The sequence below is a fragment of the Macrosteles quadrilineatus genome, unplaced genomic scaffold (genome assembly GCF_028750875.1).
Source record: "Macrosteles quadrilineatus isolate MER2022 unplaced genomic scaffold, UCM_ALF_1.0 Scaffold_8__2_contigs__length_117827958, whole genome shotgun sequence".
Lineage (NCBI taxonomy): Eukaryota > Metazoa > Arthropoda > Insecta > Hemiptera > Cicadellidae > Macrosteles > Macrosteles quadrilineatus.
In genome coordinates this window covers 91,660,793-91,903,405 of record NW_026542601.1, presented here as the reverse complement: position 1 = coordinate 91,903,405, position 242,613 = coordinate 91,660,793, and the positions used below count along the sequence as shown (strand labels likewise).

General features: G+C 35.2%; 7 protein-coding genes and 1 long non-coding RNA gene across 11 annotated transcripts; 1 reads left to right on the top strand and 7 right to left on the bottom strand.

The window, feature by feature from the left end:
- Positions 1-8,858: 8,858 nt before the first annotated feature.
- On the bottom strand, positions 8,859-27,171 carry LOC129001689 (conserved oligomeric Golgi complex subunit 4-like). Its single transcript, XM_054429083.1, has 14 exons — positions 26,709-27,171; positions 25,664-25,861; positions 24,889-25,066; positions 22,037-22,233; positions 19,323-19,479; positions 18,370-18,629; positions 17,779-17,912; positions 17,278-17,391; positions 15,992-16,202; positions 15,360-15,486; positions 14,874-15,001; positions 14,072-14,257; positions 12,859-13,079; positions 8,859-8,936 (listed from the first exon to the last, which is right to left on the bottom strand). The coding sequence occupies exons 1-14, from the start codon at positions 26,781-26,783 to the stop codon at positions 8,894-8,896; spliced, it is 2,229 nt and encodes a 742-aa protein (XP_054285058.1). The 5' UTR covers positions 26,784-27,171; the 3' UTR covers positions 8,859-8,893.
- A 2,911-nt stretch (positions 27,172-30,082) lies between these two features.
- LOC128999303 (actin-related protein 2-B) lies at positions 30,083-47,133 on the bottom strand. Its single transcript, XM_054425726.1, has 9 exons — positions 46,825-47,133; positions 45,120-45,230; positions 39,225-39,304; positions 38,748-38,883; positions 37,882-38,091; positions 36,193-36,342; positions 33,281-33,374; positions 32,770-32,954; positions 30,083-31,623 (listed from the first exon to the last, which is right to left on the bottom strand). Exons 1-9 carry the CDS (start codon positions 46,870-46,872, stop codon positions 31,453-31,455), a joined length of 1,185 nt encoding a protein of 394 aa, XP_054281701.1. The 5' UTR covers positions 46,873-47,133; the 3' UTR covers positions 30,083-31,452.
- Positions 47,134-50,294: 3,161 nt separating this feature from the next.
- LOC129000812 (carboxypeptidase Q-like) lies at positions 50,295-93,158 on the bottom strand. Of its 2 annotated transcripts, none has more exons than XM_054427833.1 (8): positions 92,633-93,158; positions 60,873-61,023; positions 58,301-58,387; positions 57,194-57,359; positions 55,790-55,939; positions 53,476-53,566; positions 51,755-51,937; positions 50,295-50,757 (listed from the first exon to the last, which is right to left on the bottom strand). In XM_054427833.1, the coding sequence occupies exons 1-8, from the start codon at positions 93,028-93,030 to the stop codon at positions 50,472-50,474; spliced, it is 1,512 nt and encodes a 503-aa protein (XP_054283808.1). In that variant the 5' UTR covers positions 93,031-93,158; the 3' UTR covers positions 50,295-50,471. The 2 variants fall into 2 exon arrangements, with proteins under 2 accessions (XP_054283808.1, XP_054283809.1); XM_054427834.1 differs by lacking the exon at positions 92,633-93,158 and adding an exon at positions 85,124-85,491.
- A 1,459-nt stretch (positions 93,159-94,617) lies between these two features.
- On the bottom strand, positions 94,618-98,359 carry LOC129001115 (uncharacterized). Its single transcript, XR_008491388.1, has 3 exons — positions 96,794-98,359; positions 95,983-96,236; positions 94,618-94,807 (listed from the first exon to the last, which is right to left on the bottom strand). It is a non-coding gene; the product is annotated as an uncharacterized LOC129001115 (long non-coding RNA).
- Positions 98,360-100,690: 2,331 nt separating this feature from the next.
- Positions 100,691-144,719, bottom strand: LOC129001666 (ubiquitin-conjugating enzyme E2Q-like protein 1). Of its 2 annotated transcripts, XM_054429042.1 has the most exons (7): positions 144,665-144,719; positions 127,184-127,220; positions 111,237-111,407; positions 108,082-108,314; positions 106,045-106,246; positions 103,439-103,542; positions 100,691-102,605 (listed from the first exon to the last, which is right to left on the bottom strand). In XM_054429042.1, the coding sequence occupies exons 3-7, from the start codon at positions 111,349-111,351 to the stop codon at positions 102,474-102,476; spliced, it is 786 nt and encodes a 261-aa protein (XP_054285017.1). In that variant the 5' UTR covers positions 111,352-111,407; positions 127,184-127,220; positions 144,665-144,719; the 3' UTR covers positions 100,691-102,473. The 2 variants fall into 2 exon arrangements, with proteins under 2 accessions (XP_054285017.1, XP_054285018.1); XM_054429043.1 differs by lacking the exon at positions 127,184-127,220 and having other exon boundaries at positions 144,665-144,713.
- Positions 144,720-148,846: 4,127 nt separating this feature from the next.
- Positions 148,847-158,978, bottom strand: LOC129000153 (glucose dehydrogenase [FAD, quinone]-like). The gene is made up of 3 exons (XM_054427087.1): positions 158,925-158,978; positions 156,112-156,334; positions 148,847-152,960 (listed from the first exon to the last, which is right to left on the bottom strand). The coding sequence occupies exons 1-3, from the start codon at positions 158,957-158,959 to the stop codon at positions 151,311-151,313; spliced, it is 1,908 nt and encodes a 635-aa protein (XP_054283062.1). The 5' UTR covers positions 158,960-158,978; the 3' UTR covers positions 148,847-151,310.
- A 4,047-nt stretch (positions 158,979-163,025) lies between these two features.
- Positions 163,026-186,863, top strand: LOC128999734 (pre-mRNA-splicing factor syf1 homolog). Its single transcript, XM_054426386.1, has 18 exons — positions 163,026-163,169; positions 171,665-171,813; positions 173,368-173,491; positions 173,764-173,961; positions 174,450-174,634; positions 175,000-175,114; positions 175,918-176,065; positions 176,377-176,528; positions 176,893-177,113; positions 177,908-178,070; positions 178,879-178,992; positions 179,760-179,922; positions 180,726-180,835; positions 181,884-182,087; positions 182,916-183,032; positions 184,188-184,326; positions 185,346-185,495; positions 186,736-186,863. Exons 1-18 carry the CDS (start codon positions 163,131-163,133, stop codon positions 186,813-186,815), a joined length of 2,571 nt encoding a protein of 856 aa, XP_054282361.1. The 5' UTR covers positions 163,026-163,130; the 3' UTR covers positions 186,816-186,863.
- Positions 186,864-187,480: 617 nt separating this feature from the next.
- On the bottom strand, positions 187,481-196,113 carry LOC129001085 (alpha-aspartyl dipeptidase-like). 2 transcript variants are annotated; one of them, XM_054428255.1, is made up of 7 exons: positions 196,068-196,113; positions 194,826-194,948; positions 193,012-193,103; positions 191,858-192,012; positions 190,049-190,222; positions 188,895-189,040; positions 187,481-187,755 (listed from the first exon to the last, which is right to left on the bottom strand). In XM_054428255.1, the coding sequence occupies exons 2-7, from the start codon at positions 194,921-194,923 to the stop codon at positions 187,686-187,688; spliced, it is 735 nt and encodes a 244-aa protein (XP_054284230.1). In that variant the 5' UTR covers positions 194,924-194,948; positions 196,068-196,113; the 3' UTR covers positions 187,481-187,685. The 2 variants fall into 2 exon arrangements, with proteins under 2 accessions (XP_054284230.1, XP_054284231.1); XM_054428256.1 differs by lacking the exon at positions 196,068-196,113 and adding an exon at positions 195,719-195,757.
- Between the last annotated feature and the right edge of the window lie 46,500 nt (positions 196,114-242,613).

The following is a 242,613-nucleotide window of genomic DNA, read 5'->3' as shown; positions in this document are numbered from 1 at the left end:
CAGTCAATGAATGCAATAAAACAGCCTTTTTCGCAACTAAATGGTGGAAAGCTGGATTTTTTATATGTGATAGAACCACATGAGAGGTGTATTTTCCCAAAAGTCCCCACTTCTACCCCTTGAGCTTTCCCCCCCCACCACACAGAGATATAACATTTAAACTTTTTTTACAATGTTTATGTTTAAGAGTACACAATTTTGTTTTACCCTCTATATATTTTTTCCCAAATAAAATACGCAAAATGTTTCAAACAAAAACTTTAGTATGTTTCTTAAGGTTAATAAATATATATTTGATTAGTCATCTGAAAAAAACTGATGTAGTGTGGGGCGTCGGCATTGTCGGCAAAGACACCGGGTGCAGGCTTCCGCGCAGCGCAGCACCGCCCGTCGATGCGTCGCGTCATAGGCACCGACATCGCTAAGTTCTCAAAGGTTTTATACAAATGCTATGGCCTTGTACTTTTTAGTTTACTACCAAAACAATCTGTATCCAAGCTTAACCGTTAACAGTAAAAACAATTATTATTTAGATGGAACCCAATAATATTTGTATAACCAATTTTGGTTCAGGTAAATTAATCTCTACCTACTTACTTGTTATACTTGCAATACTTTTAATACTTGATTTCTTCATATTTGACCAACGGAAGTTTGATAGATTGAGGTATAGAACACTAGGCCTAATAAACACTTTATAAAAATCACTATAAACATACTCTTTGCTCTTCCTTACGTTACAATGTGCTTTCCATTATCTACCACCAATGGGACTCGCTTTGTTCCCCGCTAGATTTATACTAACTGCGCCTCGCGGTCAGTAAAGATCTAAATAGTAAACTGAAAAAAATACTAATTAGATGAAACCTAATCATTTGTACATTTCTTAAATTTATTGTTGGTTTTAACTCGCTTATCATTTAAAATAATAATTTATTTAATTATTTCTGTCAATGGCTAAACCTATTGACAATAATATACATGGATACAATATTACATTACATAAAGCTGGGTAAGAAACATACTGAACCCAATGATGAGATGATCCAATTCGCCTAAGGGTCTGAGGATGATTGGAGTGTCGAATCGAAATCGACGACTACTTACCATCTTTTATGTATATTTACAGTATTGTCAGTAACATTATAAGTGTAAATTTATGTTTTAAGTGTTAGACTATTAGACGTATTTTCTTTTACTGTATTTACTTTCCAATTAATTAATGTAATAAGGCATATATCCAAAATGTATAAATAAGTAAGTAAAAAACTATTTGTGTCCCCATACATGCAGGCAAGACTATTTACGGGATACATACAGGCAGATTATTCAAATTTCTTAACATGTTGTGTAGATGTGTCAATCAAATTGAGGTTTTTTCGTAAAAATTGGCAGCAATGTATTACGAATCTGCTTTACGGCACTAATACGTGGTCCAGATCAATCATTTTTAGAGACTCTATACTGTGACTCTTGGTGAGGTTCTGTTCTCTAATATTTTATTGTTTTCATGTTATCTAAAAGATTAGTCAGCATAATAGTTCTTTATTGGTTTTTGGTAGACATTATGCAAACGTTTAACATCGCTAATAAAGATGGAGGCGCTTATTAAGTGTTTTAAAATCTCCTCTATATAGACTTAATAAAAAAGTTAATTTTAACATTGACTGGTTTTAATTTGTGTTCCTTACCATGGTTAAAATGGCTTATAAATACTACCGACAGTTTTCTACGTTGTTCGTGATATTATTTTAACACAGGCTTACAACTCATGGCAGAGCAGCCATATTTTATTTGCTAGCGGGAAGCGTGGAGAGAGGGACATATCAACGATAGGACGCAGTTTGTATAAAGGATTAGTGAGTCGACGAAAAATTTTTACTGACCGTGAGGTGATTCATTTAGTCACGGTTTAGCTTGGAAACAGATTGTTTTGGTAGTAATGTAGGCTACAAATGAGGAAGTCTTAGGATTTATATAAAACAGTTGAGAACTTAGCGGTGCCGGTCCTTATTAGGCTATGTATCGACGGGCGGGGCTGCGCGGATGCTGATGACTAATCAAATATATATTTATAAACCTTAAGAAACATACTAAAATTTTTGTTTGTAACATTTTGCGTATTTTATTTGAAAAACAATATATAGAGGGTAAAACAAAATTGTGTACTCATAAACATAAACATAAAAAAAAAGTTAAACGTTATTTCTCTTTGGCTATAGTTTTATAAGAAATCTTTAGTACAACAGTTGTAGATAAACTAATTATAAATAATACTAAACCAAATTTCACTACGATGGCATGCGTAGAATTTGAATTATATCGAGTAAAGTTAACAACTGAGATTTCCAGGTTTGGAGGGGGTGGGGGGGGGGGAGATTCAGGAACTTTTTGCAAAATACACGTCTTAAGTGGTTCTATCACATATAACAAACTCAGCTTTCCACTATTTAACGACGAAAAAGGCAGTTGGTGCGTTTATTGGCTGGGCTAGATGCGATGACGCAGCGCAGAGGTGTTCAACTAGCACGCACGCGCTCACTTTGCCGACGCTCAGCTCTTCACCCGGTCACCTAGATGACTAACCAATAATATATTTGTAAACCTTGAAAAACGTACTAAAACTTTTGTTCGAACCATATTTGCGTATTATTTATATTTAAAAGTATACATAGAGAAAAACAAGATTTTGCACTCTGAAACAAAGCTTTTAACGAAGTTTAAATTTTATATCTCCCTAAGTATTGGTTTTAGAAAAATATTATAAATACAAAAGTTGTAGGAAAACTAATCAGAAATAAAATAAAACAAATTGCAGCTCGATAGCTTACATAACATTCGAATTATGATCAATTAAGTAAATCACTGCAATTTCTATGTTTGGAGGGGGGTGGGGGGGAAAGCTCAAGGGGTAGAAGTGGGGACTTTTGGGAAAATACACCTCTCATGTGGTTCTATCACATATAAAAAATCCAGCTTTCCACCATTTAGTTGCGATAAAAAACATTTATTGACTGGGCTATAACGGGCGAACGGCCATGCTGCAGGATCACGTCACGTCACACTAGTGGAAGTGGATAGATTTCATTGATAAATTTACTGCCATCGCTATTCCCATATGTTTTAGGTAAATAGACAAGCTGGCTGTTTGTAAGATTTTAATGGTAAGAGTTTAGTACAACCTCGTACAACACTATCCACCACTGTGGCGTAGTGTTGCGCTGCCCATGCTCTGCAGCACGGGCAGCACAACACTACGCCACAGTGGTGGATAGTTGTACGAGGTTGTACCTATGGTTGTACTAAACTCTTACCATTAAAATCTTACAAACAGCCAGCTTGTCTATTTACCTAAAACATATGGGAATGGCGATGGCAGTGAATTTATCAATGAAATCTATCCACTAGTGTGACGTCATGGATCCTGCAGCATGGCCTGTTTTTTTCTAGTGGGGCCTTGCCTGGTTGCACCCAAAAAATATAGTCAATGGTATTATCCATTGACTATAGAACGGGTGACGTGTTCCGCAATAATATTATGAACTGTGTAGAGTTTCGGCTGTTTGTGATTTTTTATATACAATCGTTGATAAAACTGTTGTTGTATTTTAACATTCGGGTTATGGTAAGGTAAAAGGTGTTTTTTGACCATACGTCAATAGTATAGGATTAAATAAATAAATTTGCCAAATTTTATCAATATACATCCATAAACAAGTAAACTACAACAGTTTTAATTTTCTCCATAAGAATATAAATATATATATATATATAAATATAAATGTATATATATAAATATATATATATATATATATATATATATGAATTTACACGGATGGTGTTTTTGGCCTCTAGGGACCTCAAAACGAAAAAGTAAATCGGTCCCGGGTCCAGGTCTTACCATGAGTACTACGGTAATTGGTAATAGCTTATTCCCTTATGGGAAATTCGCTAAAACCATATTAGTATTAGCGAATTTCCCTATAGGGAAGTAGCTATTACCGTAGGTCTCATGGTAAGACCTAAGCCCGGGACCGATTTACTTTTTCATTTTGATGTCCCCAGAGACCAAAAACACCATTCGTTCAAATTTTTATATATCTATATATAGAGATATATGTGTATACAGGGTGGCTGGTCATCAGTGTTACAAAATTTTTTTGGCGTAAGTACAAAGTAAATGCAGTGTAATGATGCATATAAAAGGTTCCAGGTCCAAAAATTAGCTTCCCAAAGAATTATTTTATGTTTTTCAAAAATAACTATGTTTTCAAACTTAATACAGCTATTTCGCAATTACCTGTAAATGGATTTGAGAAAACAATGCCATTTTCGTGTTCTACATTGAATTTTGAATAAGAATAATAGAAAATGACGGAGGATCAGCTGCAAAAACTCCATTGTAAATAGATTCAAATATAAAAATTAAGATGTTTGATAAAAGTTTAAAAAACATTGGTCTGTTGTATTTGTTCACATCCTGTATACAAGAAAGTGTCCGAATATGTTAAAAACTGCGCCATTTTATAAGCTTTCTAACCATATGCTATACTATTGAGGTTTAGATATTCTGTTGTTTGTTTGAGTGGTTTGAATACCAGAAAACAGGGTGCCTTTAACATTTAAAACATAGAAAGCCGGTATGTATTAAGCAAAAGTTGTATTTTTGTTTCAGCTTGAACAGTAAAAACATTAAAAAAGTTCCCTGTTTTCTGGTATTCAAACCACTAAAACAAACAACAGAATATATTACCCTCAATAGTGTAGCATATGGTTAGAAAGCTTATAAAATCGCGCAGTTTTTAACATAATCGGCCACTTTCTTGTATACAGGGTGTGAACAAATACAATAGACTAATGTTTTTTTAAATTTGTATCAAACATCTTAATTTTTATCTTTGAATCTATTTACAATGGGGTTTTTACAACTGATCCTCCGTCATTTTCTATTATTCTTATTCAAAATTTAATGTAGAACACGAAAATGACATTGTCTACTCAAATCCATTTACCGGTAATTGAGAAATAGCTGCATTAAGTTTGAAAACATAGTTATTTTTGAAAAACATAAAATAATTCTTTGGGAAGCTAATTTTTGGACTTGGAACCTTTTATATGCATCATAACACTGCATTTACTTTGTACTTACGCCAAAAAAAATTTGTAACACTGATGACCAGCCACCCTGTATATATATGTGTGTGTCCATCCGCACGATAACTTGAGTAATTTTTGTCCGATTTTGATAAAATTTGGTTTGAAGGTGTAAGGGGCGATAAACTTGAATGAGTTCGCGAACCAGCATGATCGGACTATGGGAACGGGGGTTTATGGGGGGTGTTATGGGGTAAAAATATGTTTTTCCCATTTTTGACCCTAAAAACACAAAATTTCACAATTTCTTCTTAAACCATTTTGTAGAGCTTAAAAAAACAAAAAATTCAGTATATTGAAGCGTTATTATGCACCTAATTGTTACGGAGAAAATTCAAAAAAATTGTAATTTTAAAATTCCCATGTTATTCTTATGGAGAATAAGTCAACTGTTGTAGTTTGCTTGTTTATGAACATATTTTGGTCGATTTTGGAAAATACTTTTATTTCTTACTAAACTATTATAATTAAAAAAAAAATCTTTTTTAGCCTCCCTGTTGCAGCAAACCTAAGTACTCGTTAAACTAATTCTATTTAAATAGGAAATAAATGTGCTATTTTTATGGAGGCATTTTAGTGTAAATCCAATCAGCTTAATGGAAATTCGCTTAGTCTGCAGGTTTGCTGCGGCGGGGGTATCATTTTGTTTACTAGTTTAACTGTAATTATTTCCATATAGTATCCATATTATTAATATTTCTTTACACTGTACTTACTATTGTGTTAGTTCCATTTTTTTTTACTGTAAATAAAATGCTCGAATTTATACTTGATATAATAAGATTCCTCATTGTATTGTTTGTACAATATATTTTATTCACCCCATACGTAGAACACACACAGCTAGTAACTAATAAAATATATTTTTCTTACAGTTTTATTGCTATTACAATTTTTTACTCATCTTTGTATAGTTTTTGTACTCTCGCAGGTAACTTCCGTGAGCGCCCTTTGGTGTTTGAAAATCAATGCGCCATAGTTTTAACATGAGCTAATTGCTGACCAAATAGTCAAACTTCAATAGGTTATTCTATTTTTTTAAAAATATGTAATACAATGAGATTAAGTTATCAAAGTTACTTTAACATGAGGCAATTGATAAATAAATAAATACGTCTAGGCTGAAGTATTATACAATTAAATACTCATCTTATTTTAAAGAGTGGAGTTCCCTCCACCACTCTGTAGTCGGGAGATGAGTGCTGATAGGTAGGAAGTGAGAGGCCGAACACCTCCCGTTCACTGCAAGCCTGTCTTCTGGACACTGACCGGGATAAGATGGATGATATACTGTATGTATATAGGCTACTTTTAATGTTGCTCGTCTCGACAATAGTATAGATTAAAGGAATGGGACTTGGACAGGACTATCCCCATCTTCAAGAAGGGTGACTCCTCAATCCCAGCAAATTATAGACCAATCTCTATCTTGCCTGTCTTCTACAAGGTGCTGGAGACCATAATGAAGAGACAACTCTCGGCATATTTAAAAAACAACCATCATTCTCAAATGCTCAGCATGGCTTTAGGAGTGGCCGCTCAACATCCTCTGCTCTCTTGAATCTTGTCAGTGCTATTATTACAGATGCTTAGCGAGTCGGTATTTTTGAGACTCTGTAACCTGAGCAAGGCCTTCGATGTGGTTTCACACGACATCCTGTTGGCAAAGCTTGAAAAGTACGCTATTGGATTCGAAGGCACAGTGTTGAGCACCTTGAGTAGCTACTAGGCAGACATTGAACTGAACCTCTTCAAGAGTGCAGATTATCCCCCAATAGGTTCCCCAAGCTTTTATTATAAAATTTAACTAGTTTTAAATTTAAAAATTTTACTAGTTATACATTTTGGGAGGTTGTTAATACAGTTTAAAAATAACAGAGGATCTAGAACAGATCCCTGAGGCACGCCATATTTTATTTTTAATTCCTGGAACCATTCTTCATCAATACAGACTTTTAGTGTTCTATTGTTTAGGTATCAATTGAAAAACAAGAGTGGAGTTCTGTTGATACCATAAAAATTTAATTTCATTGTAAGGTCATAGACTAACCAACACAAGTAGACTTCTCATCCCATTGTACATTTTGAAGCACGTTTTTCGTGTCTAGTTCATGTACGTGACACATGGGCGCTAGTGTCGACGAAACTTTATTTCTATTATTTTATGGTTAATTTCTTGATTTGTGCTTTACTGTTTGGTTATATAACTAGGGGACAAGTTATTTGGTTAAACGAGGTTTTAAATGGCTGTAATAACGGGAAACAAATTGTAAACAAAACACGACCTCTACATAAACCGTACAGAACTAACAATAAAATTGTCTTCAGCTGTTCCATAAGGATGAGAAATCTACTAAGGGAGTATGTTTTATCTATGGTAAGGTCATCATAGTTGTTATAATTTCTAATAGACTGCATTTTAATTACCAGCTGATCATATGATCTTTATTCTTTGAATTGTTATTGTTTTTGTTAGTTTTATTTTTTTTTTTTGTTAATGAAATAATACACTTTTCTTTCTTTTAGTTTTTATTATTTATAAAGAGTTACAACAATAGTCCACACAATCACGTTACTCAGGTCGCAGAAAGTGGCAGGCCACTTGACAAGTAACCCTCAGGATAAAAATGCTCAGGAGCAAGAGGCTTGCTTGCAAAGACCATTAGAACCTCATTTATCAATTTGTCTATTATGTCAGATGTACACTTGCCCTTTCTATTATACAGGGTTAGTAAAAAGTGTGGAGACCCCCTGTTATTTTTTTAACGGCCCATACTAGAAAAACTAAACTCGGTACACCTTTATGGCATGTTATGAAGTACTTTTTGGGCATGACCGCCACTTGGTGTACATCCCCAAAATGAGGGATTTTGGGGGAAACTAAAAAATTTCAAACAAAAGACCCATCGATTGACCCCTCATTTTGAAGGTCCTGGTAAAAGAAAACCAACAACGCAAAAATTTACTAACCCTGTATAAGCTATTACATACCTCATGGTAAGGACTGGACCTAGGACTGAATTACTTTTTCGTTTTGAGGTCTCCAGAGGCCAAAACACCATCCGTTCAAATTCATATCTATATGAATTTATATATGAATTAACAATAAACTCGGCTATTCAACTCAAATTACACTAGCAGAGTATCCGTCCTTTGTACGGGTTCATGTCCAAGTTCGTACAATGTAATGTTGGGGTGTTCAAGTTCGTAGGGAATGTCATTCGCCTATTGGGTCTGATGATGATTGGAGTGTCCAATCAAAATCGATCACCACTTACCACCTTTTTTGTATATTCACCGTCTTGTGAGTAACAGTATAAGCGTAAATATATGTTTTAAGTGTTATAAGACGTTTCTTTATTTACTTTTCATATAAATAGGGGAAAAATGTGACTTTTTAAAGAGACATTATAGTGAAAATCCAATCAGGCAAATGGAAATTTGCTTAGTCTGCAAAGTTTGCTGCGGCGAGGGTATTTACAAATGAGACAGACTCTATTCATCTGGAAAGATACCTTCAAGGAGACAGAGATTAAGGCTCATTTTAGGCTTAGCAAAACTTCAGAGTGAACTCTTTAAAATTACACCAAAAATACAGTACGGTACTTCAAAATAGATTAAAAAGTCTAGGAGTTCTGTTTACAAAATAACCCCTACCAAATTAATACCATATAGATTGAAATAGGAATACAAAGAATCAATAGATTTATTGCAGTATATTTAATTACTTACACATTATTTACAATTTCAATCTTCTTATATCTTCACTGCGGAAATCAGTCCTAGAATAATAAGACACTATCTTAGTAGAACTTGGATTGTTTTTAATGATCAGAAAAGTATAGTTGAGGTCCCCAAAGGCCAAAACATCATCTGTTCAAATTCATATATATTTAGACATATGAATTTATATTCTGGTAGAACTTCAAACCCAGTGATATATAATATTATTGTTGTAACGATAAACAATCTAAAGATAAGTACATGTAATGGTGACCCTTTGAACTCCATAGATTATATTTTAATGATTCAGTTATTCATATTTTTATCATGTTTCCCGGTTTCCTCCTTATGCACCCAAAAATGTAAATTACTTTGAAACATGATTTTGGTGACACACACTATAAGAGTATGCTAAAAGTAACAAAATGTCTGATTTGAGGTGCAACTCAACAAGAACTTCTACTTCCACTTGAGCCTAACTGTCTGCTGCACTATAGTTCGGTCACAATATTTAGACGGTTTTAGGGGAAGAAATCTTTCCCCTCCACTTGAATAAATAATCCACCTTTAAAATAATACGAGGCATGTTTTTTAAGTAAGTACCGTTTTTAAATTTCTCCGTTCCAGACTTGTTATTATTTCACTAGTTAGTATTTACTAATATCATTGTAATTGAATTTCTTTTTATTGACGCTGTTCATTGTACCACCTTTGTACAAAAATTACGAATAAAGAATATGAATATGAATATATGAATATAGAACTTAAATGGCTTTCACACCTTTAGCACTTAAAAATCTAATTACAGCGTGTACTTCACAGTCGGCAGCAGTCTCAATTGGCGGAACTATTTCGAATGCTCGAAACCGGATGTAAACACGGCCGATTGTTGCCAAATTTCCGGCGCAGGATTGCCAATAGATGCACATACACACATAGTTGGGAAAGTTAGTCAAAATTTCTAACTAGTTAGAAGATAGAAGTTAGTCCCATAAAAAGTAACTGATAGAAGTTACTAGTTAGTTGGTTTAAAAAGTAACTGATAGAAGTTATTAGTTAGTTTAAAAACTAACTGATAGAAAATAAAGTTAGTTTTCGACATTCGTAGAAGATAGCTGTTTGTTGGACAGGACAGTTGTTTTAAAGGATTTAATATGTAATGAAATAATGACACATCTTTGGTTACTAATTGTGTTTTAATTAAATACTAGAATGATTTTAGCACAGGCTCGGTAATATCAGTACAGTCATTTTTTCGTTTGCGACCCTTTTTTTCAATTTTTTCATTGAAATCCAAAATCTTAGAAGGATGTGTGGCCTAAAAAACAATTTGAATAGTTAACACTAAGTAATAGTACAGTACACTATGTTTTCATAGCAATGATAATTATACCCTAAAATGGAAGCCAAATATTGTTAATCGCAGCATAAAATAATTGATGAAATCTGACTTGTTAGTCAATTGAAACAAATCTTGAAAAATCCCACAATTGCAAGTTATTGCAACATGTTATTAATAAATACTTTTGCTACAAAAATTACTATCGGGGAAATAAATATGTGTACTCGAGTTTGAGCCAAAATATCTCTGAGATGAATTACCCGATTTTGTTGAAACAAAATTAAATATAAGGTTCATTAATAACATATATGTGCATTTACAAAATTGTATTCGCAGTAGTTTTTATGTTGCCGTTAATTTTTAAAACGTATGCTTACATCGTTAATAAGACACACAAATTTCTCCCGTGGCTGGCAGCGGGCCGGGCCGCCTGATGTTTGTACCATAATTCCCAGCCGGGCGGGAGCGCGTGCGCCACTGCGACGTTGCCGATGTGCGTGTATATTTATAGTTAACTTACTGTTTTATGATGTAACATAAATTTACTAACAAAATATTCACTAGAACCATGAAACAAATACGTCACAATAAGTTAACTTCAAATATACACGATGATATTTTGAACGTAATTTTCAGTGCCTTATTAACGATGTTAGCATACGTTTTAAAAATTAACAGTAGCATAAAAACTACTGTGAATAAATTTTTTTTAATGCATGGAAATGTTAACAATGAACCTACCAATAACCCATAAAAATTTCAGAAAGATTGGCTCAGTGGTTTGTTTAAAAATACATTTTTAACTTCAGTGTTAGTGCAAAGTTACTTAAAACCCGGTACTTTTTAGGATCTTTCAACTAACTATATACATTTTTCTGGTGAACGGAAATTTTTTAATTGACACCACGTAAAATTTATTTAAACCAGCTTATACTTAACTTTTGTTTCAACAAAATCGGATAAATAATCTCTGAGAGATTTAGGCTCAAACTCGAGGGCACATATTTATTTCCCCGACAAAGGTGATACAAATCTTGTCATGACTCTGTATTCAATAGTTCAAAAACAAATAGTGATCATCTCACCTTTCCTGACATAAACATTACTTTCGATACACAAACATAAGTTACAGCTGAAGTTCCCGGTTAGGTTAAACTCAAAACACAGTTTGTTGACGTTCAATTAGTTGAATGTTACTGTAAAATTAATTGTACAGCCGTATTGTGTTTAACTTAGAAACAATTAATGTATTACGAAATATCAGATACTTTTTAAAGGCTGATGAAGTAGTTTTCCCAGTGTGATAAAAGTATAGTTAACTCCTAGTTTTGAAAGTGACCTATTTGTGGCGAGATAGTATTTATAAGAGCATGGGAAAAGCATTGAGAAAAACACTATAACTGTACTTAAAAATATAAATTATATTCATTAAAAAAATGTATAATCCCTTAAAGTTAACAACGAGACCATCATACTTTTTCTCCACTTACCTACCTTAATATGCGCTCTCAAATTCGAAGCACTTGTGACTGATGCTTTAATTATTTTTGTTTTGGGTTAACACAATAAACATTTCAACGCTAGTCGAACGTTTTCATTTTTTTCAACTTGTTGGAATATTGTTCAAAAAAAAAAAAAAACAACAGAAACAAAGAATTGTTGGAATATGTCACTTAAGTTTGGCCACTTAATATCACACTCGCCCGCCATTGGAAACCAATATTATTAATCTACTGTACTTAATCAACACTGTTCACCTTAATAACTATTGTATAACAAATTTTTAACTATCACTAAAATATGTATACCGACAAGACAACCAAAAACACTTGGGCGAAAACAAATGAACTAACACCTGTCACGGTCAACGGTCAGATAAGATAATGAACTTCGACTGAAGTGAAGACATTGTTTTGACACTTGAGATTACATATCAATCGCCAAACAAACACCCCCTTCCCACCCTTCGGTGCTTGGGGTGTTGTTATTGGCTGCCATTGTCCCGCCCCCTGGGTCCGCTGCATACCAAAGCGACTGGACTTTGACTTTCTCTTTCCCCACCCCCCACGTTGTTTGTCACAAGGGCGCTGACCTCTCACGTACGCTCGCAACCCTCACTGAACACGTCAAATAAATAACCCGTAGGCTATTGGAAACACTTTCGCCTGACCAAAAACTTAACGATTTAAAACCAGCGAATATATTATCTATTCGCTGGCTATAAAACTAACTGAGTAGAAGTTATTTCGAGCTCTTTTTAAAAAGTATCGACTAAAATAGAAGTTAGCCGAAAAAACGAACGAATAGTGTTATTCGTTAATATTTCTATTCGTTTTCCCAAGTATGCATACACAGCACAAATGTCAAAAATGCCAATCGCAGCGCTGGAACGGAGAAATTTAAAAACGGTACTTACTTAAAAACATGCCTCGTAGCTCAATAGCTGATTAAGGAACATACATTAAATACAAAAAAGTGATGGGGGAACTTCCCCTCAAACTGCCTAAATATTGTTAACGAAGTAGAACAACACTAGTGAATGAAACACCCAGCCTGGTGGATACAGCTTGTTTTTCCACAACACAGTGTGCTTTCTAGGGGAGTATTATTATGCTTACTATAAGTAATGTGTAACTGACCTCAAAGCCATGAACTGTCGAACCTCATTGGCGGTGAGACGCCATGGGAGTGAGCCGGCCTCGGAGCCCCAGTAATCTGTGATCTCCGACGCCTTCTCAAGATTGAGTACCGTCGCAATCTGCGTCAGTCGTGCAAACTTGTCACGCACCGACCAAGACGTCGCACTGTTCAAGTAACTCACCAGCGATCGTACTTCCTTGTCCAGTGCTAGACCTCCCAGCTGTTGACATAATTTTAAATATCAAGTTATGACACATAACGGAAACAACATTGCTATTGCAGTAAATAGTTCAATGTTTCCTCTGATCAAGATTACTTTTACTAAAAGTGGGTTCGACCTAGGACCACACTTAAGTTCTTCATTGTGAAGGAAACTTTATTTCCAAGAAATATATTGGATCAGGTGTTTTATCCAATCATAAATTAGTATTTATTTAAATCCTTTTATAGAAATAACTGTTTGTGGTAAACATTTTTTAGTCTTACAAATTTATAATACACAAATAATACTTTTTATGTATGCTTAGTTTATGCGGCATAACAATTTGACTAAATTATTTGTATCCATTTGACTAATAGTTTCAAAAATAAAGATTTTTTTCTTAGTTAATTTTTTTAATGGGGCGGCTGCAGGGGTATCGCATGAAAGAAATATTGAAGGGGAGATGCTTTGGATTTCCCAATAATTAATATTTATTTTTTAAGAGTAGGAATATTTTATGTTTGAAGCCTTTTTATAGCTGGCAAACACAAACTAACAAGAAATGAATGTTTCTCACACATTATTCAGTTGACTTTCACTACACTGTACTGATCAATAAATATTAGATTTGCAGCCTCTTTTATTGATTTTTAACACTACTCACAACCAAGGAAGAAATTTAAGCCTTGAATTACTGTGTACTAGAGATACATTACGTTCAATCTTCCCAAAACCACAACTCATAGATTCCCAAAATCCTTAAAAATTCCCTAATTTTACAATTTTAAAAGATCATTGGGGGGGGGGGGGGGGGCACATCCTTTCCCTCCTTGGGCGACGCCCCTGGGCGGCTGCATCAGTGATTGATCATCCACAAAGGTTATTTAAAGTGTCTTCTCTAAAAAAGGCAACAACAGGAAATCCTTCTTGGTATACTAAACAATATTATTCCGTGGGCCTGGTCTACAAATTAAAACAGAATAAATCAGAAAACAATAAACAAAGCTTACCCGATTAAACTCTGACTTTGAAACCACTTTTTCCATCTGGCCTGTAACTTCAGTGACTAGTATTCCCACCAAAGCGTCAAAATTTGTAGGAGTCAGTTTGTTTTTGAACTCTGACAGTAAACCATCAAGATTGGCTATGAGACTTCTAACAAATGGTTCATTCGCTTCGTAGCTAGAGAACTCTTCCTGGAAAAGCAAAAAAAGTATATAAAATATCCCATCGCAGCAAATCTGCAGAAAAAAGCAAATTTAACTTTGTCTGATTGGACTTTCACTAAAATATTTCCATAAACAAGTCATGTTTCTTCCACATTCAAATAACATTAGATTTAACAAGTATTTACCCTAATGTATTACCTAATGTACGGCTAATGTAAACCTAAGAGACACATGTACAGCCAAGTTGTACAGTAAAAATTTTTATTTATTTTTGGTGTCTAGGGTTTAGTTTAACAAGGTCCTTAACTTAATAAATTAGTTGAAGTAAGAATAATTATGTAAATGTTCCTTATAATTACAAAATTTCAAGATTAAATCTCTTTAGTGCTCACAGTTAACCAAAGTCTGTTCATGCTTGTTTGTGAACTTGTTTAAATAAACATAGGATTACATATTTGTGTGAAATTTTATCAAAATTTGATGAAATATTTTAGTTATCAAACTAACAGAAAACACGTCTACATACAAACACATGGTAAACAGATGGTGTTTTTGGCATTTGAGGACATCAAAAGAAACAAAAAACTGTCCCGGGGCTAGGTCTTACAATGAGACCTACGGTAATAGAAATCTCATGGTTTACCTCGGTAAGGTGATGACTAAGAGTGAGGAATGTATCCACCCAAGGCGCAATTCGAGGTTTGATTGCCGACACCCTCAGTTGCTGCAGGCCAAGGTCCACTATGGCACCCATAGATGCTGTCACAGTTCCTAATCAACCAAAACTGTTACTATATAAAAGCATAGATAAAACATACTACCTTAGTAGATTTGTCATCCTTATGGAACAGCTGAAGCCAATTTTATTGTTAGTTCTGTACGTCCAACTGTAGAGGTTAAGTCATCAATTTGAAAAAGATTCTGTCTTATATACTATTGATAGGATTGAAATTATATTTTAATCATAGATTCTTTACTATAAGAAGTGTAGGCACTAAGAAATATTGTTAGTTATGACCGGGATAAGCCCAGGAGTTGCAATATTCTGTGCTATCCTTAGACACAACATTTTTTTATCATTAGATGATAATAAACATATTGTAGAATAGGTGGTGAAAATCGTACTCACCAAGCCCTGCAAGACAGCTGTCTAGTTTAGCTCTCTCTTGATCTGAAGCCACTGGGATCTCTTGACACAAGCCTTTGCACAATGTAGTGACATATTCACAACTGACATCAGCATTGTTCAGGTACACCTAGACACAACACACTCTGTAAGATGTAAGATAAGAGAAGCTTTTCTTTCTCAATTCCAAGATGTGTCCTATACTGGATAACACCTTTCCCAACAGAAAACGTCTTGCAAAGATAGTCGGGCTCATGGAGTGTCAATATCCTTCGAGTCATGCAGCACATAAATACACACACACTTCTTCCATGGCAACAGACCAGCTGCTTCACAGTAAAGGGGACTTGAAGATATGAACAAATTTATTTGAGGCATAATGCAAATTGGAATGCTAAGTTTTGAATCCGCTGCATCTGGCCAAAATGTGACTTAATCTGTAGCCTGTTTAGACCAGTTGTTGCTAGTTTTTTTTACACATTTTGCTTTCAGATTGGCTTGCTAAAATGATGTTGTGTCCTGGAGCTATCAGTTTACAGTAGAGCATTATCTTGCTCACTGAATTTAACAATGTACATTTTTTAACTGGCTACAAATTTGACAGGGGAATGGGATGTCACCCTACTAAGATGTACCAGAAACGTGTTCCTAGCGTGTTCTGAGTCGGAGGGCTGCAGTCGGCCCTGCATGACCACGTTGTAAGCCTGTGTCAGGTCCAGGTAGCCACTGGGGTAGCCTAGCCTGAGTTGCTGCTTGAGCGCAGGACACACTTCAGTTTCAAGCGCAGCACAGGCGTTGTTGATCACTGCGCACACTCCGTCCAGGTTCCCTGTGGAGGCTGCCCGCCTGCCAGACCAAAATCAGTCTTGTAAATGATTAAGTGTGAAAACATAATGCTAAGTTTTTAAGGTTAGTTTTTTTTGCTTGAGTTCATTATACACCGGATTGGTAGGTTCTCCTGGTGTGTAGGACTTTACTTTAATCTTCTATAAACCTATTGGTACAAGCATTCAATTCCCTCTACGAAACACATCTTAGCAGTACTATAGACTAACCAACACAAGTAGACTTCCTGTCCAATTGTAAATTTTGAAGCTCGTTTTTCGTGTCTAGTTCATGTCCGGAGACTCTGTAGCTAGGATTGACGAAATTTTGTTTCTATTATTTTAGAATTAATTTCATGATTTGTGCTTTACTGTTTGGTTATATAACTAGAGGCTGAGTTATTGTTTATGATTATATCGTTTTATTTGGTTAAACGGGGGTTTAAATGGCTGAAATAACAAGAAACAAATTGTAAACAAAACACAACCTCTTTAGTGCACCAGACAGAACTAACAATACAATTGGCTTCAGCCGTTCCATAAGGATAGGAAATCTACTAAGGGAGTATGTTTTATGTATGGCAGTACTTAAAGAAGTTGCCTACTTTGCCTAGTGATTATTACTATTACACAGGTCCTTCTAGCTTAGCTGGGTATGTTTTGAGGGTTCGTTTCTCTAACAACATCAAGCAGTATGGATTTCATTTTAAAGTAGGTATTTCTAGTAAAGCTAGTCCACCAAAATGTTATTATCTAACGGCTGGTATTTATTGTTAGGTTAGAGCTGGCTTATTAGTAGAGAGGCTAACAAACAAACGAAGAGAAGATTCTTTGCCTTTTCCCTCTGGCAAAAAAGGTTCCAATTATATAGCCTAACAAGGCTACATAATTTTATTTTGTGCAAAATACTATCACACCATTGGAAACCTTGACTCTACTACATTTCTCTAATAAATTGTAAATAAAGAATGTTTGTCTTGTCTTGTCTTGTCAAGTGAACATGTTATAAATTATGAAGTACATACCTATTAGGTCGGAAGCAGTGTTTGTTTACCTTAACAAATTATACAGTCTGGCTATGCAAAATCAAAACTGACCTGATACATTTCCTTACAATGAAGAATACATCATCAACCATACTGGACATGGTGGATCCAGCCTCAACAGTGTCCATAGCAACTGCTTTGTCAACACTCTGCAGCATGTAAAACCTGAAACATGGGAAAAGTTGAGTATCTGTCTGGTGTTGTGTGCATGGAACTCATCTAGCAAAGCATGGGGTGGGTTGGTAGCAAGCTGTGTTTAAAACATGTGGAACTAAACCCACAGCATTGCTGCTGTGAATGTGAAATTCTTGGTTCTAACCCTGAGATAGTGACTCGACACTTAGTTGTGCATATGATATTGATCAAGTTATAGAAGAACTTGTTGGTAAAACATGCCTCATTCTCATTCCTATAACTTTTGTAGGCTGCACGGCATGATTCCTTGAAAACTTGTAACAGGTAGAATTTGTACAGGGGTAAATTCAGACCGTAGACTCCCAGTAACTCCTGCATGCGACAGCACAGCTCATTGTTGTGATACACAATGCTTACCTCTCTAGCTGTAGGTAGACTCCCAGTAGCTCCTGCATGCGACGGCACAGCTCACTGTTGTGAATCATCTTGTCTAACTTTTCTTGCTTGTCGGATCTCTCCGACACATCAGGAACACCAACCTCCAGGTCATTCTGTCACATCAAAGTTAATACTTTAAATGGTAGTACTTGAGTCTATTCATTTGAATATTTCATAAATAAAAAATTTAAAACAAACCCTCTAGCAAAACATAGCTAAGTACTTAGTTTTATAATTATACTTTTTGTATTTTAAAACCCTGGAGTCTGTCTAGATACTGGAGTCTGATCAAAACCTTAGTCAAAAGATATGCTAAAAATGTGTGTTGGTCTATTAAGTATTTGATAAAACAACAGTCCAGCTTAAAAGTTATAAAGATAAGCAAAAACAATACAAATTCTAAGTCATTATCTTATATAACAAACCTTTTCTATGAAGCTAGCAGCTAACCTTTTATTTACAAATAAAAATCCCAGGGTATCAAACATTTAGTTGAACAACAAGTTCTCTTGTTATTTAGGAACTTTCACTGATAAGTAAAGTAGGATACACCAAACCCAAACCACTTACAGTAACTCTCCTCCTAACAAAACGTAGATACAGATGATATCTGGAGTGCATAATGGTGATTTCTCCGAGCAGCAAATCAATCTCCTTCGGATCGACGACTCCAGAAGCATTCATCTGACTTGTGCTGCGCTCTATCTCATTGATCATTGACACTCGACGCTCAAGAAGTCTTTGCTTGGAAAACTCCATGATGATAAGTTTACTTTGCTTGTCACATTCTTGTTGTAGAGCGGACACTACTTTGAACAACTTCCCGAAACCTGCAAAATTGTTCAGTTGGAACATTGGAAACACACAAATTGTGTCACTGGAAAAATAAGAGTGTGATAACATTTGTAAAAGTAATTATTTGCAGTGGTTTAGGATAAGCAATCATATTGTTGTTCATGTAGAGTAAATTAAGAGTTTTGCAGGGACTTTCTAAAATTCAAAATAAACAAATTTTTATTACACATTGCCAATACATGTTCTAATGGGGATTAATTTTTTCAAGGTTTTTTTTCACAGTCAGAAACATTTGTTAGAGGAGAGAGTATTCCCTGTTAAGTTAAAGCAATCAAAACCCCAGATAAACGTTTTTGTATCGGTATTTATCTGTATTTTACATATTATTTTTAAATAAATGTTTTTGGAATGTCAGCGATTGAACCCGTCTCATTAAAGTTTGATACACTAACTATTAAGCTAGCAAAACATAAAATGAGTGGGTTTAGTTTTTTATAACAGTTAGTTTTTTTTTTTTACTACATAAATTTGTTGTTACCAAAAATTAACTTCCAATAAAATACAAGGAAATAAATTCATGCTCGCAAATGGAAATGATACCCTTATTTACAGCTAAGTGGCTTAAAACAGTACTTTAACAGTTTCCTACAGAGAAAAATTAAAAAATAAATAAATGTAAAATATATAAATATAAAAGAAAAAAAAATATAACTAAAACTGAGACTCGCCATAGTACGTTTCCACAAGTGGTTGATGTATCTCCACAACTCGAGCAATTTCTTCAAACAGCAACATTAGAGTGTCTGCGTAGATCACATTAGCCCTCTTATCTGACGAACTAGTCTTCTGCGCACTTCTTAGGTTTTTAAGTGATGTTGCTTCCAGCTGCAATCAAATGTCTAATGTCAAATGTGTCCTTTACACAATCTCTTAACCAGGCTGGAAATTCTGAAGCCTACTCTCTCCATGCAATGGAGTTAAAATTCTTGTGTTAAGGTACAAACACAAGTAGTGACTTATGATGTACTGTATTTTGCCTACCCATTGGACATGCAAATCTTGGATGAAGTTAAAATAATTTCACTACTGATCAAAAGCTTATTCTATTTAAATAATGTAAATAGGTGTTATATCTTTTGGAAATTTAATAAGCTTATCCAATTATCCAGAAATATGGTACAAAATAATAAAAAGTCATACCATGGGAAAAACTATATATATAGGCTACATAATGTACTTTTCGCCACACTACATAGTAAAAAAACTCCTTTCTGTACTCTTTTCAGACCAGAGATACTGTTGTTTAGAAAAAGAAAGGAGCCGGTTAAGTTAGCTGGAGTATGGTAAACACAGCTGGAGTACGCAACAGAATACAACAATGCTATGCTGTCAACAAAGCTTCCTTCCTCCTCAGGATGTAAAAAAACGTCCACCGCAACAATGCAAATACCTACTGTGTTAACCCTCCTAGTGTTAAGTGACCCAATAGCAATGCATAACACACCCGCTGCGTTGTTATGTGTCGACACGTCGACTCACAAACATAGTTTACTGCAAAGGCTCTGGGACTGACTGAATTGGATTGTACTGAATAGAGATTGGTATCATTGTTTTCGGCTGATTCTAAGCTTTCTTCCGATGTCTGTTTCTAGACGCTGATTATTTCCGTGCCAATCATATTATAGCAGACAGATGACTTTCATATTGTAAACAATTTGGTTAACCTCAGATCTGCGACTTATGTGATTTATTGTTGTTTTATGAATGAAATGAAATGAAATGAAATGAAATGAAATGAAAATCGTCTTTATTCTTGAGCGTTTTTCATATTACAACATATGTTTTTCAAAACAACTCACGTCAACATAAATAAATAATATAAAACAAAAGCAACTCTCAAATCTTAAGTTAGGCTAATTAAAAATTAAAATATGTTCTCTATTCCTAATTATTTTACCATTCTTCAAACCATTTGTTATATATTTTTTAAATGACTTTTCACTGTCCAACACCCCTGGCTCAGTCCTGGATGACAATTTATTCCAGATTTTAGGGGCAAAATAAGAAAACCCACAACGGTCGGACTCACAGCGCACACGGGGCATCTCCAGCATGTCATCCTGCCGTGTGCATCGGGATCGCATCTCAGAGCGAGCTCTCAGTCTTACCTTCAGGTACTGAGGTCTCTCCTCTGACAGTACCCTCCGGATGATGCAGGAAGTGCGTAAAAGGCACAGGTCAGCCATAGGCAATAAGCCAAGAGATGTGAGGTCTGATGAAATTCGATCAAATTTTCGCAGATCGCAGACGTACCTGACGCAAATGTTTTGCACCCTCTGCATCCGACTCATGTCTCCCAGTGATATAACATTACCATACACCGGAAGACAGTAATCAAACACAGACAGTACAAGTGCCTGCACAAGCCGAAATTTGGTGGGTTTGGGGAACAAGTCACGATGCCTGTACAGCATTCTCAGACGACCTATTGCTCTCTGGCATGCGTAACTCACATGATCAGAAAAGGAGAGCTCAGGATCGAAATGAAGCCCAAGAAGCTTGGGAGCTTTAAACTCTTTCAGCGGAATTCCGCCAAGGCATACTCCAGACAGGGGCTCGGACCGCCCCTGTTCTGGTAAGTTTTAGTGGTAAAAATGAACAGTAGTGATATACCTAATGCATTAGAAGAAGGTTAAGTGATGTTGAAGGGCTGGTTGATGATTCTGGAGAAGTAGGAAGTGACATTGACTGATGCTAATTATCCTTCAGATTCAGAGCTATCGTGTTATTCGACTTTTTTGTCAGGGAGTGGAGAGGAGTATGTAACAGATTTTAATGATTTAGAGACAACAGGTGTAGTCGATAATCTTGATAGTGAACAAGACCCTGGCCAATAGAGCAAAACATAGAACCTTGGATAGGGTACAAATTACATAATTCAGTACGGTACTTAGTGTACAGTTTACATAAAACCAACTTATTCAAATAAACTTTAAGAAGCATAAGCTGTCATTAACAAAATCGGTCCACTAGAAGTATACATTGAGGTGTTCACAGTTTAACAAAAATATCTCTAATTCAGTATTTTCTAACAACTATAAATTTGGAAGTTGCTTAGCTTATTTACAAATAAGCTTTAAAATGGTGAGGAAATCGACCAAAGTGGATGTAATATTCTGAAAGGGAATAAAATTTACAACAAATTACTACCATGAATTTCTTCAAAATACTCAATAAAACAGCCAGAAATAATTAATGGAAAAAAACAAAGGAAAGGCAGTATTTCTTCCATGAATAAAAGTAATAACAATTAATAAGAATATGACCTTTTCCTTTGCCAGAACTAAATTTCCAGGTAGTATTGACAAAGTCACTAGCTACTGCTGTAAGCAATAAATGATTTGATTTGCGTAAAAGAGATAGGCTAATTGAGTAATCGTACCTTTGAGCATAAAAAGGCAGAGAACCTCTCCAAACCGTAGTCATGCATGTTCAACAGCGGAAACAGTTTGAAGAACCGTTCAACCGAAGCCAGATCATCTGCGGCTACAGCTTCATTGAACCGCAGAGTGATGATATTCTGCAGCTGACCTGCAGCATTGCGCAGCAGAGACAAGGAGTTGCTGACAGTTGCACAATCTAGATAAACATAATTTAATGAATGATATTGTAATCTCCAGGAAATCCATTTCCAAAGGTAACCTTATCCATTTTGCATCATATAAGGAAAGCTTAATACGTTCATTACCGATCGTCACATATGAGCACCTGCGGGCATTTCCACAGACCGAGGTATACATTTTAATATTACAAATAGACCGGGTGTCACTTGGCTAACAGTACACACAGACAACAGGCCAGTGATGCAGCAAAGTAAAAAACAGTTTAGTCTGCTATCATATGACGTCACTAATCATCATATCCACAGACCAAGTGACGCATAAGTGCGACAAATATCCCTGTAGACCACTGAAGAGAATTCACGGCCTTCAAATAGACCGTTTCGAAGATATAAGCTTTTTAATAACATTGGAACACGGGCACAAATATGCGTTGTCAGTCTATTTTAATGTGACCAGACGACGCATATATGGGACAGCAGTCTATGGGTGGAAACCGGCTATAGCATATATGCGTCGCTGGTCGATATGAAAGAAAATTTGTGTACTATTGCAGTAGCGAACGTGTTAAAAAGGCATATGTAGCATTGGTAAAATAGTTGGCGTTTGGTGTTTAGACAGGGTACATGTATGAGAGTATTCCAATATGGTTTTGGATGTCTTTTCTCTCGGATGATCCAAATTTAGTAAGATACTGCTACAGTTTCGGACATCAAAGGAATGTTTCATCTAGCCGATGTAGATGGAATCAATTAAAATATACACATCGGCTTGATGACAACCCTCAGCTATATGCTCTTAAATGATTCTAATTCATTACCATTATAAACTTGCAAATGACAAAAATCAAAAAAGCTTCTTCCTACTTTATACTCAAATAAAACAGCACCACAGTTCTGAAATTATAAATGCAAAAGAAGGCACACAATGTTTAAATTATCTTGGAATCTTCAAATGCCTGTAAAGCCTTGTGGGGGATTTTTAATGAACACCGCAAGCAAAATCCTGACCCCATTGCTGTGGCGTCACCTGATGACTTAAATGATTTTTTTTGTTAAAGTAGCGGACAACATAATCTCTAATTTGCCTTTGTTACAGCATCAAGACCCCATTGACAACTTGACGATTTTTCGTCGAACCATTCACTAACCCATTGGAAAAAGGTGAGTGAAAAACTACCTACTAGCATAGTCAAAGGCTTTAAAGACTCAACTTGCCAAGATATTAATGAACAACAAGCTCCATACTTAAGTGTCCTATAGATGAAATAGTATAACCACTAAATTTCCTGATAAACATATAATTTATGTCCAAGCAATAGTATTTTTCCGGACTGCCTTAAAATAGCAAGAACCATCCCAATTTTCAAAAACGGCGACCCATCTGTGCTGTCCAATTGCTGGAACTGGCCAAAGACTGGTTCAATTTGAACCGATCCAAGACAAATGAGAACAAAACCCAGCCAGTGCTGTGCACCCTTAAGCTTGACGTACCAAAAGGCGAAGCTGTGAAACGTTTTAGCTGGACCCCAAGCTAAGTTAGAATAAACATATAGAAGGTATATGTACTAAACTATATCAAGTACTCTGTATTTTAAGAAAGCTTTGATACGTCATCACGAGGCCCTATCTATTAAATGTGTATCACGCTCTATTCCATGGCCATGTCACCTATGGCATAGCAATGTGGGGACACACACCTCTAACTCAGGACATACTCCTCATACAGAAGAAGGCTGTAAGAGTTATAACATCCTCAGACAACAATGGACACTGCAGGCCTCTCTTTATGGGGTTAGGAATAATAACAGTGAACAGCCAATATGTCCTAAGCACTCTGTTACTCCTTGAAGACAACCTCCACCGTTTTGAAAAGAGGGAAAGCCAACATAGCTATAGAACTCGCAAGGACCAAAAACTAGATCTGCCATGGCTAAGCCACTCTCTTAAAAGCTACCCTTCCTCAACAATCAAAATCTTTAATATGCTGCCAAAAAGAGTGAGAGATTTGGACAGTGCAATGTTCAGGGCAGTACTGCACGGTCATGTGGTTGCTAGACCCCTCTACCCATTAGAGGAATTAAAGGAAGTGCCACTGAAGGTCAGTTGAAAACAGCAGCAATAGGTTAGGATATAAAAAATCTCCACAGCCCAATTAATAGGGCTTATGTGTTTATTTTGCAAGAAGTATGTAAATATTAGTTTTTTGTTTTAAACATGTATATAGTATGCTAGTTTGTGCCTTTGACGCAATCTATCCAACATTGTCAGTCAAGGATTAAGGACACAAGTATCAAGTACATAACATTTGTTTAATGTGACTGAAATACCTAATAATGGACTCTTAGAGACTGAACCATTAGTAGTCTTCCTACTAAAAACATTAAAGCGTTTACAATAAATCTATAATCCAGAAGCTAAGTCAACATTAAATAATATGTTTTCCATTTTCCCCTTGAAAGATATTCTAACCTTTTCTCACAATGCAGCTAAAATGGTATTCTATGAACGCACTGTTTAGAATACAATTTGATCCAAAACTTTACCAAGCAAAAGGTAAATTTTTAATAAACAATTTTGAAGTAGTCTAGAAGACTCAATTATTTTATGTTTTGTATAGTTTAAAATATAACTAGCATTGGTTAAAACCAAACTTGTAGAACACAGTGACAAACCTTGCTGCATGTCGTCTGCCGTCTGTTCTAACAAGCTCTGGTCCATGGTGAGGAAACGATGGACATGAGCTGATGCCTTCTCATAGTCGTCACCAGACAGAGCTGCAGTAACTCCGTCCGAACACAGCTGAAGGTCTAACAAGTCATGCACTCTCTGTTGACACTCGGAAACTCGGCTCTGAGTAAAAAAAATGTTGTGATATATCTTGTTATACGTTTTACCTAATCTAAACCTATAATGATATGATTTTAGATCAACAATAAACTCCAAAATAAATTTCCAATGTTGACTATTTAATTAGTTGTTCTCCAATTAATTTTAAAATCCATAAAGTTTTTAACAAACAATATAAAACTTTATACAGAGTAGATTAAGGCCAACTATCATTGACTAAAATAGCCTACTAGATAGGCCTGGACATACAGGAAGATTCATGAACAAAGAATGTAGCCTACGGATTAGCAATGAAGACTTTGAGTTGGCACACGCTTTTTATAGTAGGCTGAGGAGTAAAAATATTATAAATTTGAATAATCCATATACGTACAAATTAAACACATTAAACACAGACGAATAAAACGTTAAAATTGGCTCAATATAACAAAAGATAAAGTATTTGCGCAATGAATTAGGTATAGAGGATCAACTGAAGCACCTGCTGGTACACGAGGCTTGAATGGCCACTTAACTTGTTCACTAGAAACTCAAACATAAATAGCTTAAATAAAAATACTTCTACCTACAAATTATGACTTGCTCATGAAATTTACTCACCCGTGCATTGTCCAACTGTCGAACTTTGGCACTGACGTTCTCTGCTAAAGTAGAAATGAAAGTTATCATTTCAGAGAGCTGTAATGCATCTGAATGTATTACCTGAAGATTAGGCAAGACTTTAGTGATTCCTCTTACTTTGGCATCCAACTGACAATGACGAGATAAAAGCATGTCCAACTCTTTCTTAACTTCTTCCTGAAAAACAATTTACTTAAATATATATATATATTTATCCAGCAACAGCATAAGGACATCATTTTAAATTATTATAGACAAGAGCATGGAGATAAAAGGAAAATTCAAAATTATGGTTAGGCCTACTAAAAAACACCTAAAAAGCCAGGTGAACAGATATTATGTGGCAACTCTGCCGAAATTACCTTGATAACAAAATTATTTTCCCAATCCCCTTGAGACTTTTTTATTGAGGTTCTACTGTACGTTATTGGTATAATTTAGGTCCACCTGGAGCCTATTACTGTAGATTAGACCTTGATGACATGCATGAAAAAGTGAATATGCCTAGGCCTTATATTTAAGATTAAGATAAGTTAAGATATATATTGTGATTGATGATAAATGGTAACTTGGAGTGCACATTACCTCGGTAGTCACCCGCCAAGTTTTATTTTGAAATATTAGGGGTAGACTTTCGTATCTGTTGTAAAAAACAACCGAATAAAAATAGCGATAGATATATCGATTATTTTATTTGATATATCGTGTTTGGTTAGTTAAAGACCTAACTAACCAAACTATAAGTTATATCAAATGAAATAAATGAATATATCAAATAATTGCATTCAGTTGTTTTTGACAACTCAGATACGGAAGCGTCTTACTTGTTGTGATGATACACAAGTCTTACTTGTTTGTTGTAAATATAATTTTCTATTCAAAAGTTGACACAGTTTATCCAGCTATGCTGGTCAACAATGCAGCCTTGGTAGTAAGGTAATTAGTTTGTCACTAGCTGTACTAATCGGCTACTTTTAAGTAATGAAACTTAACTATGATCCAGCACAGATAATTAATGACTTACTTCTTCTTTGGTTAAAGAATCATAAGCTTCTCTAATTTTATCGGGGGTTGAAAGATCTTCATGTTGTGACTCCATTGCTTCAGATATCTATATTATTAATGCGTTTTATTTATAACATGAAAAACTGGCAATCGTAACAAAACTCACAGCATTAGTACAAAATGAATGGGTACAAAATTTCAGTTTGGAGTGAGATGTTTGAACTTGAACTCATGTTCCCCAACCATAGGCTATATTAAGCTAGGCTTAGGTTTTCACATTATACCAATAAACAATTAACAACCTAAAGACTTATAAGCCTAGTTACAAAATTGTAATAAATTCCTTGCAATGTCACAACAACAAATTAAAGAACACTGTTCAGATGGATCAGTTTATTATGTGTCACTTTTAACCTTCCTTACTAGTGTGTTATGTTTGTGTTTACTGTTTGTTTGTTTGGTAAAAAGGTACGTTATGTTTGTTTATGGTTAATTGAGCAGAATAAAGTTGACATGACAACGAGAACGACGAGACGACAGACGACAACTTGACAGTTGACAACTCGAATGCTTCTTCTTCTTCTTTTCTAATTTGCTTAAAATAAGTTGGCTTAGGTGAACTACCATGTAGCCATACTATTTCACCTTAAAACACGAATGATCTATACATTTTTCCCGGGCTTTTTCGAAATTATGCTAGTTAGTTAGGAAATAGTTATTTGTGTAACAGGTGAGTGTGGAAAGTTTCTCGAGTGCAGCAAATGCAGTTTGCATTCGTGTTACACATTATATTTTTCCTTCGGTTACTATAAATCAGTCATTCAAAAACTGCACAACACGTTTTTAGGTTAGGTTAAATCAAAACAATGAACGAAATGGGAACGGCGCACCAGCTGATCGTAGTCGTAATACCTTGAAGTGTTGCCAACTTATTTTCAAGCGTACATGGATTACGTGCATAATAAAAGCAAGGTGTTTTTTGTCGTTTGGTTGGAATACTGGTGTGCAACAATGTTAAAACTGTGCACCGAAGTGGCTTTCTGTACTATAATCTGTGCAAGAAGCCTACTTTCCTACAGTCACCCGACAAAGTTGGCTTCCTTATACTGTTTATAGTACAGAAAGCTGCTAATTGCTGCATATTTATACTTTGGTGCACATCAGGATTCCAACGAAACAACACAAAACAGCGTGGTTCTATTATGCACGTAAATCGTGTACGCTTGGAAATAGGTTGGCAACACTTGAAGATAATAATACTATGAGCAGCTGATTGACTATTATAACTACGATTTAACACGTTCACTGCTAAAGGAAATTATAAAATCGAATCGTATTGCTAAAAAACTTTATTGTTGTATAACATTCCTTTTTGTGTCCTTATTGAAATACAATATTATATAATACGATCGGAAGTGAATATGACGTCAAAAAGTGACGTCATAATAATGGGTCAGTACTGACCCATCAGGAGCCAGAGTCAGAAAAAAATGGAAATGCCACTGAATACATTATATATGTCACTAAAAATATATGTTCTAAAGATATATGTAGTCATTAGGATGAAATAACCAACATAAAATAGTATATCAATTGATTATGACTTCATAATGTGACGTCATATACATGGGTCAGTGCTGACCCATCAAGAACCGGAGTATACAAAATTTAAATATTAAACAAAAATGAGAGATATAAAAGATTTAAAATGTTAATATTATTGAAATAAAATAATTAAAAAATTAATTGAAATTGAATATGACGTCATAAAGCACAAAAAAGTAGCAAAGCGAGGGGCGTTCACAGTAATGTGGGTCAGTACCGACCCACCCGCCACGGCGGGAGCGAGACGCGGGAACCAACTCAACGGTGAACAAAGCAAGTCACACTACACGCTAACGTGGTGTAGGTCCACCTTTGACTGACGCTAGGCTAGCACTGAGCAACATATTGATTCACTGTAGTGTGGGTCAGTACTGACCCACCCGCAGCGAACGTGTCATTTCGTGTTTATAGTTTATGTTCTCTTTTCGGTATTTCTGAACTTTCTAGACTTTTCTTTTAAACATTAATAAACAAGAAAATACCTTTTCCTACAGTAATTACCTAACAATGTAGATGTTCTCTCACTGATTTGAGAAAGCAAAGTGGCCAATTTGCTCATCAGTGAGACAATGTTTTTAGATTTGCAACATGAAGGCACGAAATAGTGAGCGCAACATGCAGACAAGGTCGTATGCTCGCGAAATGTTGGCAGCACTGGCTTTAAATCAGCTGGTCAGATTTGTTTTTAAGAAAACAATTCCCACTGTATCTCCTTTCACTTAGGTTTACATGATTAACCCTTCCCCGGGCGTAATTGTGACATAAAACGGGGAAAAATTATAGGAAAAAATAAATATTAATTTTCCTTATTTGTGTTTTGCTATACAAGTATAAATAAAATAAACACAATGGACCACTTCACACTGTCAAATGACTTTACTCGGCTTTCCAGTAAAAGGATCAACACTGATATCATGCATAAAATTTCTCTACGAAAAAACATAAAAATCTAATCCTTTTAACAATTTCACCAAATACGTGAACTGGGATTGTAAAGCAATATTCTCATCTGAAATTGCATGATTGATATTTTTATTAGCCTAGTGATGGAAATGATTGAAATTATCAAGCACTTCTCTTCTCTCTTGAGCACCCATTATAAATATTATAAGTATAGTGATAGAAGAAGACATGATGCCATCGCCTAAAATATTGGATGAAACTCGATTACAAATGATGTTGAACACATCAAATAATATACTGTTCTTTAGTTTCTGATAAACAAATCTTAAAAACTTCAACAAAATAGTTAAAGTCTCTAGCTCATCGGGAAGTTAGTTTAAAATCGATATCAAAATTTGTACCGGACAAGAAAGCGAGCTAATAAAAAAGCCCATGGGGCGTAGCCCAAGGGAAATATGAAAATGAAATGATATAATATTGCATTTTCATCCATTTGTGAGTTATGTTTCAAGTTTCAAGTCTCTAGCTCATCGGGAGGTAAGTAAAATTTATTGCAAAATTTGTACCGGACAAGAAAGCGAGCTAGTAAAACCTTAAAAATATCCATCTGTTTAAATGTAAGCAAATCTTTTCTCCCTAAAGATATATGGAGACTTTAGAGGCCACTGGGGCAGAGCCCTGAAGGAATTTCTTGAAAACGCTTCTAGAACAGCACACCTAAGTTCATTTCTTTTTATCAAAAAAGTTAAGTACTATACCAATCCTCCTGCTATAAAAACATGTGGACATTGTGGACTGATCATTTACAAAGAATTCTAATGGCATAAAGCAACTAACAGCAAAAGTTTTCTTTTAAATAATGTAAGGCGGAAAAATTCTCATTAGTATGCACACAAATAAAACAATAAATCTTTATTTCTTATTATTATAATTATACAAAATCATCTTAAATGAATATAAATGATAAAACTGAATGAATAACATAATAATAAATATACATCTAGTCTCTTTATGGAATACTTTTTACATGACATCACAATTTACAATGTTTATTTTATTCAATCTACCCAAACTGCTCAACTTTTAAATGCAATTGAAATTATGAATACCACTGAAATATATGGCAACAAGCTGTATTTTATTAGAACACAAAACAGAAGTCTGGGAAGACCTTTAGTCTTGTAAATTGTGAGGAGAGATTAAAAAATTTAATTTTTTTAAATCTCGGGGATGTTAAATATAAGATACATTATTAGCAGTGGAGTACCATGTAGTAACAGTACAGGTAAAATACTGAAACAACGAAGCTTTGATGAAAACATTAGCAGAATCACCTAAAATCCTTTGGAAGGATTGACATGCATAGAATAGAATAAATAAATGTAATATATAAAATAATTGATGTAAAAACAGTAAATCCATTTGAATTTACATCCATTTGGTTTTAATTTACTACTTTCTTTATAGCCTATTCAAAATAAAATGGAAAAATAAAATGTTAATTTAACTTGATTGTGCAAATCCAATTTCAGTTCAACACAATCCCAATTATTGCTGTACAATAGACAATGTTTAAATAAATGCAATTATCTTTATCTTATCTTATCTTACTAATATTATAAATTTGAAAGTTTGTGAGTTTGTGTGTATGTTTGTGTGTGTGTTTGTGTGTGTGTTTGTGTGTGTGTTGCTCAATCACGCATAAACTACTGGACGGATTGGGCTGAAATTTGGCATGATCATAGCTCACATTCCCGATTAACATTAAAGCATATTCTTATCTCAAAAACCCTTTCGGGCTCCGCCCCAGTGGCTCTGTAGTTCCCCATGTTAATCTTATGATTTTTCATATTTAAAAGGAATTAATGAATCTTAACAGCTGTTTCAATTAAACAAGTTGGTTCTGTTCTATGATGTTCAATAGCATAAAAGCTACAAGGATTACCAACAGGGTGCAGCACTATTATTTCTTTTACATTTATGACAACAGCTAATTTCCAACCAAAAGGTGAGTGAGCGTAGCGAACAAACTTCAACCTGGAGGCGAGTTAGCGTAGCGAACGAGCTAACCTGAAGGCAAGTGAGCGCAGCGAACGAGCTCCAACCTAAAGGTGAGTGAGCGTAGCGAACGAACTTCAACCAGGACGTGAATGAGCCATGCGAATACTTATGAAGTTAAACGGGGCGAAGCCCGCGGGTACAGCTAGTATGATTATCAAGGTAAAATAGATTAGGGGTTAAATAGATCAGACGAGTTAGCTTGATCTTGGCCCTAACTTGTTGAGCACATTTTTCCCCATCTCCTGATAGTCCTGACTGGTGATCCAGAAGTTTGGTTTATCTTTCATCACTTCGGCAAGCACCGCACCTCCGATGAACACCATGTCTTTCCGTCTTGGTGGATCTTCTATCTTGATTTTCAGTTTCTATTGTCAACCACAAACACATACAATTAATTACAATTTGAATTTACCAATAAGGTCTTTTTGGTAGGTGAAACAGGAATTGTCACTTCAGAAGTATACCTTTAAGTACTATACTTTAGTAAGAAAACCTAAGAAAAAAATTAATTGTAGGAAATGTTAGCGAGTTTTTGTTGGGATAGCATGTTTACACTGAATGAGGAAGTGTCCTTCTCGGCACAAAAAAATAATTTTCCTGAGAGAATTGGTTTCCACAAGCTAAGATATAAGATATATTTAAATGAGTCATATAACATAGGAGGGCAGTATTTTAAGTAAGGACCGTTTTTGTGTATAGCTCCGTAGTTAGCATACCTAGGATGGTTTTCGCACAGCACTCAATCGCTAGGACCTCCGATTGAAAAACTGTCACTATGCTTCCCAGGGCTAGCGAGGTGTTGGTTTTGTTACCATACACCCCTAACCTCTCATCCTTCCGACTTCCAGCTGAGTAAAATACCAGGCATGCTCTGCCCATCATGAGATTGCCCTGTTCCCAGTCATTCCTTCCTCCTATAGCTACTTGGTAAGGCTCGTAGGAGGTAAGAATCTTATCTCACACCTGACAGGAGATTTGTGAGTAGTTCTCTAGTGTTCTTTTAGCAAGAGAGTTCTCGATTTAATGTACACTTAGATTTGGTGTTAAAAGGAAGTTGATAAAGTATGAAAAATCCCCCGAATTTTAATTCGGTCCCATCCCGTCCTGAACTAAAAATTCAATCCCGTCCATCCCTAATTCAAACAAGTAAGTATAATATAACTCCACATCAATTGGACCTCATCTAGATAGTTGATACAAGACAGTGGCAGATGACTCATCGCACCACTTAATACAACACTGCAATAGATTCGCTGCATAGACACATTTGGGATACATTAAAATATGTAGGCTAATGGATTACCGGTACTGCAAAAGAGCAATAAACTTAATTTTTTGGCTACATTTATTTGTTTTTCTTGTAGCTGATCCAAATAATTGAGGAACCGGATGATTGGATTTCTACTGAACTTTAGTTTGTCCTGGGATAATATTGAGCTGGCCACGGCTGTCCTCTATGACTGCCACATAGATTTGATCACACCTGCTTAATTTTAGAATTGATAACTTACGTTGAGTTTTGAGATGTCATTTTTCAACACTCGCTCCAAATACAGTTGTTTGATCTCCCGCTCTAGCCTGCTTGGCAGTCCAGGATACATGGTGGAGCCCCCAGACAGTACAATGTGTTTGTACAGCTCTGCTCTAATGTCTATGTCTGCTGCCTGGATAGTGTTAAAAACTAACTCTGCGATACCTGACCACATCACAATAACAGGGTTAGATGTTTTATACCCAACAAGTTTCTTCTATTTATTTTGCAAAGTATCAACTTTAGAAAACAAATAGTTCAGCACTACCTGTTTCAAGCAAGTGTTTAAATAGCTACTAATCTAAACATGTATAGTTCTTAAATAAATTACATCACTGTCTGTAACTAGCATTTTAGGCCTAAATGCTTGAAAACTAACTCTTTAAGGTGGCTAATGAATAAAACATGTTACGTCAAGACAACAATATTAAATCATAATTAACAAATGATAAATTTACTAAAGTGAATCCCAAAAGTTTGCTATTACCTACCTTGACCTTCAACATCAATGAGATGTGGCTGGAACAGAGCTTCCGGAGCCTCAAACCTCTCACCTCCCAACTTGATAACTCGGCCGTCTGGCAACTGTAACAGAATAGACAAATCACCTGGTGCAACAACATCAATGAGATGTGGCTAGAACAGAACTTCCAGAGCCTCAAACCTCTCACCTCCCAACTTGATAACTCGGCCGTCTGGCAGCTGTAACAGAATAGACAAATCACCTGGTGCAACAACATCAATGAGATGTAGCTAGAACAGAACTTCCGGAGCCTCAAACCTCTCACCTCCCAACTTGATAACTCGGCCGTCTGGCAACTGTAACAGAATAGACAAATCACCTGGTGCAACAACATCAATGAGATGTGGCTAGAACAGAGCTTCCAGGGCCTCAAACCTCTCACCTCCCAACTTGATAACTCGTCCGTCTGGCAACTGTAACAGAATAGACAAATCACCTGGTGCAACAACATCAATGAGATGTAGCTAGAACAGAACTTCCGGAGCCTCAAACCTCTCACCTCCCAACTTGATAACTCGGCCGTCTGGCAACTGTAACAGAATAGACAAATCACCTGGTGCAACAACATCAATGAGATGTAGCTAGAACAAAGCTTCCGGAGCCTCAAACCTCTCACCTCCCAATTTGATAACTCGGCCGTCTGGCAACTGTAACAGAATAGACAAATCACCTGGTGCAACAACATCAATGAGATGTGGCTAGAACAGAGCTTCCGGAGCCTCAAACCTCTCACCTCCCAACTTGATAACTCGGCCGTCTGGCAACTGTAACAGAATAGACAAATCACCTGGTGCAACAACATCAATGAGATGTAGCGAGAAAAGAACTTCCGGAGCCTCAAACCTCTCACCTCCCAACTTGATAACTCGTCCGTCTGGCAACTGTAACAGAATAGACAAATCACCTGGTGCAACAACATCAATGAGATGTAGCTAGAACAGAACTTCCGGAGCCTCAAACCTCTCACCTCCCAACTTGATAACTCGGCCGTCTGGCAACTGTAACAGAATAGACAAATCACCTGGTGCAACAACATCAATGAGATGTGGCTAGAACAGAGCTTCCGGAGCCTCAAACCTCTCACCTCCCAACTTGATAACTCGGCCGTCTGGCAACTGTAACAGAATAGACAAATCACCTGGTGTAACAACATCAATGAGATGTGGCTGGAACAGAGCTTCCGGAGTCTCAAACCTCTCACCTCCCAACTTGATAACTCGGCCGTCTGGCAACTGTAACAGAATAGACAAATCACCTGGTGTAACAACATCAATGAGATGTGGCTAGAACAGAACTTCCGGAGCCTTAAACCTCTCACCTCCCAACTTGATAACTAGGTTGTTTGGTAACTGTAACAGAGCAGACAAATCACCTGGTGTAACAACATCAATAAGATGTGGCTAGAACAGAGCTTCAAGAGCCTCAAACCTCTCACCTCCCAACTTGATAACTCGGCCGTCTGGCAACTGTAACAGAATAGACAAATCACCTGGTGTAACAACATCAATGAGATGTGGCTAGAACAGAGCTTCCAGAGCCTCAAACCTCTCACCTCCCAACTTGATAACTCGGCCGTCTGGCAACTGTAACAGAATAGACAAATCACCTGGTGTAACAACATCAATGAGATGTGGCTAGAACAGAACTTCCGGAGCCTCAAACCTCTCACCTCCCAACTTGATAACTCGGCCGTCTGGCAACTGTAACAGAATAGACAAATCACCTGGTGTAACATCAATGAGATGTGGCTAGAACAGAGCTTCCAGAGCCTCAAACCTCTCACCTCCCAACTTGATAACTCGGCCGTCTGGCAATTGTAACAGAACAGACAAATCACCTGGTGTAACAACATCAATGAGATGTGGCTAGAACAGAACTTCCGGAGCCTCAAACCTCTCACCTCCCAACTTGATAACTAGGTTGTTTGGTAACTGTAACAGAGCAGACAAATCCCATGGTGTAAAAACATCAAAAACATTATAACAAAAACGGTATGGGTCATAAACATAAACAAAATGATGTCACTGTCTCAAAAGTAAACACGTTTTTATTCATATTTAAATAGAACTGTCAAAAAACATCCAAACCAGTTGTTACAGCTATTAGACATTGGGCCAGTGGCGTAATCTGTTTATGTTTACTAACCTTTTCTGTTCAATAGTTGTGTGCTGCATTGTCAATATTAAAATATGGTACGCAAAAGCATAACATGTTGCATCTTGCTGGTCACATATCAGTAAAAATAATGAATAACCAAATAACGTAAACAAAACGCTCCCTGTCTGCTAGGCGTAGGTAGTAAACTTGGATATCTTTGGACTGGCCGGCAGACGCAAATTGAAGGACTGGGTTTTTTTCTTTCATTTTACTCTAAATTCGACAAAGATTCTGATTCTGAAAATGACGTCCTTTTTCCGCAAAAAACGACCAGAAACCGGAAATTTGCCAAAAAATGTTTTTTTACCCAAACACGTCATGTGGTACTCAAATTAGCCGCAATATCAAGCCGATCACGAATATGCAAGAATTTCTTGGATCCATCAAATAAGCGAGAATTTAACGAAAATGTGATACTACCAGCAATAACCCCAACTCAGGAGACAGGTAGGAATTTGGGGTTTTGGTTGGGGGAGACGTCTAACGTGATGACAATTAGTCGGGAGGATAGGAACTTATGGCAAATTTGCTTGGAATTAGGAAATTTTTTAGTACCAACCTATTCATTGGTTGTTGTAGCACTGCCGTGTTGCTTGTTAGGTTTGAATTAAGGTCCAGAATCAATGACACTCTGGATTGAAACAACAACCATCAGTTGAGCAAATATAGTGATAAATACTGCAGCAGGAACTGGTCAATGATCTATTGATATTCTACACTTACCGTGTAAGGTTCCACCAACACTGTTGTTTCCAATGCCAATTTCTGTTCAGTTTCTATGTTGTATCCGACATAACACAGCTTCTCCTTCATAATTCGCACAGTTTCAAAGTCAGCCGTGTGGTTGAACGCATATCCTCGCAGTAGCAAAAGCTGAAAATAAAATTGTATTTCAGGTTGATTGATAAAATAATTCTTATGGCTGGTTTAAAGATGTTAGTTCACTTTCAAATTTTGCTTCAGGTTTGAGACATATGAATCCATTATCAACACAGAATTTTACTAAGTATCTGATGAATGATGCTAGCATACCCTAGATTACATACACACCCTAAAAGATATCTTACCTCTAAAACCCAGCTGCACTTATAAGTGGCAAAGAGTACTGATGGGAAATATATGATTCATTCCATTTACAGAGTCAAGTATCTTAACCAGAAAGAGCAATGCACTGTCAATTACATGTCAAATTCCATTTTAATTTATAACATTTCAAAAATGGTCGCGGAAAATCTTGTACAACTTCTGAGGACTTTAAGACATCGTCTTTGTCTCCTGCAGTCACGGAAACAACATAATCTTTTTCCGCGACTGTGCTAAAATCTTAAATACAGTATCTTCTTTGGTCTTGTACTCTTGTAGCTCATCATTTTCATCTCCCGTGGACACGGAAACAGGTTTATCTTTTTCTACGATTGGAGCAAAATCTTTTATATCTTCTTTGGTCTTGTATATAACATTATCATCTCCCCTGGTCACGGTAACAATGTCATAAAATCTTGAATATCTTTTTCAGTCTTAAGGACATTATCATCGTCTCCCGCAGTCACCGAAACAACATCTCCTTTTTCCCCAATTGTGGTGAGCGTTAACAGTCAGACTTCGGCACCCCCTAAGACCCCAGTGCCCTCCTCACAGCGGAGGCTGTAGGGGTGTTATTTACGCCAATGCCTTACAGTACAATCACCTGATAAATACCTGTAGTCTACCAATAAGTTCCTCCTCATAAAGGTGAACCTGTTCCATGCATATGCTATCTAAACCGCCCGTCTCTGGTAATATTGGTTGTCTTATTCTTCAGCTATCAAACCTCGGAGTGTCAACGGCAACCAATTTTAAAGTTGTAAGAAGAGTGAGCTTACTTTACTCTTAAAAAGGGGAGCTTCAGCCTATCTCCTACTTCATATTACAATGGCAATGTTTCCCTACTTAAATGAGATGTCACAGAAGGGTTTACCCTTGAGCGGGCGCTTATGTTATAAAACGCGAGAGTCCGCATAACATAACCATACAAATTTATTCAATCGAATTTGATTTCACGTCATTTTTGCAGTTAAATTCCAACCAAAGTGATAAGAAACCAAAGCAATTATATGTTAATAGAAAATAACCATTACTTGAAAATAAAACCACACTCACTAACTCCCATCTCAGATTGAATCTAGGGGAAGCATGGGTATAAACATTGTTTTGGGGAAATCAAGGAATATGGAGTGTCAGGTAGGGAGCCGGAAACGACCAGGTGAAAACATTTCTAGTTTTATGGACAAAATCTTAACGTAAGGAGCTAAACTCCACAAGCGCCACCTTGGGGGTTAAGTGCTGATACTAACTCTAGGTCACTTTACGACTGTAGAAGCCTGTCCATGTGGTGTCACCAGAGTCTACTACCACTACAATCGGGTTACTCACCTTGATAAGATACTTGGTGATGTCTCTGCCAGCAATGTCAAGTCTCCTGGTGAGGTGAGGCAGAGCGTATTCCTCATACACAGGACAGATATGAGTCACACCATCCCCAGAGTCTATCACTACTCCGCTCAACAGACCCTGCGCGTACAACGTCAGCACAGCTTGTATGGCGATGTAAGCTCCGTGGAACTGGTACTGCTCGAACATCACCTGAAAATATCACATTCTTTTGCAATAACAATTTTCACTACATTGATATTAACTTGTGCATAGTTCTGTGTTTTTAAATCTAGAAATATGCTATCAAACTAATTGTTTCATGTAACTATTTTATTCTTTTTTTGGTAAAGGGTCCTAGCCAGAAGCAGATAGACTTGCACACAAGATCTACTCTTTTTAATCGTTGCATAGTTGAAAGAATATTGAATTTGGTTCTTGTGTTAGTTAAGCAGTAAAAACCCCTTTTGACTGCACCAGGCAGTTTAAAAGAAACCCAGGTTAAATCCACGATCAAAAATTCAAAACGACTGGAAAATTAGCTGGCAACAGGAATTGTCTGCCGTGGTGCTAGTAGTTGATTCGGCTTAGCCAATGGAATATAATGGAGCAGATGACGACATGGCCCTCATACCGTGATATGGGCCTAGATAAAGTCCAGAAAAAGTCCACCTGCCTTTGCTCTTCCTATTTAAAAATTTACATGTATAATAGTACTTTAAGCTCTTTTATTAAAATATTTTCAAGTCATCAATTTTGTAGTTTGAGATTACTGTACATCCAAATTTTTAGAGACTATTCTCAACCAAGAATACATGGTAAATTTAGTGGAATCTTGCTGTAAAAGATGAATACCATAGAAAGCTTACCTCTATCATTTTCTCCCTGTTCTTTATAGGATTCATGGGAGGTTCCGTTAACAAAACCTTGCATTCTTTTGGATCGATGTTCATTTTTTCAGGTCCAAAAGTGTAGTCCCAAACGTGGCACATGTCTTTCCAATTACTGAAATAGATCAACACAAACCTGCTTATTTAAAATAATCATTTATCCAAAGGCAATAAAAAAAAAAAAAAACTGTTCTAACAAATGCTTTATTTAAATTACACCACAACAGCAACCTGCAAACTAAGCAAAATCTTTAATGTAATCTCTAAGCCCAGTAGAGCTCGTAAAGGTTAAAAGGATTATTTTATTGTAAAAAAATGAATATACAAGCTAAGTTTTTATTTTTGTCACTAAAAGTTATAATTAACAGAATTTCATGCTCAAACAAACAGAAAACTGTACCCAAATGATTAAGCTGAAACCATGAGAATGATGTAAGCTAAGGCAAAGTTACAAACCGAACAATTCCGTTCTCCATGGGGTAACTGAGTTCCAACATCGAGCGTAACTTACTGGCCTCATCACCGACCATCAAGTCCTAAAAACATTACAGCAGTATTACAGTATTAATCTTGAAACGCTTAATTGATTAAAAACTTGATATCAAAACTTTTAGGATTAGTAATAAATGAAAAATAATCTTAAACATAAACTGTAAAACGAGTAATGCTACAAAATGAGCCGAGTTATCTGTGCGTAAAAAATATGCCAGGCAGTTCATAGCAATGATCAAATAGCATTCAAGAAACACTGAATGAACTCCACAAGTATAAGAATGATTCAACTCCTCCAAAGGCCTTTTACCTATAAAAACAATATGTTAACAGAATTTTAAACAAGGTAAATTTTTGTATATTAAAGAGGAGATTTAATAATGTAAACCTTAACACTTTATTTGACCAATAAAATAAGAAAAACAGCACAATTGCCTCTTAATAACACTGCACTTATGGGACCTGGAAGGTGTCAGACTACCAAATACCTCAGTTTGATGAAAATAACACCAAATTTAACCAATAAGCTAAGAAGGGTAAACTTATAAAGCCTTATTGTAGGCCTACTCCTTGACTCCTAGGCATTACAGTTAATCAGTGTAAGTATAATTAAAAAAAAGCAATGCTTACTGAATAAAAAACTATTTTATTTTGCTTACAGACTCTGGTTTACAGCAGGCTGTCTCGTGAGGCCTGGATTTATTCAAGTACAACCAACATTCTAAATTCAATTAGACCTACCTTAATTGCATAAATTGTAACGGAAAAAAGTCAAATAGGCTACTTAGGTTAAATTAGCTAGTTATCAAACGATAATCGATACTATTTACTGTACTGTACTATCAACACCGCGGAATTGTACCAGACACGATTCTAGTGAGAACACCTAGATTAAATCCAGTTATGTAAAGATTCTATCAAAACAGGGTCTGATTATCGAGAATTTTGGACTATGAAGGAGTCGGATTATCGACTATATCAAACATTAGGTTAGAATGTTAATTCAAAAATTGTACATCTATTAAATGTAATCCTATTTAAGTATACCCACTAAAATTATTTTTAACATTTTGTATATTAAATTCCTTATAATTATCGCTTTTAAGTAATAATTATTTAAACATGATCCTTCTACAATATTCAGAAAACTGTGAATTGTTAAAGTTGTGAAAAATTAATTGTGTATTTTGATAGTTTTGTGATAAAAGAAATAAATAGTAGTTTATTTTCAATATTAGTACAAAATTGGAATATATTTCAATATTAGTACAGAATTTGCCTCTCTTCGTTTTACTGAAACAATATAGTACAACAACAAGTAGTAACAAACATTTCTTTGAAGAAAAAAATAGAATCTTGAAGATTACTACAAAATTTAAAATGCCAGCTAAGTAAAAAAAATTACATTTTTATGAAAATAAAATAGGCTAATATGAAAGAATAACTGTGCTGGATTAACTATTTTTAACTATTGAAATTGCAAGGAATGGTTGCATTAATATGAAAACCAGGCTATTTGAATGCAGATTACAATAATTAAGAGGTAAATAACTGAAGTTTACGTTAATTATTAGAATTGATGCCAAAGGACTACAGTGTTGCCTTTAAGCCTTTTGATGCTAGATTTTTTTTGTAACTACCCAAAAAATGCTATAGTTTATTAATTATTTCATCCGAAAAGTGCTAGACTTGTCACACGGGGAAAAGGGGCACAATGATATATCGTTGCATAGCACTGAAAGAAAAATTAATGTTGTGAATGTTTAAGTCTGTTAAAATGTTAACACATTTTTGGGATTATCATTGTGTTTAACTTTTTACAATTTTTCTTTAAAATGCTTTTAATATACAGAAAATTACAAGAAAAATAAATCTAAATTTACAGATAGTACTAAAATTTTGATTCTTTTAATAAATATATTGAATGCCTGCTCCATCTTAAAAAAAAAAATTACTTAAAATAAATTTGAATCTGAAAGGGTTAGTAGCGTTTTAGAGAAATATCAAAGTGTTTTAATTTTAATGAGTTGTAAATTTAATTACAATTTTCCATGTATTGAAAATATATTGTATTGGTTGTAAAGGTGTGTTTATTTTTTATAGTACATTTTTTATTAGTTAGAACTTGATTCCTCAAGTGGAACTTCATGTTTAAAGATTATAAAATTATGAAGCCAAGCGCCACAGCTATCAGATGAACAGATAGGTCTACTAAAACACCAAAATGATGTTCATTTCAACGCACTGTCTTTGTTTAAGACTGACTAAGATAAGGAGGTTATTAACGAGAATGGCTGGTTATTACAGCATTTTAAAAGTCTAAAAATCTGTTAATATTTTGAGTTTACAAAATAATGTAATACCTATAACCGTTCGCATTTGGGATGTGTGAGATTTAGAAACAAAAGATTAATTTAAATAACTAACAACTGAATGTTATGTTCCTCATCTCTCTCTAAAAAAAAATTAAAGTTCCTAGATAACGAAACTGAAAATTAATTACTAACTGAGGGCCTTTAGGCATACAGTTTTTTTTTTCAAATTTAGACCCAACTAGAAAGCTTAGCCAAACAAAAAGTCTAACCAAAGTATCACAATCATAACGCTTCTAAACAGGAACATTCTTTAACTAGAAATAGAATTGAAAACAAATTTGCAGGCGAAACTCAAACTGATATTGAATTGACTTACTGGAAGCTCCTTAGAGGCAGCACAACACAAAACCTTTTGATTTTCTTTTTACAAGATAAAAAAGCAATTGGCAACATGATTGAACATTGATAATTACCTTAAAAGTTGAATATAAACTTAAAATAATATATCCCCACACAAAGACCTGCATAGTAATTTTGAGGGTGGTAAATTTGGGGGATGTAAAGATAAAATAAAATACCCTGCCGCAGCAAACCTGCACACTAAGTGAATTTCCATTTAAATTAGGGCTTGCTAATAAAATATTCCTTTAAATTTGTCACATTTATTTTCTATTTCAATTACGGTATAATTATTAGGAGTACTTTTCACCATAAAAAAACATGGGGATTTTAAATTTACAGTTTTTTTAATTATATCCGTTCCGTAACCACTAGGCAAATAATCACACTTCAATACATAAATTATTTATTTTTTGAGTTCTGCAAATTGGGATTTGGTAAGAAATTGTGAAATATCATGTTTTTAGGGTAAACAATGGGGAACCCCAAATTTGACACCTTCAACCCCTCATGAACCAAACAAAACATTAGTGTGGTGGAAAAATGCAATTGCTGGCCAAAGGCTAGATTATTATTCTAGTATTTTCTATAATGTGTTTCATATAAATAATTATAAGATATATACTTTATTGAAAGCTTTCAACTGAGCTTAGATATTCAGAAATCATGCATGTAAGTAAAAAAAAGATAATAATCAAGATTGACTACGATAAGAAGGCAGATGTGCATTAAGATTAGTTTGTTACAAAAAGATTCTTTCACAATCAATGTGATATGATATAAATTGTATATTCACACTATAGCACAAAAAAATATGGCGAAACCTTGATTACAGCAAACACAAACAATTTATTAATATCTAAATATTATTATTTCCAAAGGTTTGAATAAAAATTATCAAAATCCAAACTGTTATTTTGTTAGAATGAAAGTCGATGTTGCAGCAAACCTACAGAGTAAGCACATTTCTTGTTTCTTTGTTAAATATTCATTCAAATACACAAAAATGATCGTAGTAAAAAGAAATTTACCATTCATGAAGATTGTAGTGGTGTAGCTTAGCTACTAATTAAATAATATTTTATAAACATTACTAGCAGTTACCCGGTGCTCGTTGCTCCACTAACAACTATTATTTTAAACGGTAATTTGTTCATTACGATAAATAATAAAAATGTATACCAAAAACAAAAATAGTGTATTTAATTTACTTGCCAGTGGATAAACAATGTTTTTTGTTTTTTCATTAGGTGTATAAATATAAGTTTTTAGGCGTACCTACCACCACAAGAGCACGCAACATACAGCTGTCAGTGTGAAAAGCATGCAATTCTAAATTTAAACCGGTGATAGTCAGGGACTGCCCTTGTGCCTTAAAATGGTGATTGCGAAAGAAAGCAAGACGCAAAGGAAATTGTAGTCGCTTGAATTCAAAGGGTAATTCGGATTAAATCATTGATATTCTTGAGATTAAGACCATTATCTCCTTTAAACTGATGATTGTTGCTTCGATCAAGTTTGCTGTCATTTTTGGTAATCTTCAGTCTGGTTCCGTTGCACAGATTGGGTGGATTTAAGTTTCGCATTAGTATTATTTGAGTTCCTTCTTTTAATGACAGTAATGTGGTTGGTTAATGACAAATTGGGAGGCATTTGAATTCCTGAGATAGTACGCACAATTATTATTCACTTATTAATTTATGTTAGATTGTATGGGTATAGATATAAATTATTACTTCAAAGATTAACTTTAAAAAATCCTGCAACTTCCTGTAAACATGTAAAAACGTAAATAACTTATCATTGTATTTTGAAAAAGTCAATTAGGTGTCTAAAATGTAAAATTAAATCTATTCCTTAAGTAGACCCTTACTTAAATCAACGATGCACTTACAACGCAGTATAAACTATATGTTGTGTAAGTGGGATTTCAGAAGGATTCAGAGTGAATGTTTCGCACCGGTCGGCTAGTTAACTGTAAAAGGCTATTGAGCAACGTACTTAAATAGAGTAAACTAACACTTGCATGTACAGGCCCACACAAACGCTATTTTTTGTTATCTAAATTGAGTTAGCCACTGAAAAAATGTAAGCATACCTGTTTCTTGAAGACCTATTCTAACTCATAGTTTAACTTGTCGCACACATTTTTATTTTAAGCTGAGTAAATTGTAAAAATTTACCAAACTGATCACATCCTATTAAAATTGGTTAGGCCTATTACAAAAAATGTATATGCTAATTTATATTATTACCAAGCATATAAAAAAATATTGATTAAAAACTAATGGTGTTAGTAAAAGAAGGCTCCATGAAAAACATTACACATGCATTTGTTCTTACACATTAAGTTCCTTACTCTCACACAATATCCCTGTAAATAAAATAAAATTAAAAATTGTATCAAAGTAATAGTAAACAAACTAAATTTTTAGTGGCTTTGCTGGGTTAAACGCAACCTGATAAAAAATCAATACACAAAACTTAGTTCATATTTTATAAAACAAAGAAATTCAACTTTTTGATGAAAAACGCCACTACAAACTATAGATTTAGACCACTTTCCCAAACGCGTTTGAATAACACACACTCTCTCTCTCTTCTCCTCTGAAAAAATTCCAATGGCGTGGACAAAAAAAGAAACAGCCCATTCTTTGGGTGAGTGAGACCCAAATGTTTCAATGTAGGTCCGTTAGTAAATTTATAAGGTTCCCTTCAATTTAAATATCCTCACTTATGGTTTTGACTGGCCTGTCGAATTAAACTAGCTTAAGTTAAGCACTTCAATTAAAACGATCAACTGATAAATGTGTAAAACAGAGGTATGTTTACCGACCGACACACCTGTTGGATTAAATCCCATTGAGTCTTTAAGGTGAAACTTTCAACTAACGTCACATAGGTAAGCCGATTGCTTAGCCTTCCAATATTAATAATGTGAGTATAATCAAATAGCCTACCTATTTGGAAAATTTCCAGGAATGAAGCTAATAACACTAAAAGTTATTACAAGTTTATGAAAATCACAAGGAAGAACTGGATGTAATAATTAATTAATAGTAGGGCCTATACCTATGGGAGAAAATAGAACAACTCTGTTTAGAATTTTTAAAAAATCCACAGAATTAATTAAGTTTCAAGTTACCTTAACTTCAATGTCTCCAATCTTGTTTACTGCTTTTATAATTGGTCTACCAACCACTGAAGGGAAAATATGTTCAGGGAAGTTCGATCCAGCATATCCGCATTTCACAAACTGTAACACATTTAACAATGTTAAAAAGATGTGTTGGATGTTAGTTAGGCCTGCTGATACAATTTGGCAAATATTTTATTTAACACATTCAATACCAGGTGACACAAGACCATTAACAAAAGATACCGGTAGTATTTCTGTATTAAATTGGTACAACATTTGTTGATTTTTTTGGTGTTTTTTATTATCAGGGTAATGTTGGTAGATAATATTGATTTATTTCATACCTGTAAGCGCCAATTTCTACAAGTTTTATTTGTGAACAACACAAGTGGGGAACCAAGGTTAAAAAATAACCCCATTGAAGGAGGAAGGTCTACTGAAATCTGACAATGACAACAATCTTGCGGAGACCGGAAAGAAACGAAAAAAATGACTTTCCAGGGGCGAGTTGCAACATACAGCTGTCAGTGTGAAAAGCATGCAATTCTAAATTTAAACCGGTGATAGTCAGGGACGGAGGATAGCGGATGCTTTAGCCAAAGGCGAAAAGATGCTATCCAGAAGTGAGAGGAGGTTGGCGTAGGCTGCCAAGCACCTGAACCCTGCTCCTTGCGAGGCCAGATCCTCCGGAAACCAGGATGCTGGGAAAAAGCAGGGCGAGAGCGGCACCCCCAAAGCCGACTCTAAAAGCCTCCAGGGCGGCAGGTGGAAAGAGGGGGTAAGAGCACCTGACACCTGAGCAGGCCGAGAAAAGAAGACGAGGAAGAAAGAGGGAGATGGGTCGGGTGTTTGACAGAGAGCACCGGCACTTACCTATTTGGAGACACTGTCAGTGGAGAAGATGGCCATCGCCAGATATGAACACCCGGACAGGAATCTGACAGAGGTTGCGCAGCCAACAAAATCAAGGGTCACCTGTAGAGGCGGGTCATTTGTGGCAAAGACGTCAGGATAAGCAATTGCCATTTTGAAGGCGGAGGAAAATCGCTGTGCAGTTTTCGGGAATTTCAAAGACTGAATTTCGGACACAAGTAACTTCATTTTATGTTTGTTTGAGACGTGTGGGTATTAACTTAAGGCTGCGGTAGCCTAACTTATATAGGCCTAGTTTTACAATGGACAGAGTAGGTAGTGTCTTTGTTAAATTGTATAATTCTCTTTGTTAGGCCTACTGCCTGAAGAAGAATGTTCTTCAGGACATTTTAAGCCTAAACAAATGTTTTAAGGCTTTAATATTTTACAAGGCCTACTTCCAGACCCCCCGGGTCTAAGTTTAGACCACCACCATAGGTTTCTGTCCTCTAACAAAAATCTTTCCGCCGCCCCTGCGTTGAGTAAATTAAAAGTAACTTAGGGTTGGCTTATGTTAAATTTTAATTAACGAAACTTGGAATAGATAAACTTACGTAAGTTTAGGTCTAATGCCTAAAAACGACTTAAGCAGAAATTATTAGGTACACATTCAATGGAAATTATAATTACACAAGGGCACACTGTGTTGGCAGTTTATTCTAGCCTAGGCCTAGTAACTTAGGATTTCTCAGTAAAATTGCAGCTAGGGCTAGGCCTACTAATGATAAATGGAAAGATATATAAGGCCTAACCTCCCTAAGCCTAGAATATAATATGTTAAAATCTTTTAGATACTCACGCCAGTGCCATTATCGCATACGATTACTTTTCTTCCTTTGCTATCCATTTTCTAACAATCGTGAGCCTAATCGGCTCCTAACTCTCTAAACAGCTAGCTTTCTTGACGTCGGCATACAAATTATGACACACTTCACTCCACTTCCTTTATTCGAAATAACTTGTGACAACTCTTAAATCCACAAATTTTTAAGTAATGCTTAAATTTAAGTTAAAACACCACAATAAGTTACAGTGGATTCGTTGAAGCTGACGAGTTTTGTTTTAACATTTAAGGGTTTATCGGTTTTTGGGTTTGGTTCGGCTTCTGGCTTGGTTTGGTTTTTGGTTGCTCTCGCTCTGGCTGACAGCTGTGACAGCATGGGTCTCTTTTTGTGACTCATCAGATTTAGTACAGACTACAGACGAGCAGAGATTGGATATAACGAGTTATAGAACCATAGAATAAATGATTTATTCTTTGAAAGAAGTTCAAAATATATATTTATGGCAGTAGAAGACACGATTAAATTTGTTATTATATATACTTTAATTTATAACTATGCATTATTACCAATATTAGACTAAACCAATCCATAATTATTAAGTATATATATATACTTATATACCGTGGTCCTTATGATGAACTTGCATGGTGGCTTTATTAAACATAGACAAAATGATGAAAGTGCACCTTACCATGTATTGCGACAAGAGGTAAAGTCTCAGCGAGGAATAATGTCATCAGGAAGCTCACCAGCAGATGCTGGGGTGCTAACGCTAATGTCCTCAAACCCTCAGCTTTAGCGCTCAGTGTGTCGGCTGCGGAGTACGCTGAACCAGTATGGAATGCATCGTCACATGCAAAAAAGGTTGACATTGCAGTCGGACTGTGGGAATTGTTTGCGACATGGCTCGGATTGTAACTGGGTGTTTGAAACCAACCCCAGCACACAAACTCTATCCTATCATAGGGATCGCCTCTCCATCAATCCGACGTGATGTCGCTGCCGACGCAGAAAGGACTAAGCAAGAGACAGACCCTCGTCACTCATTACACGGCCACCAACCTGCAGAGCGACGGCTTCGGTGCAGAAAGAGCTTTTTATCACGGACACGAGTCCTGGATGGATCACTCTCAAGCAATCGGGTAGCAAGGTGGGAGGCCACGTTGACTAACCCTCCCATACCAGCCATGGAGGAACTGGCTCCTGGTGGAGGCCTTCATTATACGGTGTGGAAGACCCTAAATCGAATTAGGGTCGAGGTACCAAAATGCAAGACAAACGTGCAGAAATGGGGTCTCTTACCAAACGAAGAAAACATCTTGTGCGCGTGTGGTGCTGTTAGAATCCTGGCCATCTTCTGATCTGCCCACGCCTAGACCAGTCTTGCACATTATAGATGATCTTTTACATGCGATTTTGGAAAAGCGAAGTCTGATTTCCGGACACGGAAAGTAAGTACCTTACCATGGCTGCGGTTGGTGGATTAAATTTTTAAATAGAAAATTATATTTACAACAAACAAAGTGAGACTTGTATATTTCAAGGAATCAAATTTAAAATATAAAAAAAAAATAAAGATTGGCCGGTGATCACGGAAGTGATGTGCTTTTCTTTCATATGCTCTGCTGATTTGGGGTACTGCTGCTGAAAATCAAAGAACACTTTTCTTGTTTAGGCTTCAGAAGAACACAGTAAGAACCATTTTCTCTCTCCCTCGTCGCCATTCTTGCAAGGAGGTTTTTAGCTAATCTGGAATTTTAACCTTTCCTTCCATCTACATCCTTGAGATGCTGACATTTGTCAGGCAAAACCTTTCCAAGTTTCATGCCGACTCTCATTCCTGCATTTATCCCTTGCGCTCCGCGATCAATTGTAAAATTCCCAAACACTCCACGACCTTTTTTAAACATCACCTCTTGTACAACGGAATTAAACTGTTCAATAGTCTACCCATTGATCTTAAGTTAAGTTAGACAAAGACCAGCTTAGATTCAAGAGAACCCTAAGTCCATGTTGCTTTCGAGATGTTGCTACAGGGTCCGTAGATTTCTGGCTGGCGGTTAAATATTTTTTCCTTTTAACATTATTTATTGTATAAGGTTGGTTTATTGTATACATTAAGTTGCTGAGTTGTATTCAGTAACGACATTTTTAAGGACAATGATGGTAAAAAAATGTGTATCCAATTCAAATCCTTCTTGTTAAAACTCAATAGGAAGAATTCCCCAGGTATTATAATGACAATAGTATTAATAGTACAGCTTTCGGCGTACCCTAAGAGCACAATTCACACATTCAAAAGTGCAACAGATTAAGAAATTTAACATGTTTTTAAGCACATCTAAATATATATAAGGCAAAGTCCTCACTCATCACTAATTCTCCCACTTCCCATTTACCTAGGACGCTGAAATTCGGTACACCGATTCATTGGGCATTAAATAGGAAAACTAAGTAGTTTTTATTCTGATCGGGCTTTCGGGCTCCGCACCAGTGGCTCTGGAGTTTCCCATGTTAACCTTATGATTTTTCATGTTTAAAAGGAATTAATGAATCTTAACAGCTGTTTCAATTAAACAAGTTGGTTCTGTTCTATGATGTTCAATAGCATTAAAGTTACAAGGATTACCAACAGGGTGCAGCACTATTATTTATTTAAATTTATGACAACAGCTAATTTGCAACCAAAAGGTGAGTGAGCGTAGCGAACAAACTTCAACCTGGAGGCTAGTTAACGTAGCGAACAATATTCAACCAGGACGTGATTGAGCCATGCGAATACTTATGAAGTTAAACGGGGCAAAGCCCGCGGGTACAGCTAGTTGAATAATAAAAGTACTAGGATTTTTTCAATACAAAATATGTTACACATCGAACAAGACTTTCATAATTTTTATAAACACAATGGTTGACAACATTCATTTAAATGATAGAGGAAACCAAAAGTCAGTGTTCAATTTAGTCAAATAGCCTAAAATGAGTAGGAAAAATTTATCCAATGATTGTTTATTAATTGTGGTAATTAATTTATATTTGTGAATTTAATTGTTATTTATTTATGTAAGTTATTAGGAAAAAGTAAATTATAAGCTAAGAGAGTGGTAGATATCGAACCCCCAATGCCCCCTAACAGTATCATTTTGTGAATAAATTTATAAGTTGCAAAAAGAAAATATGTATGAACCGTCTAAGGTACCACATTAGTGGGACAGCCATCCATCACCAGGCGTATCTTGGATCAGTAAATTAAATGTGCAGCAAGCGATAAGCCAATGTAGGGAATAGGGCCTTGCGCCAGCTGACACATTTGAATTAAATAGAGGGATTTTGAAAAGTCATATTAAAGTCACTCACTCACTTGACATAAATGAGTCAAATTCAGACTCAACTTCCACTACAGACAAAGAAACATCAGTGGATCATATCGGCGCTGTCGCTGACGTTATCAAGGTAAAGACCCTTCAAAGAAAAAAATCAACAAGAATAAAATGTTTTAAAAATTTATACAAGAATCAGATTACACTGTACACTTGATCTTACAAGCTAATAAGGCACTTACAATAACTAAATTTTACAGGTAAAAAATATCAATCAGTATAACCTCTAACAATGTATCCATCATATTGGTCTAAAAATTAAAAGACATATCCATTTTAACATTTCATGCTATAGGAGCGGTCACGTTTTGCTGTGGAAAACCCACTCCAGGCAAATCCACACTCATATCAGCAATGACGAAGGCTGTGGCAGCCCACAAAGCAACATTCAAGTCTAAATCATCCGAGTTCATCACTGACATGGTGTCTGCGTCTGTGTGGTGGAACCAGAAATATTTCCCGTTGTCATTCAAGTTGCTCAGCAGCGGCACCTGGTTTGCCCACACAGTTATGTCAGATCCAACGTCTGAACTGTTTTTGAACTCTGTTGCCTTGATAGGGCTCATCAATCTGAAAAAAAGAAAATCTTTAGATAATTTTATGATAAGACAAAGGACTGATTTACATTGTGTTTTGATATTGTTAGATATTCTTCAATATCATTATTAGTTATACTAGGTGTAACCTGTCGAAATCGACAGTTGCTTTAAAGGCTTACGACAATTCTTCTAACTGTGACAAAAAGAGTGAAATTATAAAAAAATGTGAGCATTTAGCATTGTTTAATTAATGAGTAATAAATAGGTGAAGAAAAATTAATGACTATCGCGTTGGTTACAAAATATGGTTGGAATTACTCTTTGTGAAATTTGCTTTACAGTCGAAGTGTAGTGTTATTTTCACAAATGTCACTTTAAGGCCAACCAAGTGGGTCAAGGTCCGTAATAGGCCACTGCCTATATCTGTCAAGATATAGGTACTATTTTAGGCAAGGTTTCCGTGTTTGGATGTTATTAGACACAATGAGCACAATGAACTTCTTATGCAGATGAATAATCCATTGGTTAAGAGAAATATAAGCCGAATTAATAAATGTCACAATCCAAGCGCATTAAAATGGCTCTGGCCTGAACTTTTGTAGTATCGAGTTTGGACATTTTGTTTATGCACTTTGAGAAACTTCTTTTAGAGATAAATTAAATGGTTTTTGTTGCTGAGTAGCGCTAGTAAACATGTTCAACCCTTTTTGTTAGTTTAATAACATTCAAAATTGCCGTACTATATGAGTCTGAGGCTTTACAACGGTCTACCTGCTCATTTAAAAAATATCAATAACATATCAAGCAAAATAGGCCTTAAGCTATCAACATTTTAATAAAAAACACACCTCAATACATTCCCTGTAGCAGCAAACCTAAGTACTCATTAAAATTAATTTTATTTAATTAGGAAATAGTTCTGACGATTTTAAGGGAATATTTTAGTAGAAATCATGCCAGGTAATTGGAATTTTGCTTGGTCTGCGGGTTTTCTGCAGTGGGTTATTTTTCTTGAACGTATGACTTACTTGAGTATTTCCTTGATGATGCAACCACCTTGGTCCGAGCCTGAGTATTCCAGTCCTCTTGGGGTGAAAGTTCCTTCATCGGACTCCATCATCACCATGAAGTTGTGAGTCTCGTTCTGGTGGGCCTTGGCGTACGCCTGAGCACCAATTAGCCCCACCTCTTCAGCTGTCCACAATACTGCTCTGGAATATCAACAATAAAAATTCATCAAAGCCTAATAAACCTATGGGCCTCTCTCATTACACGACTAACACTATGTTTTTTGGTTGAAATGTTATGTACAAATCCTGTTCACAGTTAGGTTAGGTTAGGGACATTAAACAAGTTCAATGCGGTTGCGAGAACAGTTAATGCACTGCGTGGATGAGTTCGTGAACACGTTTAAATCTAGTTTCATCCAAATGTGAGGCATGCACTGCGTCCAAGTCGTTGTGGGCATAGTTTTACAAGAACCCAACAGATAGCAGCACTAAACAATACTGCTAGCCCTCAGAATTGTTAAATGGAGGGAAAGAGCAGGGGTGAAGTACCAGGATACACCATAAAAAATACAAAAAAAACGGTCAAGCACAATTTTGAGGTTAGGTTTCTTCCACAATGTTACAGTACATTCATTATTGTTATTCTATTGCATTTTTATTAGATCGAAGCCTAAACCCCAACTACAACCAATTTTTAACAGTCCCTACCTTGACTATGAAATTATTCACTTTCAATCAATATATTACAAGAGCAAATTTGAATGGACACAAGATAAAGCATTAATTTAAAATGAAATGAAATTAAAATCGTTTATTTTTTCAGCCAAAGTTAGGGCTATATGGCTCTTTCTTAGTCATAACCTGACATTCAAAAATATAACATAAATAATGTTACATTGGGATAACTTAATCTAATTAAACATAAAAATATTTAAAAATTCAAGTACCTACATTTCTCAGAAAGAAGAAGAAACAGACAAATTTAACAAATAAAAAACACATTTACACACTCTCACATAGATGCATCAGCAAACGCGCAAAGAAACAGTACCTAGCCCTAGGACACGCCAGCCGAGACAATCTTCTCAAAGTAGAGCTTTTTCAGTGCCGCCACAAACTGGGAACGTTTTTCAAGTGTCTTAATTTAGTAATTTTCAAGTGTCGTAATTTAGGTAATATAGATATCGAAACACTGACACTGAAGTTAATTTGGACATTATAAATTATTGAACCTGAAATGAATATAATGAGAAATTTACCTTAACTTATGTTTTGAACACCATACCTCACTAGGGCCCTACCCCATGTCCCGCACCTGTTACTCAGCCATGTTTCCTGTTGCGTTGCACCCACCACACCAACTCCGAGTCAGTTGCTTTCCTCACGTGATCAATCATCAATTACCTCACGTGCCGCGCATGCGTGACAGCCACGTCTTGGGTTGGTGCATGGCTTGACTTATGAACTATTCTTACCTTAATGGTGGGATATTCAAGTGGCTGTGGAGGTTGGGCTCCACAAGTGCATAAACCACAAAATTTGTTAGAGACAAACCATATTTTATATGGTTTGTCTACACTAAAAATATGTTTACTTAAATTATTAATTTTGAAGATTTGAACCAGTAGCATGCAGTTTTGTTCCTCACAGTCTCATGAGCAATTAATAACAATCCTAAACTTACAATGCAAACTAAATTGTTCCTTCCAAGACAATTTCCTAAGATAGTAAGTTATTACCTAATAGTGCGTTTTGGCCTGAGTCCTAGGCTTTTGAGCAAGGCCAGAGCACCCCATGAAATGAAAGCACCACCTCCATCGTCCATAGCTCCTAAAACAACAAAAATATTAACAAACCTTGCTTTGCATTCAATTTTTAATAGGTTTTGTGAGATTTATTTTTATTAGCTATTTAATTATTTCTATAAGAAATTGTAGTTTTAAGACAAGTAGCATAGTTTTTTTATTTTTTTTTATTTTTTTATTTTTTATTTAATCTAGTAAAATTATGATTTGACCTGGGCAAAATGGCTTCATAAGCGATTGAAGTGTATTCAACTCAACAAATGTTGTTTTTTTTTAGAACATATCCAAAATTGGACAAAATCTAACCTAGGAAAAGTAGTTAAAATTAAGATTTTAAATCCAGGCTATTTTGCTTAATTTGAGAGCCATTTATTTTAAAACATCGTCAACCTTAGTACTGGAATGCATCACAAATGAGTAGCCTACAAAAAACTCAAGAACACAGTATTAACACTTGGGTCTTTCTATACTCTCATAAATCTTTTGGGCTCAATTGGGACAATAATGAATGGTTCAGGACCAAAGGAAGTGTTGATACAGATAAACGGTTCCAATGCTGTACTTCATAAAAATGATGACTGGCAAAGCCATCTCCAGGGCTATCCCTGGTCATATGGTTGTCTTTTTAGGCTTACCTCAGTCAGTAGTCCAAAACTGTGCCTAGCTTCAATTATTTTAAGCTGACAGTTTCATTGCAATGCAACATCGTCGGAGCTTCACATCAAAAACATCAAAATTTACACATAATACAGTATATACCTTTACTATATTACATGTAAATTTAAATGTTTTTGATGTGAGCATCGAGGATGTTGCATTCCAATGAAACATGTCAGCCTTGAATAATTTAAGTTAGGTACAGTTTTGGTATTGACGGTGGTAAGCCTAAAAAGTCATATATACGTAGTCCAGGGGCTATCAGAGAATGAATGCTATATGCTTGACGACATGTCTACTTTATTACCAGCAGAGGTTTTTACTCTGCAATGAAGACGGAAAATGTCCCAAAGTATCAAGTCTGATAATGAATTCTCTGTAAAAGTGGGGACTTGGGCTATAACAGATGCGATTGCTAATGCTTTTAAGGATGAGAAATTGCAGTTACAATCATTGGAGACTAGTAAGCTGTGGTTGGCGTCTCAGAAATGGCTTAACATTAGTAAATAGGAGGAGGACGCAGATTTTTCTTTTTTACCCTTTTATTTTAGATAAATATAGACGCATCGTGTTACAATAAACTCATTATAAAAGACATAAAAGGACATAATAATATCATAAAAATATTCACAGAAAAATATGAAAAATAGGCTTAGGGCTTAAGTTAACCAAGTACAATCCAAACTAATTGGGTGGAGCGAGCGAAGCTCTTTGAGACCGGACCTTATGCAAGCTATATAATCAATTAACTCATTAACAGCTGAACATAATCCAAACTTTCCAGGGTTATTTTGAGAAACAGTGTCCATGTTATTAAACAAACTAATATCAATTAGATAATGTCTGTACAATTTGAAACCAAAGTAATGTTTTTAGCATTAGCCTTATGAGTTGCCATGATGGTTACGAGATAACAACATACATGTAAACAAAGAATCTTAGCATATGCTTGTTAGCAATCTAATAGACGATCTAAATACAGCACAAAGGAAAAACCACTCAGGCAACCTTTGATCAAAGAATACAGAGAAAGTATTACAGGGCAGTCTGGGAGCACGGTTCCGTCTCTACTAGCTGTCCTGTGTACATTCCACCCACCCCTTCCAACCCAGATGTTATTGGAAATTAGCAATAAACACACCCCCTTACACCCCAGGCCCTAGCGCGGCCGCGCGCCTGGACTAATTGCGACTACTGTATTTAAGAGGTACCATACACTATCTTACTGATTTTATCTGCTGCAATATTAAAATGCTATGAGAAGCGAGGAAAACAGGTCCATGGCGTAGGAAGTGATGGAGGAAGTAGTAAAGAATGGCAGTGCGGAGTGTGGGATATTTTAAGGATATTTAGTTTGCATAAATGTATAATCCTATACATTTACGTTAACGTTTATACATTACATTAACGTTTTTATATTAGTATATTTTTAAATTCAAATTTTATTAAAAAAAAAAAGATTTTTTCTAACTTCTTTGTTTACTCCACTCAATTGGCAGACCTGAAACTATATATTAGAAAACTACTGAGCTCATGGCCCGAGTTTCCTTGTGCCCAAAGAGGCTTATTGGAATGACAAAACCAGTTTTACCTTGTCCGACGTCCCAACTGTCCAGATGTCCAGAGACTAGAACCACCTTTTCAGGATACTGAGTACCTTGTAGTTCAACAACTGTGTTGCGAGACACTACGTCTTCCAACGTCTTCGCCTCCATCTTGAGCTGGATCTTGAGAGGAGTGCCTGCACAAAGTTTAGGGGACAATCAGTAATTAAATTATCCTTCAGGTTTTTAACCCTCCGAGTGTCCCTTGTTTTGGCCTTAATGTCTGCCTATTTTTTGCTCATTTGCAAGGTTTTATTAAAACGGATCTGAGAAGCTTGAAAACAATGTTAATTATACTGTTCTATATACCATTTTGTTTGGAAAATCATGGGCTTCAATATTATACATAAAACATAAAAAACATTTGTTTCAAAAAAAATTTTTAGGTAAAAAAAAATATTTTGGAAAATGTTCAAAAAAAAAATAAGTTTGCGCTCAATAAATTGTATAAATTATAGGCCTATAAATATTTGAAAATAGCCACTTTGTTCTAAATTTTATGAGGATTACAAATATATAATAATATAAGGAAGTAGATTTGCAAATAAATAAGTTATGGGCAAAAAACAGATTTCAGTACGTAGCGTTTAGCTAAGAATGCATAGCCTAACCATAGCTAGGAATCTGGCTGATAATTTACATCAATATCACTATCTACTTCTTCAGGATCATCAACCAGCCCTTCAAAATCACTTAAATCTTCTTATAATGCACCACGTATATCACTACTTTTGATTTTTAACACTAAAACAATGATAAACGTAATAAAACACATCAGTCATCGGTGCGAGGTTAACCAAGCTGTTTACAAATACGCACGTCAGCTGTCTGCTACAATATTTTCGGAACTAAAATGAAAAGCACTTAGAGACAGACCTCCGGAGAAAGCTCTGAATCTGGCAAATAAAACGATACCTATTCGATCCAGTTCAATCCGATTTTGTCAGTCATAGAGCCTTCGCCGTAAACAGTGTTTGTGAGTCGATGCATCGACACAAAACACTACACAAAGTGTGTTATGTGTCGAAACATCGACAAATAACACTCGGAGGGTTAAGCATCAGTGGGACATCACCTGTAAACTTACTAATACAGGAAGTATGCATTTTCAACTGCACCATGTAACACTAAAATTTGAGTTAACCAAAAACATTTAAAAAATTTTAATTGGTTTATGTCAAACTGAATTGAAAATTGAAATTGACTTGAGTTATTAATTGACTAAAAGCTTTAAAAGACTACAGAAAGCTTCTTTCCAAATCAATCCTATCTTTAGATCGACAAATTTTAATCCTAAATAAACTTTCTACAATGGAGCTGGCTCGCCTGTATTCAAATTCTACTATGTGACACTTTGAGTAAAACAGGTTAGAGTAATCACAATAACCTACCTCTCTGACTCATCCTCAGCAACATCTGGGTGTCTTCCACAGTGAGTGCTGCCGCAGGTATCTTGGTGACGCCATCCTGATAATGCATCATGCCTGTGTGGGGAGTGTTGATGGAGAACGGAGTGATGGACCTGATCAGAGCTGCCACGCCCCCTACTTTGGCTACCTGCAAGTATGGTTTATGTGTTACAACTAGATTGTATGCAAATGTGAATAGAAAAAACAGTATTTTTAAAATAATAAGTTCACAGCTGAACCAAAGTACCGATTAGGAGTGATATAAATTAATACAGTCATTCTTTATTGTTATTTGATCAAGACTGTACTTATATAGTACCAGTATGTTTATCCACATAAGTAAGGTTTTATCTTAGGTACAGAAATTTACAAAAAAAGTATGGAACCTTGCGGAACACCTAACGCTGGCCAAGTTAGAATAATATTTTATTGATTTGTTTTATCTTATAATACTGTATTTGACTTTGTCTATTGCCATGTGCTTAACGACAATAAAATTCTTGATTCTTGATGGCGGCAAGCAACTTACAAATCAAAACAGAATCCACTTCACGAAGGCACAAGACTGCGCTGATAAAATGACGCGACTACCAACTCACCACTCACCACAACAAAGATATGAGTAATGAAGTTTACAGATAGATACATATGCAGAGGTGAGGTGCCCTCATGCCTAGTACCTGCAAATAGTGTGCAATAGCCGATAACCTCCAAAGACTACTGCATGGAGCACTGGCTCAAGGGACTTCTTAACTCTTGTTGTAAAGGAGTGTCATCAGTTGTTAATAGCTTTGGTTTCTTAACGAATTCAGATTTTCAGTCCTAAATTTTGTTTGGTTTATTAATTGTGACACTGGAAACAGACAGTAAAATCCTGATGTGTTAACAAGGAGATTAATTCCTAACCTCTTAAGGATGGAAGGAAGGATGGACCTGAGCCTTTGTTACCTTTAGTGGACTTGTAAATTTATAAGTTGCCATGATAACGTAGACTACAAAACTTAATTTAAAAAATAAATCTTTCTGGTTGTAAAATAAAATTGTAAAAATAGGTAATATACAAAGTATTTAAAATAATTTATATCTTACCTCTATCGCTGCTAAACTTCGATATTTGACGGTTGCTCCATAGCTACCGAGCCAGTCCTCTGCGATCACTACAATCTTGCCTTGAGCCTGAAAGATAATGAATATTATAGCTTTACATTATAATAGAGTAAAATTTGTTATATTCACTAACATTCATTCATTAAGTAGGGCACACATTGTATACATCGAATCTCGAATGGCGTAATTACTTAAATTAAAATTAAAATAGTACATATTAAAATAATCTATATATTATATTATAGTGTTGTTTTTTTTCGGTAGACCATAATTTCCTTAATTCTTCACCAATTTTCATATTTCAAAGCTTTTTTTACCCACTACGCTAGGAAAGTACACAAAACACTTATTTTTCAATAGTTTTTTTTTTTTTTAAACTATCTATTATATCATTCTGCAAGTAATTTAAACTTGAAATATTTATTTACGTTATTCAATCAGCTGAAACATGTGAATTAAATTAATCGAAACAAACAAATATTTATTTCTCAAATCCAAGTGTTTTGTTTTTAAAACGTTTTTATTAGCTCGCTTTCTTGTCCGGTACAAATTTTGAAATCAATTTCATACTAACTTCCCGACGAGCTAGAGACTTGAAACATAGCTCATAAATGGATGACAATTCAATATTATATCATTTAATTTCCATATTTCCCTTGGGCTACGCCCCATGGGCTTGTTTTTATTAAATCGCTTTCTTGCAAATTTTGATACTTCCCGATGAGCTAGAGACTTGAAATTTGAAACATAGCTCATAAATGGATGACAATTCAATATTATATCATTTAATTTTCATATTTCCCTTGGACTACGCCCCATGGGATTGTTTTTATTAGCTCGCTTTCCTACAAATTTTGATATCAATTTTAAACGAAGTTCCCGATGAGCTAGAGACTTGAAACATAGCTCACAAATGGATGACAATGCAATATTATATCATTTAATTAATTTTCATATTTCCCTTGGGCTACGCCCCTTTGGCTTCCAAATTTTCTATGTTTACATTTTAAAAGAATGTAAACATATAAATTAATGTAAGTCAGCTGTAAATACTTAAATTTGACAGTTAGAAGAGCAGATGTTAAGAGGTACAGGTTCTGCTCCTGAGATATTCTAAAAATATAAAACAATCATTTCAAAGTAAAGATAAATTATGTGATTACAGATAATAAGGTTTTGGGTTTTGGTTGTATTAAGAGGCTATATAAAATAGATTTAACATATTTACACATTATAGACTAAAAACTAGATAATAATTTATAAATAAAAATACTTTTTATAAATGCCACGTTTTTAAACGCACTAAAAAGTATAAAATAATTTATAAAATGTTGAGAGAATAAATACTTGTAAGATTTAAAACGAAAAACGTGGGGCGCATGCAATAGATCATAATAGTTCAATAGGTGAAGTTAATTATTGTAAATCAGCATGCGCCCCACGTTTTTCGTTTTAAATCTTACAAGTATTTATTCTCTCAACATTTTATAAATTATTTTATACTTTTTAGTGCGTTTAAAAACGTGGCATTTTCAAAAAGTATTTTTATTTATAAATTATTACTACTTCATCCATGACGACCAACATACTTAGTCTGTGCTCTCTACAATAAATGGTTAACCCTGGAAATTAAATCAGATTATTCACTTTAAAGAAGTCAAAACAAGAACAACTCAAATGTAATTACCGAATGGATTCTTTAGCTTTTATATTTTTTTTTTCAATAGTCTTCATTTTGATATACCTACCAACCACTCTATGTATGTTTAAGAATTCCATCTTCAAACATCACCTCTTATCTCTTATGTTTTCTTTACTTCAGATGTCAATGAATAGTTATTTTGTGTCGAATTTCTTACTGACAGGAAAGAAATTCGACTTAATAAATGATTTTCAAAACTGTTTTTTTTTTAATATAAACAGTCTACAATAACAGTCTATAAATGAATAATAACAGTCTACAATGGCATTCAACTATTCAATGCACTGCCCACTTCCCTGAAGATGGAAAATAGTGTGGACAAATTTGGCAAAAGGATTAAGAGGCTTCTTTTGTCACGTTGTTGTTATAGTGTTGGAGACTTTTTAGTTTTTAAGAAAACAATGATCTTTAGTTTTTAGATTTTATCCATAAGAAAATTTTGTTTTGATTTGTTTAAGAGAAATTTTGTTGATGCTATTATGCAGTTTGTAACGTCTGTCAAAAATAAAGATATTTTAGTTTGAGTTTGGAATCAATTAGTAGCTGTATTGATGGTTGACTAGGAAATTCTTACACATGGATTGTCATGTTTGTTGTGTTGTACTCAGTGGTGTTATACCTCGGGATCATGAGCCTCAAACTTTGTGTATGTTTCTCAAACTAAATGGAGCGTGAGTGTAGAAGGAAATGAAGTGATATGTGTTGTTACTGAGATCAGCTGGTTCTTTATTTAAGAGTTTTCATGTAAAGCTCAATGATCAAGAAGTGCTGGGTCCAGTTTTGAAGCATCAAAAAGTACTGACTTTCCTCAGGATCGACCTGTGATCTAATGATTGGTTGTTGAACACCTACCTCAGGGCCTCGTTCGTGCAGTTCATCAAATGACTTGACAACTAAAACATCAGCAGTGATGCCTTCTTCGGGAGTTCCCACGCTGTAGCCGAGACCTAACATGTTGAGCTTTTGGTATCTCGGAGATATCAGGAATGCTGACTCGTTACCTCTGAAACAACACATACAAATACAACAACACGCATCTTGCAGTTATCCTGGTGTAGATAGTTTTCTATTCAAGTAGGCTATATTTATTTAAAGCCTACATTTGCATGTACAATTTATGAAAAAAAAAACAGTGTATATTAAAGAATGTATAAAATACTAGGCAACCCGTGCAAAGCATTCGCACTGAATCCTTTTCAAAAGTACACAACATACAGTTAATACCCCCGCCGCAGCAAACCTGCAGACTAAGCGAATTTCCATCTGCCTGATTGGTTTTTACTTAAACATGCTTTCTTCTACGTGTCCAGTTTATCCCTATTTATATAAAATTATATTGAATTTTCTAGTACAGGGTGGTCAATTATTTTTTTTTAGTTTCTCTTTTAGGAAAATGTTAATAGCTTAGTATAAAATAAATAAATTTGCAATGTTTGATCAACTAAAACCAAGTTACAACAGATTACTTATTCTGTGATTTTGAAATTTACAATTATAAAATTTTCTTTGTAACCAATTACCGCAGAAAAACACTTCATATATATACACTAGACTATTTGTTTTTTAAGCTCTAAAAAATGCTTTGGGTAGAGATTGATAAGTAGTAAAGATTGACTGGGACGGTGGCGTCGTCCTGAAATCCAGCTACTAGGAGGTCACAAATTGTGGATATAGGTATGCACTGTAGATGCGATGCTCCCTGGTGTGGATTAACGTCCGCACTAGTGAGTACTACGACTACCCGCAGTACTATCTTGATAAATAGACCAATTGTTAATTACAAGGAAAATGTGGTTCGGATTCCACTATAAACTGTAGGTCACTTAGTTGCCATTAGCTGGCTATTAATTAACAGCTGTGTCTAAGGAATGTCGGCCTTAGTCACTAACAAGACTACAAGATCGCGCCACTCATCCTACACTAATCTCCATTCATATTTGTCTTAAAATACCTACTTTGTATGGTCGCCATTTCATCAAAAAGTATTAAAGTATTAAGTATTAGTAAATTCTAAGTTTTGAAGGTGAAAAAACCCCACTCGTACTCCATAAAACCTTGTTGTGAGGTAAATTTTAAGGGATTGCCAGAAATGTGTGTAGTGTAAACTCTAAAAGGGAGATTAAACTTGTATTCATTGTAGCCTACAGGTAAGACCTAACCCTAAAACCAGCCATGCTCTAATTTCATTCCCGGAGTGCTCAGAAGGAGATGATAAAATCAAGGGGTCGATGGGTAGCTTTATCATGGTGTTAACTGATTAATTTTTCAAATTTAATTAAAATTACGACTATTTTAAATCAAAATTGATAACTATTAAATTTGAGTTTAAATTTGTTGTTTGATTTTGTTGAGAGAAATAATTTTGCATATCTTTCAACATGTATATAACTTAGATTAATATGTCACTAGTGGATGTTAGTAAAAAAGCCTCCAAAGAAACGTCAACCTCTCCACCACCTTGGAGGTCACTCTTTTTTTAATACAGTGGTTCCCAATAAATTTTTAACCCAGAGAATATATTTTCAATTGACAAAATAATTAATTAATACCCAAAATAATAAATTCCATAATATTACATTAGATTTGTATTTAGTGATTTGAATTAGTTGTGATATTTGTTAGTTATGATATTTATTACATTCATGACCCTTTCCCTAGCCAATACTCTTATATTTTAGCAATACCTAAACATTTTTTTTGAGTCAACTTGTTATTTTGTTATTTAAAACTGTTAAGTTAATGTGTTATCTTTTAAAAGTAAAATAAAATTGTATGTTGTAAAAATCAAAGTTTATAAAAAAGAATAAAGTTACTTTAGTGGATAAGGTAGGTTTTTATGTTTTAGAGATTTGTGCATTTTTTAAATTTGTATATACTGTACTACAAATTATTCTTAAGTGTAACGTTGAGAACCACTGTAGGGTAAGAGGTTCCCACAGCCTTGGTGACACAAGCAAGGACTGTGGTATGGAGAAACCCTTCTGCAGAACTGTCTTAAAAAAGACAGTTCACGTAACTGCCTTTCGTAAAGAACAGTGTTGGGCACGTAGCCTTTGGTCACCTCCACCTTGTGAGATGACATTGCCGTAGCATCTTAACTGTCTTTCGTAAAGAACAGTCGGGCACGTAGCCTTTAATCACCTCCACCTTGTGAGATGACATTGCCGTAGCATATTTTTTAACCTGAGAAAACAAACAAATTATACGTCTAATAACACTATTAATAATATATTTACACTTATACTGTTGAATCAAAATCACAATCTTTTTTTATTAACTGTCTTTCGTAAAGAACAGTTGGGCACGTAGCCTTTAGTCACCTCCACCTTGTGAGATGACATTGCCGTAGCATCTTAACTGTCTTTCTTAAAGAACAGTTGGGCACGTAGCCTTTAAGGGGAGACTAAACCTTTTATGTCTTAAAAAATTTAATTTTTGTTTTTCGTCTAAAATTAATCTCCGTTTCTTCCTGATTAAGAAAATATATAATACTTAGAATATTAGAAAGCTTCTTATGATAACAATAAATAAACAAAGCTGACTCTACGGAGGTTTCGGCCCCACTATTCTTATGGCTTTGAGTGTGTGCTGCAAAGCTTTAAGTGTGTTTTTCCGAAAGTTTGTTTTTTTATCTTTAGGTACATATATTTCAAAATCTGTAATACATAGAGACTTAAAAATTTGCATGCATTAGTCTGGGTACTTGGTGAGTACATTAAACCAATCATATATTGATTAGTTATAAATTTTCATTTTAAAAATAATTATTTTTATTTTTAGAATGTCTCATAAAAATTTGTATTTTTTAAATTATTGAAAATAATTTTTATATTGATATATATATATATTTTTTTTAAGTGGTTTAACATAATGATATGAATGTGATAATTAAGTGTTCAAAAAATCAGTATGATAGGTTTAGTAGTTTTTGTGCTATATGTAGGTACTTGAACTTGTAGAGAATATCCATTTAAAAAGCATTGGACCAGAAAAGGTACAGTCTCCCCTTAATCACCTCCACCTTGTGAGATGACATTGCCTTAGCATATTTTTTTATTAACTGTCTTTCGTAAAGAACAGTTGGGCACCGTAGCCTTTAATCACCTCCACCTTGTGAGATGACATTGCCGTAGCACATTTTTTATGAACTGTCTTTCGTAAAGAACAGTTGGGCACCGTAGCCTTTAATCACCTCCACCTTGTGAGATGACATTGCCGTAGCATCTTTTTTTATCTGAAAAAACAAACAAATTATATGTCTAATAATACTAGTAATAATATATTTACACTTATACTGTTGAATCACAATCATAATTTTTTTTTGTTTTTTCATTAACTGTCTTTCGTAAAGAACAGTTGGGCACGTAGCCTTTAATCACCTCCACCTTGTGAGATGACATTGCCGTAGCATATTTTTTTTGTTAACTGTCTTTCGTAAAGAACAGTTGGGCACGTAGCCTTTAATCACCTCCACCTTGTGAGATGACATTGCCTTAGCATATTTTTTTATGAACTGTCTTTCGTAAAGAACAGTTGGGCACGTAGCCTTTAATCACCTCCACCTTGTGAGATGACATTGCTATAGCATCTTTTTTATGAACTGTCTTTCGTAAAGAACAGTTGGGCACGTAGCCTTTGTCACCTCTACCTTGTGAGATGACATTGCCGTACATTTTTTTATAATGAACAGTCTTTCGTGAAGAACAGTCGGAACAATTGATTCACCTACCCAATCTATGGTAAGGCATCTATGTTATCTATGCTGTAAATTGTTTTTCCTACCCTAAAGTATTGCACAAGGTGTATTACATTTTCAATTAAATTAGTGTTAAATTTCGTTATGGTAGTAGAGCGCCCAAGCACCTCATCTCTGAGACGAGCAGTAGTGTTTTTTACCGTCTACATTTTTGATACGCATTTACTTAATTTGTAGAAAGTGAAATTTTTATGTTTATTTTTGTGTCTGATATATGAGTATATTTGTTAAAATTGTGTATGATTTCCTAAATTATTTTTAAGTTTTGTACATAGTAGAAAATTAAAGAAATCATAGCAAAATGTGTATTGTTATTTAATTTAGAATATGTGGGTAATCTTGACCTCTGCACTATTATTTAAAGGTTCAATTAACTGTATTTTGTGAAGAACAGTTGAGAGGACATTGCCTTTATCAGGTCAAACTTGTGAGGTGACACTGTCTAGAAATATTTTCTTGTTTTTTCTTTAACATTTTTCCAGTACTATTACATATGTGTTAGTTTCAACTTCAGGTTTGTTACATTTTGTGACTTTGTTATCATCAGCTTGATACCATGTATTACCACACCTAAGCTTACATGTGTAGTGGCCACTAGTAATATTTGTTCCATGGTGATCTATTATACCAGATATTTTAAAATTAGCATCATCTATTTTAACAATTTCACTGTGTAGATTGGTAAGGGTTTTAAGATTTTTGACCCAATTACCTCCATTAACTTCAAAAATCATTAGTTGTACAAAAATAACAGAGCATTGCTCAGTTAGAGAAACGGTACTTTTTGTCATTGAGTTGTTGGAACCACACATACCACATGTTTTAGTAATGTTTTCCCAGTTTCCATAAGATTTTTTAAATAATTTATTTAAAGAATTCGTATTGTGTGATGTATAAATTGGCAAAATCAAGTTTTTATTAACATTGTCATCTTTGTAATTATGTGAGCAATTTAAACATTTGTATTCTATTGTCAATTCATGTTTAACTATTTTTTCAAGTTCTGGGAGACAGTTCATTAGGTAAGCAATAAATTCAGGAACATCTTGTTGTTCAGGTAAGGTAAAATGTTCAATATCATTGATCGTATCTACTAATTGTCTTACCATCAAAGAACTTAGGAGGTTTCCAGTGGGATTTAAATATGATTCACATAATTCCATCATTACATCATTTTGTTGAGCTACCACTGCTTCTCGCAGTACTGGGATAAAAAGAATACATTGACACACAGTATTTGCATAGCATGATACACCATCAACATTCTTAAAACCAACAACATTAACAGTTTCTTTATTTGTTTTGTCGACTGGTTCAATCATAGCATTTTCAGTTTCATTAATTTCTGTTCCAATATCTTCAGAACTGCAAGTATTTAAACCACCGATAACAACATCACTTTCTGTTGGATTGGTATCTTTTTCCTTACTGATGAAACCAATTATTGGTTTATGGTAGCTAAAGTATGACTCAAAATATGATGCGGAAAGAGACTCTATGTTAGAATAGCAAATGTCTATTTGAGTCATTCCATTTGTAGATGGCTGCTTATTAATTTTATTATGAAGACATTTTGAATTTAGGTATCTATCCAAGTGCATTCCATTTTTATCCATTAAATTTATGTTAAAATCTCCCAGTACTATTGTTTTGTCACTGTTTTCAAGGGCAGAATCAATCATTGCTTCAACTTTTGATTTTATTGTCTTAAAAGTAGTTGAAGGTGGTTTGTAGGTAATGCAAATACTATATGCTCCAATTCCTAGTGTTACCATGTTGCAAGCTTTTCCTTTTTCTTCACAATTATGTTCAAATAGTACATCTGCATGATTCTCAAGTTCAGTTTTACAATATACTGCTAAACCATAAGCATGACGAACAGATTTGTTTACATCTACTCGGTAAACTTCTTTGTAGCCATTGATATCAATGCAATCACTTGGCAATGTCCAGGTTTCAACCAGTGCTATTACACTTGCGCAAGTTAAGAAGTGATCAGTTATTAAATCTTTGTGGTGCTTTCTTAATGATTGGATATTATGAAAGACAACAGAAAAATCAGATGAGATTGTATCCAAAAACACCAATTCCATTTTAACTGGTTTCTCTTTAAGAGCATTTTTGATTACTCTGCTTACTTCATCATTACTTTTTTGAGGCTTCACAAAATTTCCTCGAATAAAGAGGCCATTTAATGAAGTTACTCTACTGAAGGCTACATATATTTCATTTCGTTTCATACCAGGCTTTAAATTTACTACAGCAGATTCGTATGTTCCACCTTGACTTTTGTATATAGTTATGGCTTCTGCTGGTACCATAGGAAACTGTCTCCTCGTTACCAATGCTAATGTATTTTGTCTTGGTTTAATATTTTTTGATACCATTCCAATCGGTGTCAAAGTCGAATCAATATTCTTAGCGATTGAAACATGCTTGAGTTCAGTTCGAGTTTTCTTACCAACAATTGGGTCGCTGAAATATAACCACAGTCTTTTCACATTTCCTGCTTCATTGGTTTCAATATACTTCAATACCCCAACAGCTCCATTTACTAATCCATCATCAGTTTTTATATTATTAGTCAGCATATAATGTATCCCAATGCTGATCTTGAGATATTTTGGCAAACCATACGTAGCAGACACTTTAAATTCTTTAATTGCTTTAAGAAGGCCTTTTTTCACATTTTCATGAACCTTCCCAATAACTTTGTCACTTGCATTAACAGTCACAACTTCAGTTTGCTTCTGAAATGCAGACTCATTGAATCTATCTACTTCAGCATTACTTCTGTAGAGTCTTATCACATCAGAAGGTTCTGCGACATTAACTCTAGAATTAAACATAGCAACTTCTTCATCTGTTAATGTGCCTTCTGCCAAGTTGTTGAGTGCTATTGCAAATTTTGCATCTTCCTTTTGTCTCATTATTTCTGTTAGTTGGAAGAAGGAAAATTTATCCCAAAGTGGATTTCCAACAAGTTCACTGTATGCATTGCTTGAGTCTGGTTTGAAAATATATTTATCACCAACTGGTGCTAGTTGATTAAAATCTCCAAACATTATAATTGATTTGCCAGCAAAAGGTTCACTTGATCTATAAATTTGTTGGAGTCTGGTGTTTATTTGGCCAAGAACTTTACTACCAACCATACTGATTTCGTCAATGATGATGAGTTTTAAATCATGTAGTTTAGACAGTATAGAATTACTAACACTACTACTTAGGGGAGGCATTTCTGATCCAAATTGATTCAAAGGTAGAACAAATGCAGAGTGTAATGTTACACCTTTGATATTAAAAGCTGCTTTACCAGTAGGAGCACATATAAGAATTTTTAATGATTCTAGATCGGTCCCCTCCTTACTATTGTAATGTCTTAAAAGTGTTTGATGAATTGATTCTATCAGTCTTGACTTTCCAACTCCTGCCCCTCCTAGTACGCATTCATATACAGGGCCTTTTTGCAGTTTATTAGAATTCAAAATGTGTAACATATATTTCTTTTGCTCTTTATTCAATGATTGGACCATTTGTTCATAATCCTCATCATTAACTAAATGTGGAACTGGAAAAGAAATTTCATCTGCAGTTTTCTTTTTATTTGCATCAATACCTGTATCAAAGAAGATGTCACCTTCATTATTTCCACCATCTAAAACTGCAAATTCATTGTCACCATTGGCATTCATATCATTTTCATCTTCACTACTTTCATTACCAGCACCATGGTCAATTACTGCTGTGTCAATAGGATCATTTGGGACATCATCTCCAGAGTCTTCATAAATAAATTTAGATCTATTGTTTAAAATAGTGTCCTTGAAACTAGAAAATTTGTTTTTGTGGTTTACATTAATAAGTTCTTCATCTTCATTTCTCCATGGTAGAAATAGCATTAACTGCTCTCGATAATAGTTACACTCATCATTTTCAACATTGTATCTTACATATCTTAAGATTTTTGGTTTTTTTCGTCTACTGAAAGATTTTGTTTCAGATGTTGGCTCATTCTCCACTGATTCTGTTTCACTAAGAACATTGTTGTCTGATTCATTGTCCTCTGAAATGTCTATGGTTTTTTTGCAAGTTGACATAGTGTAGAAAGCTGCAAATTCAGCAAGGCATACGCCATTAAGTTCCTCTGGTCTCTGGGCATAGTGATCTATGACACTTTTTTTGAATACATCAGTTGAGTTACTTGGTAGTTTAATTAGCTCTTTTTTGGACTTAAGAAGGGAAACTCGCTTTTCAGGTGGGGAAGTATTTACAAATATTGTTCCACGTGAACATACTGACAAAGGTAAGCTAAGTAGGTAGTACACTGCTTCTTGTGCAGAAAACTCACTTGCATTTAGGAATTTATTTGCAAGGAACTTAAGTTTCTCTCTTAATGTGAAATCTCCCTTTTTTACTTCTTTTACTGCATCACGAATGATTTTTGACATGCCACTAGTACTCTTGTTTATGTAATTTAAGATGTACATGGCGCAAGAGTACACATCGGTAATGAATTGAATGTCCATGTTTGATCTATGCAAGGATAGTATCTCTGGGTTAAATGCATGCATAGGTCTTTTCAATGAACTCCTCAAAGACATTATGTAATCATTTTCTGATAAATTTAACTTTAAAAGAAACTCGTCAAATGTTCCATCTTGTTCCTTTTGATACATTTCATCCAGTAATGCTCGAATCTTCTTAAAGTTTGACTTGTGCTTATTTTGTTCATTTTCTGGTACAAATTCATCTAAAGGCTCCAGTATTTTGGTTTCTTTCATTGGAAAGGATGGAATGCCGAATCGACATTTCTTTTCATTCTTTTTCTTCTTCCAACATGTGAAAGTATGTTTATGGACTTGGAACTTGATCAGTTCACTTGAAAGTCCTGAGCAGTTGCTACTACATGACACAAAACGGTCAATGAAATCTTCACATTCTTTGTAGCTTTCAGAACAGTCAGGATTGAACTTTGGAGCGTCTTTCAACCAAATTAAACAATGAGCATGAGGTGATCCCCTTTGTTGAAATTCTATCCTAATGTAACTATCAACAAGTATGTATTCTCGAAAAACACTATCTTTGGTTCTCAAAACATTGAACAATTTTCGAATACGATAATCAAAGTAGAGACTACATGTGACAGGATCATGTTTTATTAATCTGACTTTTTCTTCATATGTCATGTTCAAAGCCTCATCTTCTGATACTTCAACATCATCAACAACCTTACTTAATATTACTAGAAGCTCTGCCCACTTTGTTTCAGCAGGTGAGAGAGTTATAAAGAAAGTTGGTGGTCCGAGTTGCCTTATCATAGCAAAAAGTTCTTTCTTTTTTTGTTCCCAGTATGCAGGTGAGTTTCTATCAGGGGCAAATATTTTATATCCACTATCATGTATTGTAATAGTTTTGATGAAATCATCTGCCAATACTGATCCCACTGTTGCATTATGTCTGCCACTACTTTTTCTCAGGCAAATTGAAATACTGTTGGATACTTTTTGAGCCCGCAAATAAGTGCAAGAAAAAAATAGTTTATCAATAGAGGATGCTACTCTTTTATCAGATCTCATAACTTCAGACTTTGTTATTTCTTGGTAACTCATATGCTTTGGGTATTGTTTGATTTCACCACCATATATTTTGACAAAGCTCATTGATTCAGCATCAGTGTCTAAAAATAATGGAATAGGTTGGAAATTCTCTCCAGGTGTAAATACAATAGCTTCTGAACTTATCACAGTTTCATCCGCAGGGACATTGATTGGTTCTATTTCTTCGTCAGAGTCAGAATCACTAACATCTGATATACTTCCATCATTTTCATTTTGCTGTTGTAATTCTATAAGGTCATTGATTTTATTATAATCTATTGTCACATTGGCTTTTTCAAAAACTGGACAGTTCTCTAATGATTTGAGAGCTTGGAAAATTACATTGGGTCGTACAGTTTGAAACAACACATTGCTCTTGTATGTTTTTTTCTTTTTAAATACAACAGGTATGACATCGGTTTGGTGTGGTAATCGGGGCAAAACATCTATATTTTCTGACACATCAGTGGGGACATTCACTACTCTTCCCTTAACAGAATACTGTTGATTCCCAAAACATGTTCTTATTTGCATAAAAGGTATTCTAGGGCAAAGAAATCTTTCTTCAAGAGTAGACAGCTTTTTCACTTCTTCTGACACGGTCGGAAATACCAAACCCTTGTGGCACAAGGAAAACCGTGGTTTCTCCTTCTTCAATAAGCTTCTTTTACAAGCTGAGCACAAATATCCAACAACAGAGTTTGAAATCATTTTCAAACAACAGGTCTCTAAATGTGTTGAAGGTACATTACCTAACATGTCACTTGTGCAAAACGTAACTGAAGATTTAAAGAACAAACGACAGCATGATACACATTCCCAATAAGGTCCATCTTTTATTTCAGTATTATATTTTTCAAACAGCTTCTTTCGTGATTCCATTTTATTAAGTGTAACTCTTTTATTGTAAGATTGTTTGCATTTCTGTTTGTGCTGATTGAGATAAGCTGGAACCTGCAAACGTTTGTTTTGGGATGTCAACAATCTTTTCCTGTGTAGCTCATGCATTAGTTCATTACTTAAACGTTTCTTTTGACAGTTGCTCAGTCTCATCAAGTGCTCATCTCGGCGTTGTTTGAGCATGAGCCGACTCATTTGACACTTAATTAGCCTTTGCTTATGTTTTTCTCTGCTTTCTTTGTTTTTTAGACGATTTGCTTGACATTTTATCAATCTTTGTCGATGTATCTTTCTATTACCAACATTACTCAGTCGATTTTGTTGACACGTTATCAGTCTTGCTCGATGTTTTTCTCTGTATTCTTGAATTTTCAGTCGTTTTCTTAGACAGAGCAGTGATCTTTGTTGATGTATCTTTCTATTAGCAATATTACTGAGTCGATTTTGTTGACATGCTATCAGTCTTGCCCGTTGATTTTCTCTGTTTTCCTGAATTTTTAAGCGTATTGCTTGACATTTGACCATTCTTTGTTTATGAATCTCTCGGTTCTCCTGAGTTTTTAAGCGCTTTGCCTGACATTCTATTATTCTTTGTTGATGAATCTTTTTTATTTCAGGATTTACCAAACGTTTTTTCTGACAAGCTTTTAATCTTTCTCGTTGCTTCATTACATAGTCTTCATTGTTTAATCTCTTTTTTTGACAAGCTTTGTTTATGCTATTATCATGAGCGCGAATCAAGGGATCTTGTCTTCTTCTTGCTTTAGAGTTTTTGTCTATCTCTTTTGAAATACATTTTTCTGTTTCATCAGACCTATGTTTATGCTTTAGAGACTTCATTTGTGCAAGTCTTTGATTTTTGCTTTTAATCTTAAGTCTAGGCATTTTTAGTTAAAAGGTAAAAGAATTTAAATATAAATGGAACCTATATAGGTAGCCTTTAAACTACAAAGAGTTTAGCCTATATTAAACTAATTATACTGAACTCTAAAAAATCAAATTTATTAGCCTAGTTGGAGATATTACGATCACTTCAAATAAAAACAATTAGGCTTGGTTAGGTTAAGTTTTACAAATAATCATAAAATGTGTATTTAATACTTTGAAATAAGAACAAATTAGTTCAATGGCTGAAAAAAAATAAAATAAGTTTTTAAATTATTGACAAAATGTGACTTGTATGTTTAATATTGTTTGAAAATATTTTAAAAGAAAAATTGTAGGCCTACTTCCTTAAGAATAGACTAATAAAAAGTTCTGTTTCTACACAAGTTACCAAAGAATATAAATTACTGTACTTACTAGTAGGTACTTACAGTTTGGTTCCGGTTTAACATCAACAATACATTTGAATGGGTTCATTATTGTTATTTTTACTTACTTTTACTGTTGATTAATCTTACTGTCTCTTCTTGTACTTACTGTTAGTATTATTGGTGTTGTTTTCTTCTTATAATTTAGATCAAATTTCTGTTAAGGATAATTAAAAAAATAGTTTAAATATACATAGGCCTATAGGCATTTAAAACAGACAGTTAATCATAGTATATACTGTCTTCTTTAAAATGTAATTGATAATTTGCATGCAAGTTATTTGGAAACTAGCTGGCCCGACAGATGTCGTCCTGTCCTAATGTGGTTTTATGTCAAATGCTCATTCATTTTCAAGATGAGCTTGTTCGCATGGCTCAATCACGTCCTGGTTGAAGTTTGTTAGCTAAGCTCACTCACCTTTTGGTTGCAAATTAGCTGTTGTCATAAGTAAAAAGAAAATAATAGTGCTGCACCCTATTGGTAAACATAATAACTGTTTAATGCTATTGAACATCACAGAATCAAATTGTTTAGTTGAACCAATTAAACATTCACTCATTAAGAATTGTTAAGATTCTTTAATTCAATTTAAATATCACTGACTAAATAAAACTGTTTTATTTAGTCAGTGACAGTGATAAGACACTGCTGGCCAGCCTTCACAGTTTTAACCAGTTTTATCACTTTTTATTCAATTTTAATAATTTGATCAACATGACTAGTTTTTACTATTGTGATTCTGACAGTGTTTTAAAGGATCGTTTGACATATCACAATGTATTAATACATTGATGATGTGGTTGCATACAATGACCTGACGATGTTCTAAGGAACGAAACTACTGTAGTTGTCATACTAGCAACTGTGGTTGGATAAGGTAATTCTTCCATTTTATCAAAAACTTTTTTGTGATTTCCCAAAACATTTTAGAGTAATTTACTAATTTTTTTGGAAAAGTGCTAGCCTTGTCACGGGGGCAAAGTCTACTGTGCGAAAAAATATCGCTAAAATTTAATTTTTCATCTCAAAAGTGCTAAGGAACGATATAAGTTAGGCCTACGGGCCTTAGTCATATAAGGAATCGAAAGATATATTGACGATATATCGCTGGCATGATATATGCTCACTTAGCACTATTCTGATGAAACAAGAATAACAATACATGGCAACTTGGCACTAATCTGATCAAACGTGAATAAGAATAACTTATATCATTCCATAGCATTTTTCGGGAAAAATACGCACAACGATATATCGTCACATAGCACTGAAAGGGTTTAAAGGTAAATATTGATTTCCTGTTATGATGGGTCATCTAAATGAAGAGGGCCGCCCTGCATTATTTTTGCAGTCTACTTCAGCATTTAAGCTAGGTTAGGTTAAGTTATGTAAGTTCAGTTTAGTTTAGCCCTAATGGTAGTGAAAAAAATAACACTTACAATATACCTACCTTTCTCTAACTTAAACTCATGAAAATTTGTTAAAAACAAAAATGGAGACATTTTGTAGCTTCAATTTATCTCTTAACAGACTAGGCCTACCTACGGTAGGTACATTGGTATTATCCGAAGCCACCCTTATGCTGCTGCGACTTATGTAAGAGAAAAACATCAATATTTATATTGCATGAAAACTATATGTGATAGCATAACCTACCTTTTCAAAAATATAAATAGCAAAAAAAGTAAAAAACTATTGAACTAATTTTTTATCTGATTAAGTTATATAGGCCTATCTTTTTTCTCTAGTGCCGCTTTTATATATTCATTATTCATTGGCCTTCGTCATTGACTCTGTGGTAGAGGAAGTAGTAACTAATAGGTGTCTTAAGTCTAACTTAGTTTAATTACGCCTAATAAAAAAAAAAAAAAATAGAAAAACTACATGCACACATAATTTAAAACTGTATATTTACATTAAAAAAGAGGTTAACTTAGATGGCAGTGCAAGGAAGGGAAAATCTCCCTCTGAAATTAAGCATGGGGGAGGGGCATAATTTATATCTCAGGCCCATGGCGCTTTAGGCTAGGCGCTTACGAGCGATTATTTTGAGGTGATTATTTCATTGGTCAATCTGTGCATCATGTATTAGAATGGAAGCGCGATGACAGGCGATTGAAAATTGCGCCGATTTTAAAATCTGCAAAATACTGCAGATTTGTAGGCGAGGCGATTGTCGGCCAGGAATCTGTAACCTACAGGTTACAAATGCAGGTACCTGTCTGCACACGGTCAAATAAAAAATTGGCCAGTCGTCAATATTCCATTGTATTTTGATAACTATAAAATCTTTACAACCATTAAAACATGTTTAGGTACTCAAACTTTTGTAAGTTTTATTTCCAAGATTACCACTATTCAATCAAAGTTGGATTAGGCTAGCATAACTTACATCATTAACAGGTTTTTTTAGTAAAAATACTGTCCGAAATCTTTTGTTCAACTAATAGTAACTTAACCCTCCAAGTGTCTCTAGTTTTGGTCTTAATGTTCGCCCATTTATTGCGCAATCGCAGGGTTTTATTAAAATGTATCTTAGAAACTTAAAAACAATGTAAAGTATACTGTTTTAAATATAATTTTGTTTGGTAAATTATGGGCTTCAATGTAACATATAAAACATTACAAAAAAAATGTTCAACAATTTTTGTGTGGTTAACATTTCTCAAAAACTATAAAATGAATGAAAAAAATTTATGTACTAATTTATCAAGAAATATTTTAAAATAGCCACTTTGTTCAGAATTTTATGAGGATTCCGAAAATATAATAATATAAGGAAGTAGGTTTGCAAATAAATAAGTTATGGGCAAAAACAGATTTCGGTACATAGCGTTTAGCTAAGAATGCATAGCCTAACCATAGCTAGGAATCTGGCTGATAAATTACATCAATATCACTACCTACTTTTTCAGGATCATCAACCAGCCCTTCAAAATCACTTAAATCTTCTTATAATGCACCACGTTTATCACTACTTTTGATTTTTAACACTAAAACAATGATAAACGTAATAAAAAACATCAGTCATCGGTGCGAGGTTAACCAAGCTGTTTACAAATACGCACGTCAGCTGTCTGCTACAATATTTTCGGAACTAAAATGAAAAGGGTACTTATAGAAACAGACATCAGGAGAAAGCTCTAAATCTTCTGAAAAAAACGATACCTAACTCGATCCAGTTCAATTCGATTCAGTCAGTCCCAGAGCCGTCGCCGTAAACTGTGTTTGTGAGTCGCAAAAGCGACACATAACACTACAGCGGATGTGTTATGAGTCGCTTTTACGACACATAACACTCAGAGGATTAATAGTTTATCAAAATTTTCAACAGAAATTCTATAGGCTAGTAAAAAATAACTAACTAGTAGTTAACTAGTAGTAACTAGTAGTTAAATTACTTTTTACCGTCATCACGTAAACACGTGTACAGTTTATGAAACAGTCCATTTAGAAGTCTCTGGCTTACTATCGGATGAACCCAATATTTACGTTTTCTTCTTTTTTTCTTTGATCTAATTAGAAGAGCACAAACACAGGTTAATCCAACAAAGTCCATTTTAGGATAGCTAACACACTCGAAAAAATTCATTTCTTGACGTGCGCGCCAAGACATAAATCAAGGGCAATTAATTTTTGACCGATTTTTTTATCGGCCGATCAAAAAATTTACCGTGTGCGCTTAGCCTTAATTTACACACAAACAGCTGGCTTGAGGTTCTCTGCGGAACTGTAAGTAAATACCCTGTATAATGTTCATGGAAAACCAATAGGCCTACCTATTTACATTTAAAATTTAAATTGAATGGATTAACTTATATTCAGGCAAAATTTTAATAGCCTATACAACTCCTTTGCAGTTATTGATGGTTACATACAATCGCTATAAGTACTTAAGAAGTTTGGTTTTTAAGTACCGGTAAGCTTAAGTTAAGTTAAGTTATTTAACCTTAGTTTGGTTACCCTATTGATTGAATCGATACTTACGTTTAACCCTTTGAGTGCCAACGTCCGGGGAACCGGACGTTTTTAAAACGAGCCAAAAGTGCCGACGTCCGGCCGACCGGACGTTTTTAGAACGAGCCAAAAGTGCCAACGTCCGGCTGACCGGACGTTTCGTAATGATCGAACAGTTGTCATAACAACCGAATGGATACTCGGATTCTTTTAACCCATATATTAACATTGAGTCGAAAGTTACTAGACGCGATACATCGATTTTCGTTGGTCTAGATATCGAAAATTCGATTTTTACGAAATTTTAACCTAAAAACCGCCAGATCGCGCTCGGCATTTTTAGCGCGACCTTCGGGAAAAATCATCGGCATTTTTTGAGCGTTACTTTTATTTCTCGCCTGGCACTCTAAGGGTTAAGTTAAGTTATGTTTTATAAGTATTAACTTAACTTACATTGAGTCAGATTTCAAAGCAAAGCATGATTTTAACTGTGAAAGACATTCAGTAACTCAGGCTTTAGTTAGGCCTAAGTTAATTAAGTTAGGTACATTTGATTGGGTATATGCTATTTCCCGTTAGCTTAATTATTGCCTGTTATTAACTTATTGTGCTTGTTAAGTTAGTTTGTGTTAATATATTTTTTAATTGAATGGCATGTTTAGGCCAAATTACTTTAGTCTTTAGTCAATTACCACGTTGAAGCCAATTTAAATATTATTTTATTGCATCAAGTTAATGTTATTGTATTGTAATTAGGCCATCTTGGATTGCATATCTGTAAAAATGGTGTATGCCTACACCTTATGTAATAAGTTAAATAATTATGTTAAATTAAATGTTAAGTTAGGTAAGTTAGCTAATATAGTCCATCCCGGGTTTTCAGCAGATTATACCCAAAAAAGGTCCACAAAAATATCAGGCCCTAATAAAAGGCCCTAGGCTAATATGTCTAGGCTAGATGTCTCCTTACAATTTGGTTCAATTTTCCTCCTAATGTAACAACATGAACATAGTAGACTAACAGCTGTTTGATGGCCATTACAGTTAGGCTATCTTAACTTACTTCTTAATCCAGGTTTTTGTTTTTTAAGTTGGATACTTTTCAAGTAATTTTCAAAACTACAATCTTGTACAACTTACAATATTTTTCAGCTCGAAACACTTAATACTTGATAAGCTACCAAAAATCAAAAGAAGGTTCAAGTTTCAAATAGATTAGGATTAGAAACTGAAACTAAACCAGCAGAACAGTAATTGTTGGTTGATCAGAATATGCTGGAGAAACACTGTTTCTGATTGGTTGCTACTATTCACTTTAAAAACTGAACTGATTGGTTAAACTTCTTCTTTATGGGGTAGACTTCCTTACCGTATCTGTTGTCAAAAACAACCGAACGAAATCAACAATTTCATTTTATAGCGTAACATATTTATAACATATAACACTGAAGCCTAACTGAAATAGCTTTTGTATGGAAATAATTATATTTTTGTGACGTAAATTTTGCTGAATTAATTCAATAGCATAAACATTGGTTTTATAACTGGTGATAGCTAATAACTGAACTGCCAAATTCATTGGATTACAGTTCAAGTAAATATCATAATAGATCAATTTGAACGTATGGTATTTTTGGCTTCTAGCGACAATAAATTGGTTCCAGGTCCAACTCTTACCATGAGACCTACAGATATGCAAAAATCTATTATAATCGATCTAATTGGTGGGATTGCATGGCAAAGTGGTGTCAAATACCATGCAAATACACAACTAAATTTAGACTCCTTTTAACCACGGTGGAGTCATAGATAAAAACATGCTCCTCAAGGGAGTATGTTAAATGCTAGACTGATGATAGTCATTATAGGTGTGATAATGATACTACTCCCGTGGTATGCTTATGCCACCCAGATTGCAAACGGAAAATCACCTTTCGCCATGGTTTCAAACAAATACAGACATCCTAAATTTTTGGTCGAAAAGAATATATAATAAATTGGACTATCTCATCTTTGTAAGTATAAGATGATTTAAACTTTATTATCAAATTTCTTCATAATATTGAATGTTGTAAAACGTGCAATCGTTTATACTACATAGTTTGGTTTTGATTAGGTGTAAAGCAATCAATAATTAATTTTATCCACTTTTCCTTAGTGCTCTAAACCTAAACAATATAAATTGCATATCTATTTCTGTACATTTAAAATATGAAGTAAATATTTTCATAGTCCAGAAATTAAGTTTTTCAATTCAAAATACAAAAATAATATTGTAACTTTAAACCCTAAGCCCGAATATATTGGTGGTTGGATATATTGGTGGCTTGAGCGTTCTATTACATTTCCTCTGTTCATGATGGCATATTTCGTGTTGTTTTTACACTTATGGTTTATAGTGAAATGTAAACAGTGACACACAATACCATAGATAAAAGATACTCCCCTGAACAATACGTAAGTTACTCTGTTACATATCTTCTTGTTTGCTGTGTTTTGGTTTTACTTCCAGTCCAGACTAAACAGTTGTTTTTAGCTTCTAGTCTGTCTTTAAGCTATTAAGAAATATGTTTTTTTGTGATGGCGAGTTGTTTACTAATGGTGCTGTCATTGGTCATTGTCATGTCGTCGTTTCGTTTCTGCTATTTGAAAACAAAACACTTGCTAAAGTTTACTTCTCTTATTTTCTATGAAAAGACAAATCGCATGTCAGCATTAAATAAGAATATGAAACCAACTCAGTGATGTCAAAACCCTTGTAGGTACAAATATTCTGACTGATTAAGAAAAAATGGTGTTACCGTGTATAAATAAATAAAATAAAGAGCCTTCGAAGGTTAAAGTTGTATGCTCAAGTTGCTTTTGCATTTTATATTCATGTTATTAATTACAAGAAACTCATTAGCTGTTACAGTTGTTGTTACTAAACACTTGCTGTAGGTTTATAGGCATACAGTTGCTTGAAAAAATAATATTTAATAAAAGAATATTTAATAGGATGAAACATTCTTGGAAATAAAATCTAGGATTTCTAAACAGGTGCACTCTTCTCTAGTACCATTTAGGCCTAAAGTTTATCAAGGTTAAGCTAAACTGTGTACGTTTTTTATAAAATTGACCTGTTTATGTATATAATATATCCAATCTTAGGCCTAATAATAATATATTGGTAGGATACAAATTTAACTTTTGTAATAATTAACCATACAGAGGCCTACCTTTATTACTTTCATAGCCTACTTTATTCTGAAATGGTGACCATTCGAATGTAGGTATTTTAAGCTTAAATATATATTATGATATAAGCCGTATTTTATATAATATACCAAAGTAAACCTAGGTTGTTTTTGGTACCATATAGGCAAAAAATCTCTGTTCAAAACATTTGGGTAGTTTTAGGGAAGGCAGAGGATACGTGTCCGGTAACCGGACAAGGATTAGAGGTCCGGCAGTTACTGTCATAATCTAACCTAACTAGCCAAACTTGCTGATAATGAAAAAAATCAAATTAAATTTAAATTCTGTTCATAAAGTAAAATTATAACTTAAATGCCTCAATTCTAACAGAAGATGTTCATAAGAAGAAATGGCATTCTAAGTAAAATCTTTGACAAAAAGTTGGTGATACCGAGGGAATTTGATCTATGTAGGCCTACCTCTTGAACGTCAGCCGACTCTATACACTCTATTCTATCCACTACACCACGAACACTTTAATATTTTCTTTAATACTTTCTTATGAAGTGGCGACCATACTAAGTAGGTATTTGAAACCAAGTATGAATGGAGATGAGTGGCGCGATCTTATAGTCTTGTTAGTGACTAAGGCCGACATTCCATAGACACAGCTGTAAATTAATAGGTCTTACAGCTAATGGGAGTGGGACCTACCGTACAGTTAATATTGTAATCCAAACCACATTTTTGACTTGGTGTATACGATTTGGTCGAATTATCAGGATAGTACTGCGGATAGTCGTAGTACTCACTCGTGCGGACGTTAATCCACACCAGGGAGTATCACATTCACAGTGCATGCCTATAAATATCCTCAATTCCTGATCTCCTAGTTGCTGGATTACAGGACGACGCCACCCGACAGCATTCCACCGTATCGTTGTGTTAATGGTGTTCCGAGCTCCCACAACCCGTTGACGTCACTGCCGGACGCCTAATCGACGTTTGGTTGCCGGATGCGCATCCTTTGCGTTTAAGGCAAGTGATCTTGAGTTCCCCTATTATTCACCTGATCAGCTCAGCTGTCAACTATTCTTTACAAAGTTAAGGTAATATGGTGGAGATGGAATCGCTACACCTTAAACCACCTTAATTTTGTGAACGGAGTGTAAGTTAATATTTTTTTGTTCACATATAAAAAAATAACACTTTGGCAGCTCAAAGCTGTACCTTTTGCAGGTGTGAATACAATTAATCTATATTTATTCGTCCCTTTAACTCTTAAGTATCAAGTTAATTGAAAGAAGATATTGAATGTTTATCAAGCCATTTTTCCTGGTTGTAGTATGGGCTAAGTTATTCTTACTTATCTGTCTGTGAGTCTGTTGTTGAGGTAGGCGATTGGTAGCGGCAGAGCGAGCTACACTCTATGACCCAGCTTATTCTTGTGTGCAAGAAGTGTGTGTGATTAGTGCATTGTAATCAGAACATTGGAGTTTTAGTCGTGAGTTGGGTAGAGACAGCTAGTGGTGAGTGACAAATATCTCATAATTTTGAATAAGGTATATAAGGATTAATATGAGAACAATCGTTATCCCTCAGTTATTTTAGAATAAAAATGTGACCGTACTGATATCATCATGATATAGTAGATAGATTCTGCTTCCTTCAGGAATAATATTAAAATCCTTAAATGGCTCTGAACAGATGTCGTAATGTGTATTATATATTTTTATTGACATTGATGTACTATGGATTATTTTTGCTGTATTTATGTGCTAATTAACCAATAGCTCTGAGGCAAAACAAATTTATGCTACAAGATTTAACGTGCAAAGTTGACTGCACTTGGCCAGTAGGTTAGATGATAGATATGAATAGCCTACTCAATAGAAACTGGGTTAGTCCAGGCTGATTGTGGTAGTTAGTTATAATTTTATGGTAACTCGCAGAAAAGAAAAGATACAGAGGAAACATTCAATAATACACTCAAGTCCTGTCTAGCACCAGTCGCTTGTGTCTAGTGCAAATTCTATTGGTCGTCCCCTTCCGCTCCCCAAATCTATAAATCTATTCAAATTCAAATAACATTAGGTTTAACGATTACCTAGGTTTGCTGCCTACAGGGAGGGTAATAAAGTGTGTTTTTTAGTAAAATAATAGTAGCTTAGTATAACATGAATAGATTTGCCAAATGTAATTAAAATATATCCATAAACAAGCAAACTACAACAGTTTACTTATTCTCCATAAGAATAACATGGGAATTTTAAATTTACAATTTTTTGAAATTTTCTCCGTAACCATTAGGTGCATTGTAACGCTTCAATATACTAAATTATTTGTTTTTTTAAGCTCTACAAAATTGTTTGGAAAGAAATTGCAAAATTTTATGTTTTTTGGGTCAAAAATGGGAAAAACCCATTTTTACCCCATAAAAGCCCCCATAAACCCCCGTTCCCATGGTCCGATCATGCTGGTTCGCGAACTCGTTCGAATAAACGTAGGTTTACACGTTTGTACCAAATTTCATCAAAATCGGATTATTTTTGCTCGAGTTATCGCGCTGACGGACACATATATATATATATATATAAATATATATATATATATATATATATATAAATATATATATATATATATATATATATATGAATTTGAACGGATGGTGTTTTTGGCTTCTAGGGACAACAAAATAAAAAAGTAAATTGGTCCCGGGTCCAACTCTTACCATGAGACCTACGGTAATAGCTTATTCCCTATAGGGGAAATTCGCTAAAAACAATCTAATACTGTGGGTTCCCTTAAAATTTTTGTTAAAATAAGCAACAAAATTTCATGCAAATTGGTAAAAGTTATTCTTGTTTAAATAGTTGTGAATGAAAATACAGTAATTAGTTTTTGGCCCATTTCAATGATATTCAGGGTGTCCCCAGAACTCTCTACCAATATTTTAGGGCATTGTTTCTGAGTAAAAAACTTATCTAAATATCATATTTAAATTGTCTGGAAGTCCTTAGTTACTGAGACAGCCACCATTTTGTTTATCCATTTATTAATTAAAAAAAAAAAAAAATGGTTAAAGATACAAAATTGTATCTTTGCAAAACTTTGCAAAAACATTTATGACAACTAGACAAAGCTACAACAAAATTATGGCAATTTTAAAATTAAATAAAACAAAATGGCGGCCATGGAAAATTGTGTTTCTTAAATACCGTAACTCAAAACCATTGATTTTACAAGAATAACGTTTTAAAGACAATTTAATTACAAATCGATTGACACCTTATGTTATAAGATTTGATTAATATTAACTGAGATATGGCAGCTTTAGTGATACTGTACATGACCCGCTGGAGGTTAGTAGCAGTGCATGTATCCGGTCACGTATCATTAAAGCTGCCATATCTCAGTTAATATTTGTTCGATCTTAAAAAATAGGAATTTGAAAAATTGCCATAATTTTATTCTAGCTTTGTCTAGCTATCATAAATATTTGGGCAAAGTTTTAATTTTGTATCTTTCACTTTTTTAGGAAAAAATTAATAAATGAAAAAAATGGCGGCTGTATGAGTAACTAAGGACTTCCTGAAAATATAAATATGATATTTAGATATGTTTCTTACTCAGGAACAATGCCCTAAAATATTGGTTGAGAGTTCCGGGACATCCTGTATATTATCAAATAAACAGGGGTTTTTAGGTAAACCTCAATATTGCATTGTTTAAAAAGTATTTATAATATTAAAGAAAATTACATATTATTAGGCCCCGTAGTCCCCTTTAATGCTATCTAAGTCGATCGGCAGTAATAAAGGACCACCAATCAACTCGGTAAACAATACATTGGATCCATTCCTTGGATTGCCATAGGCTGTCCATAACTATTGGACTGATATGAATGAAATGTCAAGATTCTTTACAAGCAAAATATTTACAAGAAAGACAATCAACAATTTTATTCAGTTTTTTTTTTTAGCTCCCAGACAAGACTTAAATCTTTTTTTGACCAACCAAATTGACAAACCAATTTAGGGACATAGCCTTTTTCTGACTTTTGTCAAGTACTTGCAAAGTATCAAGATGGTATGATTTTTACAATATCCTCGGGTAAATGAAAACCCAAAATCGAGTAGGTAGTACTATTCTCAGGGCCGCCCCGAGGGTAATAGACGCCCGGGGCGGGATTATATTATAATCTGTGCCCCCTCTCCTATTAAAAAGGGGATTTAGGGTTTTTTTTTTGGGGGGGGGGGTCTGATACATCGGACATATTTGGTATAAACCCTATACATACAGTAGGCCTATTTAGATGATTTAAAACCATAAGAATGGGTTCATAGATGGTTAATGTAAACAAAATCAGTAATCTTATGGCCTATTCCTATTCCATAAAGATTAATATATTCCTTAGTACACGGTTATCAGCAAGAACACCCATTTCAAGATTTTTTTATATAAAACTTCATATTTGGTAAGAGGACCCCCTTTTATATAGGCCTTTTTTGCAAAATAAACCAACTTCCGAGTTTCGACGGTAGATAATTTTTATTCATATCCAAACTATTTTTTGCCTGAAAATGAAAAAAAAAATTAAAGTACAAAATATTATTTAAGATAAAGAATATCATTTTAAAGATTGAAATTTTACTAAGATTGTTTGTTCTTGGTTCGCAGAGCACTGAACTAAGAACTTATCGTAACACACTACATTGAACTAATGATTAGGCTACTAAAAACATTACATTTAATCAAGCAAGAAGCGAGTGTGGGCGTACTGTATGTGCAGTATGCTGAGACTCGGAAAAGTTGCAATCAAGTCACATCATGTGAGATATTGTACAACAATGTTGTTGTTTGATAATAAGGTTACTGGTAATTCTTTTTACATTCCACGCCCACACACTCCCCCTGACCACAAACCACATGGCCACGGCAACCGGGGCGGATGACCTGGCCGTCCCGCCCCTAGGGCGGTCCTGAATATTCTTATAAACCATGGCAGCATTAAAAATCCCCTTATTCTTATCCAACTACGTTTTAAATAAGTTGAACAAGACAATTTTGCAAATAATAAGTTTGAGTAATACAGTTTTAACTGGAAGTATTGAATTTACCATAAGCTTATAAGGCTAAACTAACTAGTAGCCTACACGATAGATTAAGACGATTAGTAGGTACTTCACATAGAAGTGGTTTCCAAAGTGTAATTGGAAAAGTTATTAACCATCATGAATCATAAAGAGTGCTATGAAATTAGGACATTTCAAGTGTGTTTATGGGATAATTTTAATTTGTTTAATAGCTACAAAAAATGTTTAACGATATTAATTATAAAACAATAAAAGTACTTGGATTAGAAAGAAAATAAAAAAATAACTACCATAATATCTTACCTCTGCCAGACTGGTACCGTAACATTTTCTCCGTGGACATTATCAAAACCATACCTCTTAAATAACCCCATAAGATAATCTATTGCCAACTCCAAACGTTCAGTTCCAGCGAGTCTACTTCCAAATGTATCAACAAAATAAGACAGTTCATCCCAAGTTTTGTTACGAAAATTCCCTACTACTGTGTAATCTAGAATTTCCAATACAGTCGCAGCATTTTTGGAAATTTCATTCGAGATGGTTGGACTGACTAGTTTTTGGCATAAGTGGTCCACAGGGGTGTAATTTTCATTTTCATTCATTTTTACTTTATAGAACACAAAACCTGCGACACATCCGATAATAACTAGAGCTCCGACAATGATTACAAACTTAGAATAACCTGGTGAAATCATTATGTAAAACACTAATTCAAATAAACACTTAACAGCTCACAGTAACTAAAGTTAATAACAGTAATTTCACCACAAAAACTATCTGCGCATTTCTAATACAAAATTGGAGATCAGCTTGGATAATATGTCTTAGAAGAAATTAGATAATTTAGTTTGAAAATCAACCTCACAATCGATGCACACACAATTATACACACACTAACAAAATACCCAAGCGGCAGTTTTGGAAGGCACTAGGTAAAACCGACTGTAAAATCAGGATAGTTTACAAATTAGCTTTTGAGGATTAAGAGCTTAAGTTATCTTTATGAAGTAAAGAATTAACAACAATGAGATATCAGTAAAGACTTATGTAAATAGATTAGTCGTTATCAGCCAATGAGAATATAATTCTGTATAGCTATTCCAAGATAGCATAATTAACCCATTAAAAACCCTTTAAACTGCAAGCCAGGAAAAGTAAATGAAGAGAAATTGAATACGTTGGAAAAGCATTAAACAAACTATGACTATCCATGGTTGATGAGATCCACTACTTTATCAAACACATGAAAATAAAAGCAAAGAATATTCTAAAGTGAGGTAGAAGACGATTATCAAAGGATAGGCCTAGGCTATCAGCTTTTCATCAACTGAAGTTTAAACTTTTTTCTCATATCTAAACCAAGAGATAACGTTTTTTTTTTTTTTACTACCGTCAAGCGGGGTAATTCTGACCCCCCAGGGGTGACATTGACCCCGGGGTCAATTATTTTTATTATATTCTTTTTTAAATAGTAGGTTATAAATAAATTGAAAATAAAAAATATGATAAATTTCAGTAGTTTGGTAGCAATTTGAAAACAAATAATATTTAGCAGAAATTAGTTGTATAACAATACAAAAAAATTATAATACAATCACCTACAATACAGCTGTATAATTTCATAACAAGAAACTTTTTCAGCCCAGCAAAAACTGTTGGTTCTGGCACTGTCAGGATTTTATATGGTAAAATATATATGTTTTTAGGAATATTTGAGCACTTATTACAAGCAAATAAAGAAAATTTAATAAATTAATAATTATTTTTTAAGGCCTTGTAACATTGACCCCTTATTTTTTTTGCCTTCGGATAACTTTGACCCCTCGTTATAATTCCAAGTTACTAATTAGTAATTAGCCTACACATCATTTTTATTAATTCTGGTATATTTAATTTAATTGATTTATGTATATAATGTAATAGACCTACTAAAAATGTTGATTTATAATTGTTTTATTTTTATCTATGAAGTTGAGGTAAAAGCAATCCGTGGAAAGCGAGGAAAACAACACTTTAACCAGGTCTTTGCCTGTTAAGTTAAAAAAATTAACAGTTTGTTGAAGTAATGTGACTTAATTCTGTTGACACTAACTATGGGGACAAATTTACATCCAAAAGAAAATTATGTGTTTTCTATTCTGCCCCATCTGTAGATCTGATTGGTAAGTTGCCGGGAACTCTGGAATCTAATGGGCGCAAAATTTTCTATAACTTTTTTGGAAGGGTTTGAGTAAAGGAAATTTAATGATTTTAGTCACTAATAACTTGTAGTTTTGATGTTTTACCTTGGTGTTACATCCTAATCATGTGATAAAAAAATTGCTAATTTGATTTATTCCATCATTATAGCCTAGGTGAGTTCATAAAAAAATTTTTTATGTTCACTCCTTGATGTTGTTACCACTCTATTGTTCTTAAGTAACATTGACCCCTTTTACAGGGGTCAAAGTTTCATTGTACACTAGTAACATTGACCCCAGTGCTTTATTATGTATAATTTTAGTATAATAAATGTAGGGGGTCAATGTCACCCCAAGACACGGGGTAACATTGACCCCTTTTATAATTTTTTTATGACTAACATATGACAATAAAAAACAAAATAATTACTGGTAGGTATTCACACAGTACCTGTATATCATTTAAAAAATATATTGTGAATATTAATCAATATATACAAAAATTAATCAACAAAAACATCAAAAAAGGGGTCAATCTAACCCCGGTTGACGGTAAATGACCATACTTAACAATATGTGCTAGATAAAAAAAAATAGATGCCTATATTAAAAAACATTTTTTTTTCAAGTGAATCATGTGTTCAGAGAGTTATACCAAACACAATTTGTTATAATTTCCTATTTTTATAAGATTTTGCAATTTTACGTTTATTTACACTTTTTACAGATTTCCACAAAGGCCCATGGAAAAGTTTGTAACTTAAAAACGGTTAGAGATATCTATTTTTATAATTAAAAAAATCCCATAATTACAGAAAATTTCCCTATTGACCCACTTGCCCCTCATTCCTCTCAATAGTCTGAATGCAATATACAGTATTATAATTCAGATGTGGGTGGTTCCAATTGCCCCCACGGTGGGGCAACTAAAAAATATTTACTTTTATTTTTAAGTATTTTTTTTAAGTTATTGTCTTTAAAAAGCTAAATTAGTTGTAGTTATGGTGCAAACAATTTCACCATTACAAGTATTTAATATTACCTGAGCAATGTAAAGTCAAAGTTGAACTACCATATCCTAGAAATGTTCACCCTCTGTAAATTTTTTTTACGAGTATTTCAAAAACATTAATCATTAGTCATGAAGGGTAAGGAGGTTGAGACTCTGGAGGGCGAGGCAAATGAAACAAATTTCAGATCTTTCTAAATTTTTTGAAGCAAACAAACTCAGTTTAAATTCCAAAAAAAAAAAAAAAACTATTTGTGTTTTCAAACAACACAAAAGCAAAATTCCAAAAATAATAGGACTCCGAACCTATTTATAGGAGAGAATAAAATTGAACAATCAAAAACAGCTGACTTCTTAGGGGTGAGGCTGGATGATAGACTCGGATGGGGCGAGCACATTTATGGATTAGAGAGGTCGTTTGCTCGAGGACTGTTCATTCTACATAGGATGAGGTCATACGGCAGCGATACTCTGTCCAGGCTCGTCTATCAAGGACTGTTCGAGCAGTACATTTCATATTATATCATTTTGTGGGGTTTTTCCACCAAAAAGAATTTGGAAACAGTTTTTGTCTGGCAAAAAAAAACAATAAGGACCATCCTAGGCATGCCACCAGATGCCAGCTGCCGAGATGCATTCATCCAGCTTGGACTCTTGACTGTCCCTTGCATATTCATCTACGAAGCAGTAGTATACATAAAATCACAAAACATTCAACCTCATTTCATAGATCACAAATACAACACTAGAAACAAGGGAATCCATTCTCAACAACACAGACTAAAATTGTTTGAACAAAAACCTCATTATTCCGGTTTAAAAATACAAGTATTACAAGTAGGCTAAGTATTACAAGAATCATATGAAACTGTAGACCCTACCTGAGTTGTTGTTTTATAGCACCAAATTGTAAGCTGAGACAAACAACCATTACATCCAACATGATAAAAAATTTGCATATACTTACTATTACCTTATAAAAACTTGTTACAGTTTTCCTGTCAACAGAACATACAATTCCAACTTGAACACATCGGGATAGACCTCTGGTAGTAAAAGCATTAACTAATGGTACAAGTTCTCCCTTTACTTAACAGATAGTGCTAAAATGAGTATAGGTCCAAGGTACATAGGCTATAGGTTCAAAGTACATCACCACCTTCCCCAACACCATGCTATTAAAAGCGACCATTTGATGTGAAAGCGTGTTCCTACGTGTTTGATGAAGGAAAATGAACTTTTTGTTAAATTTTGAACTGGCTGCGATATAGATGCGGTTTTATGTTGCTCTGCTACCATTATTGAAGCGGGTTACTACAATATATAGTAACGGTACTGGACTCATAGGATCGTTAAGGCTCAATATAATCAATCTAGTGTTGCTAGCGACATTCTGAGTTGAATAATAATGATCTTAAATTAATTACTGAGCCAAACCTTATCCATATCACAGCCATTTTCATGATCTAATATTTCTAATGCATCTAATTAAATATAATAACCAAAAGAACAAGTAAAACTTCCACTCGTACCTTAAGGGTACGAGTGTGCTCAAAAGTTTAATTTACATAGGCCTACTAAGCTAAAATAGTTACTAGTTCCCTAAACCCCTTGATTCCCCCCTTCCTGAAAAATTTTGAACATATTTATTTAATTAACTAAACCTAAGATAACTTATCGTTCGTAGACCATGTCCGGCGTTGACCAGGTCGCCTACACACTCAAACTCCAGGAGACAACTGCCACTCTGTCTCTGCGCTTCCTAGTGAAAACTTACTATCGATAGTACTATCGATAGTATCGATAGTTTGAAAATATCGATAGTGGGTCGATAGTATTATACTATCGATGAGACTATCGATAGTTTTTTTTACGTTAAATTAAGTAAAGAAATCATTATCTGGTACTCTTACATTTCATTGTTTGTCTGTTAATGCATACCTATAGTTAATATTATAGACTATTTTTTCAATCCATTGCAGAAAAGCTTGGTAGACAAGTAGGCTACCTTCTCAAACATTTGAAAGCGGGGGCATTTGCTAATTCACTACCGGACTTATGGGTACATTTGCCTCATGGGTTTTAGCATTGACTATATAACACTACTACTTTGTACATTGACTATATACACTACTTTGTAGTGTTATATAGTCAATGGTTTTAGCATACATAGGAGACACCGGTATACGGTATTTTCCTTTGATCTATGGCTTTAGATTGTCATAATATATATATTATTTATGCAATGTGAGTAAAAAAATATTTTTGTAGTGAATAGTAAAAAGAAAATAGTAAGAGAATTTTTCTTTTTTTTATTGTTGTAACCCTTAAAAAAACTTATTGTTATTTTATACAAATGTTGTAATATTTTGGAAAAAAACATAACCAGGGCGTCACTCATAAATTAATTGTTAAAATTAATAATCTGATAAAGGGAAATCAACCACCAATGCAATGTTTACACTTATAACAAAAGTAGTACGGGCTCTTGACTCAGGAGAAAATGCTTTAGGGTTTTTCTTTGACCTGAGCAAGGCATTTGATACTGTAAATCACGATATGCTCATCAATAAACTAGAATCTATTGGTGTTAGGGGGCTGGCACAGGAGTGGTTCTCCTCATACCTTAGAAAGAGGGAGCAATTCGTTGAGGTCAGAGGTGTTGACAGTTCTGGGTGTGCTCGACCCTTTGTCTCCTCTCGGGACACCGTCACTTGTGGGGTTCCCCAGGGATCTGTCCTCGGACCTGTGCTGTTTCTGATCTATATCAATGAACTGCCTTCAAGTGTTGAGGCTGGAGAGATCTGTCTTTTTGCGGATGACACGTCTTTAGCTCTGTCTGGCTCAACTTCCGAGGAATTAGAATTAAAATCTTTTATTGAGGCAAATAACGTAAAGCAGTGGTTTGACTCCAATTTATTAAATCTCAACCCCAACAAAACTGAATTGCTCCGTTTTTCAATCCAAGGCAATCCACACACAACTATCCTTTTAGACAACGTGGAAATTGAGTCCACAGAAGGCGTCAAGTTCCTTGGTTTAATATTAGACAAACACCTTCGTTTTTATGACCATATCGACAGTGTGTGTACGAGGGTTGGTTCCGGCATCTTTCTTTTAAAACAATTGTCAATTTTTTCTGATCAGAACGTCCTTATGACCGCCTATTATGGGGTCATTTTCCCTCATTTAGTATACGCAGTGCCGGCATGGGGATATGAGAATGGAAGGACCAGATTTCTATTTCGACTTCAAAAGAGAGCAATTCGAACCATCTTTAAAATCAGCTCACGAACTTCATGCAAAGATTTTTTCCAGTCTTCAAATATTTTAACTTTTCCATGCATATACATCCTTGAAACACTCTCTTTTCTGAAAAAGAACATTTCCATTTTTTCAAGTTCCAGATCATGTCCATATTCTTTGCGAAACAGTCTTAATCTTCAGATACCAAAACATTCAACCACCTTTTTCAAAAAACATCTTTATTATAACGGCATACTGCTTTTCAATGCACTGCCAACACATCTAAAAATTGAGTCAAACCCTGTTGTTTTTAAAAAATCACTTCGAAAATTACTGGTGTCCAAGTGTTACTAGTTACTACCGTGTCCGTGATTTTATTGCTGATGGGTAGTCATGGGCATATGGTATACTTGGTTCATGAATTGATTACATGTAAATATTGTTTGTTTTAGTAGTTATTTTATAGTTTATAAGACAATTTGTATTTTTTTAAATGTATATTGACTTAGCCAATGCATTCATGTAAATCTGGCCAAATAAATGATTTATGATTTATGATTTACGATTTATGCTTTATCTTCGACTAGGTAGAAACCATTGTTTAACATGCAGGCAGGATATATACAATATTATATGTATTAAAATTCCATTTGAGTGACTATCGATAGTATCGATAGTTTTTAAAAAACTATCGAAAACTATCGATAGTGTGACTATCGATAGTAAGTTTTCACTAGCGCTTCCTACCCCCTCCCCAGTTTTCCAGTGATCAGCTGATCTTTACCATCTGATGCGTCGCCGCTGTGACGCAAGCGTCACAATGACAAAATATCAACAAAATATAAACAGAAAATCAAAACAAATGGAAGACATTCCAATCACATATGTTTTATTTACAGTGTAGGGTGAAAATAGAGAAGTTTGCACAATACATACTTTTGGTCGATTTTGCGACCACGGGGCGTGCTATCGTTAACGACTAAAATAACAATAAACTAACTTAGACCTACATTAACTACCAGCTGATTATAAAATGAAACTGTTCTAAACTAAACCTAACCTTAACTAAACTGCAGAACAGTATGTGAGTAAATGTAGCCTAGGACGTAAACTAAAGTGCAGCCAAGAATAGTAACTTACCCTGATTATTTACAAAAATAACAATAAATTTGGCCTTGGATTTTACTGTATTAACTTATAAAATTAAACTATCATAACCTAACCTAACCAACCAAACTTGCTGATGGTGAAAAAATCGCATGAAGGTTTACTAATCGAATCGATAGTTTCAATAAATATTAGCGTAGCCCAGTTAAGAAACTGTACCCTTTATTTAACTTAAAAGATACTGTACCTAGTACAAGAAATGCTTACCTCACCCAGTGTGGGGCTGACACATTTTCACCGTGTATGTTGTCCAAACCAAATGAACCAAGCAAGCTCATCATGTAATTTATTGAGTTTTCAAGATTAGCTGTACCAGTCATTCTGTTCCCAAATTTGTCAACAAAGTAGGATAGCTGTTTCCACAATTTTCCTTTGAAATTCCCTTCATTACTTGTAGCCTCCACAATTAACTCAACAACTGGCATATAACCAGCAATTTCGTCTTGCAAACTTTTATCTACATTGCATAGGTTTACAATCGGTGAAGGATTTGGTGGATTATTGTGGTAAAATAGTGTATAGTAAATCCCGCAGCCAGAAAACAACAAAATCAGACAAAACCACCAAGGAAATTTACAATACAATTTACAAAACCAATTACACATATTACCTAGGTAAGCAAAACTGAAACTTCAACAATGTATAATGGCCTAAACTCAAACTGAATAATTTATTTATCTTTGGCACAGGAAAATACGATAAGTTTATCGTTTATCTCTAACCACTAACCAGAACTCAAACAAACAACCTAACCTATTAACATTAAACTTATCCAACTAGGATAGTGCTGGGTTCACAACAGACCAACCGTATGATTCGGTTGTGTTTCGATTGTTATCAACTGAAAGTCGAAATCGTAATCGTAGAGAATCGAACCGATGTTGTTATCGTAAGTTACGTTACGAGCGAGAGTGAAGTGAAATAAATGGTTGCCTACCTTGTTTCCGTTCCACGAACCCTTGTCTCTCGTAACACCACCCACCAGCGCGCCTTCTCCCACCACCGCGTCATACGCCCGTCATGTTTGCGTGAGGCCGGAGTTGGCGCGAAATTTAACATTGCATGCTAATAAATGGGCTGATAGCGCATGTTCAACCCTCGAGTTCTTACTTGAAAAAAGTTAAATAAATGCGTTTTGTGGTGATAACATTTCTGTTAATACTAGTCTTTATTTACAATTACCTGAAATAGCCACAGTTCAGAGATACATGTAATATATCTACATGATAAATTGCATTTGAACATCTGAACTGTGAGTAGGTTTTCATTGCATATTCAGTTCTTGGGGCCCAAAATAAAATTCTAAACATATTTATAATCAAGCTTCTAGTATGGCAAGCATTCCTTTGTTTTATAACTAGAGAGTATATATCCTGGCTAAAAATCATACTTTAACGTTTCTAACTAATCATAAATGACCTGAAAGTAATAGGATATGTAGTTTTTTTTTTAAATACAGTTAAAATAATTTTGATTATAACAATCTGTTAGCACTGCAGAACTGTATGTAAAAGCAAATAAAAGTAATATATTATTTTTATTAAGGCATGACCATGAACGCCTTTTAAGGTGAACCATGAACCATGAATGCAATTTATGGCCTATTACTGTAGGCTATGATTCTGATTCACTCACTAATAGGCTACATTTATAAAATTCTTGAATTTGTTATATCATACTTTTAAAGACACAATACCAGAAATTATTCCTTACTAGATTAGAATCACCATTTTAAGGGTAATTAAATAAATTTCAAAATAGCTTATATTATATTAAGTTTAGGCTAATAACAAGACGCATGAAAACAGTAAACCTCTGAAACTTAGATTCTTTCAAGTTAGGCTATGTAAAAATCCATGTTGGAGTCCTAAAAAATGTTATTTTTTTACCACTGTTACCGTTTGACTGTCTTCGCTATAAGTTGAGATCTTCATTAGGCAATTATAATTATTGTGAAACATTGACATTGCACAATTCCAATGCTGAAGGACAGTTAAGTATTTTGAATAACTTAAAGTTCAAAATTGCAAGAATTAAAATATTAAAAAACAATGACTGTGAAATAAAACAAAATATATTTTGCAAGAGTAACTTAACTAATTTAGAAACCCCAATAGGCACAATAGAAATTTTATTGATGAGGAAGTTGAGGTTTAGTAAATAAAACAAATTAATTAGTCCAAATACAGTGTATTTAAACATTTCACAAAAACAAGGTGATTCTTTTATCCAAGTCTTAGGCCATTACATTTGGAGTTTTTTTCATTGGAGAAACTGAACTATCAATTTGAGTGTGTTTGCTGTGGTGGATTTGGCTGATTTCCGTTTGATTTTCCCTGTGCTTTGTCTTGGCGTCTTAATCTCCATGGGTTCAATTGGAGTCTGAAACAAAAAAGGCCTTAGTTTTTTTTTTTTAAAACATTACTCGATTAAAAAAGTAAGAGGTGGTCCTTACTGATTCAGATTTTTAAACAGTTTCAATCAAAAAACCAATCAAGATTAAACCAAACTAGACAAAACTGTGAGTGTGAGATAATAATTCGCTTCTACTGAAATGAGCTGTAAAAATTAAAAAATCAAGGCTACACTTGCGCTGACACCAGGTAAAAGTAGGCCTAATTAAAGTAAAAATAATAGAATACTAAATCAGGTATAGTTAGGTTTCAAAGTTCCGTTAGATAACAAAATTACTTTACACTAAATACTTCCATGTTGCTGTGCCACAGGCCTTATATGGAAGTGCAACCAAAATTAGCTAATACAATTTATTGTTTTTTTTACAGGGATTTCATTAAAATTACAGCCACTATTAACTGCCACAGTGAGAGTAATAAGTTAGTGTCACTATTACTCTCACTGTGGCAGTTAGGCCTATGTTAAGTAAGGTTGTCACCAGACTCATATGGCAGATATTGATCCAGAAGGAAAAATTTAGGATAATCTGAGGACTTTAAAACATTGCATGAATAACGATAAAGACACTTAGCACCTGAAAATGTTGACACTGTAGGCTAAATTGTATTCTTTAATAGGACAACAGCCTAATTATTTCTGAATATTATAGTAGGTAGTACAGTATTGTAGTTCTGATAGGGTTATATGTCTGCTTGAGTTTTAAGGCGAAAATATTATCATAAGTTTTAAGTTACCGTAGCTGATAAGCACCGATTTCTGTGACTGTGAAATTTTGCTATGCCAGCTTATTTTTTCCTAAAACTAAGTAGGCCTATTCCTACGATCTTATAATACATGAAAACAACCTTAACATTTTTTTAAGGCACAGAAGACTTTCATTTTAAGGTACCGGTATTTTAAAGATGGACTGCTTCTCTGGTGAAGTAATACCAGATGGGGGCACGACCACTGGCAACGATTACATTTCAAATGGTCAGTCAGTCACTGTCAAACAACCTAGGCCTTAGTTTTTCTGTAACCCCCTGAAATGTCACTGTACAGCGCTTTGCAGAGTTAGGTTAGGTATATTATGATCATTATGTTATTATGATAAAACCTTAACTTAATATATAATTAAGATGTAAAAGCATAACTTATCTTACCTCAACAATATCAGGCTATCCATAGAAAAGTTGTCCACGGCTGTGTTTTTTTTTCTGAACTGCTGTACACAATCGGTGAGTACAGCGTCATCTTTAAGGAGCTTGACAAGTACTCCAAGTCTTATCTAACTTTAACTTCATCATCAGATAAATGTCTACTGCAAAGAATCAATACTAAACAGTTTCTTTCAGATTTTTTTCTTTTGACAGCCTTTTCCCAGGATTTCAACAGCTTTGGGCGAGTTAATAGAAATCTGAAATAGTTAAAAAATAGTTAAACAATTCACAGTAACCTTTAGGCCTAGTTTCCATAAATCCACATACATTGTAGTTCAACACCTAAACCTGGAAATGTAAATAATAGCATAATAGCTATGAAGGGCCTATGATTGATAAATAGAGCTGACGCTACTACTTGTCAGTATAGGTGCGAGTATAGGCTACTGTAGTAGCATGCTAGTAGGTATGATTACCAAAATAAAAATACAAGAATTTATTTTATTCAGTTAATTAATAGTTCAAATTAAAATGCACTTCTCATTTTAAACAGTAAGAAGTTATCTGAAGCCCTAACCAGTCTAGGCATAAAGCTGGGTTTTCCTAGGCGCGGAAGCGGAGAGCGGAGAGAGGAACGCGGAAAAGAGATTAACATGGTGTTCCGCTCTGTTTCTAGGAAAACAGTAACATTAAATTACCTAAGACAAGTGGAGTCCACTCTCCGCGTTCCTCTCTCCGCTTCCGCGCCTAGGAAAACCCGGCTTAAGTTAGCGACAACATTTCTTGATACAGTAAGTAATTATTTAAAACTTACTTGTAAAAGTGGATCCCATTTCCTTTATTGTAGGCTACGTTTCTTTGCATCCAAATTCAATACAATATCTAACCAAATTTGCTTAATTGACTCACACTCACATAATTAAGATAAACATAATTACAATAAGATATCTTGTCGTTCATTAAAGGTCAATTGTTTGGAGGACCCCTATCCTAATCATCTGTCATCGGCAACGCAGTGGTAATTAAGGTAATTAAAACCTCACCCAGATAGTCTAAGTTAACCTTAATAGGTTAAGGCATCTTGGTGGGATTATAAGAATGAATGCCAACATTTCTAGTTAAAATTGTGGCTGTATTTTAGTCAATTTTAAGTTACAGTAGCCTACAATCCATAAGTAGATTAAAACAAATAAAGCTGTAACATTTGTATACAGAAAAAAATAACTAACTTAACAAGACTTATTGAAATAATTATTTCTAGTAGGTAAGTATTGAATGAATTTGATTAGTAAAGATGCATGCAAAGAGTAAATAAGTTACTGTTTTTTCACCACTCTCCAGAAGGCCTGTTAAAAAGATGTTTTCTATGAATTAATTTGAAGGTAAAATTTGTTAAATTTTAAAATTTTACCTAACCAACACACTTAAGTTTCAGGCTGAAGCAAGCTTTTATTTAGGCCTTATTTTATTTTACATTCCAACACAGGGCATATAAAATAACATGTTAAATGGGTGACACAGTGCTGAGATTTTGTCGGCCAGTGACAATGGGTGGTGCCAGCATATTTTTTTTAATAATTCACATTTGAAATGTATCCGAATTAAAAAAAATATATATATGTAAATATTTTAGAGTAGGCTATTGAGCTATGATTTTGGCCCAAGAGGTTGTGAAGGGAGCCTTGGCCTGTTATGACATTCTAGGATACCGGTACATAATTAAGTGAGATTATATGGACTATTTACAAGCGAATAAGTATAATCGAAAAATTCATTAGAAGATGCGTAGAAATATGTGTTCTTTTCACTTTAATTCAAGTTATGCAAAAATTTCCGGGGGAACCCTCCGACCCGGCCCCGGTATCACATACCGTACCACCCGGTAAGTCCGGCGCCTCTGTTGCCCAGTGGAAATCCCTTAAAATATGCTCTGTTTCCAACATACTATATGACTTGCCTATCTTAACTTATTGTGTCAGTTTCATTCTTTTATATGACCAGCATACTTTTAATTTTATTTGTATTAACTTAAATAGGCTACATCCTAATATAATTATCAATGGGGGAATTGTATGTAAATAAATCCCCCTCCTCCCCAAACAATAATTGGAACCTAGAATAATAATTCTGGAGTAATAATATTTGGTTTTTTATATTTGAACTTCAGAAACCATAAGTAAAAGGCCTAAATTGGTTTTCTAAAAGACATCATAATTTGCGCAATTGATTTGATATTTTTATTTTGCTGATTCAGTTAAGCTATTAATAGTTTGACTCTAATAGGGCAAAGCGTTTTCAAACTCACTTAATTATAAAATTGGGAATAACTAAATAAACTAAGTTTATTGAAATTCCTCAACATAGATAAAAACATAAGCTGAGTAACTTAACCTCAATCAATTATTTCACATTTGCATTTGAGCTGAGCGGCAGACGACACGACGACAGCACTCCAATCCGATCCCAATGTTAGCTTAAGCTTGTGCGAGTGCGATGCGAATGCGATGCAATGCGATTACAGATACGACTTACAACATGTTCGATATTCTTCGACACACAACCGAATCATACGGTTGGTCTGTTGTGAACCCAGCACTATCCAACAAGGAACACTATGACAAAACAAGGTCAACGGAATGGGCACACGGAAGGGACTAAGGCTAAAGGTGTAGTGACGTCATATCTCTAGTGGGTAATGTCTTCTCTTGAGGCGACACGATTACCGTTACGAAACGATGAGATTTCAGCGGCGTTCGTGGCATAGTTGGTAGTGTTTCGGATTGGTGTGCAGGAGGTCCCGGGGTCGAATCCCGCTGGGAGCACTGACTTTTTGTCAACAAATTTTTCATATCAGCAAGTTTGGTTGGTTAGGTTAGGTTATGACAGTTTAATTTTATAATACTACATTTTAAAATTAATTTTATAATTAATTAAAAATTATAAGTAATTATTAATTAGATTTTTATCTTATATAGTTTTTATATTATCAGCAAGTCTGGTTGGTTAGGTTATGTTATGACAGTTTAATTTTAAAAATTAAAAATTTATTTTATAATTTTAAAACAATATTTTATAATTAAAAAGTTGATTTTATAACTAAAAAAAAAATTTATTTAAATTATTTCAACTTAGCAGTTCTAGCGGCGAACGCTGACACTACAAGATATGTTAGCCTTAGTCCCTCCCGTGTGCCCCACCGCAAAATCAACAGTCTGCTTCTTCTTCTTTTCTAGTTTGATTTAACAAATCTGGCTTGGTTCAACTACCATGTAGCTACTCCATTTCATCAATACAATTTTCCCGGGCTTTTTTAAAAAGCTAGCATGATTGGGACATTAAAAGGGTAATATATGACTCACCAATATACAAGGGGAGGGGCCTATAAAAGACCCATAAAACGTAGAAATAACCCAAAATATGTATAATTCTGAACAATGTTCAGAAAAAACACTTATTTTATTTATATAGATTTACTGGGTTTGAATTTTCAAGATCTAAAAATAATTATAAATCTATAAATCTTCTTTTAGTTTTACATATAATGCTGGGTGGGGGAATGGGTCGCGTTCCGAATAGACTCACGGGAGCCATCCGATACGTCATGTTTTACTTAATTATAAAATTAAAATGTCATAACCTAGTTACTTACATTTGAATCCTTATGTACATTATTTATTATCTAAATGCATGTATTTTCACTAAGCCCAGAGCGAATATATGATATTATTATTATCAAATATTTTTTTCCATCTTGTTTGTTGTAAGTATGGAGTTTGTCCGTTGGTATGTTTAACCAGTTATTAGCACCGGTATGGATCATAAACAAATGACGATTTTGGCCCGAAAATAAACATTATTTAACATTGCTTAAATGGAACTGCCATAACATATGTTCAATGCTATTAGTATAGGATTGGGGCCGGCGTCATTTGTTTATGTTTATGATCCATACCTGTATTTTTCTAGTAATCGTGGTTATTAGTTGCCATTAGCTGTATGGGCTATTAATTAACAGATGTGTCTAGGGAATATGTCGGCCTTAGTCACTAACAAGACTACAAGATCGCACCACTCAACCTACACTCATCTCCATTCATATTTGGCTCGAGATCATTCCGTTCACGAGAGCAGTGTTTACGCACGAGCCGCGGGCGAGTGCGTAAACACTGCTCTCGTGTGCTGCAAAGTGCCACTTTGCTCACTAGTTACACAAATAACCATTTCATTACCTGCTTAACTAATTTATATGGCAAATTTGTTTACTCAACAACATATTTTCCATATTTTTCCTAGGTCAAGAGGAAGTTCTAACCTCTTCCCCCAAATTCGTTCCTGTATACACACTGGGGAGAATACCTACCCAGGCGTGTTCTTGATGAGAACAAGCAGTTAGTCAGTAACAAAGCTGTCAACCCATTCATTCAACCCTCGTCTTTAAATATGCACACCCTAGAGTGTATGCATTGTTTACCTCTAATCTAATTCAAAAATAATATTTCCATAAGGAACAAACCACTACGGGACTTCATGGAAGGAACTATATCATCAACTCTAAAATATGTCTGTTATTAAATATTTGTAAATGGTTCACACACTTAAAATCAGTCTGAAAATCATTCTTTAAGCATCAGTCCAAGCCATGATTTGACTTGTAAGTCAAACGGCCATACAGCCGTAACAGTTAAACCCCGGAAAATAAAAACCTACAGCATTATTACTTTTCTCTTTTTATTTGATTTTAGGTAACATTTATAAACACTTCATTATTATAAAAGAATCAGGATCCTACTCAACGATTCGAGTATACAATTATTGAAAATGAGAATAGTTGAACGTAGTACAGAAACATGTGGTATGACTGACTGCACATAAATCTATTCTATCAAGGGAAACATTTTATAAGACTAATACATATTGTCTTTTTAAATCATGTCATTTACATCTTAACACAGTAAATTGATTGATTTAAATTTATTTGTATAATTCATAAAGTATTTATGAGAACAACACAAAGTAACTCAAGAACAAAAATCTGATTACTTTTAACCGAAGAAAAATAAGTACACAAATTAATACAGGATCTAAACTAAAAACTTGAGTCTATGTATTATTATAAAATCAACTAAAAAAAATCTTCTGCATTTTCTTAAACTAAACTATTAAACAGACACAAAATGGAACAAATATTTAACACATTTATTTTATCAATGAGGTAAAACCAACAGAAAATACTTTAATCCAAATTAACGTTCTTTTTTTATTGTAAACCAAAATGAAACTGGAACAGTTTCATATTTTAAGCACATTCGGTCTAAGATGGACGTTTTTTTTCTTTTTAGATATTAAAATACAAAGACACTTACCAAACAGTAAATCTAGAGCTAAGCTAATATGCTACAGTTAACAAATATATCACACGGAATGGGAGGAATCTTTGAGCAGGGGTAGATGTCAACCCTGGACGTACTATCAAATTTATTAGATTATTTAGCAGAAAATTTAAAAATTCAACATCTAACTACAAACGGTTCAATCAATCTTATAAAACCTCAGTATATATCTAATAAACATATCCTGCAAGTTTTTGTTTTGTATTATCAATTTTAATTTGTGCAATTTCCATACCCTATATGTTATTCAACATAAATCACTAATAAATGTTTCATACCTTGTGGACCTTTAAGCTTAACACTCACACAAATTATAAAAAGAAGTTTAAACTTATGAAAATCAGTAAAAACACAAGTGAAAAATACTCAGGTTTCTCATTGTTCCTAAACTAAGAGATCAAGTTAATCTTTTTTTAGTAGATATCATAAAAAAGCTCTAAGTACGACACACATTAGAAACTATAACTGTTTTGAATTTGTTCTCAAGCAGGAGTAAATTTAAAACAAATAAAATATTGTTTAGACTTTGAGTTCACGTTTTAATAGTATCCTAACTATTCAAATTTGGTTTGAAATAATAAAAAAATAAAAAAAAACAAAGTTTATCCAATTTTAAGTGCTTAAACTTTAATAAATCGAAAATGTACATGGATACAGTTTTGTCAATACACTTTTTGGCATAGTTTAAGTCTCAGAGATGAATGCACAATAATCGACACGGTATCCTACTAAGATGAATCTGAAAGACATTACCAATTAATTTTTGGCACACAAATAGTACAGGTCGAAATATACTGGAAATACTAACTCTGAAACTCACATGCTGCATCATATTGGAATGTAGGAATCGTTTAAACTATCGAGTAAATGAGATGTGTGTGAGGAATAAGGAACAAAAATAATCAAATATTGTTAATTAATAATATCCGGGTTACTGTTACTGGGTTGTTCTTGAGTAAAATCAATTATTGACTAGAATAGCCTCTTTAAATAACCCATTTGTCTTTGATGTGGCAAGTTAAGTCAATGCTTGGTAACCGATGCGCATATGATGCAACATATAAAATGCCTTTTGAATCTTAACCCCTATGGGTTTTGATCCAATTAACCATCTGAGAGAGGTGGTGTAACCCAGCCGTATTTTTCGTGAGTTTTGACCAAACTGCGAAACGATTCCTCCGCTGAACGTCGGCTGAAGTCCTTACTACTGCTTTTTGTTTTCTTCGCTATTCTTCCCTGAAACATAATTGATACTCAGAATTCTTCAAACTTTCAAATTATGAAGCGTTTATCAGTATCTTAATCTTGGCATCTGTTCCATAAATCTCTGAACATAGTGGTTCACTAATTCATTCAACAATAAATTAACCGAACAAAATGTATAAAAATAAAAAACTAATGCTTTAAGCAAATGATCTATTTCATCATTAAAGTCAACAAAAAAAGGTGGAAGGTGAAGTTTTAATATTCAAGCTTAAATGTTCACTATGCCTAAAATGAACCTTAGTTCAATTTGGTTTTACAGTATTATAATAGCAGATGTAATCGTACAGTATGAGAGCTAGAGGTCTATATTCCATCATACAACAGGCCATTACATTCAGCATGCCATAAGGATCTTCCTGAAACTGCAGCAATGAATACTTGATCATCATACTCTACTTTGTGGCTACTGCTACTTCGTACATTGAAAATCAACTGTAAAACATTCAGTTGCATTGTGAAGTTACATTGACTTTTGGATACTGAAGTAGGCATCATTTCTATATCCAACAGCTTCAGCAATTTATTTTTTCATTCTAAAGACTGCCTAAAAGACAGCTTAAAAACTCAAAGAGTGTGGTACGCTCTTAAATTCTACTTTCTCTCTTTGTTTTTGTTACTGAAATAGTTGATATGAGCTAAAAAAAACCTGCTACAACACCTAGTTGCCTAGTAGACGTGTTGACAGAAATCTTTATTTTACACTAATATATGTTTTCATAGATTGGAAATAAAAGATTTTGGTAAAGCTCATCTAAAAGAAAATTAGCTACTCTTTTATACAGAGTTAAGAAACGAATCCTTACCTGTCCTTTGACTATACTAGCAGCAAACTGCATTATTAATGCTTCAACAGTGTAAGCACTCGCCCAACCTCGTGGAGTCAACAGCTCCATACAGATGGCACCACCTAATAAAGATATAATAGAATAAATAAAATATAAGGTAGACATAAAATATGATAATAAAATAAAGAGATTATGCTTGCATTCAGTCAGTCAAGTGTTTATTTTTTATTATTTATTATTTATCTAAATCATAGTTTTACTTTGGTTACCAGATTTTTTCTTAAATTTTAACTAGTTGTGGGCTGATCCTTGAATTGGTCGATTCCAATACCAATCCCACAACTTTAGTTTCGATTCTCGATTCCGCAATCGATACCGATACCTGTTAAAAATTCATTTAATAACTCATATAACTTATGTGTGCTTCTCGCTATCCCTATAAATAAAGGAGCATGTTATTTTTATTTAATCATTATACAATAAGATAACTGCATTGCTATTGATTAAGGTTACATAGATTTTTAGGTTAGCCTATAAAGAAAATAAGATACTTCAAGAAGGCATACATTTTAACATATTTTATTAAATTAAATTGAGACAACAATCACCGGTTTAGGTAGGCCTAAAATGTTCACTGAGTTTTTTGTTTGCATAAGAATTCATACATCTAGGCCTACAATGAATGTTCCATATTGCTAGTGTTATAGACTCAAAAGTCAATATCAAAGTCATCTTCGATATTGTCATCATCAATATCACTTAAATTACTAAAAAAATCACACAAGTCATGGAGTTTGTCGCATCACTGGAACGGAGATCATAACCCAATTTGAACAACTCCCTACGCACGCACAGCAAACAAACAACAAAATCAAAACATATGTTCAACAATTAATTTGCCATTTGCAAACTCACGACAGTGCGGTGTTGCCAAATCTAATAATACCAGCTGATTTGAAAGTATTTTGTATTCCTTTGTACAGTAGACTCTCTCTTATCCGGATACCTTTTAACCGGACATCGGATTAACCGGACTACACTCGGCGGAAATGACATCTGTTTAACCAGACAATGTTTATCAGCACATTGGTTTAACCGGACTAGATCGGCAGGAAGTGGGCAGTACTGAAACGACTGTTCTCGTGGGAAAGATTTGAGACCAGTGATCACGTGTCTAAATACAATGCTCTCCTAAATTTAAGTCGAATATCACAGTAAACAGTCCGTTTTAATGAGTTTTTGGGGACGTCGGTTTAACCGGAAAACCCGATATCCGGACTGGCCTCGGTCCCGAGGAGTCTACTGTATATTTTAATAAGTGTCGAAAAGCAGTGAATGGGTGATGTTTACGTCGCGTGAGAACAGTCTTGGTATAGGCTGCCGCCAACTGCAGACTCTCGTGGCCCCTAGTATAGTATAAGTAAGCTGGGGCATTGATCACGCATATATAAAAATAACAAACAAAACTTAGCGCCAACAAACTCGTACGCATCAGTATGATACACTATGATCAGCAAGTTATTGAGCTCTTAAGCTGCTAATGAATTGTACATAAACCCTATTACGAGTTAGAAAACACGAGTTATACCATTGACTATATACACTTTGTGTGTATTATATTTATACATTCAATGCTTGTATCATCTGTCAACATTGCCCTCAATGTGACAACATGGTGGTAAGTGTTAAGCCTCTATCATTCAACTAGAGTTAGTTCTGTTCACTATTTGTCAGTTGAACACGTCATTCTTGTAAAATGCAAAAGCGAGCTATTTTTGATTATAAAAATGATTATGAATGTGCGATAATGAACTTGGAATTATTTATATTAACTGACTTCAGAGTATTCCAAATAAACTATGATGTGCCACTCTTTACAACCTTTGACGTCAGTTAAGTTTAGCATCATAATTAACCTCCCTTTTCAGAATCGGTATCGTGTACAATGAAGCGAAGTATCGAGTATTGGCGATTCATCGATACCACTGGTATCGAAGGTATCGAGAATCAGAATCGGCCCATCTCTAATTTTAACCCTTGATTAGCCATACTGATTTTGAAATACAACATAATAATGATAAAAATACATCGCTAAACAGCTGTCTCCAATAGTCACCATGTAGCCCTGAATTAGCTGAACAGCTAACCAGCTGACATACGGAGGTTACAAACAAGTTTGGTAAAATAATTAAATCACATAAAATAAAATTGATTTAAATTAGTAAGTTGTAGCCTATAAAAAAGAAAAAATAAAACTATGGGTATGAATTGTTCGAATGTGAAAGTTTTAGAACACAATTTTGGAAATATAATAGTAAAAGATTTGAATTAGCTATGTCCTACAGAATTCGGAAAAAGAGCGAGAGCCAAAATAACACTTCTGGCCTATGTGACAAACAATATTTTTTAATGTCCTCAAATCCAGCCCACTCTCAGAAAAAAAGACGTTTAAGCTCCGTAATGCAAACATGTGTAATAAAAACAGCGGACCTTGTTGAAATATGACAATACAGCAAGTTGTATCTTTGTATGACGATAAAGACTAAATCAAACAAGCTACAAATAATGTCAAACACGATTTAAAACTATCCACAAAAATAGACAAACACAGATAATGTGACTACCTTCCATGACAAAGCCTCTCTCTATCCTGGGGGAGATGACCCTCATGAAGGGTGGCATGAAGGGGAAGTTGTCAGGGAAGGTGATGTGAAGGAGGATGTGTGAGACATTGTGTTCACGCATGTCTGCGGCCAAGTCGCTCTCCTGGTCGATACGATAGAGACGAACATGCCATTCAAACAGGTTGTCATTCACTAGGCTTACCTGCAAACAAGTTAACTTTAGCTTTGACAGAGAGTAGTAAGTAGCATTGACTATTGGATACTATACTGAAGTAGGCATCCCATCTGTATGGACCAGCTGTCACCAATTTTAGTTGGAAACTAGTTGTGTGAGCCAGTCACAGAATCCACTAGTGTCTAGAGCCAGTCACAGAATGCGCTAGTGGTCTATTTTCTACCTTACTTCGAGTTGCTGGCCAAGTTGATGGTCATAACAGTTACTATAGCTCACAACACAACAGGTCATTCCATTAGTTTGACTCGGTAAAAAATTCTTGTATTCAACAGAATTTAGTAGGCTAATTAAGATCAGCACTATTAGTTTGTGGCTCACATAAATTACAAAAATGTTTAATAAATAACCCGCTGCAGCGGACCTGCGGACTAAGCGAATTTCCATTTGCCTGGATTGATTTTCAATTAATCTATTAAATCAACATTTTATGTTTAACGAGTACCTAGGTTATCTGCTACAGGGAAACTAATAAAGTGTGTTTTTTATTGAAATATTAATAGCATGAAATAAATAAATCCGCCAAGTTTGATCAAAATATATCCATAAACAAGCCTACAACATTTTATAATATTCTCCATAAGAATAACATGGGAATTTCAAATTAACAATTTTTAAATATTCTACGTTTAACCAATCACCGCACAAAAACACATTGATACTATACTAAATTATTTGTTTTTTAAGCTCTTTAAAAAGGTCTGGAGGAAAATTGTAAAATTTTGTGTTTTAAGGGTAAGAATTAGAAAACCCAATTTAACCCCATAAACCCCCCCCCCCCCGTTAAACCCCGTTCCCATGGTCCGATCATGCTGGTTCGCGATCTCATTCAAGGTTTATCCCGCCTTAAACCTTCAAACCAAATTTTATCAAAATTGGACAAAAATTACTCAAGTTATTGTCTGGACGGACACACATGTATATATATACATATATAAAAATTTGAACGAATGGTGTTTTTGGACTCTGGGGACATCTTTAAATGTTCTTTTAAATCAAAAAAGTAAATCGGTCCTGGGCCAAGGTCTTACCATGAGACCTATGGTAATTGCTACTTCCCTATAGGGAAATTCGCTAAAACTGGTGACAACTTAAACAAAAACTTAAACATGGGTGGTAAAACTTAAACATGGGGATGGAATGTCCAGTTGTATCATTAATCTTGTAGTAGCAATCCCATTTCCATGTTGTAGTTTTATCTCTTCTCTTTCTATGTCCTACCTTCACAGCAATTTCAGGACCCCAGCATTGACTTTAGGATATTTAAGCACGGAAAGTAAATAAAAGGAACGTCTCATAACACTTAATTACCCTTATACTACACTCAAAAGACGGTAAATATACATAAAAGATGGTGAGTGGTTAACCACTAATAGGGTCACTCACAAGACAGATAACCATCTTTGATGTATATTTGCCGTCACGTGAGTAACAGTACAAGTGGTTAACCACTTACCATCTTTTATGTATATTTACCATCTTGTGAGTAACAGTAAGCGTAAATATATGTTTTAAGTGTTGTAGATGTTTCTTTTATTTACTTTCCATACATTTAATGACTCGTACAATAAACTTGAGTCTGAGATATCTGAGACTGAAACTGCTCTAATATTAAAACAACTCACTCCACCAAAATAAATGGGGGAATTTTACAAAGGAATTTAACATAGTAGAATTGAACCGTCAACAGAGTACGATTACAGTTAGGCTACATTCACAATAATGATAACAAACAGTAACAATATTACCAATGTTCCCTTGAAAAATATGAGAATGAAGTCATAGAAATATTCCAATAATCTTACTGTGAATACAGGATCATCCTTTTTCTCATTCCTCTGAATTTCCTGCAACTCCTTCATGAGCCGTCGTGTTCTGACCTTCTTCTCATGAGGGGTGGAGTCAGGTTGAGGAATTGCAGGAGATTTCTTCTTGAAGAGGCCACTCGAGGTCCTCGGACTTGGGTTGTCGAGGGGTCCAGGTTCCGCTGGCGTGACGATATCTCGATGCCTGTTGAGCAAACGTCTCGCTGGTGAGCCTAAAACACATTTAATAGAAAATTAGTAGCCTATAGTTTCTTTGTTGTTCGTAGGCTACATTGTTCTTTGTTTGAATTCGTGGTGGGCGTTAGTATAGGAAGATCTGTTTCAATATTAGAAAATAAATAAAAGGATAATAGGGAAAAATTGTTTTGGCAGATAGGATAATTAATAGGTACACTTTTTTCTAAATATGTACACACCATGTTATAACTTATAGCAAGGCACACAAGGGAAGCTCAAGCAAAAATACAAGTAGCATACGCATTACGTGAGATCTTAAAGACGCATTTACACCAAAGTTTGGAACAAAATATTTGAACTAGGTTGCTACACTTGTTTCTAATTAGTTTGTAACTAAACCTTACAACAGATGGTGCACGGCTATTCTCAGTTCCAGTTCAACCTCTAACCTACCTAAAGCCATTAAACCAGTAACATACAAACTACGAGCCCCGGCTGTCTCCTACGTGTAGGCCTACTTATACCCAAAACCTTTAGTGCCGACAGTTCTCAAAACAACGATTGTACTACTGATCCAATTCTAGTACACGACTCCTGCTCCCGATTACTTTTAATACTCTACTCCAGTTCCAGTCAATAATAATTACCCCTACTCCTATTCAACTACTCCAGTAAGCTATAAATACCTGCTCCAGCAAAATCCATAAATCCAATTACCTACATTACACTAGCGCCACCAGTTAACTATGAATAAACTTATTCCACACCAAGATTTCATCCACAAGTTGAACAAGGTTTTGTCAGCCAATAATTGTTAGATTAAATAAGTGAATTATTTGGTCTGCCTATTCTCTTTTTAGAGGGGAAGACTGTGACTGTAATACCAAATTACCGTACCTGTAAATTCAAATTCATTTGAACAATTATTATCAAAAACATGTGTTATATATTGTGTACTCTTCCACTGTTGTTATTGTAGATAGTTTAACCTCTACTATTCTGTTGTTTTAAAATTCAATTTTTGTCCTAACATAAGTTATTCACGTAATATTATTGGTTTAAAAGTGAAATATGCTTTAACTTTACTAAGGAAAGACTACATGTATGCTAAATGCATAAAAATTCACAATTTTTGGCCAGAAAAATTATGCTTTTTCCGACTCTAGAGCCGAAGAGGACTGACAAGGATTGAAGATTCACATCACATCAACCAATTTCTAGGGAGTTATCGTAGACCAAAACTTGAGTTGAAAAGATCACACCCACCATCTCAGCAAAAATTAGCTACGACTCACCAATTAGAATTAGAAGAATTAGAGCAATAACAGATGAAAATACTGCAATTCTGGCATATCACTCACTATTTTCTTATCTGCGGTATGGAATCGTTACCTGGGAATCCATACAAGCGAAGAACGTGGACCTCATCCTGGTTCGACAAAAGAAGACACTGAGAACAATACTGAGCCTACAACCCTCGGAGCACTGCAAACCTTTTTTTACCCAGCTTAAAATCTTCAGTATAATTTTACTCTCTCTAGTATCAATGAAACCATAATCCTGGCTAGACAACAAACCCCAACCCTATGACAAGAGCAACACTCTTACAACACTTGCAACAAACACAGCATTGACCTACCGCAGCATAGACTTCAAAAATTCAACAAAACCCAAACCTGTTCAGGCCTTTTTTTCAATATTTTGACTCAAGACTTAAAAATTGCAGAGAAGACGCCAGATGTAACATGTAAGATATGTAAAGCCGGGTTTACCCTATGTAGCAAAACCTGCTAAATAACTTTTATCCATGTTTTGCCTCCTGGATTGATAAAGAGTAATACAGTAATAATAATAATAGGCTAAATACCTTATTTACGTCTTCAATCCTAGTAGTCTTTTTATGATTACTATAGTTTCGGAGCTAACAGCTCCATTGTCAAATCTTCTTGTCTTGTTAAATTACTGTTGATAGCATTGGTCATTGTACATGTGAAATTCAACAATGACCAATGCTAACAACAGTAATTTAACAATACAAGAAGATTTGACAATGGAGATGTTAGCTCCGAAACTATAGTAATCATAAAAAGACTACTTGGGGATTGAAGACGTAAATAAGGTATTTAGCCTATTATTATTATTATTAGGCCTACTGCTAAATAACATTGTTATGCCCTGCTAGCCTATACTTATGGTTCTTAGCAAGTCAGAGACGGAAGCAAAGTTTTTAGGTTTGATCGTCGCTTGATTCAAGAAATAAGTACAGTGAAACAGATTTACTACGGGACCTTATTGGTGACGATACATCATCAATACGCGAAACAAGGTGCGATGGTAGCTTCAAAAACATTTTACGTGACCACAAAGTTTATAATAGCATACCGATCCCACGCACTATCGCTTTCCAGTCCTATTGTAAACAAAGATCGTCGAGCCCGAGCAAAAATGTCTGTACATAGGAGGCTACAACTGTGATATGATGACACTACATAAATGCTACAAATAAGCACAGATAGCCTACTAGAAAAAAATATATATGGGTATCATTGCTATTTAAAGCAATAAGATGTAGCACGTGTTTCTTTTGATCTTTACCGACTCCTGATGGATAGCACACTTGTTGCTAACTTAAATATCACTTCTTATTAGGATCTGCTACATATAGCAAGTTTGAAAATTTACCTTTACTCTTTCAAGCAAATGTTACATAACATTGCTAGATGTTACACAAATCTCATATTAAGTTATAACAGGTTTTGCTACATAGTGTAAACCCGCTTTAGAATACAGTAGGCCTATATTTATAGGTTAGGAAATAGGTAGGCCTACCAAATTGTGAGTCATAAGATTTTAAACAAAAAATCTTGATTCTTAAGTTTTAACTCCTTAAACTCTATAAAAACTGAACAAATTTTCCGACTGTTTTTACAAAAATAGTGAATTATCCAAAAAATTACCTCCAGTTTTGGCTTGACCACTGCTTCCACCCCCTTCGCCGTCGGCCATTTTTTCCGTTGACCGAAAAAGTTTCCGGAAGGCAGCTGCCATCTTCTCTTTGGATCGCGATGACATGCTGATGTTAACTAATCATCAACACAACCCCACCAAAGAAAAGGTCTGCTGCAGCCCTAAAAAATGCAATTTCATTTAAGTATTGATTATTTTTACTATTCTGTTAAATAAAAGATACAAAACGATTACGATACAGTATAATTAATTATGCTACCTACTGTCCTTTACTTTAATTCTTGGTAAAACGAGTAGAATTGTTTCAAGCCTCAGATTCAGATTCTTTATTCATCACAACAATACATTTTCCTCCCCAGCACAGCTGGTAAAACAGGTGATATGTCAACATCTTAAAAACTAAAAGCAAAATATATACATGATACAATTTTTCGGCAAAAACTTAATCGAATGTCTTAATTTTATATACATTAACATATTTACATAATATTACAAAGTGTCACATAAAAAATCATTTATACAATAGTATACTTTGTTTAGCAGTAGGGACTGAACTTCTTTCTTAATCTTAAGATCATTATCAATATTCTTTATCCTGTTTGGTAGCTTATAATATAATTTTTTCCCAAAATACTGAGGCAGCTTTTCAAAGGAACTTAATCTATGAATAGGAAACTGGAAATCATTTCTAATTGTGAATATGTTGATCTTCCATCAACTTATTAAAATTAGATTTGTCATAAAACAGACATTTACTAATGTAGGCCTACATAGATGGTAGTGTTAAAATTTTGAGTTCCCTAAAATTAGATTTACAGGATGTTCTAGGTTTAGAATTTGTCATGATTCTAAGATATTTTTTTTGTAATTTAAAAACAGACTCCATACCTGAACCATAGGTAGAACGTTTCAACGTCGACAACAAGACCAAGACAAGACCCTCGATAACAAGTCACCCTTGACAAAGAAAACATACTACTATTGGTTTAGTAGTATGTTTTCTGTGCCCTTGAAGGGCCATTTCAAATCCCCTTGAAATTATTTTACCCCTAATCACATGTTATTGCAAACCTCGATAAGAAGTAAACATTGATTACATGGGTAATTTTCAAGTCCCCTTGAAATTATTTTACCCCTAATCACATATATTGCAAACCTCGATAAGAAGTCAACCGTGATAACAAGTCTTATTTTATAATCCCTATGAGAGTCTTGTTTTCAAGGCTTTACTTTATTTGGTTCACATAAATGAAACGACCGCAGTATTTAAAATTAATATGGCGGATAAACCAACATTGGTTATTTATTTTGTAGTAAATTATGCTCAACACTGTATTAATCCGATTGTTTTCCCTTATGTCCTGTATTTGTAATGTGCTAGTTGCTAGTTTAGATTTGTTGATGAACTTATGTTATGACTCTTATTTTGTTTAGTTTTTCATTGTTGTACCGCAAACTGTCATGGCGACCAAAATACCCAAAGGCTCATGTTAAATTTATAAAAGCTTAAATTCACGTAAAGTCCTGTTGTCTGATTTATACCATTTCAGATTTATACCATTCCATCCCATAGTTAGTTACTATGAGTGTGCTAAATTTCGTGTGGATCGCTACAGCCGTTCAGGAGGAGTATTTGTAAAACAAAAGCAGGAGTTTAGTACAAGACCTTCGCTCGTCCCGCACATATTGGACAAGTTTGATTAAAATATATCCATAAACAGTTAGTCTATTTGTGTTTCGTAAGCTTTAAACAATGTTTGAAAAATTGGGAAATTCTACGTTTGGTGGTGAAAAATTAGAAAAAAAACTCTTCTTTATCCCACAAAACTCCGTTCCCATAGTCCTAGCATAGACTAACCAACACAAGTAGACTTCTCATCCCATTGTAAATTTTGAAGCTCGTTTTTTATGTCTAGTTCATGTACGCCACACTGGGCGCTAGTGTCAACGACATTTTGTTTCTATCATTTTAGGGTTAATTTCTTGATTTGTGCTTTACTGTTTGGTTAAACAACTAGGGGACAAGTTATTGTTAATGATTAGATCGTATTATTTGGTTAAACGAGGTTTTAAATGGCTGTAATAACGGGAAACAAATTGTAAACAAAACACGACATCTACAGAAAACCGTACAGAACTAACAATAAAACTGGCTTCAGCTGTTCCATAAGGATGGGAAATCTACTAAGGGAGTATGTTTTATCTATGGTCCTAGCATGCTGGTTCACGATCTTATTCGAATAAATGTAGGTTTAAACACGTTTGTAGCAAATTTAATCAATATCGGATGATTTTTGCTCGATTTATCGTGCTAACGGACACACACAATATATATTTGAACGGATGGTGTTTTGGTCTCTAGGGACATCAGCATATTCTCAATATGGAAATTCATTAATATCCCCTATATGGGAAATACCCTAAAACAAAAATAAAATCGGGCAACTAAAAATACAGATTTTTCACATATTCCTGATAGATATTCAGAGTAATATATCTGAAAGGGGTCAATGCGACAGGGGTTGGGAACCGTGCCAAAGGCAAAGGTCCAAAGTTTCCCTGTAGGAATTTGACACAATTTGAATCAATTAAAACTCTGCCTTATTTACACTATACAGTCCTATATCTATGTAAAATGTGTTGTCACTAAGTGTAACATATTCACATAAAATTGACAATAGTTAGTGGATTTCTACCATGCAACTAGCAACTAGCATACAACACCTATTCGCCGTTCTCGAAATGTACATAGCCCCGCACTCAGCTTCGTGTGTGGCTCACAGTCACAGAGAAAAGAATAATAATATTATTATTCTTTGCTCTGTGGTGCGGCCATCTCAAGTTCTCGAGCGGCAATGACGTTCTTTGCGCTCTTACCACACAAATAGCTGATTTCACAATTGCTATTTAGTTAAAATAGCTGATTTAAAGCGCTTGTTACAATATTCCCCATTTAGATCAATATTATTTGCTATGCTAATAAAACTTTAATTAACATAAGCGCACATTTCCAGCACGAATCATGCTTCAAATAAACCAGTAACTGTTTTCAGTCAATAGTAAAACCTCGTTCTTCTAATAGCCTATTCGTAGCTTTGGATAAACATTGGTTTGACAGTTTGCTGGCAAGTAAAAAACTGATTTAAATTATTTGTTGTAATTCCAATTTAGTTTGAATAAAGAAAATCAGTAAAATACTGTACCTCGTGGTGGAAGTTCCATCATGACTGTAGGCCTACCTATTTAATCAGTGGTAACTTATTTCCCTAATGCCCTGTAATGCTCACCGTATATTCTTTGACCAATTGTTTCCACCCAAATGTTTTTTCCTTTGTACTGTATTTAGATCGCATTTTATAACTAATAAAATTAGCATGTGTTTTGATTCTTTGTTTACATCTACGTTGTTATCTCGTTACCATCATAGCAAGCCATAAGTCTAATGTTTAACAAATTTTTGGATAGTTTTCTTTTGCATTATGAATTTGGCCAGCGTCTTATTCTGAGTGTAGGTAAATATTTGTATTTCTTATTTTATATCCATTATCATAATTTAGAATTTTAACACGTTCTTTTAATTTTTCTTTGTTATGCTAATTTTCTAAAGTATGATCCGCATACATAGAATGTTATTTGAGATGTCTGTGATTATTCGATTTTATGGCTCGGATATAAATGTTCTTTTTATCTACATGAAATTGTTCTTCCAGTCTGGTCAATGTAGAATTTGCAACAATTTAGACACTTCATTTTGGATATTCCAGATTTTTCATAGCCTAGTTGTTAATTTGATGTGGATTTTTGTTAGACAGCTTAAATAAATTGAATGTGTTGTTTCTATATATATTAGCTAATTTTGAATTTAGATGCTTGCAATTATGATTGGACTGTTTAATCTTAGGTTTCTTCCTGTCTTTGTCTGAGTTCTGGGGTATCTTAATTTTAATTGTCTTAAATAATTTAAAATTTAATTTGCTTTGTATTCATTAGGTACTTATAACTAGGTTTTTATAACGTTTCTTTTTTGTCATTTTAATTTAGAGCTAGCCGTAACATTTTATGTATCATTGAGTTGAGTTGAAGACTATTTTATATTGCTATGGTCAGCAACAGTCATTTGAGTCAGCCAGAAATGCCAGATCTGTTTGAATGGCTTTTCTGTAATTAGTAAAAGAAAGCTTTTCATTTTCTGTTCCAATTGTCAAGTCAAGGAAGCATCATCCTTTGAACTTTCATTGTGAATTTTATTCGCTTTGGCCTAGATAAGAAATATTCTTTTATAGGTAAAGTATATTGGCGACTGAAAACTGATGTGAGATTTCCTTTTGAATAGATTCATGGAAAGACCATTGAAGATGAACCAGTCCTCAAGAGAAAGAAGTCTAAGGTGATGGTGTGCAGAGCGTCAACGTCTTGGTTTCAAACCAATGACTAATTGCCTCATGTATGTAAAAATGTACATTTTCTAGAGAGATTTCCAATTTAGTTTGTAAATATAAAAGGCCCTTTGGATTGATCATTGAGACACTCAAAATGGAAAAGCTCCAATTAATATGACTTAATGAATTGTTTTTATATTGATTTTGCTTGTTTACGACTTTCCAGATAAGAGGGGAAATATTTTAAGTTAACGCTATGTTTTTAAATCAGTTATCAATTATCAATTATTTTAAGATGGGGACGCCACTATGTGCGTATTTCAACCCAAATATGAGTGAAGGATGAGTGTAGGATGAGTGGCGCGATCATGTAGTCTTGTTAGTGACTAAGGCCGACATGTTCCTTAGACACAGCTGTTAATTAATAGCCCATACAGCTAATGGCAACTAAGGGGCCTACAGTTTATAGTGGAATCCAAACCACATTTTTTCCTTGTAATCTACGAATTGGTCTAATTATCAGGATAGTACTGCGGATAGTCGTAGTACTCACTAGTGTGGACGTTAATCCACACCAGGGAGCATCGCATCCACAGTGCATCCCTATAAATATCCACAATTCGTGACCTCCTAGTAGCTGGATTACAAGACGACGCCACCCGTCCCAGTTAATTCTTAATTTAAGAATATACAAATAGCTGAACATTGATTTGTATACTTTACTTAATCATGTGAATGATGACACAGTGTAAACTCCTGATATCTATTTTTTAATAAACCAGCAAAATCATTTAGGCTAACTTATGAAATAATTGGAAAGGGTTAATTCTTGACTTTGATTTATTTTATAGTGGTTTTTAGCGTATTTCTCATATAGGGAAATTACGTTTTACCTTAGTACTCATGGAAAGACCTGGACCCAGGACCAATTTAATTTTTCGTTTTGAGGTCTTCAGAGGCCAAAAACACAACCCGTTCAAATTAATATATATATATTTATATATTATGTTTACGTTAGCACGATAACTCGAGCAAAAATGATCCGATTTTGATGAAATTTGGTTACGTTTATTCGAACGAGTTCGCAAACCAGCATGATCGTACTACGGGAACGGGTGGTTATTGGGGGTTTTATGGGGTAAAAATTGGGGGTTTTCCCATTTTGGAAAAAAATTTGCAAACTCTTTCCAAACCGTATTGTAGAGTTTAAAAATCAAATACGGTAATTAAGTATATACAAGCGTTCCTATGCGCCTAATAGTTTTAGTGAAAAATCCAAAATATTTTAAATTTAAAATTCCCACGTTATTCTTAAGGAGAATAAACAAACTGTGCTTAGTTTGTTTGTTTATGAACATATTTTGATCGAATTTGGAAAATGCATTCCTAGATTTCATACTAAACTACATACTGTTTTAACATTTTACAAAAAAAAACACTTCTTTACCCTCCCTGTTGCAGCAACATAAGTTCTCGTGCAAGTACTAATGCTATTTAAATAGGGAATAAATGTGATATTTTTAAGGGACATTTAAGGGGGTAAATCCAATCAGGCAAATGGAAATTAGCTTAGGCTGCAGGTTTGCTGCAGCGGGGTATTTATGGTTTATCGTGGGTGCCTCCTTTAGTGTGGCCTTGGTGCCTCCATACAAAACCATTGGTACTATAATATGTAGTTTCTATATGTAGGTACTATAAGTAGTTTCATTTGCTGCTTACGTAAAGAACTGTTAAAGTTAAAAGTTTACAATAAGTTATATAAGATTGCATTTATGGTTTAGTAATTATTAAAATGAATACCTCCCCCACAGCAAACCTGCCGACTGAGCAAACTTCCATTTGTCTAAATCGATTTTCAATTACATCTATTTTGATAAGATTAGGTTTAACGAGTACCGAGGTTTGCTGCTACAGGGAAACTAATAAATAGTGTTTTTGTAAAATATTAATAGTTAAGTATAAAAAAATTCCAAGTTTGATAAAAATATACCCATTAACAAGCAAACCACAACATTTTACAATATACTCCATAAGAATAACATGGGAATTTAAAGTTTACAATTTTTTGAATTTTCTCCGTTACCAATAACCGTACAAAAACACTTTGATATACTATGTCTTTTTGTTACTATTGTTATATTATTTGTTTTTTAAGCTCTTTAAAAAGGTCTAGAGAGAAATTTTGAAATTTTGTGTTTTTTCATCAATCTTATACATTTTCCCAAAATAAACAATTTAAAGAAAGAGTTTTGTGCTCTTGTTGCAGCTACTCACAAGGAAAAAACAATAAATTGATTAAAAACTCACATGTAGTCCGTATAGTCATTGAACTTTGAGTTTAACTAATACGCAAAGATTGAGCTGATTGCTAGACTAATAGATTTGACCTAGTTGATTACATTATGTGACTTTGTGGTCTGAATCAATGAGTGTCGTAACGTTATCTAGATTCCTAATTTTTTTAATTAGCAGATTATTACAAGTTTGCTTACCGGTACTGGGTACTACACGATGTATTAAAGCGTCTTTTATAACAGAAACTGTAAAAGAATGTTTCTATAGAGAAATAAAGTGTAAACATGACTTATATACCAGACTGCTTCTTCCAGCAAAACAATAAATAGTTTTGAATGTAGGCGGTGGGTTAACCTTGAGTCCAAGGATTGGCATAGTTTCCTAATCATGCACATGGTCTTGATCGAGAGAGATATGTGTTCGCTGGTCACGTAACATACCAAACCGTGAAAATACCTTCATAATTAATGTATAATCAAGATTATTATCCCCATTACTTGAGAATTATATATTTTTTGAAGTGCTAAACTTTACTGTAGTTTAAGATGTTTTAATTAAAGAAATTCATTCGACTTGTCTTATTTTTTAATGTTTTTTGTCCAATCACATGAGTTTATTCACAGTGTTTTACCTCGACTCTGCTCTATGTCGATGACTGTTTATTTAGGATGCATTGCACGACGTCCAAGTACCACGACGTCCAATAAGTTTTTTACAATTAAATAGTGCGCCGTTTCACGACGTCCAATTTCATGACATCCAAAGCTTGTAGAAAGACTACATTTTTGGCAGTTACTGTACTTTTGGACGTCGTGGCACTTGGACGTCGTGCAACAGTCTAATAATTTATATTGGACGTCGTGGCACTGAATAATATCTTCTTCTTGTTTGAAGCGTTTATCGTATCAAACAAAACTAATCGAATTATTTCTTCTTGTTGTGGTATAAAATAAGTTATTGCAAATTTATTTTAGCGGTGTGGGTGGGGAAAGAAAAGTTCTTTGGAAGACGACCTATGTGTGTGCTTAGTAAACTTTGAACATTCATTTGATACTCTATGTTTTACTCTCAACTAACTCTTTTCCCAGTAAAATGTGTTAATTATATTTAATTATTAAACTGGTAAAACATATGTGGTATATAAAAGTAAATAAAACAGTGTCTTGTACTCTTGTAATTTTAAAAGGTGTGTTTAATTTTCCCTCTCATATTCTATAAATATTTCTCATACATCAACCCCTGGTCCTTCGAAATCTTTATAATTACTCTCGATTTCATTTTTTCTCATTTCACATCAATATCAAAATAATATTTTATTAACAGACTAATATCATTCTAAAAAAACAAAAAAAAACAGTGTGTTAATTCTAATTTGTAAAAAACCAAATTATTATGATCTATTTGCAATTATGAGCAATAATGGTGGTTTATGGTTTTATTCAAATGGAGGAATTTAAAGTTAGAACAACTAACTGTAAACAGTGGTCGCAGCAATGACCCTGAATCAAGGTCGAACAACTTGTAAATGTAAATGTTGTAAACAAGCAATATAATCAGCTGATAGGCATCTCCAATCTTCGCAACCGTCAGCTGTTTCATTGTTGTGCCTTATTGTAGTGACAGTATGTTATTTGTATGACCTGTGTGCAAATTCGCACTTTGCTGCATTTTAGTGCAGAAATTATGTGTACTGTAACTAGTGAGCGAAGACTGCTTACTTACTTTGCACTCGCGTTACATATTTTTCACACAGTTACTATAAAGCATGTACGAAAATAGTCTTTCAAACACTATACAACATGTTTTTAGTTAGGATAAATGGTTAAATCCAAGCGTTGAACGAAATGGGAAACACTGCACCAGCTCGTAGTCGTAGTATCTTTAATTGTTGCCAACTTATTTTCAAAGACGTATTACGTGCCTAATGAAAGCACTTCGTTTTGTGTTGTTTGGTTGAAATACTGGAGTGCGGCTAAATATGAGTACGGCAAAAGTAAGTAAATGCAGCAATTAACTACTTTGCGTGCTATAATCAGTGCAAGGAAGCCTACTTTGTCGGGTGACTGTAGGGAAAGATAATTTACGCAAGTACTAGTACTACATATTAATACTTCCTACAGCTTTGTATAATTTTCTACTTACAATCAAGAAGAAACCGTGTACGTGCGTTGATGTTATCGTTTATGTATTTTATAATCGGTTTAGTGAATTTTAAAGCGTATAGTGTTATCGGACTCTCAGACGCAACAAGACTCTTTAAAAATGAAAATAAAGTAAATATTCATCACGTTTATATACGTCTAATAATATTTCTCTAAATAAATGTTTGTTCATCAGAGAATCTCCATAGAAACGGGTGCGATACAGTGTATAAGGCAGGGAGTGTCATAGTAGGCTTATTTGTGGCAAGTTACCTAGGTAACAGAATTAATTCTAGAGAAGCTATTTTGGAGTTTGACGTTTTACTCTTCATCAATCCATATAAAATGTTATTACAAGTGATGAGTATTTTGGTTGCGTATACTGTCCGGAACCGCCTTCACAATAGTTCAAGTATAAACGGCAATTACGTTATAACGGAATATTAAGTCTAGCAAGAGGGCTAGAGGGTAACGGGATTATCACTTCGATAAAATACATTGGCGCGATTATAGTAATTTTATTTTAGCCTTGAACCTCGAAAACCGAAGTCCTGTGGTCTAGCACTGGATCAGCTCGTTCCCTACAATCTCTTAACTTTCATGGTACAGTAAATGTTGACTTTTCACACTCTTGAAGAATTCCCCAGGCGTCACAAAAATCACACATTTTATATTCTTTCCGTAGTAAACAACTGTGACAGCAGGTTGAGTCGTGATCTACAACAGTTTGACGGCCTTTGACTTTGACTCCGGTCGTACTTGACATTTGCTGTTCCGGTTGCCCGTGAAGTTGTGTGTTGTGTGGAGACCTTCAGTCCTTTAACAGCACGATCTATTTCGTCTATTTAAGATACTGACGACGTGTTTCCTTGTTGGGTTGCGTGAAATGTTGAGCAACTGAGACAAAGAGAGGTCGACTACAAAAGCTGCTCACGCATTACACTCAACCTGCGTTCATACTGTATTCTTAGTACGTCTGCGTTGTGTTTGCTTGCAGAATTCAATCTTCATTTTGAGGTTTGAAAGTAACATAATACACGGTTTTATTGAAATTGAAAGTCTATGTAAGGAACAACACGTTAAGAAGGAAAGAGTCCCACATTTTTTAAAGATGTCGACTGATGTAACTTCTAGTGATCTAATGCGCTTTTAACATTTAATTGGTTAATCACTAAAGCGTGAGAAGTGCTAAAATTAGCTTCAGTGACATCAGAATACATATAATAACGATCAAGTCATTACTTCAATAAGGCCTGCGACCTACAAATAAATACAGGATAAAAACAATGCATTCGTGGAAAAAAGCATTAGGCTATCAAATTTTTGATTGGGAAAATCGTTTGTGAATTGTTTTCTTCCTTCACTAAATTACTGGATTTGTCAAACAGATAGCCTCCACAAGTAGTTCATCATGGATTTTTTTTCAACGAATAGATTACCTATAATAGGGTTCTTACCTGTTCAATAGTATTTTCTTTACAATTTATAGCAATTAAGAATATTATAGTTTTAACAGATAAGAAACACTGCATATTTAATTGAAATGGGGAGGAGGGTTTACCTTTGAATGATAAGTTCTGCTATTTTTCTTTGAACAAACTTCTGAGTTGTACGTTTTTGAATTATTTACATTATTGGGCTACTGCCCAAGATAAATAATTTGAGTAAACCATTTATTTATTGAGAGAGCACACAACTTTATCCTTTACTCTTATACGAGCAAAGTATGTTTGTCTGTCTGTATGTCTGTAGTATAGTATATATCAAAATCAAGCGGAAGGATGTTGACTAAATTTTGGAATTTGGGACTTATAGCTCTAGAAATCAAGAGCCACTACCTCAGAAAAATTCGTAATTTTGCTACAACTCATTCGAAAATTTAAAAATTTAACATTGGCCTTATGGGTTGGCAAGTAATTATGTTGGTTGAACAAAATAACAAGGAACAAGTAAGCAAAAGACTTGTACCGGTAACATGTGTTTATAACAAGCCATCCACAGTATACTAGCAAATTATAAATACAGTGCAAAGTGATTAACATTAGTTGTAACTATTGAGCAAATATTACACTGAAGATTACTCGATATAGGGGGAAACAGAACAAGTCAGGGTTGATGAGTGATGAGTGATGAGTGATGAGTGATGAGTGATGAGTGATGAGTGATGAGTGATGAGTGTTTCGTGTTGGTGTCGAGTGCTCTGACGCCAACTCGTTTCACTCTTATTTAAGGGTAGATTTTACAATTTTTATGCACTCTTTTTTATAGTTAACATAATTTCGACAGCTGTATTCATAATAAATTGAAATTCCACAGGAATTTAAATAATAAAAGCCAAAATTAGTTGTAAAAAAATAAGTCTAAATAAACCACAGCATATCGAACAATAGCTCGGTCCCCGGGTACTTCATTTTAACAGAACCCTAACTATAACTGAGCCAAAATTAAGCACGTTTCAAAATTTAAAAGCTGTAACATGTGTCTAAAAGACAAGCAAAAATAAATTACAAACTAAATGGGTAGAATATATTTACTAATTGATAATCCCAGGAAAAACAACATCCGGAGACAAAATCTACCTCAGAGGACACCATGGGGGATCGGAACGGGAACATCACCTTCAAATTTGAAGACACCCACATAAATCACTTACTTAAACAATTATAATTTGTTTAAAACTAACAACCTTGTTAACATAATAATTGAAGATACACAAAACGGCGTTTTTCCAAGCAACAATTAAATGAGGTGAACTCGAAAAGCTCATTAAAGCCCGACCCAATGACCCAATCCAACCTAACTCTAAACCTAAGCTTACCTTAACTGGGGTCACTAGCCCCGAAACCACCCTGCACAAAGAGTAGGTAAGCAACACTTTTAAGTTTATATGTACCCTAAGAGGAAACCTTTTAAGTTTTAATCAATTAATTTTCACTTGGATTAATCCAATTTCGTCACCATGAGACGTAAACGACAACAGTGTCCTTTCTACGGACTGACCTCCATGCCTCCGATAGTTCAAGGCTAACCAGTCTGTAGACTCACACATTGCATCCTGGAGTCAATAGTTGCATAATCCTGCAGTGTGTGACCGTTTATAGCTTCTAACGGCTTGAGACTTGCTAGGACCTGAACACTGTACACGCTATCTCCATCCTACAGCAAAGCTGACATCAAGTCTTCAAAGTACTATGGAAAATTAAATTCTCTATTCTTACGTCGATTCTGTCAGTAGGAAAATTAGGGACCATTCTCTCGGGTTAACTATAAATCCTCATAACAGAGATGTACTTTCAGGGTGTGGCCTTGACTTTATCCAATCATGTTTTCCAAGCGATTCAGTTGCATTTGCACTGGATACAGCAGGTGGAGAAACAGCAACCTTTTCATTTTCCACCTTCAAATAAACGCTGTTAGAATCATCTACAACCTCCCTTATACTTGTAAAAACTAGGGAGGTATTTTGATCAAAGCAATAACTTTGACCCAGCTGCACCACCCCTCTCAACCTACTTACCCTTGTCATTTGCAATTTGTTCTAGATTTACTCAATTCCCTAAAGTCAAAATGTTTTAATTTTCACTTAATATCCTCCCACTCCTACTTGCATCGTATTAACTCACATCTGAGTATTATCGTGGATGCTTTAATAAGGCCCTTATTCGAGTAGCTATTGTTTACCCTACAGTTTAATTTATAATCTGAGATATCATCTAGCTAGTCTAGCTCAGTATCATATCTTTAGTTTGTACCATGTAAATGTAATCTCTAGTGAAAATAATATCTTGTAATTTTTAGCCAGATTCTAGTGAATCATGACTAGTTTTGTAAATAGCGAGCAAATACAGTCTGAAGTAGTTTCTAGCTTGAAATCAAAAGCTGATGATTCGATGGTGGTGATCTTAATGAAAATACGCACAGGTTTGAACGGTAATGTAATATCAGAGAAAATTGAACCTGAATAAAAATACATTTTTATTTTTTAAATTTATTTCCATGTCTTTAGCCTAACTCTTGTTTGCAATTTACTCTGGACAGCTTACTTATCCACATAAGATTTATTCATTTATTACATTATTATATAAATATTAATTCGATTACATACTACGAACCTTCTATCTTCAATGTTTCCACAACGTCGTGTTACCATATGTCAACAAATACTAGAATCCACTTATATTTTGGTTATACAGTGTTGTAAATTTCATACATATTAACAAACTCGTTTGTATATTTTTTATACATTTGAGTTAGTATAAAACGCCGCACTGCGAGGTCTCGGTCAGTGACATGGATTACATTGATCACATTCGACAGACGACACAGGCTGCGACATACATGTTACATAACTGCACAAATATTAACTAGAGTCTTGACCTCAATATGCAAAGGGAAATAGCTCAACTAAAACCGCAACTTTATTTCTAAAAAAAAGACTTATCGTTGTTAACTTAATTTTACTATGGACGTCTGATTCAAAACCACTTTGGCGGAGCTGTGGTTTATGTGTTTTGTGAAAAAATAGGATTTACATGTTTCCATGCTTTTAGAGAAGAGTCTACTATAAACACATTTCAAAGCTAAAGTAGCTTTGATTTTCAGTTTGCTATCCTAGGCAAAAAATGGAGTCTAGTCGTGGAATAGTGAAAAAATCATAAACAATCTGGCCATACGGTTTTGAACCCTATGATGTAATAATACGAAATTGGAAGTTTACTATACGTTCAGCATTTTATCTCAATAGTTTTTATCACGTGTAAAACCTTTGTCCCGGTTCTCTATAACAAACTATTTTGTCAGTTCAAGTCAAACAACTTCAAGTAAACTGTAAAGAAACACACACACACTCATTACAGCACTTGGGACTTAGGGGCAGAAAACTTTGTTCTTAAAAACTGTCCAATAACTTAGGTGATTGAGCAAACAATTTAATATACTCCTAACAGTTTTATGTTCTCTCGGATTTAAACTGTTCAGTAATATCTTTGACCACTGACTATGCACAAAGAAGTATTGACGAAAATATTATTAGATCCCTAATGTTAACGCATTGACTGTCAATGTACAGGGTGGTAAAAAAGTCCCTGGACAGTTAAATATTTTAAAAAATAATGCAGATAGAGCTACAATACTTGGTACAAAGTTACAGGGCATAAAACTCTATTTTAACACATATTCAGTGATCCAATAACTCTTCAGGGGGACGGCCCACAAGGAGTCGGAAGAAAATCTTAAACGGAAGCATAGGTCAATATGCACATCAAGTTAAAGGTCTTTTTTAGTAGAATACAATGCCACAAACCGCACTTCAAAAGGTTGACCCTGCACAAAATGACAGTTGTTCAAAGATTCATTTAATTTACATTGCTATTATACGCTTTATCCTCAGGGTGCACAGCCCTAGGAATCGGAAGAAAATTGTTAACGTAAGCATAGGTCGATATGCACATCAAATTAAAGGTCTTCACTAGTAGATTACGATGCCGTAAATTCAAGCTCAAAAGAATGCCTGAGTAAAAAATGGCAGTCGTTCAAAGATTCAAAATGGCGGATTCAAGAAATCTTTGAACATCTGCCATTTTGCGCAGGATCAACCTTTTGAAGTGCGGTTTGCGGCATTGTATTCTACTAAAGAAGACCTTTAATTTGATGTGCATATTGACCTATGCTTCTATTTAAGATTTTCTTCCGACTCCTTGTGGGCCGTCCCCCTGAAGAGTTATTGGATCACTGAATATGTGTTAAAATATAGTTTTATGCCCTGTAACTTTGTACCAAGTATTGTAGCTCTATCTGCATTATTTCTTTTAATATTTAACTGTCCAGGGACTTTTTTACCACCCTGTATAATCTTTTAGTATGATTAAAAGGAAGCATTGTGTGTCTTTAAGAAAAATCAGTTAAGTTCTCACATTCATTTCTGTTTTCTTTCACTTTGATATTTACGCCTCATTTCAATAATTGATCGAAATATTATGATTAAACACTTTACATTTAGTTTCTAGATAAAAGGACATAAGTAGGATTTCTCAGCTTATAATGTCAGAGGCACTTGTGTCCAGAGAGAATAAATCGGCTTGAAGCTTGGGAGCAATATATATCAAAGTGTTTGTCGTAACGTTCAGAGTTCTGAGCAACTACAACACGAGTCCTGGTTTATTGAAGCTCAACTGGAGAAGTAATATTACTGACCTGCCCTGGGCTTTAGGTTAACACATCAGTTTCAATATTGCATCTGTAGTTATTGATTTTAGTGGACGATATTTTTATCTGCAAAACTGAGGCTCGAGTGGTAATCGGAAGGTTCTATTCTGAGAAAAGTCTGTGGCTTTTTATGGTTCGAAACTGGACCCAGTTGCACATGATCATTGTTATAACAGTCTTGGCTAAAAAAAACAGCTGATTTTTTAGAGTCATAATACCTCTATGTTATTAATTCTACTTCAACCTTAATTTGTTTTCACCTCATAACTCAACTCAAGTTAATAAACATAAACACTATTTTGTTTCAGACAATCTTGACAAAATTCAATTAATCGCATATGTCCCAGACAGGCAAAACTTTTTATGGCAGAACAACATTTTTCAATACAGTTAAACTTGTAAACTTATGATGGTTAAACTTCATGATTTTCCAAGCCTGGTGAGAAATTTAACCGAGTCATAAGTTGGCCTATATTGCGGTAAACATTTGGTTACTTATTTTATATTTCATGCACTTTTAATGCTTGTGTTTGATATTGTATGACCATCGTAACTTGAATCCATCGTACTGAATATGTTCGTGCTTTGCATAAAACCTAAATGTCTGACAAAATATTAGCTACATCGATTTACTATTTTGCGAGGTTAATTGTCTGCGAGACACGACATGAGTGAATTGATATTTTATGTAAAACGAAATATTAGAAAAAAACTTTCTGAAACAAAACAAAAGATGTAGATCGAAAACTGACCATATCTTGTTATTACTAGGAAATCACTAAAACCACTATACAACGATATAAGGGAAATTTAATTTTAAAAATTTGCTGCCTACTTATCAATGACTCATTAGAATACCTAATTATGAAAGTAGGGCTTATCAAACAATCCAGAAACTGTAGACAAACTTTTACTCACTAGTTCGGTGGTACGAGCCGGTCCTGCGGTACAGTCCCTGCAACAAATAGATTCATGAAGATCAGACTGTACTGCCTGGGGTGATCATTGACTTTGGATAGACCAAGTAGACTTCTCGTCCTATTATGTTATGTGTTTCCTGTATGTGACTTTTGTGTGCGTTGATGATGTCGATTGTGTTTTAATCTTCTGTTAAAATATCCGGAACAACCAAAATTTTGGAAATACAGGGTTTATAACAAACTTTTGAACTTTACCATCTTCCCATCCTCTTTCCACATAAAAGTGGTCTATAAAACACAATTTGAAAGTGTAGCTAAACAAGTTTGAATTAGTAGCAGTTTTATCAGGGAACAAATGTTAACTATTTGTTCCACACCCTGTACATTTTTAAGCTAAAAAGTACTAGCGTTGATTAATACCTTATGCTTATAGCAAGGAACAAACCCACACACCGACTTGCATATCGACTTTATATATTGTTCGATAATATGAAGTTTTAAATATTTCAAAAATCAAGATTCGGTAAACGAATTTTTCTGATTATTTTTATATAAATAGTTTGCGAAAATTCAATAAAGGTGATACAAAATATAAGACGCATTCAACATTTGAGACAACAATGGGATTTTGAAAAGTTAATCGATGTATATTGACATCAACATGATATTTAGCCATATTTGAAGTGGAAACGAAATTGGAGTACGACAAACTTGCTAAAAAAGTCTTTACAAAACTCAATGTCCATTAATTGATAGCAATGCTTTTTTTACATTCAAAACATCGCCTGGCCGCCGAGCCAATATCACAAGTCAGATCAATATCAATCACGCCATCAAAGGTCTCTAGTCAATGGTTTATTGACAATCCCCACATCAATTATTCATATTGATCGACCTACATAGTTTATTCAAGGCGCTCGTTCCTGCAGTGCCTGACCCAAAATATTTAATTGCTTGATTCTCATCTGATCACTTTGTGTTGAGTGAACAAAAATTTTCTCGGTTTACCGTGAAATTATTTTGTTCAACGGCATAGTTTTCTATCTTAATCTAGTTTGTGTCAATACAAGTTGTCATATACACTTTTCATTTAGTAGGGGGTTTAAAAGATTAAAACTCTATTATTTATGTATTGCTGCCTGATTGTTTCACACAAATTATGTAGGGATTATAGGGGGAAATTAACGGGATGGGTCCGTTTATTTAAATTATCTCTGGAATAAATATTTTTCTATCATCTATCACCCATCTGACTTAAAGAGTATGTTTTCTGTGCTTAAAGGGACAAGAGGGGTTTTTATATGCAGATACTCATTTCCAGCATGTTAACAACTTTTTTAAACTGTTCAATATTGTTTTGCTAAAATGTCACAACAAAATTGTGGTTAACATGTGGTCGTTGTTGCATTCATTAAGTGTTTCGTGGTGTAAGCTCCTTGCTATTCAACGATTAAGGATGGACATTTGTTGTTTCCATGATAATTTGGGTGTACTTCAATATTTGTATACTGGACTAATAGGCTTTCAAGGTAATTAAGAAAAAAACTGTTGGATGTTAGTTCGTAATTTTGTCAATAGCCTGTTTAATGATCGAAATTGATTATAATATCATGCACCAAATCTTTGGCTTAACATAGTTAACAATTTTGATACTTAATAAAACCAACAAAGTAAACAAACATTCTACAATTTTTTTTCCTGGGTAAAGTTTGACAATATATACTAATTTAATACGCAAGCAGGTTTTTTGGTAGCCGGTGCAAGCCAAATTCAAATCCGGTATGGTAGACGACTGAATATATGAAATTAAAAATTATTTTATAAGAATGTCGAAGTGAATTTCAGAACCTTAAGAGAAAAAATAAGTATCATCTACATAATTTCTTTGAAATAGTGCCAAATTACAAATACAAAATGTTATAACAAATTACTAATACAAAATGCTTTCGAGCGGAGCGAAGCTAAGCTCTTTGGGATGTTGACTAACGACTGTAAAATATAATAATGTGTTGTCGATTGCCAAGTTGAATTTTCCATCATAACAAATTGAAATTCCACTGGAAATTAATTAGGAAATAAGTAGGCTAAGTCCAAAATTAGTTGTGAATAAGACTTGAGTTTCTTTTATATTGCTTTTTCTTAATCGAAATCGACTGTACCGAACCATGGTTCGGTCCCCCGGTACTTGAGAATTAAAATTCAACCATAGGTAGTTATTTTTAAAATTCTACCGACGTAAGATAGATAATTCATGATTTAAATAACTATAGAATCAACCAGCGATATTTGTAACATCAATTAGAACATAAATGACAGAAATACCAAAATCCAAATCAAATTGTTACCGTTATCTGACTATTGTATGAATAACAATGCTTGAAGATACCGGTAGTCAATAATGATCTTAAATTATAAAAGTGCAACAAAACACATTCATACAACTCATATTTTATTTATTTGTTTAGAAGCGGACACTTCATTCCATTGTTCATGTATTGCGAATTTAATTGGTATTCTTTAGACAAAAAGCAAACCAGAAAGAGACAAAGGAGGCAGGTGGTTCAGAGGAAGACAGCTGATCAACAATCAACAGGTGAAACTGGGAACACCTGCCACGGAGTAATAACAATCGAGGTCAAGACGCACAGAGGAAAGAGTTAAAATTTTACGAAACCTTTGTTGAAAGAATACACACATTCACAGTACAGAAATGTCATGTACAGTATATTTTATCGTAGATAGTAAATGCTTTTGATGGAAATGCAAAGACACGATTGATTTTGATCGATTCCAGTTGGAAATGCTACAAGTAAGGGGTCACTGATGGACAATTTCTAATCTTTAGGAACGAAAACCTTTGATGTCTAGATAGTTCAATAAGATTAATAAGACGTCAACACATCAGGGTTGCGTAGTTTGTTATTTAAATATGAATTTGAACGGATGGTGTTTTTGGCCTCTCGGGACCTCAAAACAAAAAAGTAAATCGGCCCCGGGTCCAGCTCTTATTATGAGTACTACGGTAATAGCTTATTTACTATATGGGAAATTCGCTAAAAACAAATTAACATTTAATTAACAGGAAGGGAAGCGTAAAAATATTCTTAAAACATACACGAATAAAACTATATCATATTGTTGATTCCGAATACACCAAACCTATTTTCAACAGGGCAGTAAGTGAAAGAGGCCCTACTGACCGTAAACGAAATAAGTTATTACCGGTGTAGCATGATGAACAACAGAAGCCTTTTAAAAGCAATATTCTTAAAATTAGTTGCTCTTTTGTAAGGTTGATTGATACAATCTGCCTGTCGTATATTCCTATGTATTCTTCCATTGTTGAGACGGTTGACAGTTAGTTTGATAAACGACAACATTTCTCTTAGACATAGACCGCGTAAGATATGACTCTTGTTACGTTTGCAACATAATATTATATTAGAGGATTTCTTTTAAAAATTAGATTCATTTTAAGCGTATTGGTGTATGTGTAGTAATCTTACTAATATTATAAATAATGTGAAAGTTTGTTTGTTTGTTTGAAGTTCAATCACGCATAAACCACTGGACGGATTGGGCTGAAATTTGGCATGATGATAGCTTACATTCCCGATTAACATATAGGCATATTCTTATCTCAAAAAATCCTTTCGGGCTCCGCCCCAGTGGCTCTGTAATTCCCCATGTTAACCTGATGAGTATTCATATTTAAAGGGAATTAAAGAATTTAGTCAGCTGTTTCAACTAAAAAAGTTGGTTCTATGATATGGAAAAGGATTAAAAAGTTATAAGATTTACCAACAGGGTGCAGCACTATATTTTTTTGCATTTATGAAAACAGCTAATTTGAACTAAGCAGCAACAAAAAACTGTGATTCGCAATGAGAACTGTCAAAGTAGGATTGTTTACAGTTATGTTTATGTTTTTCATTTCATGAATTATTTGTGATATTTTGCGAATTGTTGATTTTTTTTTCTCTATTGTTTAGGTGAAGTGGTAGAACATTATGTCTATGGTAGATGTGTAATACTATAGAATACTGTAAATTTAAAAAAGCAAATTTTATCAAACTGTGTCCTCCCTTATTGCAAACGCAAAGCTTGAGTATAACTGCAATAAGCATTTTATACTTATATTCCAACCCCGTACGAAGGACGGGTACTCTGCTAGTATTTATATATTTTAGTAACAATTCTATAAACATACACTGATATTTTTCTCACGTCAACAGCTATAATCCAATTTAACAAGCAAATTCCTATCAACTTCATACATTTTAATCTCCACAACGAAATTTTACATAACAATGCATTTCTAACCGTGTTTCGTAACCAATTGTAACCAAATAGCCATATAATTGAACCAAGCAATTGACCAAGGTAGTTATGCGTTCTGTTGCATAACTGATAAGAATCCAGTGACCTTGAATGCAGGTAATAACTGTGGCCTTGTGTGTGGGTATGAGAATGTGTGTAGAATTGTATCTAAATTTAAACTGATTTGATTCCATGAAAAATATTATTGTTGTCGGAACGTCTATGTATAGTCAGTTTGTCCTAAATGTTAATTTAATTCGAAACTGAACGTATATTTGATATAGTAACTTCTGGGTATCGAAAGGATATGTTATTTTGGTTCCCTTGCACGAATTTATGTTCGGTACATATTAAGTCAATGTAGATTTTTGGGTACTATCATTGGTACTATTCATTCACAGAAATACGTATACAACTACTTACTATCTTTTGTATGTATTTACTGTCTTGTGAATTAATAGGACAAGTGTAAATATAGCTGAATTTATATTTAATTTCCGTCATAAAAAGAGTTCAAGGACTATGGATTTTTACGTACAGCAAAACATTATCCATTTACAAATAATAACAATATATTTAAATATGATCGGACTAAGGAACAGACTTAATACACATTTTAGATACAGTATTCAATTAGTCAATCAATCAATCAATCAATCGATCAAGTTAATTATTTACACAAAAATTTAACAATACATAGGTTACAAAAGTGCAAAAACCACAAATGGTTTGTCTGCACTAAAAATATTGTTTCTTATTTACCATAGGCCTACAGATTTCAGTTTGAATCAGTAGCATGCAGTTTTATGAGTCCTTAATTGTTTCTTGAGTGATTAATTAAAAAAAAGACAACAAAGACACAAATATCTGTAAAAATTCAACAGTAACAATAATAAATAAACTATTAGAATAAAAAAAAATATATAACTTTAACTTCAACTAAAAATATATAAAACTATGCAAAAAAATATATATATAAGTATAAAACATTATTTACATACGTTTAATATTTAATACACAAGCCCATTTAAAGTGTTATTTTTGTAACTATAAGTAAAATTGGACGATCAGCAATAACATCTTTTTTGTAAAGAAATAAAGTCAAACAGCGAATATAAAAACAGGGAGAAGAAAAACATGCAAATACTCAATGTAAATTGGATCTGGCGACAGACTAAATGGAACGGCTTTAGCATGAGGGTTAGTGGGAATAAATGAAAACTGGGGATGGCAAGGACTTTTCGCCCACCTTGTTATTCTAAACAGTACTTCACCCAGTCTGGAAATAACACGAGAAACCAAGGCTTTCAGCTTTCCTTTGTGCAAGATTTTTTCGTTTGTTCTTTTCTTAAGTGGGGTCAAAATGTTTTCAAGATATTGCTTTTCATATAGTTTTGCATTTTTGTTTGGAATTCATATTTTTGGAATTAATAAATGTGTCGTTTGTTTGAAGATATAAGTTAACAAAATTACAAGAGCAAAAATTTATTTCTTTGTCTGATCTACTGATGTAATGTTTTTCTAAGTTTGATAAATATTTATAGCCTAAATTACGTACCCTAACGTTCGTGTTTCCAGTTTAAAGTAATTATTATCAAACGTTATTCAAATTCAGAAAAGGTTACAAATACTTAAAAATAGCTCGTAAAACATTCCACTAATTTTATCCAACATTTTATGTCGTAATATTAAGTATTGAGTAAATTTTTATTTTTATTTTTCGTTCGATTAGAATATACAATAGTTACAAAGCTATATGCTAAGGTCTAAAATATCTATCATTTAGGCCCACATCTACATTAAAGCTTAGTTTTCCTCCTCGTCTAAAACTTCTAGATTTCAAAAGGGCCCCAAGCACTTGTGACAAAATCGATAGCTCATTGTCGGTACAGTCTGGTCCTTTCAGAGGTACAGTCTGGTATTTATCAGTTACTAAACTCTTTCCGAAACACTTAATTTTCTTCACAAAATATTTTATGACAAATTTCATCTTTTAGTTATATTTTACCTACTATCTGAAAATCCATTTGACAAATAAAAATGTGCGCTTCTTTAAGAAGAATTAATTGGAGATCCCTCTCCATGTAAGGATCAACGATAGGTACTTTTTGATTACCACTGTATTAATGCTATGCAAGGGATATTTATAGTTAATACAAGCTCTCATTCATATCATGTTTATCTTGTGCTTTTAAAGAGATAAACGTCAATATGTCCTATACGCATATTGAAACGCTGAAGACAAAAGACAGTGAACCATTTTAGCGAATTTCCCATATAGGGAATAAGCTATTATCGTAGTACTCATGGTAAGACCTGGACCCGGGACAGATTTTCTTTTCGTTTTGAGGTCCCTAGAGGCCAAAAACACCATCCGTTCAAATTCATATATATATATATATATATATATATATACATATATTTATATATATATGTGTCCGTTAGCACGATAACTCGAGCAAAAATGATCCGATTTTGATGAAATTTGGTACAAACGTGTAAACCTACGTTTATTCGAACGAGTTCGCGAACCAGCATGATCGGACAATGGGAACGGGGGTTTATGGGGGATTTTATGGGGTAAAAATGGGTTTTTCTCATTTTTGACCTAAAAAACATAAAATTTTGCAATTTCTTTCCAAAAAATTTTGTAGAGCTTAAAAAACAAATAATTTAGTATATTGAAGCGTTATAATGCGTCTAATGGTTACGGAGAAAATTCAAAAAAATTGTAAATTTAAAATCCTCATGTTATTCTTATGGAGAATATAAGTAAACTGTTGTAGTTTGCTTGTTTATTAACATATTTTGCCCAAATTTGGAAAATGTTTTTATTTCTTACTAACTATTAACATTTTACATAAAAAAACACCTTTACCCTCCCTGTTGCAGCAAACTTAAGTATGTGTTAAACTGATGATTCTATTTAAATAGGGAATAAATGTGATATTTTTAAGGAGACAATTTAGTGTAAATCCAATCAGGCAAATGGAAATTCGCTTAGTCTGCAGGTTTGCTTACGTTGATCTTACTTGGCGCATGCTGAAAGCGGTCACGTATCACTAAAACTACCATATCTCAGTCTAATCTTCAAAATTAAGGTGTCAATCGATTTGGAATAAAATTGCCTTAAAAAAGTTATTCTTGTAAACGTTTTGTAAAATCAACGGTTTTCGAGTTATTTAAGAAACAAAATTTAAAATGGCCGCCGTCATAATTTTTTTGTAGCTTTGTCTAGTTGTCTATAATGTTTGTGCAAAGTTTCCATTTCGTATGTTTAACCATTCTTTAGAAAAAAAATAATAACTGAAAAAAAAACAAAATGGCGGCTGTGTGAGTAACTAAGGACTTCCGGACAATTTAAATATGATATTTAGGTATGTTAACTACCCAGGAACAATGCCCTAAAATATTGGTAGAGAGTTCCGTGACACCCTGTATAGTCACAGTTCTTCCCAGTCTACACAATAATTCAAAATGCAATGTTACGAAAGACAAAACAACAAATAAATCAAGAGCACAAAAGTGTTAAAAATAAACACAAACGGAGAACGTAGCATTGTACAAATGAAGCAGTCTCACTCTCTAAGGTGTGATAATCGAATAAGGGGTAAGAATGGGAGTAATCAAGGCGCTAAACGTGATATAGGTGCAGAGGTGTGCTGCTTGTAGCGTCCCGCCCCTACCAACAGCACGCTCTCTGCTAGACTGTGGAGTGGAGGTTATTTACACAGAGTTTGTACACGGAGTTCGAAAGTTACCATTTCATAACAGTTTTTAAAAGTTGTGATTTTTGTCAGAAAAATACTTTTGGTTGTAGTTTGCAACTGACCTCTCAAGTTTTGAAAATAATTGTTGAAGATTAATTATTTAACTGTAATAGGAGTTGACAACGGATTTGGAAGTACAATGACAACGACTATTATAAAGGGAAATAATCTGATTGAAAATCAATCTGATAATATTGTTCACTGTTTAAAACTAAACATGTTAGACACTTAGGCTTAGACGCATATTAAAATAAGGAAAGCCAATATACAAATATCACTGTGTTGTACTATTGTGATTTGTAATAATATAACAACTAGAATTTGGTATAATAATATATTTTTATTAATTGAATGTGGGTATAATTAATATATTAGATATTATTTAATTAGTTTTAAATCATTACTAAAACGTGTTTAATCAAATCAGAATAATCTTACCCATATGTAGGCTACCTAATAAATGTTATTTTTATACAAAACGCCAAAGTCCACCTAGGATCGACCACAGACAATAGTCTGTGGCTCTACCCAATAGAATCATGTATGATATGGCGAGGAAAACATTACTTAATTGAATTATTATTTTTTTAATATATGATACATTTTGAACATGTACATAAATGTATAATGCTAATTTATTTTGTATTTTTGCACTTAACACATCTTAAGGTGTTTTAATGAATTCACTATTTTTGTTTACTCCCAAAAGATTTCAGTTCCTAAATCTCCCTTTATACCTTTTGAGCTTTGGAGTTTTTTTAAGAAGAGGGCCGCCACTTTTTGTGGAATTACCACAGTTTAGGTTAGGTTATTTTATAGCTTTACTCACAAGTTTTTTTATTCACTGAACAGAAATAATTACAAAAACTAACAAAAAAATCACCTTACCTGGGATTTCCACGGTTTCAACAGTGGCGGCCCTCTTCTGATAAATGCCCAAGCTTTACTTCCTACAGACTTCATTTCTTGATAAAACCATAAAACACAATTTTCATAAACGATTTAATGGAAGTGAGTATCACAAACAATGTTCGGCCATGCACAAAACAAAGTTCTATTTCTTGTCTGTATTTATTTCGTCACTAACTAGGTCTTGTGTTTGTTTACGTACGCTGTTATCAGCAATGGCCGCTACCGAGCCGTTGATTGCGTATACAAACAGTGGTCGGTTTAAATGAAGGTCGGCTCCTATCTAATCTGATGTTGACATTGCAACTAAATTGGGCTGTTAACCTTCCGTTTGAACGCTAAATTGAATGTGGTTCAGTAGCAAATATGAGTACTGTGTATAGAAAATGTTGAGACAAAGGATATACAGTTGGAAGGGGAAAAATTGTGTAGGTGTTAGTATTTAATTTATATATAACGACACTGAAGTATGTATTGTATTATAGGGACGCAATTGGGTGTATTTAACCATAATATATATGTATGAGTGTAGATGGAGAGAGATGGTTTGAGTAGGTATTTTACTGACTAGGGTTATATGTTTTCTTAATCCATGATCAATTATTAAAACCCCAATAAAAACAAGGGAGTATGTTTGATCTATTTTACTACTTTGATGGGAAGCCTACTTCTATCATTAGTCTATTTATTTAGTCTATTTCTGTCATTAGTCATTAGTGTAGCCATGATGTCCCCTCGGTCTGCAAGGTAGGCTATCGTCCCCCAAACCTAGATAGTTTGCTAGTTGGATGCCTTTCCCAGATACTTTCACTAACACTAACAAGCCTCGAAATCTACCGCTAGTCATCGGTGATGATCTGAGCCACTAATCGGACATACATTGACTAATTTCAAAATTAAAGCCAATCCTTATGTTAGGTTTACGTTTATATTCTACGACGAAATGTTTGTTTACATTTATTTTTCCATAAACTATTATATTTTAATAAAATAGAACGTAAGATAAAACTAAAAGTTAAAATTTAGGAGTTGGAGGTTACAGAATATGAAATATTGAATATGGAGAAAGTATTAGTTTTACAAATTAGTGCGAGTGTATTCAGTGCAAAATATAGTTTATCCCTGAAATGCCAGTGAATAAACAATGTTTTTGTTGTAGACCAATCTTGAGTAGTTTCATTAAATTCAAATTAAATTAAGGCATTGCCCTCCCTTTTATTGTTTATACAGCTTTGAGAAAGGTTTTCATGTTTACATATTTGACAGTAGAGCATTTAAACGTTGCTGAGTGCACAGGTGTGCTGCGATTGGGGTTTAATATATTTGGACTTGCCGTATCCAAAAGTAAAATAGTTTTCTGAACCGCATTCTGCAGTAACGCTTTGGCACTATTTCAAATCATGGCTAATACCATTGACTATTGGATACTGCCATAGATAAAACTAGTCTATGATACTGCTTATACAGAACGTCGTGATTATTCAAACCTACAAAACAGATGTTTATTTGTAAACATTTTAGTTCCAAAAGTTTGACATTGGACCTCTAAAAACCCTCTGGGGCAGAGCCCTTTAGACGGATCTGCACCAAACTTCACACAAACCATCTTAGAATAATGCTTAATAATGCCTGAAAGTTTCATTACAATCTGCCAAGCGGTTTCGGAGTCCATAGGGTACCATGTTTTTAGCCGTTTTAGAATACTTTATTGGAGGCCGAAAGCTACATATTGCTGTATATGCCAGCTGTCATGGTCATTTGGGGACCGAGCAGGTTTTTACATCCCTAAGGCCGAAAGTCAGCTGTTCGTTAACTTCCTTAACATTTTTGCATATTTAGATACATAATCAGCATTCATAGCATTGCAATATACTTGTTTTATTGTCACCGTTGCTTAGCAACTACTTATTATTATTTTTGCTTAAAGTTGTAGTCGTGTTGACTCTTTAGTGTGCAGTACCTGGGGACCGAGCTTTGCTCGGGGGAAATCATTAGTTCATCCTGAAAGCACCTTAGTATTGGAGATATATAAATCCATTCCCAAACTCTACACCGCTCGCCTTTATCACCATTTCCAACGTCATGGACCTGTTTCCCTCCATTCCCATTGCATTTAAAGATTGCAGATACCTTAATCTAATCGTCATAAACAGTTCCCACACTCCTGACCACACGCCTTGACTACTTCCTTCACCACTTCCTACGTCGCGGACCTGTTTCCCTCCCTTTCTATAGCATTTTAGGATTGCAAATACCTTAATCTAATTGTCATAAACAGTTCCCACACTCCGGACAGCTCACCTAGACTACTTCCTTCACCACTTCCTACGTCGCGGACCTGTTTTCCTCCCTTTCCATAGCATTTTAGGATTGCAAATACCTTAATCTAATCATCATAAACAGTTCCCACGCACCAGACAGCTCGCCTTGACTACTTCCTTCAACACTTCCTACGTCAAAGACCTGTTTCCCTCCCTTCCCATAGCATTTTAGGATTGCCTATACCCTTATCTAATCATCATAAACAGTTCCCACACTCCGGACAGCTCGCCTTGACTACTTCCTTCACCACTTCCTATGTCGCAGACCTGTTTTCCTTCCTTCCCATATCATTTTAAGATTGCAGATACCTTAATCTAATCGTCATAAACAGTTCCCACACTCCAGACTACTCGCCTTGACTACTTCCTTCACCACTTCCTACGTCGCGGACCTGTTTTTCTCCCTTCCCATAGCATTTTAGGATTGCAGATACCCTAATCTTATCGTCGTAAACAGTCCCCACACTCCGGACTGTTCGCCTTTACTTCTTCCTTCATCACTTCCTACGTCACGGACCTGTTTCCCTCTATTCCCATAGCATTTTATGATTGCCTTTATTACTTCCTTCACCACTTCCTATGTCGCGGACCTGTTTCCTTCCCTTCCCATAGCATTTTAGGATTGCAAATACCTTCATCTAATCACCATAAACAGTTCCCTCACTCCGGACAGCTCGCCTTGACTACTTCCTTCACCACTTCCTACGTCGCGGACCTGTTTCCCTCCCTTCCCATAGCATTTTAGGGTTGCCCATACCCTTATATAATCGTCATAAACAGTTCCCACACTCCAACAGCTCGCTTTGACTACTTCCTTCACCACTTCCTATGTCGCGGACCTGTTTTCCTTCCTTCCTATATCATTTTAAGATTGCAGTCACCTTAATCTAATCGTCATAAACAGTTCCCACACTCCAACAGCTCGCCTTGACTACTTCCTTCACCATTTCCTATGTCGCGGACCTGTTTTCCTTCCTTCCTATATCATTTTAAGATTGCAGTCACTTTAATCTAATCGTCATAAACAGTTCCCACACTCCGGACTACTCGCCTTGACTACTTCCTTCACCACTTCCTACGTCGCGGACCTTTTTTCCTTCCTTCCCATAGCATTTTAGGATTGCAGATACCCTAATCTTATCGTCGTAAACAGTCCCCACACTCCGGACTGTTCGCCTTTACTTCTTCCTTCATCACTTCCTACGTCACGGACCTGTTTCCCTCTATTCCCATAGCATTTTATGATTGCCTTTATTACTTCCTTCACCACTTCCTACGTCACGGACCTGTTTCCCTCTATTCCCATAGCATTTTATGATTGATTTATGATATGACGACATCAACAGAATTGTGGAGTGGGCAGCAAAGAACGGACTAAAACTTAACCCTGACAAAACCAAACCAATCATTATTGGCCACGCACGACAACTAAACCGACTTGACCAAAACTTTTTACCTCACATCACTGTGAATGGTACTGTATTGCCATACCAAAACAAAGTTAAAAGTCTTGGTTTGACGATACACAACACACTAGACTGGACTGACACGGTGGTTAACACTTGTAAAAGGGTGTTTGCCGCTGTCCACACACTGAAGAAGATGCAAAGACTTTTACCATTTCACATTAGACTTTTACTGATCAAGTCACTAGTGTTTCCCCACTTCAATTACTGTAATACCGTGGTTAATGATATGACCGTGGCTTTGGCAACAAAATTGCAACGAGCTCAAAATTACTGTATAAGATTTTTGTATGATCTTCGACGAGATGATCACGTCACACCGTACTATGAAAATTCTTCTCTTTTAAAACTGTCTGACGTTAGAGAAATACGCATTATTAATATAACTCATTCGGCCATCAATCTCAAAATTCCAAATTATCTCGCGATCAATTTTAGATTTTTAAATGAAAGAGGTGCAAGAAATACCCGCTCTGGCTCATCAACTCTCCAAATTCCTCACCATAAGACAACAGTTTATAATAGATCATTTACAGTAACAGCATGTCGCCTTTGGAACTCACTACCATTCACTATCAGGAGCATAGAATCCCGTTCCCAACTGACGGCGGCGCTGAAGGCGTACTACCTCGATCGGATGACCGTGGCTTGGTGGGATGGCGTGCGTTAGGCCTAGGTATGGCAAAGAGTGAATGTGTGTGTGTATGCGTATATTAGGGACAAAGATTTATAACTTTAGTTTTTACTTATTATTTTGTTTATAGTTTTAAAAGTTTTATAAAAATACATTGTTTAGTATATATTTAGTACATAAGAGGTTAACTGTAAGAAAGGACCATGTGGTCCTAATGTTCGCCTCAATAAAAAAGTATTTTCATTTCATTTCATTTCATTTCATTTCATTTCATCATTGCCTTTATTACTTCCTTCACCACTTCCTATGTCGCGGACCTGTTTCCTTCCCTTCCCATAGTATTTTAGGATTGCAGATACCTTAATCTAATCGAATCGTCATAAACAGATCCCAGACTTCGCACTGCTGCCCTTGACTACAATGTATCGAGTAATCTTCAGTATAATCTTTGTTAAATATTAACAAGTGATGTTTTTCCTTTTGTACTGTATTTGTAATTTGCTAGTATACTGTGGGTAGTTGGCTTATTATGAACACATGCTACAACTTCAAGTCTTTTGTTTACTTTTTCCTTGTTATTTAATTCATCCAATATGGTTACCTAGCAACCCATAAGACTAATGTTAAAAAAATGTGATTTTCAGTTTAATTTTTCTACGTAATTAGATTTTTGTTGGCAGTTCTAACTGCAGTAAACTCGTTTTTAGGCCAGAAATAAACTATTTACAACATTTGAAGAAAATCGTCGGAGCCGTTTTCGAGATCTTTTTTGCAAGCAAGCAAGCAAGCAAGCAAGCATACAAGCAAACTTTGCTCGTATTAGAGTATAGGATTATTATTGTGGTGAGTTGTGGTAATACTAGTAGGGTATAGTGTGGTGAAAATAGCGTACGTACCACGGACCGAAATGTTTTTCGGCCTAGGTACAAAATATACTATATCGTACTTGGTAATCATGCAGTGTTGTAAGCTCGTAGTTGTAGCTCATATTCGTCTTAAAATTTGGAAATAGAACCATGTCTTATGGTATGGAAGTTACTTATTTCCAAGGTAAATAGAGTCTTTAACGAATAAGGCACAAACACAAGACAAACCCGAGGTAAATAAGGTGCAACACCATTGTTGGAACTAACTCCCAACTGGGTAGTCTCATTTCTGGATTCGAAAAAGCTTTCAATTCAATTTAACTTGTTTGTCGATGCGATTGATAGGAATTTTCCGCCCACCCCCACACCCTACCTCCCATCGATTCTCCATTATTCCATTTCCCAATTTATTTTATCACTGTGATAGGATTTCTTAATTGAAAATATTATTTTTACATGGAGAAGTAGTTTTAAGTCGAACGTGGGTTTCATAGTTTATTGTGACATTATTTCGACGAATAGTCTATATCAAACATCGTAATTTATCTATTATATTATTAAAGTGATACAATCAAATTTTATGTAAACGGTTAAGGCAATTTACCAAATAAAAATATAGGCATATGGCATATCAAAATGAAGCTTAGAGTGTGTAGATTTGCCGAAAAGTATTGATATGGACGAACTCCCTAAGGGCTCTGTCCCACGGGCTGATTTCCAAAGGGCTACGCCTTGCATGTTTTGGAAGTTATTATTCGATGAATTTAGTGAACAACAGCTGGCCAATGCAATTGACAATATAGTTTGTTTGTTTACATTTTTGTTTACTTATTTTATTATTTACTTTTATGTTCTTAAAAGAAGTGCGGCGAATGGACAGTGAAGCTATTTCTAGCTGTTTGATACAAGTGAGTGATTAAAGGTGATCGAAACACAATAAATATGGGATTAAAACCATGTATGTTCTTCGTTCCAAGAGATTGTCACTGATCTTTAACAGGTCGCAATTTCATTGAAAAGTATTAAAGTAAAGTATTAAAGACGTCGTGAAAGAGAGCTGCGTTTACAGGTACAACATCGGCCAACCTTAGGACGTAAGGTATGAAGGTTCCACTGCTTTTAACACTCTTTCAGATGACAATTTCTCGAACTTGGGCCATTTAAATGAAATATAAAGTCAAAGTTGATTAAATTAATTTAATGGTGGCTTCTGTTCACCCGTGAATTCGCGGGTAACCTCTTGTATTTATTTCATGTAGCCATCATCTAAATATAGAATGATTTTTAAAGATTATTTAGCGTTAATGACGACGAGTTCTAAAATATTTTTCATATAACTGTCAGATATTTCTATACTTTGGATCACAAACACCTTTAATTTGTTTTGCTCACTCTTTTCTAACTCCTCAAAGCAAGAACATGGTAATGCCGGTTTTTGAGCAACATGGTAAGAAATCCTCTTTAAATTGGGCCACAGATAATGGAAAAAGCACTTATTTCTTAGCTGTGATTAAATAGAAAACGTCGAAATCTTATCAGCGGTCACTAACTGAAGTACGGTAGCCTAACTTAATGCAATAAATGAAAACAAGTCGAAATCTGTTTATTGTTAGCCTAGTAATCGTGTTGTTAGCTGTGAACTGAGAAACTGTTTTGTTATTTGCGTTTTCTGTTACGCTTGATTTAAATTACGTATCTTTTGATATTTCCTTTTACAGAGGCTGGTAATGTTTATTAACCTTGGCTCAACCAAGGTTTTGATAGGGTTGCCGTAATACCCGGTTATCCGGGATGGCGTCTTTTACAGTAAGTTCTAAAGAATTGAATCGTGTAAACAACTCATTAAAGAACCACAAATACGCAACACATTTTTTTGACAATTGATTCTTGATATCATAGAGTTCATAAACACTTTTAAAATGTTGTTGGGGGTGGATCGGGCGAAGAAATTTAGAGTTGAAAAAAATATCGGTAACAGTTGACATGTAAAATATGGTTCTTACTCGGATTTGTTGTTATTGTTCATTGGTTAATGACCCCCTTTACCATTGCTATATACTGCCTACAGAAAAACGTGTGTCTAGCTAAGTTGCGTTGTTTGTGCTGCGTCATACTTGTTAAGCAGAAAATCCATGGACTAATATGAATTTTTGTTGTTGAAATCATTTTCACGCTAACAAGGGAGATGGACCAGCCAGCCTCCAAGAGGAGCAAAAAGAAGACAAGAAGACGCCAACAAAGTTTTAAGATCCACTTTTATGATGTCATCTACCGAACTTTCGTAATCATAAAATACTAATTAATGCTTTTCACTTTACAACAGGTCTTTTAGTTTTCATTTATAAAAAGATAGTAAAAATAGAGCCCTATTTGCTCTATGAAGACTTGACGCTGAGGACCCCCTAGTAGTCGCTATAGCGATGCCAAAGGAAATAACTAAAGAACTAAGATAAACTGTGGTTGTTTCCAACTCACACATTTTTAAATAAAAAAATAACACGAAGAATACTAACATAACAATCTTTAGACTTTAGACAGTAACGAATTTCTCATACACGATATACCATTGGATAAGTAGGTTTTTAAAACTCAAAAATAAGGTAAATAGTTGAAGAAATCAGGAGAAATTTCTAGAACTACAGAGTAATTACATTTGGTATATAATCGTCACAAAAATGTGGAGAATGTACGAAAACCCCCCGAAAGAGCTACAACTCAAAATAAACAAGGGATTTGTGCACTTGTTGGAAAGTATAAATATTATTTAACAACATTAACCTACCGAAGGAATAGGCCTAGTGTAGTATTATTTTAAAAACTTCAAACCAAAAATCGATGCCCGAGTAGGGGAGGTAAACACATTATAATGCGGCTTAAATACAACACAAACAACGACACGTTTTATTAGGGTGTTAATTATGTACAATTTGATCATATTTAATCATTGATATGCTTTATGTCTTGCAGTCACCCTAGAAGTTCCTAGTTGAAATCAGTGAGGAAATAGTTTTCACTATGAAGTAATTTAGGAAGCTGCAATGTGCCTGCCCTGATTTTGAAAAAGAGGTTTAGATTCACAGTTTTGTTTTAATCGTACTTTACGCAATGTTCTATAGTTTGCAAAAGCTAATATAAAATATTTCCTTTATGAATATTAAATTCTAAACATGCGTTATGATGATGAAAAACTTACGTGGACTGCTGCACTACCCTGACCACACCTGACACTGCTGAAATACAAACTGCTGGGCTAGCAGACAGCCCGAGACAGCTGTAACTTGGCGGGAGATCCAGGCTGCCAGCCTTTCATGAGGCAACACGAAAATTCCCAAATATGTGAAATTTCCCCGTTGTGCAAAACGGCCCAAAATTGCATTTGGGTAAAATCCTTTTGACATTTTAGTACTTTAAATTTTGTTTTATGAACTAATATCGTAGTTTAACAAGGTAGATGTAAATTAATAATAATTCAGATATTTGTGATATTTTATCGATTTGTTTGGTGTGTGTGTAAGTGTGATAAGTTTTAATACGGCTTTGTAATTAATTGCACTTTACTTATATTTACTCTATTTACTTTGTATTTTGGTACGGTCACAACTAGCTATAAACATATATAATGTTTTAGTAGATATTTAAAGGAATTTAACCCACCATTTTGGTTGTTTTATGTCCAAATGGGTTTTTATTAAATAGTATTGATATTGACTAACACTATTTGAAAAATATTTACTAATAAATCATATTCTATATAGGCATAGATGCATGTAATTACAAAATTACATAATGTATGTACTAAAACCTTATAAAACTTACCTTTCATCTAAAAGTTCTTCTCGAAATGTATTTATTAGCATACTAAATTAGGCGTAGTAATTAGTTATCGGTAATTGATTAATTAATATTGATTCAGAATTGCAGCGCAAGAGCCATAGAACCTTTAAAAATAACAGTCATGTATAGCTAACATGCATAACATTAATAAAAGGTTAAAGGAATTGAAAATTAGATTTTATTTTACAAAGGCGCAAATCTAGCATCTCATACGTAAGGATTAGTTTTGTTTAGTAATCAATTCCAATGTTAAAACGTCAGGAGGAAATCAAGTAACTTTACAATATAAGTACGTTTTCCAATCCTGAAAAATGTGAGGGTTCAGAATTCAGAAATATAATTTTTACCACACTACTATGAGTTGAGGTGTTTTCGTTATGTGTTAACAACCTGCGAAACATCATATTTTCAACAGCTGTCTATTGTTTACTACCAAAAGTAACATTGTTTACAAGAGAAAATTTTCCACCGTCAACAACTTTAATATTTGTTATTGTTTTATCAAATGTAATGTTTCAATTTAACTTACCGGTAACCGTTTTAGGCTATGTTATGCCTAGGCTAGGTTAGGTTTTTTGTTAGATCAATTGTAATAAAAGTAGGCCTATCTCACATTTTTCATAGTTTAAATATTTCTTAATGTTCTTTAAACTCTTCAAGTGTCTGTAATATAGGCCTAATTATTGTTTGGTCCATGTTTGTGTGCTGTGTTCTACTGGGACTTGTTACATTACTATGATTTAGATTGTCACCAGACGCTAAATTTTGATTATCGATACTGTATAAGTCATCTCCGGGATTGTCATTATTAGGACTTAATAATTCTTCCATATTGATTTCGTCTAATTGCCGGCTCATATTTAAGTGTGCTTCTTGTGCTCTAAGTGTAGGTGTTATATATTTTCGTAAATTATATCTCTGCATTAAAATAATCTATAGCCGTGATAAAATCAAGCCACCTAGTTGGGCGCCAATTTGTAACGTCTCAATGACTTAAATCTGAATTTCATTTAATTGTATTTATTTTGTATTTTTATCAAAGTTTCTCAGGGATGGGTTCTTTGCCACGTGACTGATTTTATCCTAACTGCAGAATGTGTGAAATGTGAGATATAATGTTAAGTTATACAGAGCCACTATGTGTAAGTGTTATTTGGTCGCAGCACTCTTAAAATAAGGTGCCAGACAACTACCAAATATGCGTGCTTGTTTAGTGTTAAGCCGCAGCACCAGCGGTCAGCCGGGGCCTGACAAATGCTTTGTATGGAGTTAAATTGTTAGTGCCACTACTTGTAAGTGTTATTTCGGTCGCAGCACTCTTTAAAAAAGGTGCCAGACAACTACCGAATGTGCGTGAGTGTTGAGTGTTAAAGCCGCAGCACCAGCGGTCTGCCGGGGCCTGACAAATGCTTTGTGTGTAGGCCTATTCTAATTTCTATCCTACTTACTTGTCTAATTCAAATTACCTTATTAATATTTCAAATGAGTACACAATTGGGACTGACCTTATTCCTTGTTTTTATTTTCTTTTACAAATACAAATTTGATTACTATTAATTTTATTGTTTTATTTGCGCCTGGCAAATGGTTTACACCCGCAGCGCTGACTGTCAACTCGTGAAGTGAAGACTGGCCCGTGGACTGCTGTATTTATACCCGATTTGGTTGCTATGGAGACCATGGAATATTCTAGAACTTTAAACCCAGATGTTTCCACCAAAAGTTATCTTCCTTTTCCGGTAGCCTGACGTCATCGCTGCCCACTTGATCGTTCTTGATCCATCAGCTGCTTTCGGCTGGAGCTCGAGCTGTCAGAGAAGCTATTGTAAACTAGTAAACAAACATTGAAACAAATGTAATAAATAAATATGTTTTAATTATTTAGTTAGTTGTTAAATTTACATGTTTATCCCTTTGAGTGTGAAATAAAATAGTAATGTACATTCATAACTGTTATTGTGTTGCTGAAATATTTACAATGGATAACCTAACCTAAATACGGTAAGTGGGTAAGCTAACCTAGGTACGGTAAGTGGGTAGAAATATTCTTTATTACCACTATTTACAAAATAAACTATTAGAAACATTATTTCATTAGTAATTTAAAGAACATTAAGAAATATTTAAACTATGAAAAATGTGAGATAGGCCTACTTTTATTACAATTGATCTAACAAAAAACCTAACCTAGCCTAGGCATAACATAGCCTAAAACGGTTACCGGTAAGTTAAATTGAAACATTACACAACATTTTCAATTTTCAACAACTAAAGTCAATATTCACTTTAAATTGAAGGCATAACATACAAATTCTATGAGTTGTGTAATGAAGAAAATAATTATTCTTTGTAGTGTAGCGAAAAGTAACGTTCAAAACACGAGTGAAAGTGGGTCTATACATATTCTCGACCATTTAAAGTACTCGATAGATCTTGCACTTCAAACATGGTATCAATTATGTAATGACTCACTTTATACTCTTGTACTACTCCTATTTTCTTATCACTTGCGAAAATTCATCATTACATTGTTTACTACGGAAAGAGAATTTAAAGTTGATCAATTTTTAAGAAAATTTCCCTTGATCAGGGAAAATTCCCAGCGTACGACACAACTGCTCTGTTTGCTGGGATGCGCATGAGTCACTAAACTAAGGCAGTCCGGATCGATGTCTACGTCTGATGCTGATGAACTGATCCTGGTCTAAACGATTAAAATGTTCCATATTGTTGTCATAAACGTAATGGTAAAACAAGAGTTATTTATAAACGTGAACACATATCTAAACACTATCCTATTTTTCTGTGAAAGCGGGCAAGTATTTTGTTCAGGGAATTTGGGGGTATGAAATACTGTAGTCCTACCTCCAACAGGAAAGGGGACTCGAGAAATATGCCCTTCGTTGAACAAATATTTTTACTTAAGTTTTAGCTTCTTTTAAAACTCTTTAACACACATTTTTAGATTGTCTTAAGAGCCTAAATTCTCTCCCAAAAAAGTGTTACTGTGTACTTTGTAAGCATTTGGATTTGAAATTGTCGAATCAACATAAAAACTGCGAAAAGAGGAAAATTAAATTAGTTGTTTTAAATGCAGTAGTCCCTCAATAATCCGGCATAATCTGAGAGTCTGTAGATGGTCCGCGGTTATCATAATTTATTGTGAAGCACTATGTTCTTGAGAGGTAGTTTTGCGCCCTCCCTCTCCCTTTCATTTGAATTAAAAAAAACATTTAAGTCCGCAGCAAAACAACGAAAGGGCTTGTTTTATTGTGTTTAGTTTTGATCGTTGATAAGAGCAAAATCACTCTCACAAATAGTAAAAACGTACTCCGTTAATTAATTGAGATAAGTCCAATTTCTAAATACCACACATTTGTTTACATTCTTATTTCAAAAAATTCGAAGGGCACTATTTTAAAAGTAAAATGGATTTAATTATAAACAAGTTCTAAAATTCATTTTGTTTTATTTAAGACGTAACTACAAACATTTACAACTCTTATAAACTAATTTAATTAGTGCTAAACAAAATGTGTTTGTTGTTGTTTTTCCCTAATCAGCTCCCTCTTTCTATTATAGTAGTACGCAACGATATCGTGTAAGGATAGTCTTTACCACGAAGTTCTAGTATTCGTGGTCTCACTTAAAGACACGAGTAAAAATTGTAAGGTACAGGCCTTGGCGACTGGCGAGTGTCTTTAAAACTTCTACGGGTTTCGTAAAGGGTAATTACGTGAGTTGCGTACACTAATTTTCCCTACGGCCGTTTTTTAATTAGGTACTAAAAATTACTACTCATGACTTTCGTTAATAACTTCGCATTGCCACAGATTGTGATGTAACGACTTATCCCAAATCAATTCATTTATTGTCGTATAAAAACATACAAAACATACGTATGATTAAAGATTTTCTTACCTAATTCAAAAGTAGGTTTAATGGTAGTCTGATAATTACATTGGTGAATTCTGATAAAATGGCTCTGTCTGGTAAAATATGAATGTACTGAATTGTTAGCAGGAATATTATTAAGATTTTCTTTAATGTACAACAAAGAATCAAGTAAATATTCCAACCACTCACTCATTGTTTAATCTCAATGTTAAATTGGTCTTAACAGCTGATAACAGGGCATTCGTAGTATTACAATTTTACTTCTTTTCTCCCAATCATTGAACCTCATTGGCCCAAACTTTTACTGTTAAATAACAAAAAAATACTGTAATAGTATCAACGTTACTAGTCCTGAAAATAAGTGTTTACCGGACTAGTGTGGTCGTTCGTTTCGCACGGGATTACCATACGAGTCCGGTAAACACATTTTGGACGAGTGACGTACGATAGTTTACACCAGACAAATTAATCTGTCCTTATAATTTAAGGATACTGTATGTTGGTGGTAATTTTTCCCCAACTAAAGGACTAACAATCACTAGTCATAACAACCTCTAAGAGAGGTTATGTTTATGTTTATAACCACTCATCACCAAATACAGTATAATCAGCTGGTTGGTGTCAGGTAAAACTCATTTGAGTACATTAGTATGTAATGAAACCCCATTTGATAAACAGGCGGCAAACAGCTTAAACAAATGGGGTTTCATTGCGTACTACTCGTACTGTAATGAGTTTTACCGGACACCAATAAGCTGATTATGCTGTATTTGGGTGGCAATGAGTGGTTATATGAAAAAAAACATAACCTCTCAGAGAGGTTATGGTTATAACTAGTGATTGTTAGTCCTTTAATCAATATAAGGATTTGTAGTATGGCGTAAAATACCGTACGTCACTCGTATGGTAATTCCGTACTCAACTTCGTCTCGCACGGGAACGACCACACTCGTCCGGTAAACAAATACCCATTTTCAGGACTAGTAACTAATATACGATTACCGTGCACTTAGTCAGCTGATGAAATAAACAGCTAATTGCAACGGTCTATTTTAATTTTCTGAAATATAAAAATAAAATATTATAATTTATGTTATGTTCTAAATAAATTGTGTTATGAGAGAAAAGAATTTATTTATAAAAATAAATACGTCTGCCTTAAAAAATAAGGTTGCCAATGACACAGAAAAATAGTACACATAAAATATCGAAGGATTATACAGCTATAAGACTGATTAATTTTGATGTTTGCCATATGATTTCTCATTATGGTCATTGAACCTCTTAATGTTTCATGAATAATAATTTTCAAAAAGGATCTGTCCAAATCATATTGTTTCCAAAAGTTTCCTCTAGAACCAATAAACAATCCAATCACCTCAATTTTCAAAATTTTAAAATTTTGCTTGAAATATTCAAAGGTAGAATCATAATTTTTTTTCTTTTCTTCATTTACTTCGTTAGCTTGATTTATGTTTATTTCAAATCGAATTGTAGGATCCAGAATTATGCCTTTGTTAGTTTCTCTTTCGATCAATAAAATATCTACTCTTCTGGTGCTTCCGTTAGAAGAAAGACAGTGTACTTCTTCTTGCACTTCCCATGTATTATACCTTTTTTGGAAGGCATTTGCTATGATACTTCTTATTTTGTGGTGCCTAAAATGAAAATTAACTAAAAAATGAACTAATTTTTCTGTGTAGTATTATGTAAAGTTTCGTACGTTATTCGCTATTACTATTACAGTGTAGTACCACAGAAAGCATACTACTAGTATGTTTTCTGTGGTAGTACGAATTGAAACCCCATTTAAGCTGGCGCCGGCGGCAAACAGCTGTTTTCTGGGCTAAATCCTTGCTGGGAATTTCGTTAAATCAGTGTATTGTGAGTGTGTTGCCGTCAAGTAAATCTTTTCAAATGAAAGAATTCAATTGAAAAGGCTGGTTTAAAAAAGGTCGTAGGTGATAAGATTTTTATAATCAATGACGATAAAAATGAATTGAATCAGACCTGATGATGGAAGTTAGACTTCTGAAACTGTAGTTGGCTTGTGGTTATTTTAAATCTGAAGAAAGAGTTTGATATCCTATATGTTCGTATACAAAATTTTACAGTTCATCATCGGCCCAGTCCTGTTTGATCATGTCAGCAGCTTTCTCACCTATCATAATAGTTGGTGCATTAGTATTTCCACTGATGATCTGAGGCATGACAGAAGCGTCTACTACACGCAAACCCACCAAACCTTTGACTCTAAGCCGAGGGTCCACAATGCTGTCAGGGTCCTCAGGGGGACCCATTTTGCAGGTAGATGTCGGATGAAACGTCGTGGAGACCATATGTCTAAGAGAGCACGTCCAATACTCATCTGACGGAAACTCAAAGTCCCTACAACCTGGGATGTCTATTTTATGAAGTTTAGCATCTAAGGTTTTCATAGCCTTGGTATTAACAAGTTTTTCTACAAATCTAATGGACTCGAGATAAACTCTTATGTCATCTTCATTATTAAGGTAACCAGAAATAATTTTAGGACTTGATTTAGGATCGGTGTTTCTTAGTAAAACCTTTCCTCGGCTTTTCGGTCTTAAAAGCGTTGGCATAGCAAGTACTAAATAACGGTTTTTATTAGCGTTAATGTAAGACTTTGAGATGTCCTCTTTGATATTGTAGGTATGTTGGACAAGCCCAATAACGTCTTCCTCCATGTTTGGATCAATATCCACCATGTGAAACTGTATTTCGGGGTAGTCGTCTTGGTTGTCATCCTTTTCAACATTGATAAATATCGAAGAACTCAAAAGTCCAACATTGCTAAATTTACCGGACGACTTTGTTAGAAAATCAAACATGTGTTCCAGATGTGATTTAACTGGTTTGCTGTAATTAAACGACAGTAAAACTCCGGTCATAAGCATATGGTCTTGTAGATTTTCACCGACTTTCAAATCGCTCACAACTTTAATCCCTAATTCATCCAAGTGAAGTTTTGGTCCGATTCCAGACAGCATTAAAATCTGAGGAGTATTTATTGCTCCTGCAGATAAAATAATTTCCTTTGAAGCTTTAACTGTAACCACAGAACCTTCTTTGTTTGTAAACTCAACTGCATACACTTTATTTTTGTCTATTAAAACTTTTGAAACCAAAGAAAACTTAGATACTTTCAAATTTTTCCGATTTTTTACCGGAGTCAGAAACGCTTTTGCAGCACTGCACCGTTTTCCATCGACAATCGTACCTTGTAGAGGTACAAAACCTAGTTGAGACTTCCCGTTACAATCCGTATGAACTTTGTAGTTTAACTCTTTCACTCCGTTGGAGAAAGCGTTAATCAGTTCCTTCAGTTCTGAGTTGTTGTAAGTTGACACTGTGAGCTGGCCTGTTGTCCCGTGATAATGGTTGTAGTTCTCACTGTCCTTGACTTCTTGAGCCCGAAGTCCCTCGGATTTCTTGAAGTAAGGCAACACATCCTTGTAGCCCCAGCCATCGTTGCCAGACTCGAGCCATGCGTTGTAGTCCCGAGGATGGCCTCTGACGTACAAGTTGGCGTTTATTGTACTACTTCCACCAAGCACCTTCCCTCGAGGCCACCGGCAGCTTCCCCCCACCATCCCCAGGCAGTTGTCCTCTCCAGGGTCCGTCAGGTAGGCCCAGTCTACTGAGGACCCATGCAGGAAGTGGTGAAGTCCTGGAATCTCTGATGTCTTGGTCGGGTTTCCACCAGCCTCTATCAGCAGCACTTTCCACTTCTTCACCTGTTTTGACAAATAGTATTACACTTCACACCTGTATAATAGTTATTCAGTGTCGATGTTACCTATGGTAACCATAGGTAACAATGGTATTCACTAAGAACTGGTGAAATCAATAAAGTAAGGACAGAGTGTCCACAAAAGATTAGTACAATTTCATACCTAAGCAAGGTTCTAAATTTGAGAATAGTATCGATGTAATACCATTTGGAATTACCTTTTACTGTTCAGAAATATTTATGAAAAATTTATCATAAAATTATATTCAATTTTAACAAACTGATTTATAAATCTGTTTTGAATATATATTTCATATTTAGATACTATTTATCTACATTTATAAAAGTATGTCAAGCAAAGAAGTAATATAATAAATAACCAATATTGTTAGAGAAGTAATATTTCTCATCTTGTCTTTACATCATCACCTGATCAAATATTAATTGTCTTGTTTACCTTTTGTAGGTTATGGTTTTGTAAATCCAGAAATGTTGTGTTCTTAGAGGAAAAACCAGTTGAAGGGGGAGAAGTGAGAGATAACCAATCATACAAGATTTTAGATCTATCAAATGATGATTCAGAGAGTAGAACCATAACTGAGAATGATATTAATGATGACATAGCTGAGGATGTATCAAATCTAGAAGAGGACATGTGTATAACAGATGACACAATATCAGAACCTGACACAGAAAACAGAGAATCAAGTCTTGAAGAAGAAAAGCGAGAATCAAGTCTTGAAGAAGAGATGTACACAACAAATGATCCTGAAGCAATCCCAGAGGTGAGAAGATATCTACAAAGAACACGGAAACCAAAGGACATGGGACCATTTGAAGTATATAATGTGGTTCATGATCGTACAAAAATTCATCGTTTGGATTTGTCAACTGCTTTTTTGAACAGACAGCGGAAAGAAGCCCTACATATTCAACCGCCTGAAAACTTTGTTGTGTTAAGAAACAAGACAAAAGGTGTTCCTGGCCCAATGCACCAAGAGTCAGTACAATTAATCGGACTGGATCAAGTTGATAAACATTATGGGGTGGTGTTAGAGAAGTAATATTTCTCATCTTATCTTTACATCATCACCTGATCAATTATTAATTGTCTTGTTTACCTTTTGTATGTTATGGTTTTGTTTTTGGTGTAGTTGTTAAAAAGATGTATCAATAATTTGTTCAGTACAAAAACGTTTTCCATTATATTTCTGGGCTATTTATTACATTAACTATTAAATATAACCAATCCTGAATATCTTCCTCAGGCACAGAAACATCACCATCGTCTCGTGCGTTCACAAAAACCTTATCGAAAGTCTCCCGCTATTGTGGTAAAATCAGGAATATCTCCGGTCTCCCACGGTAATGTGGAAATTATCGTATTGGTCACTAGAAAGATATTAGTTTTACAAATAATTGTTGCTGATTTTGTTTGCCTAAATACAAAGGCTGTTCAGGAAAGAGTTTGTACCTACAAGAAAAATTGTATTACATAGGTACCTTTGAATGATCGACTAAAATACTAATTTTCCACATAGCTGCCCAACAAAATGAAGCATTTTTGTATCAAATCAATGGAGAAGCTTTGAAACTCCTATGATCTTGAGTTCCACTGTCTGCCAGCTCAGCTACCTAATGACACAAAATTGGAGGCCCTCGTCATAATCAAATCGCTATGCTGCTACCCTAGTCTTCTTTTTTGTGCTCAAAACAAGTGAAAGTCGGAGCCTGGTATGGACTCTGGGGTGGATGGTTGAGGGAAAATCTCCCATTTGAATGTTTGAAGAAGATCAAGTGTACGATTTGACGTGTTAGGTCGGGTATTGTCATGAAATAACAAAATTTTGGATATCAACTATGGTTTGGCGATTTCTAAAATGAATGCACCATTTCCGAACGTAACTTAAACTGATTACGTTGTTACTGAACACTTCACACCCTTGACGATAAATTTCTATGGGTTTTAACCCAATAAAGCTTTTAAATGTATGACCACTACCAAACCGTATTACAGAGCGCACCTCAACTGGCAGAATTTCAGTTGTAGGACACTTTTTAAACTTGAACACTGCGACAACAAGCAGCACAAACACATTTCTCCTGTAGTTGGACAGTGATTGAGTTACTGAGGTGAACGGGACCAGCACTTACCTATCAGCATCAGACGTAAACTTTCCTTACTTTCTGAACCGCATAATGTGATGTCAAGAAAATTAGGAAGTAATTATCGTGATGGCCAACCTCGCCAATTGTATCTGCTGGTCAAGAATTTTGATTTCAGGTCACAATTATTTATTTAGATAAACAAACTCGGCAACGATTACGAATGAAATTAAACTTGGGCATGAGGCCAATACCATAACCAATAACCAAGAACATCTTACATACGCTGTAAATTATTAGTATATGGCTAATGTATAAAATTGCACCACACTAATCTTATGTGGAACCCTGTACTTTGTGTTATTTTGAGCTGATTATGACAAAATAGTTAAAAGAAACCTAGTAGATGAAACTTGTGAAAATAATGCACAGCAATGCCCTCCCTCCCCACCCATTGAATTCATATTGGAGCCCCAGATTAGGTTGCACCATACTTCGGCAATTCTTGCAGGAGCAAAGCAGGGCGCGTCAAAGCTCTCCCTCCTGCTTCTTCCTAGGATATTTCGTCCTGAAAACACACAAAGAGCACTGTTGTCACCGTTTTTTTGCACCCTGTGCACACCTTGCAGACTCTTGGTGGTACTTTGCAGCAAAACAAAAACTTCGATTTGAATTTTGGCGAGTGGATTCAAGAAGACATTTACAACTGTGGTTCCATGAGAGTTGGCAGGTGTGGTTACTCCCATAAGATGCGATTATCGCATCACTTTCCCAAGAGTTTCCATATGAGTCACCATGAGTCACTGCCTTTACAAGGAAACACTTTTCTGTGCTTACATTTGCCCACTAAGCTATTTTTTAAACACATGGCAGCGATTAGATCTGCCCTCCGAAAATGAAATTTTCTCTGATCATTTTTCTATTGCCATTGAACTAGCCATTCTAAAACGAACTAAAAGTTAAATCACCCCAATTTCTCTCAAACAGTAAACTAAACAGGGAATGAATAAGGAAAGGGATTCCATAATTAATTCTTTGAAGCAGCTCACCTCCGAAAGTCTACTGGCTACGACACTACCGGCTGACCCTGCGCCCACCACGATGAAGTCAAAACTCTCTCCGTCAATCACCTGGTGGTGTTCTGGGTAGTCTGAGGGCGGAGCTAGCTGATAGTCAGCTGACTCTATAGCAGAGTAGAGCTCTTGTATCATCTCCGTCCCTGGGTCATGAGTCAGATGATGCTGTAAATGGGAATGACCCACACATAAGAAGCTGAAACACAAACAAGCAGTGAATATAAAATACATTTACCTGATTATGATCAATATAGATGGGTAGCTTGACTTCCAATCAGAAGATTGGTTCAATTCCGAGAAAAGTTAGTAAATTTTGATAATTCGAATCGGAACCAACTGTACGAACAAGCAATAGGCTTTTAAGACCAATAGCTATGAAACAGCTGGTCTTGATCAGTAACAAAGTGCCTACTCAGATCATCTCACACAATTCTACGACATTCCATCCCCATGTTAAATTTGTCGTCTAATTTTTAATAAAAATCACCATAGTTGATGTGAGCCCCCAACAGATTGCGCTCATCTAAATTACTAAATTCTGTAGAATAAACAAACTGTTTTACCGAGTCAAACTAATGAATGGAATGACTTTTGGTGACCTATAGCAACTGTTATGACCCTCCTGCTTCTAGCGAATTTCCCATATATGGAATAAGCTATTACTGTAGGTCTCATGGTAAGACATTAGACCGAGGACCGATGTACTTTTTCGTTTTGATGTCCCCAGGGGCAAAACACCCTCTGTTCAGATTCATATATGTGTCCGATAGCAAAATAACTCGAGCAAAAATTATCCGATTTCGATGAAATTTGGTACATGTTGAAGCGTTGTTTTATGCATAACGGTTACATAGATAATTAAAAAAATTTTAAATTTAAAATTCCCATGTTATTCTTATGGAAAATAAATAAACTGTTGTAGTTTGCTTGTGTATCGGATATATATTCAAATTTGGCAATTTTGTTTATTTCATACTAAGTTATCAACATTTCAATAAAAAACATACCTCAATACCTTCCCTGTAGCAGCAAACCTAAGTATTCATTAAAATTAATGTTATATAATTAGAAAATCAATTTGACAATTTTAAGGGAATATTTGAGTAGAAATCAAGCCAGGTAAATGGAAATTTGCTTAGTCGGCAGGTTTGCTGCGGCGGGGGTATTTTTACTTACTTTAAGATCGTCTAGTTCTTAGGCCATTTATTAAAAATACAACAATCATGGACAGCTGGCCAGCTGGGTACATTAAAATCAAATAGTATTTCGTACCTAGGGGCGAAAATGAGGTTTTGCCGGCTTGAGAACTCCATTTTGGTCATTGGTACGAATGCTATTTTTCACCACACTATACTCTATTACCACTGTTTACCACAATAACAATAATAATGCTCACTAATAGTAAACAGAACTACAACTTTATGGTTATGTGAAGAAATAATTTTTGAGGAATCAGTTAAATTATAATAAATAGTTGATGGGCAGCGGTGACAATAAAACAATTCTATTACAATGTGTATTTTAATATTCATTAATTAATGTTTTAAGAAAGTAAGCGGCCAGCTGATTTTCGGTCCTAGGGATGTAAAAACCTGCTCGGTCCCCAAATGACGATGACAGTCGGTATGGACAGCAATACGCGTAGCTTAAACATTGTGGTGAAAAAGATTGTATGCCCCATTAGAAACCCCACTCAACATCTAATAGACCAAATCAAGGATCTATTGAAGGAAAGTAAAACTAGAGAAATTAAAAAAGTAAATCTATTTAGAGCAAAAAAGTAGGTACTAAATTACTAAAGGTTTATATAGCCTCCCAGTAATATTAGTATGATCTCAAATATTAAAAATATTTCTCAATCCTTGTGTTCCTATTTATATAAATAAAACTAAAAAATCTAATGGAAAAATCAAAATGTAACATTCCAAAAACCGGCATGTGATATTCTACCAATTAATTATAGCCGTGAAAATAGGTGACACATTTAAAATAATAGCTTTTAGATCCACGCTCTATTCTGAGGAACAAGGATTTGAGGTTTTAAAAATAATTTATTATAACTATTTAGGTTTCAATAGTCTCTAAAGCATACAAGGTATCTCATCCTATATAAACTTATATTTCATTAATTTAAAATTGCATCCTTGTCTCAGTAACATTATTAAAATACCTTCTCCGCAGACTAATGCCGGGTTTTCCTAGACGGAGAAGAGGCGCGCGGAGGGCGGAGAGCAGAGGGCAGAAAAGCGATTAACATGGTATTCCGCTCCGCTTCTAGGAAAAGAGTAACATTTTAATGACCTAAGACAAGAGGAGTCTGCTCTCCGCGTTCCTCTCTCCGTGCTCCGCTTCCGCACCTAGGAAAACCCAACTTAAGGGAATTTCCATTTGCCTGATTGTATTTACACTAACATATCTCCTTAAAAATATTACATATTTTATTCCCTATTTCAATAGCATTAGTTTGATGGGTACTTAAACGGGTTGAGGTCTTATCATGACTCCTACTATAATAGCTTATTCTCAATATGGGACATTTATTTGCTAAAATATACTTTAAGAACATTCGACAAAATCACCAATTTAAGCAAATTAGCATGAAGCTAAGTAATAGTAAGTAATCACATGTTCATAAGTTTAATTTCACCTAACAAATCAGAGTGATTTTGGTTTGACGCATTCTGAATTAGATTTAATCATACTTTGAGAAGCATTTTGTAATACGTAACACTCTTAATGAACTTAAAATAATGCTAATTGTGATAGACTTTAATGTACAAACTTACAAGCAACACAGAACGTACAGAAAGGCAACGTCCATCCTGAAAGACTAACACCCACTGGAGTCTAGAAACTTTGGCTCTTTGACAAGAAAGACCTTGGGCAATAAACTATGTGGAACAAGAAACCATTTGAATTGGAAATGTTGTCTAACAATGATATAACACCCTTTGGAGCTTCAATACTGGTTTGTACAAAACGTTAAAAACTATTCAGACTCAGCATCAGTGGATATGATACAGCAAACAACTTGAGTACTTTCAATAGCAATTTGTTGAGCATTTCTGTAATTATTTGGATGCAAGATTGCATGTATAAATTACAGTAATTTTCTGACCTTGTAATAATCAATCATGGAACAAAGTGCATACATTGAATATCTGACTTGAGTGGATGTATTTAGTTTTTTCTTGGTTTACTGATGTTTTATAAACATAAATACTGGTACTTAACTTTCGATTTCAATTTGATTACCTGTAAATTTAAAAAAGCATAAATAAATCCATATATATATATATATATCCCAAAGTACCCATGATCTTTTAAAAACTACAAGTCACAACCCATACTTAAAATGTTCGTCATATTAATAGTTTAGTATATTCTCCATAAGAATAACAAATGAGAGTTTTAAATGAGGAGTTTTTTTAAAACTTCTCCGTAACCAATAACCATACAAAAACACTTTGATATACATCATTATTGGTTTTTTAAGCTCTTTAAAAAGGTCTAGAGAAAAATTGAAAAATTTTGTGTTTTAAGGGTAAAAAATGAGAAAACCCCATTTTTACCCCATACAACCCCCCGTTAAACCCCGTTCCCATGGTCCGATCATGCTGGTTTGCGAACTCATTCAAGTTTATGCCGTTTACACCTACAAACCAAATTTTATCAAAATCGGACAAAAAATACTCAAGTTGTTCACAGACGTATATATATACATATATAAAAAATTTGAATGAATGGTGTTTTTGGCCTCTGGGGACATCAAAATGAAAAAAGAAATCGGTCCCGGGCATAGGTCTTACCGTGTCACCTACAGTAAATATAGCTTCTTCCCTATAAGGAAATTTGCTAAGGGCCCAGGTCTTACCATGAGACTTACGGAGAATAGCTTATTACCTATATGGGAAATTCGCTAATAAACAAAATAAATATGTGAATGTAAACAATTTACAAATTATTGAATTTTGAATAAGAACAGTATGTGATTGAGAAAAAATTAAAAAAAACAGACCAAATTAATGAGAAATTTAAAATTCAGCTGAATGTGTTGAATATCACTTTTTACTATCTTAAATCATAGATAAAACATAGTCCCTTAATAGATTTTCCATCCTTATGGAACAGCTGAAGCCAATTTTATTGTTAATTCTGTCCGGTTTTCTGTAGATGTTGTGTTTTATTTACAATTTGTTTCTTTGTTATTTCAGTAATTTAAAACCTCGTTTAACCAAATAAAACTATCTAGTCATAAACAAAAACTCGTCCACTAGCTATATAACCAAACAGTGAGACACAAATAATAAGAAACTAGCCCTAAAATAATGGAAACAAAATTTAAACAAAACACGACATCTACAGAAAACCGGACAGAACTAACAATAAAATTGGCTTCAGCTGTTCCATAAGGATGGGAAATATACTAGACTATGTTTTTATCTAATGCTTAAATTTATCAGAAGGAAACTTAGTTTTTAAGTATCAACTGGTGTGCCAATTATTTAGAAAGCCCAGTCAGTTGCATTTAAGGGTTTATTTGGATCTAGATTAAAGGGTATAGTAGCCTTCAAAATTTAGTTTGCGTTACTACCTCGAAAATCTTTTTGAATGATGGAAGAAAAAGAGGCTGTAATATCCCTGTGAAAAAGTAAGTTAAAAACTGAGCTTCATAAAGGTTTTATATTGGCCAATGCTTCCAAATAAATCTTTGTGATCCAAGTAACATCATCAGTAGGGGAGGATGGGCCACAGTGGAACAACTATATTTTTTTTGTATTTGGCTAGTCTGCCAACTGCTGCACTCTGTGAGTGAACTCCAAAACTGTTTGTTCACCCTTACAAAAAATTGCTCATTCATTCATTTTGCTGCTTGTTCATTTGTGCAAATGGCTGCCTCCATGTAAGGAAGAGATATTATTCTTATTCATATTTTGTTTTTGACATCTTGAAGTAACTTGTCCAGGTTGTTTCTTCACAACGTTAACTTTTATTTGAAGTTATTAGAGATAAGTGGCACATACCAAGTATAAATAACAACTCTTTTTAAATTTTAGACTATAAACTTAGTTAGCATTTGTACAAAGTTCTGAAGTGGAATTAGGGTTAGATTTTCTTATCAAACAGACATGGGCCATTGGGCCACAATGAAACAGTTGATGCTGGGCCACAATGGAACTGTTCCAATGTGACCCAACAGCATGTGTTTCATTGTAGCAAAAAATATTATTAATTTATTAGTTTGAAACCCAACTATGGGGTTTTCCATCAAAATATCATTTTTTGGAAATTTTTCAATAGGCAAAGTCTTGAATGGCTGTTTAGAGATCAATATGTTAAGAGGAAGAAAGTGAATTTTGACTTGCACACTGTAAACTAATTACGAGTAGAAGCATTTGAGAATGTTAGTTTTTACATGTGTATTATTTGTGGTGAATAAACAACTTATTGTACTGTATTTTTGCATTTTAATTCATTTTGTTCCACTGTGGTCCACACCAACTAAGGTTTTTCTAAACAGTCCATAAAAATCAGTTTCCATTTCATCATCAATTTAAAAATATATGTAATGTGTGCAGGAAAGGTTGTTCTATAAGTGCATTTATCTTCTGGAGCTGTTAACCAAACATGTAAAAAACCAAAAATTGTTTCGTAATTTTTGTTCCATTGTGGTCCACCCCTCCCCTACACTGTGCAACAAAATACATAAACAAATTAAAAATAATTCAAATAATTCAACAGAAAGCTAAATAAGTTCTGTTATAGAGATGTCAAAAAATGTCTCCTTCTGGAAGACTGTGTCTATTGATATTATTATAAAACAATGCACAATCAAAGAGCTAAAAGAATAACTCACAAATCACATAGGCCATAGGTCTAAATGAATTTGCAATGGATATGTGACAAGCATACAGTTTCTTCTAAAAAAAATTGCTTTTAAAGGAGAACAGATATTTATACCCTAGTTTAACTCTGTATGTTCTTATCAGTTCAAAATCTTCAAGAGATTGTAGATACAAATAACTCTAATATTGGCAATGTAATTAAAAGAGTTAGAGAACAGGTTTTTTTTCACACTTTTCGACCACCAAAATATAAAATTATTTAAATTTTAGAAACCTTATCATTCATTAAGAAATCCTGTCATCTTATAGTTCTCCATCATTTATCCTCTCAGCGACAACTCCAATCCTTTATAGTACCCTAACGGCAGGACACTCAACCACTTACTTTCAGTAAAACTCACTCTTCAACGCAACACTTTTATGACTTCCCTCTCCCAGATTGAAAGCCGAACAGGGAACATGGACATCGGAAAGTTTAGAAAGTATCTAAAGTCCATCTTGATAGATAAGGTCTGCTACAGCGAGGCCCCAATAGAACAACTTATTCTAGTGTTTTCTAGGGGGGTCTTGGCTACAGCATCCGGGAATTTACTAGTAGCCTTGGTTAAACATCAAAAGGGATTGTGGGTCACAATATACAGTTAATTGTATTCCATTAATTAGTATTTTGATGCCATTTTTTTTTTAATAAATGCAAATAAGTAAGTGTCCAAGTAATGTAATTTTATTAGTCAAGACTGGGCCAATGCAAAATGTTTGTTCATCTGGCTGAATAAATTACTTTGACTTACAATTTTAAATATTAGTAGATTATTTGTATTCCATTAAGATCCATTAAGACACAAATTAAGATAAGTGATACATCTATAAAAGTTAGTATACAGGTATCTACAAAATTTATGCTAGAATCAAATACACTATACTGCTACATGGAAATAAAACAGTTGTAGCACGCTTAAGAAAAAAAAGGGAAGATTGTCTGCTTGCTTATTGTTTGTTTACCCTTCCACTCCTAACTCCCACCTCCCGAAATAGGTTATGTTCATGTTGCTGATGTGAGAAATGACGAAAGTCTTACATGTACAGTTCTACTAGTAAATAATATTATCAATTTTAAGTCTAAAAGATCTTCATTTGAGCGGAATCATGCCGGTGTACACAAAAAAAACTGTCGATCTCATATTTGTAAGTTGATTTCTAGAGAGGTGTTTATTTGGTAGATATAAAGTTTTGTTACATTTAGTTACTAGGCCTAGGCTATTGTTTGGCCAAACGTTTTCTGTCGGCTTTGGTTGTGCATTTTAAACTTACAAAGATACAAAACAAGGCATATAATATTGGTTATTATTGTATTCTCTTAATAGGCCTAGTGCGTGTTTTATTGCTTTAGCTTGCTTTCGTATGTTTTTCTGATTCCTTTACTAATTAGGTAGCCTATTTACAAGATTTATTGCATATTATATTTGATTTAATGACAACAAATCTCGACAATTTCCTGTTAAGGGGAACATTCATTATTATCGTCGATGATTTCTTTTCGATATAAGTAGCCTATTGATATTTTTGTTTTCCTTTACGATCCATATTCCATCTGTTTTAATATCTTAAAACTCATTTAAGTTACAGACAGACACTTGTGTGAACCTGGCAATAACTCCAGCCATAAGTAGTGCGCGCGCCCGAAAAATCTATTGCTGGCCGATTTGCGGCGAAATACGGCCGCGTAACATAATACCGATGATGTCACCAGATAGAGGACAATTTAACGGACACGACAGTATCAATATCATGTACCTGGCGAATAAGAAAGAGGGGGTAAAGTCAGCAATAAGTAGTGGGCTTGCCCGAAAAAATCTATTGCCGGCCGTTTTGCGGCAAAATACGACCGCGTAACATGAAACCGATAATGTCACCAGATAGAGGACACTTTAACGGACACGACAGTATCAATATCATGTACCTGGCGGATAAGAAAGAGGGGGTAAAATCAGCAATAAGTAGTGCGCGCGCCCTCAAAAATCTATTAATGACCGATTTGCGGCAAAATACGGCCGCGTAACATAATACCGATGATATCACCAGATAGAGGACACTTTGACGGACACGACAGTATCAATATCATGTACCTGGCGGATAAGAAAGAGGGGGTAAAGTCAGCAATAAGTAGAGCGCGCGCCCTCAAAAATCTATTGCTGGCCGATTTGCGGCAAAATACGGCCGCGTAACATAATACCGATGATGTCACCAGATAGAGGACACTTTAACGGACACGACAGTATCAATATCATGTACCTGGCGGATAAGGAAGGGGGGGTAAAGTCAGCAATAAGTAGAGCGTGCGCCCGAAAAATCTATTGCTGGCCGATTTGCGGCAAAATACGGCCGCGTAACATAATACCGATGATGTCACCAGATAAAGGACACTTTAACGGACACGACAGTATCAATATCATGTACCTGGCGGATAAGAAAGAGGGGGTAAAGTCAGCAATAAGTAGAGCGCGCGCCCGAAAAATCTATTGCTGGCCGATTTGCGGCAAAATACGGCCGCGTAACATAATACCGATGATGTCACCAGATAGAGGACACTTTGACGGACACGACAGTATCAATATCATGTACCTGGCGGATAAGAAAGAGGGGGTAAAGTCAGCAATAAGTAGAGCGCGCGCCCTCAAAAATCTATTGCCGGCCGTTTTGCGGCAAAATACGACCGCGTAACATGAAACCGATAATGTCACCAGATAGAGGACACTTTAACGGACACGACAGTATCAATATCATGTACCTGGCGGATAAGAAAGAGGGGGTAAAATCAGCAATAAGTAGAGCGCGCGCCCTCAAAAATCTATTAATGACCGATTTGCGGCAAAATACGGCCGCGTAACATAATACCGATGATATCACCAGATAGAGGACACTTTGACGGACACGACAGTATCAATATCATGTACCTGGCGGATAAGAAAGAGGGGGTAAAGTCAGCAATAAGTAGAGCGCGCGCCCTCAAAAATCTATTGCTGGCCGATTTGCGGCAAAATACGGCCGCGTAACATAATACCGATGATGTCACCAGATAGAGGACACATTAACGGACACGACAGTATCAATATCATGTACCTGGCGGATAAGAAAGAGGGGGTAAAGTCAGCAATAAGTAGAGCGCGCGCCCTCAAAAATCTATTGCTGGCCGATTTGCGGCAAAATACGGCCGCGTATCATAATACCGATGATGTCACCAGATAGAGGACACTTTAACGGACACGACAGTATCAATATCATGTACCTGGCGGATAAGAAAGAGGGGGTAAAATCAGCAATAAGTAGTGCGCGCGCCCTCAAAAATCTATTAAAGACCGATTTGCGGCAAAATACGGCCGCGTAACATAATACCGATGATGTCACCAGATAGAGGACACTTTAACGGACACGACAGTATCAATATCATGTACCTGGCGGATAAGAAAGAGGGGGTAAAGTCAGCAATAAGTAGAGCGCGCGCCCTCAAAAATCTATTGCTGGCCGATTTGCGGCAAAATACGGCCGCGTAACATAATACCGATGATGTCACCAGATAGAGGACACATTAACGGACACGACAGTATCAATATCATGTACCTGGCGGATAAGAAAGAGGGGGTAAAGTCAGCAATAAGTAGAGCGCGCGCCCTCAAAAATCTATTGCTGGCCGATTTGCGGCAAAATACGGCCGCGTATCATAATACCGATGATGTCACCAGATAGAGGACACTTTAACGGACACGACAGTATCAACATCATGTACCTGGCGGATAAGAAAGAGGGGGTAAAATCAGCAATAAGTAGTGCGCGCGCCCTCAAAAATCTATTAAAGACCGATTTGCGGCAAAATACGGCCGCGTAATATAATACCGATGATGTCACCAGATAGAGGACACTTTAACGGACACGACAGTATCAATATCATGTACCTGGCGGATAAGAAAGAGGGGGTAAAGTCAGCAATAAGTAGTGGGCTTGCCCGAAAAAATCTATTGCCGCCCGTTTTGCGGCAAAATACGACCGCGTAACATGAAACCGATAATGTCACCAGATAGAGGACACTTTAACGGACACGACAGTTTCAATATCATGTACCTGGCGGATAAGAAAGAGGGGGTAAAATCAGCAATAAGTAGTGCGCGCGCCCTCAAAAATCTATTAATGACCGATTTGCGGCAAAATACGGCCGCGTAACATAATACCGATGATGTCACCAGATAGAGGACACTTTAAAGGACACGACAGTATCAATATCGTGTACCTGGCGGATAAGAAAGGGGGGATAAAGTCAGCAATAAGTAGTGCGCGCGCCCGAAAAAATCTGCGCGACTTGAGTGGCTGCGCATAATAGGATTATAGGCCTAATACTTTATGGTAAAAGTTGGTGATACAAAAGGATCGTCAACCAGTCTAGTCGTAAGTTGTCAGTTGTCACGGCTTTGAATGATCAATTTATTAACATAAAAAACGAATTCTCAACTCTAGTTGACCTCTACAGCGACAGTCTAGCCTCCCTTCAACACAAAATTCTACACGATTAATTAATTCACTCCCAATTATTACACTTATACATCCAAATACAGTTTACACCTTAGACTTGAGGAACTACACTACTATCATCAGATTACAGTTAAAACTCAGACATACTACGCTAAATGGTTCAGATATACATATTATTATAATTGTGATTGTTATTAATATTCTTTATGCATTGTTATGGTTATTCATGGTCATTCTGCATTGTTATTGTTATTGTATGTCATAGTTTTATAGCTGTTATTGTTGATTGATTGTATTGATGCAATTGCTGATGAAATGTTGTTTGTTGTATAGTTTAAGTCAGTATTGGAGCTTATATAATCTTAACTGATTGTATTAGTGTAAATGGCATTACAGTAGACTCCCTCTAGTTCGGCCACCTTAGGACCGGACCACTGGCCGAACTACAAAACGGCCGGACTAACCGAATGTAGTGCATTTTACATAATCAAAATACAAATAATAGTATTGCGCATTCGTGATATGTTAAGTCAATAACCTTGGTTCAGTAATAAAAACTGTAACGTTTAAAATCACGCCTACTCAAGCAAAACAAAAATTACACAACACTGTACGTACAGCAATAAATCACGTAAAGAACAAAACAATAGAAAGTCTAGTACTGCAAGCTACTGCTACCGTAGTCAGAATAGGCTACTACTACATGTTGTTTCAGAACATAAGAATGTCGATAAAAACATTAGACAACTCATAAAACAGCATAAAATCATAGTACTTAGTCTTAAAGATAATAACGACAGTCGTAAAATAGGATAAAGATAACAAAATGGATGACGTAAAACTCCGCTTATTCTTTCTTCTTTGTTCTTCTATTCTTTCTTTGGTTTCTCTTCATCCACAAATTCAACAAGTTGCCATGGTTACTAATCACCCAATCACAAACTGTTGTGAGATAGCAAGTAAGTGCACAGCAGACATCAGTTGTGTAAAGAGCAGATGAGATGATTGTCAGTGCAAGCGGATAGCTTGACCTTGAAGCTAAGATGGCTATTTCTTTGTTTTGCTTTAATTTATTTTTGTCAAATAAACCATGGTGTTTCGAAAACAATAATGGGGGAACCGGAACATAGGTAATACTTATTGCTTACTTACTTATTACTTATTGCTGACTTTACCCCCTCTTTCTTATCCGCCAGGTACATGATATTGATACTGTCGTGTCCGTTAAAGTGTCCTCTATCTGGTGACATCATCGGTATTATGTTACGCGCCCGTATTTTGCCGCAAATCGGCCAGCAATAGATTTTTGAGGGCGCGCGCTCTACTTATTGCTGACTTTACCCCCTCTTTCTTATCCGCCAGGTACATGATATTGATACTGTCGTGTCCGTCAAAGTGTCCTCTATCTGGTGATATCATCGGTATTATGTTACGCGGCCGTATTTTGCCGCAAATCGGTCATTAATAGATTTTTGAGGGCGCGCGCACTACTTATTGCTGATTTTACCCCCTCTTTCTTATCCGCCAGGTACATGATATTGATACTGTCGTGTCCGTTAAAGTGTCCTCTATCTGGTGACATTATCGGTTTCATGTTACGCGGTCGTATTTTGCCGCAAATCGGCCAGCAATAGATTTTTCGGGCGCGCGCTCTACTTATTGCTGACTTTACCCCCCCCCCCTTCCTTATCCGCCAGGTACATGATATTGATACTGTCGTGTCCGTTAAAGTGTCCTCTATCTGGTGACATCATCGGTATTATGTTACGCGGCCGTATTTTGCCGCAAATCGGCCAGCAATAGATTTTTGAGGGCGCGCGCTCTACTTATTGCTGACTTTACCCCCTCTTTCTTATCCGCCAGGTACATGATATTGATACTGTCGTGTCCGTCAAAGTGTCCTCTATCTGGTGATATCATCGGTATTATGTTACGCGGCCGTATTTTGCCGCAAATCGGTCATTAATAGATTTTTGAGGGCGCGCGCACTACTTATTGCTGATTTTACCCCCTTTTTCTTATCCGCCAGGTACATGATATTGATACTGTCGTGTCCGTTAAAGTGTCCTCTATCTGGTGACATTATCGGTTTCATGTTACGCGGTCGTATTTTGCCGCAAAACGGCCGGCAATAGATTTTTTCGGGCAAGCCCACTACTTATTGCTGACTTTACCCCCTCTTTCTTATCCGCCAGGTACATGATATTGATACTGTCGTGTCCGTTAAATTGTCCTCTATCTGGTGACATCATCGGTATTATGTTACGCGGCCGTATTTCGCCGCAAATCGGCCAGCAATAGATTTTTCGGGCGCGCGCACTACTTATGGCTGGAGTTATTGCCAGGTTCACACCAATCAGACAGACACACATAGCGAATATGTCTAAGTTATACCTAAGGGAGTATGTTTTATCTATGGTTATACTTGGTTCAATAACCGACGAGTTATAGCTTGTATTAGAGAATAGGATTAAGAACTAGGCCTAATCTGGTTAAGGCAAAAATAATAGCCGGTACCGGTACCTATATATTGGATTAAGAAATGAAAGTATTCTAAACTAACCTAACATAACAAACCAAACTTGCTGTAGGCTAACCTAACATAACTAACCAAACCTCAAAAGGCTACCATTTCAAAATTCCGTTTCGTTTGATAGCAGAACATGTGGGGAATATCAAACGGAATTTTGAAATGTTATAGCAAGTTTGGTTGGTTAACTTAGGTTAGGTTAGTTTAGAACAGTTTTACTTATTTCAATATAATTTTTTATTGTTTGTTAATACTGCACAATATTTATTTATCGTAGTTGTCAGCTTATATGTTTCAATTCGTTAAGTAATAATATCAGATCAAAAAAATTAAATTTGATAGCTTATATATAAAAAAAATCAATGATAATAATGTCCCCCCTTAATAATAACAACAGGAAAGTACCAAGAAAATGCAATTGATATTTAATCTATAAAAACAATTTATCACGTTTGCTACTGCAATAGTACTAAATTTTTTCATTCATATGTGGCATATGTACTAGCAACACACATATGCCACGGCTGGTTTCTACCCATAGACTGCCATCACATATATGTGACAGCTTGTTACAATAAAACAGACTGACATCGTATATTTCGTCGGTGTCCGATGTTATTATAAAGCTTATATCTTTGTAACGGTCTATTTGAAGGCCCTGAATTCTCTGCAGTGGTCTACAGGGATGTCTGTTGCACATGTGCATCACTTGGTCTGTGGATATGATGATTAGTGACATCATATGTTAGTTAGCAAAACTGATTTTTACTTTGCTGCATCACTGGCCCGTGATCTGCGTGTAACCTACTATTAACCAAGTGACACCCAGTCTATGTGTAATATTAAAATGTATACCTCGGGCCGTGGCAATGACTGCACATCACAAATATGTGGTGATCGGTAGCAAACGAGATATAGGGCCTACTACCAAAAACAAATAATATTTAATGAAAAATAAAAAATAAAACTAAAACCACAAACTATTCGATATAAACAAACTAAAGCCTATGATTTTGCTTTTTTACGTGATCAAACATTGTTCTTTTCGAAAATCAACACAGTTTTCAATAGGCCTACCGTTAATATGATAACTGCAATGGAATTATAAAATTAATTGTTTCTTAAATTTTTAACTGTAACTACTTAGGAAAAAAATAATTATACACAAAATCATCTATAACTTTTTAAGCATCTTCTGTTTTTACTTTCTCCCCCTATACCATAGTATATGGAGAAAGTATTGTTTTCGTCAAAATTTTCGAGTTTGAGTTTTGAGTGGATATATTCGTTTTGGGTCCCCCTGGACCCAAAAAAGTGGTTTTCAAAGTGATGTCTGTGTGTGTGTGTGTGTGTGTGTGTGTGTGTGTGTGTGTGTGTGTGTGTGTCTGTGTGTCTGGATGTGTACAGAGCTAGGGACTACACCTGTGGTCCGATTTCGATGAAATTTGGTATGTAGGTCCTAATCCATGGTATCTCCAGGAGTTTTTTTCATTTTTTAGAAATTTTGATTTTTAATGGGGATTTTCCCATAAAAACCCATAAAAAACCGGAAAAATTGGATTTTCTCAAAAATGGCCCGAACGATTTTGATAAAAATTTAGTATGTTGTATCCCTTTAAATTTTGAATAAAATGGTACAAATCCCATTTCTGTAAAAATTACGGTTCAAAAGTTATGGTCAAATATGTTATTTTCCCATTAAAACCCCATAAAATAACAAAAAATAGGATTTTAGATAAAAAATCCTGTTTTGATTTAACATAGTAGGTTATGGTCGTTACAATTTTGATAGTTTTTTAATTTTTTAGAAATTTGTATTTTTTATGGGAATTTTTCCATAAAACCCCATAAAATAACTGAAAAATAGGATTTTCCCAGAAATGACTCGAACGATTTTGATAAAAATTTTGTATGTTATAGTCCTTTATATTCTAAACAAAATGGTACAAATCCCATTTCTGTAAAAATTACGGTTCAAAAGTTATTGTAAATTATGTCATTTTCCCATAAAACCCCCATAAAATAACAGAAAAATCGGATTTTCCCAAAAATGGCCCGAACAATTTTGATAATAATTTTGTATGTTATAGTCCTTTAAATTCTGAACAAAATTGTACAAATCCCATTTCCGTATCTTTACACCACTTACACATAATAAAGGTTGTTGGACAACTTATGGGAGAAAGTATGTGTCAGAATGCTGATACCGTTTATTATTTGATGCAAAGCTAACATGTTCAACATGTGTTGTTTTAAATTCCGATTTCTAATAAATTGCTATTTCCAGATTGATTTGAGAGTGGGAAATTAAACAACTAATAATGTTAAAAAAACTAAGTTATTAAAGTAAACAAGACGTAGACTCATTGGATAACTCTTTTAATTTTAATAACAATAAGTACTAAGCCGCGATTACTTGAGGCAAGTAGGTAAACAGGTTACCTGGCTTTGCTTAAGTGTATTTTAAGTAACCTGAGGCAGGTTTTAACCTACCTGCATCACTGGCCATGTGTAAACACGGCTTTAGGATTTCAGACTAAATTCCCTCCCAAGACAATTTATTTGGTGATACCTCCTTAGTAGTTTGTGTGTTAATTGGTCAAAGATGTTAATTTAGATGTTGTTTTAGAATGAAGAGGATTTGCCATATGAAGAAGAGATATTACGAAATCCTTTTTCAGTAAAACATTGGTTACGATACATAGAGCATAAAAAAGATGCTCCCAAAAATGCAGTTAACATTATTTACGAGAGAGCACTCAAGGAATTACCTGGCAGGTAAGGCATAGTATGTCATGTTTACAGTAGGCCTAGGTCTACCATATTTTAAAGGCATGAACTCACATGTGGCATTCGTCATACACCGAATAGCTACTTGTCCAATCATGACAAGTGTCGATCGGTGTTCGTCTACTCGTCATTTTGCGAACCTTAGTGCTCGTCATTTCCTGCGTTTTAGTTCTTTTCCACACATCATTGTAATAAATGGACTGCTCAGAAAGTGACGAATGTGTGGACACACCTTTATTAGGAAATCAGCAAATATCAAATTGAATAGAAAGTGTTTGTTACCAGTCTCTGCTAGCCCGTCAAAATGCTTACTCTCACCGTGATAGAAATAAAGTACCTACAGTCTTTAAATGATTAAATGTGTCTTTTTCAAAGTTTGTTATGTGTTTAGTTAGAAATTTTATGACGAATTATAAAAGAGTATAAAGCCGATGTGGAAGTTACCACAAAACATGTAGTTTAACATGACATAAACTAGGTGACTAAATACTTTCTATTAATGTAAATCAATATCCAGAATTAGGACGATGAATTTAAATTGGCTAAAAATAGTTTGTTATTTGCCAAAAATTCAGTGTTTGGTGAAAGCTGTGTGTGCAGACCCATTATGCTAAAAATACACCCTCCGCAGCCAATCTGCAGACAAAGCGAATTTCTATTTGTCTGATTGGATTTTCACAAAAATATTTTCTTAAGCATGACATATTTATCCCCCATTTAAATAACATTTAAGTAGATTCATCAAGTATAAGTCATTTGCTTTTCTGCTAAAGGGAGGTAAAAAGTGTTTTTGTCCAAATGTTAATAGTCTAGGATGAAATAAATAAATTTGCCTAAATAAATTGAAGTTAGCTAAAATTACCTTAGGCCTAATTATGTTTGAAATGTTTTCCCTTCCTTTAGGCCTAAGCCTTATTGATTTTTAAATTTATTGAAACATTGTATAGCATAGTATCAGTAAGTTAAAGTAATCTGAAGGATCTTTAACATTATTAAGTTGCTTGTACAACCTCTTGTGTTTTTTTTCATAATATTCAACTGATTTAATATATCCAGAACAAATCCAAGTAATGTTCATTTGGCCTGGGTACTTGAAGAGTTTTAAAATAAAAATTCCCGCAAAGTGTTTGTATTTTTCATGCTGTTAGCCTCCAGATCACAACATGTAGGTATAGTAAATACCTTTTATTGTCAAAGTGATCCCTAATAGTATATAGGCTACTGCTGTTTCATTCCCAAGAGACACTTCTTCAGGCTTTGAAATACATCAAATTTCATCAAATTAAAAAAACCGGTACTGAGTTTTTGTAATGTTTATTTGTTTTGTTTGTCTTTGTGTAAATGTAACTTTGATGGATTTAAACTTTGACAACTTCTCCTGGAACGTAATTTGATGTCCTTAAGGGCCTGAAGAAGCTCCCCTTGGTAATGAAACTGCAGTAGCCTATAGACTAGGCTTATTAGGGTTCACTTTGAAAGTATAAGTCTGTAAAACCTAAGATACTGAAGCCAAACATAACTTAACTTCATTTTTGTTTCTAGCTACAAACTTTGGTACAATTATTTGAAACTCAGAAGAAGACAAGTGAAAGGACGTTGCATTACAGACCCATCTTACGAAGATGTCAACAATGCTTTTGAAAGATCACTTGTTTTCATGCACAAGGTGAGTTGCTAACGCAAATATTTATTACAAAGACTTTATGGGAGGGATTTAACTCTACATTCAGTAAAAAAAATATTCACTAAAGGTTTAGATTGTTTGTTAGCTGTAAAAAAGAAGCACAATATAGTTTAATATTCTATTGGTTTTACCACTGAATCCTGTAGTTTTACTAGGAAACGCTAAAATAATTTGTATTTTTACATATTCAATATTACTATCACATAGAACAATAGGCCTATAAACACTATCACATATTGTTTCCGTTGGCTTAGATGCCGAGGATCTGGCTGGACTACTGTCAGTTTCTGGTGGACCAGTGTCTCATCACTCGTACGAGGCAGGTGTTTGACCGAGCGTTACGAGCGCTGCCGATCACTCAGCACCATCGTATCTGGCCGCTCTACCTTGCGTTCCTCAAGAGACACGACATTCCAGAAACTGCCGTCCGAGTCTTCCGGCGGTACCTCAAGGTGAATAGTTAGAAGCTTGACTATTGGTAGAAGTACAGTAGAATTTCAATCGTACGGATCGCCAACCATCTAGATCAGAACTAAATAAATAGTAGGCCTAAACAGTTAACCCTTTGTGTGCTTGGCCAATATTTTGTAAGGCTTTTTTGTATGCTTTTTGATGTATTATCTTTAATGTAATAGGTAGACTATCGTGTAAATATTATAGTGCTGTTTGACATAATTCTTTTTTTTTATATAGGCATACCAAAAACATGTGCAAAATGATTAGGTATCAAGAAGTCAATAAACACAGATTTTCCATCTTGTTAAATTACTGTAACTATTTGATTTGGTAAACAAATTCAGCCTAGAATTTTATGAGAGGTTTAGCAGATAGCAAAATTAAGCAATTGCAATAATGAATAAAGTAGTGCACCGAACAACACTCGTCAACTTGTTTTACATAAGTGATTTCCTTTAAAACTAAAACATTGATCACTTTCCAGCTGTGTCCAGAAGATACCGAGGATTATATAGAATATTTGACCTCTATTGAGAGGTTAGATGAAGCAGCTGTAAAACTAGCATACATCGTCAACAAGGAAGATTTTGTGTCGAAACATGGAAAATCAAACCACCAGTTGTGGAATGAGTTGTGTGAGCTGATATCCAAGAACCCTGATAAAGTGAGGTAAGTAAGAAAAATGTCAAAATAGGATTATCACCTTTTTTCTCTAGTCTGAAAAAAATCATACTAGTTAAATTACAAACACATCATTATCTTAGCTTTCAACGTTTCAACTTATTATAACATGAAAGTAAATAATTTACATTAAAACAGTATGAAACGAGATGTGACTAATGACTACAGGTGTGACTGTTACACCACAGTTCCTGGTTAAGTAGACACCTGCCAAGAAGAGGCTTAGTAGCGCCTGAACTCTTGATTTTCTTAGGTAAGCTAGCTTAATTCTTCCTTTCTTAAAAATAATTTCCAACCAGCCCCTTAGCTTTCCTTTAAAATAACCTTTTTATTTATATTATTATATATTGCAGATCACTGAACGTAGATGCTATAATCCGAGGAGGGTTAAGAAGGTACACAGACCAACTCGGCCACCTGTGGAACTCATTGGCTGACTATTATGTGAGGAGTGGACTTTTTGAGAGGGTAAGAAAAATTGTAATACACCGCCATCGGTAAATATCATAGAGTATTTATGAGGATTGTCTGTAAATTGAGGTATTCATCGAGCTCCAGTCTTGGTCATGCAAGCTAGTTTACATTTGACACTAGCACTCTGTTCTTTACTCCCATCACTACTATTCTAGCTGGTCTGCACCTCTATACTTCAGCAGCGACACTTCCGTAATATGAATTGTGTTAACTGTGATTAAGTTTCTGTGGAAAGGGGGTAATCCTCAATCAAAATCAGTTACTAGTCGAAGAATGTGTAGGATAAACTTGTTTAAATGGGAAGTGGCATAAAGTGCTTGCAGACAGGACACATTTGCGCAGCAGAGCCGACAGTGATTGTTCCATTAATTTGCATCGAGATAGCTAGTGATTCGAGTTGAGTAAGCTTTCTTATGGATTGGCATATTTAAGGCTATCAGGGCCCTTAATAATCTTAAAGATGCAATTCAAAGAGGTCTCCCATCCATTCGGCAATCTCTTTGTCGGTCACACCACGATCTATGCATTCTCTCCCTCTGGAAACTTAAACGACCACAACTGGCTCTGGTGTCAGATTTATCTAGCTCCTATGGCTCCAACAGTAGCTCATTGGAAACCCTATTTTAGACAGACTGCAACATTAATACAGATATTTTTTTCTATCTGAATATTCTTAATTGCATCCAAAATACCAATAAGTTTGAAATCTCAACACGTTAATCCTTTACAGTAAAATATACATTGTATACATTCAGTTGTATTTTACAAAATTCATTAATATAATGGTTTGTTTTCAGGCAAGAGACATCTATGAAGAAGCCATCCAGACAGTAACGACAGTGAGAGATTTCACACAAGTGTTTGATGCTTACGCTCAGTTTGAAGAGTTGAGTCTGAGTAAAGTCATGGAGGAAATGTCTTCCAAAACCAATCCAACTGAAGAAGGTGAGAACATAACTAAGAAAGTAGTTAGTGCCGCTTTACGTTGCCAGTTTAAACCTTAGAAATAAAAGCCATTTGAAGGCTGCACCCAGCTTCCTTTGATCGATGGGTCCTGGCCCTGGCTTAAGAAGTAGCTGAGCTTTCTTAGTAACAAAGCCATCGTCTTATCTATTCAATAGTCACTCTTCAACTGTCTTCACTTTAAAGCATGCTGACCTTGGTGTGTTGGCTTCCAACAATTGTCTAGTCATTACGACTACCTGGCACCTAGAGACATATACATGACTGAACTCACGTAATGGTGGAATTTACAGATGACGTGGAGGTAGAGATTCGGCTGGCAAGGTTCGAACACCTGATTGAGCGACGGCTGTTGCTGCTCAATTCTGTCCTTCTGAGACAAAATCCACACAACGTTCATGAATGGCTCAAGAGAGTCAAACTGTACGAAGGGAAGCCACATGACGTGAGTATAATCAATAAGAACAGACTTTTAATGTAAATTTCAATACTTAAATGTACATAATTGTGTAAAATAATTTTATTTTGATAATTTGTAGCCTAACAACATTTATTAAAGGTTAAAACCTATAATATACTAGTAGATCATTTATGTATTTTAAAAATTACCCTATTACAATTCTACTGTTTAGAATAAGATTCTATTGTTTTTTCCACTCACCACTTTGAAGGGCAATGGGTGGAGTTTGTTTCCATCTAGTTTCAGGCAGAATAGAAAAAGAGTAGTACCAAGGATGGAACCCTGGAGTACTCCAAGTAAATAATTATTTTGTAATAAAAAGAAGCTTAGAGTAAGAATTTGCTTCCAGATAATAAATACGTACACAGAAGCCGTACAAACTGTTGACCCCAAACTAGCCGTGGGTAAGCCGCACACTCTGTGGGTGTCATTTGCCAAGTTCTACGAGGCGGCTGGACAGATAGAAGACGCCAGGGTAGTGTTGGAGAAGGCGACGTTGGTGCCTTACGTCAAGGTAGACGACCTTGCGTCTGTGTGGTGCGAGTGGGCCGAGATGGAGATCAGACACGAGTAAGTACATGAGTAAATAATTTTCCTTAAGTTTATATCCACGTCTTTGGCATTTTCATTATTTTTTGTAAGGAAAAACCGTCCAATGAAATGAAATGAAAATGAAATGTGTTTATTGTCCTTAGAATTTTCACAAATTGGTGACAAAGTCATACAACTGCTAAGGTTTATAGCATAGTCAGTTAATAAATACAGTAAGATACAATATAGCTAACTACATAAAATGAGACATTTTAAAATACATATTTTAAATATTACAATTGAATAGGTAATCTTATTCTTAAGACAAATTCGTGGCATTGAAAATAATGGAAGTGGTTAAACCGCATAACCAACAAAGTCCAACAGTACTTTGGTCAATTCGCTAACTCTACTTAAAAATTAATACCAGACATTTCAAAAAATTCATTTACAGAATAGAATGGGTTGTTCAAAAGCCATCTGTAGAGTTTAGTTTTATAAGTATTTTCAGGATATTTTCGTATTAAATGTATTAGCTTGTTGTATATTTTTAGAAAGATTACCATATGGCTTTTAAGAGTTTTAGACAGTCTGAAAAAATCTATGGTAGCAACGCTCTTATTCCTTGTATAATGAACATAAGAAATTTGTTTGATTAAGTTGGGATTTTTTTGAACGTATGATACAGTCAAATAAATAAATGTTAATCACTGTTGGAATTTGTAGCTGAATGAACAGGGGTTTTCAGTGTTCCTGTTGGATCCTGTTACCTTGGTATTGTTACAGTAACGTGTTGGCCACGACCAAAAACTTACTGTTATGTTGTTTGTCAGGAACTATGACGGAGCACTACGTTTGATGCAGAGAGCCACAGTGATGCCAGCGCGCAAGGTGGCATATCACGACGAGACAGAAACTGTTCAGATGAGAGTGTACAAGTCACTCAAACTGTGGTCCATGTACGCCGACTTAGAGGAAAGCTTTGGCACATTCAAGGTATGCAACTGTGATAAAACCTGGATCGAGCTGTGAATTTTGCAGATAAACCATTTTAATTTAGATGCACTGATTCTGAGTCTCAACGCTTTTTATTGGATTCATTACTGATTCCAGAATCTCCTGGTATCACATCAATATGAATTTTCCATTGTTAACATTTGTTTAACCTTGCATTTACCTGTCCAGATAGGCTAGGGACCCATGTGTGTAACGTATCCACTATCCAGCAAAGCAAGGAGTAAACTCTGATAAAAAGTTGTGGTAGGTTCCAGAATCTGAAACCATGACATTGCTGTCTTCAGCCCAAAGTCTGTGGTGCTACCAACTGAGCCACTAACTCACCAATGCACCATTTGCAGACGGTGTCTGTATTTTCAAATGTATCAGTTATTTTTGTGTTATAAACTGTGCAACAATGATAGGGTAAGAAAAACTACAAGTGAAATGCCAAAAGTATAACTAGATGCAATTAGATTTTTCTACTGTTTCTGTAAGGTTATTAGATGACATTGTGCTATCAAGGTTTTTTTTATTGGTTTGTAATTTTACAAAACTCTTTTTTTCTGGGCCTACACTTAACAAAATCCCCCAGGGAACAATGTCTTCTGTGTGCTCTACGACCTACCTGTACTTCTTCTGAGTTAAGCTAGCTGCTACCCCTTTATTCTACAATCCAAAACCCTGGCCTAAATCCTTTCCTTAAAAAAAACCAACCTGTTGTTAATTTAACATGAGTTTTCTTAGAATATAGTATAGACTGGTTTGTATGTTGTTAATGATATAAATATTTGTTTTCATTTTTCAGTCCTGCAAATCCGTGTATGATAGAATCATTGACTTAAAGATTGCAACACCACAGATTATTATCAACTACGGACTCTTCCTTGAAGAACACAACTACTTTGAAGAAGCTTTTAGAGTAAGTAAGAAAGATCGGTGTGCTTGGTGGACCGTGGATCCTTTCCTTAGTCTGCTATGAGCTCATGTGATTTTACATAATCTCCATTCCACTCCCGTCTGTGGATGTTAACAGTAACTAATGGTGTTGTAATTAATTAATCCCTGGTAATATAATACCACTTAAGGATGGAGATGGAACCCAGGAGTACTCCAAGTAAATAATTATTTTTAGTTGGTTTTGCACATTTTCCAAGTTTATAATTTGTTTGACAAATCCAAAGTATAATTCTTAAATTCATGTTAAAATAAAATAATTAACTTTTGTATAACATTCTTAAGTTTTTTCCCCGATTGTAGCAAAAATATAAAAAATACTCTTCATGCACAAGCTTTCAAGCTTATGTATTGTAAGATTTTGTCACAAGAAATTATCACTACCTGTCCAGTCCAGCATTTTGACCTTGATACAGATTGTCATCTTCTGGGTGATTTGACTCCACACAGTGAAATTGTGACTGAAGAGTAAAAAAAAATGCTGATCAATAGTTTTTGCCAAAATCACATGAAGGTCTCATTGTGATGTTATGATTTTTATTTAAAAAGATTCTGTACACAAGATCTATTATTATAATTTTTAAGGCTGAAGACCTATTATTATATAAGGATATAAATACTTAAATAAATGTCTTAGTTTACAACTTTTCTTGAAGATTATTGAAAACAAATCAATGGGATACTGATACAACCAAGTCACTGAAATTTTAAATATATTTTTTTATTTCACAGGCTTATGAGAAAGGCATAGCTCTATTCAAATGGCCCAATGTGTACGACATTTGGAACACTTATCTGACAAAATTTCTCAAGAGGTACGAAGGCACGAAGCTTGAGAGGGCTCGAGATTTATTTGAGCAATGTCTAGAAAACTGTCCGGCTAAGTTTGCCAAAGGTAAGCTAGCAAAATTTAATATAAAATAGGTTTACGTACCTTACGTCGTCAATCCTAGTATAGTCTCAGGCGATTAGTTTCAGAACTGACGTTTCATTTTGAAGCCTTGTCGTCTAACACAAAATTATTTAAACATGATGTCGTCGTCAAAATACACAAATATTAAACACAAGAAACCGGCCTTCGCATATATGCATTGCTGGTCTATATGAATGAAACATTTAGTACTATTGCGGTAGTTTTTTTTCCTTGGACGCTAGGCACAGGCCTGGGATTGTTTTTCACATTACTTCAGGCTAGACCTAGAGGTTGCGGCATTATCACTTATATAAAATCCATTGGTGACTTGGCGGGGATCGACCCCGGGACCTCAGGGACTGAAGTCCCACACTCTTGCCACTACGCCAGCTCGCTCCCCAGGAAACGTGTTTAAAGAGATATTGCTTTTAATGTAAGGAAACAGAGAACCTAAAGCCTTGAATAGATTTGTCAACTTGTAAATTTTTTTAACATGGCTACAAAGGTTTTTCATTAATTTTCTGCGTTTTTGGACATTTTCCAAGCTTAGCAAGCTTGGAAAATGTCCAAAAACTACTGGTTTAGGTCAGACAATCGAGACTCGAATGTATATGTATATTAAATTATTTTATAAAGTTCTGTTTCTCACTCTTTGCCGAACACAAAGACACACCAAAGTTGCAGTGTACACAACAGACCTCTAGGAAGAAATATTTTTACTGAATACTAAAAGGCTTAGACATTATCATCTTCATTCGTCACATGAATGTGTTCTTATGTTTTAGCCCTGTACCTACTGTATGCCAAGCTGGAAGAGGACCATGGCTTGGCCCGGCATGCAATGGCAGTTTACGAGAGAGCCACTGCGGCTGTACTACCTGAAGAACAGTTTGAGGTAAAATCTCCTACAAATGTAATATTCTGCATATTTTAGCACAATTAAAATTTTGTTAAAGTTAATTTTACACAGGTGCATGTAACAAAGATAATTTAAAAACTTAGTACGATAGTACAGTTGAGTATTTTTATACACTGAATTACACACATGAAAAGGTGAATGTTTTGAGTTACCTTGCTTAGTTGAGTGACCCATTGTGGTACCCTTTGTACACTATTATAGTTTCAGACTTCTGGAGTCCATTATCAAATGTGACAAAAACACCAGGTTACCTATCGGGTTTGGTAAATATTTGTTGTTACCATTGTAGAACACGATAAACTAATATAATATTTTTTAATCAGACTTTTAACTCCTGCGTGCGTAAGTTGTAGCCATTATGTAAGTTTTTAGGTGAGTCTGTGGCTCAGTCGGTAGCGTCACATACTTCGGGCTCAAGGCAGCGATGTCGTGGGTTCGGATACTGGTCCCTGCCGCAAAAATTTCATCAGTACATTTCACTTTCGTACTGTACCGGCTCACCCCTTGTTTTGCTGGATATGTTCCACGCAAAGATCTGTAGACTATGTGGAGAGGCAAATGCAAGATATTATGCAAGACTAAGATTTTAAATTATCATTGTGTATCTAAGTGCAAGCATTTTATCATGTATATATGTATGTAATTTATCGTCCAAAGGACAGATTGTATTTTATTTAATATGTAGGCTATGGAATGGTTTACATTTCATTTAGTTTCGTAAAATATCTTTGGAAATAAAAATATTTTGACTTTGAATTTTAATACTGAAAAACTAGCCAGAGTTACCACAAGAGACATGCGTGGGGACGCCGGAAGAGTCACAAGGTAACTTAAAATAATTTAAATTCAACTTAGTGATCCAGTGGATACTACACCATGAAAATGAAAAGGGTTTGTAATTGTTTATGGCTGTTTTTATTATTAGTCAATGGCTGTTTATTTATTGTACAGTTGAATAGTCTCACTATGTGCCCTGTTGCAAAAGCAAATTACTTCTCTAGTAACTCTATCGATGTTTTAACAGCTATTCAACATCTACATCAAGAAGGCAGCGGACATCTACGGAGTGCCTAGGACGAGGCAGATCTATGAGAAGGCCATTGAGGTGCTGCAAGAAGAGAACTGCAGAGAGATGTGTCTCAGGTTTGCTGAGATGGAGACAAAGTTAGGAGAGATAGACAGAGCCAGAGCCATTTACGCACACTGCAGCCAAGTGTGTGACCCCAGGGTGAGAGAATCACTATGGACCATTCGTCTGTTTAATAGTTATCTGTGCAAATCGTGAGATAGGTGATGCTTTATCAACAAGCGAAAAATGTTTCACAAATTAAGAGATGTTATCGAATTAAAATAAATGCATTACAGCTCTTGGAATGTGACATTTTTTTGCATACTTACAACATTAAGGTTAGGATGTTTTGTGAAGCAGCATTATTGAGGCGCTAAGATAAACAACTTTAAATTTGTTAATCAAAAGTACTCTTCATTTACATACTGTTAATCATAGTTATTAATTTATAAATTATTATAATTAATTTGTTGCTAAACTGGAACATGATTTATTATGTTTGTTTTTAACATTTTTACATGTACAAATTTATTTAGGTATTTCATACGCTAAAACAAACTGAGCCTAATTTTTTTGGTTCAGTTGTCTGGAGTGAGGAGAGTAGAGTAGCGAGTAATAAATAGTAAAAATAGTGTGCAAAGGAAAACATTGAGGAATCAACTGTCTTCCAAACTAATTTCTGTGAACAAAATACCACACTGTAGACAAAGTTCATTTTTTGTGATGGTGAATATTGTTATTTTGAGTTTATTTGGAATATTTTCCATCACAATCCGTAAAAAAACAGATATTAACAAACAACGTTTTGGGATCTGGTATCTGATCTTAACAACAGGTATACACAAACCCACCCAAAGTCCAAAATATTGAAAACACAAATATGCTCTACAGAAGATTTCTACAACCCGATTGATAATAATTTAATGCTGAGATGGCTGCTGAGGACAGTTAATTCACACACTATCTACTCATACTTTGTCACTACAGGTGACAGCTGATTTCTGGCAGACGTGGAAAGAGTTTGAGGTTCGTCACGGGAATGAAGACACGATGAGAGAGATGCTCAGGATAAAACGCAGTGTACAGGCTACATACAATACTCAGGTAAGTTTATCATGCTAGTAATGGGATGGCTAAATATACTAAACATAATATACTAGCATAGTTGTGCATAGGTCATTGGATTTGTCACGTTGAAATGAGTAAATAGTTATTTGTGCAACTAGTGAGAAAAGTGAGCAATTGACTCACTCGAGAGAAATTCAGGCGAGTGAGGAATGGTTTCTCGAGTGAGGCAATTGTACTTTGAACTCGAGTTGCACATTATACTTTTCTTACAGTTACCATAAAACAATAGTTATTTGTGCAACTAGTGAGAAAAGTGAGCAATTGACTCACTCGAGAGAAATCCTTACTCACGAGCCGCAGGCGAGTGACGAATGGTTTCTCGAGTTAGGCAATTGTACTTTGAACTCGAGTTGCACATTATACTTTTCCTACAGTTATCATAAAACAAATAAATTTGTGAAGAAACATAACCTAGTTTTACACTGAAGTGAACTTTTAACATAACATTTAATGTGAAGTGACAAATACAACAGTACAACAGCTGACCAGCTGATTTACAGCCAGTGCTGCCAACGTATTTCGCGCGCATACGACGTTGCCTGCATGTTACGCGCTCACTATTTCGTGCCTTCACGTTGCAAATCTGGAGTGAGACAAAGTAATTAGAGTGAGACAATGTTAACATTGTCTCACTGATGAGCGAATTGGCCACTTTGCTTTCTCAAATCAGTGAGAGAACATGTACATTGTTAGGTAACTGTAGGAAAAAATTATAGTCCTTTGTTAGATCTTTGTGATGGTACTTTTTTGTATAGGGCTAATTTGAATAGTGGCAGCCCTCCTCTTGAAAAGATCCACTTTAATCGCACTGGTGACCTTATTAAAAGACAGGCATTATGTGCAGTCAGAAAATCTAAATTACTTTTAAATAATCTTTTTGCAGGTGAACATGATGTCCCTGTAGATAATGTCGGCTGCCAGCAATGTTTTTGGCATAGTGGCAGACCATCCCCGTGGCGTCAAGACTATTCATTAGGCTACATGTCTAATAAATTATCTGTTTGCAGGTGAACATGATGTCAGCACAAATGTTGTCGGCTGCCAGCAATGTGTCTGGCACAGTGGCAGACCTGGCCCCTTTCACCAAGACTATTTAATAAGCTACATTACTAATGAATGATCTGTTTGCAGGTGAACATGATGTCAGCACAAATGTTGTCGGCTGCCAGCAATGTATCTGGCACAGTGGCAGACCTGGCCCCTGGTGCCAAAGATGGAATGCGTATGCTGGAGGCTAAGGCTGCTGAGATGGCCGCTGAGGACAGGACAGGTAAATGTACTCGCAGTCAGTTTATTCTCACACAAGTCAGATAAAAACTACGTAATATGATATAAATATTTTAACAGCAGAATTTCGATCTTCCAAAACAATTGGTACCGTATCCCATTGGGTTGATATAGATGATTTTTACAGAACATAAAGACTATAAATTGCATTTTAGAAATTTTTGTGCCTAGCCTAGCCTAAAAGCTTTAACACGTTGGGTGCTGATGACAGGAATTCCCGCCATTGCTTAACATTGAAATAAATGCAATTTTCATGTTCAAACATGTCAACGGCACTTTAAGTGTTAATGTTTGATCACCAAGTAAAAAATCAAAGCTTTTACTATCCCAATAGCAGAGCGAATCTGCATAGATTTCACAATCAAGAAATTCACACTTTTGCTGGAGGAGGAGGATGATCACATTTTCTTGGATGTAGGAGACAATGATGATGTCTACAGGAACAGGACCGAGGAGATGTTCAGGATTTTGTGGTGATCACAGAAGACGAAGACGATTTTATATTTTTTGCATCTTATTTCAGTGAAATTGAGTTTTTAAATTTTGTTCTGTAAACGATTCAAACAATCATCTATTCAGATAGTTGGAGCTCGGAATTTAGAGTTCTACTGTGTTGTGTTTTTTTTTTCAATAGTAGTCATGACATGTTTCTTAGCTAGTGGATTTTGTTCGCGTGTGTGATTTGGTTTGCGATGAATCACTAAGAAAGATAATAATTAATTTGATAGACATTATTTACTACATAATAAATTTCTGTAAAAACTCAGGTTTAGTTTAAACTTATTTGCAATGACTCGTTATAATTCTTATTGATTACAATACAAAACTGTAAAAGCATAAGGCATAACTTTCTTAATAAAGAATATTTGATTGATTGAAGGAATAACATTATCAAAACATCTTTGAGGATCTTACTGTTATCCTTTTAAGGATTTACAGCATATTTTAGTATTTTAAGCGATATACATGATATTTTACACGTGTTATTATCGTGTGTTACAGCACAAGTGAAGGGTGGGAACATTCTCTTTGTACGGGGAGAGACGCAGGGCCAGGATCGTGATGGGACGGACACCACTAGAGTCCTCAACCCTGACGAGATCAACATTGATGAGGATGACCACGACGTCAACGATTCGTCTGAGGAAGAAGGTAACTCTGGTTCAATTGATCATAGTAGATAGTAGAACCCTTCATATCCGACCACAACAGGACCGGGCCAAGGTTGGAACCTCAAAAGTTTCGGATATCAGGAGGAGCATAGCCTGCAGTCTCCACGACTTCGGTTATCGTCTCCCACGACCACGGCAACACCTGTGAGCACATCTTATAGTCTCAGCGACATCGGTATAATCGTCTATTACGACCGCGGCAACAACCATCAACGGAACATGTCTTGCAGTCTCAGCGAAACCGGCCGTAATTGTCTACCGAGACCGCGGCAACATCCCCATTGGCCTTTCGGGTATCCGAACGTGCTCAGCGTTATCACCTTAGACAGGACACAACTAGACGGTCCGACACTAGGTTGGATATCCTGAGGCGTCGGATATGAGGTGTGCTACTGTACAAAGAATGTGTATTCGTATTGACTTGTAGATATCCCACATATCTGGACTAGTTGTAGCCAATTATTTGAAAACTGAATGTGCCACTCAGAGAGTGCTACACTATAATATTCTACTTTTTTCTAATTTTGGTTGCTTCGATAGTGACATATAAGTTTCTGTAGTTTACAATATGAGTTCCTATTCTGTTTGGCAGAAATCAGTTATTTAGATAAGCACACTATCTATGGCTCAATTCTACTATGTTAGTTTTTATTATAAAACTGGCAACAACTCTTCATAGGTATGTAATACAGAGTTCTATCCCTAGTCAAAGATAATACATTTTTTTTAAGACACAATCAAAATAACAATTGATAAAATAAAATGATTAGCCTACCTTATCTAACCACAGATGTTGGTATAACAACTAATTTTGTTCCTCAGAACCTCATCAGGTCATTTTGTGTGCAGCCACATCATCAATGTATGTAATGATAAATTGTGGTACGTCGATATAGATTAGAGACTGTCACATTCACAATAATTAAAACTAGTCATGTTGATAAAATAATAAAAATGGAATAAAAATTGATAAAACTGATTAAAACTGTACAGACTGGCCAGCACTGCCTTATCACTGTCAATGGCTAAATAAAACTGAATCATAATGTTTCTTCTTCTCTCCAGTGCCACCTGTATTTGAGTCAACTATTATATTTAATACATTTACTGACAAGTAAAAAATCAAAGAAGTATAAGAACAAAACAAACTGATATAAAATGATAAGTTTTTAAATTGTTTGGAAAAAATATTGACAACCCTTTTGACATTCATTTTTCAGATGATGTCCCTGTGGAAAAACAAACTATTCCTTCTGAGGTGTTTGGCAGTTTGAAGAAAGATGATGAAGATTCAAGTTAATAATATTGTCAACTTCCTTGTCAACTAATATAACATTTAATATGTCAATGTTTGTCTTGATTACTCCTTCATCTTGCAACTAAATGTCTACTCGCATCGCTCTCTTCTCGTCTCTATTAACATGAGAAAAGGGGCTACTCTGGTTCTTAGAGGTTGACTATTTTTCTCTTCTCAGTCTCCTGTCGACAGCTGGATTTCACAAGGTAAACCAATCTCCGTATGTTTGCCCAAAACTCTTACATATTTTAACAAAATATTTTGGAAAGTCATACACAGTTTGAGAAAGTAAGTTACCGTGCGTGTGTTTAACTGCCATTGTAATGTGAGAAAATGTTGACTTAGCAAGAACATTATTTGCATTACATTTAAAAAGACACTCATGAAGATCACACCGATTGTGTCAACAAATGATTTGTGCCAAACAAATTCTAATTGAAAAATGTGTACATGGTTCGCCTTCATAAATTAGCTCCTGTGTTTCCATCTACTTTGGCTACTGCATTACATTTTAAAGTTTCAGCACTTTGGTTGTATAGCTTTCTTCAGTTTAATGTCAGTTATGTAGGCTTACTCAGGCAGATACTTTAGAGAAACTATGATTATGATACTCCTTATAACATAACAAATATATCAGCTACCTTTTGGGTTCAAAAGGTTAAAGGAAATCTTCATCAAATGTATATTCAAACATTTTATTTATAACTACATTTCTATATGCTTACTTATAAGTTTATTATAAATACACTTTTGGTATGTGTTTATTAAAAGTGCACCATGAAAACAGTATCTCAATTTAAACTTACCTTATAAACAACCCATAAATATTAAAGTTTGAGTCCCGATACATTTGATTTTATATTTTTCACAAAATTAGTGTTTCACACCTTTTAACAGGAAGCTGACATCTGCTCCAACAGGGTATTCTTGAGGTTTGTTATCCCTTGAAAATAATAACACAGAAATATAAATAAATCAATCAACAGATCAATAGTTCTTTTAACAGCTAGTTAGCAAAGTAGTGCTGATTTATACGAGTGTCAAGTAAGTATTGAGTTTAAAAAAAGACACTTTACACATACAAATTGGGTATTATATTTTGTCTACATTTGTCATTTTGTGACGACTAAAATATTTTGGATGCGACTCCCACTGTAATAACACATAAACTTAATTATTGTAAGATATAGTATACTAGCAGAGTACCCGTCCTTCGTACGGGATTGGCATATAAGTATAAAATGCTTAGTACAGTGTATTTGCGTTTGCAATGAGGGAGGACAAAGTATGATAAAATTTGCTTCTTTAAATTTACGGTATACTATAGTAATACGCATCTACCATAGCTATAATGTTCTACCACTTCACCCAAACAGAAAATAAATTATTAAAGATTCACAAAATATCACAAATTATTCGTGAAGTTAAAAACATAAACATAACTGTAAACAGACAGTTTTTTGTTGCTGCTGAGTTCAAATTAGCTGTTTGAAAAAAATAATAGTGCTGCATCCTATTATTTTTATCATAGAACCATTTCATATCATAGAACCAACCTTTTTAATTGAAACAGCGGACTAAATTATTTAATTCCATTCTATGAGTACTCATAAGGTTAACATGGGAAACTCTAGAGCCACTGGGGCGGAGCTCGAAAGGATTTTTGAGGTAAAAATATGCCTATATGTTAATCGGGAATGTGAGCTATCATCATGCCAAATTTCATCCCAATCCGTCCAGTAATTAATGCGTGATTGAACTTCAAACAAACAAACAAACAAACAAACACACAAACTTTCACATTTATAATATCAGTAAGATAAGATTTTAAGTGACGTTAACTACCTCAGTAACAAAAAATAAGGTGGAAAATAGAATTTTACACATTGACACACACTGGGACAATCTAATTCAACTATATTCTTTTTTGATAAAAAAAATTGGTGACATGAGCTAGTCCATAATGTAGAAGGGATGTCTAATTCATTATCCAATAGCTATTTTTTTCAAATTTTTAAATATTACATTTTTAATAAGTAAGTCATTGTATTGTTTAGTGTTGCAATATATAATATAACATACTTGGTGAACAACTTGGCTGGCTGAGACAGTCCTCTGATGAAGGCTTTGTCTCCGTCCACTTCCAAGATGGAACCTTCCTTCAGGCCCAAGACTGGATAATGTTCTTCTTCTTCAAAATACTGCTTTATTCTCTCCTCTCTCGTTTCCTGTGTGCAAAAATCTCTTGATTTTATTATTTTTGAAGAGACGCGTGTGCAACTTTCATATTTTTCAACTCAAATTTGCCCATATTGACAAAAGAAATACTTTCTAAAATATGAATAGGAGCTAAGTAAAAATATATTATATAATATATTAAACAAATACAAGAAATGTTTAATTAAATTCCTAAGAACATCAAGAACCCTTAGGCCTGGACGTACAACAATTTGGCCACGAAAACCGATGGTCATGTAATTCTATTTACCCGGAAAAAAGCAACTACTTATCTAGGCCTATAGGAAATAGTACAAGAAAGTCATAGTGTTCAGTTTGAATCAACATTTTGTTCATTTCTGTCTGATCACAAAGGGTTAAACAATTTTCAAAAGAGGCTAGTTAGGGAAGTATTTTTTTATATCAACAACCGGCACAGATAAGTAAGATACAGATGACACATTGAATGGTACACTAAAGTCGTGTCTAGCACCACGTGCTGATGCTGTAGGATGAGCCTGTGCGGTACAACTGCTGTTGTAAACAATAGTTGTTCAGGCTCTTCCTGGCTTGGTACTAGGATATTTCCGCCCCACCATTCCCGAGCTAAAAGCGCACGGTTGTTCCATAAGCATGTTTCCTCTGTATCTTACTTCTCTGTGCAACCGGTTAGAGCATTTTCTGGTTGAAAGATAGCTGGATAGGAGGGAATCTTATGGACTGAAAACAAAATGACACAGGACCACAAATATACTTGACGAAATTGACGATTTTCTTATCCTATACTCTTAAAGGCATTTAATAACGAATCTTATTTGATAACCTCTATAAGAGATCTGGTATTAAAGTTTTATTGGATCTTTATTATTAACAAACGTTTAACTTATCTTTTGAAACCACTTATTTCAAGATATTTTTCCAACTGTAAAGCACAAATTGCATTTGAGCACACTGTGCGATAGGCTTTTTGTTTAGGACTCTAATTAGATAAATTATTGAAATACAATATTTGTACTTACCCCCATATGTGTGGAATTGGCTTCAGGCTCAATGTAGTGAGGGTTGATGTTAAACGGGACCAGGTTGAGTGCGTTGAAAGACTGAGGATAGACAATAGGCATGTCATTGGTCGTACAGATATTGACTGTTGCCACATTGGTCCCTGCGCTCGCCCCCATATAGGGAGTTCCTTGCTGTAAACAGGGAGTATTTGATTTGTGTTTTTAAAGTTCAACATATATTTTTCTAGGTCCTAGCCTCGAACTCTTTTCCACATTACTTCATAGATGGGGTTAACAACATTATAGTTGAGATCAAATCTATTGGTGAATGGCGGGATTTGAATCCGGGATTTCGGGGACCGTAGTCCTGTGTTCTACTACAAGACCAGTTTGTTAACCCTCCGAGTGTCCCTAGTTTTGGCCTTAATGTTTGCCTATTTTTTGCGCATTTGCAAGGTTTTATTAAAACGGATCTGAGAAGCTTAAAAACAATGTTTATTATACTGTTCTATATACCATTTTGTTTGGAAAATCACGGGCTTCAATATTATACATAAAACATAAGGAACATTTGTTTCAAAAAAAAATTTTAGGTAAAAAAAATTTTTGGAAAATTTTCAAAAAAAATAAGTTTGCGCTCAATGAAATTGTATAAATTATAGGCCTATAAATATTTGAAAATAGCCACTTTGTTCTAAATTTTATGAGGATTACAAATATATAATAATATAAGGAAGTAGATTTGCAAATAAATAAGTTATGGGCAAAAAACAGATTTCAGTACATAGCGTTTAGCTAAGAATGCATAGCCTAACCATATCTAGGAATCTGGATAATTTACATCAGAATCACTACCTACTTCTTCAGGATCATCAACCAGCCCTTCAAAATCACTTAAATCTTCTTATAATGCACCACGTGTATCACTTCTTTTGATTTTTAACACTAAAACAATGATAAACGTAATAAAACACATCAGTAATCGGTGCGAGGTTAACCAAGCTGTTTACAAATACGCACGTCAGCTGTCTGCTACAATTATGATCGGCTCGAGAAAAAAAAGCGCTTAGAGACAGACCTCGGGAGAAAGCTTAGAATCTGCCAAATAAAACGATACCTAACTCAATCCAGTTCAATCCGATTTTGTCAGTCATAGAGCCTTCGCCGTAAACAGTGTTTGTGAGTCGAAAAATCGACACAAAACACTACACAAAGTGTGTCGATTTTTCGACACATAACACTCGGAGGGTTAACCAAATTGAACAATAACATACAAGTTGTCTACAGGATTCTCCAAAGCTCAGTCAGGACTAGTTTTTATCCATGTTAGACAAAACATAAATGCTGTAAAATTATAGAACAGTGCATTTGTTTTGAATTAATTTTTATTAATAAAATTAATATTAATAAATTGATACATAAATAATGATTTAGAATTTAGATATTGTTGATAAAGGAAGTCAAATGTAGGCACAAGTTATTGCCCATCGCAACTTATAGGCCTATCTTTTGTACACATACCATTGATAATTGTCTCGGTGCATTGTGTTAAAACATATGGTAAGCAAAGAAACTTTCATTTTTGTATTCCTTTTGCAGATTCTAGTTATCTTTTTAACACAAATTAGGTTTTACTGAAATAGGTTTAAATTGTGGGATGGAATATGAGAGTAGTTAAGACCTGACAACAGATTAACTCAGGAGTATAAACTAGTTCTGAAGATAACCAGGGTGCATTATTAATGCTATAAATCTTTTAAACCAAGGTAGAACCTTTGACTATTTGGTAGAACCAAAACTAAATTTGATGTCACAACACTGACTTACCTGTAATACTACATTTCTTATTGAATCAATGAGTTTGTTGTCATATAAAGCTCTGAGAAGTCTGAAAGTATTTCCTCCGCCAACAAATATTGCCTCTGCCTGACTAACAGCCTCTACAGGATCATTGGACCTGTGAATACTCTCTAGGGCAAAACCTGCAACAAACAACATAATAAACATTATAAGCAAACTGATACATGTTTTTCCACTACTTTGACCATTACAATTTTGGCCACTGATCCCTTAAAAATGAAAAAAATGTTTATTGCATGTATAAAATTAGAAAAAAAGAGTGTGGAGATCATACCTTGGATTAGTACTGACAGACATGTCATGGAAATCATATCACATGTGTAGTCTGAACAGTACATTTAACAACTAGAGTACTCGCCAACTACTGTAATGGACAACTTAGTTAGTGGACTGCCCAACTAGGGTGCTCGACAGCTAGGGTACCCTACTACCCTACTAGCGTACTCAATAACTAGTGTACTCGCCAACTAGGGTACTCGCCAACTAGGGTACTCGCCATGGTGGAAGGAAAAAACATAGGTGTGATACTCTCATATAGGCTGATGTCAAACAGATTGCAAACAGAAAATCACCTGATTGTAACTGTCACATAAGTATATATTTTTTTTAATTGATTGTTATTGTTTTTATATTTTTTTCTAAATAGTTAAATGGCGTTTGCAATCTGGATGACGTCAGCATATGACGGGAATAACACACCTATGTTTTATCCTTCGCCAACTAGTATACTTCCCAACTAGAGTGCTCGACAACTATGGTAGGCATACTTGACAACTAAAGGGTACCTACTCGCCAACTGTACTGGACAACTAGTGTACCCCCCAACTAGGGCACTCGCCAAGTAGGGTAGTCGCCAACTAGTGTACTCGATAATTAGTTTACTCCGCAAATAAGCTTCTCAACAACTAATGTAGGCCTACTCGATAATTGGTGTACTCGTCGACTCACCTGCAAGTAGATTGTAAACTTGTCCTGTGTAATTGAGCCTTTAATCGGAAAGGTGAAGGTGACTTGACATTCTAGTATAAAACTTAAGTCTAACAAAAATTATTAAGGCAATTTATACATTAACCAATATTCTGATTCACAAAAAAAGCTGCTAAATAAAAACATATACATACCCAATTTCGCAAAAGCTTTCCTTGCTTTGTGTTCATAAGAGTCTTTGTCATGGAGTGCGTAGGGTATAAATAATACTTTACTAACATTATTTCTGTAAAGAAATAAATTTCAATTAATGTACGCCTACAATCATAACAACGTGTTCTTCCATGAGATTTAGTTGTTTTGACAGGATTAGGCTATATAGGAGACTAAAGGATCGTGCAAACCGAAGCGTGACATCGCCGGGAGCGGGTAAGGGCGGCGGCAGCGGTACAAGGCGGGAATGGGGTAGACCACACCATAGCGGCAGCTAGCGAAATGCGGGACTTCTTCTCAGATCATTTACAGCTAATAAATGTTTGTGTTTAGTGAATGTTTATATTATTGTGTTTTATGAGTTCAAGTTATGAATCTGAGGCCACAAGAAAAAGAACTTTTACGAAAATGGTTCTTCTAGCAACAGCTGAGGATGAAGATGAAGTTGCAAGAGAACAGTCAGTTTGAGTTCATGAAATTTATCAAACTAGAAACTTATTTGGCAAGGAGTAGTTATTGACAGTTACAGAGGTCATACTAAACGGCATTTGAGCCATGTGGTCCCGCAGCGGAGCAAGCGGAAAAATCCAACATGTTCAAACCAGCGGAAATCGAACAACGCAGCAGGACGACGGCAGCAGTACCGCTCTTGTGTGGGTGCTTACATTTATCACCATGCGCTTTAAAATCCCGCGTGGGAATTTGTCTCGCTACCTTCCCACTCCCGCCCCTGTCCCGCTCCGGTTTGGACGAGCCTTAACTGGATGAGCTCAGGCGATTGATTACAGACTGGAGACAGGAAGCCTACAACTATTAACTGTTTTAGTACCGTTATAATCTATAAAAAAGCAAACTACAACAGTTTTTATTCTCCATTTAAGAATAAGACTGGAATTTGTGTAGGCCTATTACTTTTTAAATGTTCTCTTTAACTATTACAACACAACAAATCTTACAACAAAGCTTTAGGTTTAAATTAGTTGTTTAAGTTCTACAAAATGGGTTAGAATGAAAATTATGGTTTATTATTCAAAATTACTAGTTTAATGATACAAATTACAATTTTGCCGCTAAAAATGTAAGAAAATAAAACCAATGATATTGATTACATCAATCATCGTCAAGATCCAAGTCATCATCGATACTGTCTCCGATGGGAGGTCCTTTCGAACATGTAGGCCGCTGGGAATTTTTTTTTGCAACAAAGCGCCCCAAAACTATTCAAAGCCACAACACATAAAAGAAAAAAAACTACGATTTCCCAAACATTTGGTATATGAAATATATAGGCCTAGTTTAAAGCTTAAACTACGTGTGTCACGCTTACCGTATTAAATTGTGATTATACTGTACTACTGAAAATATGTGAATGTACTGTATAATATAATCACAGTACAATGTATAATGTCCTGATCTTTGTTACCCGTTCGGTACCATTCTTTCTGGTGCTCTCTCAGCTGTTCAAGCTGTAAATATTACGAGTTTGGATTCAAAAATATTTGAAATGTTTGATCTCTTCCTGCGACCCTCTAAAATTGATCCCACCGGTGGGTCATGATTCATACATTAGAACCGTTGGGCTAAAGAAACAACTTATGCAACTCGGAAACAAAGATCAGATTATTTATGGACAGGCAGATTAGGCATATTTAATTCCATTCTACATTTAATCTTGCATATAAAATAATTAGGCCTATTCATCTTGATGGGCAAATAAACACCTAGATGATGTTGCTGTTTCAAAACGCAAAGATATTACTGATTAATTGCCTTCAAAACTAACATACAGACTCACCTGGACATCAAAGATTTGATTTCATCTGAAGCATACTCTAAGTATCCAGACCCATGCATTGTACTATTGGAAAGCAACAGCAACTGTCTTTTACTCATTATTGGATTCAATTAATCGAACCACCTGTAACAGATGAATATATAATTTATTTTATTTATACATGGGTCCTGCCAACGGCTTAGCCAATACATAAATTAATAAATTAACTTATCTATATAATAAGTAAACAATAACTTACTTATTCACCTGCATTTTTACATTACAAGCCTAAGTTAATTATTTGTCCTGGCCTATGTAAACAATCATATTCATGCTTACTGTTTATTTTGTGGACATTATACTCCGCGCCAAAGCTGGTGGCGGCTGAGGGATTAGGACGGCCAGGTCGGTGAGCAGGTCCGACCTATGTAGTCCTACCTGGCGGTCCTAATCCCTCAGCCGCCACCAGGTTTGACGCGGAGTATAGCTATTTTAAAATCATAAGATTGAGGCAAACTTCAATATCCGACTCTATTGTATTATCAAACATAAATGTTTGTGTTTAGTGAATGTTTGTATTATTGTGTTTAGTTAGGTTGTGTGGTTAGTTAGGTTAGGTTAACCTTACCTAACTAACCAAACGATGTATCGAATGGAACAATCAATTAATCGATATATCTATCGATATTTTCATTCGAATGAGTGTAGGGGACCTAAAAAGTGCAGCCTGTTTCTTTACCTGTATTAGAAAAGACCTTACTGAAGCTGAAGAGACGCGGCATTTTCGGTTTCAAGATTTTATGTTGCATGATTTTTTGGTCGGAGATTGAACAAATCGTAACATGATTTTTTACTGTGTGTGACGCAATAAATAATAATGACTTATTGTTGTAACAGATAATTATTGTACCTACCTAATGATTGTACAGACAAGGCCCTACTCTGTTTATTTCTTATGCTGTATGATTATATTTATGGTTATAGGTTATACCATTGCAGGCGAAGCCACGGGTACAAGCTAGTATCAAATAAATACAGTACTTACAATTACAAACAGATTAAACTAGAATAAGCTACGGCCTGGTTAGAAAAATATACCGGTATATATATATTTAATTTGATTAGAAAATATATGACTGCCTTTTTCTAAACAAAATGTTAACCAGATAAAACTTCAGTTAATGTATGTACTTGGTAACAAAATAATCTAATAATATCATCTAATATTATGACAAAATAATAAAACCATAATCTAAATCCAACCTATTAGGCCTTCCTTTGATAACAGTTTGACAACAACAAAAACACGAACACAACTAACAAAACAAAAAAAAACATGAATAACCAGTAACCAACATGAAGGCTAGGTACGGTTTGGCTGCCCAGGCAGCTTCATTGCTTCCAGATCAGCCTGAATATTATTCCACGGCTATCTTTGAAGGTAGCCGTAATATTTCCCCAAGATGTTCTTGGGTGGCTTATAATCAATGATTCAATTAAGTTATTTCATTGACACAACCATGGATAAAACATGGAGTATGTTTTATTTATGACACAACCAACAGTTTCCGCATTAAATTTCACAATAGGAAATTTACTTGCACTGTTTAAAGTAAATAATAACTCAGCATCTTCTAAATATCATTTTTAGATAAAAATATTGATCTGACATTTATTTAAAATGGCCGATTCGTGTAGTTTTTTTTAATTCTCAATCACATAAGATAAAATTTAAACGCATTGAGTTACTTTTATAGGCATTATAAAAAATTTAAATTGTTTAGTCCTTCCAACTATGTTTGTCAAAACAACCTTGGTAAGTTTGACTAAAATATATTCGGCCGTTATTGAGTCATATTGTTAGAAAGTTTGCATTGAAGCATTTTTTAAACATTTTCTAATCGGTTGAAAACAGCTGTATATAAAATATGATGTATATTAAAATAGATGGATATCTTAACTTATTCCCACCTGGGGCCCATTTCATAATAAACTACAAGTTACAACTTGTAACTTGTAATTTCCATTAGATTTGCATTGGGCGATCAGCTGATTTACTAATAATATTAGTTTGTACTTTATTATGAAATGGGCCCCTGCCTGTCAAAGCTCCTACCTATCCAAGGCCGAAGGGAGTCCTAGAACGGCCCCCAGAGGACTCTTTACCATAAACACAAAAAAAGAAGAAGACAAAGACAAATAAATCTTGTAAATTTCTACTTCAGGATGTCCCATCTGCTTGAATTTACAAAAAGTAAGTTAAATGAGGGCTGCACTTTACTTTAGGTCCTACACTCATTCGAATGAAAATATCGATCGATATATCGGTTATTCAATATATCGTTTGGTTAGTTAGGTAAGGTTAACCTAACCTAACTAACTAAACGATATATCGAATGAAACAATCGAATAGTAGATATTTTCATTCGGTTGTTTATGTAGGACCTAAAGTAAAGTGCAGCCTCTATCCTATATACTAAAAAACTTTTGCAAAACTTATGACAGCTAGCCTGGCCATACTACTGGGCCGAATTACACGTGGTTGGTACTAATAGAAAGATATTTTCCTGTAGATGTGCAGAATCCTTTTATAAATTAAAATAGGCTCAATAGCACAGAAAATGAACTTTAAATCTTAAAAAATTAACATGGGCCTTATGGGTTGCTATGTTGGTGACGAAATAACAACAAAATATAAACAGAAAATCAAAACAAATGTAAGAAATTCCAATCACATGTTTTATTTAGAGCGTGGGGTGAAAATAGAGAAGTTTGTAAAATACATACTTTTGGTCGAGTTTTCGACCACGGGGCGAGCTCTCGTTCCATAGCTAAATAACATTGGGGTTTACGTGTATAAAGTATAAAAATTCGAACGCATAATTTTTCTGCCCACTGGACATTTAATTGTAAAAGTACAGTAAATCCGTCAATGGTCTGGTCTAGTCTTACTACGACACCTACGGTAATAAGTAGGTGTCCTGTTTCCTTCTCCATAGACGAATTTCGCAAAAATGTAATAAAATACGATGCATCTATACGTAAGCCGATTCTTTGCGTCAAAATTGTGGGCGACTGGGAAGTCGTAAAATGTCGGGAGAGGGCTCAAAAAGGTCTCAATCCCGTGACGGTGGGAAAAATAGTGAAATTCCCAAAAATTGTAACACAAAACTAGATATAAACGTAAAATGTTCTCCATGATAATAGCATTAGAAGCCATTTACTGCAGATTTTTGTTTACATCAATACAGCTGATCGTGATTTATCATTAAGCCAGTACATTTGGATTAATCAATTCTGCAATGTACTGTATACTATATAAAACCAGGGATAACGTTGCCTATAATAAGTATTTATTCACAAACAATTTTATGTTTGCTGCATATTTAGCTGAGTTAAACCTCTGGAGTGATTCAAATTATTTATTGACAATAACGTCAACAAAAGCAAACAAAGACAAACAAAAATTTGTTTGCACAAAAGAGATGGTGTACAGGGATAGCTATTCTGACACATAGATAATATAATTCTTACAATAATTTGTTTTACATTTGAGCGCTTTAGAGACTTATGTCCCTACAAGCCACTAGTTATTTTTTAAAATAGTTAGTCAAGACTTTTCATGATATGAGAATTTTTTAAATTAATATTTTCACCTTATTTAAGCAGTAAATAATTAGGAATTATACTACATAAATTAATAAAATTCCATACGTATTCTAATCCGAATGGAAATAGCTTTATACAGTACATATTACATATCATATGCTTTAAATAAAGTTAAACCACATGTTTTAAAGTAAACAAAGCAGACATGACCTAGATTCCCATGTTATTTAAATGTGAAGTACCTGGGGACCGAGCTTTGCTCGGGGAAAATCATTAGTTTACTCTGAAAGCAGTCTTAGTACTGTATTGGAGACACATAGATCCATTCCCAAACTCCACACGGCTCGCCTTTACTACGTCCTACACCATTTCCTACGTCATGGACCTGTTTCCCTCCATTTCCATAGCACTTTAGGATTGTAGATACCTTAATCTAATCGTTATTAACAGTTCCCACACTCCGGACAGCTCGTCTTTACTACGTCCTACACCATTTCCTACGTCATTGACCTGTTTCCCTCCCTTCCTATAGCATTTCAGAATTGCAGATACCTTAATCTAATCGTCATAAACAGTTCCCACACTACAAACAGCTCGCCTTGACTACTTCCTTCGCCACTTCCTACGTCGCGGACCTGTTTTCCTCCCTTCCCATAGCATTTTAGGATTATAGATACCTTAATCTAATCGTCATAAACAGTTCCCACACTCCGGACAGCTCGCCTTTGACTACATCCTTCACCACTTCCTACGTCGCGGACCTGTTTTCCTCCCTTCCCATAGCATTTTAGGACTGTAGAAACCTTAATCTAATCGTCATAAACAGTTCCCACAGTCCGGACTACTCGCCTTGACTACTTCCTTTACCACTTCCTACGTCGCGGACCTGTTTTCCTACCTTTCCATAGCATTTTAGGATTGCAAATACTTTAATCTAATCATCATAAACAGTTCCGACACTCCGGCTACTCGCCTTGACTACTTCCTTCACCACTTCCTACGTCGCGGACCTGTTTTCCTCCCTTTCCATAGCATTTTTGGATTGCAAATACCTTAATCCAATCATCATAAACAGTTCCCACGCTCCAGACAGCTCACCTTGACTACTTCCTTCACCACTTCCTTCGTCACGGTCCTGTTTCCCTCCCTTCCCATAGCATTTTAGGATTGCCCATACCCTTATCTAATCGTCATAAACAGTTCCCACGCTCCGGACTACTCGCCTTGACTACTTCCTTTACCACTTCCTACGTCGCGGACCTGTTTTCCTTCCTTCCCATAGCATTTTAGGATTGTAGATACCTTAATCTAATCGTCATAAACAGTTCCCACACTCCGGAATACTCGCCTTGACTACTTCCTTCACCACTTCCTACGTCACGGACCTGTTTCCCTCCCTTCCCATAGCATTTTAGGATTGTAGATACCTTAATCTAATCGTCATAAACAGTTCCCACACTCCGGAATACTCGCCTTGACTACTTCCTTCACCACTTCCTTCGTCACGGTCCTGTTTCCCTCCCTTCCCATAGCATTTTAGGATTGCCCATACCCTTATCTAATCGTCATAAACAGTTCCCACGCTCCGGACTACTCTCCTTGACTACTTCCTACGTCGCGGACCTGTTTTCCTTCCTTCCCATAGCATTTTAGGATTGCAGATACCCTGATCTTATCGTAATAAACAGTCCCCAAACTCCGGACTGCTCGCCTTTACTACTTCCTTTACCACTCCCTACGTCACGGACCTGTTTCCCTCCCTTCCCATAGCATTTTAGGATTGCCCATACCCTTATCCAATCATCATAAACAGTTCCCACACTCCGGACAGCTCGCCTTGACTACTTCCTTAACACCTTCCTTCGTCACGGACCTGTTTCCCTTCCTTCCCATAGCATTTTAGGATTGCCCATACCCTTATCTAATCGTCATGAACAGTTCCCACGCTCCGGACTACTCGCCTTGACTACTTCCTTCACCACTTCCTACGTCACGTACCTGTTTCCCTCCCTTCCCATAGCATTTTAGGATTGCCCATACCCTTATCTAATCGTCATAAACAGTTCCCACACTCCGGACAGCTCGCCTTGACTACTTCCTTCACCACTTCCTACGTCACGGACCTGTTTCCCTCCCTTCCCATAGCATTTTAGGATTGCCCATACCCTTATCTAATCGTCATAAACAGATCCCAGACTTCTCACTGCTACCCTTGACTACAATGTATCGAGTAATCTTCAGTACTGTATAATCTTTGCTAAATGATGTTTTTCCTTTTGTACTGTTTGTAGTTTGCTAGTATACTGTGGGTAGTTGGCTTATTATGAACACATGCTACAACTTCAAGTCTGTTGTTTACTTTTTCCTTGTTATTTAATTCAGCCAACAAGGTTACCTAGCAACCCATAAGACTAATGTTAAAAAATGTGATTTTCAGTTTCATTTTTCTACGTAATTAGATTTTTGTTGGCAGTTCTAACTACAGTAAACTCGTTTTTAGGCCAGAATTAAACTATTTACAACATTTGAAGAAAATCGTCGGAACCGTTTTCGAGATCTTTGTGCAAGCAAGCATACATACATACATACATACATACATACATACATACAAGCAAACATTGCTCGTATTAGAGTATAGGATTATTTTATTCCGTAACAACCTTTTGGCGCATAATTAAGAAAAATGAATATTTTCCCCCAAAATTTCATGCCGAGACCTTTAAAATGAGACCTCTCCCAGCTTTCTACGTCCTCCCGTTCGCTCACAATTTCATTGTAAAATTTTGGGCTTACGGAATTAGATATATAGATTCCATACGTATTCTAATCCGAATGGATTAAACTCTGAAAAACGAGGCAAAAGAAATAGCTTTATTCTATTGAGACAAATTACTGGGATTCAGCAAAGTAACAAAAAACCTATAAAGTGGGATTACTGGAAGAGATTTAGTGGGCTTTCTAGCAGTAAAGGGATAGGGTTTAACTCTGGATTCCCTTAAATTCCAATTCCAACCATAAATTTATTTTGAGTTTTTTTACTTTTAGCTTACAATTACTGCACAGGTTTGTAATATATATTTTGGTTAAAGCTTCCAAATTAAGACTATTCTAAAAGTTATTTTATTACGAAACATGTTTGAATAAAAAGTGTAACAAAGTTGTAAATCGCTTTTTAGTCTGTGATTTCGCGTTCACATGTAATGTTCCTTCGCAACTACTTTTATTTAATGTCGAATTTAATTTACTGATCTTTAAGTAAAAACGGTACTTGAACAGCATTGCTAATTTTAATGGGAATGCACCTATCAACCGCAACATTAATTATTAGGTCTTCCTACACTACACTGTGATACATTCACACATCTTTACTCGTATCATAGATGAAGTAATTGTAATTCCGATACAGTAACAAAAATGTTACAATGGCTACATATTGTGCATATTTTTATTAGTCTATCTAAGTCGCCATTTTAAAATTCAAAATGAGTTATAGTGACACTATTTTGACTATAAACAATTTCAAATCAATATATTGCGCTCATTCTGGTGTAAATTTAATTCCTGTTGATAATTAAATTAAAATGTAAAACATGTTTTTTCGCTACTTTAAGTACTTATTTTCTTTTTAAACTCATTAGACAATAATTTATACAGTAAAATACAGTTTTTTGAAAACGTATAACTCATTTAGTGAAAAAACTCAGAAGTTAAGGAAACAACTGAATCTAAAGAAGTTTTCTCAAAATTGCTTGTAGGACTTGAAGTTTCAACCAAACCGAACCTAACATAATATTACAACCTAACCGAAACTAACCTAACTTAGACCAATCTCATTTACATAACCATCATTCACTTTTTGAAAAGACCCCATTTATGACTAGTTTTATGCGGAATCCATCCATAACTTTTAAGTAAGAAATCCATAATAAAAACATCTGTTGCATGGAGTCTTATATTTATACAACTGTACCACATTGCAAGATGGTTTACACACAAAGTATTAACACATGAACTACAGTAGTAATAGTATTGTGTCTTGCAAGTGCGATAATCATACAGAGATTTTTCTATGTTAACCCGTTAACCCAAACACTTGACATAACTAGATAGGCTCTAACAAAACCATGGGGAACCAGTTGTAACCGACACTAGCGCTGTGGGTGGTAGGCTCAGGAAGTTTGTCGTCACCGGTCAAGACACACGACGGATAAGTTTACGGGTAAATGATACTGTAAACCGGTCTTTGCAGGGGCAGCTGAGGTGATATGGGACTGTAAGAGAAGTTCTGAGGTGTAAACTGTATGTCCTAGGTTACAACTGCCTCACGGTGTGCCCAAGCAATTGGTTATTAACTGTATCTTTTAAATCAGGAGAAAAACATTAACATTTTGAGGAATCACCCGTTAAATTATATTATACGGTCCGCTAATGTAGCCGAGGTATAGTGCCTTCAAATCTTAAGGTTGCTGGGTCAACCCCAAGCAGGGCCGGTTCTGGCCCAGATGCCATTTGACGTTGTATCAATTAATGATGTTGCGTAACAAAAGGTCAACGTTAGATCAAGATCAACAACAACAACATCAACAACAACAAACACAACAACAAAATGATCAACAGAACAACAAGATCAAGTTTATGATCGTCGCCGTTCAAACATACGTTAAAGCTAATTAAAAAAGTAAAATCTGAAAGAAAACGTAAGCAACATGAAACACCCATCAAAACAGGCTTCAAATTTCACAATAGGGTGCTTAGAGGGTTACTTGCAATATACAGGGTGAGTTTTAATTGTCCCCCCCCCCAACTTTTTTCTACATTTTTTTAAATATCAATCCCAGACCACTTCCAAACATTGTTGGGTAGTAAGTACTTCATTTTGACAAGGTGGTCATTTCCGGCCGCCATCTTGGATCCGCCATATTGGATGCAAAATTTTTTTTTCAAATGTAAAGGTGGGGTTGTGACCCATTATTTCGAACTACATTTTTACTCTGATTACAATGCCGCAAACTGTTTAAAAAAATCTTGATTCATTCTAAAGTTATGAGGGCTTTTTAAAACTTTATTTTTAGCCCATTTTAACATTGTGCATGTACAAACTAAGACCATAATCTCAAAATAGTGCTAGATAAAGATAAGTATACACTACCAATAATTGTTGACCTATTTTCACTTGGTTATGACTGAAGTATTTTTTTCGGCCGCCATCTTGGATCCGCCATTTTGAAATGTGATAAATTATTTTAAATATGAAGGGGGTGTTGTGACCCATCATTTCAAACTACTTTTTTAAGCTAAACTCAATGCCGCAATCCATTTCTTGTTATCAAGTTTTATTTATGAAATATTGCAATTTTTTTGTAAAAAATGTCAATATTTAAAAATCAAAAAATGAAAATGAAAAACGGATCATGGAATTAAGTTCAGCTTAAAAAAGTAGTTTGAAATGATGGGTCACAACACCCCCTTCATATTTAAAATAATTTATCACATTTCAAAATGGCGGATCCAAGATGGCGGCCGAAAAAAATACATCAGTCATAACCAAGTGAAAATAGGTCAACAATTACTGGTAGTGTATACTTACCTTTATCTAGCACTATTTTGAGATTATGGTCTTAGTTTGTACATGCACAATGTTAAAATGGGCTAAAAATAAAGTTTTAAAAAGCCCTCATAACTTTAGAATGAATCAAGATTTTTTAAAACAGTTTGCGGCATTGTAATCAGGGTAAAAATGTAGTTCGAAATAATGGGTCACAACCCCACCTTTACATTTGAAAAAAAAAATTTGCATCCAATATGGCGGATCCAAGATGGCGGCCGGAAATGACCACCTTGTCAAAATGAAGTACTTACTACCTAACAATGTTTGGAAGTGGTCTGGGATTGATATTTGAAAAAATGTAGAAAAAAGTTGGGGGGGGGGACAATTAAAACTCACCCTGTATAAACAGTAAACAGTCAATAGTAAAGATAGATCTAGCAAAAACTACGTATACTCTGTATGGTGGAACCTGTCTCCTGACCGGAGGTCTACCAGGAGCGGAGATCTACCAGGAGCGGAGGTCTACCAGGAGCGGAAGTCTACCAGGAGCGGAGGTCTATCAGGAGCGGAGATCTACCAGGAGCGGAGATCTACCAGGAGAGGAGGTCTACCAGGAGAGGAGGTCTACCAGGAGAGGAGGTCTACCAGGAGCGGAGGTCTACCAGGAGCGGAGGTTTACCAGGAGAGGAGGTCTACCAGGAGAGGAGGTCTACCAGGAGAGGAGGTCTACCAGGAGAGGAGGTCTACCAGGAGAGGAGGTCTCCCAGGAGAGGAGGTCTACCAGGAGAGGAGGTCTCCCAGGATCGGAGGTCTACCAGGAGAGGAGGTCTACCAGGAGAGGAGATCTACCAGGAGAGGAGGTCTACCAGGAGAGGAGGTCTACCAGGAGAGGAGGTCTCCCAGGAGAGGAGGTCTACCAGGAAAGGGAGGTCTACCAGGAGAGGAGGTCTACCAGGAGAGGAGGTCTACCAGGAGCGGAGGTCTACCAGGAGAGGAGGTCTACCAGGAGAGGAGGTCTCCCAGGAGAGGAGGTCTACCAGGAGCGGAGGTCTACCAGGAGAGGAGGTCTACCAGGAGAGGAGGTCTACCAGGAGAGGAGGTCTACCAGGAGCGGAGGTCTACCAGGAGAGGAGGTCTACCAGGAGAGGAGGTCTCCCAGGAGAGGAGGTCTACCAGGAGAGGAGGTCTACCAGGAGAGGAGGTCTACCAGGAGAGGAGGTCTACCAGGAGCGGAGGTCTACCAGGAGCGGAGGTCTACCAGGAGAGGAGGTCTACCAGGAGAGGAGGTCTACCAGGAGAGGAGGTCTACCAGGAGCGGAGGTCTACCAGGAGAGGAGGTCTACCAGGAGCGGAGGTCTACCAGGAGAGGAGGTCTACCAGGAGCGGAGGTCTACCAGGAGCGGAGGTCTACCAGGAGAGGAGGTCTACCAGGAGAGGAGGTCTACCAGGAGCGGAGGTCTACCAGGAGAGGAGGTCTACCAGGAGCGGAGGTCTACCAGGAGCGGAGGTCTACCAGGAGAGGAGGTCTACCAGGAGAGGAGGTCTACCAGGAGCGGAGGTCTACCAGGAGCGGAGGTCTACCAGGAGCGGAGGTCTACCAGGAGCGGAGGTCTACCAGGAGCGGAGGTCTACCAGGAGAGGAGGTCTACCAGGAGAGGAGGTCTACCAGGAGCGGAGGTCTACCAGGAGCGGAGGTCTACCAGGAGCGGAGGTCTACCAGGAGAGGAGGTCTACCAGGAGAGGAGGTCTACCAGGAGCGGAGGTCTACCAGGAGAGGAGGTCTACCAGGAGAGGAGGTCTACCAGGAGAGGAGGTCTACCAGTAGCGGAGGTCTACCAGGAGCGGAGGTCTACCAGGAGCGGAGGTCTACCAGTAGCGGAGGTCTACCAGTAGCGGAGGTCTACCAGGAGCGGAGGTCTACCAGGAGCGGAGGTCTACCAGGAGCGGAGGTCTACCAGGAGAGGAGGTCTACCAGGAGCGGAGGTCTACCAGTAGCGGAGGTCTACCAGTAGCGGAGGTCTACCAGGAGCGGAGGTCTACCAGGAGCGGAGGTCTACCAGTAGCGGAGGTCTACCAGGAGCGGAGGTCTACCAGGAGAGGAGGTCTACCAGGAGAGGAGGTCTACCAGGAGCGGAGGTCTACCAGGAGAGGAGGTCTACCAGGAGAGGAGGTCTACCAGGAGAGGAGGTCTACCAGGAGAGGAGGTCTCCCAGGAGAGGAGGTCTACCAGGAGAGGAGGTCTACCAGGAGCGGAGGTCTACCAGGAGAGGAGGTCTACCAGGAGAGGAGGTCTACCAGGAGAGGAGGTCTACCAGGAGAGGAGGTCTACCAGGAGCGGAGGTCTACCAGGAGAGGAGGTCTACCAGGAGAGGAGGTCTACCAGGAGAGGAGGTCTACCAGGAGCGGAGGTCTACCAGGAGAGGAGGTCTACCAGGAGAGGAGGTCTACCAGTAGCGTAGGTCTACCAGGAGAGGAGGTCTACCAGGAGCGGAGGTCTACCAGGAGCGGAGGTCTAATAGGAGCGGAGGTCTACCAGGAGCGGAGGTAGACAAAGGATCAGGAAACAGGTTCCCTCAAACAAGCTTAAATGGATATAAATAATATAGTAGTAGTGAAAACTAATCTACAAAGTCTGTTACTTCGACTTATGGTCGGTTCTTCAAACAATCGGTTATTGAGAAATGGATTTTGTCCAACCTAAACTATACTCCCTTTACATGTAAAGCCATTTACAAAATACCCTTATTCAACCTGACATATTTTATATCATAGTCTATCCTCATATTAAATTTTTTAGCCTGATAGCGTGTCTAGTGACTATAGTTTGTTTAAATAATGAAGGCGGCCGGGAACGGGACTCACCTGTTGCCAATGAACGTATGTATTCAGTGGCTGCAGGTGGCCCCATCCCCAACCACCTTCGTTATTTGAACAGAATATATAGAACGGAGTACTTGTCCTAAGGACACGGCTTGAAACCCCACCAAACATAGATTTAGTTTAGCTTAGGTAGAACCCGTTGTAAACTGAAGATAAACTTGTCAAGTAAGAAGCTAAGTCTCTAGGCGAGCAATCTCTTTGCACTTAACAACTACATTTTTGATGACATAAATCTCAAAGCAGATTAGGTTTACAACAATATGATAGTCGTACCATTGTCGTACTGAGCAAGCTATTCGTCGCGTTGGTAAGCACAATTCACCAATTCACCCATCTAAAATGCAATGATTGTTAATTGAATCCAACAGATTGAAGAACTGGTAATCGTCAATCGTTCCACAGCATCTCATCTGATTTACTGTCTCCCTCACTCCTCCATTACCTTGTCGGTGAGTAGACACAAATTAGAGGTTGTTTGTTTACTCAAAACATCACCAAAATTAGCGGATAGCTGGACCTGCACGAGACTGAGGGCGCATTAACAACACAGGTGACCAACTACAATATACTTTCTTATAATTCTCTGAATAAATACGGTGTGTTTAGTCAATAGGCCTACGGTTTATTAAAACTTTTATTGTAAGGTTTATTTTATATATTTATTTATGTAGATATTGATTAGTATTTTCAAAAGTAGGAGTGTAGTATAAGAGCTTCGTTTCGTCCGCTCAATTATTTAAAAGGACACATTTGATTGTAATAACACAAGACAACTTTTGGTTTAGAAGCATGTTAAGATACTAAATTTGTTCCACAGCGGGAAAATGTTTAGAGTTTAGTTAAGAGATTTAAGACGAGGAAGATAAGAGAGGATTCTCGGAAATGAATCCCAAAAGACAAGTTTAGTTCCGCCAGATTCTTAGACAGCTCATTTTCCAGAAGAGTATTTGCAATATACAGCCCTTAGAGAGGTATCTTGCTCCTCTTTTTTGTGTTATTGCGAAAACGTCTCACCTGCTTTGACAGTAGTTATTTCTAACTTCTCTGCGCAGTAGTTAAGCTTTAACTGAATAGTTTCTTTTTTCATCGTCGGACATACCGTCCAACTGATACTTTATACTAACTTAAACAATATTAATATTTACAATTTTTAAAGCTTTTACGTTATTTTAAGCCATAACATAAGGAATTTATTAAGACGATCAAGTAGTTTTTAACTATAGAATAACCTTTTTTTATTTATTTCTATGGCATACGGAAAACCTGGTATACATTTAGTATTTAAAACAGAAGGACTGTAAAAAATAATATTTTAAATATATTTTTTGAACTTTAATTTGTACCTTATAGTTAAAACAAACATAAATTAGTTGAATAGTAAATAATAAGTTCAAATGAAAAGACAAATGTGTCCCGAATACATACACTGGTTTAGCAAGCAATAACACAAAATGTATACTTCTTAACGTTTACTTCACAAAATGTGTTTAAAGTTTTTTTTCTTGATACATTAAATCAATGATATTTGTGTAGCTACTTCAATGTTCATACGGACACACATGTAAATGTAGTCTATTTACGATACACGAAAAGAATACGACGTTAAGGTGACACGAATATGCAGGACCAGGCAATGATCTGAAATGCACTGCTTCGAAAATGGGTTTCGGAGATATGCCTTTCGGAGAAATGCCTAGATCTCCATAACAGGACACTAAGATTAGCGTGGAAAAGAATTATCAACGTAGAAAAATTGTTATGCGTATTTGAGTACGAAGTATCGAGTTTTAGAATGCTCAGAATTGTTTGCAGCTCCTATTACCGACGCAGAGAGCGAGCACAATAATTGTACCACAATACTCTTCAACTCTTGAAGGTGTCCACTTGACTATAAACGTCATCAAAGATCAAACGAACCGCACTTTGAACTTCCGACGATTGTGATGCCACTCTACGCAATACGCTTTACGTTCAACTCTTTACTTTGTGTATGGAGCTGAATATGAACCTAGGATGAGCGTACATAACAGCGTAGTTTTGTACTGACTAAGATCAGCTGTTACTTAAGTGGCCCAATGATTAAGAACAGGGTGCGTTCAGTCTCTAACCATCAAAAGCCTACAGGGCTTTCCTCAGGATTGAACTCGCGCCCTTCTATTGGCGAGACAACCATTCAATTACACAACCAAACGTGGTATTACATAGTTATATATTATTAGGTTCATTACCGCATTTGTGTTATTCAATTAATGTATAAATAGGTTAGTCTATAACAGTGAAAAATTTAACAGAAGGAAAAGTGTTGCATGAGTTACAAATACATAAAGTTATATTATCACGTAGTTTGTCGAAGTTTCTTCGTGGGCAGCTACGTCCAATAACTTTTAAATGTATTATTCAATTATTACACAACAAATATGTATTAAATACTTGTTTTTAAACTTTAAAAAACATAGCTTTTGTAGTTAGCTACTTTGGTGAATAAAATATACCGTACTAAACCTGATCAAAATGTTTTATTTTTACACATCTGCAAACCATTGTATACCAAACTAGAGTGGAAATTGTGGAAAACTATTTTCTAACTTAATTTATAAAAGTGGGACGAAAAAGAATAAAAGAATTTCATACCGATTTCCTTGCTAATTACTGTTTCAAAGAAACAAACTTCAACAGCTTGTGTGCAACACAACTTGGGACAAAGTTGCGTCTAACGATGCAACATGAAAAGTTTAAACTTATACTTTTGAAATATCTCAATTAGACAACCAAGTAAAACTGCTGGAGGGAACGAAGTTGTCACTGAATGTTGTTTCGCTACCACAAAAAAAAAAAAAAAAAAAAAAAACATTTTGTTTTTCTGGTTGGCTATAAATATTAAGTTAGAAACTCCAAATCTGCTTAAATATCATATTTAAACTGAGTCTTCGGAACAAACCCACTAAGCATATTTCGTGAAGAGGTAATTTCAACTTCACAGGGTAAGAGTAGGAGTAATCCATTGACGATTCAAGGAGGATTAAGTAGGGTAATCGTAAACACCATCCTGGTGCTGGGAAAGACTAAAACACTCATTGAGGAAGTAATTTACTCCTTTCAAACTTAAACAGTCTCTGTTAAAGACCTAAAGGTTTAATTGCTTTCCACCAACCCCTGTAATGAAACCTCAACCCCATTCTACGAGTTTCCTAATATTAAGTAAATAATTTCGTAAAAAATAATTTAGAATTTGCTTGGAAAATTAGTTTGTATTGCAAATTTTAATTAAATCGCGGTTAATTGTACAATAGCCGATAAAGGATACTTTAGTGTAGGTTTTAAAATATTTCTAAAAAGGTCGATTAAAACTATTAATTTTAGTACGTAAATAAAATCTTGTTAGATGTTGTATGTGTCTTCAATCGTTTGATTTCCACATGAAACTAAAACACAGATTATTTGTGTGTATCATGAATCAACAACACTAGGCATATGCTAATGAGCAAAATAGTATATTTCATCACTAGGGCCTAAAGTGACTGTTTTTGACCCGAGGTCAAGTTTTTTGATCAAGTGCGAAGCCGATTTTGAAAAATGAGCAAGGGTTGAAAAGACACTTGTTGCCCGTGTGGTGAACCAAACTTTTCACCATATTGCACCATCATTTCAACAAATTATGTTACAAAACTGAAATAGTTTTCATTTAAAGATAGCCTATCTAGCTTGTTTTCAATTTAATTTGCTAAACAAGCAGCTGTTTTAGTAAGCGACTCAATCATTTCGTCTATTGTGATTGTGTTATTCCGATACACTACCGATAATACCGATATATCGAACTGTTTACAATAAGGAAACAATCAACTACAATCGATTAAACCATCGATACGTACTTCGATACATGAAATTGTTTACAATCGAAATTTACAACTAAGTTATCAACAGCTGATTATTACTCTTTAGGGGCTAAAAAAAGTGTTTACTCCCTAGAGAGTAAATACTACTTTAGACCCTTAACGCATGCATTAAAAACGTCTGTTTTTTGCTGCGGTATGACGAAAAGAATTTTAAAGTCAAACATATTAACATTACACCTAAAAGTATTATTGCATATTAAGTACTCAGTTAAACCAACTCACACATTGATTCAGAGTACCTACAACACTTTACTACTGAGAGGAAATAGTTAGTAGTTAAAAATCAATGTATGATGATGATGGTGAAATTACTCTGTAAATGAACATTTTGATGTATCTAAATGATAACTTGGACAGCTATTATTTGACTCGACAAACTGTTCTTCTTTCACTTAATTACCAACTCCAGACAATAGGGTTCAATCTACCCCCAACCAGGCGGAATTCATTTCAAGCCGCTACACTGTACTGTAGACGTCTAAAACAGATTCCAACGACATTGTAAGTTTAAAATGTTTAAATAATCTTGTACAGTGGCATGTACTTATTTAATTTACTTAGGGAATTTTTACAACAGCCTACATTTTAAAGTACAGTATGTATGTATAATTTACATGACTCATGTAATCAGGGTAGATCTAAGATGTACCACCCCATTTTAGTAAGTGTTAAGTTTATTTTATATTCTATCAGGAATTTTGTAGGGGGGTTTCATTTGAGTTAACACAATGATTTTGAAGTTGTTGTAGCCAATTCGATCATGGATGCTATTAATTTAATTATCTAAGCGACATGAGGTGATTTGTGACGGATTTCATTCGATTGAATATTAAATCCATAAGAAAACAGATTAGAACGAATAACATTACAAAACCATCCTAATATTTATAGTGCAGAATTGTTGTAAACAATAAGTAAAAGCTATCTAGTAATATAGCAGAAGAGATTGAGATTTTATAATCAGGCCCTACATTTTTCAATGTTTATTTTCCTGACTTCAAACTAATTAGGCTAAATGTGTTCAATACGTATATATTAAATCTATGCTACTGCTACTGATAATGAAAGACGGTGGACTTTAAAACAACGTTTTGACACCATGAGCCACATATTATATGAGGGTGTCAAAGCTTCTTTTGTTCCACTCCAACTATATACGACTCAATCTGATGTATTCAGCCTCTATCTCCACCACAGGTTGTGCAGGAATGTTTTTGCAACTGATAGTAGATGGAACTGGTTGTGTTTAAGTTATGGCCCTGTCTTTTTTGCATTAGAATACACACACGATCGTTTGCGACAGTGCCTCTTTACTTTTTATTTTGTGATAGCTTCATCCAAGTCTCAGGCCATTTGAGTTCAGTTTATTCTTGGTTTGGTGTTTAACAGATTAGTAAACACATATAACCGGTTCCCATATAACTTACGAAACTGCGAAGCATTTTACTGTCGATCAATCGTTTGGTTTTCAGACGGTTACAACCTTTATGCTTTACAATCAACGTGTCACGGTTGGTTGATATTTTTATACTGTTTTCTTACTTAATTTCACCAACACCCAAGTATGCAGAAACCTCGTTTTTATTACGATATATAGATGTTAGTTGTTTTGTGCATAGTTAATAGATTTGTAGGCTAGTTAATGAAGTTTTTGACGAATGTAATAATGAAGATGATATAATCATAAATGGTAATGATGTGATTTATACCGTATGGAACACTTACTTTACAATCAAATTTTATGTAAACGGTTAAGGCCATTTACCAAATAAAAATTTAGGCACATGGCACATCAAAATGAAGCTTAGAGTGTGTAGATTTGCCGAAAAGTGTTTATATGGACGAACTTCCTAAAGGGCTCTGCCCCACAGGCTGATTGACAAAGGGATACGCCTGGCATGCTTCTAAAGTTTAGATGATTGAATTTAATTTAGTTAATGAAACAGCTGGTCAGTACAATGAACTGGTGTTTGTTTATTTACTCGAAAAAGATGTTTGTGGCGTTTTATGTAGATTGAGGAGGGCTATGTTTGGTTTTAAAGTGAGGCTGTACACGTTTTGTAAAGTATTGCTCATAGTTTCATTTTGTAATTTATATAGTAAGCTACGTATAAAGAGGCTTGACTAAAATTGAAGAATTATGGTAAAACATGTCATTCATGAAGCATCGATATGAAGCAATTTATGCTATTGCTGCACTAAGGTATGTTGGCATATTCTTTTGGATCCAATAACATTAAAAGTAGGGGTTTGAAAGTAAGTAGGTTTACTGGTTTACACTTTTAAATCAGTTTATATTTTCATTCTAAATCATAGAGTTGTAGTATTTTAAAACACACATCAGCACCACTTTAATATCACTCTGGGTCACATTTTCTTCCCGTTGCAACGCACGGGTATAGCAGCTTGTTGTTAATTAAGACACAAGTCCCATATGTAAACAAAACATCACCAAAACATATTTTTGCAGATTTATTGTAGTAGGCCTACAACAGTACTAAGTCTAGCCGTAGAGAAAAGGAGTATAGCCTTACAATTAATTTATACAACTCCATTGAATTTATTTGACTTTAACAGAAGCAGTTCTTATGTTTCGTAAAATAATTACCATTAATTAATTATAGAAACACACGATAACTATACAATTTATACGACTGTTATATGGATGGGTAGATAACATTGGCCTTATACGGTACAACTTAATTAGGAGGAACTTAACATGTATTGCATGGACAGTAATATTCATAAACCTTGTAGCGAGCTTTAGCTAGTTGATTAAGTTACTTTAGTCCATGGACCTTTAATCAAGTACAAGCGACCATGAAAGCTTTGATCAAAATATCGATATCATGTTCAGCATTTTCCTTTGATCGTACCTCAGCTAGGCCGCTAGAACACTAGTTCAAGTTAAAATTCAACATCTATATATACAGGGTGTTTTTTTAAAAACTTGCATCTTTATTTATGTAAAAACCGCAATAGATAGAAATATGCAGTTTGCGGGAATCATCTATTGACGTAGGGGGACCAATTGTTTTGAATTCAACGTTACATTCACATTCCCCCCCCTTTCCCCCCCTGACCCCAACTTATTTTTTTTAAATAGCAAGGTACCCCTTGTGACATATCAAATAAAAGAGCATGAAAAAAGAAAATGTTTGATGAAAAAAAATTGAAAATCGGTTCATAAATTTGTGAGATATGCCCCCCCTCAACCCCCCGGAACTTAATTTTTTTTAATAGCAAAGTACCCCTTGTGACATATCAAATGAAAGAGCATGAAAAAAGAAAAATTTTGGTGAAATTTATTTTTCATTTGATATGTCACAAGGGCGGGTACCTTGCTATTAAAAAACAAGTTATGGGTAGGGGAAAAGGGGGGTGATTATCTCACAAATTCATGAGCCGATTTTAAATTTTTGTTCACCAAAAATTTTCTTTTTTCATGCTCTTTCATTTGATATGTCACAAGGGGTACTTTGCTATTAAAAAAAAATTAAGTTCCGGGGGGTGAGGGGGGGAATATCTCACAAATTTATGAACCGATTTTCAATTTTTTTTTCATCAAACATTTTCTTTTTTTATGCTCTTTTATTTGATATGTCACAAGGGGTACCTTGCTATTTAAAAAAAACAAGTTGGGGGCAGGGGGGGAAAGGGGGGGAATGTGAATGTAACGTTGAATTCAAAACAATTGGTCCCCCTACGTCAATAGATGATTCCCGCAAACTGCATATTTCTATCTATTGCGGTTTTTACATAAATAAAGATGCAAGTTTTTAAAAAAACACCCTGTATATATATCTCTTCTAATATATAAAATTCTCGTGTCACAGTGTTTGTCTGCAAACTCCTCCGGAACGACTTCACCGATCGTTATGAAATTTGGTGTGTAAATTCTGTAGGTATGCGAATCGGACGTAAACTATTTCCCGTTTCAAAATTCTTAAAAGGGCTCCGCCCCAGTGGCTCTGGAGTTTCCCATGTTAACCTTATGAGAAATGGAATTAATGAATCTTAACAGCTGTTTCAATTAAACAAGTTGGTTCTGTTCTATGATGTTCAATAGCATTAAAGTTACAAGGATTACCAACAGGGTGCAGCACTATTATTTCTTTAACATTTATGACAACAGCTAATTTGCAACCAAAAGGTGAGTGAGCGTAGCGAACGAACTTCAACCTGGAGGCGAGTGAGCGTAGCGAACGAGCTAACCTGAAGGCAAGTGAGCGCAGCGAACGAGCTCCAACCCAAAGGTGAGTGAGCGTAGCGAACGAGCTCCAACCCAAAGGTGAGTGAGCGTAGCGAACGAACTTCAACCAGGACGTGATTGAGCGATGCGAACGAGATCATCTTGAAAATTAAACGTAACGGTACTTTCTTTCCATCGGTCTGTCTTAGGGGAAACCTATAACTTAGGCGATACGAAGTTCGCCGGGTCAGCTAGTATATATATATAATATACGTGAAGCAGTTTTTTTGTGAACACTACTCTTCCCTTATTTGGGGACCAATTTAAACGTTTGAGGTGTCAGAAAATTTGTCTCAATTTTATTTAGTTTTCCAATAAGATTTTGGAATTTAATCATCCTTACCGGGCGTGAGGCACTCTCCAAGGTTGATTCTTCCTCATACGAATTGCTAAAAAAAAAACCAAAAAAAAAACAGCTGTTTATAAAAAGAAATTCAGCAGCTATTCTGTCAGTAAATATTGATGTTTATAATATTCAGGAGGTTATAGACCAATGTAAAATACCCCCGCCGCAGCAAACCTGCCGTCTAAGCGAATTTCCATTTGGCTGAATTGATTTTCAATCGATCTATTTAAATAACATTAGGTTTAACGAGTACCTAGGTTTGCTGCTACAATGAAACTAATAAAGTGTGTGTTTTAAGTAAAATAATTATTGCTTAGTAGAAAATGAATATATTTGCCAAGTTTGATCAAAAGATATCCATAATCAAGCAAACTACAACATGTTACAATATTCTCCATAAGAATAACATGGGAATTTTAAATTTACAATTTTTTTAGTTTTCTCCGTAACCAATAACCGTACAAAAACACTTTGACATACTGAATTGTTTGTTTTTTTAAGCTCTTTAAGAAGGATTAGAGAAAAATTGGGAAATTTTGTGTTTTGAGGGTCAAAAGTGAGAAAAACCAATTTTTACCCCATAAAACCCTGTTCCCATGGTCCGATCATGCTGGATCGCGAACTCATTCAAGTTAATCCCGCATTACACCTTCAAACCAAATTTCATCAAAATCGGATAAAAATTACTCAAGTTATCGTGTTCACGGACACATATATATATAAATCTATATATATACCTATATATATATATATATATACATATATAAAAATTTTAACGAATGGTGTTTTTGGCCTCTGGGGACATCAAAATGAAAAAGTAAATCGGTCCCGGGCCTAAGTCTTACCATGAGACCTACGGTAATAGCTACTTCCCTATAGGGAAATTCGCTAAAAGTAGGCTAATCAGTTTCGTTGGAAGAACAAAAATTCCTCGAGTTCAAAGAAGAAAATTAAAAAAAAGTAGGAGCAGACAATTAGTAAGAGATCTATGCGTATGAGAGAATCCAGATACACACTCACTTGGAGAGATGAATAATATTTGCCAGTTCTGATATGCAACTTACTTTGGAAGTGAAATAATATATACATCATGTTGTCACGGTAAGTAAACTTGCATAATGTAAGATCAAATGAATACATGCAAGAAATGTTTGTAGAAAACACTAAAAAAACAAGGCCACCTTCCGAAAAATGATAAAATATCTACAAGAAGTGTTTATTATATCAAACTGTTATTAACAGCGTGAGTATTTCCATTAATTAAATAATCTTTTAGTTGAGTCTTTTAAACTTGTCGAAAATTATGACTGTTATTAGTTTTAAAATATCTCCTTAATAATACCGGTACAATACCTAGATTTTGAGCAACAACAGGTACACTAGCGTTAGCGGCTGCACTTTACTTTAGGTCCTACACTCATTCGAATAAAAATATCGATCGATATATCGATTAATCGATTGTTTCATTCGATATATCGTTTGGTTAGTTAGGTAAGGTTAACCTAACCTATCTAACCAAACGATATATCGAATGAAACAATCGAATAATCGATATTTTCATTCGAATGAGTGTAGGACCTAAAGTAAAGTGCAGCCGCGTTAGCTTAATGTCAAATGTCGAATCATTCCAAGAAAAGTTTTTTTTTCGTTACATTTTTAGTTTAAATTCGTTATTGGGTTGGGTAGAGCCAAAGTGTGGCCTTGGTAGAGCAAAAAATGAAGTATTTTATAGTCAATAAGTTAATCACCGGAAATAAGCTAGAGTAAAAGTGAGAGTTTAGCATCCCCAGACCTTTTGTAGTCATTACACCGACCCCAGCGTGTTGGGGGAGAAACCTCGTATATACAAAGGTTAAACACCGCTCTTTACTGGAAACAATATGTCACTGGTTACAGTAGGAAATGTTACCATCGTGTGTTTATCTATATATATATAAAGCTCAAATACCATTCACTCACTCATCACGAAATCTCAGAAACCATAAGACCTAGGAACCTGAAACTTGGCAGGCATCTTCCTTTTGGGTAGTAGACGCTCACTAAGAAAGGATTTTACCCTCCGACCTCTGGGCTCCGCCCCAGTGGCTCTGGAGTTTCCCATGTTAACCTTATGAGTACTCATATTTAAATGGAACTAATAGCTGTAACCCGCGGGCTTTGCCCCGTTTAACTTCTTAATTTTCAAGATTATCTCATTCGCATGGCTCAATCACGTCCTGGTTGAAGTTTGTTCGCTACGCTCACTCACCTTTTGGTTGCAAATTAGCTGGTGTCATAAATGTAAAAGAAATAATAGTGCTGCACCCTGTTGGTAATCCTTGTAACTTTAATGCTATTGAACATCATAGAACAGAACCAACTTGTTTAATTGAAACAGCTGTTAAGATTCAATAATTCCATTTCTCATAAGGTTAACATGGGAAACTCCAGAGCCACTGGGGTGGAGCCCGAAAGGATTTTTGAAATAAGAATATGCCTATATGTTAATCGGGAATGTGAGCTATCATCATGCCAAATTTCAGCCCAATCCGACCAGTATTTTTCGCGTTCACTTGTCACAAACATACATCCATACATCAAAACTTTCTCATTTATAATATTAGTAGTAGGATTAATGAATCTTAACAGCTGTTTCAATTAAACAAGTTGGTTCTGTTCTATGATGTTCAATAGCATTTAAGTTACAAGGATTACCAACAGGGTGCAGCACTATTATTTCTTTTACATTTATGACAACAGCTTATTTGCAATCAAAAGGTGAGTGAGCGTAGCGAACGAACTTCAACCTGGAGGTGAGTTAGCGTAGCGAACGAGCTCTAACCTAAAAGTGAGTGAGCGTAGCGAACGAACTTCAACCAGGACGTCAGGACGTGATTGAGCCATGCGAACGAGACCATCTTGAAAGTTAAGAAGTTAAACGGGACAAAGCCCGCGGGTTACAGCTAGTACTTTATACTTTACTTTAGTTCAATAGTGTTTATACTTTACTTTATGAGTTCCTACTTAACCTGACTATTGCTCAATATTGGCTGTCAAACAGATTTTAGCAATAAAATGATTATAATATTAATCTGTCTTGGGATGTATTTGTATTGGGTGATATTTGATAAACGAAATAAACCTGGAATAAGTTTAGTTTAATCCTAGAATGTTTTCAATGTGTTTAGTAATAAAATTAAAAATAACACGATGATGGAAATAAAATGCACAATTATTAATTAACTGTGGACAATGTGAGAGCAAATATCCTCATCTGTGACCGAAGCGTTGTAACATACCTATCACGTTTAATTAGTATCAATTTAATCCTGTGAATAACATTAAAAAACCTATCAAAAAAGTACAGAAGACATTGGAAATTATTGAAATTAAAGGGAGTTCAATGAAGTGGATTTCACTTTCAGTATTTTCACGCCATGACAGCTCTTTTATAAAACATTTCTAGAGTTTTAATTACTTTTCTTTAGCACTGACTGAAAATGTCACTAACCTCTAAGGTGAATGAGAATTTTATCTGAATAAATTTAATTTTTGTTCAAAAACTAAATAATAAACTGCATATAGGAGCTTAATACACAGTTACAAATTTGTATTGCAAAAAATGAAGGTACTAAAAAACCTTACTAAACAGTAACGTTACTTTTGTCCCAGGGTTTGTAGCTATATCTTATTTTTTTCATATATTCTAAATTTCAGGGACTATATTTCTATTCAACCAGTTAGGGTTAGTTCTTAGACCAAGTTTATGGTCCCTCACATCCCGTTTCCTATAGCTAGATCTTTTGTCCTCCCATGTAACTTACACTATAGGCTACACTCTACCTCGTCCACCACTGGGTGATATTCTACACTTTGTTGGCTTCCTGAGTCGACCACACTAGCGAAAGTGATATAGCCACATGTTAAAAACATGTCAAACGTGTTTGCGTAGATCTAATCATATGATGCAACTTTCCCTGAGCAGAATTGATTACACTTTTGATTACGTTCATGATTATTCCCTTTTTATTTATTTTTTAGGGGCACTTGAGGTTTTACCAGCGTTTTTCAACCAGTTATGAGCTTAGTGTTGTGAAAGTTCTTTAAATCTGGGAAACCGGTCTACCAGTGAGTATAGACTTATTTTTTTCTGTAATCGTTGGAATTTTTATAGTATAGATCAGTAATGTATAGTATAGTAGTAGTGTAGTGTAGTAAAAAAAATTCCATTAGGAACCAGCTATTCCAATGCCTATTACGCCTGCATTACTAGGCGTTTCAGAGATGATATCAAAAATATTTATTTGCTATCTAGGTTTTCAGTTTGTGTCTGAAACTCATTGAGTACCATTAGGCCTACTACATGTGTCCGTGGCAGAGTCGTTCGAAGAGTTTCATCGAATAGTGACAGTGGTACTGTTTTGTGGAAGTTGTCTCAACGTGTATGCTAGATTTTCTCGTTTGAATTTATTTCTGTTTAACCTCTCCTAGAAAAAATAGATTCATCGTTGAACTGTATTAAAACAACTTACGTCGGTATTTTGTTTCAATAACATGAACTTAATCCACATCTATAACATTCTTCTTAGAACAACTTTAATTATTTATTTTAATAAACCCTCTCAAAATGTTAACTAATTAACCGTAATTATCAAAGTAAAATATTTTTATAGTAGAATATGAAATAAAAATTTATAGCAAAGAAAATTTTATATTTTTCACATTTACTTTACACTCAAATACATTGCTTGCATTTTAAACTTATTTGTTTTAAAGTATACGCTTACATCTCCCAATAAAAAAGTCAAAACAGAACTATAATTAAAAATATATCATGTTTGGAAATTCTGTGTGAAAATATTTAATGTACAACAATTTTCTTCTTAAACTACTTTTAACCAATGAATTATGACAAAAGGTAATTAAAAAATGAAAATAAATCTTTTATCACACAGCATAAGAAATAAATCTGTCGATTTAAACAAATAAATCCAATATAACAATAGGAGGTTTGTGTTTGTGGTGTAACAATAGCAATGGCTGGGGTCCGGAGATAACTAGCCACTGTTACAGCAAGGGACTCAAATGTAACCACCTGAATTCATCCCAGCATGCACAGTTGTGTAGCTGTGTACAATCGTAGAAATCGTTTGACCTTGTAAAAAAACTCTACTTAACAGTAACGTTACATAAAATCGAACAAAAAGCATTTCGCACTACGCACTGCGCACTGCACATTTTTGCAATTTTTTTGCGTAATCAATTTATGCATTCAACGATTATGCTTGTGATAAGAGATTTATTAGGTGATTTTCCTACCTCAATAAGGTTATAATTCTCATTAAAAGTAGCCCAGGCTATTTAAAATCTATTCCCATAAACTGATGATCTGTGTAGCTTTGTTACTGACTATGATAAGCTGTTTTACTAGCCTGGATCATTTATTTAAAGCCCAATGAACAGAAACAGCTGGGCTCCGTTTCGAACTACTAAAAAGCTTCTGACTTTACTCAGGATCGAACCGGCGACTCTGAGCCCCTCAGAGTATGTTAGTGAAAATTATATCCCCTTTTTTCGTTTTGTCCCTATGTCAGTTGATGTGACATAAAAATATGTAATCAAACAAACATTGGAGGTATTTAATGTATCGATTTTATTCAGAGGCTGCCTTTCATAGGTTGTCCTTGAGTTTGGCTTGGTTAACAAGTTAGCATATTCAACATCCTACTAATAAGTGAGAAAGTTTGGATTTACAGTTGGATGGATGTTTGTGACAAGTAAACGCGAAAAATACTGGTCGGATTGGACTGAAATTTGGCATGATGATAGCTTACATTCCCGATTAACATATAGGCATATTCTTATCTCAAAAATCCTTTGGGACTCCTCCCCAGTGGCTCTGGAGTTTCCCATGTTAACCTTACGAGTATTCATATTTCAATGGAATCAAATAATTTTGTTTGCTGTTTCAACTACACAAGTTGGTCCTATCATATAGCTTTAAACAGTTTTAAGGTTTACCAACAGGGTGCAGGACTATTATTTTTAGGCATTTATGGCAACATACCGTAATTTAAAAGAACCAAATTTTCTTAAACCGTGTCCTCTCCCATTGCTAACGCAAAGAACGAGTACAACTGCATTAAACATTTTAATATTAGGCAATCATGAAAATAAATAGCCATCACCTAACCTTACCATTACCCAACTTGTACTTGAAGTAGTAGGGGACAGATCTGACCCGATATCTCTACAAGCAGTATGCAGTATGTCCCTTGTTTAATGTTACGAGGCTCGTTCTCCCATGATTCAATTATGGCGTCCATTAAGTTGGAGCACATGCGAGATCAAGGCTCAAAAACGCCGCCGTCGGTTGATCACTGATCAGCTGGTCCCCCACAGTGGCCTCTAGAGCTTCTGTAGAACTTTTTGAACGTCACAATTTTAGATTCAATTGACAGAGACTTACCCTTTAGAGCGTACTTGCAATCAAATGTGAATTAAGATTAAGAGTTAGTGTAGAATGGAGTGTGATGTATGTGTATCTTTGTTACTGACTATGATCAGCTGTTTCATTACTTAGGATCACTTATTAAATAACCAATGATCTATGACAGCTGGGTCCAGTTTCGAACCCTCCAACAGATTTCTTTAGGGTAGAACATGGTTGAACTATTGATACTCTCATTACTACTAGTAGTACTAGTAGTACTAGTAGTTCGGCCGCTTAGAAAACGACCTGCGCGCTAATGCTAAACCAATGCTGGAGGAGGTCGCTTTCTAAGCGGCCGAACTATAGTATGTAGTACTACTAGTAGACAAGCACTATAACCACTCAGCATTCAGCAACCTAGCTATAGAATCATCATCAAACATCAACCCTTTCAACATACATCAAACCTTTCATTGTGACTTTTAAGTTGTAGCGAAATGTAGAATAAAAATGAACGTAGATTAATTTAGATTAATTGAGCCACCGCATGCGCTGATGTAAACTAATATCCAGTCATTTTATATTTAAAATATGCTTGAAAAATGAAAAAAAAATTATAGTTCTGGAAATTGCTTTAAAATGTCCTCCTAATTTCTATTTTAACACACCAAAAAGCCCTGAGGATGGGGGGTCGGGAAAAGGCCGCCATCTTGGATTTTAGGTGCCGTTATTAGATTTGTCCATAATATCTCGAAAACTATCAACTTTTTGTCTACTATATTAAATAAAGAAATTATATTAAATAAAGAAATTATATTAAATAAAGAAATTATATTAAATAAAGAAATTAAATTTCCTTCGAGAAAAGTATATAATGTAATTTCGGTGCAACCATTTACAAGATATAATAAATTAGTAGGATATCTTATTAATTTACTCCTTCAATAAGGAATACATGTAAATTTGTATGTAAAATAAATGCTAAACGTGGCAAAGCGTTATTCACATTAGGTCAATTAAACCAATATTCACGAAATCCTGACAAAATCTCTAGCATTTTGATTTGAAATCATCAAAATTAGTCCAAAATTAAGGCGTTGGCGAGCTCAAAATAGCCGCATTATTTGTAATCTTTTCTTAAATTACAAATTTTTTGTGTGCTCACCTTCGCCTTAAATCCTGGAACAATTTTTTGGCTTATGTTGTCGACGTTCAAGTTCAATCCATACATAGTGCTTGAATGCATTAGTTTTTGCTTAAATTACAAGTTACTGAAAAATAACTGTTTATCTCTAGATATTTAGTTTTTCGATATCACCATATCCAATTCGTACACATAATATTCAATACCACGTAAAACATCGTAGAACCAAAGCCTAAGAAAGAAAAGTTCTATTTTTTTTTTAAGTTATTTCCTGCACATTTTAAACATTCTCACAGCTGGTCCATATGGATGAAGTGGACGGATGTCTATCAGTATACAAAAGTCAATTTATTTCTTGTACCAACCAAATTCTTTCATATTAATTAACTATCAGTACAATTAAAGCGTGAGTTAAACGTTAATTTTCTATTTAGCTATTTTCATTAACGTTCACGACATCCGTAATTAACGCGGGAAAGTGACTATTTAGGAGGGAAATCTTGATCCCTTTCAGCTTTGTCCAAATTCGGACTGGTTTGTATGCAATTTACATACAATTTACATATAATTTCCCCGTTAACGTGTCGATCAAAGTGATCAATCGCTTTTACTCTCTTGCTTGATACGGTGTAAGTTGGAATACATTTAAAATTAAGCCGAAAATGTCGGGAAAGAATGGAAATAAAAGTCAATAAAATTCTATTTTCAAAGTGTCAGCGATGCTGTTTAATTTTATTTATAAATATTTTAACAATGTGATTTAATTGTGATAAATAACAGCTGATATTTCAGCTGAACAACAGTCAGATAGTAAACAAGAGACGTAACAGCTGTCACACCCGTCACACCACTGTACACTCATACTTCACTCATATTTGGGTTAAATTACAACCTAGGTGGCGTTCCCATCTCATTGATTGATTGATTGATTCAACGATGCTAATTTGAATAAATATATGGCTTCTGATTCACATGGATAGGGTATCTACTTCAGTGTGCAAAATGGTAACATTTATTATGATACTCTGATATACTGTGCAGGCCTGATGAATTGAAATGAGAAACTAAACTAGAATATGTTCCCCAAACGAAATGTGTTCAAAAGTCTCTAAATGATAAATGTCCACTTTGCGTGTAGTGGCCAGCATAATTTATTAATAGTCTTTTTGTTGGTTCCCAGTTGAACTCCGTTAATACGATAAAAGTGGAAGAGGGGTATTTTGTAAAAAAAATGATATCAAAATCAACTTTTTTATACTAATTCAATAAACTAACCTAACTTTTATAATCAAACATATTTTTTTTTATATAATTTATCAATTTTAAAGAATTGAATTAGTTTTAATGAAATTGAATTTGACGTTTTCCTGTATTCGCTGCACTCATGCGTTTACTAGTTAACTTTGAATTTACATCCGGAAGCACTCTTAAACTTTAAATAAGACAACTTTTAACCCGCGATTCTACGCATTTTGTACAAGTGCTTGGATCTAAGTTTTAATTGGCTCCAGTTGAATAATTGTTATGAGTAGTTTTAACAGTAACATCTCGTTTGAAACACGGCAATATGGAGTACTTCCAACTATTGTTTTTGAAATGCCAATGTGGGACTACGGACATTTTGTAGTGTACTAATAAATTCGTGCATCCTTAGCAAAAAAGCATGAAATTATAAAACTATGCTTTTAAACCAGCTTCACTATTAGAAAATATATTTTAAACGAACTGCTATTTAGACTATTTTTTATCTCATCAACCCCATTTTTTCTATAATGTTGTGTATTCCTGGATTTATCTAACCAGGGCTTGACTCTAAAGATGGATTAAATTAGCAGGATTAACTATCACACCATCGTACAACAGAGAAGAATAAACTTTCGTGGCAATACTTAGAGTAAGAATAAATAACTCGAACTGAATGTCACAAATAAGTATTCATTTTCACATAGGCTAGGGCCTGTTTCGATTTACGCTGTGAAAAAAATCTTTCACCAATGCAGTCATTTCATTGTACAGAACGTTTTTAAAGTAGCCAAAAACACACCTATACAATATGAGATACAACTCACATTTAGGAATAACGGCGTATAATTGCATTTGATTATTACACATAAGTTATTTCGGTTATCAAGATACTGTATAAGTCAGTCTTAAAAGAAAACAATGTCAGAAGCATGGTTCTGGTCATTAATTTAAACTATTTTAAATCACGAAGGATGTTAAGTTATACTGTTAAATCTTGCTTGGAAACTAATTCTCAGTTAAAGAGAAACAACCGGAATTACGATCGTCTATTGACAGGAAAAGCATTTAGGGGGGATTTGTCAGGGTCATTACCGTATCGGAAGCAATTAAAATAACTAATAGAGGGTTGGGCGATGTTTAAGAGTTTGAAGCAAATTAAAGAGTTAACTTGCTATTATGAATTATGTTTTGGAGCAACCGCGTGACTACATATTTTATATTTTGAATAATACAAGTATAAATTCCCATTAAATAATCCGAATGATCCGAGTTGGTTGATGTATGTTTAATGTTGTAACGTTTAAATGCCCTGGTGTACACTAAATTTTGATTTTATTCTTTCGTGGTTTAGTCTTTGACTACAATACAATACAATAAGACAAGCAAACTTTTACAAACAGTTAGCTATATTCTACTAAACTAGTTTTATAAAATTGGTTAATCGACACGAAATTAATGTACAAATAAATGTTAGCTACATAATAAATCTTTCAGGTAGGACGTTTAATTTTCAAACCTTGATTGCAAACTGTTTCAAAAGAGCTTGAAATTACTGCATATCATATCTAGTACTTTATTGATTGATTAAAAGTAAAAGTAACTTACAATGGTTAAAGAAAGTTATGGTTATCCACATACAGAATCCCCCCCTTTCAAACACGCACACACACACACACACACATCCCCGGTTACAAATCTTTGTCGGGACACCTGTATAAAACACAGTTGTCGGGACTTTTGAACCAAACAGCATTATGTACCCACTGCTGTTCGTACATTAACTACGTAAAGGTAGATTTTCCTTACACTCCATTTAAATGTCAAAAAACCTTAAAACTGACTGTCGGGATGTCCCGACAAACATACAAGTGTGTGTTAATAGCCCCGACAATAGTAAAAGTGTGTTTGTCTGCCCGACAAACATATAAATCAAGAACTTGACACTTTGTGTGTGAACCAACTTCAGATGAGTCATTCCAACGTTGCCACATCGCCTGGTTTCTCAGCGCCAAGACTACGCATCCCCCGCGCGCTTTCATGAGTGAACTGCCGGCCTCACATTGCATTCTATTTCGCAACGTTTACGGTCAACCCCCTCCCCCAACGTCCTTGTATACGTCATAGACGTGTTTTTGCTTAACGCTTATCGACATGCAGCATCTTTGATTGCTGTCTATATTATGTTAGGGAAAAATTTATGTTTAAAATCGTTCTGTATGTGTGTCATTTTATACATGTACAGGGTGTCCCGTAATTAAACAGCAAAACTCCTGGAAATTGTTTTGTGTATCAAAACAAGGTGAAAATCAAGAATAAATTTGTTTTTCAAAAATCGCTTTGTTGGCCAGATATCTACTATTTTGTATTTATTTTTAAACATTAGTAGCTTTGGCGTTTTTATCCGATGTTTATGAAACTTGGTATGTACGTTAAGGTAAACAAGACCAGTCTGAGTTAAAAACAATCATCTTGATTCGACGAAAAATTATAAAATGGCGGTCATTTTATTTTTAAGACTTTAATTACTCAAAAGCGGCAAATTGTATGAAAAGATGTAATGAATACTTATATTTAGCATTATTAATTTTCTATCAAACAATACCAAGTTCAAAAAATTGGCATAAGAAATGGCTTAAATATAACGATTTTTAGTGGTAAAATGGGACCAACAGGAATATTTTAGCCTTTTTAACCCAATAAAAGTGTTTTTGGCATTTTTCATAAAATTTTCCGTTTTTGAGTAATTTAAGTTTTAAAAATTAAAATAGCCACCATTTTGAAATTTTGAGTTCAATCAAGATGATTTGGACATTAGTCTTGTTTACCTTAAAGTAAATACCAAGTTTCATAAAGATCGGTTAAAAAACGTCAAAGAAAACAAATGTTTAAAAAATACAAAATGGCGTATAGGCCTATCTGGTTAACGAAGTGATTTTGGAAAAAACGTTATTCTTTATTTTCGACTTATTTTGACCCATAGAACCATTTCCCGGAGTTTTGCTGTTTACTTACGGGACATTCTGTATACAAGGTATCCACTGACCGGAAAACTTTGAAAAATATTTTGCGCAAATTTGTGTTTCAACAGGGAATTTTCAAATTCGTGATTTGCCACATAAATTCCGTTCTTGAGCAAACTCATAGCTGCAGTAAATGTCGCCGCTATTGTTACATATTTTATGTTCTTATCTTCTTATATCTTTGATCTTCTTTTATGCCTATCGCAATCGTTTACAACTTTTACGTATCCTACGTAACCGCGGAAAAGAAACACCGACGCTGTAATTGACATCAGCTTTTGTGTTTTCTATTGTGATCTATATCAGTGTAAACTAATGAAAACGTCGTTGCTGTTATTTTTGTATTGGTCTTTGTGTATATTGATGTCGTTCGTACGTAACTGCTGGAAACTCCACAGCTGTTATGGTATCGGCGTTTATCCTTGGAATCGTGAAGAAAATGTCGCTGTTGACTGTTGTTGATACTGGGTTTAGTGTTGTCTATCGCGAACGTTCCTTACGATTGCTTGCTCTGGGAAAACGCCAACACTGCTAAATTGGTATCAATCGAAAAAAAATAAAAAAAACGTGGTCCTTATGGGTTGCCATGCTGATGATGAAATAACCACAAAATACATAAACAGAAAATCAAAACTAATGGTAGAAATTACAATCGCATGTTTATTGGGTGGAAATAGAGAAGTATGTAGATTATTTAATTTTAGTCTAGTTTTCGGACGACCTCTAGTTATATATACTGTGTGTTAAAAAAGTCCCGGAACTGTGTAATGCATTAAAAAAAAAAATATTTTTTAATGTTATGTTCACTTTTTAGTGCTACTTTGATGGGGGCCCATCAGGAGTCAGACAAAATTCACAATGCCACAAACCCAATCCAAGCGGACAATGGAGTAAAAAATTACAGCTGTTCAAAGATTCCTGTGATTTATGCGCCCGCTAGAAGCCGGAAGAAAGTCATTATGAAAGCATAGGTCAATGCACATAAGCTTGAAGTTCTTTATTAGTAGAATACAGTTCCGCAATTATATGGGCTCAAAATAACAGCTAGGTAAAAAATGACAGTCGGGCAAAGATAAAAAATGTCCTGTATTTGAGCAAGACAACAGTCCTTTAGCTTATTTAAATTACCAAACTGCAGTATACAATATAGACCTGTCTTACTCGACCCTAATGGGACCGGACTGAGTCGGATAACGCAAAAAGTTGGTTAAAACGGGCAATCCCATTATTTCGAAGTTGTAATTACATTATTATTTAAAGTAAACTACACTTACCTCCTTTGTTTGAATTAATAGAAAAATCACAAATAAACACAAAACACGGTTAAGTCAAATACTTTAAGTGGTGTAAATTATACTATTGTAGGCAAGAGTCAATAGAAAAAGCTTATTTTAATAACTTTGGTACTCTAGGCCAATTAATTTATGATTTAGAAATCTATCGTAATACAGTACAGAACTTAGTTGCATTTTTCGTTTACTCTAGCCATCAGTTAATTAGCTATACAAATTTTCACACACTCTATGATTTTGCCGCACAGATAACAAATCAGATGTGCTTGTGCTTGATAACAAACTGGCAACTTGCAATATTTTTGGGATGAATACCTAAAAACTATTCTTAGGCACATCCTGTATGCGTGGGAATGATAAGCGGGGGGGATAAGCGTTTAAAGCTAGGCGCCCACCGGGCAACTCAGCGGGTGACGCGGCGCGGCGCGGCGCGGCGCGACGCCGTGGAAAAAAGTTGCCACGTATCCGTGCCATGTTATCTTATGGACTGACGCCCACCTAGCAACCCAGCGGGTGGCGCAACGCGGCGCGGAAAAAAAACTTCTTCTCGAATCCGGCAGTGAGAATTCGGTGGAGAATTTCTTCCTCTCGTGTTGCGGCGCCTCCGTTGAGTTGCCTGGTGGGCGCGGGGTAGAGGCACGGAAACGGCGTCTGCCCCTCGTCTGCCGCTCATTCGGGTGTTTTCGGAAAGTATCGTGAGCCCTTCGGGAGTGTTCGGGTCCGAATCGAAGTGCACTGTGCATCGAATAATTCTCAGCGCTGCCCCGCGCTTCCGCTAGAGTTGCTTGGTGGGCGCGAACCCTGGAGAAGCGGACGGAAGTTTTTCTCCGCGTCGCGCCGTGCCGCGCCGCGCCGCGTCACCCGCTGAGTTGCCCGGTGGGCGCCTAGCTTAACGGGGATGACTCCAGCAACCACCAGGACGGCGGGTTCGGACACTGTTCGATAGGCATATGCTACCCTTAGTGCTGCCTGACGCTGCACTCCGGGCGAGCCGCATCCTATATATCTCCTTATTGAGAGCGTCTGCCCAGACTTCCGCACCGTACAGGAGCACGGACTGGATTTCCTTAGGTCTGGGTTTCCTTTTCCCCTCCCCACGAGCCTAGCTGTTTTCCAGCAGAAGAGAAACTTCCCCTCGGCCAGACAGGCATTGTACGTGCTCAAAAGGATTTGTGGATTTATTGAAAAGACTTTCTTCAGGGCCTCACCAGGTACCCCATCCGGTCCAGGAGCCTTGTTGTTCTTCAGGAAAAGAACGGCCGCCTCCAACTCCTCGAGACTGAACAGCGGTACGTCGTCCACCCTTCCGAACTCCCGCAATGGGCGCAGTGTGTGAGTCGGGAAAAGGGACTTTACAATCCTCTCCATAGAGGCCCCGTCCATAACGGAAGGTGGAGAGCGGGTGCCAAGCTTCTTGGTTACTATCTTGTAGCCCAGGCCCCACGGATCGGAATCGACATCGTCCCTTAATTTCTCCCAGCAACTGCGTTTGCTCCGGTTAATGGCCTGGCAAAGAGACTTCCTAGCCACCTTGTAAGCGTCAGACTTAAGACGTCTATTTTCAGGTTCTCTGGCCCTGGTAGCAAGACGCCTGGCTCTCAATGCTGCCCGTCACAGTTCTGCGATCTCGGTTGTCCACCAGTACACAGGTCGCTTATCGCACCGGGATCTCCTGCAAGGCATTGACTCATCGCAGGCCGAGACTATCAGCCTCATCAATGATGTAACTGATGTCTCTGCGTGAGCCACGCCAGATGCAGCAGGTACCACTGGCTCTCCCCGTAGTATGACTTCGGTGAGTTTGGCCACGTCCAGCTTTTTGGTGTTCCACCGAACGGGCACCTGCCGAGACACGGTAGCTTGTCTCTGATGACTATCCAGGACATCAAAAATGATGTACTGGTGGTCACTGGCCGTATAATCCTCTAGGACTCTCCAGGCTCGTATCCTCGGCAAGAGGGACTCAGATGCAAGCGTGATGTCTGGGATCGTTCCCCTCATTCCAGGACGCTGGAAAGTTGGGGTGTTGCCCTCGTTTATGACAACAAGTCCAGCCCTGGCAACAAAGTCCAGGATTATGTACTTCCCCCGGGAATTAGTGAGAGTCATTCCCCACTCGACAGCCCTAGCATTGAAATCCCCCGCCACGACAACGTGCCCGGCGGTATGGCGCACGCTCTCTTCCAGGCGGTCTATCTTTCCAGGAAAGTCACGGATAGCCTCGTTGGGGGTGAGGTATACACTAAAGTAAGTGACATCCCCTCACCGGACCCAAACGAATCCTCGGCCCTTCGCGTGACTCCTCACCTGCACTTTATCTGTATTACGAACCCAGAACGCAGCAGTACCAAGTGTATCGGGAAACCAAAGAGATGGGTCCCTGTCCCGGTACTGGTACTGTTCGCTGACCAAGAGCGCGTCAACACCGTGTTCGAGGGCAAGCTGACTGAGAAGCGCGTCAGCCGTCCTGGATCGATCTACATTGCACTGGAGGATCCTTATCTTCGTGGTTGGGCTTTCGCTTGTTGTAGTGCGCCTTTAAATGCACTGCACTGCCCAGACCCAGCTATATGTTTAGCGTTTTTATCATTGAGGCCTTTCAAACAGGTCTCGACTTTACAGTCACTACGAGTGTGACCCACCTCCCCGCATCGAAGGCAGTTCTTGCCTCGGTCGGGTCCTTCGCAGTTTTGGGAGGAATGGCCTAATTAAGGCATTTAAAACACCTCGTTACTTCCACCCTCCGTCTCAACCTGCAATTAACCCATCCAACCCTCAAATGCTGGAGTGCCAAAACCTTACTGACGTTTGCGTCTGTTATTTCTACTGGATATTGAAGATTTAAATAATAATAAAGATAAACTTGTTGCCTTGTTTACACAGGTAACACACAACAAGGTAACAAGGTAACAAATTTATTCTATTATTATTATTTATTTTATTATTTATTATTATTTAAAGCTTCAATATCCGGTAGTAGGGAAATGAACTCTGGCCAATTTGCGAACAAATAAAATATTCCTACGATTACAAAAACTTAAAGTTAAAGTTACTGAACACTATCGAGAACATCAAATTTAACAAACTATGCCTGAAGAACAAAGTTGTGCCCAACTGCGTTAAAATGACCATTAACAACAACTCAAAATCAGCACAAATTGCAAAATTAAAAGCAGAGACATTATGGATTACATGAGAAATATATAATCACTTCATGGCAAAAAAATACATGATTAATCAGGAACTATATAGAACACATACTTATCTAGCCAACATGTTAGGTCCTGAGAACACAATAGGTCTAATAGAAAATATTAATGACAAACTGAATAATATAATCAGCAAGAAAAAACAAAGTCAGAAGAACAAATTAACAAAGCTTATCGACAAATACAATAATTTAACACTAACAACAATACTGAATGCAAACATGAGTTTTTCCCAAAACTTTTAAACAAAACTGACATATTATTTGAAGACAAAGAGACTAACCTTCTGAATAAAGGACTTAAACATTGTCTGCCTCCTCCCCCAAACGTGAAGAACCTAGTTAACGAAGTCATAAATACAATTATGTATAGTTTTAGTAAATGACAAATTAATCAGATACTGTACATAGTCCCCAAAATTAGACAAAATGCAAAACGTCATAAAAACCAAGACCATCTAATAGCTAAGAATATAAAAAAAACTAACTGAGAGCCACGCAATAGTAACCAAGCTGACAAGGAAAATACAACCGTCATAATGTACGAAAGTGATTATGATATGAAAATAAACCAGTTCATAGCCAAAAACAATATTGAAATTGTAAAAAATGCCCCAACCCCCAAATTTCTTAAAGAAATACATTCTAACATTAACAGATCGAAACACCTACTTTGTGAAAAAATAAAAATACAACTCAAAGTAACAGCCCCCTACGCACCAAAATTCAAAGGCTTACCAAAGGTTCACAAGCCAAACATACCCATCAGAACCCTTGTAAACTACACGTCACGTCAGCACCAGTATATAGAATAGCCAAGAAAATAAAGAGAATAATTAGTAAATAGGATGAGTTTTGAATGAGTTTCCCCCCTACTTTTTCTACATTTCTCAAGATATCAACTCCGGAACACGTCAGATCATTGTGGAGTAGTAAGTACTTCATTTTGGCTGGGTATAAATTTTTGGCCGCCATCTTGGATCCGCCATATTAGATACAAAGTTTTTTTTTTAAATGTAAAGGTTGGGTTGTGACCACAAATCGTTAAAAAAAATTGATCCATAGTGCTAGATAAAGATAAGTAACACCACCAGTCATTGTCGACCTATTTTCACTTGGCTATAATGGATGTATTTTTTTCGGCCTCCATCTTGGATCCGACATTTTGAAATGTGATAAATTATTTTAAATATGAAGGTGGTGTTGTGACCCATCATTTTGAATTACTTTTTTATGCTGAACTCAATGCCGCAATCCATTTTTGTTATCAAGCTTTCTTGATGGAAAAATTATAACTATTTTATTTACAATGCCAATATTTCAAAAACTAAATATGAAAATGAAAAACGGATTGCGGAATTGAGTTCAACATAAAAAATTAATTCAAAACGATGGGTCATAACACCACCTTCATATTTAAAATAATTTATCACGTTTCAAAATGGTGGATGCAAGATGGTGGCCGAAAAATATACATCCGTCATACCCAAGTGAAAATAGGTCAACAATGACTGGTGGTGTTACTTATCTTTATCCAGCACTATTTTTTGATTAAAATGGTCTTGGTTTGTAAATGCACAATGTTAAAATGGGCTAAAAATAAAGTTATAAAAAGTCCTCATAACTTTAAAATGGATCAAGATTTTTTAAAACAAATTGTGTCATTGTAATCAGCGTAAAATTTAATTTGAAATGATGGATCACAACCTTACCTTTACATTTGAAAACAAAACTTTGTATCCAATATGACGGATCCAAGATGGCGGCCAAAAATTTATACCCAGTCAAAATGAAGTAGGCCTACTTACTACTCCACAATGATCTGGCTTGGTCCGGAGTTGATATCTTGAGAAATGTAGTAAAAAGTTGGGGGGAACTCATTTAAAACTCACCCTGTATGTTTTAAGTGTTATAAGATGTTTCTTTTATTTACTTATTGTAAATTTAATAACACGTACAATGCTGATCAAGAAGTAATTTAACTTAGTTAGTAACATTAACTTTGTTTCAATAATTCAGTTATCATTGTTATCTTTCTACTGTTATCTTGTTGAAAACTTTAACTTTTTTGTTAACTCTACACCGTTTTTCTTTGTTAATGTATTGTTAACGAATTTAAACTTTATTTTTGGTCACCTATTGTTGTTATGTACTGAAATCAAATTTATTATTGTTATTCTTTGTAACGCTTTTATAGATATTTTTGTTGCAACCGCTGTCTTTTTCCCATCTTGTTGCCGTTTCTCTTTTTTGTTTGTTATTAGTTTATTTTGATTGTTTTTTTTCACTCAACTTTATTGTATATGTAGCTTTAAGTAAGTCTTGTTTGTTAATACACTGAATGGTACCAAATATCAAAATGGAGCCGTCCGTTGGAATGTAAAATAAATAAATAAGTAAAACACTTCAATAGTTTCACTTGGGCTACCTAATTAAATAAATAAATAAAAATGCCTTTTATTAGCAAGCGCTCCTCAGTACAAACTGTTTTACAGGATGACTCTTCTTGTCAATTAACTGATCCTAACTTAAAACTAAAGACAAAACAAAATACTGATCCCCCTATTTAGAATAGTTTAGCTATTTACAAAAATACATTTCCTTTAGTCTAGATCTAAAAGCTGGCACACCCAGCATCTTTAGGTCACAGGGGAGGTCATTGTACATTTTAGGCCCAAAGTACGAAAAACCTCTCTTTCCTACTTCCAACCTCACCTTCGGGAAATGAAGCTTTTTGTCTTGTCGGGTATTGCGCTGAGACACCCGATCACGGGTGACCAGTCTTTCAATGAGGTATAGATTTTATAAGAGGTAAATAGCTTGGCATAAGATTAATTATTTTTCATGATTTTTTTAACTTAACATATTTCATTTAAATACATCCCTGTACCTGTTTAAATGAATAAGAAAACAACATGTAAGTTAAATAGAACCCTCCTAAATATAAATATAGGCTATTTAATATTTTGGGTACAGCTTCTTAAGTGGGCTACGGTAATATCGATTGAAATCATCAATTGAGAATATCTCTTAGAAATGAATATATTTAACCTACTTATATAGGTTTTAAAATGAAATTGTAATAATCTATCCTAACCAACCAAACTTACCGACAGTGAACAAATCGATTTAAGGTTTGCTAATCGAATTGATATTTTCAATATATATTAGCGTAGCCCAGTTAAGTTAAGAAACTGTACCCAATATTTTATATAACAAATATATGGTAAGATATAAAATATTTTAACTATAGAAATTAATTACAAAACTAATTGGAATTAATTACAAATTAATTAAACTGAAAGTTATTAAATTCCTCACCGACATACAATAACAAATAACAAAACCTCAACTAACTTCAGTGAGTTGAGAGTTACTACAGTAGAAGAAAATATATCGCCGTTAGGCAGACAACAGCTCCAACTACAACGCTGTCTAAGTCAGAGGAGCAACCGCAACATGCAAGTCCAAGTCCGCTCCACTCCACGACACGACCACCAGCAGTCAGCACTAGATGATGCAAAAAACGGTTGGAACTCCGAACTGGCAACATTGCATCTCTTCAACATGAAACCTGCATTTGAAGTGAATGTCGGGACAACCACACACTTCATTAGTTCCGCAAGTCACCACTGCCGCGCCACCGTACATGTGAGATATAGGGCCCGACTAAGATAGACATCACTGACTCCGGGGGCGTACATTGACTGTCGGGACATTTACAACAAAATTTTCTAAGTGTTACTGGGACCCGATTACAACGTTTCAGGCATTCTTTGCTTGTCGGGACGTGTGTGAGTCCCGACAACCGTGTGTTAGCCCGAATGTCTGGCCGTATGCAGGCGTGTGTCCCGACAATGATATGCAAACGTACGCACACACACACACCCGCAATTACATCTCACACTGACGCACGATCTCTCACATAACCTTATGCATATTGTCCTGTCCTTCTATATTTACGGCTCCATTATCTTCAGCAATTATAATTACAACGAGTTGCTCCTGAATGTTGCCGTGTAAAGGAGCCGACACGGCGATTAAAACGATGGAGGAATTGTGTTCTTGCCGAACATCAGTGTTTAATTGACCAAACTCTTTATAACTGGGAAGCGATAAGATTTATTACCTCAAGAATGGCATTTAAACTTGCCGATTAGACTAAGTTGTCGTGTATCACAGGGTGTTTTAAACCTACTTATCAGCTTTAACATGTTGAAGAGTTTTTATTAATTTATCTCAGACACAGATTACATCTGTGCATTTATTGTTACTAGGCTTATTATGGTTTCCATCGATGAAGATGTGTAAGAGCTTAGAAAACTATAAAAAAACAATCCGGAGTCTTAGATCATATCCTCAACGTTCATGGACCACATTGTTCAGATGACTATTATCGTGATGAAAGAGCGTCTATTTCCCCCTATTGAGAGTCAATGAAATGCAGTCTTATCAAAATATCTGTTGAACACTGTAGCCAACGATGCTGTACCATCAACAGTCTAAACAATTTGCACCTTTGTCAGAGAGTGGCAATTCCAAGTGTTTTGGCAAACTGTGGTACTAAATCCATTACACAAAAGAAAAATACAATATTTGATTTTAAAACTCTTCCCATAACAAAGGTAAAAAACTACTAAATTGCCTAAAGGTTAAATATTATGATAAACCCTTTTACTTAAAACGTGACATAACTTCTAACCAACACTTTATGTTTTTAAAGATTTCTCTATTGCAAAACATATCATCTGCCAGACATCACAGCATAGCCAAGAAAGGTATAGAGCAATAAAACACCTCCTAGTGCAACACTTGTACCTGTCTTCAGAGAGAAGTTGATAACCTATTGTGATGTCTAACATGTATTAATTTCATTGTTCAACAACTTCCTTCTTCTCTTCCACTTATAGGTCGCGTTTCCTAATGATGCCCTAAATATTATGTTCTCAACATAAGTGTCTTCGGTGGTTAGATATATCAGATTACACCATCAATAATATACGAGAGCTACAGATAACTAACATTTGAAAGAATTTAACCAGAACGGTTTAAGAATGTTTGGATTGGGTTGAGGTTATTTAACTTTGAATCTATGTATATATTAATTTTTTCTTTGTTTTTCTTTGTGACACCTAATTTGAGAGAACGGCTAGGCGTAGAAACTTGGTAGAGGTGTCTAAAGAAAGGTCTTGGTCTGATGAGCCATCAAAAGAGAAACGTGGTAAATTCCCTTGGGGCTCTGCCCCAGTGGCCTTTTAAATTCCCATCCCATGTTATTCTTTCTTATGGAGGAAAAACTGGGTTTTTCTCCCAGCTAATTTGAGAGAACGGCTGGGCGTAGAAATTTGATAAGGGTCTTTAAAGAAAGGTCTTGGTCTGTAGATGAGCTATCAAAAGAGGAACGAAGTAAATTCCCTTGGGGCTCTGCCCCAGAGGCCTTTAAAGTCCCCTCAGCAGATTTGTTTACATTATTACAATCTATCTATCTATATATTAATAGGCAAGCATGTTTCTTTAAAACCTTTTTTCTCAGCTCGTGTGAATCGTAGGGAAAATCTACGCATACCGTTGGAAAGCTATTTTCCTGTAGGTGTGCAGAATCCCTTTATAAATTTAAATAGGCTCAAAGATAAGCACAAAAAATGAGTTTAAAAATTTGAAAAAATTAACATGGATCTTATGCGTTGCTATGCTGGTTACGAAATAACAACGAAATATAAACAGAAAATCAAAACAAATGGAGGAAACTCCAATCACATGTTTTATTTACAGTGTGGGGTGAAAATAGATAAGTGAGTACATTACATATTTTTGGTCGAGTTTCGACCACTGGACGACCTCTCGTACTTATTTAATACGCAAGCAGGATTTTTGTGACAATTACTCCTCCGAAACTACTGAACCAATTGACATGTTTTTGGTGTCATTGGAAAGAGCGTAACGTGAAGTTGTGCAGGAAACCTTCTTTTTAAGGAAATAATTAGGGAGTGAGGCCCTGGGGCCCTTTAAAGTTTCATATTTATCCATAAGATTAACATGGGAAACAAAATTTGTTATGGAACTCCAGCTGTTGTGAGAAATTAAGATCGAAATATTTATTGATGGTATCCATGGTAACAAAGAACAAACCCACAAAATTAAAACATGTAAACAAGCAGAACTAACTGTCAAATTAATTTTGATTTCACAATTCCACACAGCTGGTTCAAACATATTAAATACTGCATGATTATTAGATCAGGAACGGTAGGGATCATAAACATTAATCAAATATGTCACTCACCCGAATAATTTTTGTCTATGCCCGAATGTAAACATTTAACATTGATTAAATGGAACTGTCAAACTATATGTTAATGTCATTAGTATGGAATTCTTTCAACATTATTTGTTGATCGAGATTGTTTCAATATTTTTGAACTGCTGTAGTAATATTTTACAGGAAATAATTGTTAGATAAATTCATGGATATAAGTAATACCTAATTCAGATTCTTCAATCTTTGCTGTTATTATGTATCCGCAGCAAACCTTCAGACTAAGCGAATTTCCATTTACCTGGCTTAATTAATACAAAGATTAATTATTCCCTTAAAATGGTCATTTTTCCTACTTAAATAACATTAAGTTAATTTTAATATGAGTACTTAGGTTTGCTGCTACAGGGCAGGTAGGTGTGTTTTTGTTGAAATGTTGATAGCTAAGTATGATTGTTATTGGTTTGCAAATCCTGTATTACTTTACAATTGCTCGAATTCGAGCAACATGTACACTAGTATGTATAATTTTACACAACTTTTTAATGAAACAGCTGTTAATATTTAAATTGTGATTTACTGAATTTGTCAAAATGAAGTATTTTCAATGGTTTTTTTCTGATTTGAAAATCGATTTTCTTCTGCATCGTGTCATGTTTACAATACTATATAATGTTCTATTGCCAAATCAGTGGAAAATCCTAATATCACAGTAACTCTTAAAATTATTTCTTATGGAGTTATATGTCTATTGTATGGGTTGGTTTCTGCCTTTTTTTACCACTTCTTGGAGATTGTACGTAGGCGTGTTGCACGTAGATGATATTCTTTGGCGTATTGCATCTCTAGACGATACTTGGGTTGGTGTAATTATTGCAATGGAAAAAGCGAGAAATCCTGGACAATTTGATATAGGCCTACTAAAAATAAAACTGAATTAACACTGTGCTAGAAGAAATAGAAATAATGTTTTTTTTTCTTAATTTATAATCGTTATTATAGAGAACCTAATGCGGCTATGAGTTGGAAACATTTGTAGAAAACTCTAAAAACAAGATCAGCTTTTGAAAAAAGATAAGATATTTACAAACAATTTTGATTATATCTAACTTATATCTAAGACCTATATAAATGGCGGTGATGAAATGTTTCACGAAGGCGTGTAACATATGCCTCATAAGATGTCAGTGTATGACATTGCACATGTCATGCGTGTGTTGTCATAGTCGTGGCTTCTGTAATGTCAGGGTCACCGGCGTGGTTTATTAGTGTTTGTCATCAAAGTTCATACAAGTCCGTAATTGGATCATAGGGCAGTGGTTCTACCTTTGGCTGTGGTGTTATTGTCACAATTCGACCATGAATAAAATGTCAAGCGCAATAGAAATAAATAGCGATAAGATATAATTTGTAACTATATGTGCTTGGTATACTTGTATATTGACGATACTTGGGTTGGTGTAATTATTACAATGGAAAAAAGCGAGAAATCCTGGACAATTTGATATAGGCCTACTAAAAATAAAACTGAATTAACACTGTGCTACACTGCTACATTTCTTGAGCAATCATTGAAAGAGCCAATTTGCAAACAATGGAAAGTCATAGAACACAACCAAGTAGAAGAAATAGAAATAATGTTTTTTTTCTTAATTTATAATCGTTATTATAGAGAACCTAATGCGGCTATGAGTTGGAAACATTTGTAGAAAACTCTAAAAACAAGATCAGCTTTTGAAAAAAGATAAGATATTTACAAACAATTTTGATTATATCTAACTGTTGTGTACATCGTGAGTATTTCCATAATCTTTGAGTCGACTTTTATAAAGTCATCGGAAATTATGACCGTTATTCGTTTTAAAATAACGCCTATAATGCTTCGCAATTGCTCGAATTCGAGCAACAGGTACACTAGTACAGTATAACTATGAGTTTATAAACTTGTAACTTAAAGCTTGTAAAGAACTTACAGACACTTTGGATCTCGTTTAACTCTTTGGTTTACAATTGAATGAGATATTATCAATGCTCTCCTGGCTAGTATAAGTGTTAAGCATATATTACAATCAACTATTTTTTTTTTCATAAAAGTTCAATTATTGACACCTAAGTTCAGCTATTATGCCTTCAGTATGAAAGTGATGTCTTTAGAGGATGTTTCAGTGTCATGTAAAATACCAGCAACTAGTCATCACTATCCAAACTACTGCCTCTTGACTTTGCAAGCAGATCTCTGATGCTTGTGTTGTTCAGTTTCTTGACTTAGCAGGCTATATAACGCTTTTGCTTACAAGTTTTTCTGTATCTTGACTTTACAAAATACTATATTTAGGGTTTATAAGCTATTCTATCTCTTGTCTGTACCAGTCATTGTCTCTTGTTATTCTTTTGTCTCTCTTTTAAGCCAAACTCTCTGCCTCGTCTTTTCACCGTGCATCCATTTCCTCTTGGGTTTACAAGTTATTCCTTCTACCTTTTTAAGCCAAACGCTCTGCCTCGTCTTTTCACCGTGCATCCATTTCCTCTTGGGTTTACAAGTTATTCCGTCTACCTTTTTAAGCCAAACGCTCTGCCTCGTCTTTTCACCGTGCATCCATTTCCTCTTGGGTTTACAAGTTATTCCGTCTACCTTTTTAAGCCAAACGCTCTGCCTCGTTTTATGACTGTACAAGTCATTGTCTCTTGTTATTGCATATCTCTCTTCAAGCCAACCTCTCTGTCTCGTCTCTTGAGTTTACAAGCTGTTCTGCCTATCGATTCTGTCAGCAATCTTCCTTGCTCTCAAAAGTGTTGTGTCTTATTCAAGCTACTGGCTGTTAACTTAACATGCAGTTATACCTCTTCACTACCCATGTCATTGTTCTACCATCCTTCCATAATCAAAACCCATGCCTTCAATCATAGAAGTTTTTTCTGTCCTCCTATCCACCTATTCACGAAAAGTCGACAGGTCTACACCACAACTCCCGGATCGCACATTCGAGCTCATTACATGTAATAAGCCATCCCGTGCCTTCGCCCTCGCTCCTGCTACCGGTCACATTAGACGGATATTGGGAGGAACTGGTTTGGATTGGAAGCACCGACCTGCAATTTTTATTATGATGGGAACAGTGTTAATAAGCGTAGACAAATTACGTTCATTAGTGCCCATTCGTTATCTTAGGCTGTGGAAATTTCGGCTCTTAGCGAGTTAATTCTTCTAAGTGACCTAGAACGTGATCTGAAATAGAGCTGCTGTATTATGAAGTAAAACATTGAGTGATTAGACTGTTAATCATTGTGTTTAAATATCTTTCTCGTATCTATCGTAGTAGATTAGTGGAAATAGTGGTTAATTTTAAATCAGAAGGTATAGGGTTCAATCTCAAACGGAGTCAATTATAGATACAACATCGATGCATTGGGCCACATAATGAAGCTATCAAGCAATAGTGTTTAGGAACAAGACCAGAGTTCGGACCGTTCTCTTATGAAATATGTGAAAATCGTAATAACGTGAAAATACACAAAAATCATGTTAAGTGAAAAGTGAGTTTGCGAAAAAAGACAAGAATTGTGATGGAAATATGCCAGAAGGCATTTTACTGTCAGAAATACAACACAGGAACTATGTTAGATTAAGGTAAATTTCACCAGAAAGAATTGTTTAGTGTTTCAGTTACTTTAACATTAGTCTGCCCCTACTAAGTCTGAGGGTTTTGTGTGGGAAGACGACGATAGGATCAGGTAGAAGACCTTCTCGTGAGAGAATGATCATCAGCGAGCATCAATAGTCTAAAGGTGACACGAACACCTCGCTGAATGTGAATACAAAATACACTCACTACAGTCTGTGCCGAGAGAGATGAACCCAAGCTTCACGGTCTAGAAGAAAGTGTAAAGCAAGAAGAACAGCAGTCTGTTCTTGTCAATTTAGTATACAGCTTAAATTAGTACATAACAAAATACAAATACAAAAAACAAGGGCAATTTCCTTAAAATTTCTGACCACTTAATATACCTTCTTTGCTAAACGATACTTTACTTTAAACAACTCAAGGATACCTACTAAATGAATACCCAGCCAATCCACTGCCTAGGCTTATAGACTTCTTGAATAGTTATAATCGAGTAGTAAAACATACGAAAGAGTAAATTTTAAAATGCTCCGTTACCACGAATGCATTCGAATTAACAACAGAACAAAACTATCAAACAATCTTTATCGAAAGTTCTCAAACTGGAACGGGTGGCGTCGTCCTGTAATATAGCTACAGTACTAGGATGTCACGAATTGTGGATATTAATAGGCGTGCACTGTGGATGCGATACTCCCTGGTGTGGATTAACGTCCGCATGGGTGAGTCTACTACGACTATCCGCAGTGCTATCCTGATAATTAGACCAATTAAGGCAAAAATGTGGTTCGGATTATACTATAAACTGTAGGTCCCTTAGTTGCCATTAGCTGTATGGGCTATTAATTAACAGCTGTGGCTAAGGAATGTCGGCCTTAGTCACTAACAAGACTACAAGATCGTGACACTCATCCTACACTCATCTCCATTCATACTTGTCTTAAAATACCTACTTTGTATGGTCACCATTTCATTGAACAGTATTAACAGTATTAAACTACAGTACTAAAAAACGGGGTTCAACATAACATAATAAGTTGTAGAATTCTCATCAAATGGATCAGCTGACGGCAGTTTTCGG

Coding starts and splice junctions, on each gene's coding strand:
- LOC128999734 (XM_054426386.1), top strand. CDS start 163,131: ATGCCGGTGTACACAAAAAAAACTGTCGATCTCATATTT. Junction 178,993..179,759: donor ACTTTGAAGAAGCTTTTAGA/GTAAGTAAGAAA, acceptor TTTATTTCACAG/GCTTATGAGAAAGGCATAGC. Junction 182,088..182,915: donor GCCAAGTGTGTGACCCCAGG/GTGAGAGAATCA, acceptor TTGTCACTACAG/GTGACAGCTGATTTCTGGCA.
- LOC129000153 (XM_054427087.1), bottom strand. CDS start 158,959: ATGGACGTTGCCTTTCTGTACGTTCTGTGTTGCTT. Junction 156,335..158,924: donor CTGTACGTTCTGTGTTGCTT/GTAAGTTTGTAC, acceptor TTTGTGTTTCAG/CTTCTTATGTGTGGGTCATT. Junction 152,961..156,111: donor TAGCCAGTAGACTTTCGGAG/GTGAGCTGCTTC, acceptor TTGTCAAAACAG/GTGAAGAAGTGGAAAGTGCT.
- LOC128999303 (XM_054425726.1), bottom strand. CDS start 46,872: ATGGATAGCAAAGGAAGAAAAGTAATCGTATGCGATAATGGCACTGGC. Junction 33,375..36,192: donor TGTTGGTGGAACCTTACACG/GTAAGTGTAGAA, acceptor ATTCTGTTACAG/TTGCCAGACGGCCGAGTTAT. Junction 32,955..33,280: donor CATTGATGTTGAAGGTCAAG/GTAGGTAATAGC, acceptor TGATGTGGTCAG/GTATCGCAGAGTTAGTTTTT.
- LOC129001689 (XM_054429083.1), bottom strand. CDS start 26,783: ATGGAGTCACAACATGAAGATCTTTCAACCCCCGATAAAATTAGAGAA. Junction 25,067..25,663: donor GACAGTTGGACAATGCACGG/GTGAGTAAATTT, acceptor TTTTTTACTCAG/AGCCGAGTTTCCGAGTGTCA. Junction 17,913..18,369: donor TTGTTAGGAGGAGAGTTACT/GTAAGTGGTTTG, acceptor TTGATGTGACAG/AATGACCTGGAGGTTGGTGT.
- LOC129000812 (XM_054427833.1), bottom strand. CDS start 93,030: ATGTGTAATTGGTTTTGTAAATTGTATTGTAAATTTCCTTGGTGGTTT. Junction 55,940..57,193: donor GCTGAGGATGAGTCAGAGAG/GTAGGTTATTGT, acceptor AACTTTGTGCAG/GCACTCCTCTCAAGATCCAG. Junction 51,938..53,475: donor AGGCCAAAACGCACTATTAG/GTAATAACTTAC, acceptor TTGATATTCCAG/AGCAGTATTGTGGACAGCTG.
- LOC129001666 (XM_054429042.1), bottom strand. CDS start 111,351: ATGTCATCGCGATCCAAAGAGAAGATGGCAGCTGCCTTCCGGAAACTT. Junction 106,247..108,081: donor AGGATGATCCTGTATTCACA/GTAAGATTATTG, acceptor ACTTGTTTGCAG/GTAAGCCTAGTGAATGACAA. Junction 103,543..106,044: donor GAGAGGCTTTGTCATGGAAG/GTAGTCACATTA, acceptor TATCTTTATTAG/GTGGTGCCATCTGTATGGAG.
- LOC129001085 (XM_054428255.1), bottom strand. CDS start 194,923: ATGAGTAAAAGACAGTTGCTGTTGCTTTCCAATAGTACAATGCATGGG. Junction 193,104..194,825: donor ATCAAATCTTTGATGTCCAG/GTGAGTCTGTAT, acceptor ATTTCTTTACAG/AAATAATGTTAGTAAAGTAT. Junction 189,041..190,048: donor CCAATTCCACACATATGGGG/GTAAGTACAAAT, acceptor TTTTGCACACAG/GAAACGAGAGAGGAGAGAAT.